The following is a 278,584-nucleotide window of genomic DNA, read 5'->3' as shown; positions in this document are numbered from 1 at the left end:
AACCAACAGTTCAAATAAGACATCAAAGAAAAAAATCAAAAAATATCTAGAGAGAAATTAAAATGTAAACACTACAGGTCAAAATGTTTGGTATGCAGCAAGAGCAGTTCTAAGAGAGAAGTATATACCAATACAGGACTGTGTCTAAAGAAAACAAAAATCTCAAAAAAAGCAAGTCTAAAAAAAAAAAAAGTTTAGTCTTATACTGAAAGGAACTAGAAAAAGAATGAAAGAATAAATCCCTAAATTAGTAGAAGGAAGGAAATAATAAAGATCAGAGCAGAAATAGAAACTAAAAAAATAATAGAAAATATCAATGAAACTATGATCAGATTCTTAGAAATGACAAAAAAAGTCATAAACCTTTAATCATACTACTCAAGATAAATAGAGAAATCAAATAAAATCAGAAGTAAAAGAAAAGTTACAACTGACATGAAAGAATACAAAATATTATAAGAGACTATTATGAAAAATTACCCTCCAACAAATTGGACAACCTAGGATAAGTGGAAAAATTCCTACAAATGTACAAACTTCCAAGACTGAATCAAGAAAAAACAGAAAATCTAAATAGACTACTAGTAACGAAGCTAAATCAGGAAGGAAGGAAGGAAGGAAGGAAGGAAGGGAGGGAGGGAAGGAGGGAGGGAGGGAGAAAAGGAAGGGAGGGAGGGAGGGAGGGAGGGAGGGAAGGAAGGAAGGAAGGAAGGAAGGAAGGAAGGAAGGAAGAGAAATTTCCCCGCAATCAAAGTGCAGGACCAGATGACTTCACTGGTGAGTTCTACCATACATTTACAGAAGATTTAATACCTGTGCTTCTCAAACTATTCCAAAAAGAGTTAATTCCTGTGCTTCTCAAAACTATTCCAAAAAAAAAAAAATGCCAGAGTAAGAAATGCTTCCAATCAATCTGTGAAGCCAGGATTATCCTGATACCAAAACCAGACAAAGACATTACAAAAGAAAATTACAGACCAATATTCCTGATGAACATGGATGCAAAAGTCCTCAGCAAAATATTGCAAATCAAATTCAAAAATACATTAAAAGGATCATTCATCACAACCAAATGAAATTGATTCCAGTGATTCAGTATTTGCAAATTAAACAAGATAAGTCATGTTGAGAAAATGAAGGATAAAAATCATAGGATCATCTCAATAGATGCAGAAAAAGCTTTTGACAAATTTCAACATCTATTCATTATAGAAATTTTCAACAAAGTAGGCACAGGAGAAACATACCCAACATAATAAAGGCCATATATGACAGGCCCATAGCTTATGTTATACTCAATGGTGAAAAGCTAAAAGCTTTTCCTCTAAGATTAGCCGCAAGACAAGGATGTCCACTCTCTCCACTTTTATTCAACATAGTACTGGAAGTTCTAGCCACTGCAATCAGACAAGAAAAAGAAACGAAAGTCATCCAAACTGGTAGGGAAGAAGTAAAACTCATTATTTGCAGATGACATGATACTTTAAGTAGAAAACCCTAAAGACTCTACCAAAAACTATTAGAACTGATAAAAAGAAAATCACAGCCCCAAAATGGTATGACTTAGATTAAGACCCAATAAACTGGAGCTTAATGCCTAATCTAACTGCAGTTTTTACCCCCTCCAGAAACGTTCTCTTAACTGGTAAGTGAGGACTTTTCTGATCATTATCAATGTGTTGATAGGTCACATGGGCCCTCTCCATCCCCAAAGGAAGATGAAATGGTATGCATAATAAGATCTCCTGACTTACCCCATAAGGGAAGTTGATCTTGCCTGAAACAATCCTTCCTTTTATTTTACTAATAACTTTCTTGGCTCACCATCCTTTCTATAAAAACCTTCCAATTTATACAACTCCTCAGTCCCCCTCTGTGTACTAGATGGGATGCTGCCTGATTCATAAGTCATTTAATAAAGACAATTAGATCTTTAAAATTTACTTGGTTGAATTTTTGTTCTTTAACAGATTTGGTGGCAGCAACGGGATCTGAAGTGAACTCCAGCAGCATTCAGGGACTACAAGAAACACAGACATGATACCTGAGAAGCTTTTCAGTTCACTTTCTTGCCATTTTTGAGGGCTGTGGGAAAGCACCTCTCAATTGCGAGCTCCAGTCACTTTTGCACTTTGACCTCCCAAAGGAGTTGGATTTCCTTTACAGGACAGGTCAGCTTGAGAGGGCAGATGGTAATGCCTGGAGCCCACATGAACTGGCAGTTTTGCACAGAGCCCAACTGAACCATCAGAAGGGTCTGCTAGAGCTAAGCCTCTAGCCTTTCGGACCACATTCCCCAGGTGGAAAACCTCAGTAAGTTTCGATGGGAACTGGTGGGTACACAAAGGGCCTTGTGTCCTGGACACAGTAGTATCTCTCGATTACTTTTGACACATTAAGGTGCCCACATTCATTTGCCTTGTTTCATGTAGATAAAAGCTATGGCTAACAGGGATCTTGGAGACCAAAAAGCTGCAAAAATTGGTGGGCACAGGTCAAATACCTAAAGGACAGGAGGAGGGTGCTCACGACCTCAAGAAGCCTCCCATAATGGAAAAATTTGGCAACAGCATGAGTTAGATTGACACTCTGTCTCCCACCAACTTCAAGAAACTTCTGTGTAATGAAGTACACTGTAAATCATGCACAGTCTCCACCCCTAAGGCACATCCCTTCTTCTAGGTATTAGTTTGGTTCTGAGAAACCCAAAGTCTTAGTTAATGGGATCCTTAAATTCTCAAGAGTCAAAAGCACTGCTTTCCAGTACACCTAAGAACTTCAGTCCCGGAAATTGCAGATACCTAGCAAAAATGGCAGTATCTTACTACGCTTATTTCATGTCCTGAGGAACTTGGCTTGGTGACCATCAGGAGGGGGGCCCAAAATTAGGCCAGACAGAAATGTGGGTTAACTCCATTTGAAGCTAGGGTCCTACCAAACTGCAGCTAGCCCTCAGGGGAATTACAACCTAAAAATACAATGGCCAGTATGAGAATCGTTCTAATTAGATAATATCACTTAAGAAGTGCACTTGAAAACAAGGGTTCCCTAGTGGAATGGGATACCTATTCAATTGGCATGCAGAAGCCTCCTGAAGGTTTCAAATTTCCCAAGTAGTTTCACTGAAATTCATTCCAAAAAAGCTGATGAAAAAGAGTTGAAAAGATACCTACACCAAAGGACTACAAGACTGATGTAACTCTTACTGTTTCCCTCTATCATTTAGTTGAGTACTCATCCTAGTAATCCTCTGTCTGAACGGCCTTTCCCCTCTGAAGAGACTAGTAAACAGTTACTTTTTAAAAATAAATTTACAAAATAATCAAATGGGAAAAAAATAAAAAATAAAAAAATAATAAAAAATAAAAATTTAAAAAAATTTACCCAAGGCTATAGGTGATCCTGTATCTTTCAGGTATCTTTTACTCCTTAGTCAAAGGCTAAAGCTAAAAGCCACAGTTAAAGTATTTTTTAAACACAGGGAGAATCCTTAAGAGTTTTTGTAAATAGGTTACCTGCTAAGCCCAGCAAAGGGGGGCGGGGAATAAAATTTCACATCGTCTCTTCCTTTCCAAATCCAGACCTATTGGTTATTGATCCTTTCTCCCTGCCAAAAATCTATTGCCTTCTTGCTTGTCTTGTTTTACATCCTAAGAACATGGCTTGGCTTTCTGCCTGCCTGATACATGAAGGTTGTTGGCTCATTCACCACCATCAAGTGGGATTTATTCCCAAGATCCAAGTGTAGTTCAATATTTGCAAATCAATCAATGTGATATATCACATCAATAAGAGAAAGGACAAAAACCACACGATTATTTCAATAGATGCAGAAAAAGCATTTGACCCAAAGTGCAACATTCATTCATGATAAAAGCCCTCAAAAAAAGGAGATTTAGAGGAATCATACCTCAACATTAAAAAGGCCATATAGGGGCGCCTGGGTGGCCCAGTCGGTTGAGCACCGGCTTCAGCTCAGGTTACAATCTCACGGTCCGTGAGTTCGAGCCCCACGTCGGGCTCTGTGCTGACAGCTCACAGCCTGGAGCCTGTTTCGGATTCTGTGTCTCCCTCTCTCTCTGACCCTCCCCCATTCATGCTCTGTCTCTCTCTGTCTCAAAAATAAATAAACGTTAAAAAAAAATTTAAAAAGGCCATATATACAAAGAACTCATAGTAAACATCATACTCAATGAGGAAAAACTGAGAGCTTTCCCCCTAAGTTCAAGAAAAAGACAAGGATGTCCACTCTCAGCACTTTTATTCAACATAGTACTGAAAGTCCTAGGCACAGCAATTAGACAGTAAAAAGAAATAAAAGGCATCCAAATTGGTAAGGAAGAAGTAAAATTTTCACTATTCGCAGATGACATCATACTAAATAGAAAATCCTAAAGATGCCATGAAAAAACTACTAGAACTGACAAATTCCGTACAGGTGCAGGACATAAAATCAGTGTACAGAAACCTGTTGTATTTCTATACACTAATAATGAAGCTGCAGAAAGAGAAATTAGTTAATCCCATTTGCAACTGCACCAAAAATAGTAAGATATCTAGGAATAAACCTAGTAGCCAAAGAGTTGAAAGACCTGTGCCCTGATAACTATAAAGCATTGAAAGAATGTGACGATGACACAAAGAAATGGAAAGACATGCTCATGGAGTGGCAGAAAAATACTGTTAAAATGTCTATGCTACCCAAAGCAATATACATATTTAATGCAATCCCTATCAAAACACCAACAGCACTTTTCACAGAACTAGAACAAAAAATCCTAAAATTTTTATGGAACCACAAAAGATCCCAAATAGCCAAAGCAATTTTGGAAAAGCAAAGCAAAGCTGGAGGTATCATAATTCCAGACTTCCAAGTTATATTACAAAGCTGTAGTGACTAAAACATTATGGTACTGGCACAAAAATAGACACATAAATCAACAGGACAGAATAGAAGATGCAGAAATAAACCCACAATTATATGGACAATTAACCTTTGATAAAGAAGGAAAGAACATCCAATGGGAAACAGCACAGTCACTTCAACAAATGATGTTGGGAAAACTGGTCAGCTACATGCAAATGAAGGAAATTGGACCACTTTCTTTCACCATGCACAAAAACAAATTCAAAATGGATTAAAGACCTACATGTGAGACTTGAATCCATAAAATTTCTAGAGGAGAGAACAGGGAATAACTTTTCTTTTTTTTAAATTTTTTTTTTTTCAACGTTTATTTATTTTTGGGACAGAGAGAGACAGAGCATGAACGGGGGAGGGGCAGAGAGAGAGGGAGACACAGAATCGGAAACAGGCTCCAGGCTCTGAGCCATCAGCCCAGAGCCCGACGCGGGGCTCGAACTCCCGGACCGCGAGATCGTGACCTGGCTGAAGTCGGACGCTTAACCGACTGCGCCACCCAGGCGCCCCAGGGAATAACTTTTCTGACATCAGACATAGCAACAGTTTCCTAGACATTTGTCCTGAGTCAAAGGAAATAAAAACAAAAATAAACTAATGAGATTACATCAAAATAAAAAGCTTCTGCACAGCAAAGGAAATAATAAAACTAAATTGCAAAAAGCAATCTACTGAATGGGGAAAGATATTTGCAAATAACATTTATGATGTAGGATTAATATCCAAAATATACAGAGAACTTATACAACTCAATACCCAAAACACAAATAATCCAATTTAAAGTGGGCAGAAGATCCGAACAGACATTTCTCCAAATAAAGACATCTAGATGGCCAATAGATACATGAAAAGATGCTCATAATCACTCATAATCAGGGAAATGCAAATCAAAATTACAATGAGATACCACCTCACACCTGTCAAAATGGCTAAAATCAAAAACACAAAAAACAAGTGGTGGTGACTATAAAAGACACTATTGGTGGTAAAGCAAATTGGTGCAGTCACCAGTGGAAAACAGTATGGAGGTTCCTTAAAAGTTAAAAATAGGACTACCCTTTGATCCAGTAACCATACTACTAGGTATTTACCCCCAAAATACAGAAACACTAATTCAAAGGGATACATGCACCTCTAAGTTTATTGCAGTATTATTTACAATAGCCAAATTATGAAAGCAGCCCATGTGTCCATTGATAGATGAATGGATAAAGAAAATGTGGCATATATATGCAATGGAGTATTACTCAACCATAAAAGAATAAAACCTTGCCATTAGCAACAACTTGGATGGAACAAGAGAGTATAATGGTTAGCAAACTATGTCAGAGACAGAAATACATATGATCTCACTCATATGTGGAATTTAAGAAACAAAACAAATGAGCAAAGGAAAAAAAGAGAGAGAGACAACAAGAAAAAGACTCATAATTATACAGAAAACAACTGATGGTTACCAGAGTAGAGGTGGGGGAGGGGAATTGAAGGAAATTGGGGATGGGGTTTAAGGAGCTCATTTGTTGTGATGAGTACGGGTGATGCATAGACTTGTTGAATCGCTTTATTGTACACCTGGAACTACATAACACTATGTCAACTATACTGAAATTAAAATAAAATGAAGTTTCAAAAGATTATAAAAATGAAGAAGCAGCCTACTAAAAGGAAATTATTTGCAAATGATACATCCAATAAGGGGCTAATAGCCAAAATACATAAATACAACCCAACACCAAAAACCATAAATAATCTGATTTAGAAATGAACAAATGATCTCAATAGACATTTTTCCAAAGAAGACGTACAGATGGCCAATAGACACATGAAAAACTGCCCAACATCACCAATTAGGGAAATGCAAATCAAAACCACAATGAGATATCACCTCCCACCAGTCAGGAGAGTATCAAAATGCCAAGAAATAACAAGTGTTGACAACACTTGTTGTTGTGCACTCTAGTGCACTGTTAGTGGAAATGTAAATTGGTGCAGCTGCTGTGGAAAACAGCATGGAGCTTCCTCAAAAAGACTAAACACACAAGTACCATATGATCCAGTTACTCTACTTCTGGGTATTGACCCCAAAACATGGAAAACATTGACTTGGAAAGATATATGCACCCCTATGTTTATTACAACATTATTTACAATAGCCAACATATGGAAGCAACCTAAGAGTCCATCAGTAGAAGAATGGATAAAGAAGGTGTAGTATACACACATGCAATGTGATATTACTCGGTCATGAAAACGAGTAAACTCTTGCCATTTATGACAACATGGACGGACATAGAGTATACTATGCTAATTGAAGGAAGTCAGACGGAGAAAGACAAATACCATGTGATTCACTTATATATGAAATCTAAAAAAAACAGACAGACAAAAGAACAAAAATAGAAATGGACTAATAAATATAAAGAACTGGTAGTTGCCAGAGTGGAGGACAGTAGGGAGGTAAGTGAAATAGGTAAAGGGGATTAAAAGGTACAAAATTCTAGTTATAAATAATTCACAGGGATGAAAAGTACAGCAAAGGGAATACAGTCAATAACACTGTAATAATTTTGTTAGGTGACGGATGGTAGCTACACTTATCATGGTGTAGTTACTTTCATAATGTGTGTAACTGGTACTTTCATAAAGTATGTAATTGTTGAATCACTATGTTGTACACCTGAAACTAATGTATGTCAACTACAATTAAAAGTAAAATTAAATTAATAAAAACTAAAAATCTCAGTCAACTTAGAAATGAAGTTTTAAATATAAGGGATGTTTACAAAAGACATTCTTAATGGTGAAATGTTAACCACTCTCTCCACCAAATTTAGGAGAATCACTACTTTCCATTATGTGTCTTCTGTATAGCATTGCCCTGTCTAGGTCCTAGCCAGGACAGTAAGACAACAAAAAGAAATAACATGTACGACCATTGGAAAGTATTATGATTAATAATACACAAAAGAATCTATGCAAACATTTAGAATTCATAAGTTAATTCAGCCACTTGCTGAGTTTAAAGTCAATATACAAAAACAATTATATTTTTATAGACATGATTCGGCAATTGGAAAATATCATTATCCTTTCCAGTCACATTAAAAGACATCAAATATCTAGGAAGAAATCCAAAGAACAACATGAAAGTCTCTACACCGAAAACTGGGAAGCACTGCTAAGAGACAAAGGCATAAATAAATACAGGAATATATCATAATCATAGATTTGTATACATAATATTGTTAAGAGTTGATTCCTCTAAAACTGAGATTTAAGTTCAATGAAATCATAAGTGTGAATCAATAAATGTAAAATATCATATTAACAGAATGAAAGAAAAACTCAAATGATTATCCAATAGACACAGAAAAATCATTGAACAAAATTCAATATCCATTCACAATGAAAATTCTTGACAAATGAAATAAAGAAGGGACAGAACTCAACACAATAAAGACCTTTATGACAAACTCACCTCATGCCTGTTAGAATGAATAGCAGTAAATGTCAAGATATAAATACTGATGATTATATAGAGAAAAAAAGAACAATTCCGCACTGTTCGTGGGATTGTCAATTGGTGCAGCCACTATGGGAGAATATGGAGAGTTCTCAAGAAATTAAAAACAGGTCTACCATATGACCCAGCAACTCCACTTTTGGGAATATATCTGAAGGAAATGTAAATACTATGTCAAAAACATACATGTACCCTCACATTAACAGCAGTTTGATTCACAATAACCAAGATACAGAAGCAACCTAAGGATCCATCAATGGATGAACGGATAACGAAAAGTGGCATATATACATTGGAATATTATTCAGCCATAAAAATAAGGACGTCCTGCCATTTGCAACAACATGGATGGACCTTGACGACACTATGCTAAGTGAAACGTCAGACATGGGGCACCTGGGTAGTCAGTTGGTTAAGCGTCCAACTCTTGATTTTGGCTTAGGTCTAAGTGGTCATGGGTTCAAGCCCCACATTGGACTCTGCACTGACAGAGCGGAGCCTGCTTGGGATTCTATCTCTCACCTCTCTCTCTGCCCCTCCCCCCACTTGTGTGTGCTCTCTCTCAAAATGAATTATTTTTTTTAAATGTCAGAGAAATATAAATACTATATAATCTCATTTATATGTGGACTCTCAAACACACACACACCCCCACACACTCATAGAAAAAGTGATCAGATCTGTGGTTACCAGAGTTGGGGCGGGGGGGTAGAATTGGAGGAAGGTGGTCAAAAGGTATAAATATCCACGTATAAGTATGGAAGATGTAATGGACATCATAATGACTCTAGCTAACACTACTGATGGTATATGTCAGTAAATGTGAAAACTTAACTGAGAATTCTCTTTACAACAGGAAAAAAAGGTTTTTTTTCTTTTTGTATATTTATATGAGATGGATGTCAACTAAACTCATTGTGTTATTCACTTAAAAATATATGTAAGTCAAGTCATTATTCTGTACAACTGAACTTCTACAGTACAGTATGTCAATAATAGCCCAATAAAACTGGGGGAGTGGGGAATAAGCAAAACTGATCTATGATGACAGAAATCAGAAGAGTGGTTACTTTTTCAGTTGGCATTGACAAGGAAAGGGAATGAGGGAAACTATCAGGGTACAGAAGTATTCTATCTTTATGTGGGCAAAGATTATCGGTGTATATTCATGTGCATAAGACCACAGCACTCCATGTTGAAGGTTGAGGTACTTTTCTGCACAGAAGTTACACCTCATCTAAAACTAAAAATGAAAATATGGCTGGTAAAAATCTTGCAACCTTGAATAGGGAAAGGTGACATATATTAGACACGTTAAGACAGGGCAGGTGCAGTTGACTTTGACTTTTCCCATTATGACTTCATGATCGACAGTAAATTCTCCTGTTAGTGGGTCCCTGCTCCTACCATTTTTGCTTTCTAGTGTACCTATTTAGAGCTTCACAGTTGCTTGTCAATTTTTGTTCTTCGAACACGGATTTTCTTTATGTATTATTTCCTTCAGTAGATCTTTACTGAGCAATTACTATGTACCAGGCACTTCCTTAAGTACCTGGCATGCCTCAGTAAATAAAAATTCCTGTCATTGCAGATCTTATTTTCTATCAGGGAGACAACTAACAACATACATAGTAAGTCAATTATACGGACTGTTATGTGATGAACTGATGGGAAAAAAATTGACCAAGATGAAGTAGACTGGATGTGGGAGTGTGAGGGATGGGATGTAGTAGAAAGAGAATTAAACATCGAGGAGGTGGACTCATGTATACCACTCCAGTCATAAAATGCTCCAAGACTCATTAATTCAGTATTTTAGCAGTGTCACCAAGGAGCCAAGTTCTTCTATACTTCTCTGTCTCCTAATACCTGCTTTGCACTCAGGTTGGCAATCATCACAGTTGCCAGTTGTCTGCCATAGCTCCAAGCCACATGTCCATTTGTGGCAACTTCCATCAAAGAAAGACAAAGAGTTGGGGTGCCTGGGGGGCTCAGTCGGTTAAGCGTCCAGTTCGGCTCAGGTTATGATCTCACAGTTTGTGGGTTCGAGCCCCACATTGGGCTCTGTGCTGACAGCTCAGAGCCCGGAGCCTGCTTCAGATTCTGTGTCTCCCTCTCTCTCTCTCTGCCCCTCCCCCACTCATGCTGTCTCTATTAGAAATAAATAAACATTTAAAAAATTTTTAAAAAAGAGAGAGGAGAGAGAATCTTTCTCCTCCTAGGAAATGGAAGGCTTTCCTAGAAACCTCCCAGTTGATTTCCTTTTATGTTTCATTGGCCAGAACTGGGCAATATGCTCAAACCTAAATCAATCACACAAGGAGAATTGAGACCTGTCAAAGGTCTAGACTAATCAGGATTTACACTAAACTGTCACTTAGGTCATCAATTCTGAGGAATGGGCACCTGAAGCAAATAGAATTCAGTTAGCAAAGAAGAAACAGGGAATTGGGATGGAGAATGGAATTGAAGTAAGCAATCTATATAGTGATACCCTCTGCTAGATTCCCTAAGCGAAATGTGTTCTCCTGCTTGGAGACTGATATTTGAGATACTCTCAGAAATATAATTTTCATCAGGTTATGTTGATGGCTTTAAAAATACATATGAATACTTACTGGGTACAGAGTTTCTGTTTAGAGTGACAAAAACTTTTGGAAATAGTGGTACTGATTGCACAGCATCGTTAAAGTAATTAATGCCACTAAACTGTACACTTGAAATTGATTGAAATACCTAATTTTATGTTATGTATACATTTTGTCACAAGAAAGAATTCACATGCAAATTTAGCCTAGCTTTCAGGGCTGAAATGTGGCTAGTGGGAATCAACACATTAAATTGTATCCTTACACAATAATTGACAGCACTTTTTGATAAGAGAAATGTGAAAGGACTAAAACATAAATATGTGGAGAGAGGATAATCAGGAGAAACAGGAAAACACACACACAAATAGCAAAAAAAGAAAAAGAAAAGAAGGTGATTAAGGGAGTTCAGTTCTAGATGGTGACCCAGGAGACTCCTTCACTCACCCCCTCCTAAGGACACACATCATGTACCACTACATATAGAAATCCGGAAACTAGCTGAGCAACTCCAACCCTTCAAGTGAACAACACCGCTGAAAAAAACAATGAAACAAGTAGGAGATGAGACACAGTCTTGCCATAAGCCCCAACCCCAGTAGAGCAACATGCAATCAACTGGGAATTCACAACTCCTAACTTCAACTGAGGACTGAAGAGACCGAACCCCATCTGGTACCCCAGCTTTCAAGACTTCCATCTGAGAGATGGGCTCCCAAAACATCTAGCTTTGTAGATTAATAGGGCTTTGGTTCATGAGACCCATAAGGCTATAATGAATTAAGAGACAGTTTTCAAAGGGCTCACAAAATCAGAATCACAAAAATGGCAATAATAAGTCTATACCTATCAATAATTACTTAAATGTAAATGAAATTAACAATCTAATCAAGAGACAGAGTGGCTGAATGGATAAAAACAAAGCAAAGCCCAACTATATGCTGTCTACAAGAGACTCATCTCAGCTTTGAGGACACACACAGATTGACGGGGAAAGAATGGAAAGAGATATTCCATGCAAATGAAATCAAAATAAAGAGATATTATACATTTATCAGACACAATAGACTTTCAGTCAAAGACTATAATAAGAGACATAAAAAGGTCAATATATAAAAAGAGGGGTAATCCAACAAGAGGATGTAACATTTATAAATATGTATGCACCAACGTATGAGGAGAACCTAAATATATTAAGAAAAAATACTAACAAATATGAAATGGGAAATGTACAGCAACACAATAATAGTAGGAACTTCAGTACTCTATCTTCAACAGTGGATAGATTACCTAGATAAAAATCAGTAAGAAAACATTGGACTGAATCTACACGTTAGACCAGATGGACTTACACAACATTTCCAGAACATTCCACCCCAAAGCAACAGAATGCACATTCCTCCGAAACACAATGGAACATAGTCCAGCATAGATCATGTGTTAGATCACAAAACAAGTGTTAATAAATTTATGAGGATTAAAATCATATAGGGGCACCTGGGTGGCTCAGCTGGTTAAGTGTCCAACTTTGGCTCAGATCATGATCTCGCGGTTCATAGGTTCAAGTCCCCCATCAGGCTCCGTGCTGACAGCTCAGAGCCTGAAGCCTGCTTCGGATTCTGTTTCTCTCGCTCTCTGCCCCTCCCCCACTCATGCTCTGCCTCTCTCTCTCTCTCAAAAATAAAACATTAGAAAAACATTTTTCACATAAAAAAATAAAACCCTGTAAAGCATCTTTTCTGACCACAATGGCATGAAGCTAGAAAGCAATTACAAGGAGAAAATTGGAAAATTTAAGAAATACATGGAGATTAAACAACATGCTACTTACTGAACAGGCCAAAGAAGAAATCAAAGGAGAATTCAGAAAATATCTGCAGACAAATGAAAACTGAAATACAACATTCAAAAACTTATGGGATGAGGGAATTTTATACCAATCAACACTTAACATTAAGAAACAAGAACAGTCTCAAATAAACGACCTAACTGTATACCTCAAGAAAGTGAAAAAAGAAGAACTAAGCCCAAATTTAGAAAAAGGAAGAAAAGAACAAAGGTCAGGTGGGAAATAAATGAAATAGACACAAACAGAAAACAGAAAAGATTGGTGAAACTAACAGCTGAGTTTTTTTAAATATTTTTTAAGTGACAATTAGACTCACCAAGACAAAAAGAGAGAGGACTCATGAAATCAGAAATGAACATGAAGAAGTTACAGTGGATGCCACAGAAATATAAAGGATCACAAGAGATTATTATGAACAATTATGTCAAAACACGTATAAGAAATGGGTAAATTCCTGGAGACACACAACCTATCAAAATTGAATCATGAATAAAAAATATATTCAGATTCACTACTGTAAGGAGATTGAACTGGTAACTAGAAACCTCCCAAGAAAGAAAAGTCCAGGACCAGATGGCTTCACTGGTGAATTTGGCCACATGTTTAAAAAAGTAACACCAATCCATCCCATACTGTTCCAAAATCAGAAGAGACAGAAAACCTTGCAAACTCATTTTACAAGGCCAGTATTACTTTGATACCAAAGCCAGATAAGGACACTCAAAAAAAAAAAAAAAAAAAAAAAAAAGAAAAGCAAACTATAGACCAAAATCCCAGATGAACAAAGAGGCAAAAATGCTCAACACAATGTTAGCAAACCAAAGTCAAGAATTTACTGTAAGGATCACATACCATGACCATGTGGGATTTATCCCTAGGATGCAAGAATGATTCATCAAATACAAATCAATAAATGTGATACACTATATTAATAGAATGAAAGAAAAAATTAATATTAAATTATCCATGATACCCAAAGCACTATATAGATTCAATACAATACTTATCAGAATTCTAATGACATTTCTCACAGAAATAGTGCAAACAATCTCAAAATGTGTAATGAACCACAAAAGACCCCAAAAAGCCAAAGAAATCATGAGAAATCAGAAAAAAAAGACAGAGGCATCACATTTCCTGATTTCAAACTAGTATCACGGCAGGTGGTTCTGGAATGAAAATAGACACAAAGACCAATGGAACAGAATAGAGACAGAAACCCCCACCTATATAATCAACTAATATTTGATAAGGGACATCTGGAAGGGAAAGGATAGTCTTTTCAACAAATGATCATGGGAAAATTGGATAAATACATGCAGAAAAATTAAATCGGACCCCTGTATTACTCCACCAACAAAAATTAACTCAAAATTGATTAAAAACTTAAACATAACATTCCAAAATCATGAAACTCCTAGAAGAAAACATAGGGAAGAAGTTCCTTGACATTGGTCTTAGTAATGATTTTTCTGGATACTTCTCCAAAAGCACAAACAAAAAATAAAATCTACATATGGGACTCTATTAAACTTAAAACCTCCTGCATTGCAAGAGGAACCATCATCATATGAAAAGACAACCTACAGAATGGGAGAGAATATTGGCAAGCCCAACAGATAATGATTGAATATCCAAAATTTACTTTAAAAGAAAACCTCCTACAAGTCAATAAAAAACCCAAACAATTGGATTTAAAAATGGGCACAGAAACTGAATAGACATTCTTCCAAAGAAGACATCCAAATGGTCAACAGGTCCATGAAAAGGTACTCAACATCAGTAATCATTAGTGAAATGCAAGTTAAAACCACAGTATCACCTCACACCTATATGAATGGTTATCATCCAGACGATGAGGGATAATAAAATTGGCAAAGGTGCAGAAGAGGGAATCCTTGTGCACTGTTGGTGGGATTGTGTCCCAATTCAGCCACTATGGAGAACAGTACGGAGGTTCCTCAAAACCTTAAAAACAGAAATGCCAGAAATCCTACTTCAGGGTGCATCTCCAAAGGAAATGAAAACATGTTATCGAAGAGATGTGTGTACCCCCATGTTCACTGTAGCATTATTCACAACAGCCAAGATATGTAAACAACCTAAAAGTCCATGATTGGATGAATGGATAAAGATGTGGTATACATTTACAATGGAATACTATTCATCCAGGAGAAAAAGGAAAACCTTGCTATTTGTGACAACATGGATGGACCTAGAGGGTATTATGCTGAGTGAAATAAGTCAGACACAAAGGTTGTATTATCTCACTTATATGTGCATCAAAAAGAAACGAACTCATAGACTCGGAGAACATACTGGTGGTTGCCAGAGGCAGGGATGGGGGTGGGGTGAGAGGTGCTTGAAGTGGATGAAGATGGTCAAAAGGTACAAACTCCTAGTTACAAGATAATTAAGTCCTGGGGATCTAATGTTCAGCATGGTGAATATAACCAACAATACTGTACTATATATTTGAATGTTGCCAAGAAGGTAGATCTTCAACGTTCTCATCATAAGAATAAAACTCTGTAACTATGTTCGGTGATGGATGCTCCAGCAAACTTACCGTGATAATCACTTTGCAATACAGTATACGTATATCAAATCATTAAATTTTATGGCTTGGACTAATACAATGTTATAGATCAACTCTATCTCAAATGAAAAAGGATGTTAGTGATAGGGACGTATAATACTCATAGACAAACTAAACAAAAGAGACAGGTAAAGGCTAAGGAAACCAACATATTCCTCTTCTCTCAAAATCAACCACTAGGGCGCCTGGGTGGCTCAGTCTGTTGAGCGTCCGACTTTGGCTCAGGTCATGATCTCATAGCCCATGAGTTCGAGCCCCGTGTCGGGCTCTGTGCTGACAGCTCGGAGCCTGGAGCCTGCTTCGGATTCTGTGTCTCCCTCTCTCTCTGCCCCTAACCCACTCGCATTCTGTCTCTGTCTCCCTCAAAAATAAACAAACATTAAAAAACTTCTTTTTTTAAATCAAACACTAGGGGCGCCTGGGTGGCGCAGTCGGTTAAGCGTCCGACTTCAGCCAGGTCACGATCTCGCGGTCCGTGAGTTCGAGCCCCGCATCAGGCTCTGGGCTGATGGCTCAGAGCCTGGAGCCTGGTTTCCGATTCTGTGTCTCCCTCTCTCTCCGCCCCTCCCCCGTTCATGCTCTGTCTCTCTCTGTTCCAAAAATAAATAAACGTTGAAAAAAAAAATTAAAAAAAAAATAAATCAAACACTAATTGCTAAATAAGTAACACGAGATACCATTGATATTTTAGGCTCATCCCAGTCCATTCCAGGAAGATGGACAATAGAGCAGAAAGAACACTGGACTTGAGATCGTAAAATCTAGCTGCTAGACCAGGCAGCGTGCTGGCTACTTAACGGTTGAATTCTAATTCCTCTGCTGTAAAATGGGAATAATTATGCCCGCCTCACACATTTGTTAACAAAGTTAAAGGAATTAAGCTGTGATTGTTCTCCACTCTAATTTACACTCAATAGTAGCCAGTTGAAAACATCTTCTCTTGTTTTATTCCTTAGCATAAAGATTCTTGGTAACCATCAGAAAAAAGAGGCCAACTGGGGCACCTGGGTGGCGCAGTCGGTTAAGCGTCCGACTTCAGCCAGGTCACAATCTCGCGGTCCGTGAGTTCGAGCCCCGCGTCGGGCTCTGGGCTGATGGCTCAGAGCCTGGAGCCTGGTTTCCGATTCTGTGTCTCCCTCTCTCTCTGACACTCCCCCGTTCATGCTCTGTCTCTCTCTGTCCCAAAAATAAATAAACGTTGAAAAAAAAATTAAAAAAAAAATAAATCAAACACTAATTGCTAAATAAGTAACACGAGATACCATTGATATTTTAGGCTCATCCCAGTCCATTCCAGGAAGATGGACAATAGAGCAGAAAGAACACTGGACTTGAGATCGTAAAATCTAGCTGCTAGACCAGGCAGCGTGCTGGCTACTTAACGGTTGAATTCTAATTCCTCTGCTGTAAAATGGGAATAATTATGCCTGCCTCACACATTTGTTAACAAAGTTAAAGGAATTAAGCTGTGATTGTTCTCCACTCTAATTTACACTCAATAGTAGCCAGTTGAAAACATCTCTTGTTTTATTCCTTAGCATAAAGATTCTTGGTAACCATCAGAAAAAAGAGGCCAACTAGAGAAAAAAGCCACACCGTGGGTCAAGTTCAGCATTAGTTCCTACAGTGTGTCAAGTATGACCTTCTCAAAGTCTTTCAGTTATAATTACAGATACCACTGTTATGGTGTCCCTGCGTCAGCCACTGGACTTGTCCTAAGACTTTTCAACAACACTAGAAGTTTTCCCATCTTAAAGCGTACTACCTAAAGTTAAGACATGAAGTTACTGCCCATAATCACATGATCAGAACATAGCAAGGTTCAGACGCTAGGCTGGTCTTGTGTCTCCCTCGTACCCTTCCCCTGAATGCCAGTAAGCCATGGTGGCCCTAAGTCCAGAGAACAGTCAATGTCACCCATGCTTTCAAAGACAGGACGACTTTGCACAGCTCAGTACAATGAGATACAAAAAAGCCTGGTCTCATCTCTGAATATTTGCCCCTAGAGTGGATTTGGGCAACCGAAATACTTCTATACATATATCATATGTAAAATGAGGTTGAAAAGGATCTTCATCTCATTCACAAGAACTTGGTGAATACTACACTGCACATACTAAGTAAGATATCAAAGATATCTTCACATACTAGATGATCAATGGATGTTTTTTTTCTTTTCTGCTCACCTCTTCCTCATGAAGAAGATGGAATGTGAAAATCTCAGAATTGCCAGAGAGACCTGGGAAACACTTTGTACTGCACACCAAATTTACACCAGTCCCGAATCTGTAAAAATGACTAATTGGAGAAAAAAAAATGCATCCCATGATTAACTGGCATATAAACACAGTATGTATCCTATCAGCGTATGTAATTTCAAACAATTTTCTAAGCATGAAAAGAAATGTTTGGCTAGGAAAGTATTTTGAGTAGAAGACTCACAGCACAAGTATTTTTTTCACCAAGCTCCAAATCAGAATTAATGCTAAACATCCTACTGAAGAACACTAACTCATTCTATCAACACAGTGGTTATATTATGCAATAATATTTTCCTCCCTGTCAATGCACTTCTTTTCGTGTTCGCACTAACTGGTGTTCCATATTAAACCAAGTGACTAATGCCAAACAAATATTCTGAGCGAGAAAGCAATTGCGAGCAATTGCTAGCTGTCTTGCAGAATTAAATTAAAACATTTTGTCACATAAATGCACATATGATTATGTAAAAATTTAATAGGAGAAATATGCCATGTCAAAATCACACTGCCCCAGAAAAACAAACAAACAAACAAAACATGGTGAGTTTTTTTCATGTGCCAAATTTCCTATGAGGGCACACTTCTCATCTCCTCATTTTTAAAATTTCAAGGAGATTGGTACCATTTTTGCCCATGTGGCAGAGCCCCAGAATCCTAACTGAAATACACAATCTTGCCAGATGTTGAAGCCAGAGGTTAAACTAGTGGACGTTTCTGAGGTCGGAGTGGACCCCTGGCACAGGTCCTACCACTCAGTAGCTCTGCATCCTTGAATAAGTTGCTTTGTTTCTTTTCTTGTTTTCCTTACCTGGGAAATGGGTTGTCATGGGAATTCTAAATATTTGGCATGAATTTTCTGGCTCAAGGTAAAGTCTCAGTAAGTGGTGGGTATTGTAATCTTTACTACTGATGTTGAGGTTATTCATTTGCCCACTAATGATTCTGTACCCTGACCAACCAAAAATACTCTTTTTCTAACAACGATGGTGCACACATCTGCTGGGACTACACAGAAAAACTAGAACTACGTTTAAAATATTCAAGGTCCCAAACAATCCAACTTCTTGTGGGACAGGGTCACAGTTGTCATACATTCCCCAATGTGGGTCTGTGACCTCACTCACAATGTTAATAATCACCGCAATAAGTTTTGGGCTTCTAAGACGTAGCAACCAAATCTCACTTACATCTGTAGTTCTAACAACACCTTAATGAACAAACTCAACCGTGGTGTGTTAAATCCTTATTCAATACAATCCCCATTTGTAATCCATTCTAATAATCACCTACCCACTTGAGTAAGGGAAATCTCATGAGCCGAGTTTTCACCCCAAGGTGAAATCCAAGATGGAATTCTTTTCCAAGAGCAGGCAGGAAGACTCTCCAGACAGACAGACAGAAGGTAACCTGGTAGAGTTCATGTTACACCCCTACTACATAGGTGAGAAAGCAAAAACTCAGAGACTGAGGCCCGAGGTCACCGAGCAGGGGCTCAAATGCAAGTCTCTTACTATCAGGACCTACCTGTCCCCAGGCCAGAGGCACAGCGAGACTGACAAGCAGGGAGTCTGGTCTCCAGGGGCAGGAGGCCAAGCCAATGAACACCCTTCCTTCTGTAATAAATTCTCTGCCATCTTGACCCCAAAGAGTCTGATACTGGTTTTCCCACGTCAGCAGTGCTGCACGGCTTCCCTGGCCACTCTCCCACCACCAACCTCCTTCCTTTGTGCGGGAAAACAAGAGGAAGGGGAGGAGCAGAGAGGGTCTCTGGGGCGGTCATCCTTGCGGGAGTTCAATATTCAGAGGGCATTTCCTCCTCAGATCAGGTTTGGGAGTGGGTAGGGAGGCTCCCCTCCCTGAAACCAAATGAAAGGCATCAGGAGAAACATGTTTTGTAACAGGGGGTGCATAGGACGATGAAAGACCTCCTCTGACAGCGGTCCCGGGAGCAGGTTCTTAAGCTGTCCTGAACAGGAGGGAAGGGAAGCTGCGACCCGACACTGGAACCACTTTCATTCCTACTGATTCGGGGCACTAGGGGGAGAAGTTGGGCTGGAATTATTTCCAGGTGGCCTCGCTGGGACGGCAGCCCAGGGAGCAGAGCATCTCACACATCAGAGAACTGCGGAAGGGGGCCCCTCAGAGCGCTGTCAACAGCTCATCCGTGCCCCCCCTCCTTGAGACAACACCACTGGGCACCCCTGAGTGGGAGGATCGATGGCAGGTTAGGGTTACCCAGGAAAGGAATAGCGTCAGCCAAGAGGGGGCTGCAGGACCTTCGGGTTCCGTCCCTTCCCCTCTCTTCCCTGCTTGCCCGAAACATTGGAGGATCACCCCCAGCACCCCCTTCACCCCTCGTCCAAGTAGGCAGAGTCCCAGTAAGGGTGGGGAATGGAGGGAGGGGAGACTGACACTGAGTTTGAAATTCAAGCTTTAGACTAGATTCATTTTAAGTGAGCTGCAAGTTAAAGACTCTTAAAATTATTCTTAACCTCCACCACCACCACCCCCCCACCACACACACAATCAAACCAACAAAGGAGCCTGTCAGTTTTACCTTCAAAATATGTCCATAATCCAACTACTTCTCACCACCACACCGTTTTCATTCTGGGTGCAAGCCAGCATGCTCTGTTGCTGGATTATTCCAAAAAGCCTCCCTCCCCACTTATATCGCGGCTCCCAGTCTTGCCCCCACGACATCTTATTTTTAACACAGCAGGCAGAACAATCCTATTAAAATGCAGTTCAGATCATGTCAGTTTCCTGTTCACAACCCTCCAAGGGTCACCTTTCTTCTTCAGAATCAAAGCTTAAGTCCTTACACCGGCTAATACTGCCAGATATGATCTGTACCCATAACCCCCCATTTCCTCTTTGATCTTACTCCTATGACCACCCTACAGAGACCCTCAGATGTTCCCGCCACAACTGGCCTCTTTGCTGTTTTCAAACTACCATGCACATTCCTGCCTCAGGACCTTTGCACTTGCTTTCCCTTTTCTTGAAATTCTCTTTACCCATATATCCCAAGCCTCACAGAAACAGCAGCCAGCCTGTGAAGGCCATATAATATAAATGTCATCATTGTTTTTGAACGTTGTTACCACCACATAACTAACTCTAAGGCCAACTGATACACTTACCTATATTTCCCCAACAGAATGTAGGCTCAATGAGAACAAGGATGTTTGCTTGTTTTGTTCACGACTGTATCACCAGGGTTTAACACATAGTGGGAAATCAGTAAGCATTTGCCGAATTAATTACTCTAGCGAAGAATTTGTTGAAGGATAGGAAAGGAACATTTGGCAAACTATGGTTTAAGCCAGTGATTCGGGGTGTGGCAGGGTTGGGGGGAGTTAAAACCTTTTGACATTTGGGGTGCTTGGGTGGCTCAGTCAGTTAAGTGACCGACTCCTGATTTCAGCTCAGGTCACGATCTCGCAATTCATGAGTTCGAGCCCCATGCCAGGCTCTGAGCCTGTTTGGGATTCTCTCTCTCTCTCCCTCTCTCTCTGCTCCCTCCCCGATCACTTGCTCGCTCCTGAGCGCCCTCTGTCTCTCTCTCAAGATAAATCAACTTAAAAAAAAAAAAAACTTTTGAGATTTATACTACCCCAGAATTATTATCACACATCATAAACCAGTGATCTTTGTGCTTGGTGCATAGCAAATGCTGCATAAAGGCTGTATTATGCTTATTATTATTTGTATGTCAAGGACATGCAATTGAAACTAGGGTAGAAAGGCCAAAGGTGTTTCAAGAAAGGAAAACTATGTCTCAGGACGGGGACCTTGGGATGGGGGGAAATTCCCAATGGCCTTGCTTGTGTGGCTGAGCTGCTGTAGGCTGGCCACCTGGCAGGTCTCCACTCACGTTTCATTAGCTGCTGTTGCAACAGCCAAGGTTAGACACGTGGCCAAGTGCAGAGACGGTGAGCAAGGGGACTACATCAGGACGTGAGTGTCGGGGATGTGGGCCATTGGGAGCAGCCAAAGAACAGCTTCTCACAACCATCTCAGGGAGTGTGTGGACCAAATACAGACTGAACATCCAGCCTTGCAAACTGATCACTTAAGCCAGGTGTGAACTCCTGTGAGATCACTTCACCCAAGCCAACTTCACAAGAGCTTGATTTATAAATGACAATGTCAATTCCCTAACTTTTCTTGGGAAATCTACCTGCACTGAAACTCAGTACCATTCAGGTACAGCCAACAGGTCCTTGTGAGAGATCTGAATGGGAGACCAAATTTCTGATCCCTTGGGGAGCAAGCAACCAGTAAAAAAAATAAGAAATAAAAAATAAATAAAAACTCTGCCTTGCCAAAAGGACATTATAGCAAGCTAATAACACCTACGGCTATCATTCTCCAAGCCAAAGAATTTTTTCATCTCAATCACTGGAACTGGTCAATTAGAGTCAAAGCAATGAGTCCCACGGACAATGCTAGACAGGGAAACCAGATTTCACTGTTTAAAAATTTCTACTTTAGGAGCGCCTGGGTGGCTCAGTCGGTTAAGTGTCGGACTTCAGCTCAGGTCATGATCTCCCCGTTCGTGGGTTCGAGCCCCACATTGGGCTCTGTGCTGACAGCTCGGAGCCTGGAACCTGCTTCGGATTCTGGGTCTCCCTCTCTCTCTGCCCCTCCCCTGCTCACGCTCTGTCTCTGTCTCAAAAATAAATAAACATTTAAAAAAAATAAAAAATTAAAAAATTTCTACTTTAAAGACTTAATAATATTGGCTTGTGCGATTATTAGTTCAGAATTAAAAACCACCAGATTACCAAGGACACATCTACTAGTTTAAATTTAAATGGGTAGTTTCTGGATACAATTCAAGGATACCAGTTTCAACAGCAAAATACATACATAAGATCTCCCGGTTGATCAGTGACTCTAATAGCTAATCACATACACTTCTTTATGCTTCTACTTAGCAACAACTGTACAGAGTGATATTTTTGTACTTGCCTCCGACTCCTAAAAGGAATGTACCCTATTTGGGCATAACATTTGAAAACAAATTTTTAGAAACATGTCTGGCCTCACTCTCTAGAATGTTGGGAAAATATAGAAAGACCAAAGATGGAAAAACAGATCGATGATATGGGCCATGACTAGGGAAGGGAAAGAGGAATCTGAAAAAAAAAAAAAAAAAAAATCACAGGAAAGAAAGATCGACAGGAATTGCTTTGAGGGTTGTATGGAACACAGGGAACAAATAAAAAGGAAGCAATGGGGAAGACTCCAAAATTTTTACGTAGAGGATTGGGAAAATGCAGAAGGAAGAAAATCACTTGGAATCAGATGGAAAAAAATTGGATGAGGAGTTACTGGAGGGAAGTGGTGAGTTTCAAATATATCTGTTCAGCAGATATGTTTTGATCTCCCACAATGTGCCAGAGGCTGGTCTAAGCTCCAGCCCCAGTGGGGGTTAAGACAAGAATGCTGTCTTTGGGGAGCTTACACTCTGCTGCAGAGAGGCAGACTGCAGACATGTAGGCACATAAGATAATTACCCATAGTAATTTATAAATGTCATATAGGAAATAAAACTAGGAAATGCGGTAGAGTGTGGATGGGACTGATGGGTGGTAACCCCATCACCGTGGAAGATCAGGGAAACCTGAGAGCTGGATGACAAGGATGAGCTAGTGAAGGAAGCATTTGGGAAGGCATTCTAGGCAGAGGGAACAGCAAGCGCAAAGGCCCTGTGGTGGGAACTAGCTTTGCGTGTTGGAACGTTGGCACTGAGAGGGATAAGGATAGGGGATCAGTTTAGGGAAGGTGGGCAGAGGAGAGATAACACAGAGTTTCGGGTCACGGTGAAAAGTTGGAACTTCACTCTGACAGCGATGGGGTACTGGAAAACGTGAGGCAAGGACGTGACAGGATTGAATTTAAAAGATCACTCATTCATGGGGTGCCTGGCTGGCTCAGTCGGTTGAGTGGCTCACTCTTGGTTTTGGCTCAGGTCACGATCCCAGGGTCGTGGAATCAAGCCCTGCCTTGGGCTCTGTGCTGACGGTGTGGAGTCTGCTTAGGATTCTCTCTCTTTCTCCCTCTGCCCCTCTCCCCTGTTCACACTCTACAAATAATAATAATAATAATAATAATAATAATAACAACAACAACAACAACAACAACAACAGACACATAGATAAAATGAAAAAGACCACTCATTCTGTTGTCAAATCAACATGTTGTACACCTTAAACTGATACAATACGTCAATTACATCCGAAGAAAGCTGGGGAAAACAGGTCACTCCGGCTGCTCTATGGGGATGTATCATAAAGGAGCAACAGGGAGGGTGAGGGACCAGGTGGGGAGCAACCGCAGGACTCTGGGTAGCTCCTCATCTGGATTAGGGTGCAAGTAGCCGGGATGAGGACTGTCCTATCAGTGGATACACTCTGATGGGGGAAGACCCATGGATGCACTTAAGGGGGGATGTGAGGAAAAGAGATGAACACACAAGACTATCACTCGCGCACCCCAGAGAGATACAACGTCAGAGACCCCGAGAGGGACATAGAGAGAGAGACACACGTGAGGGGGATATTCTCTAGGTACCTAGAAACACAGAGCTAGAATTTAGGTGAGAAGTTAGGCTAGAATTTAGGGTTGCAGGTGCAAATTTGAGACTTAGTAGCCTCAGTATGACGGCTGAAATGTTGATGCACTCTGACAGACTATGCAGAGAGAAGGGACAGCAAGTCATGGCAAAGGGAATGATCTGATTTAGAAACTCACATAGAAAAAAAAAAGAGAGGGAGGGAGGGAGGGAGGCAAACCACAAGAGACTCTTAAAAACTGAGAATAAACTGAGGGTTGATGGGGGGTGGGAGGGAGGGGAAAGGGGGGTGATGGGCACGAGCACTGGGTGTTGTATGGAAACCAATTTGACGATAAATTTCATATAAAAAAAAAGAAACTAACAGAGTCCCAGGGCCATTCACAGACACCAACGGCCACAAAGAGAGCCAAGTGTATGGAAGCTACGACCGGTAGGCTCTGGGTCTCAGATGATTTTGGCCACTAGCAACGCCCGATACAGAGCCTTGTTTCTTGGTTCGTCTGATCTGAGACCCAAGCAGTTGTTTCTAAAATCTGAGAGGAAGTCCAAAAGGCCTCAGTGATCCAGGAGGATCAGGTCTTTGGGAAAGGCTGGTTTATGTTTTAGAAACAGACTTTTGGCAACCGTTGACAAAAGAAACAGTTAGAGCAACAATGAGATCCTGCTGAACACCTACTAGAATGGGCAAAAGCCAACCCACAGACAACACCAAACGCTGGCGGGGATGTGGAACATCACAAACTCACCCACTGTGAGCAAGAACACAAAATGGTACAGTCACCTTGGAAGACAGTTTGGCCGGTTTCTTACACAACTAAACAACATCTCACTATGTGATCTAGGAATCACACTTTTTGGTATTTGCCCAAAAAAGTCAAAAAGCTGTGTCTACCCCAAAACCTGCACAGGGATGTTTATAGCAGCTTTATTCATAATTGCCAAAACTTGGGAGGAACCCACATAACCTCTAGTAGGTGAATGAATAAATTTATTGTGGGACATTCAGACTATAGAATATTTTTTTTTAATTTTTTTTTCAACGTTTATTTATTTTTGGGACAGAGAGAGACAGAGCATGAACGGGGGAGGGTCAGAGAGAGAGGGAGACACAGAATCGGAAACAGGCTCCAGGCTCTGAGCCATCAGCCCGGAGCCTGACGCGGGGCTCGAACTCACGGACCGCGAGATGGTGACCTGGCTGAAGTCGGACGCCCAACAGACTGCGCCACCCAGGCGCCCCTAGAATATTTTTTTAATATGAAATTTATTGTCAAATTGGTTTCCATACAACACCCAGTGCTCATCCCGACAGGTGCCCTCCTCGATGCCCATCACCCACCTTCCCCTCTTCCCCACCCTCCATCAGCCCTCAGTTTGTTCACAGTATCCAAGAGTCTCTTATGGTTTGCCTCCCTCCCTCTCTGTAATGTTTTTTTCCTTCCCCTCCCCCATGGTCTTCTGTTAAGTTTCTCAAGATCCACATATGAATGAAAACATAGGATATGTGTCTTTCTCTGCCTGACTTATTTCACTTAGCACAATACCCTCCAGTTCCATCCACGTTGCTACAAAAGGCCATATTTCATTCTTTCTCATTGCCAAGTAGTACTCCAGTGTATATATAAACCACAACTTCTTTATCCATTTATCAACTGATGGACAATTAGGTTCTTTCCAGAATTTGGCTATTGTTGAAAGTGCTGCTATAACCATTGGGGTACAAGTGCTCCTATGCATCAGCACTCCTGTATCCCTTGGGGAAATTCCTAGCAGTGCTATTGCTGGGTCGTAGGGTAACAGTCCATAGAATATTCTAATAGCCCAAAAAAGGGAGTGAATTATCAAGCCATGAAAAGACATGGAGGAAATGTAAACGCCTGTTGCTCAGTGTAAGAAACCAATCTGAAAAACGTACCTAGTTTGGGATTCCAACTGTGGGACATTTTGGAAAAGGCAAAACTGGAAACAATAAAAAGATCAATGGTTGCCAGGCATTCACAGGCAGGGAACAATAGGCAGAACACAGAGGGTTTTCAGGGCAGTGAAACGATTCTGCAGGATATTGCAATGGTGGATACGTTTGTCAAGACCCACAGAATATACAACACCAAGAGTGAACCCCTAACGGAAACTATGGACTTCGGGTGATTCTGATGTGTCAGTGTAAGTTCATCAATCCTAACAAACGTCCCACTCTGGGGGGGGGGGGCATGTTGATAGTGGGGGACACAGCGCATGATGGGGAGCAGAGGGCACATGGGAAATCTCTGTGCTTTCTGCTGAATTATTCTGTTAACCTAAAACTGCTCTTTCAGTTTTTTAATTAAAAAGAAAACAAAATGGAATCAGTAGAGTGGTGCGGCCCAAAGTAAAAGAAACCCAGAGACGTAGCCAGAGCCATCAGTGAGATAAGCATGGTTGCTGTTTGTTAGCTAAACTCCCTTCTTTCAGCTGTTCAGCCCAACACCCTTCCCACTGTCTTCATTCCTCTCCTCCAGCTCATGGCTGTGCCTTAAAAACATATCCAGAAGGTAATCGCTTCTTTGTATCTCCATGACCTTCTTCCTAGATTATTGCAAAAACCTCCAAATGGGACCTCTGCATCCCCTACCTTGACTCATCAGGATCTATTTTCTTTTAAAAAAAAAAAATTATTTTGAGAGGGGCAGGGGGAGACAGAGAGAGACTCCCAAGCAGGTTCCGCACTCTCAGCACGGAGCCCGACATGGGGCTCGATCTCACCATCATGAGATCATGACCTAAGATCAAGGGTTGGACACTCAACCAACAGAGCCACCCAGGTGCTCCTAGGATCTATTTTCAATACAGGAGCCGAGGGATCCTGTTAAGGTCAGAGCCAACAGTCATGCCTCCACTCAAAATCCCCCAAAGACTTCCCATCTCACTCACGTGGAAACCAACACCCTTCCACGGCCTGGAAGTCCCCTACGCTGCACAGCCCCTCATCCCCTCCTGTCAGTCCCACCTCACCTCCGGGCCTCTCCTCCCAAACTCCATCCACACTGCTTCCCTGTGCTCCAGATCCACTGGGCATGGCCTGCGGGCCCCCCACTCTCTCTCCTGGGAACGCTCTTCCCCAAGATACCCACACGGCTCACTCTCTCAATTCCTCCAAATCTTCACACGCTACCTTATCCGTGAGGCCCTCCTATCGGCTCTAAATCAATTATCGACACCCCCCTACCAACTTCTGACCAGGCGTTTGCTATCTCCCTTCCCTCATGTTCCTTTTCTCCACACCACTTTTTACCATTTGGTATGTGAGGTCTTTCCTGGTTTTATGATTTTTATGGTCTGTCTTTCCTTTCTAGAAAGTAAGCCTTGTGACTTGAAGGACCTTCTACCTACTTTTGTTCTATGCGTCCACCTCGTGTCCGGCACACCTCGGGCACTTGAGAACCATTTGCTAAGTGAATTGATAAATGACATCACAGAAGAAATTCCCAACTTTTAAAAAGGGCATGTGACAAAGATATTGCCAAGTCGGAGGCTGACGTGTCTGTCTGGGTCCATGTGGGCTGCCATAACTAAGCACCAGAGTTGAGCGGCTTATAAACAATGAGAATTTATTTGTCACAGTTGTGGAGGCCGGCAAACCCAAGATCAAGGTGTTGGCAGACTCAGTGTCTAGAAGAGCTCGCTTCCTGGCTCACAGACAGCCTTCGTTCTGCTGTGTTCTCACCTGGTGGAAAGGGCAGGGCAGTTCTGTGGGGTCTCTTTGATGAGGGCGCTCATCCCACTCATGAGGGCGCTGCCCTCACGACCAAAACACCTCCCAAAGGCCCCACTTCCCAATATCATTTCCTTGGAGAGTTGGATTCAACATACAAATTTCGGAGGGATAGAAACATTCAGTCTGGGGCATTCTCGTAGCAGAGTTTTGCCATATGATCTGAGAACCAATGGTGTATTGCAGATTTCTACTGATTATGGAAGATCTGCCCTTTTGATTATTCTGCACTGATGGACCAACCTGATACAGGTCTTATATCTTTCACTTACGTTTGACTTTGAAAGCTGGTTTGCTCACTGCAATCTTTATGAACTAAATTAAGTTCTCAGGATGCATGGAGTGGATTACAAACCCCAAGAAAGCCTGAATTTAGAAGGTCTTTGTCTGGCAGTTGGCTATTTTTGAGGCCTTTGCTTGAACACTGTAACACTGTAACTAAAGGGGGGGGGGGAATGGTGTACATTCTCAAGGACTAGACCACAGAACAATTGTCCTGTTGATTAAAACCTGATAAGCCTTTCCAACTACGTTTATCATTTGTTTACAGACAAAGCAAATTGCAAACAGGCCAAGCATGTTTTTGTTGACAAATGAATTTGTGGCCACTAAAAAATTATAGCAAAAGGAGGGGTAACTTGTCTTTTTTTCTCAGTGCTTTAAACTATATGTAACGAGCCAACCGATAAAACCAGTTGAGGTATTTAACAGCATCACTAACCGAGGAAAAACATTTTCATTACAGTTAAGTACTGTCCCTGATATTTCCTTTTTTTATCTTTACTGTTAATATCATAAAGACAAAAAGAAAAACGTGAATGACTCCACTGAGCCACATGAAAATGGGACCAAAATGCAACATTTTGTGAGACCCTTACAATTACAGCTGTTTCTTTCCCACAGTTTTCTTGTTGCTGTTCTGTCCTTTCCATCCCTTCAAACTTCCTTATTTAACCAGGAAAGACATGGAACTTAATTAGAAAGAGTGAAGTATGGGGCATCTGGGTGGCTCAGTGGGTTAAGAGTCTGACTCTTGATCTCAGGTCTTTTTTTTTTTTTTTTTTTATGTTTATTTATTTTTGAGAGACAGAGCATGAGCAGGGGAGGGGCAGAGAGAGAGAGACAGACAGAGAATCCAAAACAGGCTCCAGGCTCTGAGCTGTCCGCACAGAGCCCAATGCAGGGCTCAAACCCACGAACTGTGAGATCATGACCTGAGCCCAAGTCAGATGCTGCCTGAGCCACCCAGGTGCCCCTCAGCTCAGGTCTTGGTATCAGCGTTGTGAGTTCAAGCCCCGTGTTGGGCTCTGTGGTGGGCATAAAGACTGCTTACAGAAGGAGGGGGGGCTGGGGAAGAGGAGGAGAGAAGGAAGAAGAAAGAGAAGAAAGAAGAGGGAACTGTCTCAGCATGCTCATTGTGAGAGAACACCAGCAGATCAGACAGTGCTGTGCAGCAATAAAACAGACATGAGACTGAAAGTTGTCTGTTACTTCTTTTAAGAACTTTGCAAGGTAAAACCCCATTGTGGGTCTCCGCAGTCTGTCTCTATGGGAACTTCAAAACATCAACACATCTCTTGAAATACACAGTGTTCCTCCTACTGAAACCAACAAACCAGGCTGCATTGGAAACATTCTTCCATGGCTCACTTGTTATCTATTGATCCATATTTACTCTCATATTTCCTACATTAGGGTTGGGATCAATTAACACTTCTGCCCAGCTGTCCTCATAATAGAAACATGATAATGAGGGGCACCTGGGTGGCTCCATTGGTTAAGCATCCGACTCTTGATTTCAGCTCAGATCATGATTTCACGATTCGGGAGATTGAGCCCCACGTCGGGCTCCCTGCTGAGCATGGAGTCTGCTTGAGATTCTCTCTCTCTCTCCCCACCTTGCCCCTCTCACTCTCACTCTCTCCCTCAAAATGAATATATAAACATCAAAAAAAAACCAACTATGATAATTAACAGTGTGATACAGACCCAGCAGCAGAGAGATGAACGTAGTCAAACAGAGCTTGCAGAAATGAGTTCATGAGGGCACAAACACGCATACGTATGTGTGTGGTGAAGACGCGGTGTTTCAAACATGGGAGAAGGGTGGATGACTTATGTGTCAACATGTATCCATGTGAGGGGGAAAAAAGTAGTTGTGTTCCTACCTCACACCTAGTAATAAAATATATTCAAATGCACGTGACAGGAGAGTCCTCGTAAGGGATCCACTTCAAGATGGAGAGACAGGAGCCTTCTCCTTCCATGAACACAACCTATCTGCCATGATATGAATCAACTCTCTCTCAAGGAAATCCAGAAACCAGCTGAGTAACTCCTATCCCTTGGTACAGTAACATGCAATTGGGAAGGAACTCACAAATCCCAGCTTCTCTCTTAGGAGTGAAAGGTTGGACCGAACAACTAGTGCCCCAATTTTTAAGACTTCCACCAGAGAGAAGGGCCCCCAGAACACCCGACTCTGAGAACCGGTGGTGCTGGGTCCACAAGACCCACAAGGCTATATATAGCCAATGAGCAGGATCACAAGGAGTCACTGTGGCTGTCCTTCCAGGGCATAGGTGGCTCAGCACAGAGGCAGTAGGCCGAAATGCCTATCTCCCAGTCTTGCCACGAAAGAGGCCTACCTGCTCCTCTTAAAAGATTCATCCTGAGGTTCAGACTTCTAAATTAATACAAAGCTAGGCATTGACTGCAAACTTCTGCAGAGACTGGGGAGGTCAGTGGACACCATCTTTGGGCCCTTGATGGCAATCTTCTCCAGAAACGGAGAGGTCGGTGGACACCATCTGTGGGCCCTGCTTCAGCCAGTTTTAGCAGCTGCCACCCACAGGGCATAGCACTTGATTCCCAAGGACTGTAACAAACAAAAAAACTGGCTATCCCCCCACCCCAGCGCTCAACGCAGAGGGGGCAGACAGAAACACCTATCTCCCAGTCCTTCCCTGAAAGAGCTCTACTTGTGAACTTTGAAAGTTGCTGCCTATTGCTATCTGTTCCCCTCTTAGAAATGCTTTTCTTGTGTCCCAGAGATTGGGGACCACTGTGTTTTCATTTTCATCTGTCTCCGTGTGTTTGGTTTTTTATGTCTTCTTTGATTGCTTTGTTACCCATTGGCTGTTCAGCACCATGTTGTGGAGACGCCATATGTTTGTATTTTTTTCAGTTTTTCCTTGTGATCTACTCCTAGTTTCATAACTTTGTGGTCAGAAAAGACGCATGGCATGATTTCCATCAATAGACAAATGGATAAGGAAGATGTGCGTATGTACGCATACAATGGAATATGACGCAGCCATAAGAAAGGATGAGATTGTGCCATTTGTGACAACGTGGATGGACCCGGAGGATATTATGCTAAGTGAAATAAGACTGAGAAAGACAAGTCCCCGTGATTCCACTCCTATGTGTAATCTAAAAAAACAAATGAATAAACAAAAAGCAGAATCACACCTCTGAATACAGAAGACAAACTGATGGTCGCTGGAAGGGAAGACGTGTGGTGGGATGGGCGAAATGAGTGAGGAGGAGTGGGAAATACAGGCTTCCAGTTATGGAATGGACAGTTCATGGGAATAAAAGGCACAGCGTAGAAAGCATAGTCAAGGATATTGTAACAGTGCGACACAGTGACAGACGGTATCTACACTTGTGAGCATAGCATAACATGTAAACTTGTCAAATCACTATGTTGTACACCTAAAACTAATGTAACATTGTGTGTCAACTATACATGAATTAAAAAAAAAAACTTTTTTAAAGGAAATGCCGCCTACAGCCCAGCGTCTCATCAGCTTGCATCTAGGTGTTCAGACCCTTCCCTTTTGGACGCTGAAAAGTCTTGTCACACCCTCGACTACTGTCACACCCTCGACTAAGAACAAAGGCAACTTGGGCAATCACAATGTTCAGAGGAAAACCCAAGAGCTAGGGAGCTAGGGAGCTAGGGCAGGGCTGCATGGTAAGGTTCATCTCCTACAGGAGAACACTCTCTCAAGGCTGGGGGTGGTGACCATTTTATCTAATACACAGAAACCACAATGAAAGTCAAGGAAAAATAAAGAAACAGAGGAGTATGTTGCAAACAAAAGAAAAAGATAAAACTCAAGAAACAGACCTTAATGAAATGGAGACAGGTGACTTGCTTGAGAAAGAGTTCAAAATAATGGTCATAAAGATTCTCAGTAACCTTGGGAGAATAATGCATGAATAGGGTGAGAATGTCCACAAAGAGATATAAGCAAGTACCAAACAAAATAGCTGAACTGAAAACTCAACAAATGGGGTTCACCAACAGAATAGATGAAATGGAACAAAGGGATCTTTTAATTCATACATGGGGCAATGGAATTCACCCAGTGGAAGAGCTAAAAGAAAAAAGAATGAAAAAGATGTAGATTAAGGGACTCACAGAACAACATCAAGCAGACCAGTGTTTGCATTATAGGAGTCACAGAATAAGAAGAGGCAAAATGCTGAAACATCCCTAACCAGGGGAAAGAAACATACATCCATAACCAAGAAGCCTGAGTGTTCCAGTTAAGATGAATACAGAGAGACACATGTAATGAACTTGCAGAAATTAAAGACAAGGAGAGAATCTTTAAGGTAGTAAGACAAAAACAACTTGTTACATCTAAGGGAACCCCCATAAGCTGAAGGGTGTAGCAGAATTCAAAGTGCTGAAAGAAAAAAATTCCAACCAAGAATACTCTACCAAGGAAAGATGTCCTTCATGATTTAAGGAAAGATAAGGTTTTTCAGACAAATGCAACAAGTTAATCACCACTAGGCTGGCCTTACAAGAGAGCGTAAAGGGACTTCTTCAAGTGGAAACAAAAGGATGTTAATTAGTAACAAGAAAACCCATGAAAGTATAAATCACATTGGTAAAGGTCAATATAAATTTGGAATACTCTAACGTCATCTTGGTGGGTAATTAGCATATCAACCTGGCATGAAGGTTAAAAAATAAAACTATTACCTACATCCTTTGCGACAGGGCACACAACATAAAGTGATTTATAATTTATACTGTGATGTCAAAACATATAACATGGAGGAGGGCAAAAATGTAAAGCCTCAATGTGCATTCTAAATAAAGGTGTTATCAGCTTAAAATAAGATGTTTTATAGAAGCTTCATGGTAATCGCCAAGCAAAAACCTGTAACAGATACACAAAAGGTAAAGAGAAAGGAATCTAAGCATACCACTACAGAAAAGTCATCCAGTACCAAAGGAAGAGAGCAAGAGAAGGAGGAACAGACGAATTGTACAACAGCCAGAAAATACAAAATAGTAACAGTAGCTATACTTCCACCAGATAAAATAGACTTTCAAAGACTAACCAGAGACAAACAGGGTCATTATATAATGATAAAGGGGTCAATCCAACGAGGATTAACATCCAATGAGGATATAACATTTGTAAATATTTATATTATATATATTATATATATGTATATAATTGTATATATACATATGTCATATGTAATTATATATTTAGATATGTATTTTTGTATATAATTATATACATTTTTATTTACACTGTATTTGCATATTTATATATTACACACTTGTATTTGTAAATATTTATTCATGCAACATAGGAGCACCTAAATATATAAGGCAGATATAACAAACCTGAAAAGAAAATTAGGCAGTAATACAGTAATAGTTGTGGACTTCAATACCTTACTTTCAACAATCATCAAGATGGAAAATCAATAAGGAAACACTGGACTGAATCCACACATTAGACCAGACGGGCACATACATTTCCAGAACATTTCATCCAAAAGCAACAAAATGCACATTCTTCTCAAGCACAATGGGAAATACTGCAACATAGGTCGTGCGTTAGGCCACAAAACAAGTCTTAATACATTTAGGAAGACTGAAATCCTATCAAGTATCTTTTCTGACCACAATGGTATGAAACTAGAAATCAAATATAAGAAGAAAATACTAGAAAACTAACAAATGTGTGGAGGTTATATAACACGCTTCTGAACAACCAATGGGTCCAAAAAGAAATCAGAAGAGAAATGTCAAAATATGTACAGACAGGTGCACCTGGGCAGCTCATTTAAGTGCCCAACTTGTGATTTTGGGTCAGGTCACATCTCACAGTTGTGGGATTGAGCCCCACATTTGGCTCTGCCCTATGTGTGGACTCTGCTTGGGATCTTCTCTCTCTCCCTGTCCCTCTGCCCCTCCACATCTCATGTGCGCTCACTCTCAAAAAAAAAAAACTGTCTACAAATTAAAGTGGAAATACAACATACCAATGCTTATGGGATACAACAAAAGCAGTTCTCAAAGGGAAGCTGATTGCAGTAAGTGTCTACGTTAAGAAACAAAAAAGATCTCAAAGAAACAACTGAACTTTACACCTCAAGAAACTAGAAAAAGAAGAGCAAACTAAACCTCACAGTTAGGTGATATGAAGGGAAACAATAAAGATCAGAGCAGAAGTAAATGAAATAGAGACTAAAAAATTCAAAAGAAGAGCTGAACCTAAGAGTTGTTTCTTTTGAAAAGGTAAAATTAACAAGCCTTTAGTTAGAGTCATCAAGGTAGAAAAAGAAAACAGGGTTCAAAATCAGAAACCCAAGAGATTATAGGTAAAACCACATAAATACAAAAGATCGTAAGAGACTACTATGAACAATTATGCCAACAAATTAGACAATCTAGAAGAAATGGAAAAATGTATAGAAACGTAGAAACTTCTTATAAAATCTGAACACACTGATTACTATTAATGAGATGGAATCAGTAAACAAAAATCTCCCAACGAACAAAAATTTAAGACCATATGGCTTCACTGGTGAATTCTATCAAACATTTAAAGAATACCAATGCTTCTCAAACTCATCCACAAAATAGAAGAGGAGAGAATATTTCCAAAGTCATTTTACAAGACCAGTATTATTCTGACATCAAAACCAGACAAGGACACTGTAAGAAAAGAAAATTACAGGCCAATGTCCCTGATGAATATGGATGCAAAATCTTCAACAAATGTTCAAGTGGGATTTATCCCTGGAATTCAAGGATGGTTCAACATCTGCAGATCAGTGTGATACACCCTTCTAACAACACAAAGGATAAAAATTAGATGACTGTCTCAGTAGATGCAGAAAAAAGCATTTAACAACCTCAGTGTCCATTCATGATAAAAACTCTGTGGGTGTACAGGGAACATTCCTCAACATGAAAAAAAGAAAAAAGCCATACGTGACAAGCCGACAGCCAACATTCTACTCGATGAAAACCTGAAAGGGTTTCCTCAGAGATCAGGAATAAGACCGGGACGTCTACCCTCACCACTCTTATTCAACAGAACACTGTGACTCCTAGGCAGAGCAACTAGGCAAGAAAAATAAATAAAGGATACTCATATCAGAAAGGGAGAAATAACACCATCTCAAGTTGCGGATGATAGGATATTATCTTAAAAAAAAACCCAAAAAACAAAAAAAGCCTGTTAGAACCAGTAAGTGAATTCAGCAAATTTTTCAGGTTACAAAATCAACTTAAAAAAATCTGTTGGGCTTCATATACTAATAATGATTCATCAGAAAGAGAAATTTTTAAAAATTCCATTTACAGTTGCATCAAAAAGATTAAAATATCTAGGAAAAAAATTCAGCCAAGGAGGTAATGATCTGTCCACTGAAAATGTAAGACATTGATAAAAGACGACACAAATAAATGCTCACAGATTGAAAGAATAAGTATTGCCCAAAGCAACCAACAGATTCAATGCATATCAAAATTCCAAAGGTATTTTTCACAGAAATAAAACAAACTTAAAATTCATATGCAACTACAAAAGACTCTGAAAAGCCAAAGTGGTCTTGGCTAAGAAGAACAAAGCAGGAGACATCACACTTTCTGATTTTAAACTATCCTACGAAGCTATTATCATCAACCATATCATATTGGCATAAAAATAGATACATAGATCAGAACAGAATAGAGAGCCCAGAAATAAATCATATATGTATGGTCAATTTATGACAAAGGAGCCAAAAACAGCGAGGGGGGAGAAGTTAGTTTCTTTACTAAATAGTGATGGTAAGACTGGACAGTCACATGCATAAGAATGAAACTGGACCTCCATTTTACATCATACACAACAATCAACCCCAAATGGATTAGACTTGGACATAAGACCTGAAATCATAAAACTCCTAGAAGGAAACATAAGGAATAAGCTTATTGACATTGGTCTTAGCAATGATTTTTTTTAATTTCACACCAAAAGCAAAGGCAATAATAAATACAAAAATAAACAAGTGGGACTACATCAAACCAGAAACCTTCTGTATAGCAAAAGAAATCAACAAATGAAAAGCCAACCAACTGAATGGGATAAAATATTTGCAAATCATGTAACTAAGGGATTAATATCCCTTATATATCCCTTATATATAAAGGTTTCATACACTTTAATAGTCAAAAGAAACAACAATTTGATTAAACTATGGGCAGAAGATCTGAAGAGACATTTTTCCAAAGAAGACACACAGATGGCCAACAGGTAAATGAGAATGTGCTCAACATCGTTAACCCAGGAAATGCAAATAAAAGCACAATGAGATATTACCTCGCACCTGTTAGAAGGGCCATTATCAAAAAGACAATAACAAGTGTGGTGGGCGTGAGGAGGAAAGTGAACCCACATGCATTACTGGTGACGATGTAAATTGGGGCTGCCGCTATGCAAAAACAGTATGGAGGTTGCTCAAAACGTGAAAAATAGAACAATTTTTCTATTGTTAGATAGATAATTGTTAGGACAATTATCTAACAATTCCATACTGGTTGTTCACCTGAAGGAAATTAAATCACGACCTCAAAAAGGTATCTATGCCTCCAGGTTCACTGCAGCATTATTTGCAATAGCCAAGATATGGAAACAACGTAAGTGTCCATCGACCAATGAATGGATAATGTGGTTTATATACACCATAGAGTATTATTCAGCTATAAAAAAAGAATGAAATCATGCCATTTGTGACAACATGGATCGGATCCTGAGAGCGCTATGCTAAATGAATTGTGTCAGACAGAGAAAAAAAAATACTGTATTATCTCACTCCTATGTGGAGTCTTAAAATAAAAACAAATTGAACTCACAGAACAGATTGAGTTTGTCAGAGGCAGGGGGTGGGGGGGGGCAAAATTTGTGAAAGTGGTCAAAAGGCACAAACTTCCAGTTATAAGATAATTAAGTCCTGGAGATGTTATGTACAGCATAGTGACCACAATTAACAATACTATAATGGATATTTGAAAGTTCCTAAGAAAGTAGATCTTAAAAGTGCTCGCCACAAGAAAAAAATTGTAACCATTGATATGTCGGATGTTAACTAACCTTATAACCATTTTGCAATATATACAATATATCACATCATGCTGTTCACCCAGAAATAATACATTATAGATCAACTATACTTCGATAAAACTGGAGAAAATTCTAAATACAACCAGTAAATATTCTAAGTGACTTTATATGGGCTTAGGATAGAAAAAGACTTTCTAAGCATGACATAAAGAGGGAAAATGATAGCACGGACACATAAAATTTTATAATTTCTGTCTATAGAAAGCCAGAAGTAAAATTAGAACAGGAATGACAAGCTAGAAAAAAGTACACAGGTGGCTGACCAAGAGTTGACATTACTATACCCCGTCCCAAAGGGAAAACGCCTTTAGGATGGAACAGGACACTCATATATGACCCAACCGCTCTCCTAGTTTCAGTTTCTCTCTTGAAAATTAACGATAATGATAACACATGTAAAGAACTTAGTGTTGACCTTGCATTCACAGTTTCTAATAAAAGCGGTGTTATTTATTACTGCGTATGTGTGCGTGTGCACGGAGGCACCTGCACAGACCAACTCTACCAGTTTGCCCAGGATTGATCCGTGGTAAAACTGAAAGCCCAATATCCCAGGAAACTCTTCAGTTGGCAAATTGGGATGACTGGTCACCTGACTTCACACATACATACAAACATAGCAAAAGACCTGAGAGAATGTGCACCAAGGTTTTAACAGGGCTTAACTCTGGGAAGGAATTAAGATTAAATTAAGTAAGATTCCTTTTATTTTCTGTTATGCTTAGTTGTGTATTCTAATTTTTCCTATAAACGTGGGTGTATAATAAAAAAAATTATAATTTTTTCATTGAATTTAGACCCCAGAAGTTTTTAAAAATTTTTTTTTAATGTTTATTTTTTGAGAGACAGAGTGTGAGCAGGCAGAGAGGGGCAGAGAGAGAGAGAAGGGGTCATAGAATCCGAAACAGGCTCCAGGCTCTGAGCTGTCAGCACAGAGCCCGATGCGGGACTTGAACCCACGAACTGTGAGATCATGACCCGAGCCAAAGTGGGACGCTTAACCAACTAAGCCACCCAGGCGCCCCACCCTAGAACTCTTAATAACGGTGGAATGATTTCCAAAATATAGATTGAGTCAGATATGAATACTTCTTGCAATGGGAGAAAAATATTTTGGCCCTGAGACATGATGTGTATCAATTTGCTGGTACTAAAGCAATGTTCCCTGTGCCTGGTTTCTGCCCTTTAATGTCTTGACAATTAGTGTGAGAAACACAATAAAAATGGTTTAGTAAAAGGCAAGGTATGCAGTTAAATTAGCACACAATGTTTTTAGTGCTGTCAGTAAAAACTGAAGAAGCTCCATGGTTCTGTTGCATTTAATACATTGGCCTTTGTGATGTCATCATTTCAATGACTGGGATTTCAATGCTGAAATTTCACCCATTGGTTGCTAGGATTATGTCATTATATAATGAACTTGATGGCACAATGATAGATTTTGTGATCTATACTTGAGGGGTTTTATTTGTATTTAATTTCCTTAAAAATTTGAAGCGTTCCTAACTTAGATACATGCTTTGAAGTGTCTTTCTTGAGGGGAGAGGGGCAAAGGAGGAGGGCAGACGTGGGTCCCAGAACCTTGATGAGAAAAAGAAAAGATACTTTCATTATTCTTTTAGTACGCACGGAGCTGTAAATTCACAGAAGACAGATGTGGCAGGGAAGGACCACCGGGTGGCCGCCTCTTCCTGTGACCAGGAAAAGTTTAGCAATCCACACAAAGGTTCATCAGTACCAGTGGGATCGTCTCGCATTTCCTTATTTAGTGCCAGCAAGCTGTTAATGGCTTGACTAAAGTCTTTCCAGTTATTGTATTTCTGAATACTTCCACATGAGATTTAGAATGTCTGAGTTGTTAAGAGAAAAAAAATTTGGAACACTGGAAGCCCACAAGACAGCCTCTGATTCCCTAGCTCTACTTCTTAGAGCTAAATTCAAAACACACACACACACACACACACACACACACACACACACACACAGCTCTTGGCCAGGACCTCATGAAAACAGAGATGTAACCCCATAACTCGGCCCTATTCAGAAACCCGGGCTCTCTGATGGAAACGGCTCACCTATATTCCCAGAGCCCCCTTAGCCATCATTCCAGATGCCTTCAAAACCCTGTCTTCTGAATCCAGCCTGATTCTCAGCCCTATACACTTACGGCCTCAGTCCCCTCTACAGAGAGCCGTCTGCACCTACCACGGTTGGCCTTAACTACAGACCCTCAATCAAGTATCTGGGATTGCATTACTCCTCTATACATTCCTCCCTGACTTTGCCCAAGACAAAGGGTCTCTTTGCAGCAATTGCAACTAATAAAAAACAAATTGAGCTTTGGGCTTTACCGCTCTTGGAAACAAAACAAAACCAAGAGCCAAACCACACCAGAAAATCCTCCTATAGCACCTCAGCAGTGTTCTAGGGACCTTACTTAGGGTTTGCCCTGGGTAGTGCCACCCCTCGCTTCCTGGTGGGAAAGAGAGCAGGTGGGAGGTGGCATCTAAGTGACTCATCCCACTAAAACTCAAGGGGGCAGTTGCTTTTAATAAAAGCTATTGCAACCACTTTCTTTGGCTTAGGGGGCATTCCCAGACCCTTTGCCCACCCCCTGGTGGCAACTACCTCAACTACCCCAACTACCTCTTTGACCCAGACTCTTCCCAGGGGCTGATGTTAATGCCACCGGATGCCCAGAACGTCTTCTAACACACATTTGGAGATCTAAGGTGGAAAAGGGAATCTTGAGTTTTGGTGATCAAGATGAACATGAGTAGAATGTATGGGGCAGGAAGACCTTGAAGATAGCTTCTCGTTACCTTGGAGATTCAGAAATCGGGGTCTTCCAGCAGCTGGTGCAGGCAGAATGTACATTGTGTTTGGAGGTAAGCCCAGACTCACAAATCTCCCTGACTCCCTCCCCCAGGGGCCCAGCATTAGCTATGGAACTCCTTATATGTGTATAGGGATAGCTTCCTTAATACCGACCAGCTGTTAGGTTAACAGTGGTGCCAGGGATGGCAGGGGACCAGCAGGAATGGAACAATGATTGATACAAAAGGGAGTGTTCTGGCTAGTGAGCTGTGGTGAGTCATTACAACTGAATTCTGTTAGGAATATGTAGCGCATGTGTCTTTTAGTAAGGGGCTCTACTCTAGAGTTAATATTAGAGTATCAATTGATAGAATCCACATGGCTGATCATCTGTATACAGTGGACAGATGGAACCAGACTTGGAAGGTCTAGAACAGTCAGCTGTTCGGTCCGACAACAGAATCACCTAGGATATTATGACTATACATCAATGGGCCTCCTCCTCTGCCTACTGAATCATAATATTCAGAGGTGGAACTTTAGCACAAAGCTTGAAAACAATACTTTTTGAAACCTCACAAGAGGCACAGCCAAGGTGATGAACTACTGTTGAAGATCAATGCTCTCCAAAAGTGGGAGACAAAATGGGGACTAAGTTCTGATATTACGTGGCCAGGTAATCTATGACATATGGGACCAGGTAACCTGTGGAGCGGTTATATGCTTAGCTAATCCGTGAATGTGTTTAAAGTTAGAAATCGATCATTTTCAAAGGTTTTAAAATAGATACTCAACCATATAACCTTGTTCTGGTCAGCTTAATCCAGCCAGATAGAAAACACTTATTCCTAAGCAGTTCACTTAGGAAGTTAAATAAAGTTGAATCAATAGGATTGGAGTCACTGTTTTTCTTTTTTTAATGTTTATTCATCTTTTGAGAGACACAGAGAGACAGAGCATGAGCGGGGAAGGGGCAGAGAGAGAGGGAGACACAGAATCTGAAACACGAACTGCGAGATCCTGACCTGAGCCAAAGTCGGACGCCCAACCGACTGAGCCACCCAGGCGCCCCTAGAGTCACTGTTTTTCTGACCACACTTGAGTAAACAGACCAATGGTTTGTAAACACTCGCTATCAGAACAAGAGCAACCAGTGGCAACAAGGCTCTGTTCTGATAGTAATGACAAGGGAAGGACAGTGGAATGGTGGGCACTCTAAGAAAGCGGAGTCCTTGAAAAAAAAAATGTGACCACTACAGGTAACACGTCAATGAACAGAGTCAACTTTCTCTGGATGATTTCCACAGAGAAAGCAAGGAAAAAGATGGTATCTGAGTGAAATCAATCCAGGGTATAAGATTATGAACATCAGCTCTTTTGCCAGCCACATACATCCCTATCCATGAACATGGGAGCTTGGGTGGACGAACAGATGGTAGATAGTCTACATTACCACCACTTCCTTCTTTGAGCACAATGTCCAATAATTAGGTCACATTTCATTTTAAAGTTCCCAGTATTAAGTGCTCAGTTTGATCGAGAGGAGAATGGGTTCTGACGGTCCAAATTCTTCTGAATAAATCAGTGAGTCAATCAATGGACATGTCCAGTAGTTGGCAACATAGTGTAATGTCATGGTAGACTTAAGGCCACTAAAAGTCTTGTTGGGTAACATTTAAGTATCTTTTTTTCAAGTTTATTTGAGAGAGAGAGAGAACACACATGTGCAGGGTGCGGGCAGAGAGAATCCCAAGCAGGCTCCGCACTGCCTGCACAGAGCCCGATGCAGGGCTCGAACTCGTGAACCATGAGATCATGACCAGATGATCTCATCCAAAAACACCCTCACAGACACGCTGAGAAGCCTTGACCAAATACATGAGCATACAGCCTAGATGACTTGCCACGTAAAATTAACCACCACAGTGCCAAGTGGGCACCCTAATGAACTTAGAAGGCCACAGATCCTCAAGTGTCAGATATAGGGGTGTTCTTCTTCCCCCCAGGTTGTAGATGGGTGGCTGAATGAAGCAGGCATCGATGGGCCCCCAACCAAAAAAACACACCAACCTAACCAGGATGGTATTCATTCCCTCTGGAAATCACAGTGTGGGGAATAATGAGAAAACCTGATGGTGCTAGTTGAAGAAAGTCCTTGTTTCCAGTGCATGTTAGCATAGGGCCCCGAATGAGAATAGAGGGACGCACGTCATGTTCTCAATGCATTAAAGCAAGGTGTCGGCAGTGTTAGGACGAAGGAGGAGGGGAATCTCACACGGTTAAACCCCCTTCTGCTGGATTATTTGCCCTTAAATGCTTTGAAGACTGTATCCCAGCCTTTGGCTTACCATTTGTTTTCCCAAAAATCAAACTAAAATACCTCTGGAAAAACTCTTACTCCTATCATGGATCACGTCCACCTTTATGAGTTTCACAGGAGCACACACAATTGGCAGACCGTCTATCTTGTACAAGAACTTGGCAAAAGAACACTATTGTGACTCCATTCAGAGTCGTTAAGGTTACCACGGTCTCTCTACTGAAAAGTGATCCTCGAAGAGCCAGTAAAATCAACCACGGTAGCAGAGAAGCCACTGTTACTACCACTGAGTGAGCTACGGTCAGGGGCCTTGTCACACACTGGGGGCTTTGAAGTTAAGGAGTTCCAAGTTTGGCTCTTCCAAGCAAACCAAACCGGCTAGGGATAGCACCCATAGGACTTAAAGGAAACTAGAGCAGGCCTAAGAGAAATGAAGCAGGGGACAACGTAATGGATCCTCATCTGCACCCCCTCCAATAGATCACAAACTCCTAAACGTGGGGGCTTTGTCTTGTTCTCAGCCGAATGCCTGGAATCTGGCACGTAACAACCTGTGCTCGCCGAACACGTTAACTGGCTGAGCGATGGACTGATTAAAGTCCAAAGCAGTTTTCCTCAAAGTATGACACATCATCATAGTGGTCAATAAAGAATGGGACTGGTTTTTTGGTTTTTTTTTTGTAGGAAAACTGAAATGTTCTCAGAGTGATTAATTTTGAAAGGAACGTATGCATAAAACGGCCACCATCTGGGCATGTCTGCTTGTCTGTCAAGTGCGACTGGCCTGGCATGTTTGCTTAGTGCCCAGACAATGCTCGGGGACATATCTGATAGGTAAATATGGCAGGCTAGGTGGCCCCCAACTTATTCATTCCAACAGCCCTTTCTCTTCCTAGCAAAGGACAGAAGCTCCTGGAACATCTTAACCAGGTTGCTCAATCTGCCTGGATGTTAACTTCTCGAGGGCAGAGACCATGTATCTCATCCCCAGCACATAGCATATTGCCTGACATCCACGGGAATGTGCTCAGGCGATAGTTATCCGATGCTTATGTTCTTGGTTCTTTCCTGCCAAGTGAGGAGATTGGAGCATAGTGGAATTTCAGGAAGCCCGTGATAACAGAAAGCTGGTGAAGCGAGCAAAGATCATTACAGTGGAATACCAGAAAGAATTAAGAGTAGCAGAGGACATTGGCAGAGACATTAACACTTGAAGAGAGTAACTAGAATATTGAATAGCTGGGGGTAATCAGAAAACAAAAGGGAAGAAAGAGAGACTACCCGTGAGTAGTTATTCTGCCCAAGTATAAAATGTACTATTATGATCTCCATAAAAAGATGGAGAGCAAGAGACTGGATCTTTAGAGAATTTCAAAGAATATGGAAGGTAGAGGTGCCAATCCTGAAGAGCTTACACAGTATATTTTTTCGTTAATAACAACCTGGACCAAGTGTCATAATAAGAAATATTAATTTCATCATCTGGGATTATCATTAGCTTGGGTAACTTACATGCATATTTCCCTTCAATAATGCCTAAAATATAAATATTATAATATTCTGTGTTATGTATAAATGTTATATATTTACAACATTTCTCTTTTGTAAACTAAGATATACATAAAACCCCCACAAGTATATTGAAGTTTCTTGTCATCTGCAAACAAGAATTATCATTTTAAAAAAAGGAATTTAGTCCTTGCAAATGAATAAGTCTCAAGGTCACCATTTGGAATGCTGCTGAAAAATCTCCAGTTCCTCTCCAAACTTACAACTCTGAGCAGACCAAAAGGTGTATGTAATTTATTTTATTTTACTGAAAAAGGGTTTTTGTTCACAGTGACTAAATATATAGAAATGTACTTAGGTTTTTCATAGAAAAGTTAATGTGTACTTCCTAAAATTGAAATTAAAATTCACAAATAATACATAAAATTTTAACTCTGCTCACATTTCAAAGAGAAATTGAATTTTGTTTGCCTTGAAAAGGAAAATAAGATGATGACAAGGCCTTTGTTACAGTGAAGTTCGTGTCAGGTTAATATTTGACATCTATTCGATTTTGACTTCTCTTTAGGTGCTGAAAATTCTAATATACACAACTTAGAGGTGTTGGGCAAAATCAGAAAAGACTAGGCTTGTGTCCAGATTCACTGAAACCTCCCAGTTCTTTGAATTGAATTATGCCCTATGATTTCCTATGTCTATGAAATGACCTTAGGCAAAATCTATATCCTGATATCCTCAAAGAATTTTTTTAAGTGTATTTATTAATCTGAGAGAGAAAGAGACAGCATGAGTGGGGGAGGGGTAGAGAGAGGGAGAAAGAGAGAATCCCAAGCAAGCTCCGAGCTGCCCACGCAGAGCCTGACGCAGGTCTCAAAACCAGGAAACTGTGAGATCATGACCTGAGCCCAAACCAAGAACCGGATGCTTAACCGACTGAGCCACCCAGGTGCCCCGAAGATAAGAATTTTTAAAAAGGAGAGGAGCCACAGGGCACCTGGGTGGCTCAGTTGGTTGAGCACACAACTCCTGATGTTGGCTCAGGTCATGAACTCATGGTTCGTGAGATCGAGCCCTGAGTCGAACTCCATACTGACAGTGTGGAGCCTGTTTGGGACGGACTGACTTACTTACTTTCTTACTTTCTTTGTTTCTTTCTCTCTCTCTCTTTCTTTCTCTCTTTCTTTCTCTCTCTCTTTCTCTTTCTCTTCCTCTCTTTCCTTTCTTTCTTTCCTTTCTCTCTTTCTTTCTCTTTCTTTTCTTTCCTTTCTCTCTCTCTCTCTTTCTCTCTCTCTCTTTCTCTCTCTGTCCCTCCCCTGCTTGTGCTCTCTCTCAAAAATATACTTTTTTTTTTTTTTAAAGGAGAGGCGTCATAAGCAGAGACCTTTGGACTTGCCTATTCCTACCCATCAAGGACTTTCTCCACACTACTCTGCTATGTCCCTATGGAATAGCCAAGAAGGACCTCAGTCCCGCTGCATCCAGGGAGAGGGACAGCAACCTAGTGTGGTCTGAAGCATTTCACCCCAGAAGCACCATTAACATCATGGTTGTGTTTTGTGGCATACTGTTCCATTACAAGGCCATTGTGAACAAACTAGGTGGGCTGGTTTTTTGACAATCACATTCGTTCCCATCAAAAACTATGTTCCAAGTTCCATCCAACTCAAAAAAACTGGCTTTGAGGGCACAGTCTGTCCAGAGCCTAGGCACTGCTTGTATGTCAAGTTATACTTGCACTAGACATGAATTTCACCCTCATTAGTTTTAACAGAACAGGGCAGAGATTCAGATATATTTTCTTCCCATGGGAATAAATATATGATTTATGCCCATCTACGTCCCACTTGTCAGAGACAGTGGTTAATATTTTTTAAAAAATGGAAGGTAAAATCTTCTAACCACTTCTGTTTTTACCACTGGAGCCAGACCTCTATTTTCTTAATATTTTGTTCTAAGAGGAGAGCGGAAGGCTGCCGTTTTCACTATTATTCCACAGGCATCTTGGGCCAACAAAGCTAATAGGGAAACTAAAAACTACGCGGTTATTTCCTAACAGAGCGCTCAATTCTCTCCAGACTGTGTCTTCCCTATTTGGTAAAAGTCTGTGCTACATCTCAGCTGATTGTTGATTAGCTTTGGTCTTGAATCCTCAGAGGGTGATAGCTGCATGGAACATGAAATTGGACATGGAGGGAACGTCCTTGGATGTGTGCTCACCCTTAGATAGAATGCAATTTCCGGTACATTTTCAAGTCCTAATCACATCACTATTACCTTCACTCGTAGCTACTGGTTACTGAGAATGAAGCTGGGCTTTTGCATTTACCGGGTAGGAGGTGATTAATTGAAGGCATACAGACTCATGTCTTGCCTCTCACATTATTATAATCTAGTGGTGTCTCGTGGTCCCACCGAAAGGACAAACTTTCATCACAGCAAGCTCTCTGTTTGTGGTGGCAGGCCTCCAAAAGAGTGTTGTTTGGCAAAAACAGGAGTGTTTTTAGCAACAAAATCCAACACAACTGTAGGCTACAATCTGAAACCAGCATACTGTGGGCCAATTAACTAAGCATCTGTTACATCTGACCCCAAACTCTTACCCCACAGTCTTATCTTCACGTGTGAAACCGAGCAATCCCTGGGCTAGGTGGATTTTATCTTTTTTTTTTTTTTTTTCACCTAAGTCAGAGATTCAAGTTTGTCTGCAAACGTTCTCCGAATGTTCAAAGCTTTCTAGATCAGTCAGTGGCGGGGCGGGGAAAGGGAGGGGGGGTCTCCTAGTTTCTAGCGAAATTTGTTTTGAAAAACCTCCGTATTGAGAATTTATACGCCTAATATAAAAATTATTTTGTATCGGATGGCACGCGTTCCGATGAAACTAAAAGAAACTCCAGCTCAAAGTGACTTAAACAATAAAGAGTATTTACGACTCACATCACAGAAAAGCTGAGGAGCCAGGCAGATGCAAGGCGCGGTTCGGCCAGGACTCTGGCTCCATTTACCTCTGCTTCTCTTGGTGCCTCCTCCATGACGCCGGCCAGCAGCAATCAGGGCAGGTGCGTGCTTCCTCCTTCCTAATCTGGAGGAAAAGACGTGCGATTGGTTGACACCTGAGCACTAACCTCACCCCTACCAATCATGTGGCCAGAAAGATGTTACAGGCTATCTGGCTAGCGCCAATCAGAACCTATCCTGACGTCCATCCCACCTGAAATGCCTGAATGTTCTGTAAGGCGGGGGAGAGGGTCAGAAGGTAGAGGGGGTGCGAGGTCCCCCATGGAAATGGGAAAGACAAGGGATGGATGCCATGCCACATAAGCAACTATTGAATGCCAACTGCATCATTTTCCTTAGAAGAGAACTGCTTTTTCTTTTCAGAATTATAATAGACATTACAGATACATAGTCTAAGGAGCATGTACTTTTTTAGATTACAGAAAGAACCAGGACAGTATTTACCTACCCCCAAAGAACAATTTTTACCAATGTTTATAACGGTTAGGGATCCAAGCGTTGTGGAAACTGAGCCCTTGGGTTTAAATTGCATCCCCATCACTGACTAGCTGCATGACGTTGGGTAAGTCAGTCAGCATCTGTGTGTCAGTAAACGAGGATAACAATAGCGGCCACATCATCAGGACTAAGTGGGATCACACAGGCAAATAACGCTTGTAGCAGTAATAAGTGCTTCGTGGTTGTCGCCCACCCGTTAGACAGCAGCTTCTACCTGGGCAGGGACCCCCCCCCCCCCCCGCCTTATCTCCTGCTGTAATCTCAGCGGCCAGTGTAGCCAAGTGTTGATAAACATTTTGGGGTAGAAGGAGGTAATCCCTCTCCTCTGTCTCTCTCCAAAAGTAAAGAAGAGGAAAGGGTTAAGAGAATGAGAAGCCGGTACAGCTGGAGCAAGTTTTTGGTTGAAAGCCAGCACTAAACTCCAGGAGGAATGGGGTTTGGAGTCGTAGATTTGCTGTGAGTGCTATTGGAACAGCGCAGCTGACGGCGTCTGGAAGGGAAGAGGTCGAAGTGTTTGTTGAATCCCACGGCATGGGCTTCTTCCTTTTTTGTTTTTTTCCTTTGGAGCCCGAGAAGCCAAGGATGAAGTTGGCTCATCTGGTTCAGTAACATAATCTTAAAATGAAAAATCTGGGAGTCTCTCTGTGGGAAAAGGGAGAACAAGAGGATTCAAAGGAAAAAAGACAATAGAGGATTTAATCCAAAACATCTAAAAGCAAATATTGTTTTCAGGAGTTTTCAGGGATTGTCTACAAAGGGAGAAAGAAATTGATGACTAAGGGAGAGAAGGACGAAGCTGTGGAGACCTCAAATACAGGGACGGCACAGGCATCTTTTAAGTATACCTGCAGGAGTGCCTGGGGGGCTCAGTCCCTAAAGCAACGGACTCTTTGATCTCAGCTCAGGCCATGATCTGTCGGTTCTGAGTTCGAGCCCCGCCTCGGGCTCTGAACCTGCTTGGGATTGTGTCTCTGCCTTTCCCCTGCTCGTGCACTCTCTCAATCTCTCGGTAAGAAACAAACTTGAAAAAAGAAAAAAGCAAAAGGTATACCTGCGGGGATTCCTCATTAATACACATAAACCTGCTTCATTTTGAGCCCTCCCCCCGCCCCCAACCTTCCTTACCTCCTGGGCTTCTGCCAAGACGTGGCATAATATGAACTGCGAACATGGGTGCATGAGAAGAAACTAAACTCTCCTCCCAAGATAAATAAAAAAAAAATCCACTTTGCGGGCAGAGGGGGTGCCTAGGTGGCTCAGTCGGGTGGTCTCTCTCTCTCTCCAAAATTAAATGAGTAAAACACATTTTTAAAAAATTCACTTGGGAATATTCAGAGACACAACGTAAGATAGAAGCTATAGGGAAGATATAAAAAAATACGTAATTTTGCATGTTTGTTTTAAATAGACTTAAAAATTTAGGATAGTTTTCGATTTACAGAAAATTCGCCAAACAAAATAGTACAGAGAGTCTCTGTAGAATACTCTGTGCCCAGTGTCCCCCATTGGTAAGAGCTTACATTAGGTACCGTCCATTTGTCAGACTTACCAAACAAATTGATACATTACTAACCGAATCGCGTACCTTATTCCGATGTCTTTCATTTTTACCCAGTCCTTTCTCTGTTCCAGGCCACCCAGGGTACCACATCACACTCAGTTGTCATGTCTGAGGCTCCTCTAAGGGGTGACCTTTTTTAGGCTGCTTCTTTTAGCCGACCTTGACACTTTGGAGGAATACTGGCCAGATATTTTGTAGAGTGTCCCTCAATTTGGGTTTGTCTGATGGTTTTCTCTTGATTACACTAATCCCAGTGGAATTATAGTTTTGGGGAAGAAGACCACAGAGGTAACTATGGTCATGAAATGACTCATCACATCATGTCAAAGGTACATACATTATCAACATGAATTTCCACTGATGATGTTAATCTTCTGACCATTTACCCCCTTTCCATACTGGGTAGAAGGTCACTGCATACAGTCCACACCTTAAGTGGAGAGGAAGTTATGCTTCACCTTCTTAAGGGGACAGTGTCTATATATATATATATATATATATATATATATATATATATATATATATAATTTTTTTTTAATTCTTCTATATGGGAATTTGTCTCTTCTCCCCACTTCTTTACTTATTCAATCATTTATTTATATCACTATGGACTTGTAGGAGTCTGCTGGGGCTGCCATTACAAAATACCACAGACTGGATGACTTAAAAAGAAATTTATTTTCTTACAGTTTTGGAGGCTGGAAGTCTAAGATCAAGGGAACGGTAGGGCTGGTTTCTGATGAGACCTCTCTTCTTGGTTTGCAGATGGCCATCTTTCACTGTATCTTTACTTTCCTGTGTGCACACGCAGAGAGAGAGAAAGAGAGCGAGGGAGAGAGATTGAGATCTCGTGTCTCTTCCTCTTCTTATTGGGTTAAAGTCCTATGGAGTTAAAGTCCCGCCCATATGAGCCATAATTTACCATCTTAGAGGCCCTATTTCCAAATATGTACCCCCTGGGGGACAGGGCTTCAACATATGAATTTGGTGGGGTTTGGGGAGGGCACAATTCAGTCCATAACAGGGATTATGATGATTTCTTTTATACTTTGGGTTGTAATCCAGCACTATATTATTTATTTCATTGTCCAAGTGGCCTTTGGGAGCTCTTTAAGTTGACTCTCGTGTCCCCTTGACACGCCCCCATCTGTTTGTTTGTTGAGTCCTCCCTTATTTTCTACACTACAAGACGTTCCAGTTTGGTCTTACATATTGCCTCCCCCAGCCCTAGAACAGCCACTTCTCCAAGGGGCCCTGACTCCTTTTATTGGAGAATGATGTCAGACACACAGGCTGGTCCCTGGGTCTGCTCATGGCTACTAGGTGTTGTCTCGAGGCCCACACAGTGCTAGCACTTGTTTGAACGTCCCTTATGTTGATTTTTCAAGGAGTCTGATGATAGTTTCCTACCCCACATCTAGAAAATAGAAATGAAGTAGTAGAAAAAACTAAGTTACTGAGAATCAGAGAGACATTCTGTGATTTATCCTCAAGTTTTACCACTTTGCAGACATGTGACCTCCTGCAAGTTACTTAAGCCCATATTCCTCATTTTTAAAATGGAATATTTAAAAATATGTTAGAGAGATTATATATATATATACACATATATATATATAGAGAGAGAGAGAGAAAGGGAGAGAGAGAGGGAGATAGAGACAGAGAGACAGAAAGAGAGACAGAGACAGAGACAGAGACAGAGAGACTACATATACATATACACACACACACACACACACACACACACACACACACGGTAAAGCGAAGCATCAAGTTCATGACCAATAAATATTAGTAACCCCTTAGGATGCAAGTCATCTAATATTTCTGCAATTTGGACCTTTGAGCAAGAGATAAATGCTTTGGTAAATATTCTTCTCCACTGGCAAAATGCAAGAATCAGTTGACTTATTTATCAAGATTCTCTCCTGTATTTCAAAACAACTATTGGCCAACTCTATATGTGTGTATAAATATTGTCTCAAATTCAAAATATCTGAAGCTAAATCATTTTCCCTAAACTAAGTCCCACATTAGAATTTTACATTTCTAAAAGGAGCCACATAATTCACCCAAATTATCTAGACTCAGACTCTGGTAATGCCAGAGTAGATATTTCAACTAACCCTCCTGCTAAGTATAATTTTAAAAACTTGACAAAGTATTTTTTTCCCTTAGTCTTAAAGACATTGGAGCATTTATAAGTCACTAAGGAATTGTCGAGCCAATGTCCAGAGGAGTTGGTAGCCAATATCGATGGCCATGTTTCCCCAAAAGAATCTTCTATTTTTCTTTTTTTAAATGTTTTTATTTATTTTTGAAGGGGAGAGAGAGACAGAGCATGAGCGGGGGAGGAACAGAGAGAGAGGGAGACACAGAATCTGAAGCAGGATCCAGGCTCTGAGCTGTCAGCACAGAGCCCGACGCGGGGCTCGAATCCATGAACTGTGAGATCATGACCTGAGCTGAAGTCGGACGCTTAACTGACTGAGCCACCCAGGCACCCCGAATCTTCTATTTTTCTAAAGGACTATACTATGAGAAGGTCAAACATACCCTAATTGGAGTCTCAAAACGAGACAACAGTGGGGGCACCCGGGTGGCTCAGTCAGTTGAGCTCCTGACTGCAGCTCAGGTCATGATCTCATGGTTCGTGAGTTCAAGCCCTGCATCAGGCTCTGTGCTGTCAGCACAGAACCCAACTTGGATCCTCCGTTCCCCTCTCTCCCTGCTCCCCCCCCCACCTACCCTCCCTCTCTCCAAAACTAAAATAAAAATATTATTTGAAAAAAGGAGGTAAGAATGGAAAAGAAACAACACTTGAAAACATAATAGCCAAGAGGTTTTTTTTAAGACATTAAACCAGAGATTCAAAGTTAAAACTCAAAAGTATAGAAGCATAAATTTTTAAAAATCACAACTACACACATCACACTAAAAACAGAACTTTTGACTAGCGACAGCCATTGCCTTGTACCACCTTACTTCTTTTGTATTTTTTTAATATAATTTTTTAATGTTTATTTATTTTTGAGAGAGACAGAGACAGGGCATGAGTGGGGGAGGGGCAGAGAGAGAGGGAGACACAGAATGCGAAGCAGGCTCCAGGCTCTGAGCTGTCAGCACAGAGCCTGACGCGGGGCTCGAACTCACAAACCGTGAGATCGTGACCTGAGCCAAAATCAAAAGTCAGACGCTGAACGGACTGAGCCAGCCAGGTGCCCCTGTACCACCTTAATTCTAATCTTTATTTTTTCACATGTAGACTAATTATGTACCAACTATCCTCTGTTTTTCCCTCCTTTACATAACTTTTAAATTAATATGCCTAAAACATCATTTGTTACCCAAAAACACCTCAAGATTTTTTTGATAACCTCTCTCCAAACTGCTTTTGCCCAAAGGAGTATTAATTAAGAAAGCTCAACCACGACAGAAGGGCACAGTGCTTAAGAGTATGATCATCTCCAGGGGTCCCTGGGTGGCTCAGTCAGTTGAGCCTCCGACTTCGACTCAGGTCATGATCTCATAGTTCACGAGTTTGAGCCCCGTGCCGGGCTCTGTGCTGACAGCTCGGAACCTGGAGCCTGCTTCGGATTCTGTGTCTCCCTCTCTCTCTGCCCCTGCCCTGCCCCTGCCCTGCTCCTGCTCTGTCTCTCTCTGTCTCAAAAATAAATAAACATTAAAAAAAAAAAGTATGATCATCTCCAGGTTAGGGTCCGGCCCACAGTGAGTGCCTGAGTACTCCTTGGTGAAGGGTAGGCACATGCGGATAATTGAGAGGAAATGATGTCATTCTATAACCAATTAGAAGTGTAAGTAATAATAGTGACTAACACTTACATTGCTTTTCTTTTTTTAATTGCTTATTTGTTTATTTTTGAGAGAGAGGGAGAGAGAGAGAATCCCAAGCAGGTTCTGTGTTGTCAGCACAGAGCCTGACATGGGGCTCAATCTCACGAACCCGTGAGATGGTGACCTGAGCCAAAATCGAGAGTCGGATGCTTCACTAGCTGAGTCACTCAGGGACCCCTTATTTCTTTTCATATGGGCTCTCCTATAGGTTTATACATTTCGAGTCTTTGAATCCCCATAAATCTTTGTGATATACTGTTAGAATCTTCATTTAGCAGTTGGGGAAACTGAGGCATAGAAGTGGTAAGTAACTTGCCCAAAGTCTTGCAGGTAAGTGGCAAATTTAGGGTCTGGACCCAGATATCTGGCTCTGGAATTCATGCTCTTCATGCCTATGTTATGCACGGCCTCAACACGTATGAACTGGTTTTCAAAGAGAATCATACCATGACTGAGCTCACGGCAGAAATTTAGGGTTCAAGACAGAAATGTTCACTATGTTTAGGGTTAATCTGTCACCTTGCAAGAGTGAGATGAAATGTGTGAGATCACACAGGGACTAAGGGCTGGACACCAATCCCAACATTATTATTAAAAGAATCACAATTTAGAACACATCTCTTTCTGCGACTACTGTTATTTCCCTGATTTTGTATGATAATAAGCAGTGACAAAAGTTTTTCAAGGATTTTACAGGAAGTTACTCTACGACCTACCTCGAACAAGTCCTCCTTGCAAAGCAGCTGAAAACTGGGCTAAGCGTAATCCATTTGGTTTACTTTTCTCCTTCCAGTAACGCTATTTGGCATCTTTCTTTTCCCTTTATGAGGGTATTTGAGCTTTCATCTGCTGGTTTTAATTTAACTTGTCATATTTCTATTTTTTTGTGCATGTGCCCAGAGGCCTTTGGGAAAAGGACATATTTTTTAATAATTCAAAACAATAAAAACCAGAAAGGTCAACTTAAGTCAATTAGTCACGTTTTAAGCAATCTAAGTAGAAGACAAGAAATTCACTTCCAACCTTCAAGTTGTTCTCTTGAAGGCTGCTAACACTGGAAATAGACAAGGGCATTCCTGAACAGAGGGAATTGAAATGATCAAGGCCATGGGCATGGGTAACTCACGGTTGTGGTAAGGAGGAGGCTTTTATGTAATGCACAGATGACAAAATACACTGGAATTCTAGGAGCACTGAATGCCCTAACTTGATTCTGTGTACACCAGTGAATTCTACTAAAACTGACCTTTTCTTTTTTTCAAGCTTCTTTATTTTGAGAGAGAGGGAGAGAGAACCTGGGAGGAGCAGAGGGAGAGGGAGGCACAGAATCCGAAACAGGCTCCAGGCTCCGAGCTGTCAGCACAGAGCCCGACGCGGGGCTCGAACCCACAAACTGTGAGATCATGACCTGAGCAGAAGTCGGACGCTTAACCCGACTGAGCCACCCAGGCGCCCTGACCATATGTATTTCTTCAAGTCGTGGCCTGAAGAGTCCGTTTCATTCTCTGGCTTGTCACATGGCTGTATTCTTTGAGGAAACATATCTCATAAGAGCTTAACCACCTTATATTTTAGAATATAAAATATTCACCCCCATTATCCTCTAAGCACACCTTCTTAGTTTTGCTCCTGACGCTTATCAGTTTAAAAATCCATTAATTATATTGTTACCAGGTTGCTACCTTGTCTGCCACCTACCTCGTCACTAGAACACAGGCTCCATGAAGGGAGAAACTCTATCTCAGCTCACGACTCTATCTCCAGCACCGACACAGCACCAGAGACATAGCCCCAGCTCATACTTGGTGAACGGTTGACCTTCCTTCCATCCTTATCTCTCTTCTTTTTTTCTTTCTTGCCTAATGATTTGCAAAGCTGTAATAAGGGGGGGGAAAAGATGGTGATGACTGTAGGAGAGATCAACGCAGTTTGGGGAAACACTTTAATGAAAAAAAAGTCATCTAAATGGTTGTGAGATGAAACCACTTTTCCTGAGAAAATTCCATAGGATCCCAGACACTAGAGGGCAGTCCTAGGCACCCTTGTGGTGTCTTCCAAAGGGAATACACACAGCAATCTAGCCTGGGGTTTTAAATACACTCATACTAATAAACCAGATGCCCCAGCATTCCCCTCCCCCTGAAATTGGAGGACTTCCTCCATGGCTTCCCACCGACTTTAGGAGAGCGTTGATGCCTCCCCTGAGTCCTTCAGCCTTCCCCACGGGCTATATGAAGGAGGTGTCTGGCTGTTTCGGGCCATAGCTGCTGTCTCTGGCCCACACCATTGCTCCTTTGTCTTATCCTGGGTCCACGGGAAAGCCTCTGCCTTCCAGTCCTGGTGCAATGACCTACATGTTTGTGTCCTCCCCCCGCCCCCCAAATTCATATGGTGCTAGCTCCCAGTGTGATGGTGTTAGGAGGTTACCTTTGGGAGGTAATTGGGGCCTCAAGGAGGATCCAAGTCCTCTAGAAGGAACCCCAGGGACCTCCCTCACCCACGTTTGGCCATGTGGCCATGACAGAAAACAAGAAAAAGGCTGTCCACGACCTGCTAAAGGGCTCTCACCAGAACCCAGCCATGCTGGGAAACCAATTTCGGACTTTCAGCCTCCAGAACTGTGAGAAATAAATTTCTGTTTGTGATAAGCCACCCAGTCTGTGGTATTTTGTTTTGGTAGCCCAAAGGGACGAAGTCATCGGGCATGTGCACAGGTAGGGAAATTGCCTCGTTCCCCATTTTAAGTGACCCACTTTCCCCAAGACTAGCGTGGTACGTGCCCTGAACCACGTTACAGTGTTAACCTTATTGAAATTTAATAATAATCACAAGCCCCCTGGATATATCCCGACAGCCTTACTTGGCACTGGGGACGTGGGTGGCAAACATAAGCTCTGGGAGAACTGGATTCCCAGTTGCCATACTCCAAGTTTACAGCTAAGATGTGAAGTTCCCCCCAGAAGTTTGCTTTAGTCACTGCAGCCAGTAGTAACCTAAAAAGGCCCACCTCACCAACCCATCAGACAAGCGTAGGTTGGATTCAGGAGCCAAGGGTGTCCCTGGGGCTTTGCCTCTTAGGAAGATTTCTTTAGGCCCAAACCTCTAGGATTTGAACGAGCACTATTTTCCCTAGTTACCTTTAGAGGAAGACGCGTTTTATTTATTTTTATTTTTGTTTAAAGCAGAGCCATATTTAAAAAGGCTCATTCTAAAAAGAGATCAAGTCAGAGTCTGTTTTTGACTAGTGGGAATTTTCCTTCAGCTAAACTACTGGCTGTGCTTGAAAATATGCCAACACGGGGACCATGTCTGCAGAGCTTTGAACTTAAAAGCGGCTAGTAAAGTGGTGAAGGGAGATCACAAAAAAGAGCTGCCAACAAAATTACCAAAAAGATAATTACTGTAGGGAGAGTCGCCCTCCAGGTACCAGAACAGAAAAGTTTCAGACATAAGCTTATGTTAGCAGAGACACGACAGATTTCAAAGTTTGCCCTCAGTAAGTTTAACTGACCAGTTTCTAGTAACAGTTGTTTCTAATAATGCAGAGAAACTGAGCATCGTGGAGCAAATGAAAAACCCAAGATCGGGGTGCCTGGGTGGCTCAGTCGGTTAAGCAACCGACTTTGGCTCAGGTCATGATCTCTCAGTTTATGAGTTCCAGCCCCCAGTCGGGCTCTATGCTGACAGAGCTTCTGATTCTGTGTCTCCCTCTCTCCGCCCCTCCCCTGCTTGCTCTCTCTCTCTCCCTCTCTCCCTCTCAAAACTAATAAACATTAAAAAAATTAAAAAACAACAACAAAAAACCCAAGATCACCTCCATTACCCAAGATACAAGATGAGATTGAAAAACTACCATTTGTTTTGGGTGCATTCATTTTTAAGGCTGATGGAAACTTCAAGAGCACACTGTTGTTACGTCGCTTTATTTTGTAAATGGTTTAATTAACATATTGAAAACATGGTTGTATGGATGAAATAGTCCTGTGGGGACTCTCCTACCCCCTGATTTGAAGGCAGGATCGCAACTGATCCTTTAAAGAAATAGATTTAAACATGGTAGGAATAACACTTGGTTATTAAGTTACAAACGTATTTGGTCTTCTGTTAAAAAATATGTATGCACTAATGGTCAAATGTTTTGGCATCTCTATTTTTAAGTACTCAGTGCATGGCTACAACCCAGAGATCATTTTTTTCCTGTGGTGCTTTTTCCTTATTTATTTTTGGAGAGTTGGGGCCAAATCCTTTCCATCTTTGACCTGTGGGTTCTTTTCTTTTTGAGGAAAACAACAATGTATACCTTTCCCAGGATTAAACATACACACGTACTCACATGCCTGATAAACAGTTCCCAGACTTGCTCTTCTGACAAATAAATCACTGCTGGTAGATCTTTAAAACGTCAAACTTCTCATTCAGCCTGAGACCTGTCACTGTTCATGTGTTTCTTAGACAGCACCCCAGGCCTTACTGATTGGCATGGTTCCACGTGTCAGAGTCGTGAAATGTACAAGACACCTACGCAGACTTACCCTGTCCCTGCGATTGTTACAGGGTTTTGTTTGTTTTGTTTGTTTTTTGGCTTTTTTCTCCCCCTGTCTTCTTGGGGGATTTACTGCTCTCCCAGGCTTCTGGCCTCCCAGGGAGGTCACAGGGCTTCCAGTCTTTGGACACCGGGGTGCCACCAAACCTTGTTCCAGGACCTCCTGGAGAAGTATTCATCTGCTTTATGCCACCTCTCCACCACTACTCACAGGCAGGCCCAAAAGGTTAGCCCAGAAGAGCTTACTAAATCTAGAAAGGTGACTCCTCATTATTATCCTAACTTAAAAAAAAAATTCTTACAGACCTAATAATAGCATGGGGAACTGGTTTTGATATCTGACCTTGCTCTGCAAATATGTATATTGTTGCAATTCCCCAAACCTTAATGGGCAAATATGTATATTGCTCTGTAAATATGTATATTGTTGCAATTCCCCAAACCTCTCTATAGAGTGCAAACTGACACTATTAAAAATGTAGGCATGTTGTGTAATTTAAGAACAAGTGTGTATTAGAAAAGAACAGTACATATACCCAATTGTATGGCAATGAGTAGAATTTTCCTTCCCTACCTACTCTATCTTGAATAAAAAGATGAAGAATACACTGGAAATACTGCAAAGCAAGGGGATACCTTGGTGATAGGCTGCCATATAGAAATCAAAGCATTTTATAATATATAGCTACTTCTGTCCACGAAGTCAGTATGGGGGCCAAGAGCTCGTCTGATATAACATTAGTTCTTTCTACCAATTTAGGTATTGTTTTCCTACCAAAGACTTGCCTACAATATGAGGAATTTCCAAATTTCATCATGTCAGCGTCAGCAAATAAGGAGTTGAGGTTATTACCCCCTAGTCTCAGTGTTAGCCACAGCTCTGAATGTGCCCCTGTGTATGTTGCATAGGAATTACTCATTGAGATTTACTACAGGGAACATCACTTTTATTAACATTGTAACCTGACCTGAGTTGCAGACTCCCTGTCCAACACAAAAGGACTCCTGGCCCGAGAAAAACGTTGTCTACCATTTACTCTTAAGTCCTTGTCTGGGAAAGGACCATCCAGTTAGGAAATCATCCAGATGTGATGATATTTCCAGGTAATCAGATAGCCTATTAATTTTTACTATTGTTACAGGGATAAGACAAGAAGGATAATGACATAAAATTCAAATCAGTCCACCAAGTGAGGTCTGATGCGACAGAAATGAGTAAGTCCAGCTTTCCAGTGGGCTCAGAGTGTTTCTGTGGATAGCCTCCCAGACCTGCACTGCCAGACTGACTACTGCCTGGGATGTACGCTTCCAGAGCCTCTGGGGGCTCCCACGCCTGTAACTCAGATTCAACAAAGGCAGCCTCTGACTCACCACGTGACCCCCATCCTCTCCTTGCCCATTGCTACAGTTTGTAGTCTTCTCTTCTAAGTGGACACTTTCGGACTCACCTTCGACTCTCCTTCACTTTCATTCTGCCATTAATCTCTGACCTTTTCCCTTCTCATTAGCATGGTGACCTTCCTTCCCTTCTTTCTTTAATCAGGTCCAGGTCCTCGTCCCCTGTTAACATCTGGGCAAGAGCTTCTTGGCTTTCCTTGCCTTCTAACAACGGCCACGCCCCTCCGCCCCCGTCCCGCCCCCTCCCCCACACCTCCCTGCCAGGAAATGTTTTGAATCCCTGTGGGTATGTCATGCCTCTGCTCTAGAACTGGCTCTCTTAGGCTCAGTAAATGTTCTTGTTTCTAAGATCCTCTGTCTCCGGAGATCCATCCTTATTTCCTGACACTCCCCAATCCTCTCTTTTATTCTATCCCTTACACAACAGTTTCCTCCCAGCCTGGTGTTGCTAACACTTTTCCTCAAGGTCTCAGCCCACGCTGCCTAAATCCCAGCCTCCTATTCCAATTGCAGCCCAAGTCTACATCTGCCACCAAATCACCTTCAAATTCTTTGGAAACTGCTCACCTCTCCTTGCTGTCTAGCCCCAGCCCCAGCCCCACCCAGGTTGACGCTTACTCGCTCTGTTGGCGCATTAGCCCTGTGGGTCTATACCACGTTTCTCTCTTCTCCCTCTTCACCTACGCATTCTTCATTCCCTCCCCCAGACCGAGGGCACAGAAAGAGATCAATAATGTCCCTGCTTTGGAACCGAAGTTTGAATTCCTGCAGTTTCCAGTCTATTACCTTTTATCCTCCTCCACCCCAGGGTATATTTTAAATTCGAACATTTCTGACTTTGTTACTCTTGATCGCAATTACACCGGGTCACCGAAGATTTAGCACCAAGTCATTTACATGCCCTAAGACCTAAATAAAGCCTCGAGGTTTTGTTTTATAGCTAACCTCTGCGGGGGGGGGGGGGGGGGTGAGGGATAGGGTGAAGGTGGAGGAGAGTATTGCTGGATTTAAACCCTCGGCCACAGATGAACATGCATGGACCCTGAGGGGTCATCAGGCTGCAGAGGTGGTGCAGAGACTCGCCTGCCTTTATCTCGCTGCCGGGGGGGGGGGGGGGGTGGCGGTGAGGCTTTCACATTATTCCATTTGGGAGAAGCTGGAGCATACTCCCGTCCTATGCGCGTGTGGTTGGGGGGGGGGGGGCGTAGCTTCCAAAAGCAACGGCCCGAATTGGTATGTGCGAGATTCAGGGCTTCCTTGAGATGCGACTGCGGGGGGACGGCCGGGCGGCCGAAGCAGGCGCCTGGCGCCGGCCTCCAGCAGGGGCGCGGGCGGCCGGGAGTCACCCGCTCCGGCCCCCGCAGCCCGCGGAGCCGCCGCTAGGAGGCGCCGCGAGCGCGCCGGGCCCCCCGCCCGCTGCCAGAGGAGGGCCGGCATCCCCTGTCGGCCAGCCCCCGAGCCGGCCGGGGAGCAGACCGCAGAGGACGCGCGGCGGAGCGCCCGGGGCTGTCACCGCGGACGCGCCGCGCGCACCGACCCGGGACGCGAGCATCGGGGGAGCGCCGCCCGCCGCCGCCCGCCAAGGAGCCGCGCCGGCTTCCTGGGCTCCCGCTCCCCGGGTGAGCATCCGCCGGGGCGGAGGGCGATGTCTGCCCGGGCCCGCCGCGGTCCCCGGGACGGCCGGGCGCAGTGGCTCGCGCCCCTCTGGTGCCTCTCGGCCGCGCTGGGCGTGCTGCGGACCCCCGCCTCGCAGGCGTTCAACTTGGACGTGGACAAGCTCACCGTGTACAGCGGCCCCGAGGGCAGCTACTTCGGCTACGCGGTGGACTTCCACATACCTGCCGCTCGCACGTAAGTCGCCCCGCGCGGGGAGTTTTGCGCAAAGGGGGCGAGCCCGGCCACAGGTTGGGTCCCTGCCCCTCTGCCCCGGGGGACCCGCGCCTGTGCCCGCAGCCCGATGGAGGGAGGTTCCTGAGATTCCGTCCCGCTGCGCACTTGGGGTCCCCTCGGGCTCCCCGCCGCTTGTCCCCCCCCCCCCTTCCATGCTAGATGTGCCTTGTGAACTTTGAATTAATGATGTGCCACTTTAAATTAATGATGTGCCACTTGTGTAGAACTCGCAAGTCCGGGGCGGGGGGGAGGGGGGTGGCTCCCAGGACTCGAGCAAAGACCCGAGCCTCGTACAAAGGGGAAAACGGGACCGAACAGATCCAAGTCTGTTTATGCGTAGCCTGTAACAATTAAGCGTCTGGGCGCAAGTGCGGTCTGCTGCAAGCGGCTGGGCTCTGCCCTTTGCTATTTTTTCCCCTTCTCTCATCTCGCTGCAAACACAGCTCCACCTAGAGAAGAATTGGGACTATTTGCACCCTCTTCAAAACCAGGTTTCCGGCGCCCGTAGGTTTCCAACGGGAAATCAAGTTTGACAGTCGGTCTCCATCAGAGATACGTTTCTACCCCCGATTCCCCGCCCCCGCCCCTAGTCTCGGCGAGCACGCGGCTACGGAGACTGCATCAGACGCGCACGCTCTCATGATTCCCAAGGAGTGATTTTCTCCAACCCTTTCGCAGAGCGAGTGTCTTGGTGGGGGCGCCCAAAGCCAACACCAGCCAGCCAGACATCGTGGAAGGGGGAGCGGTCTATTACTGTCCCTGGCCCGCCGAGGGGTCTGCACAGTGCAAGCAGATCCCGTTTGACAACACCAGTAAGTGATCTTTGTCCTTCTCAACGTGGGTCCTCGTTTCAAAGAACCAGAGCCATCGTGGCGTTAACTCCCCCACTTTGTTTCTCCTCATGCGGCCCGTCTGATGAGTTTGTGTTGTGGGCTGTCCAGGTCCCTCCACTCGAGCCTGAGTGAAGGGGAGGAAAATGAACGGTGAACCCCAGACAGAGAACCTTGGTATTTTGGCCTTGAGTATTTGGATATGTCCTAGTAACTTCTGTTTCCTTACTGCCCCAAGATGAGCAGTTTCAGGGTGAGCGGATGCTTTGAAGACATACAAGCGTTCCACCCTAATCTTGATTATGGAGAGAATTTGGTTGCTTCCCAAGGACAGATCTGGGAAAAGACAGATCCTTAGCGTTTCCAGTGCCCAGACTCCGGAGGCAAGACTCAGCTGCTGTAGACCCAGACATCGCTCCATGTTGCTGTTTAATTCTTTACAGAAAGAAAGAATTTTCTTTCAAAATATTGGACATTGGATGCAAACTAGTACAGGCAGAGTGTGGATGGATTACATTCATTTCCAAAATCCCTAGACAGATGTTTCTTATTTAATTAAAGGGCAAATACATTTTAAACAATTCAGGCTGGTTCTGTTTCCTCTGGTGTTTTCTCTTTGGGTCCTGAGAAAATAATTTAAACGTAATGCTTTCAAAAGCATTAACACTGGATGTTTTCATTTGTACCTCCAAAACTCTATGAATTCAAAAGGAATACATTATCACAAACCAAATATCTCTTTTCAGAAAAATATGGACTCAAATAATGGTCTTGGATGATCAACCACTTAAAATACCTTTTGCTATAAAATACCACACAACTATTTTATGACCTCATTTTTCGTTATTGTTACATTAGAGTGCATTTAGAATGTATGTAGAAAATTCATCTTCACAGCATTTAATGAAATTGGATGGATGGTATTTACCTGTTTTTAACCGATTTGCATTTTTTTAAAAGAGAAAATAATTTCAATTCTTTCAATATGGAAATCATTTCAAAGAAAAAATTGTATGCAAGGCTTACCTTGAATTATGACCAAATAAGGAAAATATTTTATAAAAGCATTTTCAAATTATGTCTTTCATATGTATCTATATATAGTCACAATAGCTCAGTTACCATAACTCAGTTATTTCATCCCAATTTTTACAAGCTTTAACTTTTAAATTGATTAGAAATTAGAAAAATTAAGCCACTTGATGTTAATTTGTAATTATAAAACAATTAGTTGTTTGATTGGGATTTTAGATGCTTCTGATTACTGACCTCCAGCTTGAGAATAAATTTCCTCATTTGGAAGAATTAAGCATCAAATTAATGGCATTTTTAATAATCCATATCAAAATCATTTGTATTTTTCAAAGTCTTTAAAACTTAAGCCTTGATAAATAAAGACATAAAACATTCGTATTATTTGAATTTAAGTTAAGGGAAATAAATATTTATACTTTAAGATATGTTAATGCCTTTTTACCGAGAAGCAATCTATAGTCATGGACATGAATTTTGTAACCTTCTAGAACATTCCCATAACATACCAAACCAGGATCTGGTTAGTATATTTTTCCTTTGATAAAAGAAGAACCGATGTCTGCCCGGATAAGTCACATCTGAATACCTTTCTAAGTGCTAATCCCAGTAGATGTCATGGTTCAATAGATGAAAACCAGAGAATACAGACATCAGTATGAATTTTTAAAAACTGAACACTCCCAGCCCAAAATTTCCAGTGTTGAATTACAAAAGGTAGATTTTCCAAAAGTTCCTCCTCAAGCAACTGCTTGGAGATTTGAATTCACTTTCCCATAGAGAACTAATGCTGAAAGACTGTGCTTTGGTTTCCAGAATAGCCCACAGGAATGCACTTAACCCTTATTGGAGCCGAATTGTGTTTGCAATGAAACAGTAGGGGACAAACTAGTACAATTTTAGCAATTAAGTAAATAGAAAAATGGTAAGGATGCCGAGCAAAGATCAGTGTTACTTGGAGAAAGGGCCAGGGGTGAATGGCATCTTCTGTGCAAGTTCTGAGGAAGTCTTCTGGATATCTCAAAGGGCTTTAGAGATTAACGCTTGTGGTTCTCCGCTATGTCGTAGTTTACTTCTAAATGAATGGAGGTTTCTTAGGGTGGTTTTTTTTTTTTTTTTTTGACAGACAGATGTCCTTATCCTACAATTACACTTAGCAACCCTAACCGCAATGATCTGGGGACTCATAAAAGGAGTAAGATAAGGGGTAAAAAGCAAGGAGGGAGATAGACGTTTCTGAAATCATTGAGCAAAAAGTGAAGAACAAAAACAGCTTAGGCAACCACACGTTTGTGAGAAATGAATGGTCTGTGATGGAATGAACAAAGCAGTGATCTGTGAAAGCTTGGGCGAGTTGCCCTGAGAGAAGAGCCTTTGAGTAAAGAAAGTTCCCCGTGTTAGCCATCAGGGGGTACTGTGGGCCCAGGAACCTTGGTTGCTGTTGGGAATGGCCTGGGAACGGTGGGGCAAAAGGAATCTGGGAACCCCAGCCCGGCTTGACCTTGGCTACTGAGTGGGTGCTGGCAAGCACAGGACACCTCATTTCTACCGGTTTCTTATCCAGGTGCCCCAGACGACGGAAGTGCCAGTGGCTGCCATTTGCCGGAAAGCAGGGAAAGAGAGGAGGGGCGCCGGGCGTCAGTGTAGCGATTTCCAGTTCAAGCCTCTGTTCTCTGTGCAGAGTGTGATCTTGGAAGCAAGGATGAAAGGCAGAAACAAAGGGGTTGCTGACTCGGGCGTCTGGCCGTCCGTGTTCCCACATGCTTTACATGTTTTGATCACCTACTGTATACCACTTATTTCTAATCCATAACATGCGTTTTATGAATAAGGAAATTGACATCAAACGTGTTAAAAAAAGATACACACAAGGCCACACCGTGGTAAACGGTCGGTGCACGGTTGGAAAAGAGGTCTGCCTGCTATAGAGCCTGCCTCTTCACCCTGCCTTCCTTCCAGGAAAGGGAGAAGCCTGGTCCTGATAGGGTGCAAATTCAGGGTCCAACCCTGTGGAGCTGAGACATGGCTTGCCCCCCCCCCCGCCCCGTTCCATTCCCTCGCCCCCCAGTTACCTTCACAAATTGCAATTAAAATGATCTTCTAGAGAGGATCTGGAAGGGAAAAGTGGTTTGGGTCAGGGGTTGCGGAAAGCGGAGGTCAGAGGAGTCTTTGTCTCCACGGGAATGACGGGTCGTACATGCCCCTGGTTTGCCAGAGCTCCCCACAGCGGGCTGTGTCGCCTCACTGTCCCCAGTCACCTGCCTCCTGTCTTACTCTCTGCCCATCGACGGCAATGTAGTTTTCCTCTGCTTGACCTAGTAGTGGTTCTGAGTGCTGAAGCTGCCGTTCACGGACTAGTGTGATGTCTCAGGCAGAAATACAGATTATATTGCAAATATTCCTCTGAAAAGACAGTCCTGACTCCCCCTGTGTGTTAGCTCTGGGTCTGCTTTTACTATTACATCTGAATTCAAGGTGTTCTAAGTGAATTTGACCTTTTAATGACATTGCTTCAACGTGTGCAGGCCCCTGGGGTGTCTACAATTTCGTGTTCACAGTGGTAACCAACTAAACTCGGCTTAGTCGTTGAAGGAGACTGGCCTATAATTCAGTCCCTGGATCTGGTTGTGATCTTGAACTTCAGTTTATGTAAGGTCAACTGCCTTTTTTCTTTTTTCAACTTCCATTTAGTTCATGTTATTATTTTTTTTCATTAAATAATCGTTTATTTTATTTTTACCTCATCATATAAAGACTGGATATTACCATATCTTATTGGATTTTAAAAATTCCTCCTCACCATAAATTCAAAAACAGGAAGCCAGGAATAGCCTCACACTTCAAATGCATGAATACTATTAAAATCTGTGGTCCTTTCAAGTACGGAGAAAGGAAACCTTAGGGAAGCATATGGCAGTGGGGGAGGGGCAAAGTGCAAAGAGTAGATAATTTTCCTGCTCTGTATAAAATCAAGGAGCTGCAGAAAAGCACTTCTCTCATCTCCCTTCTGTCTTTCCCTCTTACTTCACTGGAGTAAAATTCCCCCATCACCAAATTGATCTCTTTCACTTCTGCCTCAGAAACTCCCTAACCTGTGCCCCGTGCCTCAAACAATTTAAAACATCGCATCTGCCAAATTCGTGTTTCATCCTTTCTAAATCGACTCCCAGGTTCGTTAGTTCTCTTTCCGGCGGTTTCTAAGCCCATGTGTGCGGTAAATAAATCTGCTACGTTTCAGCCTTCCTGCCCCCAAAAGGGGGGAAAAGTGACATAGAGTCAGTGGAGCCTCATCTTTGGAATGATGGGCAAATTGCAACAATAGTAGCACAGGCACGGTGTGCAAATATCTAATTAAATACACAAGTGAGACATTTTGAGCAGAAAGATAATGGCATGAGCTAATTACCCATCAGAGTCATCGTATCGCTAAGAATAACGGGGAGGCAATGCAGCTGGGAACCACTGGCAATTAGGGACCCACCGAAAGAAGGAACAGGAAGAGGTGGGGGGTGCCACTGAGACTCATGGAACGCTCTGAGAAAAGTACCAGAATTTGCCTGGCCTTTATCTAGTATCTTTGTGTTTAAACAACAACAACAAAACAAAACCTTGAAATGGAAGACGGTTTGGTTAGGATTATCTCAAACTCTGAAATGGTACGACTTTTCGTGGGAGTTGTGTTTTAGCTTGGGGACCGGAAGGAAGCCTTTGTGTTGGGGGTCTGTTTTATTTTGTGTTAAGTGAGCCCGCAATAAGAAGGCAGCTTCAAGCATCTGGCGCTGTGACTGGTACAGGGGTTGCTTTTTGATAATATTGGGTGTGCCCTCTCTCATGGGAGGGGTTGGGAAACATATTGGTCGCATAAGTCTTGCTTTTCCCAGCTCCCTCAGAAAGAAATCAGGTTTTGTTCAGGAACAAAGAGAAGAAAAACGGAGGTCGGAGCTATCAAGTAAATGACAGAGGAAATAACACCAATGTGACAGAACTCACGGGCGGCAGAAATCTGGGCTTTGGGAAGTTCAACTGCAAGTGGAAAAGGGGAGGAGGCAGCCTCAACGTGACCTCCATTAAGAATTAATCATGCCATAATTAGTATAAGTTTTGCTAACCAGAAACATACATGTACATATACATGCAGTGTGGATCCCACGGAATCGTTGAGGGTGGTTTTGCTGGATGGTTTACTTATTCTGGGAGCAGCTCGTGATGGCTACCATGCCTGACACACGGCCCTTGACAGATGCAACCACCTTCCCTAAGCTTGTCCCGATTGGCTCAGACTCTCAGACGACAGAACGCACCCGAGTCCTGATACGAGAAGGCAGGAGGCCGTGGTCCCTACAGCACATAGCAACCGAGGAAGCAATTAGAAAAAGGAAGTCCTTGAAACTCCAACTAGAAATGGGAAACAGATCTGCTCCACGGCTAGTTGAGTCGTATGAACATTAGGCGCCTGTTGTTGCCTGATCTGCAAAATTCTTTTCAAGAAGCTAGAAGTCTGCGTGATGGAACAGGCTTCCAGGCTTTTGGCAGGAATAGCCTGTGTAGCGGCTGCAGCGTTCTGGGAGAAAGGTAGGAAATTGTCTTAAAATTATTCTGAAAGCAGACAAAAGCACCTGGACCCTTAAGGTGACTGGTTGAGATGTGTGCCTTCAGACTTTAGCTGTTGTGTATAGAGAGCCCGGTAGCTATGCAAGTGCGAATAAAGAGCGTCGCCGATATTCTGAGAAAAGCTCAGATCAGATGTGCCCTGACTGACGCCAATAGGGATGACACAAATAAGGGATACACAAATGGGGATTTTCGAGGAAGATAGATAGGAGACTTATCATTGATCCCACTAAAAGCACTCACTTAGAAAATAATATTTAATTTTCAAAATTCGGTTTAAGTATATCCTTAGCAAAAACACATTGAAGGCATCAAGCAAGGTGCACCTATATAATGAAATCCAAAAATAGACTAAACATAATTTGAATTCTGTTATGGGTAGTTAAGGTACGTAAGAAAATCGCAATTCACCAATAGGTGATTTACACTAGAAATATTCTACCTAATACACTGGTGTTATTTTGTTGGACGTGAGCCAGGCACTTCCCACACCAGTTTGGAAGAAACGGAGCTGAATCTCAGTTCTGCAGAGTCCAGTTGCTGAACCGTTGGTATTTAGTATATGGCCCCAAAGGTCTGCCAAATTTTCTAGATCCATAAACATTGGTAAAAGTGATCATCTCGCCTTTTAATTGTTTTCCGTAGAAACAAGGCATAGATTACAAAACAAAGTCTTTGTAAAAATGCCAGGCATTGGGGTTGGAAAGGAGGTGTTGACTCCCCAGAGGCGCAGAACCAGCGAGTTTGGTGGGTAGGGGGGTCAACGCACGGTGGAACTTTCTATGCCTTGATTGTGGCAGTGGGTACGTGGCTAATGTGTTTTTGTCAAAACCCAGAGAATGATCCATTACCAAGAGTGGATCTGACTGTTTGGAAACGAAAAAGAAAATCTTTATGGAGAATGCCAGAGAGTTGTATATTCGATGTGGAGATGCAGTGTGGTTTTGTGACCATTGCTATGAGCATGTGGTCTTTAAGTTCCTGGACCATTGGAACTAATAACTGGCAGTATAAGGACACACGTTATCGTTGAAGAGCTTAGGCCACTGCCTCCAAATAAGGGGGGACCATTGGTCCGATCAACTTGTAGGACCTTCTTTAGTATTCTTTAAGTAAAGGATTATATATTCAGGGGCACTTGGGTGGCTCAGTCAGTTAAACATGTATGTGACGCTGGCTCAGGTCATGATCTCATGGTTTGTGGGTTCAAGCGCCACGTTGGGCTCTGTGCTGACAGCTCAGAGCCTGGGGCCTGCTGTGTCCCCCTCCCTCTCTCTCTCCCCCTGCCCAGCTCGTGCTCTGTCTCTCTCTGTCTCTAAAAAATAAATAAACGTTAAAAGCAATTTAAAGGATTACATGTTCGGAGTATGTTTGGTAAGAGCACTGTCAATGAAAACATGCTGAGTAAGAAGAAATCTTTGCAATGAAGCATCATACTTGTGTAATTTTCTTATCCTTACTGAAAGTCAGGCATGGGACCCCTCAGTGGTTTCATTAGGCTAAGGAGACCCCACCTCAAACATTTCCTGTAGTTTTCACAGTCAGCGTTAAGTACCCTGCCGGGCATATACATAAGAATATTCAGTTTCATTCTTTACCTTAGATATCTGACATAAGGACACAGATTTGTGTATGATGTTGCAGAAGCCTCTGTATCCGTCTGCCCTGGTTTCCAGGATGTGTGGAGATTGGAAAGGCACACACCATTGCTACAGGAATAGGTTTATGCAGGAACCTCGCATAGCCCACCTTCATGCAGAGCACTGGCCCCAGGTGTAGCCGGGTGAACCCGCTCCCACTGGTCAGGTTATGGCTCCATTCACAATACAGCACAGCACAGGGTGTCTCTCAAACGTGTGTTACATACACACCCATGTCCCTACTCATCCTGGACCCACACCCTGGTGTCCCTGACCATCCAGAGCACCTTCTCTCCCCGTAGTGACTTTCTGGTACTTTTGGCTTCTCCCTTCCTACCATTCCCAGTGGGAAATAGACTTTAGACATTAATTGCGAAGTTGCTGCCAATTGTTTTTTAGGAGAACGGAGGTATAAACACTAAAATATAATGTCTTCAAACATCCTCGATCTGGGTGGTCAAGTAAATTGTGGCATAATCGTACAATTAAGTATTATAATCATAAAACATGAAGCCTACCGAGAATCGGTATTAATATGGGAAAATGGTTTTGTTTTAATGTCAGGTGAAAAGCATAAAATTCAAAATTGTATCTAGACATGTTGAAGAGAAGAAAAATGGATATACGTTGAGAGGTTGTCCTCAGAAAGTGGGATTGAAACCAAAGTTTTTTCTTCCTTTGTAATTTTTTTAAGTTTATTTATTTATTTTGAGAGAGAGGGAGAGCACGAGTAGGGGAGGGAGGGAGAGAAAGAGAGAATCCCAAGCAGGCTCCATACTCTTAGCACAGAGCCCAACACAGGGCTCCATCCCACAAACCATAAGATCATGACCTGCACTGAAATCAAGAGCCGGATGCTTAACCAACTGAGCCACCCAGGTGCCCCTTTTTTCCTTCTTGTTTTTTTAATGCATTTTTACCTCATTTTCAAAACTATGAACAGGTATTTATGATCAGGAAAACTAGTAAAATTAAGCACGCAAAAATTTCTAAGTGAAATTGTTGAGTTCACTGAAGTATTTTGAAGATTGAGTGTAGATGGTAGAGTAGATTAAAAATGTACTATTTCTATCGGTGTTCACATTTAAAAAAATTTTTTTTAACGTTTTTTTTATTTTTGAGACAGAAAGAGACAGAGCATGAACGGGGGAGGGTCAGAGAGAGAGAGGGAGACACAGAATCCGAAGCAGGCTCCAGGCTCTGAGCTGTCAGCACAGAGCCCGACACGGGGCTCAAACTCACTGACCGCGAGATCATGACCTGAGCCGAGGTCAGACACCCAACCGACAGAGCCACCCAGGCGCCCCTATGGGTGTTTCCATTTACAAATACTGAAGACTAAGGATGTGTTCAGTAACCCTTATATGTGTAAAAATAAGAAGATGGAGTTGTATCGCCTGTTTTCATTTTCAAGTTGTCCCTGAATCATCAGGATCGTGGACTTGATGGTCTGACACATAGAAGGGGCTGCACCCTTCTATGGTGGGTGCACCATTGTACAGAACCTACCAATTCAAATGCTAATTTCATGTGGAAACACCCTCACAGACATATCCAGAAATAATGTTTAGTGAAATATCTGGACACCCCCTGAGCTGGGCAAGTTGACACGTAAAATCGAAGCCTCTGTGAGACTGTCAGTGCACGTTCTCCTAGGAATGGCACCGAGAATTCATGAACTAAGGAAACCCACGGGATTCATAGGTAGAACATTTATTGGTTGGTCACTATTGATCTTCAAGTGTCTTAGGCCAAAGCATACCCAGGAATTACTGTAGTAACGAATGACTCCCAAATCTCTGGCTTCAGACAACCCAGGTGCATCGCTTGCTCACACTGTGTGTTTATTTTTTAAAGTTTATTTATTTATTTTGAGAGAGACAGAGACAACGTGAGTAGGGGAGGGGCAGAGAGAAAGGGGGAGAGAGAATCCCAAGCAGGTTCCGCACCGGAAACTCACAGCCGGGTGCGGGACTCAAACTCAGGAAACTGTGAAGTCGTGACCTGAGCCGAAACCAAGAGTGGGGCGCTTAAGAGACTGAGCCACCCAGGCGCCCTTGTATGTTTAATGTAAGGTGGTAAGGAGGTTCTTACGAAGGATGCAGGCTAATGGAGGTGCCTCATTGATGAGCGCTTTCAAGATCACTCCAGCTATAAAGGCAGGTAGAGCGTTGCACACTGTTTGTTAAAGCTTCTGCCCGGAATGGACATTCACCACTTCTCCTCACATTTGGTAGGCCAAAGCATGCTCTGGAGGTTGGCCATGCCAACTTACTTCACACTTTTTTTTTTTTATCCGCACCTAACAAAATTGTATCTACAACCTGTAGAAGAATACCAGGTAGGATAGGAAATGTAGTAAAAGAGGTTGGCTTTGAAAACTGTGATTAAAACTGATTTTTCTTCTATCCCTAATGGACATATTTTGTAGGACATATTTTTGGGGGGGGACTGAAATGGCATAGCTCTTCGGGGCTGCAGTCCCAACCCTCACACTTCCGGTAGAGAGCACATAAATGGCAAGGACATGAAGGTGTTTCTGTCAGCAGGGATTTGAGTGAAACTTTCTACCGAAAATCAGTCCTTAACCTGATCTGCCTGGACTCCATTCTCTACCACAAATGTTGTCCGGGAAGACCGAATGCCCTTCATCCTTTCAGTCAGCCTTCTTGGGATACGTGCTGTAAAATCAATGTCTTTTCCCCCCTCAAAGCACATTTCAGTTCACTTTTTAATATCAATTTATTTTTGAGAGAGAGAGAGCACGCGAGAGCGTACCTGCATCCAAGTGGGCGAGGGGCAGGGAGAGAGAGGGAGACACGGAATCTGAAGCAAGCACCAGGCTCTGAGCTAATCAGCTCAGAGCCTGACCTGGGGCTTGAACTCTCCGGCTGTGAGATCGTGACCTGAGCTGAAGTTGGATGCTTAACCAAGTGAGCCACCCAGGTGCCCTGCGGTTCATTTTAACCCACCTTTACTTCTAAAAATATTATCTTAAGACAACAGTGGAAGCGAAAGTGAAGCTTCATGTTAGCAGGCAATAAAATCAAATTTCAGTGACTAGAACAGGGTTAGTAGCTTTCTGTAAGCGGACACCAGTCTAAAGAGTCGAAGTGTGGCCATGAACAGAGCCCAAGGCCTTCCTTACTCTTGTGGGGTTTATGGTGCACAGCCAGTGACAGAAAAAGAAAGGTAAGGCCAAGGTGACAGAGAGCGGTGTGTCCCCACCCGTGTATCTATTTTTGATTGGGCGGGTATTAGTTTCCTGGTGCCGCTGTAACAAATTACCATACACTTGGTGGCTTCAAACAACACAAACTGATTATCTTATGGTTTTGGAGGCCAAAGTGGAAACTAGATCCCACTGGGCTCAAATCAACGCGCTGGCAGGGCTGTGTTCCTGAGGGATGCTCTGTGGGCAGAACCTATTTCCGCTTTCCAGAGACTGCCCACGTTCCTTGGTTCAGAGCCCTCGTTGGTTTTCAAAACCAGCAATGTCAGGCTGAATCATTGCGCTCTCAAGTCTCTGGTTCTCCTTTCCTGCTTCCCTCTTCCACTCTCAAGTACCCTTTATATGACATCGGTCTAGATAATCCACGATAATCTCTCTATCTCAAATTCAGCTCCCTAGCAACCTTAATTCCACCTGCAGCCTTAATTCCCTTTGCCAGGCAACCTAAAATATTCACAGGTTTGGGGGGAGGGGGGAAGGTTTAAGGTATAGACATTTTGGGCGTCTATTATTTTGCTTACCACAGGTGTTTAGACTTTTATTGAGGAGGTGGAATATCAGAACAAGGACCTAAAGTAATTAAGTGAGGGAGGGAACCAAGTATGGAGGGTCGGGTGGTGTTCCAGCCTACAGTAAAGTCATTGCTGAAGTCTGGAGATGAGAGTATCCTTGGGAGACAGATAAAGGGCACTGAGCTGGACCCAAGTCAGGGGAAAGAGTGACAGAAAATGAAGCCAGAGAGCCCAGTAGAGGAAAGATTACATAATAACTGAAAGGCCAGGGTCAAGGCTTTGGATTTTATTCAAGGAGTGATGGGCAGCCCCTGGTGGTTTTGAGTAGACAAGTAAGACAATTTGAATTACGTTTCCCCAAGGATCGGGTTAACAGACAGTAGGCAAGCAAGAGCGGAAGGAGACTGGGGTTTGGTGACAGCAGCTGGGGTTGAAAAATGGTTGGGTCTGGGATTCATTTGAAAGTGCAGGCGGTAGAATTTCATTATGGATCGGAAGCAAGGTGTGGAAGAAAGAATTTTGACCCGAGTCATAGGGGAACAGGACAGAGACAGGGAACAGTGGGGGAAGGAGCAAGTCTTGGGGAAAAATAATCAGGAGTCGAATCCAGACAGGTGACATGTGAGCTGCTTATTGGACATCCGGGTGAGGTCACGTGGGAGGGCAAATGAAGAAAGCTGGAGCTCAAGCACAAGGCTTGGAGACTGAGATTGGGAAGCCACGAGCGTGCGGACGGTATTGGGACCGTGCCTTGGGGCGTGAGTGTGGCCGGAGAAGCGGGAAGCAAAGGACAACCAAGAGAGAAGGGAAGGGAACAGAAGGGGGGAGATCAAGGTTGAGACTGAGTCGTGGGGCACCTTGACATTTGGGGAAATACTGGAGGGATTGACAAGGAGAGCCACGGAGGCAGAAGAAGTCATGAAGCCAGTGAAGCAAGTTCTGTGAGGTGGAGTAAAGGGAGAATGGGAAGTTATTGCTGTGGAACAAAAGGGGTTGCCGTGGAGGTGGGGAGAGATAAGAGGAGAGGACCCACCCGGATAGCGGGGGCCCGGGACCTTCACTATAAACGGGCTCAGGGAAATGGAGTTGTTGAGAAGATACTAGTGCGTGTTTGCAGTCTAATAGGAATCATCCTGTTGAGAGGGAAGCAGCAGCGACTGAAAGACGCTGGAAGGGGACCTGTAGGAACAAAATCCGGAAAGGATGTAAAGGGGTGGGTGGGGACTCTTAGACGGAGGGGACAGGGGCAGCTCTTCCTCGGGGACAGGACAGCAGCACAACAAGGGCACCACTGAGAGGAGCTTGGTGGGTCTGGAGACAGGATGAAGACAATGACCTTTTCTCACGTCTTGCATTTTCTCCGTGAACCGGGAAGCAAGGTTATGGGCTGATGAGAAGGGAGCAGGAGCAGGTTAGCAGAAGGAGGAAGGGTGAAGAGTAGTCCCGGGGCAGAATGAATCGAGCAGCGAAGTCACAGGATTGAATCGCAGGCAGTGCGCAGGGACCGTGCAGATTTATAAATCTGAATTTACTGGTGGCAGGAATAATTTTTTTTTTTTTTTTTTTTTTTTTTCCTCTGCTCACCTTATTTTATGGTTCTACTCTTCTGGGATAGGATTTAAGATCTCCCGGGGCGCCTGGGTGGCGCAGTCGGTTAAGCGTCCGACTTTAGCCAGGTCACGATCTCGCGGTCCGTGAGTTCGAGCCCCGCGTCGGGCTCTGGGCTGATGGCTCAGAGCCTGGAGCCTGCTTCCGATTCTGTGTCTCCCTGTGTCTCCCTCTCTCTGCCCCTCCCCCGTTCATGCTCTGTCTCTCTCTGTCCCAAAAATAAATAAACGTTGAAAAAAAAAAAAATTAAAAAAAAAAAAAAAAAAAAAATCTCCCAGGGAACAAGTCCATCCCGAGTGTTAATCTCCCGAGAGAATACACTGCAGACACAGAAGGTTTGAGTTCTTTCTGAAATGCCTATTTTAGGTAACATTAGGAATGGTGATTCTTTTTTTTTTTTTTTTTTTTTTAACCAGAGAGTGAACCATTTTGTTAGATGAATGGTTGGGATCCTTTTTACTACATCTTCTGGCCACAAGGATGAGATCCCAAGGAAAAGGGAAGCATATGACAGGAGTTAGCATAAATACATTTTCAAACGCTGTTGGGAGGCCAGTTTATGCAGTCTTCATCCTGAAACCCAATCATATCCTGTATTTAAAAGCATTGCTTTGAGGTCATATTGAAGAGATTTATGTCATTTAATCTGCTTCCTGAGATTCCCCTGCCGAGAGGTTTTCATTACTTCTTGAAGCAAATAAATTGTTGGGCGCTAAACAGAAGCATGCTGTGTTCCTGTCAATCCGAAGGTGACATATAAGCCATATTGAGACTTGTCAGCTCCCCAGCTGTTTCTTGGCCAAGACATTTGAGACCAGGGAATTATTCCGAGTGTGAGAAAATCTAGAGCCGAGAGAAAGCCTCAGGCATCCAAGGAGCTCAAAGAAAATCACTGTGGTTGGAAATGAAGGGATGACTCTGGAAGGTAAGGGTGGCATGAGATCTCCGGCTTCAGGATAGAGAATGAATTTAAAAGTGTCAAGCCTTGGGACGCCCGGGTGGCTCAGTCAGTTAAGCGTCTGACATCGGCTCAGGTCACGATCTCACCATTCGTGGGTTCGAGCGAGCCCCGCATTGGGCTCTGTGCTGACAGCTCAGAGCCTGGAGCCTGCTTCGGATTCTGTGTCTCCCTCTTTCCCTGCCCCTCCCCCACTCACACTCTGTCTCTCTCTCAAAAATGAATAAACATAAAGGAAAAAAATCATAAAACTGGCAAGCCTGGAGGAAGAGAAACCAGTAGGAAGCTGTTGCAGAAACGGAGCCAAAAGAAAGGGCGGTCACAATTAGGGAAGTAGCAAGAGGGATAGAAAGAAATGGATGGACTTGACAGAGGGCTTCGGAAGGAAGAGTGGACAGGAACTGACTAGCGAATGGAATTTGGGAGGATTGCTGATTGCCAAGGATGCACTCCAAGCTCCCGGCTTGGTTCATGGGGCTACCATTTTATTAGGTATAAATGGCGAACAAGACAGACATGGTCTCTGACCTTGTGATATTCAAGTCCAGTGGATGAGAGCCTCAACGCCTGGCAGCGGTAGTCTATGGTCATGTGACGTGACAGCAAAAAGTAAAGGTTTTAAGTGTGCAGAAGAGGGCTTCTTTCCCTGCCTGGAGGGGGATTTGTGGGTATCAGGAGAGGGCATCATTAACGGCCAGAGCTGAAGAGAGGTGTGTGCATGCGTGGGTGTGCCTGTGTGACCTGTGTGTCCCAGGGGGCCGGCGAGCTTCGAGAGAAGACTCTTCCAGCTGGGGCACACCAGTGGAGTGTGTGGGAGCAGATGAGGTCAGAGGTGATGGCTCTCTACAATTGCTCTGTCCATCCCTGCCTTTCAGACTTTCATTTCCTACCAGGGAAGTTTTCTTTTCTCTCATTTTTAATCTGGTCTACCAGATTAAAGAGATGGCCTACCATGTCCCTTTGGAGAGATGTTCCCCTAGCTGCATCATGAATTAGCAGAATATCCCTCCCAAAATCACTTGCATCGTACCACCAAAATTCCATATGTATTTCCAGAACAAACCTTACATGTGACCTGGGTTAACTTGCATACGAAAAGCATTTCAAACGATATTATATGATGTAGAAGACTCATTCAGATTATTACGAAACAAAAGTCTAAACGCTGGCTAGGCACTATTGGCTGTGAAAAACATGAACTTGGAAATGCGATCTTTATTCTTGGCAAGACAATAAAGATGTGGAAATAATTGTAGCAGAAGATGTATATTCCCATCTAGATCAGGAAAACTGTATAATATGTATGAAACAAAGCATTTAAATAGTGATATGAAAAAAATAATTTAAAATAAAACTTCCATGGGGCGGCTGGGCAGCTCAGTCGTTCAAGCGTCTGATTTCTGCTCAGGTCATGATCTCATGGTTTGTGGGTTCGAGCCCCATGCCAGGCTCTGTGCTGACAGCTCAGAGCCTGGAGCCTGCTTCGGATTCTGTGTCTCCCTCTCTCTCTGCCCCTCCCCTGCTCGTGCTCTCTTTGTCTCTGTGTCTCTGTCTCTCTCTCTCAAAAATAAACATTAAAAAGATTTTTTAAATAAAACTCTCATGATTGCCAGTAAAGAAATGGCTTAAACTAGAGGAATGAGTCAGAAGCCTCTCAAATTCTAAAAGGTTGGAGGGGTTTACCAAACTTAACAGCTACTATGTCCAAGGGGTAAGATTCCAGTGACCTTCCTCTAAGTACCTTATGTAATTCTTTTTTTTTTTTTTTTTTTTTACTAACTTTGAAGCCCCTTATGTAATTTTTTATACAAGTTTTGTTACTTTATATTGTTTGACTTTTTAAGAACAAAAATCTGAAAAAATTTCAATTTGAGAAGAAAGAGTTTTTGAAGCTGCATTTTAAAGCATTTTTTTATGACAGATACATTTGACTTAATAGTTTGGTTTATATCATTTCACTATTTATTTATTTATTTATTTATTTATTTATTTTAGTTTCATTTTTTATTTTGTTTTTATTTTTTAATATGAAATTTATTGTCAAATTGGTTTCCATACAACACCCAGTGCTCATCCCAACAGGTGCCCTCCTCCATGCCCATCACCCCCTTTCCCCTCGCTCCCACCCCCCATCAACCCTCAGTTTATTCTCAGTTTTTAAGACTCTCTTATGGTTTGGCTCCCTCCCTCTCTAACTTCTCTTTTTTCCTTCCCCTCCCCCATGGTCTTCTGTTAAGTTTCTCAGGATCCACTTAAGAGCATCATTTCACTATTTAGACGTAATGCATGGGGTCCATTTGTATTCACTTCATTATTTTATTTATTTGCTCATTTACCTATTTATATTTGATAAATTTGACATGATAAAATTCATAAACTTAAAACATGTTATTTTATGCGTTTATATGTTGTAATATGGTTGCCACTGAAGCATATATATCGCATTACATCATTATAGAAAAGTCATATTAATCATATTCATTCCACCATGCACTAGATCTCTGTGGCCTGTTTACTACTCAGTACAAGTGTGTGCTGTTAAACACCATCATTCTTTTCCTCCGTCCCGCCGTCACCTGGTAACCACTGCTTTACTCTCGGTAAAGCAGGTTTTTAAGGAAGTGATTTGGATTAGTTGGCAAACAAGGAAGAACACGATTTTGCAAGAGAAACATCATGTGTGAAGTCTAGGAGTGAGACTCGACAGGGAGCAGAGAGGACGTTACCTGGATGGAAGGAAATGCCATACGGGGAGATCGGGTGTGGTTCCAGAACTATGCTGTGGAGGGCAGGGCATTTAGATTCGATCTACTCGATAAAGACAGGAAAACTGTTCAGCGCATGTCTGTGTGCATAGACACCTATTTGTATGTTGTATACATATATGGTATACGTCTATAAATAAATGTATAGAATATTCATTTAATCAGGATAATGCATTTCTGTCTGTCAACGGATGAATGGAGAAAGATGCGGTATATATACGCATTGAAATATTATTCAACCATTAAAAAGGGGAAAGCCTTGCCATTTGTGTCCAACGTGGCTAGAACTGGAGGGCATTATGCCAGGTGAATTAAGACACAGAAAGACGAATGCTGTATAATCTCACTTCCACGTGAACTCTAAAAGAAAACAAGATTAGAAAAAGAGAGCAGGTTTGTGGTTACCAGGGGTGGGGGAAATTGGACGAAGGTCGTCAGAAGGTACAAACTTCTCGTCGTAAGATAAACAAGGCCTGGGAATGGAATGTTCTAAGCGATGACTAAGGCTCACGCTGCTGTATAGCATATATGAAAGGTGTTAAGAGAGTAGATCCTAAGACTTCTCACCATCAGGGGAAAAAATTTTTTTTTTTCTTTTTTGATTCTGTGTAGGAGATGGTGGATGTTCCCTAAATGTGTTATTGTAATCATTTCACAATATCACATAAAATCACGAGGCTGTACACCTTAAACTTCTCCAGTGCTGCATGGCAATTCTATCTCAATAAAACTGGGTGGAGAAAAGAATGACACATGTCTTGAACATGACATGGAAAAATGAATGTGGTATTTCCTCAAACACTTAAAAAACCACAATAAAATGAGCAAGAGTATGAAAGCTACAGAGCTGTTCTTTAATGGTTTAAAAAAAAAAAAAACATGCTTAAAAACACGTCTATTTGTTTTTTTGTGGCGGCAGGGGGTGGGGGAAGCAGAGAGAGTTGTCAGCCCAGAGCCTGGGGCTCAAATTTTCAAACCGTGACATCGTGACCTGAGCCAGAGAGACACCTAACTGACTGAGCCACCCAGGCACCCCTTTAATGTTTTTTTTAATAGTGGTTTTAGGGTATCGGGAATCATACATTGGGAAGTTTACTTTTCCGGGACATAAAAATCAACCCAGGTTTTTTTCTTGGATTTGTTTCTTTTCGACAAGGGGTGCTCTTGCCACAGCTATATTATTTTGAATCCTACAAAGGAGTAGTCCCTGTTCTCAGATACGTAGTTTCAGTTTGAAGGAAACTGTTACAGCACACGCTGATTATGGGAAAGATTACAGACAAACGTTTAAAGATTTCTTTTTCCCTCTTCCTGATTAGAAATGTCTGGACAGCTCCTGCAACAGCTTTAAGAAAATCCCTAAGGCTGTGCACTCCAAGTGGTGACTGAAGGCATAAGGAAGCTTACTGACTTCCAGCACGAGGTCGAGGACTTATCTATAAATAGTTTTCAAAAATCCCCTCATCTACCAGAATGTTCCGCGGCACCTCTGTCGGTTTCAGCTCCTGTCTCCCCCTGGGTGATCTATCTTCACTTTTTATAATTCCTCCCATTTGACTAAGCCAAAAGATTAGAAAAACCTGCTTGGAGCCCACATGTGCACCATATTCTACACTCTCTCACTCCTGCTCTGAAATGAATACTCCCGTGAAAAAGGAACCAAAAGCTAGTAGGCTTGCCACCCACTGGGATTTGTACCCAGATTGCCCAGAGACTGAAGCTACTGATTGACGAAAGTCGGCTTCAAAGCCCAGAAATGGAAGACAGGCCAAATCAACTTGATTACTACCACCCATCTAAGTGTTCCAGGTTGGCCTACAAATCTGGTTTTTGGTGGTGTTGTTTTTTTTTAATGTTTATTCATTTTTTGAGAGAGATGGGGTGGGGCAGAGAGAGAAGGAGACACAGAATCTGAAGCAGGCTCCGGGCTCTGAGCTGTCAGCACAGAGCCTGAGACGGACCTGGAACCCATGAGCTGTGAGATCATGACCTGAGCCAAAGTCGGACGCTTAACCGACTGAGCCACCCAGGCTTTATGTTTCTTGTTTCTGTTTTTTTTTTCCAGATCACATTTTATCTTATTTTTTAAAGATTTTATTTTTCAAAGTAATCTCTACACCCAACATGGGACTCGAACTCACAACCCCAAGAGCAAGAGTTGCATTGCTCTACCCACTGAGCCAACCAGGGGCACCACCCAGATCATATTTTATGTGATCTGAAGAGAAACCAGAGTATCACTCAGATCATATTTTAAATGAAAGGGAGATCATAGTAAACAATATGTTAGACAGACTTCTGAACGAATACATGGGGGCTTTGGTCATTCATTCAGCAAACACTCATGCAGGGAATACTGTGTGTCAGGCACTGTCCTAAAAGTGGGCAATACAGACTTGAAGCAGAGAACGTTCTCCTCATGGGATTTACATATATTCTGAAGGAGACAGACAGGAAGCATGCCAACCAACAAATCAGATCATCTCAGATCGTGCTCAGCCCTGTGGAAAACTGTGGCAGTGAGAACAGTAAACGCAACGAAGACACAGCAAAAGCTGAGCATGTTCAAGGGACAGAAAGTCGATGTGTCTGCGACTCACGGAGCCTGGGCAGTTGGAGGACCTGGGAAAGGATGGGAACCTGGGAAAGGAGGATGCTGGAAAGGCAGGCAGGGGCCAGATCATGTCAGGAGTTCAGCACCGCAATATGGAATTACAACTCTCCAAGAAAAAAAGATGGTTGTTCTATAGCTGGTGTGGTGACGACTGGCCTTACTGAAAATAAGTAAGAGGGGCGGCGCCTGGGTGGCTGTGTTGGTTGAGGGTCCAACATCGGCTCAGGTCATGATCCCGTGGTTCATGGGTTTGAGCCCCACACTGGGCTCTGTGCTAACAGAACCTGGAGCCTGCTTTGGATTCTATGTCTCTCTCCCTCTGTCCCTCCTCTGCTCACGCTGTCTCACTCTCAAAATAAATAAATAAACGTTGCAAAAAAAAAATCATACTTTGCCATGTCATATTAAAAAAACAAATTCCAGACGGACAACAGCCCCATAAGCACAGTTAAAAGACTAGTAAAAATTGGGAGAAGATATTTGCAACATATACGTAAGCAAAAGAATCAATCCTCAGAATATATGTCAACTTCTTACAAATCGATAAAATAAATCAGACAAGAAAGTGAACAAAGGATGTGAACTGGAAAGTCACAGAGGTAAAAAGTATGGGGGCCATAAATAGAAAAAGATGATCAACTTGCTAATGATCAGGGAAACGCCAGTGAAAACAGAATTGGCAAAAACTTTAAAATCCTACAATGACAGGAGCTGATGGCCCTACTCCTGTGTGCCGCTGCTGTGTTTGTGGGTTGTAGCTACTCTGGGAAAGCTGGTAAAGAGGATGTGGTGACTCTCTATGACCCAGCAATGTCATCTCTAGGCTGGTGCCGGAAAGGTACTCTTCCATGATCTCGTGGTTCATGGGATCAAGCTTGGGATTCTCTCTGTCCCTCTTTCTGCCCCTTCTCTGCTCTCTCTCTTAAAATAGAATAGAATAGAATAGAATAGAATAGAATAGAATAGAATAGAATAGAATAAAATACATAAAATAAAAAATAAAAATAAAATAGGCATCTGGGTGGCTCAGTCGGTTAAGCGTCCACCTTCAGCTTAGGTCATGATCTCGTGGTCTGTGAGTCGGAGCCCCGTGTCAGGCTGGAGCCTGCTTCGGATTCTGTGTCTCCCCCTCTGTCTGCCCCTCCCATGCTTATGCTCTCTCTCTCTCTCTCTGTCAATAATAAATAAACCTTAAAAAGTAAAATAAAATTAAGTTAATAAAATTAAAAACCTAACCTAACCTAAACTAAAAAAATAGAGCTGGGTATGGAGCGGGATACAATACCAAGCAAGAATTTAAAAGAATGAGCTAAATGTATCTACCTACCTAGCTATCCACCAACCTACTACCTATTTTCTAGCTATCTATCTACCCACAGATCATGCAGCCAGCACAGAACCATTTTTTTTTCCAGTCTCAAGGAACGCACAAACTACTCAATAACAAACCGTTGTCAGACTACAACTAAATCTGACCCCATTATCTGTTTTTGTGTGGCCAGTAAGTAAGCTAAGAGAAGCTTTTACATTTTGTAGTGGTTTGGGAAGATCTTGTGAAAGAGTAACATTTAATGACACATGAAAGGTCTGTACCTTTCCAAATTTCTGTGTCTGCCCGTCAAGTTTAATGGGGACGTAGCCAAGCCCATTCTTTTACACACTGTCTATGGTTGTTGCTGCTACAGGGGCAGAGAGAGTGAAAAACCTGAAGTATTTTATTTTATCACCTTTAAGAAAAACAAATTGCAGACCGCTGTCCTATAGGATTCATGGGCATTCTTTTTTAAACGGCCAGGAGTACACACATCAATTTCATGATGGTGGACGCCTCTGGAGAAGAAAAAGAGGGCAATGGAACTAGGGATAGATGTTAAAGAATACTGTAATGTTTGTAAATGTGAAAGACCCGAGTTGTCAATTCTGCCTAGTGGGAATGGAAGTGTTTGTTATATTAAGTCCTTGTACCTTTGTCTACTTTCTTAAGGCCTTGGGAGAGCTCACAAAAAAATGTATATATATTTTGTAGACATTATTCTGTATCAGTGCATACAAATCTGTCACATATACTTTAACAGTTGGGTAGTGGTCTGTTTTATAGATGACAGAAATTTCAGTTTGAATCCCTTGTGTATAAATATTTAAGTTCCAGTTTTCTATCACGACCAGGATGGCAACTATCTTCACTTTTGCATCTTAAAGCATCTATGTAATTATTCCCTTCGAACCAAATCCTGGAAGTTGAATTCTTTCGTTAAAAAAATGTGTATTTAAGGGGCGCCTGGGTGGCTCAGTCGGTTGAGCGTCCGACTTCAGCTCAGGTCATGATCTCACAGCTCGTGAGTTCGAGCCCCGCGTCGGGCTCTGTGCTGACAGCTCGGAACCCGGAGCCTGCTTTGGATTCTGTGTCTCCCTCTGTCTCTGCCCCTGACCCACTCGCATTCTGTCTCTGTCTCTCTCAAAAAATAAACATGAAAAAAAACTTTTTTTTTTTTAAATGTACATTTAAAACTTTGGTAGGTGTTGCCAAATGGCCCTTCCAAAATGCTGTGTCGAGTTATTGTCTTGCAAACAGAGTGAATATTAATATTTTTTGCCCAACTGGTAGGTGACAAGTGTTAAGCCATTATTGTTTTAATTTGCGGCTCAGGACCTCTCTAGGAATTTACAGGCTTTTTAATTTCTTCTTTATTCTGTAATGCCCATTCAAGCCCTTAGAGCTTTTTCCTGTAGAATGTTAATCTTTTATGTTATTGATTTGGGAGCTTTTTACAAGTTGCATCTACTGACCTTTTCTTTGAAAAAACTTTCACCTCGATTTTCACTTATTTACTAATTTTAATAGTCTTTTTTAAAATGTTTACCTTTGAGAGAGAGAGAGAAAAAAAAAAGTGTGAGCAGGGGAGGGGTAGAGATGGGGGGAGACACAGAATCTGAAACAGGCTCCAGGCTCTGAGCTGTCAGCACAGAGCCCGACGTGGGGCTCGAACTCACAAACCGCAAGATCATGACCTGAGGTGAACTTGGACGCTTCACTGACCGAGCCACCCAGGCGCCCCATTACTCTTTTACTGCTTAGAAAGACTTAAATCACATGCATTCACTATGAATTTTTTCCCCTAGCTTTTGACTTCGTTTTCTCCATAGTTTGCGATATGCCAAGGAGAGAATTGCTTCTTAGGTGACTGTCAGTCTCCACCATCTCCCATGATCACAGGCCCTTCCAAGAGTTCTCTGGGGTTGACGGTGCATGTAGGGTAACCAGTGCCTTTCTTCTGCTATAGATCTACGTGTCTCTATCCTAACTGTTTACCCCTTGTCATCAGTGTATCAGCGGGAGTTTGGTCAGAAAAACAAAAACCACTTTGAGTAGTACAGCTGGGAAGGGGTCGCAACCAGAGATGAAGGGGCTCGCCTGGCCCCTGGAAACACTGGGGGTGTGGGGAGGTCAGGAAGGTCACTGCCTGCAGATGAAGCAGTATGGAAGTTCAGGACTTGATCTCCGCTGACTGACGCACCAAGAGGGGATTATTATCAAGGGATACTTTAAAGAGCTGCGGGAAGAACATCACAGCTGTCACAGCTGATGCCCACGTGTGTGCCTGCACCTGCCACCAGAAAGTAATGGCTTCTCCATCTTCTCTTTCCTGAGCCTCTCATTCCAGAAGGGTCCTACTTATAAGAGTGTCTAGAAAATGTATGTTCCAGGCTTTCAGCCCTTTGTCCTACAGAGGAGGGCTCAGCAGGGCTGAAATCATGCTGAGTATTTACAGTTATTACCTGGAGGGTGTTTTCAGTAAAGATCAGATTGAACCAAATCGAAAACATTGTCCATGCATGGGAGGTTTCTTGAGCACCAGCGGGCAAGAGATAACACAGTGCCTTGTGTTGGGGTATTTGGCATGAAAGACTCTTATTCAGAAAAGGAGGGTGAGAAATTGACTTTCATAGTCCATCGGAATAGATTTTATTCGTTTGAAATTTTATGACATTCTGACACGAGATTTAAAATCAGACAACTTGTAAAAATAGTGAAGCAGAAGTTTGAAAAGGTGATTTGCCCTCCTCACAGATCAAGGAGTGGCTGGTCCGTCTAGACTAAAGCTCATCTCAGTAAGTAGACCCAGGACAGTGGAATTCTCTGTTGTAATCCTTGGGTATGGAATCCTTGGGATTGGGTATGGAATTAGTGGAATTAGTGAAGCCAATTCATTTGTATTCTTGGTCCAGAAGAAATTTGTTGCTGGACAGTAACCCACAGTTGACAGTTTTAATCTAGTTATTACACGGTTCAACCTCTGAACAGCAGAAAGGACGTCTCAGGAGTCACAAAGGTAAAGTCACATCATTTTCTCTAGCAGAACGAGGCCAATTTAGAACTGGCTTCTCTCTTTCCCCAGGATCCATTTCCTTCCTCCCGGCAGGCTGTTTTTCTTAAGTTCTTTTGGGATCTCCTTTAAAGATTTTTGAAATATTTGAGGTGCTGGTCTTTTCATGGCTTTTTAGCAGGTTGGACATTCCAAAGCCACTGTGTAGCCTTTTCTCTCTGTAATGAATCAGAGCCACATGGACAGTCTTGAGAGGTGTCACTAATTTCGCTGCTGAGTACCAAAAATCACTAATAATAACATCATACGTGTGTGTCAGCAAGGTCCTTTCCAGTTCTTGGACTTGGGTTGAGTTTCCAGGTTTCGAATTAAGAGATATTTGCAAAGGGTTTGGATTTTCAGTTAGATGGCTACGTGATTTCTGAGCGTACAGCTTCTCAGCTTATAAAGAAGGCACTTTCGAGTTTGTGTAGCTCACGTCATCTTTATGACTTTGAACACCTGTGAAAGAGGAAAGGGAGAAGGTGTTCTCAGCCTCATTTTCTAGAAGAAACCCAAATTCCAAAGACTGAGTGAATTGCCCCCATCACCCAGTTCATGGTGATAAGATTCATTGTCTCTGAGGTCTATAATCTTCCACAGTGCCTAGATGTAAATATAAATGTTTATTTTTTCAAGTTTATGCTGTAATCTGTAAAATGCTCCGTTCATTGCATTTTGGGTAAGGATTTATAGAACCTTTTTTAATTTTTTTTAAATTTTTAAAAAAATGTTTATTTATTTTTGAGAGAGAGAGGCAGAGCATGAGCAGGGGAAGGGCAGAGAGAGGGAGACACAGAACAAGAAGCAGGCTCCACGCTCTGAGCTGTCAGCACAGAGCCTGACGTGGGGCTCGAACTCACGGACTGCGAGATCATGACCTGAGCTGAAGCCGGACGCTCAACCGACTGAGCCACCCAGGCGCCCCTAGAACCTCTTTTTTTAAAAACAAAGCAAAACAAAACAAAACTCAGAAACAACAAAAGCATAAGATTTTTAAGAAGGAAATTCATGATTTTCAACTAACATGTAAAAGTCAATTTTAGGTTAAGATTGACTATATATAATTTTTAAAAGTCTGTAATCATATGGAAACTCAACTTCATGTTAATTACATGTGTATTTTGGCCTCACTTAAGAGGCGTTAAAAGTTCGTTTTGTAATGCCTTTATTATAGAGTCAATGAAGAAAAATGAAACGCATACCAAAGGAAACACATATAAATAAGATTCCCTGGTGCAAATGTCTTTTGAAACCCATTAGCTATTACCCACGAAGCTCCAGTGACAGCCATGTGGTTAAAGCCACGTGGGAAATACGCTGAGTGGGAATCAAGAGTGAAAAGAAAGATATCTGCTTTTTATTAAAACCCGAAGAGTGTTATAATTGGGTTGAGTTTCTACCCAGATGGCCCCCCTTCTTATGACATCTGCAAAGTGTGTCTAAAACTACGTTGAGGTGTTATTTTCTGCGGCTGCGTGGACACATGTTAACTTCGTCAAAAACCAAGACCTTGGAGTCCTTCACAATCTTTCTTGCTAACTCATGCCAACTCAAGGGAGGAGCTAACTCATGTGCTTCTCCCTCAGGGAGATTCCTATGGGTTTCCCTATTGGGAAAGATTTGAAATTCCTTGAGGCAGTTGTAAGTATCTGGTCTTCGATCTTTTGCAAATCAATGACAGTTGCATAGATTTGAGGCTATTAGAGTTCATGTCAACTTGACAATACAGTTATCTCTGAAAATATTAAGTGGTAACAATAAAAAATGCTTCCTGTAAGTGAAGTTGTGAAATGTCATGTTCAAATGCGCATTTTCATTTGGTATTTTCCTAAATGAAAAGGCTTGGTGAGAACTCCCCACCCCGTGTCTGAACATTGTTTTTTTTTTTTCAAAGAATTTTAACGGACGTGTTCATTGTTACATATTATATTTGGCTGCCACGGTTTACGGGTTCTTAACAGTTCCATGTCCTCCTTGTCAGACAACAGAAAGATCAGAGTTAATGGAACCAAGGAACCTATAGAATTTAAATCGAATCAGTGGTTTGGGGCAACAGTGAAAGCTCACCGAGGCGAAGTTGTGGTAAGTATGAGTCGTGGCGATGCTGTGCAATATTATGTTCTCAGTTTTTCAAAACTGCTTTCATGTAAGGACTTCTATTGAGAGGGAGAGAGAGAGAGTGTGCGCGGGGTGGGGGGAGGGGCAGAGAGAAGGGAGCCGGAAGCAGGGCTTGATCCCACCAGTGCCCCAGGACATGTCAGATTTTTAAAGACAAACTTACCAGCATTCTAAAAAAATAAATTTAGTAGCCCTTAAAATGAAAGAATTTATTCTAGTGTTTAAAGTTATAGGAGATAAAGCTTGTTTTCCATATCATTTAGAGATTTTTAAATATTGCAACACTTGGACGCATGAGTGGCTGTCGGTTAAACATCCGACTTCAGCTCAGGTCGTGATCTCTCAGTTCGGGAGTTTGAGCCCCACGTCAGGCTCCTCGGTGACAGTGCAGAGGCTGCTTGATATTCCCTCTCTCTGCCCCTCCACCCCCAAATAAATAAACTTTAAATATTTTAAAATATATAACTGCTAATTACATAGTTCTCTGAGTACATTAATAATTTTTTAAAGTAAAAAAAACCCCTCACTTTCAAGTAGATATCGTTCAGCTTTAAAGCGCTATGGCTTCATGATTCTCTTATTTCAATCATCTACGTGTCTAAGCTATTGAGAAATAAGTGACTATATTAAGCTGATCTGGAAATTTTTTTCTTGGGGGAATTTTTTAAACCATTGGCTTTAATTTCCTTACAACAATAAAGCGATAACTTTGGCTTTTAGGATTTGTTTAAAGCTTCTTGAATTATGTTTTAATAAGAATAAGTATTTAAAGGAAATACCTTGCTTTATTTGGTCTGTGGTTAACCCCCCCATGGAGATTTTGACATAAGCAGGTAATGTATAAGATACAGACAGCCCTCTCCAGTTGCAAATCCAGAATTTACAGTACGGTCTCTATAGAACTGTACTTGCATTAATATGGTTTTCATATTCCACAGTTGGTAAAAACTTTTTTAGCCTTTAGTGGCATATGACATGTGAATTGCTTTGGAAAGCTAATTCTATCTAATGACTATGTGGGATTAAAAAAAAATCTTCTGGGTACTGTATTGATATTTTTAAGTCTTGAAAACTTATCTGTAACACATTATGCATCTCTGAAAATCATATGCCACGTTCATAATAAAAATAGTTAATTTGGGGGCATGTTTCCATTTTCAAAATTATGTAAAAGGAAATCCGATAATATTAAATATATTTCAAGTTAATTTTTTCCTTTGAGCACTGAAATTTAGGGTATCACATATGCCCTACGTGATAATTATTAGGACTTGAAAATGCTGAAGTATCTTTTTGACTATCCGGATGTCATGTGTGTATGTATTAAGTTGGGTCCAAGTCCAAATTTATCTTATCAGTGTATTTCACAACAGTGTGAAACTGAGCAGATATAAATAGGATAACTTTCTAGGCAAGAACTGGGAAGAATTTTCTTGGCATCTAAGTGTGGGGGTGGGGTGGAGGGGTGAGATCCGGCAGGTGAGGCCGGTTTTCAGAATACCTCACTGCATAGGTGAGCGCCCACACTGCCCACACTACTGCCTTTCACCGTTGGAACCTTACGTTAAACATATTAGCACATAGTTTGTTACTTTATTAAGAGGTCCCTAAGATGAAAGAATGTGGATGAGATCGATGGTTTTTAGGTTATCAGCCAAGACCTCACAATACCAAAAGAGTCAAGTTGTGGAAACACTCTTCTTACTTGAGAATAGAAATAAAATATTTTCACTAAAAGTAGTTGCGCATTGGGCAGATTACCAAGGACACATTTGGAATCGTGAAAGGACTTTATTTTTTTTCGATGTCTATTTTTTTTTTTTTTTTTTGAGAGAGAGAGACAGAGACAGATCGTGAGCAGGGAAGGGGCAGAGAGAGAGGGAGACAGAATCTGAAGCAGGCTCCAGGCTCTGCACTGACAGCACAGAGCCCGATGTAGGGCTCAAACCCACAAAGAGATCATGACCTGAGCCGAAGTCAGATGCTCAACTGACTGAGCCACCCAGGCACCCCATGAAAGGACTTCAAAATCAGTGTCTGCCTTCATATTCCTGGCATTTTTAAATTTTAAGAGTGATATCATCAAAATCGGAGGTAGGCCCGATTCCATATTCCAGGCATCTGTAATTCTGTGTCCTTCGAAATGAGTGCTTGAATAATCAGGTAAAACACACTTGTGGCGGATTCATGCTAGCAAACAAGTCAAAAAGATGCCTATAATTTTCTACACATTTATTTTATTGCCTCTCTCATTTGTAACAAAATTAATGTTGCTTAATTTACTTAAAGAGGACTTCATATATTCTCTTTTGTATTTGATATCCTTCCAAATATCATGCTTTTGTTAAGAATCCAAGCTTATGAAGAAGCAACCAGAGTATTTCATGCAAGAATCATATTTCCTTTCTGTTGCTTAAATTAATTTTTGTTCTGTCATGAATAAAAACCATTAACTAAAAAATAAAGTCAGGAACACTGTGATAAGGGAGTAGCATGTCCAAATGAAAGTCATTGTTTAAAAAGTCATAAGATATGCCATCAGCAATAAGCCAGGGAAATCCATAAAACAGAGGTTTACAAACTTGTCTGCATCTTTGAATTCGAAAATAATTTCTTAAAGCAACAAGCAGACCAAAAAAGGAGCTCTCAGTTTAATACATCACACTGATTTACTGACTGAAATGATCGTTTGAGTCTAAGCAGGTCCAACTGTTTTAAAAAAGACAAGAAGATGTGAGTTCTTTGCTGTTAGGAAATAATTACTTTTGCCAGGTTATACATATTTAACTTTAAGTCCTGTGGGGGGAGAGCTCATTCCTTTCTATATGTTTAATTTATTCTGATGCTATTGTGGATTAATGTTGGGGGGAAAAGAACGGTTTTGGAAGTTTCATTAATTCTGCCTACTGAGGTACTTACCAGCATGCTGGAGGCCACTTAAATCGCCACTAATTTAACATAGTTTGTGATGAATGTAGACACATTAGTCAACAGGTTCAATCATATCATAGCATGAGGAACTGATGCCACGAAAATATGTTTTGTCTTCGATGCATCACAGGCCTGCGCCCCCTTATACCACTGGAGAACTCTTAAACCAACACCGGAGAAGGACCCGGTCGGCACCTGCTACGTAGCAATTCAGAATTTCAGCGCGTATGCGGAGTATTCGCCTTGTCGGAACAGTAAGTGACTTTATTCTTTGAAAGGGCACTTTAGCTCCAGAGCCCTTCTATGGTAGGCAGGGCAGGCAAGATCAGAACCTCACTGACAAGGAAAAAGAGATGGGGTGAAGATTATGGGCGGCCTTTCAGGACGTCTTGCTGCGACACGAGGGCCAAGACCCAGAATTCTGTGGGTCCTTTTCCGTGTTGTAGACATTTCTTTAGTAGAATTGATTGGTTCCTTAGTTGAGGCCTTAAACTCTCAGCGGCTATTCAGAATTCACACCGCAATCTAAAGAACGGTGACCACCCACTTGACTCGTTCACGGCAGGAGTGGTGTTTGCGAGTGTGCTTGGAACTGGGGACCCTCTCACATCAGCTTTGTGTCCAGCCTGTGTTCCTGCCGGCTGTGGCTCTCTTTGGCAGCTGTGTGCTCGGGTTATCTGCATGGTGGGCTTTTCTCCCTTAAATGTTTAATCCCTATTTCTCAAAAGGGCTCCGCACGCTTAGAGTATAAGTCTTATCTGGCCGTTCTCGGGATCTTCCAGCAAAGCGTCTTTGAAAGCAAGCCTGGCGAGTTCCAACTTTGGGACACTGCTGTTTTAGTCACTTCTTGCTGGAACACCACGGATTTGGGGCAGCAGTTCTGACTGCTTGGATCTACTCAGTCCTTTTGTGAACTCTTCCAGTTTTCCGTGTGTCGTTGGAGATCAGTGGGATTTGTCAGGGAGCAACCACGGGATTTTCATCCTTATTCTCGATAGTTCGCAAAATCACAACGAGGAGAGAAAGGTCATTAGAAGGAACATTCTAGCAACTGATTTCGGGAAATTGATTTTTCAAAAACCCAATCCCAAATTAGATTTCCAAAACCATAAGTAATATTTCCCCATTTTGCATGAATATTTTTTATAATTTTTTTTAACATTTACTCATTTTTGAGAGACAGAGAGCATTGAGCAGGGGATGGGCAGAGAGAGAGGGAGACACAGAATCCGAAGCAGGCTCCAGGCTCTGAGCTGTCAGCACAGAGCCCGACACGAGGCTCGAACTCGTGAATAGAGAGATTATGACCTGAGCCGAAGTCGGACGCTCAACCGACTGAGCCACCCAGGTGCCCCCGGCATGAATATTTTTTAAGTCCAAGATTAATTTAGGCAAGATAATGAGCAAATATCAGAAATAAAACAACACAGATAAAGAATGGATCAGTGATATTAGAGGGTTAATAAAGACGCCGCTGAGATTTCCTCTAAATAACAAAGTGGAACAGCTAACTCAGATGGGGGTAGGATTTTGGCAAGGGGCAGATGATGGCTTCTGTTTTAAAATATTGACATAAATTACCCACTTCCTCACATTACGACAAGTGTTGGCCGAATGAATAATCTGTGAAATTAAGATTTTATTTTAAAGGCTTGAAAACAGAGGTTCCTTGTTGATAATGAGACTCGATTATGTATCCATTCAACACGCTAAGCACTAATTATTCTGTGTTTAGGGAATAAAGCACAGAACAAGAGAAAATAAAACACAGTCTTTAAGAAACTTACATTCTAAGTAGGGGAGACAGACAACAAACATGTAGATGTTCAGATCCAGCAATTCCACATCTGGGTGTAGGTCCAGAGGAAGTGAAACCAGTATCTCAAAAAGATATCTGCACCCCCACGTTCATAGCAACATTATGCACTTTAGGCAAGACATGGAAACAACCGTAGCATCCATTGATGGGAGAATGAATAAAGAAGATGTTGTGTGTGTGTACAATGGAATGTTATTCAGCCATAAAAAGAAGGAAATCCTGCCATTTTCAACCACGTGGATGGACCTTGAGAGCGTTATGCTAAGTGAAATAAGCCGGACGGAGAAAGACAAATACCGAAGAAGAACGCCACTTACACGCAGAACGTAATGAAAAATAAAACAAAGAACAAAAACTCCAAACTCAGGGATACGGAAAATAGATCAGTGGTTGTCAGAGGCACAGGGTGAGGAGATGAGTGAAGTTGGTGAAGAGGGTCAAAGGTGCAAATTCCCGTTTACAAGATAAATAAGTCCAGGGGAAGTAATGTCCAGCAAGGTGACTATGGTTAACAATACTGTATTGTGAGGGTGCCTGGGTGGCTCAGTTTGTTGAGTTTCTGACTCTTGATTTTGGCTCAGATCCTGATCTCATGCTTCGTGGGATCGAGCCCCGCGTTGGGCTCTGTGCTGAGCTTGAAGCCTGCTTGGGATTCTCTCCCTCACCCTCTGCCCCTCTCCCCCACTCACACACTGTCTCTCTGAAATAAACAAAGCAAAACAAACAAAAAAAAACCTCACAATACCATATTGTGTATTTTTTATTTGAGAGACACAGAGAGCACACGTGGGGGAGGGGCAGAGAGAGAGAAGGAGAGAGAGAATCTAAGCAGGCTCCACGGTGTCAGCACAGAGCCTGACATGGGGCTTGATCTCAGGAAGTGTGAGATCATGACCTGAGCCAAAATCAAGAGTCAGACGTTTAGCCAACTGACCCACCCAGGCACCTGCTGTGTTGTATATTTGAAAGTTACTAAGAGAGTAGATCTTAAAAGCTTATCACAAGAAAAGAAACTATAATTGTATGTAGTGCTGGGTCTGGCTGTTAACTAGAATTACTGTAGTGATCATTTTGTAGTATATACATGTATCAAATCATTCTGTTATATTCCTTGGACTAGTAATAACATGTTATATGCCAATTATATACCAACGAAAAGAAAACTTCTAAAAAAGAATACATTCACAATACAAAGGCAGCGAAAAGTGCAACAATGAAAAACATAACAAAGTGAGAGAGTAGGGAGTGACCTGGCCCTGGGTGGGGAGAGGAGCTTTGGGAAAGGACCATGGGAAGGGCTCTCTTAGCAAATGGCTATTGGAGCAGGGCAGGGGGACTGTCCCGTGCACGGGCAACAGCCCAGAGAGGCATATTTGGAGTCGTGTTCTGCTCAGGGTGTTGTGTTTTTTGGTTCCATGAGAGGCCATTACTATTACGCGAAAGATAAAAGTCAGGTAGAGGGATAAAGAAAATCCCAACTTAAATCAGAAAACTAATGGGATGGCTGAGGTTTAACAGAGAATGTATTTCATCAATCCTGTTCATATCCTACTTCTCCCGATGTGCTAAAGATGCTTCCCCATCTCAGTAAACTATGAGAGCTGAAACGATGAGTTCATCCTTCACAGTCCTCTTGCCTGGGTGATCTACCGTACTCTTCCAGCTAATGTGGAGGGTGATCGTTTATAAGACCCGTCACTGCCTTTTGTTCTGCCTTTTAGACTGAGTGCCTCTGTAACGAGAGAACTCAGGTTAAAATACAGTACGTGGCACCGAACCATGAGTCTGAACCTTTATCTGAAAATAACAATCGTGGTCGGCGTGTGTCTTGAGTGACCCGGGCACATTATGATGCCAATTGACTCACTGTTTATTTTCCTAAATAAACGAATAGCTTGACACAGGTAAAAATGGAGTCGAATTGCAGAATTGCTAAGTCAATTCCCAAGAATCCTTTTCCACTCTGGTTCACATCAATAGTTCTCACTTTCCTCGTGGCCGCTCTCTTACTACAAAACTTTTTCCTCCAGAAATTCACCCAAGGAGCTGACTTCCTGTCTTTCCCCCAGGAGTTTACAGTTCATTAACACAAAGCCAGCTTGTTCATGAGCATATGGTCAGTATCACAGAACAGGAACATCAGCAATATTATTTTCAAAAGAGAATTTAAGGAGCCTTCTGCTCATTCCGTACCACAAACATACCCCACTGATAGGCTGAGCAATACGGGAACTAATCTGTTCATTCATATTCATGACATGCCTCCTACTCTTATTATCATTCATAATTCAGGTGGGGATGATTTACACACCGCCTTCCCTTCTACTTTGAAAACCAACAAATAGTAGTGGATGATCAGCATGATTCCCTGGATCCTGGGACATAATTGTAAAGTTTCTAAATGCTCTGAAATTCCAGGAAGATAGATTCCTTCAGCTCTCATCAACTATAACCCTAAGAGAAAAAAAGCTACCTCACATTCGGTTACAATCACTGCTTCAAATAAACATTTGAAGTTGGTTGTTTTCTCAGTGAGTTTCATGAAAAGTATTAGTATTTTCTTTTAATTTTTTGTTTCCTGTTTTGGAGCAAAATAACTTCAAAGGATGGTCATATTTCTTCTTTGAATAATTTACAATATTAAAAATGAAAAGAGGGGCGCCTGGGTGGCGCAGTCGGTTAAGCGTCCGACTTCAGCCAGGTCACGATCTCGCGGTCCGTGAGTTCGAGCCCCGCGTCGGGCTCTGGGCTGATGGCTCAGAGCCTGGAGCCTGTTTCCGATTCTGTGTCACCCTCTCTCTCTGCCCCTCCCCCGTTCATGCTCTGTCTCTCTCTGTCCCAAAAATAAATAAAAAACGTTGAAAAAAAAATTTAAAAAAAAAATGAAAAGAAAGACTTGATTTAAAAAGGATTTCTAAAGAGGTTTGTACATTAGAAAAATACGTTTCTTAAATATACTCAAGATTGCAGATATAGGCTTACATAATCATATATCAGGTATTCGTATATATCTCTGGATGCATGTAAGTATTTACACACATGAACTTCCAGAAAACTGGTAACCAGACATTTGAGGTTATACAGATGAACCTTTAGGAAACTTTATAGCATTCAGAACTACAAACCACAAAACATAGTTTAAAATAAGGAGTAAATTTTATAAAAATACAGTGTAAGATGTTGTGCACTTAAAAATTGCAGGGCCTGGATGGCTCGGTCGGTTAAGCGTCCGACTTAGGCTCAGGTCATGATCTCACAGTTTGTGAAATCAAGCCCCCCCCCGTCGGGCTCTGTGCTGACAGCTCGGAGCCTAGAGCCTGCTTCGGATTCTGGGTCTCCCTCTCTCTGCCCCTATCTCTGCCCCTAACCCACTTGCACTCTGTCTCTCTCTCTCTCTCTCTCTCTCTCTCAAAAATAATAAACATTAAAAAAATCGTTTTTAAAAATTGCAGAGAGTAAACCTCATGTTAAATGTTTTTACCACAAACAAACAAACAGAGGGACACAAGAAATGTTTTGTAGGTGGTAGAAATTCTTATTACTTTGATTTTGGTGATGGTTTTGTGGGTGTATGCATATGTCCACACTCATGAAAATGTATCCATTAAGATGTACAGCTTTTTGTATATTAAGTATATCCCAATAAAGCTGAAAAAAAAAACTAAGCTTAAAAAACACACGAGAGATTAACGGACATTTCAATTAAAAAGAGGTATTGCCATTAAAAAATACAGTGTATGTGATAGAACAGTGTATTAAAATATACAGGGAGCATCTAGAGAAGAACGGATGATGACAATGCTAAAATTAGTTAAGTACTAATCAAAGGAAAGCAAAAAACAAAAGACATTCCAGTCGGTTAAGCGTCTGCCTGCGGCTCAGGTCGCGATCTCACAGTTTGTGAGTTCCAGCCCCGCGTCTGGCTCTATGCTGACAGCTTGGAGCCTGGAGCCTGCTTTGGGTTCTGTGTCTCCCTCTCTCTCCGCCCCTCCCCTGCTCGCACTCAGTCTGTCTCTCTCTCTCTCTAAAATAAATAAATGTTAAAAAAAAAAAAAAGAAATGCAATTTGCAAAGGTACCTAACTAATAATAGAATAATTTAAAATTACTTTCCTCTTGGAGATCATTAAAATTGGAATCCTTGTGGGTGCCCTCAGCAGAAAGCCTCCGCCCAGGTGACCATGGTGACCCCTCTCTTTCTCAAGGCATTTCTTTAGGAATGACCTATGTGGCTTCATGCAGAACACACAGGCAACTCAGAATCCCGTTACTGCCACTTGCAGAACTCAGAACATAGGTGACAGGAGAGTTTACTTCTTTAGACAAACACGACTTGTAAAACCCAATGTAGTAACTCCAAGGGATGTTATTCCTAGTGGTCTTACTACAAAATCATGATGATATTTGGGACAAAAAAAATAAATTATGTTTCATAAATTATGAAAATATATTTCATAAATTGTTCATGATGAATTTAAAAGTAAATATAAAGTGGGGCATCTGGGTGGCTCAGTTGGTTAAGCCTCTGACTTCGGCTCAGGTCATGATCTCGCAGTTTGTGGGTTTGAATCCCGTATCCGGCTCTATGCTGACAGCTCAGAGCCTGGAGCCTGCTTTGCATTCTGTGTCTCCCTCTCTTTCTGCCCCTCCCTCGCTCATGCTCTCCCTCTCTGCCCCTCCTTGCTCATGCTCTCTCTCTCAAAAAATAAACATTAAAACTTTTTGTGATGTTAAAAAAATAAATATAAAGCACATATTGATCATTAAAATTAAAAAAAATTTTTTAATATTTATTTTTGAAGGAGAGAGAGAGACAGAACATGAGGGGGGGCGGGGGGTGGCCAGAGAGAGAGGGAGACACAGAATCAAGCAGGCTCCAGGCTCTGAGCTGTCAGCATAGACCCCGACGCAGGGCTCAAACTCACAAACTGCAAGATCATGACCTGAGTCAAAGCTGGAAGCTTAATAGACTGAGCCACCCAGGCACCCTGATCATTTTAAGTTGGGAAATCAATAGGGAAAACGACAAAATATCCTAGTTGTTATTAAAATATATATCGGGAATGATGATGTGATAACATTTCTATATTTTGGTCACTCTAGGTAATGCTGATCCCGAAGGCCAGGGTTACTGCCAAGCAGGATTTAGTCTGGATTTTTACAAGGTGAATTAGTTTGGGCTTGTAGCTTCTAGCAGTCGTATTATCTGTTTGATTTTTTCTTTTTTCTTTTTGTTTACTCTCTGCCTCTGGCTCTCATCCCCACCCCCAATAACTACCACCAACAAAAGAACCTTTAGGTATGTATCCAGCCTGTTTTGACAACTTCCTTAAACGTTTTTGCTCGTTCTTATTAAAGCAATCGATGCAGATGACAAACTTATTAAAATAGCACAGAAATACATATGATGAAAAACAACAGTCTTTCTCCCCACCTCAGTGATAATCCTTTACATGGAAAATCTGAACAACTCAGTGAGAGAAATGTGTTTCTAAAAAAAAAAAAAAAAAAAAAAAGATAGAAAAAAATTGCTTTATCTCTTAGCTGTAATTGACTGATTAGATTTAACACGAGTGTTAAAATTCACAACATCCTTTCACAAAGTTACAGAGATGATAAGGGACCAAGATTTTGTGGGTTTGAAAACAGTGTAGAAAAAAATTCATCAGCATACAAATTTTGCTCTTTCGTGGCCTTTTTTTTTTATTATTATTGCCTTTTTTTTTTTTTCCCCACTGAAAGTTGGAAGGAGGATGGAAGGAGGTGGTAAGGAGAAGGGAAAATCTATATTTGCTAGTCTGGGGTGTTTGCTCTCTCTTCTGAGAGGGGGGAGGAGGTGGTTGCAGATGTATGGAAAAAATAGGCATTACTGTGGCCTTGAGATAAATAGAAACCATATTTTCTTTTGTTACCAAAGCTCACAAGACCATGTCTGCTAAATTACACAGCATTAAACATGTACGTTATTTTGCTTACCTGAATCAGTGCCAAAAATCTGAATTTCTGTATCCTCAAGGGAGAGAATTCAACTTAGCTAATTGAGGCAAACGAAAATTATTTAATATGCTAACACACTAAACAGTGGAAAGCAAAAAAAAAAAAAAAAAAAAAAAAAAAGGCAAATAAAATGCACTGCATGACCCAGATACAAGGGCCTCATTTAAAAATTGCTTTTCTACGTGTAACAAATTGTTAGCCATGCTTGTTACCAATGATTTGTCACCTTGAAAAAGAAACAAAATACCTGTTTTTTTTTTTCCAATTGTTGCTGTTTCTGTTTTGTAGAATGGAGACCTCATAGTGGGAGGACCCGGGAGTTTTTATTGGCAAGGTACGTTTTGTGAGCAGAGAAGACATGCCTATTTGTGGTTACTAACGAGGAGGGGAAACACCGTTAACACCAAATGTTGACCCTTTGTTACATGAATTGTAGGTCTGGATTCAGAGTTTCTCCAAGGAATAAGGCATCATTTCCAACTGTATATGAATGCTATTTTTAAACACTGTTGCAGCTTAATTCATTTGTTCACCAAGCATTTATGGAGGCTGTGTGAGACTTTGTGCTAGTTGCTGGGGATACAGAGATGAGTAGACTAGACGCTGTTCCCACCCTCACAAGGTTAACACCTGGGGGGAGATGTAGACATTAATCCAATATTCACACAAATACCTGATACACTCCACACGTGATGCTCGCTGTGAAGGAAAGGTACGCCGTGATGGGGCCATGAGAGTATAGGAGTCTTCTCCAGGGGTGGCTGCGTGCACGTGTTTTGTCCTCTGAACAACCTGTGCTGTGCTTAGGGAACCCTGGACCAGGTGTAGGACAGCATCTGCCCAGAGGGGATGATGCCTTCTAATTCTTATAAAGGTGCTGCGCAGGCCAGAAGCTGCCCAAAGGTCACTAACTTGGAAACAAGCACCCCCGAACTGAGATCTGAACTTTGCTAGGAGGTAACTAGCAAAGAGAGAAGGGGCTCTATGGAAAGGTTTTGTGGCCTGAATTGAGCAGTCAGGCGAGATGGAGGGAAGCCGGGGTGAACAAGGGGAAATCCTTGGTGGATTGCAGGAGTATAAATAGATAGCCTTAGCTATAGTAAGTATTCGTTTCTTGTCTCGAGAATCATGGGAAACCAGTGGAGGGTTTTTTGCATGGGATGCTATGATCAGATCTGTGTTTTGAAAAGCTCACTCTGGTTGCCGTATGGAAGATGAATTGGAGGTTGGCCAAAGTGAGGTGTGAGCAAACTACAAGTTTTTAAGGTAAACTAGCTCTAAGGTTCAGATGAAGACGTTTGCTTCTTAGAGTGGGAACAGTGCAGAAATGGAAAGGAGGAGAAATTTGAGAGATGCTTTGGAGGAAAACAGACAGCTTAGTTGTTATGTGTGGGTGAGGAAAGGGAGGAGGCCCAGCATACATTTCTGACTTGCGACTGCATGGTTATAAGTGGGTCCCACTGTCTGAGATGGGGAACCCTGGAAGAGAACAGGTGGGAGTGGGTTGGAGAGGGAAGATCGTGAATTTGCTTTTGGTTATGTTGAATGTGAACATGTGTGAGATATCCAGGGTTTTTCATGTCTGCATATATGGGCTTTCACTCAGAGAAGATATCTAGGCTAACGTACAGACTTCCATCACTTGTATATTGGTGACAATTAAAGCCGTGGATGTGGATGGGATGCCTACATAGAGATGACAGAGAATATTCCCTGAATTTTGGCTGCGAAGTTTAGGATAAAGATAGAGTAGACGATGAGAGAGATGAAGAGTGAAGTGAAATTTTTTTTTTTAAACTGGAAGACACCTGATCATATTAATAAGCCAATGGAAGAATACAATTATTGAGAGTCTGGGAAAGATGGGAGAGTAGGACCCTAAGGTCACCTTTTCCCAAGGATACAACTAAATAACATTCACATCAGTGTAAATAACCCAGAAAACAACCCCAAATCTGGCAGAACAAACTCCAGAACTAAATGTAGAGAAGCGGCCACATTGAAGAGGGTAGGAAGGGCGGAGATGTGGTAGGGAGCTAACCAGACCCACGGGGCTGTCCTTGGGAGGGAGGGACACTGCATACACAGAGACGGGAGAGAAACAGACTATCATGTCAGGGATCCCGCAGGGGGAAGATGAGTCCCCATTATGTTTGGCTTTGAAAACCAGAGGGGCTGCCTTTTACAAGTTCTTATAACTAGTGAGACTTAAAAACTGGAACTTTACAAATTAGCAGGCTCAGCTCTGAGAGAGCCAAAAGGGCTTGAGGAAATGGAGTCCCTGCCCCTAAAGAGACAGTACAATAAACAGCCCTGTGGAGATACAGCATAGAAGCAGCATCTTGAAAAATACCTGAAGGGAGAGTGTGTGCTGAAGGAGCAGAGATCACTGGGGGACTTGTCCAGAAACCAAAGAGCTGGCAGGCACCATTTCCTCCCCTGACCCCCAGCATAAACATGGTCGTCTGCAGGAACCAGCATGGCCTTGCCACTGCTCACTACCTAACTTGCTAATACCGCCACCACCCTATGCACTTCAGCAGATCTGTCCCCTCCAGCCAGACCTACCTCAGTCCCAGTTGCTGCAGGTCCCCTCCCACAAAGGACCAGCAAAGCACTTGCTAACACCTTGCCTCCTGCCCCCTCCATTTTGAGGATCCGCCCCTTTCTCACCCTTGGCCAGAGGACATCCGGAGTGGTGTCACAAGCCTGGCAGTGTGCAAGCAGCCCTAATGGGCCAGCACTACTCCAAAGTGACTCCTGGCCTGGGGAGAGGGAAAGAGAAAAAGAGAACCACACACACCAGTCAGACGGTGGCCCCAGTCAGCTGGTCTGACAGAAGGACCTGCCCACCAAAGAAAGCTTTCAGAAAACAATATAGAGAAAGTACTGTTCAGTTCCGTGATAGTAAATCTCTGGCAAATGCCTCGTCTGACTCAACTCAAGCCCAAGGCAGCATCAGACTGGCCCACTAACAGCACAGGGACCAAACACGGCCCACAACAGGCAAAGAGAGCCACTGCAGAAGACTGGACTGAAGGAAAAAGTGGCTCAGCTACAGCAGCAGGGCACATGCAACACACATAGGAGACAACTCTGAAGTAACAGGTTCTTGTGAACAGGGGACACTACACTGTGGGGCACTACGTGACCTCTTCTTCATAAGGCCACTACTTTCAAGAACAAGAGATGTGGTTGACTTTCCTAACACACAGAAACAGACACAGAGAGTTAGACAAAATGAGGAGACAGAGAATATGTCCCAAATGAAATAACAGGACAAAAATCACTGCAAGACACCTAAGCAAACAGAGATAAGTAATATGCCCAATAGAGAATTTAAAGAAAGAATCATAAAGATGCTCACAGACTTCCGAAAAGAGTGGAGGATATCAATGATCCTTATCAAAGAGATATGAAACACAAAATAGAACCAATCAGAGATGTCCTTAATAAATGAAATTTAAAATACATGAGATGAACTAAGTAGTAGACTAGAGGAAGCCCTGGAGAACACAGTTATGGAAAGCAATCAAGCTGAACATGTGAGGGAAAAAAGTAATGCAAAATCAAAGGGCACAGGGAATTCAGTAACACCATCAAGCATAATGACATTTGCATCATAGGGATCCCAGAAAGAGAAGAGAGAGAAAAGGGGGCAGAACATTTATTTGAAGAAATAAGAGCTGAAAACTTCCCAAATCTGGGGAAGAAAACAGAAATCCAGATCCAGGAGGTGCAGAGAGTCCCCAACAGAATAATCCAAGAATGTCCACATCAAGACAAATAGCAATTAAAATGGCAAAAAGTAGTTATAAAGAGAGGATTTTAAAAGCACCAAAAGAAAAGAAAACGGTTACATACAAGGGAAACCCCATAAAGCTATCCACTGACTTTTTAGCAGAAACTTCGTAGTCCAGAGGGAGTGGCATGATATATTCAAAGTGCTGAAAGAGAAAAATCTGCAGCCAAGAATACTCTATTCAGCAAGGCTCTCATTCAGAATAGAGGGAGAGAAAAAGAATTTCCCAGACAAACAAAAGTTAATAGAATTCATGACCTCTAAACCAGCCCTACAAGAAATGTTAAAGAGTAGAAAGGAACAACCTTAAGTAGGAGTAAGAAAAGTAGGAAGCAAAAAGCAGTAAAATTAAGTATATCTATAAAAATCAGTCAAGGGATTCACAAAATAAAAAGACAGAAAGTATGACAGCATATATATCTAAGGCTTGGGAGGGACAGGAGTTAAGAATGAGTTCAAACTTACAGATATCAACTTAATATAGACAGCTTCATGTATAAGAGGTTATAGATAAACCTAATGATAGCCACAAATCAAAAACTAGTAATAGCTATACAAAAAATAAAGAGAAATGAAATCCAAGTATATCACTAAAGAAAGCTGTCAAACCATGAGAGAACAGAGCAGGAGTAGAAAGGAACAGAGAAGAACTGTAAAAACATCCATAAAACAAATATGAGATGGCAGTAGTATAAATCTATCAATCATCACTTTGAATATAAATGGACTAAATGCTCCAATCAGAAGATGTATGGTGGCAGAATGGATAAAAAGCAAGATTCATCTATATGCTTCCCACAAGAGACTCATTTCAGACCTAAAGACACATGCAGATTGAAAGTGAAGGGATGGAAAAGAATTTATCATACAAATGGATGTGAAAAGAAAGCCAGGATAACAATACTTATAACAGACAAAATAAAAGTTTAAAACAAAGATAGTAACAAAAGACAAAGGAGGACACTATATAATCATAAAGGGAACAATCCCACAAGAAGATGTAACAATTGTAAATATTTATGCATCCAACATAGAAGCACCCAAATACATGAAGCAGCTAATAACAAACATAAAGGAAGTAATTGATAGTACAATAATAGTAGGAGACTTTAACATGCCACTTTGGACAGATCATCCAAACAGAAAATGAACAAAGAAACAGTGGCTTTGAATGATATATTCAGAACAGATAGATTCAAAACATTCCATCCTACAAGAGCATAATACATATTCTTTTCAAGTGTTCATGGAACGTTCTCCAGAATAGATCAGTATTAGGCCACAAAACAAGTCTCAACAAATCAAAATGATCAAAGTCATAGCATGCATCTTTTCTGACCATAGTGCTATCAAACTAGAAACCAACAACAAGAAAAAATCTTGTGAAAGAGCTCAAATACATGGAGGTTAAATACCATGCTACTACACAATGAATGGAGCGGCTCAAGCAAGAAATCAAAGAGGAAATAAAAAAAATACACGAAGAAAAATGAAAATGAAAATGAAAACCATGGTCCAAAATCTTTGGGATGCATCAATAGCTATTCTAAGAAGGAAGTTTATCTATCTCAAGAAGCAAGAAAAAAATCTCAAATAAACAACCTAACTTTGTATCCTTTTAAAGGAGCCAGAAAAAGAACAACAAACAAAACCAAAAACCAATAAAATGAAGGAAATAATAACAATCAGAGCAGAAATAAATGAAAGAGAAACTAAAAAAACAAACAAACAATAGAACATATCAATGGAACTAGGAGCTTGTTCTTTGAAAAGATCAACAAAATTGATAAACCTTTAGCCAGCCTCCTCAAAAAAAAAAAAAAAAAAAAAAAAAAAAAAAAGAGGACTCAAATAAACAAAATCAGAAATGAAGGTGGAGAAATAAACTGAACAACCTAGAAGAAATGGATGAATTCATAGAAACGAATAACCTACCAAACTGAATCAGGAAGAAATAGAAAATTTGAATAGACTGATAACCAGAAACAAAATTGAATCTGTAATAAAAAAAAAAAAAAAACCTCCCAACAAACAAAAGTCCAGAACCAGATGGCTTCACAGATGAATTCTAACAAATATTTAAAGAACAGTGAATACATAGTCTCAAACTATTCCACAAAATAGAAGAGGAAGGAAAGCTTCCAAATTCATTCTGTGAGGACAACAATACCCTGAAACCAAAAGCAGATAAAGACACTACAACAAAAAGAGAAAACAGGCCAATATCTCTGAAGAACATAGATGAAAAAGTCCTCAATAAAAATATTAACAAACTAGATCCAACAATACATTTAAAAAATTATTCACCACAATCAAGCGAGATTATTCCCAGTATGCAAGGGTGATTTAGTATTCACAAATCAATCAACATGATACATCACATTAATAAGAGAAAGGATAAAAACCATATGATAATTTCAATAGATGCAAAAAAAAAAAGCATTTGATAAAGTACAATGTCTATTCATGTGAAAACCCTATACCAAGTAGTTTTAGAGAGACTATACCTCAACATAATAAAGGCCACACATGAAAAATCCACAGGTAACATCATGCTCAATGGTGAAAAACTGAATTTTTCCCCTAAGCTCAGGAACAAGACAAGGATGGCCACTCTCACCACTTTTATTCAACATAGTGCTGGAAATCCTAGCTGCAGCAATCAGACAAGAAAAAGAAATAAAACCATCCAAATTGGTAAGAAAGAAGTAAAACGGTCATTCCTTGCAGATGACAAGATACTATATGTAGAGAATCCTAAAGACTCCACCAAAACACTACTAGTACTGATAAGTGAATTCAGTAAGGTTGCAGGATACAAAATCAATTTACAGAAATTCACTGCATTTCTACACAATAATAATGAGGCAGCAGAAAGAGAAATTAAGAAAACAATCCCATTTACAATTGCACCAGAAATAGTAAAATAACAAGGAATAAACTTAACCAAGGAGATGAAAGGCCTGTTCTCTGAACACTGTAAAACATTGATGAAATAAATTGAAGACAATACAAACAAATGGAAAGATGTTCCATGCTCATGGACTGGAAGAACAAATATTGTTAAAATGCCCATATTACCCAAAGCAATGTAAAGATTTAATGCAATCTCTATCAAAATACCAACAGCATTTTTTTTTCACAGAACTAGAACAAACAATTCTAAAATTGGTATGGAACCACACAAGACCCTGATTAGCCAAAGCAATCTTGAAAAAGCAAAACAAAATCGGAGGTATCACAATTCCAGATTTCAAGTTATACCACAAATCTGCAGTACTCAAAACAGTATGGTACTGGCACAAAAATAGACATATAGATCAATAGAACAGAATAGAGAACCCAGAAATAAACCCATGATTATATGGACAGTTAATCTTTGACAAAGGAGGGAGGAATATCCAAAAGGGAAAAGACAGTTTCTTCAACAAATGGTGCTGAGAAAGCTGGACAGGTTACATGAATGAATGAATGCTGGAAAAATGAATGCATTTTTCTTCATGTATTTTTTAGTTCCTCCAGAATGAAGCTGGACATTATCTTACACCATACACAAAAATAACCTCAAAATGGATCCAGGACCTAAATGTGAGACCTGAAGCCATAAAAATCCTAGAAGAGAGCACTGACATCATTTCTCTGACATCAGCCATATCAACATTTTTCTAGATATGTTTCCTAGGCAAGGGAAATAAAAACAAAAATAAACTATTGGGACTACATCAAAATAAAAGGCTTCTGCACAGCAAAAGAAACAATCAACAAAACTAAAAGATAACATACTGAATGGGAGAAGATATTTGCAAGTTATATGTGTAATAAAGTGTTAGTATCCAAAATGTATATATAAACTTCTACAACTCAATACCAAAAAACAAATAATCTAATTAAAAATGGGCAAAAGACCTGAATAGACATTTCTCCAAAGAAGACATCCAGATAGCCAACAGACACATGAAAAGGTGCTCAGTGTCACTCATCATCAGGGAAATGCAAATTAAACCACAATAAGATATCACCTCACACCTGTCAAAATAGCTAAAATCAGAAACACAAGAACCAACAAGTGTTGATCCTCAATCCTTTCTTTGGAGAAAAAGGAACCTTCGTGCCCTGTTGATGGGAATGCAAACTGGTGTAGCCACTGTGGAGGCTTCCTCTAAAAATTAAAAATAGAATTACCCTAATGATCCCATAATTTCACTACTGGATATTTACCAAAGAATACAAAAACACTAATCAAAAAGATGTATGCACCCCTGTGTTTATTACAGCGTTATTTAAAAGAGCTGAATTCTGTAAGCAGCCCAGCTGTGTAACAATAGATGAAGGGATAAAGAAGTGGTATATACACAACGAACTATTACTCACCATAAAAAAGAATGAAATCTTGTCATTTACAACTACATGGATAGATCTGTAGGGTATAATCATATTTCACTTAGGCTAAGCGAAATAAGTCAGAGAAAGACAAATGCCATATGATGACACTCATATATGGAATTTAAGAAACAAAACAAGTGAACAAGTTAAAAAAAAAGACAAACTAAAACACAGACCCTTAACTATAGAGAGCAAACTGATGGTTACCGGTTGGGAGGTGGGAGGGGGAATGGGTGAAATAGGCGAAGGGGACTAAGAGTACACTTATTTTGACAAGTACTGTGCGACGTATAGAATTGTAGAATCACTGTATCATATACCTGAAACTATATGACACTATATGTTAACTACACAGTAGTGAAAATAAAAAAAATATAATAATATAAAACCACAGACACTTTTTAAAAAGCCAAGAAGAGATCCAGGATATGGGTTTATGATAAAATGGTATGTGAAATTACTGTTAAGCTTAATTCATCCATGTACAACTATGAATATCAAATAATAAACATTTCAGTCTTAAAAATTATTTTGCAGATTGAAAAACAATATAATTTATGGAGTAGGTGGTTATGAAATAAAAAGTATGTGTTTAAAAGATTTGCTTCTAATTCACTCAGAGAATTCTTTTCTTTCCTTAAGTTAAAAAAAAATATCTGATACAGATGATTTGCTGAAAAGTAGCCATACCAAGGAGATATAGAAGCATTGTCTGTAATAGGTAATGTAAAAATCTTTTTAGGCTTAAGGTTATAATGTTTTTAGAAGCAACTAAAGGAAAAAAGCAAAGGCAGTGTGTATGTAGGAGGAAAGGGGGGATTTAGCCTTAACCCAGAGAAAATTGGCAGATTCTACAGACATTGTTCAGAAGTACATGTGTGAATATCGTTGTCTTAATATCAGAACAGTCATTTCAGACAGAGTCATTGGGAAATATTTATGGCCAGATTTGATAGTTTTATTCCTCTTGGACTTCAAACAGAAAGACTATGAATTATCAGTGAAGTCCCAAAGAATCATTTGGCTTTAAAATTACTATTAAATGTAAGTTTCTTAAAAGCATATCTCCAGTTTTCTCCCCAAAAGAATGAGATCACACTTTTCCCTTAGATATCCATCATAAATATGAGAATGCATGGAAATTGTGGAAAATAGCTGGCTATCTTTTGGATATTTGACCACCCCAAATACAATCGTATTTCAAGACTTTTAATAGTGACTTTATTTGGGAGATATTAGCCGAAGTTCTTACCCTATCATTGTTGCCAGCCTTGGATTCCATTTTTTTGTTTTTTTGTTTTGTTTGGTTTTTTTTTTTTGCTAAAATTCTGGATCTCGCGGGACCTCACTGCCTCCTGTTGTCATAATTTTATGCTCTCTGTATACATTTTACCATAAAAAAATAAATGGCTCAAAAACTATGCAATTCCTTCCTTTTTTTTTTTTTTTTACATTTTATTTATTTTTGAGAGAGAGAGAGACAGAGCACAAGTGGAAGAGAGGCAGAGAGAGAGGGAGGCACAGAATCTGAAGCAGGCTCCAGGCTCTGAGTTGTCAGCACAGAGCCCGATGTGGGGCTCAGACTCACAAACCGTGAGATCATGACCTGAGCTGAAGTTGGACGCATAACCAACCGAGCCACCCAGGCACCCCTTTCTTTCCTTTAACATAAGTGATAGATTTCATAATCTATTTATTAAGTATCTAGATTTAATCTGTATTTTGTGAGACTACAAAAAGTCTTAACAGAATGCCAAAGGAGACCTTGTTTGTAATGCCAGATACCGTAATAGCAAAACCACATGACCTTAGAGAATGCATTCATGCTCTTTGCGCCTCAGTTTCCCCACCCATATGAGGTTATATTTGGCTAGATGATCTCCAAGTCATATGATGCTTCTTCTATCTGCAATGTTCCAGATTAAAATTTTAATCCATAAGCTTTGCCTACAGGTATCTTTACTCAGATATTTTTATCATTTGGAGGTAGAGGGAGTATGTATTGTGAAGGCAGCAGGAAGACAGATAATATTATGTAGTGATCTTTGGTTCTTCTGTCAGAATGGAAGGCTCTACCAGCCATAACCAACTTTACCTGCAGTTCTAGTAGCAGGTGGGAAAATTCATCTTCAAACACGCAAGCAATTCCATTATTGTTTTCAAGGGAGTATGTGTTTTTCAGATGTTCTGTGTCTGCTCAGAGAGGGCCTGCCTCTTGCATTCATTCAGCTAATGCATCCATTTGTTTGGACACAGGTCAGGTGATCACTGCCAGTATTGCAGATATCATTGCGAATTACTCGTTCAAGGATATCCTAAGGAAATTGGCTCGAGAGAAACAGACAGACGTGGCTCCAGCTTCCTATGATGACAGTTACCTTGGTGAGATTCATTATTTAGCACATTTGTTGTTTCTCAAAAGGCAAACTTATTAAATGTAGGTGCAAACTTTATTCCTCACTTATCCGCTGTTCTTTGGCAGCTTGTGCAAATTTTCTTTTCTTACTAGCTGAGAATAGACTTTCCTTTTATTCAGCCATGGCATATAAGTCTTCTCTTTTGGTTCAGCCTATTTTATAGGCTCTGTAACAGACTCTCGCTTCAAATTCAGCAACCATTTTTTATTTTAAAAATTTCAATAAATTACTCTAGAAGGATATGACTTTCACACAATAAAACATTGGCCTCAGCCCCAAAGTCAATTTCTTATTTAATGGGGGAATTTCGATGGTTACTTTCAATGTTTTGATTTAGGCTGTAGTATCCAGTTATGCAATCAAACACTAACTGTAAAAGTGTCTTGCACATAAAATATTTTGCCAGTTGTAGAGACTATGAATTAGTGGGGCTGCCCAGTGCTATAGGGGCAACATGTTGGCCGTCCTTTCCAGCTTTTAGAGCAACAACAAAAGACCTTCCAGTTGCTTGAATGTTGTCAAAACGTATTATGCAGAAACCATACAATGTCAATGTGCCGCGGTTGTCTCCCACCTTTAGTATCCTATAGGCATTTTGATTGCTTGATAAATGAAGCAAAATGCAGTTATGTGTTTCACCTCACCTCACTTTAGAGCTAAGTGACATTTGTGGAAAACCATCATTAAAGAAATTAGGAAATATACCTTCTTGGTGATCAGAAATAGCAAATGTTGAGCACAAAAGATACTTTCCGAGTATCATGTCTGATCCTGATGAATCAGCGACCTTCAGGTACAATGGCCACCATTTACTCTTTAAGGGGGATGATGAAGTATTCCTCACAATCTGATTGTGTTGCCATGTTCAGAAGAAGCGGATCGATTATGCTTCCAGGATTTAGTACGGAAGCGTTCGTTTCACTGTTTTTTTCCCATCACAGAACCCTAAGCTTTTATGTGACAATATTTGTTGAAATTTCTGACCAAAGCAGTACTATGGAAGTTCTTTCATTTTTCTAGATAAAGCTCATTTGTAAAGCCTTCAAACATGTGACTAGTTTTCCTTTTCTTTAACCCAGGATATTCAGTTGCTGCTGGGGAATTCACTGGAGACTCTGAGCAAGGTGAGAGACATTATTGGATGTAAGTCATTTATAAAGCACGGGGAAAGGTAAAAGGACCTGAAAAGCCCTGTTATAAATGTGATTTTCTTTGCTACACAAATGTATAATAATGGAATCCCAGAATGTGTATGATAATATTATGTAGAAAAACAAACCAAATACACTTCAGGACAGCATTTTAAGTCTTAAATAACTTCATAATACTGAATGTCAATCGTTATAAAATCGAGTTAAGCAATACAAAACAAGTCCAATAATCCCATATTATGCATGAGAAAAATACAGGTGATTAAATGGCCCACAGACGGGCGCCTGGGTGGTTCGGTCAGTTAAGTGTCCAACTCTTTGATTTTGGCTCAGGTCATGATCTCGCAGTTTGAGAGTCTGAGCCCCACAGTGGGCTCTGGGCTGACAGTGGGGAGTCTGCTTGGTATTGTCTCCCTCTCTCTCTGCCCCTCCCCCATTTGCTCTCTATAGCTCTCTCAAAATAAATTAAAAAAAAAATAAACTTAAAAAAATGGCCTACACAAAAGCCATGCTATTAGTGACAGATCACATTTGAAAAGTCAAGATCCCCCATCTTTAATTTCTGGACATTCACATTGGACGTGTCCCTACTAAACTCCCTCCCGGGCTCCAGCCCAACACCTCTACATTATTTCCTTTTCCCCTTTGGACATGCTCAAGCTCAAAATAACAGAATGAATTAACTCCTGTTCTCATATAAGCCCCTCACCTCTGTCCTCTATACCTTATAATGGCTGCCATCTCTGGTTTCCGTCCCCTGAATCTGTAGCTACTCTAATTTCGACAGGTTAGATGCTACTTTTTTTTTTTTTAGTACAATTTCAAATGTCATCTCCTTCTTTCACTTCCTTCTGTAAACTCCTGTGTGATCTCATTTTTCTCCCTCCTAAGGAATTTGCCATTCATTCATTCTTCCAGTTTTTCTTGAGCACCTGCTATGTGCCAGGCTATGTGTTAAATGTTGAACACACAGAGGCAAAAAGATGGTCCTCAATCTCAGAGTTTATAGTCCCAGTGGGGCTGACGGGCATTAAACGGCGAGCACAAAATACCTGATAAACAATTGTAGTAAGTGGGAGGATAAAGTTCTAAACATAAAACTAATGTAAGCCCCATGACCTCATCACCTCCCAGGGGCCCTGTCTCCTAAGACTATCACATTAAGGGTTAGGTTTCAACATACGAATTTTGGGGGTACACAAACATTCAGTCCCTGGCAATACCTATCCTATACAAGACTGGTAATATTTATTGAATGAATGAATCATCAATCAATCAGTATTTCCATCTTGTTTCATATGAACCTTAACTGCTTTTCACTAGTGTGTTTTAATGAATTCACAAAGAATTAAGAGTAAATGAAATGTGGGCCATCCCTGGAAATCATCAGAGCGTATTGTATTGTATTGTATTGTATTGTATTGTATTGTAGAGAGAGAACGAGCAGGGAGGAAGGGCAGAGGGAGAGGGAGAGAGAGAGAGAGAGAGAGACAAAGAGAATCCTAAGCAGGCTCCAAGCTCAGCATGGAGCCCAATGTAGGGCTTGATCCCATGATCCTGGGATCTTGATCTGAGCTGAAATCAAGAGTCAGACGCTCAACCAACTGAGCCACCCAGGCGCTCCAGAGCTCTTTTAACTGTTTCATCTCAAAAAGATTTACAAAGCATAAATTCACAGAGAATAAAACATTCTTTATGCCGTGAGGTAGGGATTGAACACAGAGATTTTGTGTTTTTTTTTTCTTTAAAAGAATACTTTTCTTTTAAATACAAGATAGTTTTTTTTTTTAATTTTTTTAAACCTTTATTCAGTTTTGAGAGACAGAGCACAAGTGGAGGAGGGGTGGAGAGAGAGGGAGACACAGGATCCGAAGGAGGCTCCAGGCTCTGAGCTGTCAGCACAGAGCCCGACATGGCGTTCAGACTCATGAGCCATGAGACCATGACCTGAGCCAAAGTTGGATGCTGAACCAACTGAGTCACCCAGGCACCCCTGAATACAAGCTAATTCTTAAAGGCTCTCTCTTTCCACACATTTTTTTCTTCAAGATTTTAAAAGACAATCTGTTGTGGTAGTTAAAGCATAGACTTTGGAGCTAAACCACTTGGGTTTCAACCCTGACTTTGCCATCTACCAGGTCTGTGACCTAGTTACCTAACATCTCAGTGCCTCCATTTCTTTATTTCTAAAAGAGAGATAGTGGTGATGGTAATGATGATGATGTTGGTGATGATGATGATGGTAATAATGCGAGGAGGAGGAGGATGGTGTTGATGATGACAACAATGAAGATGATAGTACCATCTATATCATAGGATTCTTAGGATTAAGTGAGCTAATCCTACATTCATAGAACAGTATAATACTGATACGTAACAAATACTATTTAAATATTAGCTATAATGAGAAAGAATTCTTGGGTTAGAGTCCATCAGAGATAAAATTAAATTCCTAGTACCTTAGAAAAGTCAAATCTTCTAATCACTCAGTGATTTAGCAAAGGAAATTGTAAAATATGCCAAATGATTTTAAACATGGCATTAAACTCCTGTTGGAAAGTTCCCCAGGAGAAAATTCAGTCCTGACCCAAGGAAATTATTAGAGGTGCATGACAGCACATCACAGGGAAGCATGGTAGGAAATCATAGTGGTTTTCCATTAGATCAGAGAAATATCTAGAAGACGGATCCAAGTTTTAAATGATATGTAAAGTAAAGGCACTATCAGGGAGTGATCCATTCGTCAGAATGGATCCATTCATCAGACCACACCAAGTCCAAGACTGCCCATGTTCACTACTTACTTAAGCAGACTGGAAAGAGTTGAAGTTCTTTGAAACCTAGTGAGTGACCTGATGTACTGTAGATTAGAAGCCCTTAACGTGGGATCCTTGTATTCCGGGTGGTACAGGGATGGATGGACTTCACAGGGTTTGAACCCCTAGAAATTATATGCAAGGTTTTATATATATATGAATTTTTCCAATGAGAAGATCCATAACTTTCATCTATTTCCCAAGTGTGTTCATGACTCAAAAAAGGTTAAGATCTTTGGTTCTTGTTTTAGAGTCCAACGTGGTGAGCTAAAACCAAAAAAGTGATATGGCCCTCACCAATCCTAGGAAAGTCATTTGGTGTGGTAGAAAAAACGTTGACGTGGCCCTCAGTTCTTGAGTCTTACTGCTCACCAACTATGTACAGTGACCGAACCTTTCTAAGCCTTATTTTCTCCACACGTCCATAGGGGTATGAATGCCTACTTTTTAGAGGTTAAATTATGGAAATATTATAAAGCTTGTGGCACATTGTCTTAGTGGGTGGAAAACATTCGCTAAACACTAGCTTCCTTTTTGCTTCTTGCTGGTGGGGTTGATGCCCAGGTCATGTATTTCAAGGCCAGGGATATTAAGAGATCTTTGAAGGTTTTCCTATGAGTTATTGAAATGGATCTGAGAAAAGTCACTTATTTTCTCTCCCAACTGATTTTTTGTAGTTGAGTGATAGTTCTGACTTGTCTTAAAACTCCAAACCATTCTATTTATTTATTTATTTATTTATTTATTTATTTATTTATTTATTTTTAGCGTTTATTTATTATTGAGAGACAGAGAGAGAGAGAGAGAGCATGAGCAGGGGAGGGGCAGAGAGAGAGGGAGACACAGAATCCGAAGCAGGCTCCAGGCTCTGAGCTGTCAGCACAGAGCCTGATGCGGGGCTCGAACTCACAACCCGTGAGATCATGACCTGAGCCGAAGTCGGACGCTTAACCAACCAAGCCACCCAGACGCCCCCAACATGACCTTTAATAACTTCTAAGTGCTGTGACTACGTGGGGTGACAGACTCCAACGTTACTGAGTGTGATGGTTGATTTCTTTTAAATGAAATTCTGAAGGTTTGCGGAAGGCTTAGTAGTGGTTGTCATGCATCTCAAATGGGATAGTCCCTTCAGACTCCTCTGGTTGACAGGCCTGATCCTGGAATCAGTCAACTCCATTATATTTGATGGTGGTTTGTTGTTAGATGCCAATTTAATTCACGCCAAATAAATACTGTTGAAAACTGAGCAGCGTGCGACCGGTTCTGATAGCTTTCCTGGAAATCTGTCCAGATAGCTTAGTTTTTCTGAAACCAGTTTTATTCTTCAAGGACATGCTTCACCTTCCCTCCCATTGCTGTGGTTGAGCAGTCCATGCCCCTGGGTAAAGTTAACCTCTCCACTTTGCACCACACCCCATTGCCTCTCGTGACTCAGAGAAGGGACTCCAACCATTCCCACATCATGATTTTCTTTGGATCATTCCCACCACTGTACAAACATACTTCTCTGACCTTAAGAAGTAAATTTGTTACTCCACTCCCTCCTCCAGCAAGCACCTATTGACTCTGCTTCAAAAGAGCTGTCACTCTTCTCTGCTGTATCTCTGTCCGCTGTATCTACTGCCTTCTCGTCTTCAACTCACCACTCAGCTGAAATGGCTCCTGTCAAGCAAACCAGTGGCCTCTATGCACCTCCTCTTCCTTGATTATCATGAGCATTGAAAGAATTCATTATTCCCTCCTCATTTCTTCCCTTGGCTGCCCAGACACTTGTAGCTCCCTCTTCCCTCTCCCTCCCCCCTTCCCTCTCTGTTGTTGATTCCCCTTTAATTTCTCTCATATCATTGAGGTGTCCCAGGGTTAAACACTTGGATTCTTTCTTTCCTCTTTGAGTTCTTGGTAACCTCATCCAGTCTCATTGTTTTTCCAGCTTCTACTGAGTTGCAGGTTCCAGGTATTTCTCCAGATGATGCTGAATTCCAGGTTCAGGGATATGTGTTCTAATATCTGGAACCTCAATTCAGTACTCAACATCTCTGTTTGAGTAGTTCTCTCAAACTTAATGTGCTCATGAGCGAACTTCTGACCTTCTCCCCAGAACACGGTCCACCATCCTCTCAATTGCTTGAGCCACATACCTTGGAAGTCAGCCTTGTACTGTGCTCTTTCTCTCACACCCCATCCATACCCAATTTATGAGTAGACCTGCTAACGAAACTCTCAAAATATGACCAGAATCTGACCATTTCTCACCTCCTGCACAGCTTGTACTCAGATTCAAGTCCCCCAACTTTATTGCAGTAGCCTCCTACCTGGTCTCTCTCTCTCTCTCCCCCCTTGCCCTCCTGTAGTCTGCTCTAAATTCAGCAACCAAAGTGGTCCTTTAGACACAGAAGTCAGATCACGTAACTTCTTTGATCTAGTGATTTTTCAACTCCTTCAGTCTGAAATCCAAGACTTTATAATGACCTAAAAGTCTCCATTCATAAGATTTTGATCTCATTTCCTACCCCTTTCCTCCTCACTCCCTCCCCTCCAGCCACCCTGGTCTCTTTACTATTCTTTGAATACTCCAGACACACTTCTACCTCAGGACCTTTGCAGTTGCCATACCTTCTGACTAGAACATACTTTTCCAATACCTCCATAATATTTACATCTCCACTTTCTTCATTTTTGGCTCCAATGTCTTTTTCTTGCCAAGTCCTCTCCTGCCAGTTGTGCCCTAATAAGGCCTAAGTCCTTTCTCATCCCACCTCCATTTCCCCCTGTACCATTTTACTGTTCGGTTTTTCTCCACTCACCATACTCACCCCCTTCAAATATGCCATTTCATCAACTCTGTTTTTTAAATGGACTGTCTCTTCCAACCAGAGCATGAGCTCCATGAGAGCAGGGTATTTTTGTCCAATGTGCTCACTATTTTTTACTCCATTTGCCTATAAATGTTTGTTGACTGAATGAGTGGATTGACGGCTGAAAAGTCCAACATCTATCCCCAAACGAACCTTCTTTGATTGTTCACGCTAACAGCATGAGCACCCAACTCTGCCAGAGCACAGCACATCCGATGTAGTTGAGGCCAGAACTCGCGCCAGACCTTCCACGGCAGGTGAGGGGAAGGGGAATTTAAATAGAAGGGGATTCTCTTCCAGGCCCTTCCTATTTAAATTAAACTAAAAGGTTAACCCCGATGAATCAAAGGATAGTTTAGATTTGTAGAAACAAGAGCCGAAAGATCTTTGATAACCAGCCAGTCCCAACTCCCACACTATTGCAGGTGACCGGAAAAAGTGGGGGTAAATGATTCATCCCAGGCATATGGCAGACCCAAGAATAGAACCACTGTCTTCTGAATCTAGAGACGGATCACTATGCCCTGAATTATATGGACTTTTCTCCCCACAGTTGCCTCTTCTGTTTGTGTTACCGACGCTTCCTTTCTGGGGGACCCTAAGCTGCCAGGTCACCCGCTAATTCTGCTGCCAACAAACACTTGCAAGGGGGCCAGACTCGTATCATTTATGATGGCTTTTCTTTAGGTAACCGAACTTGTTTTGCCATGTGAGGGTGACAGAAGCTGTACTTTTCACACTAGTACAAAAGATGTCACCACAGTGAAGGCCGGAGAAATCGGACTCAGAGGTTTAACTTACGAATCACATGCAGAGCTGAGAAGTCAGGCTTCTGCTACGCAGGCAGAAACACATTGGAGACAGGTGGTGAAGGCTAGGAAATCTCACAGGACGACTTCTGTTCTGTTTTCCGTGGTCTGTAGCAGAAGCAAAATGCAAACCCGTGACCTCACACTTCTAGCTCCTCAAGTGATGGTTACTCACGTAAAAAGCACTCTCTTTAACTCATTTCTTGGGTGGCTTAAAAATACATGTGATTCCCCTTCTAAATGAATATTTTTATCCCCAGAGCTGGTTGCCGGAGTTCCAAGAGGAGCACAGAATTTTGGATATGTGAGTACTAAGAATGCATCATACAATATTTTCTTCTACATGCAAAGAAATGTTCCCTTTTATTTGACTTTTTTAATGTTTATTTACTTTTGAGACAGAGACAGACAGACAGAGCATGAGCAGAGGAAGGTAGAGAGAGAGAGGGAGACACAGAATCCGAAGCAGGCTCCAGGCTCCGAGCTATCAGCACAGAGCCTGACGCGGGGCTCGAACTCACGAGCTGTGAGATCATGACCTGAGCTGAAGTCGGACACCCAACCGACTGAGCCACCCAGGCGCGCCACTTCCATGCAACTTTTAAGTGGCTTACCATGTCTTTTAATCGTGAGCCCCTACAGATCCATGCTTGCTTGCTTGCTTACTAAAAAGGAAGAAAAACAAACGAGGCTAGATTTTTTTTTTCCTGATCTATGTACAGGATGTACTACATAGTTTGTGGGACCCAGTGCAAAATGATAATGCAGGGCCCTTTGTTCAAATTATTAAGAATTTCAGGAGAGCACCAGCTGGGCATTAAACCAAGGGTGGGGCCCATTGGAACATGGGGACCGGAGCACAGGTCCCCACCCACGAAGCCAGCATGATCCTTGTGCATAATCTAGGACAAACTGCAGAAGACACTGTCGCTGACAGGCTGAGCATTTTCATACGGCTCCAATGACAGAAATAAGAAAATCGATCGCTATGGCACTAGTGTGTTAGTTTCCCAAGACTGACACAACAAAAGACCACAAACTGGGTGGCTTGCAACAACACGGATTTATTTTCTCACAGGTCAAGAGACCAGAGTCTGGAATCAAAGCGTCAGGCAGGGTCACGCTTCCTGCAGTGCATCTAGAAGCTCTTTCTTACCTATTCTGGCTTGAGGTGGCCACTACCTGGTTTTGGTGTATGTCAGCACGATTTCAGTCTCCGCCCCTGGCCTCGTACGGCCATCCTCCAGCCGTGTCTGTGTGTCCTCCCCTTTTCTCAAGAGGACATCAGTCACTGCACATAGGGCCCACCCGAAATCTGGGATGACTTCATCTCCATTTCCTGAACCTGTTTCACCTACAAAGACCCTATTTCCAAATAAGGTCACCTTATGAAACTCTGGGTGTTGTGAATTTTGGAGGGACACTATTCAAACCCATTAGAGCTAGTTACCCCAAAGTAGGAAAAGAAAATCAAGACACCTTGTGACCAGAAAAGGTTATATTTTAAATAATGTTTATTATTTTAAAACTCTAGTAAATGTAATATCTGAAGAGAATTAAAAGTAATATTTTTGCTATCTGGGTAGCATTTTTAATTTTAACCTTTTTTTTTTTTTTTTTTGCAAAGAGCCATAATCATCAATTTTTCATAACATAAACACAGAAGTGAATTTGGATAAAAATCATAATTAGGTGAATTAACTGGCCAGCAGGTTAATTGCTGTGAGCATTCAGTTGAATTCAATTTCTGTTTTCCCTTTTCAGATTAGTAAGCATGCATTTTATCTGAGAATGTCAGAGACTTAACCATAAATAAAAGTTCAGTTGGATTTTTTAAAGCTCATTCTTATGGGATTGCATTTTTGTTTTACATAGCATTAACTGTTTACCACTCTTCCCCCAAATTTAAAACTGATTTAAGTTATAATTTAAAATGTGGGTTTTTTTCTCCAATTCTGTCAAATGATATAACCTATCTCATTTCTATGATTTCAGGTTTCAATCATTAACTCTACAGATATGACTTTTATTCAGAATTTCACTGGTGAACAGGTGAAGACCTTTTAATATCAAATAATGTCACTCGGTACTCATAGTAAATTGCAATGTTCATACCATTTATTCATTCATAAAAGAAATGTTTACTGAGCACCTACTATGTGCTAGGAACTGTTGCGGGCCCTGGGAATATAACCATGCCTCTGACAGACAGGATCCCAGCTCTCCTGTTGTAATGTCGCTAACTGCTAGGATCTGAGAGCAATCCTGTTATGTTCTGGTCCTGTATGGAGCGTGCTTGGTGGTGAGTTCCAGGTATATGCCTTCCCTCTGAGAAGACAAAGGTTTCTCCTAGGTCTCACTGTATCAGTCGGAATCAATGGGCTTGTACTCTGTCTCTCTTCCTCACTGTGACTGGAGCCTCCACCCAAAGCAACATTATGTGGGGGTTCACAAGCTTCCTGATTCTGATCCCTTCCTTCCAGGGGCCAGATATCACTCCTCACCCACTGTTACTGGCCGAGGTCTTATTAAGAAAAGCTTAATTGCCTGTCATTCTCTGAGGTCATACTTCATTCACCACCCTGAGTTTTCCTGGGTACTGTGATCTGTGGAAATTTGGCACATTTCTTTAAACAACGAATGTGATATGGTTTAGGGAGCCATCATGAGTGAATCAGTTTCTCTGGGCAACCCATAACCAGAAACCCACACTGCTGAATTTCTAGGAAGCCTCACATTAGAGTCTGGCCAAGTTACATCTTGGCCTCCTGGATCATGGTTGAAGATCCTTAGATGCTCCCCTCTTAGCTAGAGATACAGATTTGCAGTAATGTCATTGTCAAGCAATTTTGATTGATAAGAGTTTTTTAATGAGCATGGCACATTTTTTGTATTCTCCCCCCAAATTGGGGCTTTAGTCTATCCATTACTCAGCAGTTTTCAACAAAGTGTTTGGCAATGTCTCTCATGAACTGTTACGGTAAATATGGAGACGGAAGGCTGGGACAATAGTGAACCTGAATGAACTTACAACTTTTTAACTATTCTCAAGTGACGGTATTTAATGGTTTATTGAAAATGTGGCAAGACTTCTCTTTTGCCCAGCTCTGTTTCACATTTTTATCATTAGAAGGTCTTTAAATATTATTAAATTTGGCCTGTCTATAACTTCGTGCCCTCCATACCATCTAGCTGTTCAGTCTTGAACTTCAGAATTCAGTGCGTGAGGGATGAAATTCCTCTGAGTGAAGGTCACACAGTGCCACACTAGGAGTAAGAATTTCACTGTAGATGGTTGGAATAGAGAAGTGAGGTGGGAGAACTGAGTTACTGCACAGTTATCTCGTGCATTTGTTCCCTCTGCCAAGAGCCTTTTGCACCTGGTACCTGTATCTTAGTCTTTAGAATACTATTATAAAAATGCCACAGATTGGGTGGCTAAAAAAAACCAAATGTTTGTGTCTCACAGTTCTGGAAGACTGGGAAGCCTGGGATCAAGGGGTAGGCAGATTCAGTATCTGGTGAGAGCTGGCTTCCTGATTCATATACATGGCCATAGTCTTATGTCCTCAGATGGTGTAAGGAGGGCTTCAGAGCTCTCTGGGGTCTCTTTTATAAGGGCACTAACCCCATCATGAGGGCCCCACCCTCATAATCTCATCACTTCTCAAAGGCCTCACCTCCTAATACCATCATATTGGGGGTTAGGGTCAATATTTGATTTTGGGGGGGGAAGGGAGAGACACAAGCATTCAGTCTCTAGCAGCCATGTATGTTTGGAGGGGAGAAAAGAGGTAGGAGACGTTAACTATTGAGTGACTCTTGTTAACCCATGTATTTAGTCCCTCTGCAAAGAGTATCTGGCACCTACTCTGAGCTGGGCCGTGGTCAGGCAGCGCAGACAGAAGAGTGAACAACACAGACCAAAGTCTGCCCTCTGTGGAGCACCCTTTCTCGTGGAATGTAGACTAATTAAATTAGTAGATTACGCGAGACTAAGTCAGCTAAAGCACTTGATGCCGAAATATGGAAACAAAAAAAAATCCTGACAAGCTCAAACGATGGGCCAAATCTGAAAAGACAGTAAATGTTGAAAACATAGCTTGAAAAACAACATCTTAAGAGCTAAAATGTGGAGAGATTGTGGAACACTACTTATACTCAGAAGAGACTTAGAAACCTTAGTGGACAATAAACTCAATGTGAATTGATACTGAGACATGATTTCCCTTGAAATTAAAGCCACTTTTATATTTCAATGATTTAACCCAAAGCTAAGAGTGTAAATCCTACTTAAGGCTTCTCCTGGCTGTGCGTTCATGGGGTATCATCTGTTCTTTGGTATCACATGTGGTAACTCTAAGAAAGAAGCTGGTGCTCCAGCTGCAAATATTTCCATATGAAATTTCATATGGAAGTGGAATTAAACTTACTCTATGAGGTTCAAGATTGCAGAAGTAGATAGGAGTAAGGACTAGAAGTCACAGAGCGGCCAGTTTTGCAAAGAAAATTCTGATAATTGTGTCCACAGATTGAATGAGTGGATTGTTGAACATCTGCAGAGGATGTCCAAGCAGATGTCAGAGGTACTGAGAGGGAAATTATGCGTTGGATCAGACTAAATGACTTTAAGACTCTGTCCATGTCCAGGACTCTATGAATGCACTGCAAAAGTCTGCCGCAATGAGATTCATCCTTCAGGGAAAATTGAGAGAGGACTATAAAAATTATTTTTGAACATAAACTATGTCATCTTCTGGTTTCCCTTCACAGATGGCATCTTATTTTGGATATACAGTCACAGTGTCAGATGTTAACAATGATGGGTAAGTTTATAAGAACTTCCTCACTCACCATATGTTATATTCATCCACAGAGACGTTGTATTTTTTTTTTCCTTCATGAAGTAGATCCTTCCATACTTCCTCAACAGAACAGAGACTCTCTTGTTTTAGTTGTTTTTTGGTTCAGGAGAAGAGGACATAACCCTCCTATTTTATGTCTTTCTGGAGACTTTCAACGTCTATTTTCTTTTCTTTTTTTTTTTTCCCAACATCTATTTTCTAAAAGGACTATTTTACTTAGCTCTATCTTTAATTTAATAAATTGAATAGTCTTTGGCCATTCAAAATCCAAAGCCATTGAAGCATTTGCTCATCTGTCTGTCGTTACCCCTTAGCATGTGATACATTCATAAAACATGTGCACATAAATAAACATTTTTTTCTCCTGACATTGTTTTAACCAACAGACTAGTAACACCCATGGAAAAGATGAAATAATATTAGTTTTTCAGATGATAGCAGTAAATCATGCTTGAGTTTGGACCAAACACCGTAACAAATTATGGTTGTGTTTAAGTCATTACTTCAAAAATAAACTATTATTAAACATCTCTTTGGTTCACTAAAACCACCTACTCGATAGATAAAACAAATGATTAAATAAGAAAGCCAATACGTTGAGATAGAATGATTATCCATCCAATAAATATCGTTGGAACACCTACTGTGTGCCAGGCATTATTCTCGGTGCCCAGAATATAGTGGCAAATGAGGCAAGATAGATCTCTGCTCTCAGAGAGCTCACATTTTTATAGAAATCAAGTACCTGCAGAAGTCTGACTACATCCCAGGGTCTGGATTAAGCAAGCATTTTAGATAACATCTTTGAAAGACATTAGCTATGACCTTCGTGTAGACAGAAACGTACTTTATATATTATGTGGTGTCATATGAATGGAGATACATTTAGTCACTTTTGTACCTTTTGGAAAATATCTTTTTTCTTCCATTCAACATATATTTCTTGAGCATCGAGCATCTAGCATCTAGCACACTAGCACTGTTCTAGGCACTGGGATATGGCAGAGAACAAAATAGAACCCCCCCCCCCCATTAGGGCTATACTAGACATGGGGAAGTGGAAATTCCAGACGGAAAACAAATGAGTCAAATAAAATGCATTGAGATGATGATGAGCACTAGATAGGAAGAAAAAAACAAAAACCAGAAGCACTGTTCAGTGCTAAAAAGAAATGAGCTATCAAGCATGAAAAGACAGGGAGGAATCTTAAAGGCATATTCCTGAGTGAAAGAAACTGACCTGAAAGGCTATATAACTGTATCTCTCCAACTAGATGACATCCTGGAAAAGGCAAAACTATGGAGACAGGGAAAAGATTAGTGGTTGCCAGCGGTCAGTGGGGAGAAGAGGGGTGTTCAAAGGCCAGAGACGAGAGGATTTTTAGGGCAGTGAGACAACTCTGTAAGACACTACAGTGTGGGATCCAGGTCATTACACATTTGTCCAAATCTACAGAATGTTCAGGGCACTTGGGTGGCTCAGTCGGTTAAACGTCCAGCTTGGGCTCAGGTCAGGATCTCAGTGCTCGTGAGTTTGAGCCCCACGTCAGGCTCTGTGCTGAGAGCTCAGAGCCTGGAACCTGCTTTGGATTCTGTCTCTCCCTCTCTCTGTCTGCCCCTCCCCCACTTGCCTCTCTCTCTCTCAAAAATAAACATTAAAAAGTTTAAAAATCCACAGAGTGTTCAGTCCAAGAGTGAGGCCAGTAAACGATAGGGTCTGGGTGATGATGATGGGTCCCTTAGGTTCATGGACAGTAACACACACACCACACGAGTAGGGGACACTGATGGGGGGAAGGCTGTGCGTATGGCAACAGGAATGTACAGGAAATCTCTGTATTTTCTGCTTAAGTTTGCTCTGAACTGAAAACTTCTCTAAAAGACAGTCTATTAGGGGAGGTAGGGAATATTGGGAAGGTGGTGATATCAAATGGGGTAGATAGGGAAGACCGTGGTGTTAAGGTTGAGGAAAGTTGAGGAAAGATCTACAGGTGCTGGGGTCAAGGGGAAAGAGTGCTCAGGTTTCTGGAGGTGGGGGCTGCTAGAAGCCAAGGAATGTGAAAGAGGCTTGGAGAGGTGATGAGGGCACAGGATCAGAAAACTTTGTGAGCCACTGCATCTATAAACTGCCTTACCCAGTGCCTCGCAGACTATGCTATGGACAGGATGAGTCTGTTTCCAAGAAGGACACATCTCGTGAGCCACTGGGGGATTCTAAGTAAGGGAATGGCCTCTGACTTGGGTTTCATCAGACACGCTCTGTCTGGTGGGTCTCGGCAGCCGTGAGGCCTTCTGGGGGTCCACTGCCCTAAGCCAGGTGGGGCAGGACAGTGCCTTGGGCCAGAGCAATAGCTGTGGCAGGAAGTAAAAGGGTTGCACTCTGGATGTATTCTGAAAGTATATTTGAATGCCAATCTTACTTTACCCATCAGCCGAGCTGTGAAGAGAAAGTAACGATCAGGACCGCCATTCATAATTTCCAACCTCAATGGACTGGACTTATCAGAGTGATTTAGGGGAAAAAAAAAAAAAAAAAGGAGAGGTGGGACTGAAAAAGAACGTGAGTCCACGACATGGTGTGATGTCCCAAATAAGGAAGCCCACGCTTTAGTCAAAACAAAACAAAACAAAATCCCACGGCGGTCATTGGGATATGCGCAGACACGTTTCTTTCAACAGATGGTAACACAACACACACAAGGGCTTTTCCGGCCCGGGAGCCACGTGGTGTTTTATGGGGCCCCGAGTAACTCCGTGTGTGCCCTTCCTTTACTTCACCCTGCCCTGAACCCTTTCGGCTCTCCCTTGGGTCAACACTGTGCCCTGCAGGATACTGCCTCCTTCCTGGAAACACGTTCGTTCCAGTCCATAGCAAAGCTCTGTGACAACACTTAGAGTCCTTTTTTCTTTTTTCTTTTTTTTTGGCCACGTTAATAAAAAAACCAAGAATACTTGTGAGGAAAGGACCTTTTTGGTCCCCTGCTGATCAAATTTAACATGGTAGTTACAAACACAGGAATAGTCCAGGGATAATTTGTTATTTCTCGATGTTCTTAAAAATTACTATGCACGTTATTTCTTTTTTTATTAGGCAGTATAGTCTTCAGTCTTTAGACTGCATCAAAAAAGTGAGTCCATTATCTTAATATTGCCGTTCTTTTTTAAAAATTTTAGGGGCGCCTGGGTGGCGCAGTGGGTTAAGCGTCCGACTTCAGCCAGGTCACGATCTCGCGGTCCGTGGGTTCGAGCCCCGCGTCGGGCTCTGGGCTGATGGCTCAGAGCCTGGAGCCTGTTTCCGATTCTGCGTCTCCCTCTCTCTCTGCCCCTCCCCCGTTCATGCTCTGTCTCTCTCTGTCCCAAAAATAAATAAACGTTGAAAAAAAAAATTAAAAAAAAAAAAAAAGATACAAGATGGGGCGCCTGGGTGGCGCAGTCGGTTAAGCGTCCGACTTCAGCCAGGTCACGATCTCGCGGTCCGTGAGTTCGAGCCCCACGTCGGGCTCTGGGCTGATGGCTTGGAGCCTGGAGCCTGTTTCCGATTCTGTGTCTCCCTCTCTCTCTGCCCCTCCCCCGTTCATGCTCTGTCTCTCTCTGTCCCAAAAATAAAATAAAAACATTGAAAAAAAAATTAAAAAAAAAAAATTTTATTTATTTATTTATTTATTTATTTATTTATTTATTTAGAGAAAGCACACACGCAAGCCAGGGAAGGGTAGAGAAGGGAGGGAGAGAGAGAATCCCAAGCAGCCTCCGCACTATCAATGCAGAGCCCGATGTGGGACTCAATCCCACTAAACGTGAGATCGTGACCTGCACCGAAATTAGGAGTCAGGTGCTCAACTGACTGAGCCACTCAGGTGCCCCAACATTGCCATTCTTTTAAAAAAATTTTTTTTTAGTGTTTATTTATTTTTGAGAGAGAGACTCGAGCCAGGAGAGGAAGAGAGGCAGACAGAATCTGAAGCAGGATCCAGGCTCCAAGCTGTCAGCACAGACCACAACGTGGGGCTCGAACCCACGAACTGTGACATCATGACCCGAGCTGAAGTCAGACAGTTAACCAACTGAGCCACCCAGGCGCCCCAACCGATGTTGCCATTCTTAAAGATAAAGTGCCCACAGATTCTCAGTCTGGATGTCATGTGCCATTCTTGGTTACTGTCATGCTATGTAAATTCAAGGCCCTATTATAAATGAGTAAGCTATAGATGCCACTGAGAATCTTTCACCCCAATAAAAGACAGACAATTCACATGAAGTCTGAAATTACAATAACAAAACTACAATTTGCCATCACCTTTGTAGCACCTGTGTTTCTGGAAAAAACCACTTGATACTGTTGACTTTCAAATAGACATCTTATGTGTCTAGCTTTATACTTGATCTGAAGATAGGGGCCTGAAAACCACTACTAAATAGCAACAGCAGCGTCCTCACTGGGTGGGTATTTGTCCCCAGGGAAGGCACAAAACAACCCATCAGGGCAGAGACATAAACTGCTGTCCCTCAGAAATCTTAGCAGAACCAGAAAAGAAAGGCAGTAAATCATGCATGTGTCAGTGACTTTTCTTAAGCTCCATGTGATGGCTCCATGTCAAGAGACATGTGCCCCGATTTTGAGAAAGCATGCTTTTGTCGTTCTGACTTCTGACAGTATTTCTAGCAGAGATCAGAAGGCTGCGTGGGATTTACAGGAAACCCGAATCCCTACCTCAGATAAAGTTTTCCTGGATACGATATATTTGGTGCCCCCAATTTCTTAGCCATTTCAAATGCAAAAATGTCTATTATCCACTGAAACTATTGAAAAACCCAATATTGCTACAAGCAACAAAATTTTATCATGCATGATTGGCAGACAATGTTTTTTCCCTTCTCAAAGTGTCTTCCTGTGTAATATATGTCTAATAACATAGGACAACCCAAACTACAGTCCAGTGAAGCTATCTAAAATTCACACATGAAGGGAGGGTGTCTGGGTGGCTCGGTCAGTTAAGTGTCTGACTTTGGCTCAGGTCATGACCTCACGGTTCATGAGTTCAAGCCCCATGTCAGGCTCTGTGTTGACAGCTCAGAGCCTGGAGCCTGCTTCAGATTCTGTGTCTCCCTCTCTCTCTCTCAGTTCCTCCCTCTCACTCTCTGTCTCTCTCTCTCAAAAATAAGTAAACATTAAAAAAAAATTTAAAGCTTGGAAATTAGCATATTTGTCCTTGAAACACTCTATAACCATTTTTATTTTTTAAAATAAAAATTGTATGTTTCAGGTATACGGCATGTTTAAGGTATACATAGGCACAGTGAAATTAATCACTGTGATCAAGCTAATTAAGACATCCATCTATAGGCTCCATCTATATTCACCCAACTATGCAATCCATCCATTACAAAGTTACTTCTGTGTGTGTGTGTGTGTGTGTGTGTGTGTGTGCGCGCGCGCGTGTGTGCACCGGCGCGTGGTGATAACACCAGAGATCCACTCTCTTAGCAAACTCCTAGTAACAGTGTTATTAACTGTACTCACCATGCTATATGCTAGATCTCTAGCATACATCCTACATGACTGCAACTTTGTATCCTTTGACCAACATCTCCCTTTGCCTCTATCCTGGCCTCTGGAAACCACTGGTCTACTTTCTGCTTCCATGAATTTGACTATTTCAGATTATACATATAGACACACACATATATAGATCTATTTAACTATCTCTATATACATATATATGTGAAAACATATAGATGCACTCTCTGCACATATATTGATCCAGATTTACATATATGTATAGAATACATATAGATTCCAGTAACCTTAAATAAGGGTTATGGTCGAAGAGTAACATACATATGTGTTTAAATGTTTTACCCTATTTTTTGTAAGAATCTACATTCCTGTTTATTAAGTGTACATTTTATTAATTTCCATTATTTTTATAAGGTCTTACTTCCACTTTATAAAAGTATAAAATCCCAATTTCAAAGTTATTTTCCCCTATGAACCTTAAGATTGCCTTTAGTGATTCTAAAAACAACTGATTCACGAGAAAAAATTCAGTTATAGTTTTTTGTGGCATGGCATATAAGAAAATTCAGTCCGTATGGTTATATTAAAATGCCATACTAGTCTGCTGCATTTTACTGAGTCATTAGTAATGATTCATAAATAATTTTACAGTCTATAAGTATATATGTGTGTGTGTGTGTGTGTATGTGTGTGTGTATATATATATATATACATATATATATATATGTTGAAATTCACAAAACTCTTTCTAGCTTACCCAGCATTTATCAGTCAGTGATCAAGGAATTATCAGTGAGCATCAATCACCCATCAAAGTTCAATACTAAAACTGAGATGCAATTCCCATTTTTTACCCAAATTTCTAGTTTCCCAGAAGACTTTTTTTTTTTTTAAGGCCTGCCTCTTTTAAACCTTGGATCTGAGTAGATGTTATGCAGTGACTCAGAATAGGATATTAAGAAGAACACTTGTCTAGTTGAGTGTTCATGGTTCAGAAGTTAGGACTCCCCATGTTCTGTGATATTAAACCAGACTTTCCCTTCTCCGGCCAAGAGATAATTAAGTACTATTGTGTATCAGACTCCCTCGTGAACATTCTCTGACAGGGTGTATCATCTTCTGTACCCACCATGCAACAAATGCAAGGTCCCTCCAAAACTCGATAGTAGGGGTAAAAAAAGACAGTGTCATTAAGTAATGATGACCAAATCAGTAATTTGGTGGAAATCTTCCCCATTGTTTTTTTTTAATTAAAAAAAAAAATCTCCAGGTATTGTGAGGGCACTCCAAAAGTTTAGACCAAACAGTGGTGTGCATGCTGGTTGGTAGTTGATATTATCAAGCCTGTGACTGTTTTGAAAATATAAACAAGCTGGTGAAATTAACTTTAGTTTAGTTATCTTAAGATAGCCAGAGCTATAAACTCTGCCAATGTAAACTGTTAGGAATTTCTGGACAAACTTAACAAAGGGAGACAGAATATTTCATCTTGAGCCTAAGCAAGCAAATTAGTTTTTTTCTTAGGGCTTTTGAAACTTACAATATTTAAACTATTTCAGAAACTTACAGAATTACAATTTAATCAATTGGGTTGTGTTTTCATCTCTGTGGGGCCTAAAGGAGTTCAATTTAAAGAGGTTTTAGCAGTTCGTTAACTTGAGAACATTTTAGAGAAAATGTATTTGAAAGGAATCAGCTTTGGGTAACTATGTTTTTGCCGTAGATTTAGTCCAAGTATGTTCTGTCACATGGGTTTTATCATTATGATTGAAATAAGTAGAAAACCTGGAAAACTAAAGCAGAAAGAAGAAAACTGAAATTGATTTCTGTAATGTAAATGATAAGCAATGTTAGTTTTTGCCCACCATAAAACAATTCAGTTGATATCAGCTCTAGAATAGTGCCTGCTAATCTGCATTCTGCTAAATGACCACATTCAAAACATTAATCCTGGTAATTAATGTGCAATATCTACTATTGGGAAAAAAGAAACATAAAAAAGTTCATATAGTAAATCAACACAACACCATCTGACTCTGAAAACTTGAATCTAGATAGACTCTTTGTATTGAATATTCTCATTCGTGGGTCCTCTCTCTCTCTCATTCTCTCTCTCTCTCTCTCTCTTTCTCTCCCTCTCTCTCTCTCTATGTATTTTTGCTTTGCTTTTCAGGAAAATAGTTATAGTGTCTCTGTCCCAAACAACATGTGAAGGATGAGAAATTGAGCCTTGCATTGTATTGTATTATCAGAGCGGATTTAAACATAAAGAGACACAAATAAAACCTGTGTATGCTACCCAGAGATTTGAAAGAAAATTGTGCTGAAACATTAGACATTTCGGATAAAATAAAATTTAGTGTATATATCCTTTTATAAAGCGCCTTTACATAATAATTTAGGTCTCATACAAACCACCAACATGACCCAAACAGAAAGAGTGGATTTTAGTGAAAACTTCATCATTGATATTATTTCCTCATCATTAATTGTTTTAAGATAAAAAAAATACAGTCTGGGTGATATATATATATCATATATATACGATATATATCTCTATCTCTATAGCTTAGATATATATACGTGTATATATACGTGTATATGTATATATATGTGTACATGTATATATACGTATATAGATCTCTAAGAGAATATATATATCTTAGAATGGCACCCAGCCTATTATATAACTATGTATTAGAAGGTCACTGAAAAATATCTTTACTAATAGATATTTTAAAACTCTAAACTTGAATTGGGGGGCATTTTCAAAACCAGGATTTGACAAAAACCAATTGTGAAATAGTCTAATAGCACACATAGCTTACTGAGATGGTTTTTTTCAGGGTTTTTTTGCCTTACGGTCCATAATAAGAAATACATTTGACATTGCAGCCCAGCACACTACACAAGTGAAACAAAAATTACATGGAACAATATTTATTCTCATGTGTAATGTGTTCACTCTATTTGCTGTTGTTTTCTGTTTTGTTTTTAAAAATTGATTTTGCAGTCCACTAATGTGTTGCCAACCAAGCTTTAAAAACGCCAGCCTAAACGATAATATATATTGTGGCTCTTAAGCAGTATTGCTGTAATAAAATAATACTGACACTAAGTGCAAAGTATTCTATAAAGCACATTGTACCAATTAAATCCAACACAGTTATTGTCTTTCAACCTTATGAGAAACACAATTATAAATGAAAAACAATGTCTTTCTCTGTTTTATGGCATTTAGAACATTTTAGAAGACTTACACTTAACTATCTAGGGAATATATTTCTAACAAAATAAATCAAGGTTGTCATAATACTTCCAAGAATCCAAAGGTCCATGGGTGTGCTAGTCTGTCACAATGATGCGGTGAATAATTTCCCATTTCTAGAACTTGTGTCGGCAGGGAGAAAGGCACTGCACCAACCGTGCCAGTCCTGCATCACGTTGGCACCCTTGGGGACCAATTTTATGGCTTGTTCCTTCTTTACAGAATGAGAAAATGGCCCCCACTCCATCTCTACAGTAGAGACCAGTGACTTCAGACATTTTTGAACCACAAGGCGGCAACACAATTAGGTGTTTAGCGAATGGCCCTGCCTACTGGCAATAATGATAACAGAAAGAGAAGCAACCACAGACCTGCGGGGGAAGATCAAGGCAATAACCCCAATCCCTGCTCTCCTCTGGTCTTGGAGCACAGCAGGATGGCAAGCAATGGGAATTGTTTTTTTTAAATCAATGTGCTTGTCCTATTTTTAAGAAGATGTTTTGGGGCACCTACGTGGCTTAGTCGGTTAAGCATCTGACTTCAGCTCAGGTCATGACCTCACGGTTCATGGGTTCGAGCCCCGTGTCGGGCTCTGTGCTGACAGCTCAGAGCCTGGAGCCTTCTTCCGATTCTGTATCTCCCTGGCCCTCTGCCCCTCCCCCACGCATGCTCTATCTCTCAAAATAAATAAAAACCAGTTAAAAAAAATTTTTTTAACGTTTACCTAAGTATAGTAATCCAACTTGGGTTTTGGAACGTGAGACCCAAATGAGAGCCATTCCTATTTACCCATTCCCCCCACTCACCTCCAGAAGGGCACTTGTGATGAGCACAAGGTGATGTGCATACAGAATGTTGAGTCACTATGTTGTACACCTGAAACTAATATAACAATGTATGTTAACTCTACTGGAATTAAAATACATTTTTTAAAAAACAAAAGAAAAAATAATAGCCATTCCTCAGGTCTATCTATAACCGTTCTCGCCCCCATCCACCCCCCCACCCCCACCCCTCCACCCCCCCCACCCCCACCCCTTCCTTCTTACAAGTCGGCCAAGTAACACTCAAGGTGTTTCTTGCTTTTCCCTGCGATAGGTCTCCTGCTTGGAGACAAGTAAGAGCCTATTCTTGAAGTAGCTGGGAGCCCCAGACTATCCCAGAGTTACATTTCACCTGTTTTCTGGCTCCTACAAGGTAGGAGGGGAGAGGGGGGATGCATTGTGCTTTTTTTACCAAGAGCTCTTTCTGTTTACATTGCTATAATGTAAAATATTGTGTATTCCCTCACACCTAACCCAGTGCCTTCACAATACCTATCATTATTAAACTACTATAGTATGACCTGTCTGTATACGTGTGTGCGCACTTTGGAAGGAAACGTACAGAGAGAGACAGAGACAGAGAACCGAGGGAGATCTTCAGTGATGTATCCAATGATGTAGCCTATTTCTACATTCACATTTTTGAGGAAATGTAACTGTTCAATACGGCACAGCTTGTTACTAAAAAGCCGGCTTTTAAATCTAGATCAGGAGAACGTTAAAACTCATGCTTTTCCATATCATCTGATTCAACTTACTTTTTCAATTATCTTTTTTTTTTGGTAGGTCTTATTTTTTTTAGAGCAGTTTGGGTTATGGAAAAATTGAGTAGGAATTAAAAGAGAGTTCAATGTATTCTCTCTCCTCTCCACCCTCAGTTTCCACATGTTATTACCCTCTTGCATTGGTGTGGTACATGTGTTACAATATTGTTACATTATTAACTGAAGTGTACGGTTTACATTAGGGTTCACTCTTTTGGTTCTATGTTCTGTGAATTTGCCGAATGCATATGTCACGTATCCACCTACAGTATCGTACAAAATACTTTCACTGCCCTAAAAACACCCCGTGCTCTATCTAGTCCTTCCTCTCCCTCCCCTCACTCCTGCAGCTGCTACTCGTGTTTTACTGTCTCTATAGTTTTGTCTTTTTCCAGAATGTTATACCATGGAATCATACAGTATGAAGGCTTTTGAGACTAGCTTCTTTCACTTAGCAAAATGCATTTAAAGTTCCTCCCTGTCATTTTGTGGCTTAATAGTTTATTTCTTTTTATTGATGAGTAATATTCTGTTATATGATGTGCCACAGGTTATTAGTGCAACCAAGGATATCTTGGTTGCTTCCCATTTTGTCAATTGCAAGTTTGTTTTTTTTCTGGACCTAAGGTTTTTTTTCAATTCACGTGCGTGACCACCTAGGAGTGTGATTATTGTATCATACGGTAAACCTGTGCTTCGTTTGTAAGAAAGTGCCATACCGCCTTCCAAAGCGGCTGTCCCATTTTTCGTCCTCACCGGCAATGAGTGAGAGTTCCTGTTGCTCCGCACTCTTTTCCAGCATTTGGTGCTGTCCAGTATTTTGGATGTTAGTCATTCTAATAGATTCGTAGCAGTATCTCATTTTTGTTTTTATTTCCAATTCTCTAATGATATTTGACATTGGGAATCTTTTTATGTGCTCTTTGCCATCTGTAAATCTTCTTTGATGATGTGTCTGTTCAAATCTTTTGCCCCATTTTTAATTGCGTTGTTTTCTTATTGCTCTATTATATATCATAACATATAATATTGGTTATATATAACAACGATAACATGTTATGTAATCTATTGTATATCCCATACATATAATATTGGTTATATATAACAATAACATATGCTATGTAATATATAATGGTATCGTACTGTATATGTTATTGTTATTATTATTACTGTGATTTCATATTATTAAGTTTTAAGAATTCTTTGTATATTTTACTTTTCCCATTAAAATTTTGGCACCCCTCTAGCACGGAGCCCACCTGGATCGCTCTCTGTACCCTGACTCCACTCAGAGACACTGCTTTGGGCTCAGGGTACTGTCACCTGTAAAGCCTGCCTCTAGAGCCACCTGTCAGAATCCCACTCAGGTCTAACGCTGTCCCCCTCCAGAGCATTGCTTAACTCTCTCAAAGTACCAGTCTCTCTCCAACCCAGGATCTCTAGGATTTAGTTTGGATTACTTGTGTGCTTTTTTCCACCCTGCCTTGTCTGTAGTTAAATGAGTGGCAATTTGATTTCACTTGTAAGTTAATTAGGACCGGGGTTGACCTAATGTCACTATATTCCTTGAGTCACTTATCACAATGTCTTAAATACAGTTGTTATCACAGAATGTCTCTTGAACCTGGGTACTAGTTGACCACTGCAGGGAAGGCAAGAAGTTGGAGAAAGAGGGGTCAGGGTGAAGTTGCAATGTCTTACAGATGCTCCTATCTTAAAGTAGGATTTCTTTTTGGTTTTCAGTAACTGATCACCCTCATTCCTGCCTTTTAGATGAATGGTGATATTTTTAGTTTAGTTGGCAAGTTTCTGCATGTTGCCTAATCTATGTCAGCATAAAAACCAAAGGCAGATTTTTCTTGGGATTATTGCCTCTCCCAAGATTGGGGCATCTTCAGAGGTCATTAGTAAAGATCACATTTTGAATTTTGGTTGACGTGACTTTTCCTAAGATTTCTAAAATAAAATTAATGTATGCATGTGTTCTTAAAAACTGAAATAGTTTAGGTAGCTCTGTTGTACTCTCTTCATGCCCATCGGCTCTGTGAAGGGAACACTTTTAACCACTTTTGTATTTTGTTCTCTTGGGGGCTATATCTTTATCTCTAGATAATGCGCATAGGTATTTGTTTCTTGAATTTTTTTCAACCTTAAAAATTATGTATTAATTTCCTGCTAGTGTACCTCCATTTACAAAGAATACTATCAGTCCTATTTGGGATGAAAATTTGTTTTCTATCTTTTAGGTAGTACTATAACCCTCTCTGGTCTCTGCTTTATTTATTTTTGAGACAGAGAGAGACAGAGCATGAACGGGGGAGGGTCCATAGAGAGGGAGACACAGAATCTGAAATAGGCTCCAGGCTCTGAGCTGTCCAGCACAGAGTCCCACATGGGGCTTGAACTCATGAACCGTGAGATCATGACCTGAGCTGAAGTCAGACGCTTAACCAAGCCACCCAGGCATCCCCCCGCCTTTTTTAAAAAAAATTTTTAATGTTTATTTATTTTTGAGATACAGATAAAGACAGAGCATGAGTGGAAGTGGGGCACAGAGTGAGGGAAACACAAAATCCAAAGCAGGCTCCGGGCTCTGAGCTGTCAGCACAGAGCCCGACACGGGGCTCAAAACTCATGGACCACGAGATCATGACCGGAGCTGAAGTCGGATGCTTAACCGACTGAGCCACCCAGGCACCCCCTCTGCTTATTTAAATGGAAGTAACAAGAGGAAAGAAGAAGGCAACATTTATGTTAAAACCTTATTACTGCAAGAAAACTTCATAATTTATGTGAATCATTCGTTGTTGTAGACAAACACTAATCCACTTTGAGAGAAACCCTTTTTAGGTCCTTTTGATATGTTTTGCTTGTCTAGCTACATTTCTGGAAATGCACTAAAAATCTTTGAAAAGGGTGAAGTATCTGGTTTTCTTAAAGTGGTCATTTGTAACACAGTCTAAAAGCTCAGTGTAACAAGTCTTCTTTTCCTATACATTCTATCCCATAGACATAACAAAGCAATGAAAGAAACACCGGTGATTGTAAAATGTACCTGGGGAAAGGAAAATACCAATGGAAAATGTACTAAGCTAGTTGGTTTAAAAATGTATCCACTGGCAGGGGGGCGGAGGGGGCAGCACCCTGGGTGGCTCAGTCGGTTGGGAGACCTCCCGACTTCAGCTCAGGTCATGATCTCATGGACTGCAGGTTCAAGCCCTGCATCGGGCTCTGTGCTGACAGCTCAGAGCCTGGAGCCCGCTTTGGATTCTGTGTCTCCCTCTCTGTCTTCTCTCCCCCCACTCCACCCCATGTTCTATCAAAAATAAACATTAAAAAAATATGTCCCCCTGGAATCTCACGTCTGTCGGTGCTCTGACCTCTCTCTTTGTTCCCTGCAGAATGGATGATGTACTGATTGGGGCCCTCTCTTCATGGAACGTGAATTGAGACCAGCCCTAGGGAAGTAGGGGCAAGGTTTATCTGTATTTGCAAGTGAGTGCTCTTGTCTTCAGAGACCCACAGATCCTCGCAGTCACCGAGGTTTTCGGGAGATTCGGTAGTGCTGTGGCAACACTTAGAGACCTGAACCAAGATGGATACAATGGGTAAATTTTTACCAATACGTGGAATTGTTATAGTGTTGTAATTCATGTTACTGTTACATGAAGGAAGCAATTACGTCTTAAAAGTATTTACAGCAGTGTAAATACAGGTACAGTTCTTATTGTTGATTTTTTAATTTTAAATATTTATTTTTGAGAGAGAGAGAGAGAGCATGAGCGGGCAAGGGGGAGAGGAGGGGGAGACACGAATCTGAAGCAGGCTCCAGCTCCGGCTATCAGCACAGAGCCTGACGCGGATCTCGAGCCCGTAAACCGTGAGATCATGACGTGAGCCAAAGTCAGCCGCTTAACAGACTGAGCCACTCAGTGCCCCTGATTATTGATTTTTCATGAACTATTAAAGAAATCTCAAGACAATTTAAAGTTAAGTTGTCATAGATCAGCTCTAAATAAAGGCAGCTGTTATTTTTTAATTAATATTTGGAGTTAATGACTCAAAGAAAACTAAAGAATTTTCTGTATGTACAGTCAAGACAAAGAAATGCATGCTTGATATATGACAAGAATGATGCCTTGTGATTAACCCATTTGAGTTACATATAGGTTTGCTGAATTTTAATTGGTCGGTAAATTTCAGCTTAAAGCAAACTTCAGTGTTTGCAGTAGTGTTAAATTCTTGGTTAGATTATGATTCTTTAAAGTAGGAATTTATGATCCCTTGCAAGTACCCTTTCCTCAGAAAAACATGCAAGCTCACACAAAGCTTGCTCGATTGCTCGAACAAAATAGCCTAGGGAGTGTTTGCATCACATCAGTATTCATTAGTACCTTTGCCAAGGGGTATTGTAGGTTAAGTTTCTTTGAGAAAAAAGACATCCCAGAACTGTATGGTTAGTAATTTTTAAAGTGCCATAAAACAAAAATGCATATTACAAGTTCATGTTTCCAGGAAAATAATAAAAAGAGAGACAAGTTATCTTTAACTGATGAGCTGCTTTCAAAACCTGCCCTATCCCTGGGCACCACGCAAATATATTTATTTTGCTACATTATCTGTTGAGTCATCCTTATCACCATATTTTCCTCTACGTATCTTTTTTTTTTTTTCTCAAACCCTTCATGATATTTTTAAAATGTAAGAGAAGCATTTTTAATGGCAGAAAGTGTGTTCTGCCTCTGATGTCACTGATGTATAAACTGGTAAAATAGGGGCACCTGGGTGGCTTGGTCGGTTAAGTGACTGACTCTGCACAGGTCATGATCTCACGGTTCGTGAGTTCGAGCCCCGTCTTGGGCTCTGTGGCAACAGCGAGACTTGGGATTCTTTCTCTCCCTCTCTGCTCCTTCCCCGCTCATGCTGTGTGTGTGTGTGTGTGTGTGTGTGTGTGTGTGTGTGTGTGTCTCAAAATAAATAAACTTTTTTAAGTGGGCAAAATAATGCCAGACTGGGATGAAACATGACACCGATGTGGACCGACCTAGAGGAAGTGAAAGAAGGGTCCCTTTGCACCTGCCACGTGATGCGATCTTCATTTTCCACAACAATCTGAGATTTGGGATAGTTTATTCTTACCTGTTAAGTGAAGCTGGAATGATAATCCTTGTTACGTAGTCAAAATCCATTCACGATTTACTTAGTCTTGTCAAACTTAGGAGCAAAGAGAAATAAATGACCAAATGGGGATACATAATTGTCACCCGCTGTGGCGAGCTATTATGTTATTGTGTTATTGGTGCTCTTTTTTTATGTAAAACTAAATATACGAGTGTTTTATGTTTTTTAAATTTATGTATTTATTTTGTGAGAAAGAGAGAGAGAATCCCAAGCAGGCTCCCGCTGTCAGCACAAAGCCTGAGGCGGGGCTCGATCCCATGAACCATGAAATCATGACCTGAGCAGAAATCAAGAGTTGGACGCTTAACCTTCTGAGCCACCCAGGCACCCCTTGTGTGTATTGTTTAGAACAATTCTGATGGACACAATGTGTGGAAGTTAACTTTCATTCAGTGCCATATTTAAGTGGGAGTCGAGTGGTAGGGTCCTTTCCGGGTTTCTCTGTATCCTCTACTGTAAAATGGGTCCTGCCTACCTCATGGGTTGATGTAATCATTACATTAGATAATCTCTGTGAAACAGATTGTTTTTTTTCCTTTTAACAAGAAACTCGTAAGTACCCTGCAAAGGTGTCTCGCCTATTCTACTCAGCCTAGTGATGGGACCCAGCCCTCCCTGTGGCTTGTTGCTAAGTTCCCGTGTAGATCATCCTCTGCCTTGCTCCTCCAATGGGCCAAGTGCTTTCCAACCTTGGACCTTTGCACACCAGTTCTTTCTGCCTGGAGCGCTCTCCCTCTGATTTCACATGGTTGGTTTCATCTTGTCCTTAGATTTCCATTCATCAGCGTGAGCCTTAATGACACCTTGCTGATCCCTAATCTAAAAATAATAACCTGACAGAGCGCCTGGATGGCTCAGTTGGTTAAGCAACCTACTCTTGATTCAGCTCAGGCCAGATCTCATAGTTCGTAGATCAAGCCCTGCGTTGGGCTCTGAGCTGACAGCATGGAGTCTGCTTGGGATTCTCTCCTCTCCCTCTTTCTCTCCCCCTCTCACGCTCCCTCATGCTCTCTCTCTCTCAAAATAAATATTTTTAAAAAGATATGTAAAAATAACAGCCATTCTCCATCACATTATATTTTTGGTTCTTCTGCATAGAGTTTGTCACTTTCCATATCTCCTTGATCGCTTCTTTATTCAAATTGTCCACTACCTGCACTAGAGTATGAATGTTCGGAAAGCAAGCATCTGATTTGGCTGTCACAACTGCTGCGTCCAACACATAGCAGGTCGCTTGCGATAAATATTTGCAGGATGATAAAAGGCAAACAAATAACTTATGGTTGCTGCAGTATTATGAAAATTTTCATGGAAAGCTTAATAAGCCCGTTGGATTTATGATACGGCTCTTCTACGTCTCAAACTTCTTCTGACTTAAAAAATATGTTTATGTGTGTCCGTTTGTAGACATTGCCATCGGGGCAACCCTTTGCAGGAAAGGATCAAAAGAGGCAAAGTGCTCATTTACAACGGGAACAAGGATGGCTTACACACCAAGGCGTCCCAGATTCTGCAAGGATTGTGGGCCTCCCAGACCATCCCTTCTGGATTCGGCTTTACTCTCAGAGGAGATTCAGACATAGACAAGAATGATTACCCAGGAAGGGTTTCTTTCTTTTCCCAGAGAGCCCACTTCCCAGAAGGAAGCCCGTTCTCGGGACAGCGCCTCATGTGAAAGTGGTTCCACTCCTGAAGGGAAGGCCAAGCTTACCCACAGATGGCCCCGGGCTTTTGTCCATGATTCCCAAGTGACAAAACAGGGAAGGCAGACAAAACAAACACTCCCCTTCCCGCAAGAAACCATTTGAGAAAGGCAAGGTGGCTTTTGGAAAAACCCGCACTGGACGGCAAAACTTGTCAACTTTGCGACAAAAGTTTTTGTTTGAAACCCCTCGGTAAGCTGTTGTCCATTGATGAAGACTTGCCTCAGGGGCAGCTAGAGCAATTTATTTTAACCCTGTAATTCCCTTTTGAGCTCATAGTTCCTTGTTAATTAACTCATGAGCCTCAACATTTCTGTCATCAAGCTCATGCTACTTTTGGGATCATAAGTATTTTCTAGCCGTCTTTTGGGGTTTTTCAAAATAGATTGCGTATTTCAAAGTGAAGCAAAAGGAGCTTGTTGATAAGAAAGATGGTAAACTGTTCTTGGTGACTTCACTCCGACTGAGGGCTCGTGGAAATTATATACCGCCCAGCGAGATAATCACGGTTGTGCGTGCCGGAGGAAGGCACAGTTTGTCTTAAAGGATTGTTTTGGGGAATCCCAGGGTTTTCAGCAGAGAGCATCAAGACTTCTTGGTTTTATGATGCAATTGTCACTTTTATGTTAGTTATTTAAAAATGGTTTTCAACAAATACTTAGAAAGTACTACTAGTTAACCAACAGCTTCAACTATTATTAAAACCTGTCTCATTCCACCACGTTCACCAGCTAATTGGGTGCTTTCCATATGTCGAGGGTTTTTTTTTTTTTCTGGTGTTGGGCAACATTCCAATACACTGACTGGCCTAAACATACATAACTAATTCCTCCTTCCTTGTTTCTCTTCCCTCTGGCATCAGGCAAAAAAGGATACTGTATCATCTTCTCATAAATTTGCCAGAAATCTTTCCTGGGCACCACCAAAAGACGTGCTAATGGCTCAAAGCAGATTCAGTTTTATATCGTAACGAATACATCCTACCTCAGCAATTTCAAGAGCGTCTAGTTAAGGTTTATTTTCTTAGTATACTATACTAGTCTAATCAATGAGGTTAGTGGGGTTTTTTGGGGGGGGAGGAGGGTGTCATTCATAATCTATTCTATTTTAAATAATCCAAAAATTAGTCCCTTATTGTGATTTCTTCCCAAAATATGTCAGGATGATTCATGAAAATTCAACTCATAGGCTGTAATCTTAGATGAAGAGTTATTTTTGGAAAGCTGTTGCTATTCATTATGCTTATCATATACTTACTTACCTTAGTACCAGGGAACTTGACAGACAGGTGGCTGTACCTTCCGCCAGGTAAAGGAAATAAGGGATGTATTGCGCGCCTAGGAAGTTCATCAACTTTCTTTCAAGTCTCCTAAATAAAAGCCAGGAAGGAGAGGATCATGAGACAATTTTTATCTCAAGGAATATTCTTCTGGGGGTGGGTGGAGGGTTGAGGGCGCGGGGAAAGAGGAGGCAGACAGGGAAGAGAGAAGCTAAAGTAGGTAGATGTTGGCAACTAGTTACCTCTTAATTATGTCTTCTTTTATATCCCTTCTTAACAATCGGAAAAAGGTCATTTGAAGCCATTCGTTAACCGTACCTACTGAGGCTGATTCAATTAATACTAATTAATGAGGTTAATGCAGTCTGTGTATCTGTCTGTAAAGTAAATGTCTTTCACTAAGGCAGGACCATTCGTGCCACTAATTGGATTCTTATCCCTTGAGATCATCTCAAGGCGTTCGGTGTGTGACTACATCTTCTCAGTAGACTTGGGTTCTGGTCCCAGTTCTGCCTCTCGAATGCAAATGTGGATGTCTTGTGATTCGTGATCCTAGAACATTTCCCTTGATCCCCATCTCTTTACAAAGAATGACATTCAAAGAATCTTCCTTAGAGTGACGCCAAGTCCCCAGAGATCTGTGCAGAGGCAAAACCCTAATGGGGGGGGGGGGGGGTAATAACTACATTCTCTTCCCCACTACGATGGATTTGAAATCCACAGGCATAATTCAGGAATCAGTTGAGCAGATGTTCATTAGATTCAAGACTTTCTCCTTTCCTGTCTCTGAGGCCACTCTTTCAAGGAAGGGAGTGGCAAAGGGCGTGCCTGTTGTCCAGGGGACTAGGAAAGGGACATCCGGCCCAAATGCATCATCTGTTTTTACTAGCTTCTGCGTGAAGGATAATTCAGTCTCTCCTGGCCTTTCACGCAGTGCTCAAGTTTTCTGTGGTTAATCCCATGGCCTCTGTAGTGGCCACTGCTCGAAAGTTCCATGGGTCATGAGTCCTCATTCTATTCTGGCCTCTTCTGGTCCGTTCTTAGCGTGTGCTTCCATGCTATGGTTAGGACCCAGACATTTACAGGTTAGATTTTCAGGTTTCTGAGATTGTTTATCCACCTGGATTATTCCTTTAGCCATTGCTAAGTTATCACCAAGACACCTTATTACTCCAGCCTAATGGAGTTTCAATCTTCTTAGGTTTTGCCTGGGAAATAGCAGTGTTCCCCCACCTTGAGGCTATTGGGTGGCATGCGTTCCAAATCCTATAGCTCATTTTATAAACTGTATGTCCTGGTCCCCCATGGTCTATCTTGTGATTTTTTCCAAACCAGTTCTACCTGGAACTTACAAAGAAGTAAGTTTTCTTTCTCTTTGGGGTCCTGCTCTCCCAAATCAAAATTAATCTTCTTTCAGATTATGGTGCCTTCCAGGAGTCTCAAAATCCATTTAACAAGTTGACTTTCTTCTAAGATATATCTGGTGGTCTTCAATAAGCAGTGATTCTCAATCTTAGCCGCACATCAGAATCACTTGGGGGAACTTTATTTTTTTTTTAATGTTTTTATTTATTTTTGAGACACAGAGAGACAGAACATGAGCAGGGGAGCGGCAGAGAGAGAGGGAGACACAGAATCCGAAGCAGGCTCCAGGCTCGGAGCTGTCAGCACAGAGCCCGACGTGGGGCTTCAACTCACGGAGTGTGAGATCATGACCTGAGCCGGAGTCGGACGCTTAACCGACTGAGCCACCCAGGCACCCCATCACTTGGGTGCCTCCAAAGTCAACCTCTGGGAGGGGGGGTAGAGCTCAGACCAGAGTAACATGGGTAAGTCACTTGGGTGATTCCCATGTTCAACCCACCTGAGAACTAATGACATAGAACAAAGTTCCCCTTTAATGAGTATTGAATCAACGGGCATCTTGTTAGAATACAGATTCTGATTCAGGTCAAAGAAGTGGGAAAGGACTCCTCCTTTCTACCGGCTTCCCAAGTTATATCACTGCCTCACGGCTTCATACTACATCCTGAGTAGCAAGCTATTTTGACCTACGGAGTCTGAGATGAGGTTCTTACCCAGGACCTTACTGTGAGAAACAACGCTCTCAAGGCTTTGTGCTCAGTTCCCAAGCCTACGGTAGTTGGATATGCAGTGTTCTCTTTTGGCAAGGACCCGTTCACTAAACTCTGCCATTCCATTTATTCTTTTCAAGTTGCCAAACTAACCCGAGGGTCTTTTCTCCAGGTCGCCTCTGTGGTGGTTACGGCCATTGGGATGCATGGCCCTGATACATGCTCTGGCCTCATCTGGAAAAACTAAGGAAGGTCCATTGAAAACACTCAGGGGTTTTTTTTTGTTGTTTTTTGGGTTTTTTTTTTTTTGCATGCACTGCTCTGCATCTCCTGGGAGTTATCTGTGCATTTAAAATGATGCCTCATTGGCTTCCATTTAAAATATAGGATCCATTTGTTAGGGATTGGCCCACCTTACCTGGTTTAAGCCGTAGAGGGAGCCATTTATATTAAGGCTATAGGAATATCTCAAGGAAACCTAAAGACAGCAACTCTCCTAGGCCTCTGGATGGGACTGACTGAGATCCTGGATGGCCAAGACTTCCTTTATGCCTCTCTCTTACTCTTGCCTCTGCTTTTCTTTGCACATCTGCTTCTCTCTCTTCCCCCCTCTCTCTCTCTCCCTCCCCTTCTCTCCCTCTCCCTGTCTGGACCACAGTTCTCTGAGCACAAAGTGAAGTGTAGGCTCCAGGCTTTGCATGTTGCAATTTACTCACTCAAGGAGACTGTCTACAATTCATCTCAGTCCCACATTGTAGGGAAGGGCATCGTATAGACTCCACGGCAAAGGGTGACATCTTCCAAAGAAAGCAGGCGTTGACTTGTGGACTGGGCAAGTATGCCAGGGAATACACGCCTTGATGCCCCTGTGAAACAAAACAAAACAAAATGGCCCTAGGAATACGAAGGGAAGAAGATAATTGAAAACAAAAATCTTTCGTTATAAAAATTAAGTAATAAAGTGGTTGTTAATTGCTCATCGCTCTTTGAATGTTTGTTCCTTTTGTTTCAAGGTCCAGAAGAAAAATACATAAAGAAATTCCTTCATGCAGTCAAAACATATGTATTAGTGTTTGCTGTGTATTAGACATCGTGCTGGGGGTACAGTGGCAAGGCGTCCACTGTCACTACCTTCCCAGAGCTGACATTCTAGGTGAGAAAGACAGTTACATAATTACAAAAAAGTGTGAGCATCGAAACACTGAAGGCTTTAAACGTTAAACCGGTTTTGGAACACAATAACATCTGAAAAAATTCAAGCGTGGCTGCTGAACATTATGCTTATGAATTTTAAGTCTATTATGATAAAAGTATTGTTGGCCTTTGGAACTTCTGTAATGATTTGGTCTTCATTAAACGAATCAGCTGAGGAAGAACTATGAGCTCTGCGGTTCCTCAGATAGGCACCTCCACTCCCCCTGACAAACTTCCAGGAGCCAGGCTAACTCCATGATCAGGGCTACAAATTATGTCCAGGTTGTGTCCAGCCAAGGGGGCAGGTGAGGGCAGATTCATATACCAGGGAGTTTCCTCCCCGCGGGATGGGGCAGGGCCACCTTTTAAATGCACACACAGGCATGGTGGGATCTCAGTGGCCCTCCATTCTAAATAGAATCAGAAACAAAAATCCCAAAACTCTTCCCTCTTTCTACTTGGTCACCTGCAGAGTTCAGGTAAAGACAAGTGCCCAAGCAAACGGTAGATTTGGACATTCTGCATTGAAATCAGCCAAACCCCTTGGAGTTGCTGTTAAACGGAACACACTTGAAAACCTGGCTACCCAAACTGATGGCTTCTGAAGGGGTAATTTATCCCCTTTTTTACCTCATTTTAGGCACCAAGTGTTAGCAGCCGTGTCTGCGAGCAGAGCCGTGTTGGCTTTCCCCTCGTCTTCACTGCCTGCCATCTACCCACTTCCAGGCACACTGCTATGAAACCTACCTGTGATAATGGCAGGCACACATGTTGCCCGTTCCTTAGATAGCGTGCTCTCTCTCTCTAAAGATAGATACACTTTACATGTTTGTGATACAAGCCAGCTGCCTTTTGCAGGAAGAAAGAGTAAGGTTGATGGTGCTGTTTGATGTGCGTTTCTTTGCAAATTACAGCTGTTTCACCTTCCGGACTGACAAAAAATCAGGTCACATAGGACCCGAAATAATCAAAAGCACAGACGTGCAAAAGGTGGCTTGATTTACTACTATGCCATCCACTGCATAGCAGAGAAATACAGTTCATATCCTCTGGAATATTATTTTTGAATATTTCTTATGCACACACGTACATACACTCACACTTATATGTGCATATGTGTATATATGCATGCGTATTTTGTGTGTGTGTGTATGTGTACCCCAAGAGAGTTTATAGGGTAAGGTTAGATGATACTCCATATTTTTCTTTTTGAGAAACATCAAACCCGTATAAAAATAACCTATTAAAGTTAGCAACGTGTCTGGGAACAGGAGAAGGGAAATCAAACTGGCCAGGTTAAGATTCCCCATCCATCATTGATGGGCTGTGTGGCAATGAACAAATTACTTGAGTTCTCTGAGTTTCTATTTCCTTATCTGAAATTACAAGCTAATAATATTTCCTTCACTTGGTTGTGTGTGTTTGCACTTCTAAGTCTGGAAAAGGTGTTTACAAAATGTGTGAAATGGCTCTTAGAACAAAAAAGGAAATCCATCTGATTGACATGAATACAAACAAAGCTAATTTACTTCACAGACATATTGGGCCACATAAATGCTAAAAAGCTGCATTCTAGGATTCTGGAGATGGGCGAAATGGGTTTCAAACTTGACCCCCTGTTTCCTAGCTGTATAAAAGCATAAGACAATTTCCTAACCTCTCTGAACTTCGATTTTCTTCTCTGTGAAATTGGATATAATAAGTTGGTTTAAGATAAAATGGCATTATTTATATACTGTTAAATGAGATGATGTGTTAAGTTAAAATGAGATTACATAGAACATAGTTTAATAAATGGCAGCTCTCCAATCAAGTTTTCTTTCTTTCCTTTTTTTTTTTTTTTTGAGAGAGAGAGAGAGAATGAGCAGAGGGGGGCAGAGGGAGGGAGAGAGAGAGAGAGAGAGAGAGAGGAGAGAGAGAGAGGAGAGAGAGAGAGAGAATCTTAACAGGTTCCATGCCCAGTGTGGAGCCTCATGTGGGGTCGATCTCACAATCCTGGGATCATGACCTGAGCCAAAATCAAGAGGCGGTCGCTTAATCTCTGCTTTGTTCTTTTTTTCTCTCTTTGTTCAGGGTCTCACTGATGTCCTCCACTCTTTTTTTTTTAATGTTTATTTATTTTGAGAGAGAGAGAGAGATTGTGAGAGAGAGTAGAGGAGGGGCAGAGAGAGAGAGAGAGGAGAGAGAGAGAGAATCCCAAGCAGGCTCCTTAGGGTCAGCACAGAGCCCACCCCTGGGCTCTATCCCATACACCATGAGATCATGACCTGAGCTGAAAACCAGGGGTAGACACTTAACTGATTGGTTGCCCCCCACTTAAGTTTTGAAACAAGACTATATTTTGGAGGCATTATTTTCTTATGCACACTATTGCTATTATTTTCTTTTGCTTATTTAATTCCATAGTCCCCATATATTTTCTTCCCCCACCCAGACAAATAGGAATATGAAAGGAGGAACACTGACATTGAGACTCTGTTGGGTTGGCAATCTCTTGTAAAAGTCCTGTTGCTAGGCCCTCATTAGCATCTTCTGCTAATGTCATGTGGTTACTGCCCTGCTATGATGTAGCCCCACCACTCACCCCATCCTACCTCCCACCCCTACATGAAGATGGTGCACAAGGACTTCTCCCATTTCTCACTACTGTGATTTATTGGATGCCAAGAATGGAAAATGTTCTTCCTTCTTAACCTCTTAACCCGTTAAAGGCATTTAATTTCATATAAATTGGGCCTGAACTAGGTGACAATGGAAACTGAAAGGAAGGAATTAAAGAAATCATGTAAATGAAAAATAGTCAAGGCTTGATAATGACTGGTGTGATAGAAGGTAGAGGAGGTGGGGTTAGTAAGGAAGAGATGTTAAAGATGACTCTGGAATTTTTATCCAGTGTACCCAAGAAAAGAATGGCATAATGGACAGACATGGGGAGATTTAGTTACAGAAATAAAGAGATTCTACTATAGAAATAGTATTTGGAATAATTTTCCTAATATCTAGATTAACCATCAGTATTTTTTTAGGTTTCTTACAGTAAATAGTATCATCAGTACACATATATAAATAGGAGTCATTAGTATATTGATTCCTGGCACCAAAATTCTTTTTCCTATTCCAAATAGGATGTATTCAGGTTTCTGTTCTGGTGCTGATTAGGAAAACGAGGGTTGGGCAGAGGAGTATCTTGTATACATTAATTGAGTGAAAACATTTCAGAGAAGAAACAGCTGTGATAGTCAGAATCCCTAAAATTCAATGATCTAGCCTAATCCTGTTAAACATGATTGTATAACAAGTCCATCTGCTAAATGCATAGCCCAGACTTTGGAGAGCGGAGGAGGGGAAGTACAGATTCTGTTGAGGTGCAGAAATCTTACAGGCAATGAAAACTAGGGGAAAACATGGGCTGAATGCCAAGACTATCATTGTCTTGTTCAAGCCCATAATGCATGATGATTATACCATGAAGCCATCTCAGACAATTATACCAAATGGGAAAAAAAAATGACCCATTATTTGTTTTAATGAGTGCTGTGTGCATGAGTGTGTGTGTGTGTGCAAGCAAACAACAAGCAAAAGAGAACCTACCATAAGAATAAAAGGGTGGTTTTAACCCAAGGAATAATGCATAGTCATACCTTGAACTCCTTGAAATGATTTGAAGTTTAGTTGAAGTAAGTTCAAATCTATAGTCAAGTTTATTCTACTTCTCAAACCCCACTATTCAGGTTTTCCTGAAAAGGAAAACATTATGTTCCTTACTGAGCAAGATTTTCATAATTCAGTATAAATACATTGTAATTAGAATATTAACATTTCTTATAAAAAAATCTTATGAGTAGATTAAATGGAATTAATTAAGTCAAACCGACAGAGTTCCTGGGCTTGAATTCAGCCGTCCGTAAAAGTGGAAGTAAAAGTTGAATGCAGAGTATAAAACATTTGAGTTCCAGAACCAGTTCTCCAAGATAATGTTATTTTAGTAACTCAGCTTCTCTGGGCCTGACTTTCCTCCCCTGAACGTGATATGGATGAATAGAAAGCTTCTCCAAGCTTTCTGATTCTATAATCAGATTTTATAATCCAAGATCTAGACTTACTGGCTTCCAGATACAGACACTACAAAAAAAAAGAGAGAGAGAAGAAAGCGGAGAACTGTAGGCCAATATCTCTGATGAACATAGATGCAAAACTCCTCAACAACTGAACCCAACAATACATTTAAGGGCGCCTGGGTGGCGCACGTCGGTTAAGCGTCCGACTTCAGCCAGGTCACGATCTCGCGGTCCGTGAGTTCGAGCCCCGCGTCAGGCTCTGGGCTGATGGCTCGGAGCCTGGAGCCTGTTTCCGATTCTGTGTCTCCCTCTCTCTCTGCCCCTCCCCCGTTCATGCTCTGTCTCTCTCTGTCCCAAAAATAAAAAAATAAATAAAAAAAAAATCATACACCAAAATCAAATGGGATTTATTTATGCAAGGGTGGTTCAATAATCCCAAATCAATCAAAGCGATACATCACATCAATAAGAAAAGGGATAAAAACCACGTGATCCATTCCAATAAATGCAGAAAAGGTACATTTGATGAAGTACAACATCAATTCATGAAGGAAAACCCCAAACCAAGTAATTTTAGACAGAACATACCTCATTATAATAAAGACTGTATGTGGAAAACCTGCAGCTAACATCATACTCAATGGTGAAAAACACAGCTTTCCCCCTAAGCTCAGGAATAAGACAAGGACGGCCAATCTCAGTCCTTTTATTCAACATAGTACTGGAAATCCTAGCCACAGAAATCAGACAAGAAAAAGAAATAAAAGGCATCCAAATTGGTAAGAGAGAAGTGAACTGTTACTATTTGCAGATGATATGAAATTATATATAGAAAACCCTAAATTTAGACTCCACCAAAAAACTACTAGAACTGATGAATGAATTCAGTAGTGTCTCAGGATACAAAATCAATGTGCAGAAATATGTTGCATTTCTAAATGCTAATAATGAGGCAGCAGAAGGAGAAGTTAAGAAAAATTATTTTTACAATTGCACAAATAATAAAATATCTAGGAATAAAGTTGACCAAGGAGGTGAACCAAGGAGGTGAAAGGCCTGTACTCTGAAAACTAAAACATTGATGAAAGAATTGAAGACAACACAACAAATGCTTTTTCTGCATCTATTGAGAGAATCATATGGTTTTTAGCCTTTCTTTTATTAATGTGGCACATCACATTGACTGATCTGCAAATATTAAACCAGTCCCACAGCCCGGGGATAAACCCCACTTGATCATGGTGAATAATTCTTCCAATGTACTGTTGAATTCAATTTGTTAGTGTCTTGTTGAGTATTTTTCATCCAGTTTCATCAGGGATATCAGTCAAGGTAATGCTGACTTCATAGAATCAGTTTTGAAGCTTGCCTTCTGTTTCTGTTTTTGGAACAGTTTGAGAATAGGTATTAACTCTCCTCTAAATGTCTGGTAGAATTGCTCTGGGAAGCCATCTGGCCCAGAACTCTTGTTTGTTGGGAGATTTTTCATTACTGATTCAGTTTCTTTGCTGGTTATGGGTCTATTCAAATTTTCTATTTCTTTCTATTTCAGTTTTGGTAGTTTGTATATTTCTAGGAATTTGTCCATTTCTTCCAGGTTGCCCAATTTGTTGGAATATAATTTTTTCATAGTATTCTCTTATAATTGTTTGTATTTCTGTGGTGTTGGTTGTGATCTCTCCTCTTTCATTCATGATTTTAATCTATTTGGGTCCTTTCCCATTCTTTTTGATAAGTCTGGTTAAGGGTTTATCAATTTTGTTAATTTTTTTCAAAGAATCAGCTCTAGTTTCATTAATCTGTTCTACTGTGTTTTGTCTGTTTTTCTATATTGTTTATTTCTGCTCTTATCTTTACTATTTCCCTTATTCTGTTGACTTTAAGCTTTATTTGCTGTTCCTTTTATAGTTCCTATAGGTGTAAGGTTAGATTGTGTATTTGGTACCTTTTTTGCTTCTTGAGATAGGCCTGAATTGCAATATACTTTCCTCTTAGGACTGCCTTTGTTGCATCCCAAAGGGTTTGGACTGTCATGTTTTCATTTTCATTGGCTTCCATGTATTTTTTTTTATTTCTTCATTAATTTCCTGTTTAACCCATTCATTCTTTTGTAGGATGCTCTTTAACCTCCATGTATTTGAGGGCTTTCCAAATTTTTTCTTGTGGTTGATTTTGAGTTTCATAGAGTTGTGATCTGAAAATATGCATAGTATGATCTTGATCTTTCTGTACCGGTTGAGGGCTGATTTGTGACAAAGTATGTAATCTATACTGGAGAATGTTCTGTGTGCACTTGAGAAGAATATGTATTCTGCTGTTTTAGGGTGAAGGTTCTGAATATATCTGTTAAGTCCATCCAGTCCAATGTGTCATTCAAAGCCATTGTTTCCATATTGATTCTCTGCTTAGACAATCTGTCCATTGCTGTCAGTAGGGTATTAAAGTCCCCTACTATTATTACATTATTACCAATGAGTGTCTTCATATTTGTGATTAATTGATTATATATTTGGGTGTTTCAGGTTGGGGGCATAAATATTTACACTTGTTAGATATTCTTGATGGATAGAACCAAAGGTGTAATCATCAAGACAGCAAGGTACTAGCACAAAAACAGACACATAAATCAATGGGACAGAATAGAGAACCCGGAAATGGACCACAAATGTATGGCCAACTAATATTCAACAAAGCAGAAAAGAATATCCAATGGAAAAAAACAATCTCTTTAGCAAATGGTGCTGGGAAAACTGGAAAACAACATGCATCAAGGTGAAACTGGACTACTTTCTTACACCATACACAAGAATAAATTCAAAATGGATGAAAGACCTAAATGTAGACAGGAAACCATCAAAATCCTAGAGGAGAAAATAGGCAGCAACCTCTTTGACCTTGGTTGCAGCAACTTTGTACTAGACATGTGTCTGGAAGCAAGGGAAACAAAAGCAAAAATGAACTATTGGGACTTCATCGAGATAAAACGTTTCTGCACAGCAAAGGAAACAATCAACAAAACTAAAAGTCAACTGACAGAATGGGAGAAGATATTTGCAAATGACGTATCAGATAAAGGGTTAGTGTCCAAAATCTATAAAGAACTTACCAAACTCAACACCCAAAAAACAATCCAGTAAAGAAATAGGCAGAAGACATGAATAGACACTTTCCAAAAAAGACATCCAATCATCACTCATTACCAGGGAATACAAATCAAAACCACACTGAGATACCACCTCACACCTGTCAGAATGGCTATAATTAACAACTGAGGAAACAAAAGATGTTGGCAAGAATGTGGAGAAAGGGAAACACTTTTGTACTGTTTGTGGGAATGCAAACTGGTGTAGCCACTCTGGAAAACAGTATGGAGGTTCCTCAAAAAATTAAAAATGGACTACTCTATCACCCAGCAATTGTACTACTAGTATTTATCCAAAGGATACAAAAAGGTCTGATTCAAAGGGGCACATGCACCCCAATGTTTATAGCAGCACTATCAACAACACCCAAAAGATGGAAGAGCCCAAACGTCCATCAACTGATGAATGGATAAAGAAATGGTGTATATACACAATGGAATATTACTCAGTGATCAAAAAGAATGAATTCTTGACATTTGCAACAACACGGATGGAACTAGAATGTATTATGCTAAGTGCATTATATTAGAGAAAGACACATATATGATTTTCACGCATATGTGGAATTTAAGAAATAAAACAGATGGATATAGGGAAAGGGAAGGAAAAATAAAATAAGATAAAAACAGAGAGTGAGACAAACATAAGAGACTTTTAACAAACTGAAGGTTGCTGGAGAGGTGTGAGTGGGGGGATGGGCTAAATGGGTGATGGGCATTAAGGAGGTCACTTGTTTTGGTGAGCACTGGTGTTACATTGTAAGTGATGAACCACTAAATTCTACTCCTGAAACCAATACTGCATATGTTAACTAACTTAAATTTAAATTAAGAAATAATAATAATAATTTTTTAAAAAAAGAAAAAGAAATTGAAGACAACACAAATAAATGGAAAGATATTCCATGCTCATGGTTTGGGAAAACAAATATTGTTAAATGTCCATACTACCCACAGCAATCTGCAGATTTGATGCAATCCCTATCAAAGTACCAACAGCATTTTCACAGAACTAAAACAAATAATCTTAAAATTTGTGTGGAACCACAAAAAGACCCCCAAATAGTGAAAACAATCTTGGAAAAGAAGAACAAGACAGGAAGTGCCACAATCCCAGATATCAAGTTATACAAAGCTGTAGCAATCAAAACAGTATGGGACTGGCACAGAAATAGACACAAAGATCAATGGAACAGAGTAGAGAGCCCAGAAATAAACCTGTTATTTACATGGTCAGTTAATCTTCGACAAAGGAGGCAAGAATATCCAAAGGGGAAAAGACAGTCTCTTCAACAAATGTGTGTTGAGAAAACTGGACAGCTACATGCAAAAGAATGAAATGGATGACTTTCCTACACCATACACAAAAATAAACTTGAAAGAGATTTAAGGACCAGGGGTGCGTGGGTGGCTCAGTCAGTGAAGCGTCTGACTCGATCTTGGCTCAGGTCATGATCTCATGGTTTGTGAATTCGAGCCCTGAGTCAGGCTTTTACGCTGGCAGTGCAGAGCCTGCTTGGTATTCTGTCTCTTCCCTCTCTCGGACCCCCTCAAATGAATAATAAACTTAAAAACAACTTCACAAAAGGGAATTAAGGACCTAATGTGAGAACTCAAGCCACAAAAATCCTAGGAGAGCACAGGCAGTCATTTCTCTGACATTGGTCATAGCAACATTTTTCTAGATATGTCTCCCAAGGCAAGGGAAACAAAAGCAAAGTACACTATTGGGACTACATCAAAAGAGAAGTTTTCTGCACAGCAAAGGAAACAATCAACAAAACTAAGAGACAACATACTGAATGGGAGAAGATATTTGCAAATGATATATCCAATAAAGGGCTAGTGTCTAAATACATATAAAGAACTATACATAACTCAACATCCAAAAAACACAAATAATCCAATTAAAAATGGGCAGAAGACATGAACAAAGATCTCTCCAAAGAAGACATAGATATGGGCAACAGACACATGACAATATGCTCAGCATCACTGATCATCAGGGAAATGCAAATCAAAACCATAATAAGATATTACCTCACCACCCGTCAGAATGGCTAAAATCAAAACACAAGAAACAACAAATGTGGGTGGGGATGTGGAGAAAGAGGAATCCTCATGCATTATTAGTGGGAATGCAAACTGGTACAGCCACTGTGGAGGCTTCCTCTATAGATTAAAATGGAATTACCGTATGATCCCATATTTCACTGCTGTTACCCAGATAATATAAAAACACTAATTCAGGGTGCCTGGGTGGCGCAGTCGGTTAGCGTCCGACTTCAGCCAGGTCACGATCTCGCGGTCTGTGAGTTCGAGCCCCGCATCAGTCTCTGGGCTGATGGCTCAGAGCCTGGAGCCTGTTTTCGATTCTGTGTCTCCCTCTCTCTCTGCCCCTTCCCCATTCATGCTCTGTCTCTCTCTGTCCCAAAAATAAATAAACGTTGAAAAAAAAATTAAAAAAAATAATAAAAACACTAATTCAAAAAAGATAAATGCACCCTTATATTTCTGCAGCATTAATAGCTAAATTGTAGAAGCAGCCCAGTGTCCATCGATAGATGAATGGATAAAGAAGTGATAAAGAAAGAATATTACTCAGCCATAAAAAAGAATGAAATCTTGTCATTTGCAACAACATGTTTGGATCTAGCGAGTATAATGCTAAGTGAAATAAGTCAGAGAAAGACAAATACCGTATGATTTCACTCATACGTGGAATTTAAGAAACAAACAACCAAGCAAAAAGAAAAAGAGATGGACCAAAAAAAAAAAAAAAAAAAAAAGAGTCTTAACTATAGAGAACAAACTGATGGTTACCAGACAAGAGGTGGGCAGGGGGGTGATTGAAATATGTGAAGAGGCTTAAGGGTACGCTCATCCATGATGAGCACTGAGTAATGTATAGATAATGTATATTGTACACCTGAAACTAATGTGACATTCTGTGTTAAATATACTGGAATTAAAATAAAAAATAGTTTTTTTAAGAAAAACGATGTTTCATCTACCCATTTAATTTTTTTAAATCTGTATGATTTCATGGATGTTTATTTTGGGGCTATAAACTATTACTACATTTGTTTATATTTGTTGCCTATTGTGCTCAATATTTGGCCATTGGGAATGCTTTCCAGTTCATTTCTGTATTCATTTTATTTTTTTAATTTTCATTTATTTTTGAGAGAGAGACAGAGGGCAAGCGGGGGAGGGGCACAGAGAGAGGGAGACACAGAAACTGAAGCAGGCTCCAGGCTCTGAGCTGTCAGCACAGAGCCTGACATGGGGCTTGAACCCACGAACTGCGAGATCATGACCTGAACCGAAGTGCAGCGCTTAACTGACCAGCCACCCAGGTGCCCCAAATCATGTGTTCTTTTAATATTTCCCATCCTCTTATAAGCATTTCCTCACTGTATAACATCACAGTATGCTCCGAGCTCATCTTGTATTTTCGGTGCTTCAGCCCTGGAATCAACCTTTCTTCAAAATCTACAGTTTCTTTATTGAAGAACAATATTAGAAATCAAGATCTGGACACTAGGTTTTATCATGGTAACGAGCATGTCAAGACTTGTAATGCATGGAATTCTGTAGATTACCCTGTTGTCATATATTATAGCTCCATTGCAAACCATCAATATTGCTTGAAATCAACAAATCATGTTTTCATTATTCAACCTATGCTTTGTAAGTCAACATTTTTCATTTTAATTGCCAACAACAGGTATTTGGGCAACATTAATATTATTCGGCTAATGTTGAGAACAGCCACCATTTTTCTTCATTTTTAAGGATAAAGGTATTGTAATATTTACTAATTATATGATATTCAAGAAATTGTACTTTTGAAATACAATTCATTAATTTATTCAACAAATACTTACTAAGTGCCATTCATGCGTGCACTCTTCTAGGTTTTGAGGATATAGCACTGAATTAAGCAATGACCCTGTCCTCATGGGCCAGAGTTCAAATTCTAGCTGTTACCATGGCTGACTGTGTAAGCATGACAAGTTACTTTAAAGGGATGTTGTGAAGTTAAGCTAGATACGTATGTATAATATGTATAAAGCGGTTGACACTGTGAACAAAACCTAGTAGGAATTGCTAAATATTAGTTATAGTGACCTATGATACTATTTTGACTTAATCCAAGCCTTTAAGAAACAATCCAATCTTGGAGATAAAGCATCCAACAATTAACTATAGTACAAACAGCATATAAGAAGAGTTTTAACAGGTAAAAAAAAAAAATTAATATTGAATGAGTTAAAATAGAAGCTTCTTGTAGCTAAGTAAAGTGTTCAAAGTAAGCTTCCTGGGGGAAGTAATGGTTAAGCAAGGTCTTAAGATATAGGTATGATTTTAAGTATTATAAGGAGACAGCTTTCCAAAAGAGGAACATGGCCTGAGCAAGGCTCAGAGGTAAGAAAAGGTGATTTTGGAAGTTATTTGGGTCAAACTCATGGGAGCATAAATGGAGGGATGAAAGGTAGATTTGGGGCAGGTAATGAAGGGCCTTGAATAGTATAAATAATTGGTACTTTATTAGGAAAATAATGGGGAAAAGAGATTGTATTTTATATTTCAAAATGACACTTCAAATACTTCAGTCTTCAGCAATGATTGGAACGAGCAGTAATGAAAAAGAAACTTAGGGCAAAAGCCATGAAAATATCTCAGGTAAAGCCGTGAACTGAACCAGGAGAGTCCAGCACTAATACCACTGCAGCCTGGAGGTGTGTTGGGGTCAACAGGCTCAGGGTCACCGTTCAACCTTTTGCATTCCCACAAGCAGTGAGTGAGAACTCCTATATTTCACATCCTCACCAGTGATCTGGATTTGGGTCTTTCCTTTTTTTTTTTTTTTTTTTTTCCAACGTTATTTATTTTTGGGACGAGAGAGACAGAGCATGAACGGGGGAGGGGCAGAGAGAGAGGGAGACACAGAATCGGAAACAGGCTCCAGGCTCTGAGCCATCAGCCCAGAGCCCGACGCGGGGGCTCGAACTCACGGACCGCGAGATCGTGACCTGGCTGAAGTTGGACGCTTAACCGACTGCGCCACCCAGGCGCCCCTGGATTTGGGTCTTCCTAATAGCTGTGTAGTGATATCTTGTTGCTTTAATTTGCATTTCCCTGGTAACTTATAAGGTGGAGCATGTTTTTCATAGGCTCACTGTTACCTGAGGTGTCTGTGAAGGACTTCGGCCCATTTTATTGGGGTCATTGTCTTACTCTTAAGTCTTAAGAGTTCTTTGTGTATGTTGGATAGCATCCTTTATCAGATGTATCTTTTACAAATATTTTCTCCAGTTTGGTGGCTTATCTTCTCATTGTCTTGACGTTGTTTTTCACAGAGCAGAAGTTTTTAATTTTAATGAATTGTATCTTATCAATTCTTCCTTTCATGGATCGTGTCTTTGGTATCGTATCTAAAAAGTCATCACCATACCCGAGGCCATCCATAGGGTTTCTTCTATGTTAGCTTATACAAGTTTTACAGTTCTGTGTTTTACATGTATGTCAGTTTTCTGTTCTGAGTTCATTTTTGTTCAGAGTATCAGGTCTGTATCTAGTTTTTGTTTTGTTTTGTTTTGTTTTGTTTTGTTTTGTTTTACATGTGGAGGTTTAGTTTTTCCAGCACCATCTGTTGAAGAGACTATCTTTGCTCCATTGTATTTTCTTTGCACCTAGGTCAAAGATCCATTGACCACATTTATATGGGTGTATTTCTGGGTTCTCAGTTCTGTTCCATTGATTTGTTTATTCTTTCACCAATACCATACTGTCTTGATTACACTAGCTTTATAGTAAGTCTTCAAGTAAGGTAGTGTCAGTTCTCCAACTTTGCTCTCCTTCCATATTATATTGGCTATTTTGCATCTTTTGCCTCCCTGTATGCACTTTAGTTTGTTGGGAGCCACAAAATAACTTGCTAACATCTGGATTGGGAGTGCACTGAATCTATAGAGCAATAACATCTTAACAATACCGTAAAACCTTAGATTGTGAGTGATTTGTTGTGCAAGTGTTCTGCAAGATGAGCAAACATTCCTAATAAATTTTAATTGATAAACGAGCGATGTCTTGTAATACGAGTAGTACATGACACTGAATGTCACATGATCATAACTGAGCCAATGGTCCTTGAAATTCGCTTTGATATTTGAGTGCTTTGGATTATGAGCATGTTTCCAGACAAATTATGCTCACAAAGCAAGGTTTTACCGTATTGAGTTTTCCTATCCGTGAGCATGGGACATTGCTCCATTTATTTAGTTCTTTGATGTCTTTAATCAGAGTTATTTAGTTTCTCCTCATACAGATCTGTACATATTTTGTTAGATTTGTTCCTAAGTATTTCACTGGGGGGCGGGGGGGATGGTAATGTAAATGGTATTGTGTTTTTAATTTCAAATTTACTTATTCATATGTAACTGCTATATAGAAAAATGATTGACTTCTGTATATTTGCCTTATATCCTGCAACCTTGCTATAATCACTTATTAGTTTCAGGAGTTATTTGCTGATTCTTCTGGATTTTGTACTTAGATGATCATGCCATCTGTGACAAAGATAGTGTTATTCTTCTTTTCCTAATCTATATACCTTTTATTTCCTTGTTCTGTCTCATCACATTAGCTAGGCCTTCTGTTGTGATCTTGAAAAGCAGTGGTGAGAGGGGATATCTTGTCTTATTTCTAATCTTAATGGGGAAAACTTCACGTTTTCTTACCACAAAGTATAATGTTAGTTGTTCGGTTTTTGTAGACATTCTCATAAAGTTGAGGAAGTTCTGTATTCCTAGTTTAGTGAGAGTTTGGGTCTGAATAACTGTAGGATATTGTCAATTATTTTTCTGCATCTACTGGTATGATCATGTGATTTTTTCTTCTTTAGCTTTTAGATGTGATGGATTACATTAATTGATTTTCAGATGTTGAACTAACCTTGCTTACCTAAATCACCTTTGGTTGTGATGTATAATTCTTTGTATACTTCTTGGATTCAATTTGTAAATATTTAGAAGACTTTTGTATCTATGCTTATGAGAGGTACTGGCCTGTAGTTTTTCTTTCTTTGTATTGCCTTTGTCTGTTTTTTTTTTAATTTTTTTAATGTTTATTTATTTTTGAGACAGAGAGAGACAGAGCATGAACAAGGGAGGGTCAGAAAGAGAGGGAGACACAGAATCCAAAGCAGGCTCCAGTATCTGAGCTGTCAGCACAGAGCCCGACACGGGGCTCGAACTCATGGACTGTGAGATCATGACCTGAGCCAAAGTCGGCCGCCAACCGACTGAGCCACCCAGGTGGCCCCGCCTTTGTCTGGTTTTGATATTAGGGTAATGCTGGCCTAGTAGAATGAGTTAGGACATATTCCCTCCACGTGCATCTTCTGGAAAAGAATGTAGATAATTTTATAATTTCTTCCTTAAAATCTTTGGTAGAATTCACAGATGAACTCATATTAATTGTTAGTTCAGTTTATTTAATTGATACAGGCCTATTCCAATGCTCTCTTTCTTCTTGTGTTCGTTTGGCATATTGTTTCTTTCAAGAAATCGTTCCACTTCACCTACCATTATCAAATAGGTGTTGAATACTTAACTATAATAGTGGATTAATCTATTTCTCCTTTAATTTCTATTAGTTTTTGCCTAGTGTATTTTGACACTGTGTTGTTAGGCACATACATGTTAAAGATATTATATCTTCTTGGAGAATTGACTCCCTTATCATTATGTAATGCCTCTCTTATTTCTGATAACTTTCCTTACTCTGCAGCTTGCTCTGTCTGAAATTAATATAGCTACCCTGCTTTCCTTTGATTAATGTTACCATGATATATTTCTCCATCCATTTACTTTTATTCTATATGCATCTTTATATTTAAAATGTGTGTCTTGGGGCGCCTGGGTGGCGCAGGTCGGTTAAGCGTCCGACTTCAGCCAGGTCACGATCTCGCGGTCCGTGAGTTCGAGCCCCGCATCAGGCTCTGGGCTGATGGCTCAGAGCCTGGAGCCTGTTTCCGTTCTGTGTCTCCCTCTCTCTCTGCCCCTCCCCCGTTCATGCTCTGTCTCTCTCTGTCCCAAAAATAAATAAACGTTGAAAAAAAAAAAAAGAAAAAAAAAATAAATAAAATGTGTGTCTTATCGACAACATATAGTTGGGTCTTATTTTAAATCCACTATGACAGTCTCTATATTTCAATTGGTATATTAGACCACTGAAGTTTGAAGTGATTATTAATATAATTATATTAAGTTCTACTGTATTCATTCCTACTTTCCATCGTTGCCCTTATTCTTTATTCTTATTTTGTCTTTCACTCTTTTTATGCCTTTTGTGAGTTTAATTGAGCATTTATGATTCCTTTTTTTTCTTCTTACTAAGGATATATACTTCCTTTTGACTTTTAAGTGGTTGCCCCAGAGTTTGCAGTATACTTTTACAAACTAATCCAAATGCACTTTGAGATAACACTGTAGCACTTTACAGGTAGTATAGGTACTTTATAGTAACAAAATAATCCTAATTCTTCCTTCCCATTCCTTGTATCATGGCTGCCATATATTTATATGACATACACGCATAACGTGTAAATAAAATGTATATACGTGCTAAGTTATATATATGCGCGCACACACACACACACACAAACACAGTCAAATACAGTGTTGCTATTACCATTTTGCTATTACATGTTAGATCCATTTAGGATAATGAAAGTAAGAGTTTTTATTTTACTTTCACTTATTCCTTCTCCAGCTCTTCATTTCTTTATGTGGATCCAAGTTTCTGACTTATATCATTTCCTTCTTTCTAAAGAACTTCTTTTTAGTATTTATTGAAGACAGGATTATTATCAATAAATTCCCTCAATTCCTGTTTCCCTGAAAAGGACTTTTTTTCTCCTTCACTTTGAACTGAATTTTGAGGGATAATTTTTCAGGGTAAAGAATTCTAGGTTGGTGGGGGGTTTTCTCTTAAGATTTCAAGTATTTCACTTCATTCTCTTCTGGTTTGCATGGTTTCTGGAGAAAAGTTGGATGCAATGCTATCTTTGCTCCTCTATAAGTAAGGTATTTCCCCCTCTGGCTTCTTTCAGAATTTTTTTCTTTATTTTCTTATTTTTATTTATTTATTTTTTGTTGTTATTTTCTGTAGTTTGAAAGTGATATGCACAGGTGACCTATTTTGCCATTTATCCTTCTCAGTGTTCTCTGAGCTTCCTGGAACTTTGATTTCAAGAAAATTTTCATCATTATCATTTGAACATTTCTTCTATTCCTTTCTTTCTTCTCTTTCTGGGATTTCCATTATGCATATGTTACACCTTTTATAGTTGTCTCACAGTCCTTGGATATTCTGTTCTGTTCTTTTCCACTCTTTTTTCTCTTTGCTTTTCAGTCTGAGAACCGTCTAGCTCAGATATCTCCCCTGCTGTGTACATGTTACTAATAAGTCCATCAGAGATATTCTTCATTTCTGTTACAGTGTTACTGATCTTTGTCATTTCGTTTAGTTCTTAGAGTTTCCATCCTTCAGCTTACCTTGAGCAGCTGTTCTGTATGCTGTCCTATTTCATCCATCAGAGCCCTTAGCATATTAAACCTAGTTATTTTAAAATTCCAAGTCTAATCATTCCAACATCCCTGCCATATCTGAATCTGGTTCTAAGGCTTGCTCTTTCTGGTCTCCTCACTGCATTTTTTGCTTTTTGGCTGTGTCTTGTAACATTTTGATTACTGGGGCATGATATGCTGAATAAAAGGAACTGCTATAAACAGGCCTTAGCAACGAGATGGTAGGTGTTGGGGGAGGGGAAGTGTCTTATAATCTTGTGATTAGGTCTCAGTCTTTTAGTGAGCCTCTGGACCGTGAACTTTATACATTCTTCTTAGCACCCTCGCCTTTATGTTGAGCAGAATGTCAAGAGTGGGTTGGAGTTAGTATTTCTCTTCCCCCAGCTCAGTTAGGCTCTGATAATACCCCAGCAGGTTCGGCTCTGGTTTGGTTTTTCCTGAGGGCAGACCTTGCTAAGAATGAAGCATATATCCGGGTGCTTGGGTGGCTCAGTCATGATCCAACTTAGGCTCTGGTCATGATCTCCTGGTTCATGAGTTTCAAACCCCGTGTCGGGCTCTGTGCTGACAGCTCAGAGCCTGGAGCCTGCTTTGGATTCTGTGTCTCCCTCTCTCTCTCTGCCCCTCCCTGCTCATGTTCTCTCTCTCTCCTCCTCTCTCAAAAACAAATAAATATTAAAAAATTTTTTTAAAGAATGGAGCATGTATCTCCCCTCCCCCTGCCAGAAGCGTAAAGGGATTTTTCCTCTAATATTTATTGTGAGAACCTGGTAGAGACGCAGGAGATAAAACCTCACTAAGGTGTACCTCCCCCCACCCCCCCAGTGACTGGGTCCCCCCCCCCCCCAGAGTTTTTAGTCTTCCGAGTCCTCCACACTGGGCCTCCAGCAATTCATCTCAGCTGCTGGTCAGGTTCTCTGCAATCCCGGCCCTGGCTCCCAAGGCAGCTGCTGTTCCAGTAGGCGGTTCGCTGTATCCGCCTGTCAGTTTCTCCACTTCTGCACAGCTCTTTGCCCTGTGACGTCACGTCTCTTGTGGATATCAGAAGAGCTGTTGGTTGTTTCCAATTTGTTCAGCTTTTTTAAAATTTTTTAATGTGTATTTATTTTGAGAGACAGACAGAGCGTGAGCCGGGGAGGGGCAGAGAGAGGGGGAGACACAGAATCCAAAGCAGGCCTCCAGGCTCCGAGCTGTCAGCACAGAGCCTGACGCGGGGCTCGAACTCAGAACCGTGAAATCATGACCTGGGCCGAAGTCCGACGCCTAAACCGACTGAGCCACCCAGCGCCCCCAGTTTGTTCAGGCTTTTGACTTGTTGTTAGGATGGATTAGTGACTTCCAAGCTTCTTCTGTGCCAGACCAGAAAGGGGAGATGCTGGCTTCTTTATGAACCCAGGGCACCAGTAAATATGACAGGATATCATCTATACTTGATCTTACTTGTAGAGAGATATAGCTAATAAAAACTTGATGCCATTGCCACGGTTCCTGTTATGGGCGGGGGGAGGGGGGGGCAGGATGTGGAGGAGCAGGAGGAAGCTCTCCCAGACTTAGAACCTCTGCATTATTTCTAACCTCCCACTGCATTTCTTTCTGCAAGTCATTTTTTATTTATTAATATGTGATTTAAAAGCCATATTTCAGAGTCATTCACTTGAAGCATCCCTTCTGTCTTTAGTGCACCCTGGACATTTTCCCGGGAGTTCACTTCCCACTTATGAACTCGGTTCAAAAGTCACTTCCTTAGAAGTCTTCCCTGACTGTTGACTTTCTCTAAGAACACTTCTCTCCGATTGGAAGTACACATGTGTGAGATTATTTGATAAATATCTATTTCACCCACTACATTGGACCCTGTATTAGGTGAGGGCGAGCACTGGTTTGGATTTGCTCACTGTGGAGTCTCTTGTGCCCAAGGCAGTGGCTGACACGAAAAGGCACCTAGTAAATATGTGTTCAATGAATGAATGAGTGAATCACTCAATCAATCAGTTTTCCTCATAGCCACACATCCTTGGCACACACACTATTGCCCTGACCATTACCTTCCAGCTCCACTTAGATCCAGTAAACGATTTTATTCCTGTGCGGAATGAGAATGGAAATGTACACAGAGATGATGAGCCCCTTTAAAATAAACCTTGACATCCTCTCCTGGGATCACGGCCAGCCTGATTCAAGTGGTGCCCTCATTCTTGGCAAGCAGAACCCTTGACCCTAGTTCTGTATTTGCTGGACGTTTGACCACCACTTGCTATTCAAACTGCTAAGCCAGGAGAACCAGTAGCCAGCATGATAGAAACCTCAGCAAACTGGAGTCAGGGTCATTATCACCTCTGTAGCCTGGGACATACCACCTACACGTCTCCTAACCTTGGCTTCTTCTCCGCCCCTCAAGACTGTCGTGAAGACAGTTTGCAAACTGTGAAGGCCTCTACGTAGTCGATTGTTGTTATTTTCTTAACACACTCACCAAACAGAGGTGGGAGGGATGGGCATCTAGCTCTCAGGCAGAGATCCAGGCTCTTTGAGCCAGACCTACGCCTTTGCCTTAAGGTGATGACTTAGGTAACTTATGCCTAAAAGCCTCCTACAAGAGAGGGATGAGAAAATTTCAAAATAACTACACGAGCAAAATCCTTCTCAGTACCTTCGTCTTTGCCAACATTGCTCATGTGATGCTCCTCTTTCTATGTGGCCATCATTTATATTTCCTTACTGACATTTTCCCATGGTGACATTACTAATAGCTGGTTTCCTAAAAACTATCAACCCTGACGGAAATTCACAAGAGCATGAAGGTACAACAGAAAAGCTCAGGGTCTGTGCCAGCCCTCCAAGCTAAATGGTGAAGTAGGTGAAGCTCACTGGGGGGATGTTCAGCCCTTCTCATCCCCCTCTTCCTTTTCTTTCTGCCCCCAATCACTCCTCCACACCAGCTACAGAAACATACACTCTTTCCTTTCTTTCAAATGGTGTGGTGGGGGAAGGAGCTAACACTCTCATTCTTATCAGGATATAAGTGACCTGGGGAAGTGGGTCACACCCAGGAACTCTGACTTAGAGGGCACTGGCCTGCCTTTTTAACAAGTCCCCTCAGAGAGATGGCTGACAGACTACAGGGTGCCTCACGGGCAAGCAATGTGTCTTCTTGCCCTCTGCTGAATCTTTGGTAGCGAGGACAGGACTGGGCTCATGGCAGGTGTTCAATAGCAAGTCTGAATGAGGGAGCCACTGCATAAATGTTCTCTTCTTCCCCTCCTACTTCCCTTGCAACTCTATAAATGTGTATCTTAGTGTATCAGTTTGCTATGGCAGCCATTACAATGTACTACCCGCTAGGGGACTCAAACTATAGCAATTTATTTCCTCGCGGTTCTGGAGACTACAAGTCCAAGATCAAGGTGTAGGTAGGGTTCATTTCTTCTGAGGCCTCTCTCCTTGGCTTTTAGATGGCCGTCTTCTCTCTGTGTCCTCACATGGTCTGCCCTCTCGGTGTGCCTGTGCCCAAATTTTCTTATAGACCCCAGACAGATTAGAATAGGGCCCACCCTCGTGACCTCGTATCAATTTAATTACTTCTTTAAAGACCCCAAAAAAGTCACACTCTGAGGTACTGGGGGTTAGGACTACACATGTAAACTCTAACAATTAGCGAACTTAGAAAGCCTCACAAGGTTTGGAACCTAGACTTTTATCTATCAGGCTGCATGTGGGGCAAGTGCCTTGTGAGATACCACGCTCTTCTGGAGACTATGAAATCACTCCCAATAGGCAGCCACTTGTAAAGGGGACTGGGTCCTAAAGAAACAGACTTTTCTCCAAGACTTTGAGCAACTGACTGGACGGCACCATATTGTTAACGTGGCCCACCAGGGATAAAGTGAAACGCCTTTGATTCGGTGACAGAATGCAACAAGTAAAACATCAAGGAACAGCGGAGGGAAAAAGGTGATCCTTGCCGCCCCAAGAAGCCGTAATGTTTGGAAAACTGTTTTCATAAGACAGACTCCATCATTGATATTTCACTCGTATTTTTTTGTGGGACTCTTTTTTTGAAAGAAGGAAAATAAACTCTCCGTAAATTAGAATGTTGCAACCTAATACTGCATTCCAGCTCATAATGTTTTTGATCCAGAGTTCATTTGGAAGCATTTCAGACAGATTGTTAGGATTATTACTTTCTGGGATAAAACCAAGCAATTTTTTTTCAGGCATTTCTTCCTCAACTCATAACCTCCCCTACTCAGTAAGTATTTTGCATGTTGCAATAAAAAAGCAAGGAAGAAAGCAGCCTCTGTCTATTTTTAGATTAACACGTTTGCCAAACTCGAGGAGACTTATCTTAATGCCTGCTTCCCGCAGACATGAGCTGTTTTCTCTAGTGCTAAACGCTGAAGCCAATTTCATAACCTATTTACAAGTCAACATTGCCATATTTTACTCGCCACCTTTGACCCCGTCATTTTATACATCATCTGTAATCCCACCGTTTCTCTGAATGGCGTCCTTGTAGGAAACATGAGGAGAGCCTGGGCGGGGCCGGGTATACCAACTCTATTGGACAACCTCCATTCGTCTTGGGGACACTTGCACGCTGTGGGGAGGGCTTAGCAGAGATGGAGCCTGGACAGTGAGGACAGTGAGGAGAAGGGCCTGGAAGGGGATGTCGGGAGCTGTGAGCATCACTTAATGCTACGACAGCAGCCAGAAGTCTTTGAACCAAGAGCTCAGGCAGCTGAGTGACGGAGGTAAGCAAGTCGCAGGCCTGAGTCTGGGTAAGTCAGGAAGAAAGGCAGAAACTGGCCCTCCCAGAGTGAGGGCAAGGGGAGATAGAAACTCTGTAGAAGCAAGGCTGAATGACAGGCAAGGGAGAGGCCTGGACAGTAAACAGAGCACGGGGAGGCACAGTCATGGGACCCCAACCAACTCTACAGAGCTTGTGCTTTTCTCGAACCACGAGAACGTTGAAGATTTTGCCAGACATCCGTCAGAGAACAGTGACTTGCCCAGAGCCATTAGGAAACCAGTGGCAAGATGAAATGGAGTCTAGAATTCCCAATTTTTACCTTTCACTCAGTGATTTTCCACTTGAATTAAAACACTGCTTATAAGGGAGATTCAAGGATGTGAGAGAGATTCAACAAGACGATTTACAAATCAAAACCAAAATCCTGTATACGCATGTTTAGAGTGATCTTCCCCACACGGGAAACAACTCAAGTGTCCCCTAGACGGGGATGGCCAAACTCCGGGCCACCCACATGGTGGAATACTGCTCAGCAATAAAAAGGAATGGACTCATGACACAGCATGGTGGGTGTCTCTCGTAGGCACCAAGCTGAGTGAAAGAAGCCACACCCAGAAGGCTACACACTGTACGTTTCCATTTCTCTGACATTCTGGAAAACAGATTAGTGGATGCTGGGGCTGCAGGTGGGGTGGGTGTGATGACAGGCAGCATGGGCGGCATTGTAGGATAATGGAACGGTTCTAATGCCTTGATTATGGTGGTGGTTATATGGCTGGATGCATTTATCAAAGCTCTTGGAAACACGACTGCTTAGAAAGGAGGAAGGGGCGCCTGATGGCGCAGTCGGTTAAGCGTCCGACTTCAGCCAGGTCACGATCTCGCGGTCCGTGATTTCGAGCCCCGCGTCAGGCTCTGGTCTGATGGCTCAGAGCCTGGAGCCCGTTTCCGATTCTGTGTCTCCCTCTCTCTCTGCCCCTCCCCGTTCATGCTCTGTCTCTCAGCTGTCCCAAAAATAAATAAACGTTGAAAAAAAAAAAAATACTGGAAAAAAAGAAAGGAGGCAATTACTCTAGGAAAAATAGACCTTAATTTGAAAAAAAATTAAAGAGAGAAAAAAACGGCCTGTAGACGTGCTGCTGGGACGCAATATGGTAGAACGGGAAATGGATCGGCTCTGCAGCCGGACTGCCTGCGTTTAAAACTTGACCTTGTCACGTACTGTATTCAGCTTCTCTGTATCTCATTTTCCCTCATTGGAAATGACAATAATTAAAGGATGCATCTCTTGGAGTTATTGCAGCAAAGGAATTTGTATCTTTAAAGTGTTTATAGGGACGCCTGGATGCTCAGTCAGTTAAGCACCCGACCTCGGCTCAGGTCATGATTTCACGGTTCATGTGTTCAAGCCCCACATCGGGCTCTGTGCTGACGGCTCGGAGCCTGAAGCCTGCTTCGGATTCTGTGTCTCCCTCTCTCTCTCTGCCCCTCCCCTGCTCACAGTCTGTCTCTCTCTCTCTCAGAAATGAACATTAAAAAAATTTTTTTTAAATAATAAATAGTTTATAAAGTTAGCTTATGTCTGACACATCTCTGCACAATTGTCCAATATATCCTGAGGATATATATATATACATTCCTGGAAGTGCAAATTCTGGGTCAAAAGTTTGCATTGTCACAGCCCTCTGCAAACTACCTCCCAAGAAAATCGTGCCCATTTACCCTCCCTCCCACAGACAGCACGACTTCAGTCCTTTGCTCTCCACCCATCACTGCCTGCTACTAACCTTTCATATCTTCCAATCAAAAGGTCAGAGTGATACCTCATTGTCCCTTTCCTTTGGATGCCTTTGCTGACGAATGAGGCTGAACATCTTTTTATAGATTTGTTGGTTATAGCTGTTTATCTTTATGTGCATTGCCTCTTTACCGTCTTTTTACTAGAATATTTATAGCTTTATTATTAATTTCTATGGGTGTAGTATGAATTGGGGTTAATAATAACTACTATGTATTTTTCACTCCATGCCAGACATTCTTGTAAGCACTGAAAAATACTCATTCACATTTGATCAAGCATATACATTGTAAACATCTTCTCCTGTTTCTTTTGACCCCGCTTCGATTTTTTTTTGCAAAAGAATTTACACTTTCAAATTCCTTTGTGATTCCCACATTGTTTTGGTCACGTTTGAGGAAGCCTTCTCTCTTGAGTAATTGTAATCTTTTATACAACTATTGGTTGTATGTTCCCATATTTCTCAATTGTCTGGAAGTTATCATTTTTTAAGTTTGTTTATTTATTTGGGGGGGGCGGGGACGAGAGAGAAAGAGTAGGGGAGGGGCAGAGAGAGGGAGAGAGAGAATCCCAAGAAGGCTCTGCACTGTGGGCACAGAGCTGGACGCGGGGCTTGAACCCACAAAGTGTGAGATCATGACCTGAGCTGATACCAAGAGTCCGACACTTAACTGACTGAGCCACCCAGGCTCCCCCCCCTCCTTTTTTTTTTAAGTTAATTTATTTATTTTGAGACAGATGGAGAGAAAGTTTGTTTGGAAGCTCTTTATGGCAATTCTCATTGTGCAGAATTATTCTAAAATAGTAAATGCTTCTTAATTCCAAAACATGAGTGGTCTGATGGCATTTTTGTAAGCATTGGTACATTCTTCAACAAGATGAGTGTGGGAAGGAAAAGTGAGAAGGTGGCTGGTAAGAGGCTCACATCTTGTGAAATGGCGGCACTTGGATGGCCAAGAGGACTTCTACTAAAGGATTCTGGGTGATCCTTTAACACAGCAGGGTCACTCCTCTTCCTGCTGTCTGCCCTCCCACAGACTCCCCTCTGTCCCCCCTAGGAAGTTTCCACTCCCTCCTGCCCACCTACATCCATACTCAAAACCAAGCTGATGTTTTCACGTAGAACGTCTTCCACCTCTAAAATTTCCTTCCAAGTACCACTTTAGAAGTTTGGCTCTTTTCTTCTTCCTCATTTAATACTCATAATTGCGGAGAAATAAAATACAAACCGGAGGTGTAATACATCTCCTACGACCTCACATTTTTAGGGTTATTTTTTCTTGCCAACTGATCCTGCATTCATGCTAATGTCCCCCTTCTTGTATCCTTAAAAGTACTCAGCTGTTTCATCAAAAGCCAAAAGGAAAATAAACTATGTTTCTCAGGCAATGTGAGGTGATAACAAAGGACTCCAGCATTTTGGGAACAGTTTTGGATTAAGGGGAAAGAACCAATTTTAGTTGCTAGCTGTTTCTTCAAGAAAAAAAAAAATGGCTGTGTCTCTATAAAGAAAGGCAAAATTTTTAATTTGTTTTCAGAATCTGCCTCTAAGAAGTTTCTAGAAGAAAGGAGAATATCCATCAAATAATAGTATAAGACCTGTTATCTCAAAGGGAGGAAGTTATGAATCCAAGTGTCAGTACTCAAATTACTTTTTCTTCCAATTATCCTTTAAATTCCTAAGCACGATGGGATTACACAAGGTTAAAAAAATTATGTGTTCATATATATGCATATATTAATATATTAATATACACCCACATGTATATCTGTATGGACATATATGTATGTATACATACATATGTGTGTACATATATACACAAACATCAATATATGTATGTATATAAGGAATATGGGCATGTGTGAGTGTGTATGTGTATATATATATATATATATATATATATATACACACATATGTGGAAACTGCATAGTACTTTTTAAAACAAATCCCATATTTTGAAAGGACAAATTGGTTAGGAAAAAAATTGGAAGATCAGTTCTTCCCCCTACAGAGATCCCAGAATTTTAAGGTCCTGAGCCTAAATGTTTCCAGCCTTTTCCAGCAGGCACAATACCAAGACGGTGTCTCCAAAGGCAAACATACTTTCCTGGTAGATAACTGCTTTCTTGGTCTCTGAATAACTGTGGCCACATTCTCCTGAAGAAAATTGTGGCCTATTTTGCCAGTTACTTTGTTTTTCCAGAGTAGTAAAATTCCCACCCTGAGGCACAGGAATGAATCAAAGTTCCTAAAGGAAAAGGCCTCTTGTTCATTATTGTCAGGACGGTGTTTCTCACCTTCTTGTCTACAACGATGATCTAGTCATGATGCAGCTTCTGTACCGCTTTCTGGAATTTTCTAGAATCTGGCTGGGGCCTCTGTGGTGTGTGTGTGTGTGCATGCGCACCTATACAAAACTCTAGCAGAACTTAACCGTTGTTTTCCATTAGCTAGTCTGTTGCACTTCTTCATCTCTCTTATCTTTAGTATATTATCTCATTATTACTTATTCTCCTAGTTCAAGCATTTATAAAGCCCCCGTTCCAAATCTGGCCCTGTACCTGGTGCTGTGCATCCCAAAATTATTTCTGTCTTCATTTATTTCAACCTGTACCATCCCATGAAGTACTTGTCATGTGCAAGCCTGAAGAAAGATTCTTGCCTTGGAAGAGCTTCTAGTCTTATTTTCTTTGCCATTTCTGGACAGTCTGTTCTTAAAACCCATCTTTTATAAAATGTCTAATCTTGGCATATTAATATTTAACCTTATTTGGAGCCAAAAACAAAGCACACAATTCCTCTTGAGTCATTTTTCATAGAACTCTCATCTGGTGTCATTTCAACAAATAGGAATCACCCTGAGGACTGTGTGGCCCACACTTGTCTGAATACTGGAGTCTGTATTTTCAAATCAGTAACTCTTTTTCCTCTGACATAGCAGAAATGCACGGATACGCTAGAAAAGAAGAAGGGAACAGAAAAAATATATGTGAAAATACTTGAAAAAGTTGAAATTCTGATAAAATTTTTAAAATTGGTAGACTCAGAAACTTTGGTTTCTGGCTTTCAAAGACTTGGATCCTTGGAAAAGGCTATTTTATTCCATGAGCCACAGTTGTCAAATGGTCTTTTTTCCTTTAAAAATTTTTTTTCTAATGTCTATTTATTTTGAGAGAGCGAGGGAGGAGCAGAGAGAGGGGGACACCGAATCTGAAGCAGGCTCCAGGCTCTGAGCTGTCAGCACAGAGCCCGACGCGGGGCTCGAACTCACGGACCGCGAGATCATGACCTGAGCTGAAGTCCGACACTACCGACTGAGCCACCCAGGCGCCCCCAAATTGTCTTTTTTCTTTTAATCTGTGTCTTTTAATCTCACAAATACAGAATCCTTTAAAACGACCTTCATTCACCTTTCTGAACATTAGCATGCACACTTTTTTAGATGCGGAGCTTTTGGAGTCTTGAGCCTATTATCTGAATCGGATTCTGTGGCTATAAAACACGAGGCATTTTGACTGTGGTTTTAACCTTGAAGATGTCGGAGTCCATTTCTTTCTTTTTTTTTTTCTTTGAAAAACCAACATTTTTCACAAGAATTATTGTTGTCTTAGGTTGGGTTCTTCCAGCACTGACCTTTAAGACAAGGATTGGAAAGCAAGCAGTTTATGTGAGAAGTGGTTCCAAGAAACGTTGCTAAGGCAGGAGGGAAGAGGGCTGTGGGAAGGGAGAACACCATAAAGATGCTTATGGAGCAGGTTGATTCGGTGGACAGCGGGAGCTGGGGACATGTGGGAGACGGGGCAGAAGATGCCTCAGAGTTATCCCACTGGAGGGGTGAGGAAGTGGGCGTCCCCAGTTATCATCGGCATCCATCCATCATTAGCTGAGGGCTCAGGCCAGGGCACTTCCGTCCTCCAAGGGGAATCATCCCTGTTCACAGCCCCATGTTGCTCCTACATCCAGGAAAGGTGAGTGTCTACAAATCATTTTCCTGCAAAGTCCATTAAACCCATTTAATTCCATGATCGGTTTTCCATATGGACCGGCCAGATACGTTCCCCTCCTTTTGTGTGTGTGTGTGTGTGTGTGTGTGTGTGTGTGTGTGTGTTTTCATTTCTGTTCTGCTAGGATTAACCACTTATGGTCTCAACTATTGCAAGTTTCCTTCTGTGGCCATTATTTCCACCAGGTCCAGTTTGCTCACATCTGCATCGAAATTTTGCTCCTCAGATTCAGCCACTGTCATTTTTATTTTTGTTTGGTTGCCGTCTACCAAGGATAACCATGATACATTAGACTTAGAAGCGCAGACTGCTTTACCTGTGTATTAGCCGATCACTGGGATCAGTGTGAACATTACCCCTCAGACCACCTAAGCTTGTTCTATTACTCAGCACGGCCGTAGACCAGCCCCAGTGAATTCATAGTTTCACCTTTTTTTAAAAATTTTTTTTTAACGTTTATTATTTTTGAGAGAGAGAGACAGAGCATGAACGGGGAGGGGCAGAGAGAGAGGGAGACACAGAACTGGAAGCAGGCTCCAGGCTCTGAGACATCAGCCTAGAGCCCGACGCGGGGCTCGAACTCCCGAACCGCGAGATCATGACCTGAGCCGAAGTCGGACGCTTAACTGACTGAGCCACCCAGGCGCCCCCATAGTTTCGCCTTCTTAAGCCTCAATGTACTCACCTGCAAAACTGTGCTGATAATTATAGAGACTTCCTAACTTGTCGCAAGGAATCATTAAGGTCAACCCTTCAGAAGAATTCCTGGCCTAGAGGAAGTGTTCAGCACGTGCTATTTATTATTACCAACGTTATTGTCATTTAAGATCGTGATAATGACACATCGGTTACTTCACAAACTACTAATCGCTTTGCCAAGAGGATACTCACCATCCACTCTATTCCTAAAGAACGAATGGTTGTGTCAACCTGACAGTCAACATGTATCGCTTCATGGGTTATAGTACCTGCCTCACAGGTGCTGGAAGGAATGGGAAAACAATGTGTGTCACAAGCCTGGTACATACAGGCACTAAGCACCAGTTTTTTCCCCTTTTGCTTTCCTTCACACGTAGGTCTTAAGTCCAGAGGATGGGAGAAAGGGTGTTATGATGGATTTCTAAAGCACTTTGAGAAAGTTGGCCTTCCTAAGTCCAGAAGGGTACTGGTCTGTGTGTCCTCCTGGGTTACAGTGATGTTCCAGCATCCTTTCCAGAATGTCTTCAGGACGGTGCAGTTTGCCGCTCTCATTTGATGAGCTTCACTCTCTACCATCAGCATTTTGGGGTGCTAAATATGCTCTTTATGGTTATGACCTGAGATTGTTTCTGTAAAGTGTGTGCATGTGTTTTGAGTTTTTGTCTTTTTTTAGATTTGATTGTAGGTGCCTTCGGAACAGGAAAAGTAGCTGTTTACAGGTACGTGCTTTGCAGTATGCAAGTGTTCTTTCCATTGTTTCTTTTTGCCTTAGAGAGTACATCCCAACTATTTATTTTGGAGAACATGTAGATGCTCTTTTTAAAGTTTGGAGGAATTTTTGCTCTCAATTGCTTTCCTTCATCTGTCTTTTTTTGTTTGTTTATTTTTGAGAGAAAGAGAGATAGAGCATGGGAGGAGCAGAGAGAAGGAGATACAGAATCTGAAGCAGGTTCCAGGCTCTGAACTGTCAGCACAGAGCCTGACGCAGGGCTCGAACTCACGAACCCTGAAATCATGACCTGAGCCCAAGTCGGACACTCACCTGACTGAGCCACCGGGCGCCCCTCATCTCTCTTTTTATTCTCATACCTTATGACCAGACTTCCAGCCCGTACTCACATAATGTTAAATTAAGATATGAATCTTAGGAGAACTTCTAAAACGATACGCTATGTTTGAATTTTTCTCTTTGCTTTGAAAACGCATTGAAAGGTGCTTATAGAGGAGGGCTACCCGTGGGGAAAAATTACTATTTACCTGCCTTGCAGGCTGACGCCTGGCCGCCAGGCTTCTCCCTCCCTCCCTGTCTTTCCTCATAGGTATTTGCCCCAGTGGTTGTCTAACTCCGGGCATGTCTTACTCGGTCTTACTATCTTGCTTTTTCAAGGCCTGGAGCTAACACAATATTAAAAACAAAATTATGTAACAAAGTAGAGGTAAGGAGTGTAGGGTAAACTCCCGGTGGGGCCCATTGTGATAATCATGAACACACACTGTCCCAAGGCACAGCCCTCCCTCCTGTCAAAGGAAAACTTACCCAGCGCGACATCATTTCTTGTTGTCATCTGGGGACTTGGCTCTTAGCTCTTGAATCTCGGAGCCCAGGTTCGAAACTTGCCCTGTCCCTCCCCTAATGAGTTACTTGCGTCTCTGGTTAGCCTCACCTGGGTGGGTGGAACTCCATTTGCTCTACATTCCTCCCTCTCCTCAAATTTGGCCGAGCATTAAAACCACCTGGAGAGTTTGTTTAACATTCCCGTGACTGGGCCTGACCCCTGAGGAGTTGATGCACTTCATCTGTGGTGGGGCCTGGACCTATTACCTATTTGGAAACTCCTGGAATGCTTATATTGTGCAGTCAGGATCGACAGCCACTGCTCTGCGTGAAGTCCAGAATGATCTTGTCAACCCACCCTTATGAGTTTAGCTAAATCTGCAAAGCTTGCATAGAACATTATCAATCAGAATAAAACACCATCAGCCCGTAAGATGAGAGAATTTGCAAAACTCAAGTACTTACAGGCACGAGTGAATGCAGAATGACGCATTTGCTCCGATAGGAATAGAGCAGATTCCAGAGAGGCAGTGCATGGCGATAGCACCAAATACCCTGAGCCCCCTCCATAAACAAAGCGAGTCTGTGAACACAGTTTTGCTTGATGGGGCCCATAGCATCCTTCATTTGGAGTCATGAGCGACGACATGTTTTAAGGTAATTAGTTAAGTCTGGAGCCCACCTGTTCATGCAGTGAGGCAAATTCTTGGCCTGAAGGCTGGGAACGTTGGCAGTGGTCCCTAGAAGTGCAGTGTTGCTCATGTGGCTCATGGAAACCTCTTGTTTCTCCCTGCAGAGCAAGGCCAGTCGTGACTGTGGATGCCCAGCTTTTGCTGCACCCGATGATTATCAATCTGGAAAATAAAACATGCCAGATTCCGGAGTCTGTGTCACCTGTGGCCTGGTGAGTTAGTCCGCCGCTTCTCAAACTCCGCTGTGGATTCAAATCACCCGGGCATCTCGGGAAATGCAACTCCTGGGGTGCGGCCTGAGACTTTGCATTTCTGAAAAGCTCCAGTCAGATGTTGATGCCGTGGGTCTGTGCACCCAATCTGAGTGGCAAAGAGTTAGTCTTTCTGAATGGACGAAGAAAATGTGATGTGTATACATACATACACATTCCTACTGTATACACATATGTGATATATTGCTACATGTACAAAATTACAATATATTACAATATACGGATATATATATATATATATATACACAATAGAATATTACACAACTGTAAAAAAGGATGAGATCTTGCCATTGGAGACAATATGAATGGGCCTAGAGGGTAATTAAGTCAGGCTGAGAAAGACAAATAGCACATGATTCCACTCGTAAATGGAATCTTTACAAGAGATGAACAAGGAAACAAAAAGCAGAATCAGAACTATAAATCCAGAGAACGACCCGATGGTCGCCAGAGGGGAAGGGGGTGGGGGTGTTGGACAAAAGGGGTGAAAGGGAGATGGCAATACAAGCCCCCGGTTACGGAACGAGTAAGTCACAGGAATGCAAGCATAGCATAAGGAACGCAGTCAACGATATTGACCATGAGAGCCGTGTAATGGGACACATGGTAGCTCTACCCTGGTGAGCGCAACGTATAAACTTGTCAAATCACGAAATCCTGTACCTGAAACTAATGTAACATTGTGTGGCAGTGATGCTCAAGAAATGTTTTTTTAAGATAACGATTCAGAGAGATTGGAGATGTAAGTAAGTATGATGAGGAGAATGGTGGCAATATTTCTCAGCATGGGAGAAGAAAGGTACAAACACAGAAAGGAGGGAATTTAGAATATTTCTTGTGGTGCTAAGCTGGAATGGGAGGCCTGAATGCGAACTCATGTTTTTCAACATATAGGGATAGAAATAAATACCGATAGAGAAAAAAAGAGAAGGATCTATGACATAATGCTGATCTTTTGTTGTTAACCTATCACCTGAAGGCTACTTCCCCAGTCTACAGGCTCCAGGTGAAAGGAGAAACATAAAAACATTTGGGAAAATTCCCAGTGTAACAAATCTTGGTGATCTCTTTTGGATTCTTTGCATGCTGAAATAAATATTAACTGCACTGCAAATAGGAGAAAAGATCTTGACTCTCATATTTGTGTATGCTTATGGAGACCCCTTTCCAGACATATATGTCTCTCTTAGTCAGGCTTTAGTGAAACTACTCAGTTTCCTGTGCTGAAAACACATGTCAGTTTCGTGATTTAGCACGCACAATTTGACAGGAGGTAAACATTATAAAAATAGTGATTTTCCTGCTCTAAACTCTGTGGTTGTGGCTGTGATTGCATTATCAGGAATAGCAGTAAAATTACGGTTCCTTTGGTGGGCCATAGGAGAACACAACTTACGTGGCTTCTGGAAGTGTTCCTTCTCAATCTTGCCGGGCATCTGAAGGAAGTACAAATGGAATTCAGTTGTAACACGGCTTGGGAACATGTCACTTTGTTTCTCAGTATGTAGGTCCTCAAGGGTCAGAGGTCTGTCTTCATTGGGTAATGCCAACAGGGCATAGCCTCTGAAAAATCAACAAATACTTGGGAGTGTTTGAGATTTGTCCTCATTTTCCAGAAGGTGTGGTCGAACTCAGACAGTATGTTCAGTTCCTGAGAATTGTTAGAGGCACAACAAACCAGTGTTGACTCAGAGAACTTCTTTCCAGCCAGTTTCAGCATGTTGTTGATGGCCTTTTGACAGGAGTTCATACCAGAGTCAAAGCCATCGTGGGTGGAGGGTGGGGAGTGAGGGGGACCCTGAACAAGTCTTTGAAGAATGTCCTTTGCTGGGCAAAGGACTCTGCGAGGCATGCCCTCTCCTTTGCCAGTTTTTGGACAGAGCAGGGAAGTGCCCTGAGCACATTTTCAAAGGGTTTAAAACCATAAAATATTATAATGAAAACCTGATCTGAGAAAATATGTGAAAGAGTCAGCATCTATCCTTACCCTGGCGTGATTAACTGAAATGTTCTGTGGGAGCTACTTGGGCAAGAGTGTTAAGTCTTCAGTTCCCCAAAGAGTCTGGTGTTCCCCGGTTCATGGCTGAATGGACCCTAGGCTGGATTCTTTGAAGTATCTGTGTGTGGCACACTTTGATATAAAGTGTTGTTTTGAACTACATCATTTTTTTAAAGGATTTTTAGGTGTTTTGTTTTGTTTTGTTTGTGTTTTGTTTTGTTTTGTTTTAAATAAGAGACGTGTGGGTGGCTCAGTCAGTCCAACTCTTGGTTTCCTGGCTCAGGTCATGATCTCAGCGTTTGTAGGTTCGAGCCCCTGCATCAGGTTCCACGTGGTACCTGCTTGGGATTCTTTCTTTTCCCCTCTTCCTTTACCCTGTTCATGCTGGCGTGTGCCCTCTCTCTCTCTCTCTCTGTCTCAAAATCAAGAAATAAACTTAAAAATAAATAAACAAATAAATAAAATATAAGTATTTTTAACAGAGATGGGGTCTGTTTGGTTTTATGGAAAGGGTATTATTTTATTATATTTATTATATATTATTATACATATATGCTTATATATATTTTTATTATGTAAAAGAACATATTTCTTTTCATGAGCCATTTTCCTTATTGCACTACATCATATTAAGGTAAAATGCAATTTGTTATGTGGGAAAATGCATAGTATATGTCTTTATAATTATTTCATCCTATTGCATGCATTCTCTGCAAAACATTTCATTTTCACATGCAAAAATTTGGAATTAATGGTGCCTCAGAGTACTAGAAGATGCAAGTTAACAGCTGGCTCAGTCTAGAATGTGTTTCTCTGACACTTTGTAAGTTTATTTTAGGAATTTCGGTCAGTATTTCCAAAATAATTGACAGGCATTTGTTGATGTGCTTTCTTGTAGTTTTGTCTGTATGTAATCGAACTTTGTATTCTACATCTGAAAACTATTTGAGTGAACCCGGACTGGGAAATAGTTCTTTATGTCTGCCAATGTAAATTTCTTTGTCTTTCAAACAGCTGTGTCCTTTTATAAACGATCTGCTACTGGTATTTCTAAATTAGAAAAAAAATGGCACAACAAATATTAACAGTGTTACTAATCAATTAGAAAAATAAAAAGCATTTAGTAAGATACTTCATTTGATAAATGTAAAAGATCATCCCTATCCACTTTTCAAATCTGAGGAAACCTTTTCCAGTATGCCTACCTTTATGCAAAATCTGATATTTGCTGTCACTGAAATCGAATTGCATAGGCTGAAAACTGAACTGCTTTGTACTTTTAAATCCTGTTTCACATCCGCCTCATTCTTTTTCCATCAAGCATGGCTACGCTCACCATTATACCACAGCATCATTATTCTAACTGTACATCGCGTTGGGGCTGGTGTCAGAGGATTTATAACGTATTGTCCTGCTTTCTGATATATTAGAAGCACTACAGACGTCAGTTTCCTTTAGAACTTATGTGATGAGGGATCTGGGTTGATTTGTTGTCTTTGCTCCAATCAGACCTATTCAGACTAATGTACCATATTGAATGTGACCATAAATTCAAGTTTGCAGTTTTAACTCTAATTAATTATAGGTCACAGCTTTCCCTGAAAATGCAAGAGTACTTTATAATTAGGTGTAGACCGTGAGTGGACCAAATGTTTTGGCAGATAAAACACATAGCGAATATATGTGTATGTTTACGTACAATATATAGTTTGCTAAATTCAGAGTGAATGCTTCAACAGAAACACTAATTCGAAATGATATATGGATTTCTATGTTTATTGCAGCACTATTTACAATAGCCAAGCTACCCAAGTGTCCATAGATGAATGGATAAGGAAGATGGGGTATAGATACACGGTGGAAATTGCTCAGCCCTAAAAGAATGAGATTCTGCCATTTGCAACAACATGGATGGACCTAGAGTGAAATAAGTCAGACAGAGAAACACAAATAACATATGATTTCAGTCATACGGGGAACCTAAAAAACAAAGCAAATGCATAAACAAAAAAAAAACAAACCCAGAAACAGATTCATACAGAGGACAAACAAGTGGTCGGCAGAGAGGAGGGAGGGACGGAGAGATAGGCAAAATAGATGAAGAGGAAGAGTAAGAGGTACAGACTTCTAGTTAACAAAATAAGTAAGTCACAGCGATGAAAAGGACAGCAGAGGGAACAGAGTCAATCATTTTGTTGTAAGTTTGGTGGCAGATGGTAACTACACTTATCACAGTGACCACTGAGTAATGTATAGAGCTGTTGAATCACTGGGTCCTTCACCTGAAACAAATAGAACACTGTATGTGATATTACTATATTACTGTATTACTGAAATATTACTATATTTCAGTAATAAAAATTTTCTAAATGTTCTATTTATCGTAACTGGATGACATTTTCTGACTCCTGATAAAACTAGGTCTTTTTAAAATTTTTTTAAGTAAGTTCCACACCCAGTGTGGGGCTTGAACTCAGGACCTGAGATCAAGCGTCTCATGCTCTAGGGACTAAGCCAGCCGGGTGCCTGATAATAAAAATTTTCTTTAAAACAATGAATATTTTTGTCCACGACTATAAAATTTTGAGGTTTTCCTTTTAGATCAGAACCAGGGGGCTTGGAACGTTTTGATTTGGTAACTTTTCTGTGAAAGACATCTACAAACTAGCACATTTAGGTTGAGGTGCTACTAATAATAACTCGATCAGTTGTACCAGTCATTTTAAACCTGTATAAAGATAGTTACAGGGGCGCCTGGGTGGCTCAGTCGGTTGAGCATCCGACTTCGGCTCAGGTCATGATCTCACGGTCTGTGAGTTCGAGCCCGGCGTCCGGCTCTGGGCTGATGGCTCAGAGCCTGGAGCCTGCTTCCGATTCTGTGTCTCCCTCTCTCTCTGACTCCCCCGTTCATGCTCTGTCTCTCTCTCTCTCAAAAATGAATAAAACGTTAAAAAAAATTAAAAAAAGAAAGTTACAGTCATCCAGTTAATGATTTGAAGGTAACAGAAAGGGGGAGTTAAGAATAACACTGACAGGTAACTGATACAATTCATAACTCAGCTGCTAACATCATTTGTCGATCAAATACCTCCTCGCAAAGAGACAATCATGTTCACATTCATAGTTTCATTTATTACTTTTTCAAAAACTCCATTGCTTTTGAAATCTTCATGTCAAACAAAATCCTATCTATAAAATTACTTTAACGTAGCTAAGTTGACAATCTCATTATAAATAGGAATTTATCTTGTAAAAGTTAATGAACTTTGTCTATGATTTTAACACACAGCCAAGTACTTCCCAAAAAAAAGTTGGACACAGAAAATATTTCAGTTTTGAAAGCCATACCTGCTGCAGAATTTAAAGATATGGTTAACTACTCATCTTTCTTAAATAATTCTAATTAAAGTCGAAGTGGGCTGGAATTTGTGATTTCTCTGGGGAAGGGGTACAAACACTTGTAATAGCAGAGACATCTCAGGAAACTATTGGCTTAATGGCATGTGGCAAATTATTTACCCTGAAGGGAGACATTGACTGAGGTCACGGTAGATAGATGAGTCCCAGATGTGACACATTTTCATATTTGACACAGGAAGCTGATACATAATTAAAGTATGATTGGGGATTATTTACAGCTTTTGGATGCTGTAGAAATATTCAAATTATACTATAGTATTTTATTAATGAAAACATCAAGAGTGTCCTTAAATCATTGTTAAGTAGTCTCTTCTATTTTTACTTTCTTAGAAATGTGAAAAAGCCCCATTCCAAATGCTGGCTGTTAGGGCTTACCATTGTTCAGGAGGGACGTGAGCACATTGTGCAAAGCCAGGCAGAGACAACTGGCCATTTCTCATTCCCTCTTTGGCCACAGAACAGGTCCGAGTGCCGGTCATCCTACAAACCATGGCAGACATCTCTTTGGAGTTTAGGTCAATTTCCCAGCAAAACTATAAGGTGTTTCTTACGCACATCTACCCTCTTTTTATAGTCTCTCTACACCATATCATTGTGCCTACCCAGCTTGAGACTGCCACGCTCAGCTCCTTGTTCCTTCTCTCTCCTGCCCTCTTGGAATGTCTCTGCCTCAAATTATACCCACACCCAGCAAGTTACCACCAGGTCCCCATCTCCTCCTAAGCTGGGTGGGGATGTGGGTTAATCATCCCATAGGGCTCCGTGCCTCTTAGGATTAACATGACCTTCAAAGCCCTGTTCCCCACAGATCAACCCAACCAGCCTCCCCTCCTCTAGCTTCCGGCCTTGCTCGAATGCACCAACCATACTGAATTTCCTCAGGTTCCTCAAATGGAGTCATGTTCTTGCTTATCTCCAGGCTCTATGACTGGCTGTTCCCCAGCTGCATTGCCTAATTCTTCCCTCCCTGGCACATGGACGATATTCATTTGTATTTGTTGAATCAAAGCAGCCAGTAATTAACTAATCCAATGATTAAATCAGTTAGCTGCTAGTAATGCCCTAAAGTATTACCTTCCTATGTATTAATGTTAGTTGTCTTAATTGTATTATGGTCAACTGGTGAGATATGTATATATATATGTGTGTGTGTGTGTGCGTGGTGTGTGTGTATGTGTATATGTATATGTATGCATATATATGTATATGTATGTATGTATATGTATGTATGTATTTTTTTACAAATATGTATATTTAGTTAGTTGTGTGTGTGTATACTGAGAAGTATAAAGGAAAAATGATGTATTCATTTGACCTGGGGTGAGGTGAAGTAAGATTTCTATTTCAGATTCAAAATGTTATTAACCAATACATTGTTGACTATTATTTTCCGTAGCTTTTCTTTAAAAGTATGTGCTTCAGTAGCGGGCCAGAGCATTTCAAATACAATAGGTGAGCATGTTTTCATCTTTACACTCCTATGCTCCACTGAGAAAAGTTAACAATAAATGTTCCTCTGCACACCCTATAAAACTTTCAATGAGCCCGTTTCTAATATTAAGATTTCTACTGTATATATGGAAACCTCTCTGTAAATATTCCTTGAATAATTGGTGTTAATATTATCTATAAAAACAGATATCATCATGGGGGAGGGGGAAGTGACTGTGTCAAACCATTACAAAACAAGTTTCATAGCTTGGGGAGTATTTTATAAAACTTTTGCAGCTCGTGTATTTGTTTTTGATCCCAACTATGAAAACAATGTTTTCTGAATAAGCAAATGGAAATAGAAATTCATTCGAGCACTGCATTCACTGAATACTTTGCCTTTCCTGATTATATTTGCTCTATTTCTGTCCCTTAGGCCTGACCGCCGAGGTATACTTGGATACTCTGAAACAAAAAGGAGCCGTCAAACGCACGCTTTTCCTTGACAACAATCAGTCACATTTCATTTTCCCTCTCACCATCAAGCGGCAGAAATCCCTCCAGTGCCAGGACTTTGTCGTTTACCTCCGAGTGAGTGTTCCAGAATCACCCTTCTGGCCTCCTAACGTTCAGACTCCAATTCCAACCTTTTTTCTCTACCGGACCATCCTTCGGGTCCACAGAGATCCACATCTATTTTCATTTTACAGGAGGAAACTTTCTTCTGAGGGCCACAGGCTCCATTTTTGAGCTTTTCTTCAGCTGACCGAACAGCATGTGGCTATAATTCCCAAAGCTTCTTTCTGTCCTGCACACTAGCCTGATAATAGTACTCGCTCAGGTGGTTTTTATATCTCACTGCCTCCCTCCCAAAAAACCATAAACATTAAACGCAATTTATTCGAATTTTTCTCCTGCGTGAGGATGCTTGGCCAGATGTTATCAATGTGCATTTCAGAGCCAAGTTGGGAAATCGTTCAGGCATTCAGTGCCTTTATTGAAAGTAATTTATAATTCTGTTTTTAAAGAAATGTATATTTACAGTAACTCCAAGACCTACCGTGGAATAAAAGAGCCGAAATATATAACACTATTATCCCAGCTTTTTTACCAGTCGTGGGGTTATCCTCTTTCTTATTTTGTCTCCGCCCTTCGGGCCTTTGGGGGTACGACCCTCTCCCCCTGGAGGGCTTCTGTTTGTTTTTTCCGAGGGTGCTGAAGGTGTTTTGCAGTTCATGCAAGCTGAAAGAGAAAATAAGAGAGGAAAAGAATCAAGATGTTTTTTCTCCTGAGCCCAAGAGGACTCCTAAATGCGGCCAACCTCATGAAAATAAAAATTCACGAAACTTTCCATGACATTTATTGCGTATATGAGTATGTTTTTTTCCTTTGCAATTTAACCAATTTGTGTGAGTCACTGAGATCTGCAGAACCTGAAAATTGCCTCCAGAAGCATCTATTTCAACGAAGCCACAACTCTAAACGGTTTCGTTCCCGAGCGTGTGTTAATTAATCCTATATACCACCTCAGTCAGCGTGTACCTAAGCCCGCTGCCGTGATAATTACCTCCTTGTTCACGTCCACTGACTGAGGTCACATGTTGCCTGCTTCTCGCAGACTAACATCATGTAGCTATTTCACAGAGCCTTCCTTGCGTTTGTGATTATTTTCCCTAGGATGAAACCGAATTCCGAGATAAATTATCTCCAATCAACATTAGTTTGAATTACAGTTTGGATGAATCCACCTTTAAAGAAGGCCTGGACGTGAAACCAATATTGAATTACTACAAGGAAAACACTGTCACCGAGCAGGTAGGTCCCCGACGGTCTTTGATGGTTGATTCTCGGTCAGGCCCTGGGCAGTGCTCCTGTGACCTTAACACCAAATCCAGACTCTTTTGTTTTCGTTCCTGCACACAAACTTGAAACGTTTGGGAGATTTTCCTAACGTGTTTCCTGAAACGCTGCATCACTGTGTTTTCGGAAGCCCTTCCCCTTGTGCAACCAAGACTTAATTTGTTCAAAATGTGGCTGTAATGGAATCAATACAGCCTCTGATCCTCAAAGTGCTGCCCGAGTACCTTCTTTATGGACATTTCCGAATGAATGGGGATCAGGCTATTATGTAAACGAAGTTATACCGGAAGATCACTGCCTTGCTTCGGGTTTTTAGCTGGGCAGAATTCACGCAGAGAGAAACGAAAGCCTTGGTTTAATTTGTGGAATCGTTCATAGTTGTCAAGAAAAAAGGATGTGATTCAGGTTTTCCGAGATTATTCCTGATGCCTGTTTGCACAACACAGGCTCACATCCTGGTGGACTGTGGAGAAGACAACATGTGCATTCCTGACCTGAAGCTGTCAGCTAGACCGTAAGTTTAAATAAATAAACTTGTGCGTTTTATCTAATGGAATACAGGTGTTTATTTAAAGCTTCTCTGGAGAAAGTATACACTTCCAACGACAAAAAAAAAAAAAAAATACCCTGTGTGAAATTCTTGAGCTTGGCAACACTTCGGGTCAGCCTGTGGTTTGGGTCAGTCCTTTGTCACCGGTGTGAAATGAACACACCCTAAGATTTCGCTTGGGCTGTTTTCATCTTTCAGCAAAAGCGGGAAAAAAAATGTTTTTGTTCAAAGTAAACTCATCTGGGGGGTGATTCAAGTTGTACGTACTTGCCTGAGTCCCGCGTGCAAGAGACTCGGGCTGGTTCTGTTTCCGCCTTAGCCCGAACCAGCTTGTGCGGGGCTCAAAAGCATCCTTAAACTTGTCAAACCGTAATCGCTTTTACTTTGCTGAAACAACTATTTTAATGGCACTCTGTGGAGTCAGGCAGAAGGTGTCCCCAAGTCAAATTAAGAATCAAAAGTCTTTCCGGTTGCCTGTAATGGAGAGTCACCAGTCTAGCACTGGTAACTACACTGCATCTTGTGAGGGCAAGAAACAAGAGTCAGATGTACAACATCCTACGTCGGGAAAAGCAGATTAAGGCTTCTCATCCCCAACACACCCACCCAAGGCCCATCTCGCCGCCAGTGTTTGGAATCCGCTTGGCAGTCTTTTTAGGGGATGTTCTTCCCAAACTTCACGATTGAGCCAGTGTCCGAAACAACAGCTGTGATTGATTAAGGGTTAAAAGTGGCAAAATCGGCTCAGTTTGAGGTTTGGAGAGAAGGAAAATTCCTCAAAATACCTCAGAATCCTCCACCGGCTGAGATTTTATTGTATCTGCCTCTTTCCTTCCCTCTTACGGTTCTCTTGGCATCCACACCTCCCCCTGTCCGTTTCTAAAACGACTCTGCCTTTTCACCCACTGCTCATCGTCTTCCTGTCGGGTGTGTTGAGTGATACGCCAGGGCTGCCTTATTCTGGCTTGGGAACCAATCATCCGATTTCCTGGATTTCTTTCTGGCAGATTAAGTATGTCAGTAGCCTGAAATTGACCACAGTGGGAGGATTTATGCCGCTGGAATCAGCAAATGCTACACATTGGTACTCTTTTTTTTTTTTTGGTAATGTTCAGCGTTACCAGCACACCACTGGATGTCCTCCTGCTCTGCCCATACAGATGCGGTTCTCTTACTTCTTCTCACCACCCCCTCATGATGATCCATCCATCTTCTTGTCCAAGTCTCATATTTCCCCATCTTCCTTCTTTCCTTCCAAGTCCTTAGATAAAATATCTGTGAATCCAGAGAAGTATGGTAACTAATATTCCTTTTAAACTACGTTTTTAGAGATAAGTATCAGGTCATCATTGGAGATGAAAATCATCTTATGCTCGTAATCAATGCAAGAAATGAAGGAGAAGGTGCCTACGAAGCTGAACTCTTCGTGATGATACCAGAAGAGGCAGATTATGTTGGGATTGAACGCAGCAACAAGGTAATGCCTTGCCCAGTATTTGAAGTCGGAAAGAACTCAGGTATATATGTGAAGTCAAAGCGACATCAAGTAGAGCCATCTTAGCTGAGACTTTCTTCCCAAATGAAGGAGAACAAAATGGCACCCGGCTTTGCTAATCATAATAGCAGTGAGCCAGGAAGGGGAGGTGGTCTTAAGCAATATTAATATCTTTCTTGGCCATAGTGCAAAGATCAGTTGGCCAAAGATGGAGAGCTGAAGCAAGGAAGAGAATACAGCCGGCTGAGAGAAGAATCTCACTAATGCGATCTATCAGCTAGACTCCCCTGTTAACTCCCACCCTCGCTGGCTGTTTTCAGGCCTTTGTTTTTAGTTCCCTTCGTTTCAAGCAGGTCCCTGGAGCTCTGGTTTTCATTACTGCTTATAGAGGAAGGTCTGACCAATCCCAGCTGAGCACTGATAACAGCAGAGACAGGCACTGGAAAGGAAACACGTTCATTTTTCTTTCTTCGTGGCCCACCTTTTGGGGACCAGGACCGAGAAAAGCCAGGTCTTTGTCATTATTTGCTGGTCGGGCAATGCCACCATTTATTAAACTGACAATGCTTTTTACAGTCTTTCCTCTCCTTTATCAGAACATGAATCTTCCCACTCAGGGTATCCTCAGGTTCTGCTGTGTTTTAATCACTTGGTCTAAAAACACATTAAAAATACATTGCAGGACAGTGGGGAAAGTCCCTCATTTTCAGAAATGTACGGACTCACAATCAAGGACAGAGACCCACTTTAACATTCCCTCATGGCCACCTCTGTGCTTCACATAGAACGAGGCACAACGGGAACTCCTTTGAGACATGCCTATGGATTTGTTCATTGAACTACTATTGTTAAATGTCTTTTAATTTCCAAATACCACATACTTTGAGGCGTATGAACATTCTAATGACTAAATAATTTTTTTAAATTTTATTTATTTATTTTGAGGGTGTGGGGGAGAGACAGCAAACGGGGGAGGGGCAGAGAGCAAGACAGAGAGAATCCCAAACAGGCTCAGCGCGGTCAGCATAGAGCCCAACATGGGGCTCAAACTCATGAACCACAAGATCATGACCTGAGCTGAAATCAGAAGTCAGTTGCATACCCAACTAAGCCGCCCAGGTGCCCCGTAAAGACTAAATAATATAATGAAAAACAATTTCTCTTAAGAGATGTTAGCAGGGGTACCTGGCTAGCTCAGTCAGAAGAGCATGTGACTCTTGATCTCAGGGTCATGAGTTCGAGCCCCATGTTGGGTGTAGAGATTACTTTAAAAATTTTTTTTAATGTTTTTTATTTATTCTTAAGAGACAGAGAGACAGAGCATGAGCGGGTGAGGGGCAGAGCAAGAGAGGGACACAGAATCCGAAGCAGGCTCCAGGCTCTGAGCTGTCAGCACAGAGCCCCACGAGGGGCTCAAACCCACAAGCTGTTGAGATCATGACCTGAGCCAGAGTCGGACGCCCAACCAACTGAGCCACCCAGGCACCCCTAGAAATTATTAAAAAAAAAAAAAAAGTAGACAATAACTTAAAAAAAATTAATGTCAGCAAACTGTTGCAATGTTGATACTTCATAGGCATTTATAGATGCAGAGATTATTAAATTCTCTACTCACCCCTCTAGGCTTGCGGTTTCTGTATTGGTTAAATTATCTTCTTAGTGAAAAATAGATAAATAAATCCAGGTGAGTGATCATCACATATCTTTGACAGTCATAGAATCATTACGAGTTTCTGTTGGAGAAATTTATGGAAAAATATCACCTGTACACACTTACATGCAAACGCTATGTAAACAAACAAAGAAATGAGGCTCGAGTATGTTATTTTTAAAACTGTTCCGTGGCTTCACTCATGTTTTCATTTCAGTTCCTTCGTGTCATTCCACCCCCGACTTCGTTAAACAAAGCGTCTTTTCTAAAATGTTCTTTTAGCAAAACATCCAGTTTACCGTGGACTTGGTTGCATGGAAAATACGGGAGAACGCTTATCGTTTCCATCTCTGGCTGTAAACATTACAACGGACATCGTCCACAGTCTCAAATGAGCCCCTTAACTTTTTTTCTTCCATCAGCTTCCCTTGGGCAGAGACTTAGCTCAGTCTTTGAATCTCGCATGACTGAAGCCACATTCTAATTTGTTCTTTCTCTCTAAGCAGTTTGAGGTTTGCGTACCTTTGTTTTTGAACTCAGCTCAAGGGTTTTTTTTAGACAATCTTCTCTCAGGGGAAAACGTATTAGGATTATCTGATTGTAAGTTTTGTTATTCTTTTGTTGAACACATTCATCATTTCAAAAATATAAATGCTGACCATCTCCTTCTCTGGAAACCTTCACCGAGCCAGACTTCATACTTCCCTTTGCTGACTTTTTCTAAAATGTTCTAGGAATAAGGGCTTGTGTGCTTTATGTGATGATTATGATTGGCATTATTATTATGGCAAAAAATATGTATATATTTTAGCATTTTAACCATTTCTAAGTGTGTCATTCAATGGGATTAAGTGCATTCACATGATTGCGCAACCTTTACGTAAAACCATCCAGCAAAGAACTTTTTCATCTTCCCAGATGGAAACCCTGTACTCACTCAACGCTAACACCTGTTCCCCCAGCCCCTGGTAACCACAGGTCGGCTTTCTGTCTCTGTGCATTTGGTATCCAGGGGACCTCACGGACCACCTCCCCTGCCTCCTGGCCACCTCACATCCAGCGTGTCCAGAACTAGATTTGTCAACCTCCCAGACTCATGCTTCTCCTGCCTCCATGGCCTGGGTCAGAGAAAGGCACCAGGAGCCACCTTGTTTCTCCAGCCCACCTCTGTCCCCAGTTCATCTCTTCTCTCCACCTGCTGCCCCTGATACCGCCCTGACACCTGCCTTCGTCAGAGCTGGCCTGATCTTCTGCCAAGATCACAAATGTCTCCTAACTAATCTCCCCATCCCTGCCTCCCCTCCCTCTCTACAAGGGGTCGTCCTCTCCCTAAAATGTAAATCTGACCACAGCACCCTCTTGCTGCAACCCCTCATTAAGTCCCCATTGCTTTTAGGATAAAGCCCAAAGCCCCTCAGTAACTACCGAGGCCCTTGCTTCTGTCACCCCTGTTCACCTCTTTAGCCTCTCGTCCCTGGGCTTGGATCCTTTCCCTCCCCCCGCACCCTACATGCCAGCAGGACTGAATTTCTTTCCAGTTCCTGGAGTACACGTGTGCTCTGTTGCCACAAGAGTTTGTGGCTGCCGCTCATTCTCTCGGACGCACCAACTCCACTCCCCCTCCCCTTTATCCAGCTCACTTCTTTCTCTTTATCCTTCAAGTCTCAGCTCGGTCATGATTGAGGCTGCAAATGTGTATTGAAGAATCGGGCTGGGCACTGCTCTGAGATCTTATATGGGTTTAATTTACTTAATCTTCGTAGTGGACTTGTAGCAAAACAGCAAGGCTATCGGTATCCCCCACTTACAGAGGAGGAGAGATTTACTAACATGCCTAACACAGCTGTTGCCTAGCATACACTTCACTGGTGGGTCCAATCCCGTGCTCTTAACCATCGGTCTGCACTGCCCCCCAGCAGCCTGATGTCACCTCCTTCAATCTGCTACTTACATCTAAGTGCATAACCTTCTCTATCACTATGAATCTCTCCTATCGTAAAACTGAAACTGCAGTGATTATGTTTCCATTGCTTTTCACAATGCTTGTGATTACTCATTACGGTTGTTACAGTAATTGGAAATGCGGTGAGGACGAGGAGTTTTATCAGTTCCTGGTAAATACCAGGTACACAGTACATATTTTAGTGAATGAATAATGTGTTAAGAGCTATAAATGGATTACAGCAAGAGTGTCCCTGGAACAGCTAAGGAAAATAATCTAGAAATATCTAGAAAAACAATCATTGTTCCTCTCACTCAGAGAAAGGAAGTAAAGGTTAAAAAAAGAAAAAGGGTGGGAGGGACTGGGGAAAGAAAAGATCTTTGATTGATGTGAAAAAGCTATTTCTAGAAAGCTGGGAAAAATGTACATATAACTTTTAACCTTTAGATAAGATAAAAATATTTACTATAGAAACTAACTTTGAATTATATATTCAAAGGGCTCGTGGACATTTTAAAAAACGTTTTTGCTGGGTTCTTTTTTTCTGTTTTCAGGATTGACTTAATAATTTGAACACAAACATCTCTGTACAATTAGGGTTAGTTATAGATCCTTAAGAATTTAAAGGGGCGCCTGGGTGGCTTGGTCGGTTAAGCGTCCGACTTTGGCTCAGGTCATGATCTCACGGTCCATGAGTTCGAGCCCGCGTCAGGCTCTGTGCTGACAGCTCAGAGGCTGGAGCCCTGTTTCAGATTCTGTGTCTCCCTCTCATCTCTGCTCCTCCCTTGTTCATGCTCTGTCTCTCTCTGTCTCAAAAATAAATAACCGTTAAAAAAAAAGTTAAAAAAAGAATTTAAATACATGCTAATACTATCTTTCAAAGGAGAGAGCATTACCAGCTTTTTCAAAATATGTTTCTTAGCTGTCTAGATACTAATGTGTCATGCAAGTTATTTAGAGAGAGCATATATTAAGGTGCCTCCAGATATCAGTCAGTTGCTCCTTTCTGATCATTCTGAACAGACTTTTCAGTGGGTGTTCCTACCTGGTTGACTGCAGGAGGGAGGATGTGTGTGTGTGTGGTTTTTAATTTATTTTTGAGAGAGAGTGTGAGCAGGGGACAGAAAGAGAGGGAGACACAGAATCTGTAGCAGGCTCCAGGCTCTGAGCTGTCAGCACAGAGCTGGACGTGGGGCTCCAACTCATAGACTACAAGATCATGACCTGAGCTTGAAGTCATACGCTTAACTAACTGAGCCCCCCAGGCACCCCCAGGAGGGAGGATTTTATAGTTAGTTGTGTTTCCATTCATTTCAGCCCCGTCTTAGCAAAGCGTGTGATCCGCTTCTGCAGTCTTCTGACACCATTTACTGCTCTGTGCCCAACACGGCTCCAGGCACTGGGAATAAAAGAGATACAAAAACCCCTGTCCCCCTGAGGTTAATTTTCTCGAAGCAAAATTAACAAAATTTTTCACCTTGATGTCTGGTTGTTTGTCTAGCTTCTCATTGTTTTGGTGTTGGATCTTGGTTTTTCTCAATGAAGTGGGAAGAATGGGATAGAGGGTGATTTCTGAAACTTTTACATGAGAATTCACATTACTTCCTTAAATGAAATTTCAGCAGAGCTGACAGATGGACAGACGGTTCTCATACTTAGAACGCTCTTCCTTCCACGGACCTCTCCTGGGGCGGAAATTCCCAAAAGGTTGCTCCTTGTGAAGGTCCTCCTGTTGTCAGCTTATCTCTTGGTATGAGGATGACGGGTCATGTTAGTGGCACTTCGTAAGTTAGAGGGAAATAAGGGGTGAACGTTTGTAGCTATCACCGGAGGTGGAGCAGGGCCACAGGGACATCAAGTTTTGAAAAATGGAAAGGGACTAAGGGTGGACAGCAAGGTGTGGATTTCGAGGCAGCTGGGAGTAGCATCAAGACACGAGAGAGACCTGACACAGAGGGAAGAAGTTCAAAGATAAAGCTCCCTCACTTCTCCCTTTCGTTTGCTGTAACCTTGAGAACTTGTCCCGCACAGAGCTCTAAACGCCTCTTCAAACTTGAGTTTTTATACTTTCTGATGAGAACAGGCTATAAGGGGAAGAAGGGAGACGGGAAGCACTGGGGAAACACGAAAGCGTTCTCTTCCCCTCTTGAGTATTTAGAGGAACGAACAAAGATCGTGTGTCACCTCAAAATTAGGACCATGGTGTGTAGGAATCTGTGTTCAGAGCAGTTCTCTTGCACATGCTCACCGAGGCATACGATACCCTCTGCTAATAGCCGCCATTTCATCTTGGCAAGAATAAATTTGTTCCGTGGTGGTTACTCATCTGTGATCCTCCTGGCCCAAATTTAACATTAGCAATAGTGCAAATAATTTCTAAAACGTTCCTTGTTGCACGTGGTAAGCATTTTGCTCCTCCGTGAAACACATCGCGCTTACCGCTCCAACCTCCTTCTAAAATTAAACTCTGATCTTTTTGTCTCCCAAGCTTCTCTTCCGAGTTAATGGTCACCCGTGAACTCCTGGGCACGGTGGCCCACACAGGTGTTTGAAATCAAGGGAAGCTTGCCGCCCACACCGAGTTGCCTTTGTGACAGGATGTAACTTATTTGCCACCCCCCACCCCCACCCGAGCTCCATGCTGGTGTTCTTTCCCACTGCAGGGGCTACGTCCACTGAGCTGTGAGTACAAGATGGAAAATACAAGCCGGATGGTGGTGTGTGACCTTGGCAACCCTATGGTGGCTGGAACAAATGTAAGAGAAACCCAGAAGCCCTTCCTAAGTTCTAATTGCATTTTAAAGACAGCTCGTGGAAAGCGCCCCCACTGGCACTCAGCTGTTTAGCACCTGGTGATGAAAACAAATTAGGCAGGAAAGGACCAGGGGTGGGGGGGGGGGGGGGGGGGGGATTATATCCTATACAGGGTGGGAACCCTGAGGTTAAACACACGAAAAGATGGATATTTATATGCTTTCTCTTTTGATTTTACTCTTAACATGTCTTTTAGATGGATACATCTATGAAGACTTTTTTTTTCTTTTTTACTACAGATCTTTTCTTGGGATATTTGTTTCTTTGAGTCTCACGGCAGTTCAATTATTTCTTGGTATTCCGTAAATGACTTAAGAAATAACATAAGATTTTAGCAAAGGTGATTAAACTTGGATTTTTGACATACGTCCCGTATGGGTATCATTCACAGGATTTTCGTATTAAAAATGTTACCATGATCTAGGTTTTGAGTCATCTTTGCCAGGTCTATATTTTCCATGCATTTGAACTAGAGAATAATACCGACATGTGTTTGTAGCAAGAAAAAGAGTTAATAATGATCTGTAATGTGAATTTGGAAGAATAAAGACATGTTTTGTTCTTCTTTCCTTGTTTCCAGATTTAGGAACTTCTCATTCGGGTTTTCTTGTGGACAAAAAATAAGTTAATTTTATGCAATTGCCATTTAAGTACATATAGTAACTCGTTGTAATTAATATCCCAGTGGACATACTTATTATGAAGTCATAAATCAGAAAAAAATTCTGAAATCTGCAAATACTGAATATTTAAATGTTTCATAAACTAAACATATGTATTCCTCTGTTTTAAATTAGATATTTATGATTATCAATGAAGTGGCCTATTTGAAAAAAATTCATAAAAATTCATAATTGCATAGGTTTGTATTAGAATAGCTTCCCAAAGTATATTCCAAAGAGTGTTGATCCCTTGAGATACGGCTTTAAAAGGGAGTTCTGTGGTCACTGCTGGGTATCATATTCTCCTCTGGAACATTTAGGTGCACATTCGCATTTTAAAGGTGCTTAGAAGTCCTGCAGTAAATAAACCTTTTAGCCCAAGATCTCTCACATTTATTTGAGCATTTGAAAGTATCAAGTAATTCCTATTCCCAATTTTTACTTTAGGGTATTCTGCTACAATATTTTGTTTTTTAACACTCTAAAAGTAAATAATATTTTTGCTTTTTTACACACTTTTTACACTCTTTATTTAAACTCCCAGTTATTTATAAAGTGTGCCAAGCTATAGTCTGGTAAATTCACTTGTTAGGCCAAAAGAAGTAACTATTTAAATGAAAGATAAAATTTTATAACAGTTTTTTATTAGCTAACATATAGTGATTGCTCTCTGTGTTATAAATGCATCACTAAGTACTTTTTTTATGTTACCTCGTTAAATTTTCACAACCAACAATCCCATTAGTTGAGTATTTCTCCTATGTTATAGATGAGGAGATTGAGACTGAGAGATATCAAATAAATTTCCCCATATCACACAGATAATGAACAACGAAACCAAGATTCGAACCAGGACCTCACACAAGGTCCATGTTCTGTCTGGTCTGCAAAATTGGGAAAAGTATTTGGATAAAAACTAATGAATAACAGACAAGATGAGATTTTTAAACGAAGCCATGAAAGACAGAATGGGATTTCTCAGCTGCGAAATTGGGACATTTTCCATTAGAATCCTTTTGTCCAGAAACTAATAAATCCTTTTGCTGGTTATCAAGAAAAATCCAATCACCTAAGTTAGCATGAAGAAGAGGTATACCTAACACTAAAGAGGAACAGATTGACATGGGAACCGTGGCATTTGCATAAAAATTTATAAAAATGACCAGGCACTCATTCCTTTTTCAGTATTACAAGTGTTCAATCTCAACCAGAGATCATCCAAGATCATTAATAACAAAATAAAATCTTGGAGCAAAACTGGCCACTGGTGTCATTCAAAGTGGAGGGTAAAAATGCAGTGTGGTCTTGACCATGGATGTGTTTATGTGAAATGATGTCTGCCCATTTTACCAGCAAATAATTTTGGAAGTCAAGGAGGTAAATTGTTTGTATTCATTTATCTGTGAGGTCTCTAGTGGAAGAAACCTAATAGCTTTCTTATCTCACCCTTTAATGCCCTTAAACACATCAAATTTTATTGCATTCTGTTTTCTTTTAAAACACTTTGATTATTTACTTCTTCATTTCATACTTAAAAAAAAATACTCTCAGTGGATCGTAGTAAAATTCCAAATATAAAAGCAGCCCTAAATATTAAAAAGCATCATAAATCACCAGAAACATTTAGTTAAGTCCCACCCAATATTTAAAAAAAAAAAAGTTTTCGAGTGACATTTTATTTTAATTTAACAAAACATTCAAGGTAGTATTCAGAAGTATACTCCTGATTTGTAAGTAGTAATGTCATTTCATATAATAGCTATAGTCATATAAAATAGGTGCCAATAGGATTTATAAAAACTTGGAAAATCTCTCAAGCAGGAAGACGAGTAAGTGGTGGTTCAGCAAAGTTCCTTTAGAATCAACGCCCAGATATTTGGTGTTTGGTTCTAGCTGAGAACACATGTGTCTCTTACAATATGAAATTGTCATATCTTTATTGTATCTTTGTCCCAGGCTGAATTGTTCTGTAATGAGGACCGACATTAGCCAGGCTTCATCCCAATAGAGTAAGATCCCCACCACTGGAACTGTTGTAGTGCATCCCTCTGTATGCCTGGTTCCAAGCTAGAGTCTGACAATATCAAGATGAAAATATACAACGCCCATTCATTAAGAAACTCAACATTAACACTATCGGAGGTTGCAAAGAAGGAGATGGGGGAATAAAGAGAAAATTTCTGCCTGACTGGGCCTGTGGGATCGGATAGTATGTTGCAGGAGGATCTCTCCTCCTGAGCTTTGAAGCATGAGTAGAACGTCTTCAAGTAGAAGAAAGCAGAAAAGTTTTAAGGTTTTCAAAGAAGGGGGGAATGTATGTGCAAAGTCCCAGGGGTCTGACCAAAAATTGCACATTTGATATCATAAAAGAATTCATCATGGCTGGGGCATAAGGATGCATAGGCTTAATAGATACACATGGGTTTAAATCCCAGCTTTGCTGCTCATCAGTTGTGATACCTTGGACGAGTCACATTGAAATGGGAGAATCACCACATTTAGGAAAGTTTGGAGCAGTGCACTGACATGATAATATAAAGCCAATGGGGCAGTGCCTGGCTTGTAACACATTCAGTAAGGGCTAGGGAAATGATGACGATTTATGATTAGAATGATGATTTATTATTAGTTCATATTACTATGGTTCATATTAACACGAGTTTTTAATCAATGATCTGAGTCTCAGGGTGTAGTGGCCTTGAGTGCAGGTTCCAGAGTCAGCTTGCGAGAATTTCAATTCCAACTCTACAGCTCATTTGCTGTGCACCTGGAGGAAGGCACTTGATCTCCCTAATCCTCAGATTACTGCTCAGAGTGTAAAATGTCACCAATCAGAGTACCCACCTCATGGGGTGGTTGTCATGATTATGTGAGACAAGGCATGTAAGGCTTTAGCACAGTACATAGGAGAGTAAGTGATAGAATTATTGGCTCTTATTTTTACTTCCTTATTAATATTATCATTGGACTAATTTTCCCCAAAGTTTTAAAAACCTGTCCTCAGATTAAAAAATAAGAGCAGGTTTAAAACTTTGGGAAATCAAGAAAGGTAGAAAAACAATCCCTATGCTCATAACCTTAATATTATTACCATAGCATAGTATTCTGGTATATTTTTTTTTTTTACAATACACCGTCACTCCTGTACAGTCATTTTTCCACCAACAAACTTTTAAAACAATACCTGAAACACACTGCATGTACAACTTTGTAACCTTTGTCTTTATCGGTCATCGTTCCATAAGAAGCATTTTCCACGTATGTGCGTAGGCGTCCCACCGAATGACCCAATTCGCAGTCAGTTTCAATGACGCCGTAAATGTGCATCAAACACAAGCATTACAGTTTTCCAAATCAATTGCCTCTTGTATATTTAGGTTGTTTTTAATTTAGCACATGGGAAGGTGGCAGGAGAATTCGTACAGGACTAAATGAAGAGAATGAACCACAATGTAGAGGGACTTGAATGTCTGGCCTCTGCAGTCTTAGTTCCGTGACTTCCTCTAGGCAACCCCCGGGGTGGAAGCAGGGAAAAGGGCAGCAATATGAGATAGGGATTTGCAGGGATGATTTTTATTTTTTTATTTTTTTGAGAGAGAGAGGGCACAAGTGAGCGAGGGGCAGAGAGAGAATCCCACCAGGGGCAGAGAGAGAGGGAGAAGTGCAGGGATGATTTAAAAAGATTTTTATGCTGTGTATATGGTCCCTCCCTGTAATAACCTTAGTGTCTTGTGATTTTTTTTCTTTTAGTACTCTCTGGGCCTCCGATTTGCAGTTCCACGTCTTGAGAAAACAAACATGAGCATTAACGATCTCCAAATCAGAAGGTTAGATCTTTAAATGCCTAAAATCATGGTCAGCATCCACTATTAGAGAGATCCATAGTGAGATGAATGGCCACGAATCAAACTCCTTAACCTGAAATTAGAATCCAGACTTTTCACAGATCATTTTTTGTGTCGGTTTTTTTCAGTGTTGTAAGTTTTTGTTTGTTTGTTTTTGGTTTTTGTTTGTTTGCTTTTGAAAAGAGATCCATTCTGTAAGCCAAGTTATTTTAGTAAAATTTTGTCCTGGGTACCCTCGCACCCTGGTTTACCTCCATTTTTCCTGATTCTGATTTACATCCTTTCTCCCACCCTCACCAACACCCCAACAATATCTCTGCCAGGCTCTGAGCTGGGGGTCATTAAATCCCTGAGAATAAATCTCTGCAAGAAAGCATAGATTATGCGTTTGCAAACTTGAAATCTAACTTGTCAGGAATGAATGGGTCTCTGACGGTTTCACTGTGAGCCCCATGGCAGGAAGCAGGTGAGATTCAGAGGACAGAGCCTTTTTTGGTAACTGTAAGACAAAGCATATAGGTAGCTGCCCCTTTTTTCTAAGACTGACACTTTTCAGAGACTCAAGTGTGACTTATCTTTTCACTGTCTATTCTGTTTGTTCCTTCATGGCCAAAAACAGTATTTAATGAGTGGAAAGACTTGGAGGTAGCAGTGTGCATAAAAGCCCAAGTGTGAACTTAAACCCATTAGCCAGTGATGGGATAAATGTAATGACTCCAGGCCACTATTAAAAGAAAAGGAAAGTGAATGGAATACAATATATCACAGTCTCTTCATGAAATGATCCAATTAGAGAAATGTAAATGTGCACAGTAAGACACCCTGTGAAATACAATAATTTTCTGTGGTCTGCGATTTTAAAAGTTTGAACAACATTAAAAAAAAAAAAGTTTAAACAGCATTGATGTCGACAGCACATACTCAGCTGGGTGAACCCTTGTTCTATAACACAACTCTGAAGTCAGTATCTACAATTTGGTCCTCAAATACTAGTGTGCAATATGGATAAATCTCTACACTTATCTTCTATCCTGTAAGAAGTGATTAGAGAGTGATGTTGTGCAATGGATTACTTTTTAATAGCTACTTGGATTAAAGGTTTCTATTTTTTTTTGTTAATATATAAACTTGGGGGCACCTGGGTGGCTCAGTCAGTTAAGCGTCCGACTTTGGCTTAGGTCATGGTCTCATCGTTTGTGGGTTCCAACCCCATGTTGGGCTTAGAGCCTGGAGCCTGTTTTGGATTCTGTGTCCCCCTCTCTCTCTCTGCCCCATCCCCGCTCATGCTTTGTCTCTCAACAATAAGTAAAACGTTAAAAAAAATTAAAAATAGTAATAAAATAAAATATATAAACTGTATAAGAACATAGCAGATTTTTAAAATCTGCAACCTGCGGGACGCCTGGGTGGCTCAGTCGGTTAAGTGTCCAACTTCGGCTCAGGTCATGATCTCATGGTTCGTGAGTTGGAGCCGCGTGTCGGGCTCTGTGCTAACAGCATAGAGCCTGGAGTCTGCTTCAGATTCTGTGTCTCCCTCTCTCTCTGCTCCTTGTCTCTGTCTCTCAAAAATAAATAAACATTAAAAAGAAATCTGCAACCTGTATCACAAACCACATCCCCTAAATTTTGTGATAGATTTCTAAGAAGGAAGGTTTTTCTCACCTACCTTACGTCCTTTCCTGACCTTAATTAAGTCTTTTTAAAAATTTAACTTAATATTTTCTGCTGATTCTTAAGAGATTTAAAAAATTTTTACCCATATTAGTGATGAGACGCTGACACAATGATTTCTGTAATACCATTTTACCAAAAGCATATTAAATCACTTCTTTATGTCTACATAAATGTATATTTTCCAAAAGGTTTAGGTAGTCCTAAATATTTTTATTTGGGGAATCTTTTGCTTATATTTTTAACTTTTTCAGAAAAAAAAAGTAAAGGCACCCTATACTGAGAACCATCACTCCAGACAGCAGCTTAAAGTTTCTGTTTCTTACCATTACTGTCTGTGATGTCAGTCCCACAAATGGTATGAAGATACATCCTCACAAAATAGAAATCATTTATTTAGAAATAAAATCTGTTACAAAGATGCAAAGCAAATTCCTTGACACATCCTTCTTACTTTTGATTGCAGCTACAGATAACAGAATAAATGAAACTAGTAGTTCACTCTGGGGACAAAGGACAACAACTGATATTCCAAATGCCTTCCCCAGACCCATCCTGGAGATCATCCTCCAACCAGTGAATTTAGCAACAAAGTGCTAAATTTGATGGAAGATAGAAACGGTCACACTTCTAACATCTCGCTTCATCTAAAAGAGTGGACCATGATGATATTCCATCCTTACGTGCTATAGAAACTCATGACTATTTTTAACATTATTCTGAAAAAAACATAAAAATGTGGAAATGAAGGAAGAACCAGAGAGGCTACAGGAACATACATAAAGCATCAAATTCCAAAAACAGACATTTCCAAGATAAAAATGTTTGAGAATACTTAACACTCAAATAGTAAAGTATTCACGAGTGAGCATTTATCTCCATGCCTCGTTGGCAGACTCCAAAGGCATAAATAAATATTTATGGATGGTGTGCGTTCAATTTAGATGTTTAAAACCAAAAGCAAATTAAACCAAATATTCTGAAGTCTAAGTTCTTAAGCTTTTGACCATATTGATCGCCATTACCCACTTTTAATGCCCCTTTCCACAAACAGAACCCAAAGAGAAACGGGCTTTATGTATTAATCAACTTAAAATATTTCATGTTACCAAATGTTTTCATTAAATGGTCTCTTCATGCCGCAGCTCTATGTGACATGTAAACATTCTCCTCCCTGTGTAGAGCGGGTCTCAGATAGCAGTTCCCACATACAAACAGGTCTTTTGTGATATCAGTGAAACTGCTTCCTCGGCAGCGGTGAAATGAACATCGTATTGTATTTGCTAACATTCCAAAGACCACAGAGAGTACAGAGGGAATGTTAGAAAAGAGGGAACAGTAAAGAAAAGGAAAATAGCATCAGAGTGATAAATGAAAAATGTGTTTATCCTTGGTGCATGACATGGGGCGTAGTTGTGGAGAGGAAATCCATTATTCCCATGCAGAATTAGCACCGACAGTATAAATAGCTCAGCATCCCGGACGGTGATGGATTGCTTGTTTGGATGTAGCAGTGGTGTTAGTGAAGGAGGTTTCCTTCCAGGAAAAGAGGTCAAGGAAGCATCTAAGTTGTATATCAAGCCTGGTGCCTTTCTTACCGGGAGATTTTGTTGACACCACTGGCTGATGGCAGTACCTAGTGTCGTGACAAGGCTGTGTGACAGAAGATGATTTTGATTAGCCAACCAGGTTTCGTCTCCACATCTGCCATTGCTTTCATTACATGGTAAAATAGCCTCCGTAAGCTTCATGTTAGACTCCTGTCCAAAGATGATTTCAGGGCTTGACATCTGCTGGCTTTTTTTGTGAGTAAAGACAATTGTGTCATTTAAACCACGTGGAAACAAAACACAATGAAGTTACAGGATCGCTTAAATGAAACGACTTTTTTTTCATCATTTTTACATTCACTGCTGCAAAGCAGTGTGAACTAGAAAATAGAACCAAGTCTGGGTAACGTGTGCAACAATGAGACCTAAATTTCCAAACTGAAGAGTTTCCCATAATGCATTCAGAGCCATGCAATGTACAACAAGTACACTTAATGACTTCTTGCTGGTAATTAAGAATTCTGCCTTTAAAAAAAACCCCAAAAACCTTTTTAGTTAACTGATTTTCCCCAGATGTGATAATAATAAAGTGGCCTGGAAACTGGGGTTCAAACTTTGGTGAACAAGTCCCCCTAGGCTCATCACTAGCTTAGTAGTGATGCCCTATTGCAGGAAATGAGCCTGACATTGGCCTGTTTATATCTTTTATGTGTGTTTGTGGTTTAAGTGGCCTTATCAGTATATACAATCAGACAAGACTTTTCAAAAGCATTGTGGGGATGATTCTGTCTCCTCCTCCTCCTCCTTTGAAAGCTGACTTTTACATCTCCTTTCCAGCTCCCACATTTGGGAAGCTTCAAAAGCTAGTCAGAACATACCCTATTACCACTCCTGCAGTGTTAAAGCAGTATCCATTGAATCTGTGTGAAAGTCAATGATGAAAAGCGGACGCTTTCTCTTCTTAATGAGACCTGGATATAAACATGACCTGTCAGTGGTGGTGTGGCACATCTGTTTGCTGAAAGCTGCATAATCTTGGGGATATGAGGGTGACTTCAGTGAAAGCACAAGAGAGTAATAAAGGCAAATGACATCTGCATTCAAAGCTCAGCTACTGGTCAAGCCTCTCATGAGACCGTGTTTCATTTTCTTTACTGCCCGCTTAACACGGGCATCTTTTTTTAATTTTTAAAATATTTTTATTATTTATTTTGAGAGAGAGAGAGAGAGAGACAGAATGCGAATGGGGAAGGAGCAGAGACAGAAGGAGACGCAGAATCTGAAGCAGGCTCCAGGCTCTGAGCTGTCAGCAAGGGCCTGACGCGGGGCTCGAACTTGAGAACTGCGAGATCATGACCTGAGCTGGGGGCGTAACCAACTGAGCCACCCAGGTGCCCCAACACATGTATTTTTCAAAAGCTAAATTTCATACGTGATTATTTGCTTGAGAGGAAAAAAAAAGCAGACTTAAAAATAATTTTGCCACTGTTCTAAGAAACATCATTAAACATTCACCTTCTATCTTGAGATTCTTGATGCCCTGGAAAGCATCGATGGCCTCTCCTAATTGCGTCAGTCTGAGCTGCCAGACTTCCTGGGGTCTTGCTTCTTCCTGCCATCGTCATTGGCTATGCTTCCAATTCAGTCCCTGCCCCCCACCCTAGTCAGCCAGTGAGCATGCAGTGAATGTGCACTTATTTTAATATTACTTCAGAAATAAACCATAAGGAAGATAAATTTGCTGCCAAAACAATGTATGGTATGACGCATTCCAGAGCCAAATGCAAACGCTTTTTCCATTATGTGCTGCTCTTGGATTATTCTTGCCAGTTTCTTCTTTTTAGCATGGAGAATCAGGAGTTCACTGTGCCGTCCTTTCCCATTTGATGGGCAATAAACATGATGCACAGAGAAGTTAAGGAATGTGTCCAAGGCAGAAGGTGGAAAACGAATTCAGCTCACTGCCTTTTTGGTTTAGCCATTGAAACAAAAAAGCATTAGCTTTCCTAGATGTCTGTTGTGTTTTCAGATAAGATGCCGCCTCATGGAAAGTTACATTATTTTTACCCATAGAAAATCTTAGCATTTCCACTTTCAGATGGTTGTGATTTCGTAGAATGGATACGCCATTGTTTCTGAATGACTGTATTAGTAATGTTTGTTATTCTTTTTATATAGGAATGTTTTTATGATCATATGTTGTAACATGGCTGAGAAAATATATTGAAATCATATTGTCGCTGTGTTTTAGTTCCAACAAGGACAACCCAGACAGCAATTTTGTGAGCCTGCAAATCAACATCACTGCTGTAGCTCAAGTAGAAATAAGAGGGTAAGTAATAATCAAGATATTGTAGTAGTTATACTATAATAATGGCTTCCTGTATGTGAGAGTTATGAAAAACACTAGGAAAAACTATATGGAATTTTCCTAATGCATTAGCAATCACAATTCACTCTGGTTATAAATTTCATGCTTTTCTACCCTTCATTAGCCTTCCATTAAAAACTAGAGTAAACCCTGTATGGTAATTGACTCGAAGGATATCAAAACAAGAGATCACTTTACTCCCCAAACTGACAGTTCAGTAATCAGACTATAAAAACTAGTGGTAAGATGCCAGATAAAATAGACAGACAGGTGATACCCTGAGAGTCTCACTTCTCCAAAAATTATTCTGGAAATATAATGAAAACCTAGCCTCACCATACCACATCTTGAGTTTAACAAATGGCCAGCTCGTAGATGTGAGGGTTGATGGGATCTCCGTCTTATATCTTTTTCCTTTTGTCCTATTCCTTGAAAAATGTACCAATAAGCAATCAGTTGAGAGATGAGAGGAAAGTGGTCAAGTAAAAGGCTTAGAAGAACTACTATCTTGGGAAATCCATGCCTGGGGGATGAAAAGACATTAGAAATGGAGGGCATAGAGTTCTTACCTTACACAAATGTGGACCTCAGTACACATGTGGAAGAAGGTGGGAAGGGTACCTGCTTAGAGGTAGAATTTCAGGATCAGACAATGTACACTAACTTTACTAAATAGTACCAAACTTGGGGCGCCTGGGTGGCTCAGTCGGTCGAGCGTCCAAATTCGGCTCAGGTCATGATCTCGCGGTCTGTGAGTTCGAGCCCGGCGTCAGGCTCTGTGCTGACAGCTCAGAGCCTGGAGCCTGCTTCGGATTCTGTGTCTCCCTCTCTCTCTGCCCCTCCCCCCCCATGATCTGTCTCTCTCTCTGTCAAAAATAAATAAACATTTAAAAAAATTTTTAAAAATAGTACCAAACTTTTTCAAAATAATTATATCAAGTTATCATTCAAAGAACTCTCCACTTTGTTAACTAAACTCACAGAATGGTCGAGTTTTTCATTTTGATGGATAAGAAATACTATCTAACCGAAGGTTCAATTTGCTGTTCCCCGGTTCCTAAATGAGACCAAGTAGCTTTTTCATGCATTTGCTGACTCCATTCTTCCCAAATTGGGTAATTTCTGTTCATTTTTAAAGACACATTTCTACTAAGAGACTTTTTTTCATATTCATAGGAACTCTTTTCTATTTTTTTAATTTTTAATATTCATTTTTTTGAGAGACAGAGAACGTGAGCGGTGGAGTTGCAGAGAGCGAGAAGGGGACAGAAGATCCGAAGCGGGCTCTGTGCCGACAGGCTCCGAGCCCGAAGCAAGCTCTGAGCTGATGCAGGGCTCAGACTCACAAGCTGTGATATTACGACCTGACCTGAAATCAGATGCTTAACCAACTGAGCCACCAGGCGCCCTCTTTCCTATTCTAGAGTTGAGACACTAATCCTTTATCTGCTACGGAGGTTGCAAATATCTTTTCAGTTTATGGGGTTCATCTTTTTTTAAGTCAGGTTTATTGAGGTATAAATTATATAAAGTAAAACTCACCCTTTTTTTTTTAGATGTTCAGTTTGAAGCGTTAAGACACCACAAGGACGTTCAATGTAAAACAGTTCTGTCACCCCACATAGCTTCTCATGCACCTTTGTAGTTGACCCAGTCCTCACTCCCAGGCTCTGGAAACCTTGATCTATCTTCTGTCACTGTCTTTCCAGAAAAATAATATAAATCTACTCCTACAGAATGTAGCCTTTTGAATCTGGCTTCTTTCACTTAGCATAATGCATTTGAAAAAAACACCCATGTTCGTACATGTATCAGTGGTCTGTTTCTTTTTATTGCTGAGAAGATTCCACTATACAGAAGTCCCGTGAAATGTTCATCCATCCACAGGTTGGTGAATATTTGGGTTGTTTCCAAGTTTGGGGCTATAAATAAGCCTGCTAGAGGCATTCACATACAGGTCTTTGTTGGGGTATTTGTTTTCACAAATGGAGTGCAGTTGTATGGCAAAGGTATGGTTAACTTTACAAGAAACTGCCAACCTGTGTTTCAAAGTGGCTGTGCCATTTTCATTTGACGTTCCCACCCCCCCCCCGCCCTCCCCACCCCCGGCAGATGAGAGTTCCAGCTGTGCCGTGGGATTGTAGGCATGTGCTTGAGGTTTGTTTTTTTTTTTTTTTGTTCATTTTTATCCATTGTAATAAGTATGTGAGAAGAATCTCATGGAGTTTTAATTAGCATTTTCTAATGACTGGTGATATTGAGCATCTGTTCACAACTCATTTGCCATTAGGGTTCTCTTTGAAGTGCCTTTTACAATTCTGCCCGGGGTGCCTGGGTGATTCAGTCAGTTGAGCATCTGGCTCTTGATTTTGGCTCAGGTCATGATCTCACAGGCTCTCTGGCAACACAGAGCCTGCTTGGGATTCTCTCTCTCTCCCCGCTCTCTGTCCCTTCCCCCAGTCACGTTCTCGCTCCTCAAAATAAATATAAATTTATAAATAAATAAACATTAAGAAAACCAACCTTATAATTTAAAAAATAATAATTTTTAAAAATAAAAAATTTTGCCCATTTATTATTGTCTATCTTATTATCAAGCTGTAAAAGTTCCTTATATTCTGGATGCAAAATCATCTATCAGATATGTGTCCTGCAAATATTTTCTTACTGAAATATTCTTTCAGTTTATGGTTTGGCTTGTTATTTTCTTAACAGTGATGTTCAAAAAGCAAAAATTTTTAGTTGTATGAAATTCGACTTTAAATATTTTATAGTTTGCACTCTTTTTGTCCTTTGTAAAAAAAAAAAAAAATCTTTGCTTTCTGCAGAGTCGCAGGATTTTCTATTGTTTTCTTCTACAAGTTTTGCAATTTTACATTTTGGTCTATGATTAAATTATTTTTTAATCTGATCTGAGGTAAGGTCCAAGGCTCACTTTGGTATAAGAATATCCAATTGTTGCTATGCTATTGGTTGTCAGACCATCCTTCCCCCATTGAATTGCTTGACACCTTTGTCTATCTGTGAAGCTGTTTCCAGACCTCCCATTCTGTTCCATTGATCTACATGTATAATAAGTCTTGAAATGCAAGCAATGTATCCTGAGATCTCATAAAGTCACTTACAAATTCTAGTAGCTTATTGTTTGTTGATTTCCTAGAATTTTCTATAACATTCCTTTCTCATCTGTGAATACAAAGTTTTATTTTTTATCCTGACTAATCTCATCTGTATGTGCAAAAGTTTAGCCAACTCCAAAGTTCAAGGGAATAGTACCCACAAGAGATTACCCTTACTTCTTTTAAAAAAATTTTTTTTAATGTTTATTTTTGAGAGAGAGAGAGAGAGAGAGACTAAGTGCAAGTGGGGGAGGGGCAGAGAGGGACACACAGAATCTGAAGCAGGCTCCAGGCTCTGAGCTGTCAGCACAGAGCCCGACGCAGGGCTCGAACCCACGAACTGTGAGATCACGACCCGAGCCGAAGTCGGCGCTCAACCGACTGAGCCACACAGGTGCCCCAAGAGATTACCCTTACGTCTGACACCAATTGCAGATTTGAGTGGTTCCCCAAACCCCCCTCAGGTTTGGTAATCCACATAGAAGAACTCACAGAACTCACTGAAAGCTATTATACTCATGGGCTCAGTTCATTACAGGGAAAAGATAAAAATTAAAATTAGCCAAGGGAAGACGTGTATAAGTTGGAGCCTGGGGACAGTACCACCAGACACAAGGCTTCTGTTGTTATCCTCCATGGAGTCAGCACATGTTAATTTCCTCGTATATAATAGTATATATGGAGTATCCCCAACCCAGGATCCAACTGTGATTCCCCAATCACAGTTTTTATTGCCTACGTAGGCATGACCGATTCATTGACCACTTAATTGATCTCAGTCTCCAGGTTGTCTGATATGATGTGATCAAGCTCCCACCCTGAATCACACTGTTGGTCTTTCTGATGTGGGCAACTCTCACTCTAAATCATAGTTAGAATATCCAGTGGGACCCAAGACCCCCAAGAAAACAAAGATACTTCTTCCTCTCAGGCATAAAATTTCTAGAGCTTAGATTTTACCTCTCAGAAGCTGAGGCCAAAGGCCAGACCAGTTTGGGAGAAAGGTTAAGTTGTTTACTATGTAGTTATGCCTTTTATTTCTTTTTCTTCTCATACTGCACAGTCTAGGAGTATCAAGGCAGGATCAAATAGACATGGTGCAAAAAGACATCTCTGCCTTGTTTTTAGATCCTACCTTGATCTTAAGGGGAAACATTCGGTTTGTCTTTCAAGGAAGTTGTCTGTTTCAGCTAAGTTGTTACATGCATGGCTCATGATATCTCTCATTTGCCCTTTAATGTACGTAGGACCTCATCATTCCCCATATTGGCAATTTGTATCTTTTACTCCCCCGCTGCCCCCCCTGCCGCCAGTCACTCTAACGAGAGTTTAAAGACCTTTCCAAAGAGCCAGATTTTTGGTTTCATTTTGGTTTCATATTTTTTCTTTCTTTTTTTTTTACCCTCTCTTTTTAATTTGTTTGTTTGTTTGTTTTCTATTCCATTGGCCCTTGCTTTTGTTATTATTTCCTTCCTTCTGCTCACTTTGGGTTCAATTTCTCTTTTTTTCTGGTTCCTCTATGTAGGAATTAAATCATTGACTGGAGACCTCTCTTCTTTTTACATAAGCATTTAGTGCTGTAAATTTTCCTCTAAGAATTGCTGGAGCACATACCAAAATGTGAATATGTTGGGTTTTCAGTCACAGCGTTTGTAATTTCCTTTGTGATTTCTTCCTCAATTCATGAGTTGACTCACAGGAAGTGAGTTTGATTTATAGATAATTGGAGCTAATCCAGATGTTTCATTTTTGTGCATTTCTTATTTAACTCCCCTGTCTGAGAAAAACACTAAAGAAAATCAGAGAAGAAATAAGCATTTTTGTACTATCTTATTTGACATATTTTTAACATTTATACCTTAGAATACATGAAATGTTGTCTACTTCATTAAGCTTAGTTTTTCTTTGTTTTGCTAACCAAAATAAATTGAAACTTTTTAAATTCCAAAACAAATTTTAAATTGGGATCAATTTTTATTCCATAAGACATAACTCAGTCCAAGGTGGCACAGTGTGTAAAATAACTGTATTTATTCTTATATATCCAATTTGTAAGACAAATATTTACAAGTGCATTTCTGCCATCATTTATGATGACACCAATGTTTCTAAGTTTAAAAAGAAAGACATTTTCTATTCATTTTACCAATATTCAAAGCAGGTCATTAAAATTGGATTTCTCATCTGGGTGCAGGTTTTTTTTTTATTTATTTTTTTCAACGTTTATTTATTATTTTTGGGACAGAGAGAGACAGAGCATGTTCGGGGGAGGGGCAGAGAGAGAGGGAGACACAGAATCGGAAACAGGCTCCAGGCTCTGAGCCATCAGCCCAGAGCCCGACGCGGGGCTCGAACTCACGGACCGCGAGATCGTGACCTGGCTGAAGTCGGACGCCTAACCGACTGCGCCACCCAGGCGCCCCTGGGTGCAGGTTTTTTAATCACTAGATAAATGTCCAACATTTGACCACAGTTTATTCTCTAACATAGTGTTAAAGTTCTTTTTAACCATTTTGCAAAATAAAACTCTTTATTCCAAATACTCAGCAAAAATATTAGTTCCAATGTTTAATCTTCAAGGAAGAAACAGCTGCTGTGTTGAAAATCTTCCACACTCAGTCTCCAGAAAAATCTTTTTTTTGTTGCCAGTTGGTTATTCCAATATATTTTATCATCCACTATCTCTAGGAGTTCTTATTTCATTTTTATAATTTTAAAAATAAACTCAAACGGGTTGATTTCTTTTAATGGGGAAAAATACTGAGAATTGTTCTAGTGATTTTTTATTTTTTTTATAATTTGTTTTAATGTTTATTTTGAGAGAGAGAGAGAGAGAGACAGAGCAGAGCAGGGGAGGAGCAGAGAGAGAGGGAGACACAGAATTCCAAACAGGCTCCAGTCTCTGAGCTGTCAGCACAGAGCCTGACGCAGGGCTCGAACCCACAAACCGTGAGATCATGACCTGAGCCGAAGCCGGACGCTCAACCAACTGAGCCACCCAGGCGCCCCATGTTCTACTGATTTTAAAGCCAGATGGTGTCAACACTGTCTTTCAGCAGATTTACATGTCATTTGTTGGGACAAAGGATTAATATAGCATTGAGGTCTGTAAGAAGTAAATCTGGCCACAAGAGGCAGCACCACATGTACTGAGCTCACAACGAGTAATAAAATCATGTCCTTTGTAATATAATCAGGATTGAGTGGGTTTGATTAAGGGACACTGCCATCATGAAAACCATGGTCTGTATGGACACTGGCCATTGCGGTCAGAGCCACTGTTGCTCCACACAATAAATAGTAGTCTGCTATTTAGGACTAATAGTGTTTGAAAATAGGATTATGAAAATAGGGTCCCTACCATACTACCGCAGCATCAGATTTGAACATCCAATAGCATATAGACTTTAACTGATCAAAAACCTAATTCCTTGCTTCCCCAATCCCTTCCTAATGTCTAGTATTACCATTGGTGCCCCACTCTTCATATTACTGGTGCATCTCCATGGAACAATGGTCTGTCCTCCATCTTAGAATGTGAGCACTATTCAGTAAGGGCTGTTTGGGCTGTTTATCCTAGGCGAATAGTTGATTACACTCTTTCTTCCTTCTTAAAAAAAAATAATAATTTTGGAAACCAGGAATAACCTTTCACTTATTTATTTGGAATCTTTAGAGAGTCATTGTTTTTGCCACGGCTTCCCCAGATTTGAAAAAGTCTTAGGGGCACCTGGGTGGCTCAGTCAGTTAAATGTCTGACTTCAGCTCAGCTCATGATATAATGGCTAGTAGGTTCAAGCCCCACATCGGGCTCTGTGCTGACTGCTCAGAGCGTGGAGCCTGCTTTGGATTCCATGTCTTTGTCTGTCTCTGCTCCTCCCCTGCTCATGCTGTGTCTGTGTCTCTCTCTGTCTCTCAAAAATAAATAAACATTAAAAAAAATTTTTTTTAAAGAAAGAAAAAGTCTTAGAGGGTAGATAACTGAATTTTGTGAGCCATACCTTTTGAATGATTCTGCCATGCCCTATAATAGACTATTCGTTTCCTTACAGATTTCTATTTGATTTTGTTACAGAAATGGGGCAGGAAGTTTAAGTTGTCCTTGCTAAAATCACTGCTGCTTAGTGGCCCCTGTTGGTGCATTAACACAGTTGACCTCTTAACAACACAAGAGTTAGAACCACCAACCCCCTGCCCATGTAACTTTTGATTCCCCCAAAACTGAACTACTGTTGACAGTAAGCCTTACCGATAACTTAAGCAGTTGATTAACACATATTTTGTATATGCGTTATATACTGTATGTTAATAATAAAGTAGACTAGAGGGAAAAAAAGTCACCAAGAAAATCATAAGGAAGAGAAAAAAAAAAACATTTACAGTACTGTATCTTATATATGGAAAAAATCTGCATATGAATGGACCCTCACAGTCCAAATCTGTGTTTTTCAAGGGTCAACCATATATTGGAAGTAAAACGGAGGGTACTGAGTAAACCTGAGCTCTGGTCTTCACCTGCAACTAACCTCTACTTTTCTGAACACCAGTTTTCCCTTCATGTATAAAATGAGGGGTTTTGAACACATCACCTCCATAGCACCTGTCAAGTTCTAAGTATTTATGGTTCTGTGATACTGGAGCATTTATGACCAGTCTTACAGGATTGATGACCATAAGAACACACTTTTTCAGAAAAAAATTTTCATACTTGTTCTATACATGTCCTATACTTGTTCTCTATGCCAAAAACAAAAACAAAACAAAACAAACAAAAGTTTTCCCTAGAGCCTCACAATGGATGTGGAGCATGGAGTCAGCTCTCTGTGGCCTTTGCTAAGAGCAAAGAAAAGTTTTGGGTGGTTAGGTTGTGAAAACTCCATGGGAAAGCAAGCCCAAACTCTCTGGGCTTCACTCAAATGAAAGTAACCTTCTGTGTTCTGTATTCTCCTCGCCAAGTTCCCAGAGTTTGGTCTGAACATGGATTAATCAAATCAAGTCAGAAGGGGGAGTATCACATACCAACAAAGCAATACAAGGGTAGGCAACATTGAGGTACCAGCCCCGCAAGGCTGTGCCCTGCACTTTTTGTTGAACAGTTGCCCATTAAGGATGAAAGCAAAGCATTTTATAATTTAGTAGAATTTCTGTGGGTTGTCAGTTGAAAAAATATACTTACTTCTACCACTCACCCCCAGAAGACAATGCAGCCAAATTAACTTTGACCAAGAGCATTTGAGTTGTTTTCCAATCATTTGTGGTATACAACCCGAAGAGTTTATCATAATTTTCCAGATGAGGAAATAGGGACACACAGAAATTAAGTTACTTGCCCTTGGGTCAGTATTTAGCCCAGTAAATTTTGCTTTCTGCTTTAGAAAGAGATTAGTCAGAGGGGAAAATAAAGATAGCTGTTTGAAGTTGCTAGAGGCTGTGTTAAGTACTAATGCCTTTGAAAGGGCATTTAAGACATCTGATTGCCAAAAGAGGGATTTTCTGTTCGAGTTGCTTTTAACAGTTCTGTTCTGTTCAAGGTCTAGGAATTCTTTTAAACATACCTTACCTAAAAATTGCTAAAAAAAAATGTTCTTTTGGGAATTCACCTTTTTAAGCTTATATAAAAATAACAATTTGGTTTGTAACCAGCTTTTACTGTAGAATAATGCCAGATACTGTACTGTATTCACTCAGTGCTTTCTAAGTGTATATGGCAGGCAAGAAATATCCATGTATCAAGTTAATATCCTACTTACATGATTAAATCATGTGATTCTCTGTCTCTTACCCTTAACTTATCTAGAAGACAACTCTAGAACTCCATCAGGCTTTATTTTGGCTCTGGGCCTAGCTTTGGGGAAAGCCCAAGAAATCTCAGAAGGAGGAGTATACAAGTGGCTGCTTTTCTCCTCTGAAGTATTTAATTAAAAACTACATTTCTTCACAACTCATTATTTAACACACCACACGGTATTCTAGACTTTTATCCACAAACAAAAGTCCCAGTTCTTGGTATGGCTTGAAGCAGGGATTTATATCCTGTACACACACATACACACACTCATACACTTGCACAGGACCTATAGGTAGCTTTATACATTTATATGTGTATATGTTTAATTATCCATCTCAACTCAGGAATGCTCTCCACTCTGCCCCCTAGTGCCCAAGAGATGAGATACTATAAAATAGTCCACCTCTGAGCTAGAGACTAGGAATTAAGAGCCTTCGGAAGATGTTTTAGATCCTTTACTGTTCCTTTAGCTGTTTTGCTAGACGTCACTTTCCATACTTTTTTTCCTTATAGACAAATAAGTCTATAGTTCAAACAGTCTATAAGTCTATATAGACTATAAGTCTATAGTTCAATAGTTCAAATAAATTGAGGGCCACTTTGTCCAGTTGCTGTTCGTATACCGTCCACTAGTGAAGCCTTCTTCACCTGTGTCATCAGCAGCAATTAACAAAACACTCCATGTTTCAGAGTGTCGCACCCTCCGCAGATCGTTCTGCCCGTTCCTAACTGGGAACCAGAAGAGGAGCTCCACAAAGAGGAGGGAGTTGGACCAGTGGTGGAACATATTTATGAGGTAGCTTTCGTCTGTCTTAAAGCTGTGTTGGGAGTGTTCTCTTACACTCTTTACCAATAAACTCTTAGTAACATTTTGAAAGACACCGATCCAAGATCTGAGCTTTATATGCTGCTATCATATTGGAGCGGGGGACTGTATGAGTTGCTTGCTTTTTAGTGGTAAGGGCCGTTATGTAGTGAGACTTTTATCTTGTTTCTGTTCTCTTTTATTATAGATTTTTTTAATTTTTATTTTTGAGAGAGAGAGAGAGAGATGAGCAGGGGAGGGCACAGAGAAAGGGAGACACAATCTGAGGTAGACTCCAGGCGCTGAGCCTGATGTGGGGCTTGAACCCAAGCACCACCAGATCATGACCTGAGCCAAAGCCAGATGCTTAACCGACAGAGCCACCCAGGCGCCCCTACTGTTCTCTTTTAAATGTTCCTTAATTCCTCTTCTTTTAACGTTTGGACAGCCTAAGCATCAAAATGATTAGCTTCCTAAACTGTGTTTTGCCTCTTCCCCACGGGCAACCTACAGTCAAAGGGAGAAAACAGGGAATAAACCGACCCAAAACGGAAAGCACGAACCAGAAGGGACCAGACAGAGAAAAGGGGGGGGGGAGCACGAGGGGAAAAAAAAAAGAGAGGAGAGAGGAGAGGAGGGAGAGACACACAGGAGAGAGTAGAGACACAGAGAGACAGAGAGGGAGAGAGAGAGGAAACCCAGAGGAGAAGAGAGAGAGGAAATCTAATATAATAATATATTTTATATTAAAATAATATAAAAACTTATTCTGAGATTTGAAGTAGTCCTCAATTAGAAAAATATTTTCCAGAAGGAAACCAGCAGCTCATGAAAAAGCCCTGATGATCTTTTTCTACTTCAAGTGTTAAATTGTGAATAGGGAGTAACTTTGTTGACACATCATCTGAAACATATAAATTTCTTAGGGAAGTCTGGGTGGCTCAGTCAGTTAAGCAACCTGACTTCAGCTCAGGTCATGATCTTTCAGTCTGTGAGTTCGAGCCCCACGTCGGGCTCTGTGCTGACACCTCAGAACCTGGAGCCTGCTTCAGATTCTGTGTCTCCCTCTCTCTCTGCCCCTTGCCTGCTCACGATCTGTGTCTCTGTCTCTCAAAAATAAATAAACATTACAAAAATTACTGAAACATTTAAATTTCTTAGAGTTAGAAACTAATATGTAGTAAAGGGCTAGTTCAGTAGTTGTTCTTTTTTTTTTTTTTTAATAAATAAATACCATTAGTGGAGAGTAGTTATTCCTGTTCATTGTCAAAGGATCAGGAATAGAATTTTGGTAAAAATGATGCTCCAAGCCGTCTTCTGTTTGAGGTCCCTTTTTATTTAATGCTGTCTGTTTCCTGTATAACTCATTCCACTGACCTAATAATCCTGACTGTGACTTTCATCTCAAGCTACAAGGGACATGAATAGCATTCTCTAAGGTTAACACTGAGGCCATTTCAAAACTGATGAGCTGTTTACATATGTGGGAAAGAAGCATCAACTCCTGCACAGCGTCAACACGAAAACCTCTGTCATCTGCCCAACCTGAGGTTCAGAATCAGCCCTGTCCAAAGCTGGATCAAAGCTTTGCCCTAAACTGTCTTGATAGCAAAAGGATAACATAGTCCCCAAGGCCACTCAGATTAAGAACCTCGCTGGAAAAGAAAAAAAAAAATGTCAAATAATTGATTAAACTTGTGTGCACCAGTTTCTGCTTAAGAAGGGTGAAACTTTAAAGTCTGCCACAATATTCAAGCTCAGTGATTCTCAGGGAAGCCCTGCTTCTAATCTTAGAAGAAACGGATCATAAGATTTTAGGGTAAAATCCGTGGTGACAAAGCAATTGTCACATGTTCTTCCATGCTATTCTCATGTCTCAAAATATACTGTTATCAGTGGATGTCATGTTGCTCTGATAATGTGAACTAAGTGAGCCGCCTAATAAGCAAAACCAATTATAAATTGTTTCATTGATCAGTATAATGATCAGAACTGTGAAAAAAAAAAAGGGGGCAAAAGTTTCCTGCTAACTTTGAAGTGAATTTTCAAAACCACAAGAAATTTAAATACATTTAGTGAACTTCTCAAGCTGTTTTTTGTGTCCTGTGAGTATAGGATTCATGTGTTTAAAATGCTCATCTCTTTATGAGATGTGGCCTTTCTTTGAGATTCACTGATTAAAACAGAAGAAGCCCAGCTTTGAAATGCACACTTGCAGTGAACTGTGGTGAGGCTGGACGGTCTTCAGCATTTGATGGATAACGATTTTTCCAGAGGGTGAAAGACAGTGCACCACAGATGGTTACAATTGACAAGTCGGTAGTCAGGAAACGGCAGATTTCAATGTAAGAAAGAGTAACTAGGTTTTGAAAGCACATAATTAAAATTGCATTTCTAGCACTGTGATTAAATTAATATAAATTTAAGGTAAACATCATCATCGGACATGGTCTTTGCTAAGGAAATCTGCCCTGAGAGCTTCATAAAATGGAAGATTCTTGTCTGAGCACCAGCACCTGTTTTCGGAGCATCTCTGGCTGATAAAGATTCTTTTTTGTATAGCCACTATCGTAGCCCAGATGCATTAAAGCCAAAAATATGTGCTTCTTTAGACTGGGCATGAAGTATGTGGCGTTTGGTTTCATCTTTCTGTTTTGTGCTGTACCATCATTTGATGTGTTCCTTGTTTGTAGCTGCACAATATTGGACCGAGTACCATCAGTGACACTCTCCTGGAGGTGGGCTGGCCATTCTCTGCCCGGGATGAATTTCTCCTCTACATTTTTCATATTCAAACTCTCGGACCTCTGCAGTGTCAAACAAATCCTGACATCAACCCACTAGATATAAAGGTAGGAGCCTGGTCCAACTAAGCTGTTCTGCTTGTTTATTAGGGTAAGGAAAAAAAAAATGAAAACTGTAGCTTTTATTTTTAAGGCAAAATAATTACAAGAGTAAGTTCTTTCAGTGATAATCTGTCCAGCCTTTTCTTTTCGTTTTATGGCTAAAATGCCAGACCTAACTTAAACTGTCACTCCTAGAAAACTTACATTTCTCTTGGTTCTGTTGCTCATGGCGACCTGTCATTTATTTAGTCTATTTGAATGTGTACCTTTTGCATATGGTTGACTTGCAGCAACCAAACCAAAATCATAAGTAGACATGTCGTGTTCTGGGAATTCATACCAAATGAAATTTTTGGAGTCCTTTTGGTACATTGCCAAAAGATATAAGGATCTTTGCCAACATGGGCTTCTCCAGATGTTGCCAATAGCAAGTAGTAAAATGCGATAATTTGCCAAAGGCCATCTCAGTGCCCTGAGAACCCCCAGACTGGAAATTTCTGGACCCCATTCTTCAGTGCAGTTTATAGAGAAGCCTAGAGCAGTGTTTTTCCAATTCTTAAGCATAGCCAATCACCTGGAGGTCTGTTTAGAGGCAGGGCCTGAGGGGGGCCTGAAACTCTGCCCCTCTGCAACCCCCACCTGACATCCATGCTGGAGCTCAAATGTCCAAGGAGCTCATCTCATTCAGATTAAGATCCAAATCTGGCTTTAAGTTTCTTCTGGGAAGAAAAGAACATAATTAGCATCAACGCTGGAGAATATCACATTTGAATGGAGGGGGAAAAAAAAGGTTTGTAACCCGATGTTATCCTCAAAAGAGAACTTCGTGTTAAGAATGAACATTGTAGCAGCTCAGGAGACAGTGTCTCTGTTAGAAATGGCGCTTCATGAAATACTAACTCAACGATTTGGAACGGGGGTCTGCCTCTCCTCGAACAGGTGGCGCTGAGACGTGGCCAGTTATGAAAGGCTTTCTTCTTCAACCCAACGTGCCTTCTATTCCAAGAGAGGAAGAGTAAAAGGGGTTCAGTATTAAAGGATTTATAGGGCAAAAAGTCTCCTCTTCAAGGGGAAATAATAAATAAGGCCACTTGTATTCCACAAAATTATTTAAAATACTGCCTCCCTGATTTTTTTTTTTTCCATTTCCTCTCTCTTGGCTCTTCATTGAGATGATTTTAATGTCTTCAAGGACAGTGGCTTACTATACAGTAACATCTTCAAATGTTAATAATGTGTAACATCTAAGCAATTAAAGCTTTCACATTTCATGTGCTGTAGTTACTGGGTTCTCTACTTCAGTCGTGGATTCCTGGAGCACGTGATCATGGGGAAGGTTTCTAAACTCCCGAGTGTAATGTTTGGTTTATATATACACTATTTATCTATGTTTGTATATTTTATGTAACCTGTGTGATATGACCCATGTTGGTTATGAATTCTTTTTTCTTGCGATTTAACAATTATTCGCAGTGACTGGAACAATACCAATAGATAGTTTGCCTTCAGTGTTGACAGATTCATGCACCTGCATTCCCTGCCACACAGATTTTCTTTAAAGTATAGCCTCTGATTAAAACTTTAAGGCTAGGGGGTGCCTGCGTGGCTCAGTCAGTTAAGCGTCTGACTCTTGATGTTGGCTCAGGTCATGATGTCACGCTTCGTGAGATCGAGCCCCGATTGGGGCTTGGGATCTTGGGGTTCTCTCTCTCTCTCCGTCTCTCTCTCTGCTCCTTGCCCACTCAAGCATGCTCTCTCTCAAAATAAATAAATAAACATCTTTAAAAACCTAAGGCTAGAATTTTTAAATGCAACTTAATTATGCTTTTATAAAGCTCTCATTTGTGGAAATCGAATATAAGAAGATTGATTACAGGGTGAAGGAATAGCTCCCAAATAACAAATGATAACAATTCATGAATTCTTGAATTCAGAATGAAAAACTGAAGTGTTTTGAAGTTTTGTTTAATTTCAAGTACTCCAAGTACCTTTATTTATATGTAGCATGTATAACCCGGACAGTCTAAAAGGGATTTTATCAGTGAATAGATTTTAAAAATTAACTATCAGTAAATTTTATATCAGCAGCTATCAAAAACTGAGAGTACCTGAAATTTTCTGCTTAAGATATTAAATAATTTCTTGGTGAAGTTGCTATAAACTTACTTGGCAATTATTTCTTCCTAGATAATACAGAGCTAAACATTCTTTTCTCTGTCTTAAATATGAATTGAAATTAGCAAAGAAAAATTATTTATTAGATCTAGAATAGGTGTGGGAAACTTTTTTAACTTAGGTATCAATTTCAGATCCTTATCAAGTTAATTGCTATATTTTTTAATATGATATTTTAAAATAAATATACTTTTTTTAACTTAGTTCTTAGGAAGCAGAGAAAGAGTGGGTGTAGCAAAAGGTAAGGCAGTCAAATCATTCTAGGCAAAAATTAATCCTAGTAATCAATATCAATCTCTTGCCCACCAAGGTAAAATTCCTTATGATTCGGTTCTATAATTTTTTTTTTTTTAAGTTTATTTATTTATTTTGAAAGAGACAGAGAGAGAGGAGAAGAGAGAGAGAGAGAGAGCTTGAGCAGGGGAAGGGCAAAGACAGAGGGAGAGAGAGAATGCCAGGCAGGCTCCATGCTCAGTGCTGTGCCCAACTTGGGGCTCAATCTCAGGAACCGTGAGATCATGGCCTGAGCTAGAATCAAGAATAGGATGCTTGGGGCACCTGGGTAGCTCAGTCGGTTGAGCATCTGACTTTGGCTCAGGTCATGATCTCACGGCTCGAGAGTTCAAGCCCCACATGGGGCTCTGGGCTGTCAGCTCAGAGCCTGGAGCCTGCTTCGGATTCTGTGTCTCCCTCCCTCTCTGCCCCTCCCCCACTCGTGTTCTGTCTCTATCTCTCAAAAATAAACAAACATTAAAAAAAATAAAGGACTAGGATGCTTAACTGACTGAGCCACCCAGGTGCTCCTACAATGTCTTTATAAATAGAGCAATAATTAGTGAGTGCCTCCTAAAACATCTGCATCTACAAGCAGTTCATTTTCTCTAAGTTCTTCCTGAGGATACTGCAGTCCCCACTGGATAAACCACCACAATATCCCAGGCCAGCCACGGGTCTGTCAGAGGGAAAGCTCCCACAGCAACTTTCTCAAGTATCCTCTGGACGATTTTCAAGTTCCCCACCATGTTTGCCTCTCCAACCATCCAACTGATTTCCCCGCAGCAAAATCCCTTTCTCTCGGGGTCACAAACACCTTTTTGTCCACTTCCCCCTTCTGTATGTATTCTCATTTTTCCAACTTAACTACTGAAGGTAGCTCCCTTCTTCATTGCTTCTTTGCAGCTCCCACAAATGTCTCAGGAAATGTGCTGATAATAAAGAAACTGTCCAGATTTCCTTAGAAGCATTTTCTAGGCCATCCGCTCCAAGTACCTACCACCACCAACTCTAAAACCTTTGCAATTCCCCAGATATCCCCTGCAGACGCTCTACAACATTTCAAAATAATTTCTCCTTTCTGCCTAATTAAATCTAATAGCATTTAATATAACTAATGTATTTAACACAATATGGCTTCTTTCTGCCTTTTTTAAAAAAATTACTCCTATAGCAACCTCCTGGCTTTGTTTTTTATTGAAAACACATAGTTTTACTCATCAAAGCCATACTGTAGATAAAGTAAGGGTTTTTTTGTGGGCTGGCCTGAAAACTGAACCACCATTTAAAAGATTGCTTCTAAAGAGAAATGCATTCGGAGTGCCAAACACCTAGTCTAAAATCATCTGAAATATAACCCATCTGTAAATTGAACATGCATTCCAAATGTGAGTCTCCTCACATAAACCTCAAGGTCTGATAAGGTCTGAACAGAATTCAGTCTTCCAAATAGTGACCGGTACAGTTTCATTATCCCACCAAGTGGCCCAAATGTCCCCAAAGTTTGAAGAGCAGTCTGCCTTTGAAAGTCACCACCACGATCACGGGAGACAAGGGGCAGAAGTTCTCACCCGCACTCATTGCCCAAATACAGAGCATCAGTGACTAAATTTGGGGGGTGTGGGGTGCAGGCAAGGACACACTCAAATGCCTCTAGAAGTTTGTGAGTTGTTTTTAAATACTTGCCTCATATCAGGCTTTGTGGGGATTTGCTTAGCCTGCTTTGCTGATGCTGTTGAAACACCCAAGTGTGAAGGTAAATGGGAGCGTGTGCAGGTGATGGGTTCAGGAAAAGTGAGTGAGCCACACAACCTAGCACAGGGGGACCAGAGGGTGGGGCAGCACCTGGGGTACATTCACTCCTGTTTTCACTTCTGCCACCCAGTGAAATGGTTGCTGTGTTTTGTTTTCTGTTCTTCCCATGATGGTTTCACTTCATCAAGTTCATCTCTCTGTCTTCTAAGAACTTAGGGGCATGAGCAGATGGCCATGAAGGTTCTGCCTCCAGGCTTCAGAGACAGGATTTTTTTTTTTTAATTTTGTCTTAATGTTTATTTATTTATTTTTGAGAGAGAGAGCACGAGCAGGGGAGGAGCAGAGAGAGAGGGAGACAGAATCTGAAACAGGCTCCAGGCTCCAAGCAGTCAGCACAGAGCCCGATGCGGGGCTCGAGCTCATGGACCGTGAGATCATGACCCAAGCTGAAGTCGCACGCTTAACCGACTGAGCCACCCAGGCGCCCCCAGAGACAGGATTTTAACGCGGCAATCTCTTCATGTTGCACCATCTAAAACATTATGAAACATTCAACTGTCTGCAGCATTCCCAACCAATGCATTACATCTAATTCATTCCAGATCCTTCTTGAAATAAATTTTTACAGTTGGATACAGCATTTCTCAACCATTCTAAAGGCAGTCAAAGAATGATTTCAAACTATCCGTTATCTTATTTTGGTGAACTTTATCCTGGGGTTTGAGGAGTCCTCCAGACAAGCTATGATCTCTCGATAAGATGTAGCTGAAAAAGCAAACGTTATTTAGGAACCAAAGTTGCATAAAGAGTAAAGGATGTTTTTTGAAGTTGGCAAGGTTTCGTCACCAACAGCCAAGTATGAGAACTGGACAAAAGGGCTGCGCAATATCAGACTGTACCCCGGGGAGGCGGGGGACAAGCGAGGTGCCGGAATTCAACCTGCATGGAGATCAGGGCACCACGTTCTGGGCCCCAGCTCAAGAAAGAAGCCGGAGGCACAAACGATCGGACAGAGGCTGGGCTAGGGTGATGGCAAGAAGAGAGAAAGCCACTGTTGCCCAAAGAACAGAACTTGGAGCCTGGAAGGCAGAAGGTTAAAAATGTCTGGAACCAGACCATTCTCACAGAAAGCCCGAATTACAACCAGATAGTACAAACGTGGACACAGAAACACAGAGGCCGTTTGCCAAGGATTAGAGCTCTACAACTAGTTGTTGGTTTTTCTATTTCTTTTTTTTTTTTAATCGGTGAGCACACAGACTGTGGCTTGGCAAATTTGCAGTTGTGTCTTACACTTAAGAGAATTTTTTCCTTCATTACTGCCTCCATTTACTTACTGCTTCTTATTAATTCGAATGCGAGGAACACGGTTACAGCTCCCACCCACTTGTGTTCTCTCCTCTCTCTCTCATTTTCCCCTTGATAGAATTTATTCATTCACTTTTAAAAATTTTTTTAATGTTTATTTTTTTGAGAGAGAGAGAGATTGAGCAGGGCAGGAGCAGAGGAGAAAGGGAGACAGAGGATCAGAAGTGGCTCTGAGCTGTCAGCACAGAGCCCGATGTGAGGTTCAATCACAAATATAGATCATGACCTGAGCCAAAGTCGGACACTTAACCAACTGAGCCACCCAGGTGACCCCACCTTTTATTTTTAACAGTGCCTATAGGTCCGATTTCAGCCACCAAGGGAATACACTCTCCAGGGTCAATTGTCTCTTTGCTTATCTTCTCTATCTCTTTTTCAAATGCTACTTTACTTTTGAGAGACACAAGTGGGGAGGGACAGAGAGAGGGGGACAGAGGATCCAAAACGGGCTCTGTGCTAACAGGCTGACAGCAGTGAGCCTGACGTGGGGCTGGAACTCAGGAACGGCAAGATCAAGACGTGAGCTGAGGTCAGATGCTCAACCGACCAAGCCACCCAGGTGCCCCTACCTTATCTTCTCTTTAAGATGGTCTTCAGGTCCTCCTGTAAATTTTAAAATGCAAAAACATGTCCCACAACTAAGAAAAGCTTCAAAATCGCCAATGGAGTGAATGGATTCTTTTAGGTCATCTTCGCCTGAACTTTTCAGAATGTTTTAAAAAAAAAGTGGATTTTTTTTCCTCTCCTGACAAATCCTTAACATTTTATGTCTTAAGGAAAATTACATGGTAGACTGACCTCCATGGTCTGGTCCCTACTTTGACTTAATTGTAGACGAAGAGTTATATGAAAGAAAGTCCACCATCTTTGTGAACTAGGACTACCTGAGGTGCAAAGACAAATCACAAACACGAAGACGAGAGCACGCGTTGTGTTTGGGTTCAAAGAGCCCTTAATCTTATCTCACCCAACTGTGTTTCAAAAGCTGCATTTCCAGCTGTCTTGTGCAATCCAACCATCCAGTATCCCTTTTAATTCATAATTTAAACGTAGCCCAGAGTGAAGAGCTTGGTGAAGAGTCATGAAATAGAAAACCTCCTGTTGGAGTCAAAATTCTGAGTAGCAGCTGGGGGGAAAGAACCGTATTTACTAACAATCGTTTCCTTATACAGAAAGGAGCAATTTTCACATTTGTTCTGAAGAAGATACTTGAGTGTTTGCCACCAGCTGCTCGGATCACTTAGCAAATTGTATTCTGCACCGAACGTCTGCCTAACAGGGGTGCTAAGAGGCCCTCACCGCTAAGGATTTCAGATTAAGGAAACACATGACCTGTGGCTTCACAATCGATTGTGAAACAGGCTCCAAAAGTTCATCTAGAAAATAGGCTGTACCTGTTGTTTACATTTCTTGGATACTTCTCCCTTGTTTTTTTTGGTTTTTTTTTTGTTTTTTTTTGGTTTGGTTCGTTTTGTGTTTTGGGTTTTTGTTTTGTATCTTGAAACAATTTTCTGGAATGCCACTTCAGAGCACTGGTTTGGAAGTCACTGGAAGATATTCTCAGTGTGGTGTTTAGGAGGGACATTCCTCTATCTGTAAAACAATATCGCTAAAAGAAGGAAGCATGTTTTACCAGCCCTGGCTGTGGGTCTCGTTCATTCTCTGGCTCAGAGTAAGTCCTGTGTTTTGCTGAGAGACCACTCCTAAGTATTTGTAAGTGATGACGCACCAGGGGCCACCACAACGTGTATTTATCTGTGCACAAGCTGCATCTGATGCAACCACACAGGAAGCTGAAGAGTTTTCTTCTCTATGGGCTATTATTTTACTGCTACTGCGACCGCTACAGGAATAATACACAGCGCGATATTAATTGTAGTCACTATGCTCTACATTCCACCCCTAGGACTTGTTTATTTTATAACTGCGAGTTTGTACTTTGACCACTTTCACCCATTTCACCCCCTCCCCAGTCCCCCAACTGTGCAATCACCAACCTGTTCTCTGTATCTATGAGTTAGAGGTTTAGTTTGGGTTTGGGGGGATTTGGGGTGGTCTTTTTTTTTTTTTTTTTTTTTTAGATTCCACATGATATTTATCTTTCTTTGTCTTAGTTCACTTAACATAATGCCCGTGAGGTCATCCATGTTTTCGCAAATGGCAAGATTTTCTTCTTTTTTTAATGTTTGGATAATATTTGTGTGTGTGTGTGCGTGTGTGTACCCCACATCTTTATTCATTCATCTGCCAATGGACACTTAGGTTGCTTCCGTATCTTGACTACTATAAGTAGTGCTTCGGTGCATAGATCTTTTCAAGCTCGTGTTTTCCCTTTCTTCGATGAATACCCAGAGGGGAACTGCTAGATGATGTGTCCATAATTTCTTATGTGACAAACTTAATGACTCCTTTTAGTCCTAATTCTTTACTTGGCTGCAGGATTGGACATCCTCAGTCACTCTTTATTTTTGCAGCTTCCTTTTCCTTGGGCTTCCCTAGATCCATACTTTCTTCGATGTCTCTTACATCCAATTTCCCCCATCTTACTTTTCCTCCCTGGATCTTCTTCCTCTCCCTGTTTCCTGATATTTCCTTCGATGTTATATGTAACCCTATCCTTATTATTTTACATCTTCTCATTGGGCAACTTATCAGCAGTTACTATACAGCTTGATGGGTACTGATGGGGGAGTGGAGCCATCATGTGGGATATCAAACAGGGGCTCGGGAATCAGCCTGGTGCACATCAGGAGTGGACGGAGGTTCTGTGCATCCTGTGCAAAGCAGGACGTGAAGGGCTCTTGGTGAAGAAATGAGGCTGGAGAAGTAGGCTATGCATGGCATACTAAGGAGTCTGGACTCTACCTGTTTATCCACTAGATTTTTCTAGGTTCTTACGACACACTGAGCACTCTCATTTCATCTTTTGTGGTGCATCCTACATCTGCAATAGAAGAATATCTTTTTTCATCCATAGAAATAAGCATACTATTATTTTTCCTGGGACTAGAAAGGAAAACATGTGCTTGGGGAGCCTAGGGAGACAGAAATTAAGGTTCTATATTCAGTTGGTTTAAAATGAAGAGTTTTAATAGGATATTGTGTGAGATTTATTGGAACTTTAAAAATATTTATTCAGCTATCAGATGTACCCAGCATGGAGCCTCAGATAAAAATCATAAGTTCTAGAACATTCACAAAACAAACACAGGGCTAAAAACAAGCTCCCTCACAGCACAGTGTTCATGTGGCATGCTTGGAAAAGTCGTTTTTATTAGAACACGATTCACTCCTGAGGGAGAATGTTTTACAACTGTAGGAGTGTGGGGCTCAGACATGCCAAAGTTGGGTCCCTGACCGCATCACACTGTTTCCCTATGGCCATCGCCTCACTTTCCTGCCACCTCAGGATCCGTCTCACCACACAGAAGGTTCCTGAGTTTCACCAGCCCCAATATACAACGAGAGTAAAGTAACAAGTAAATGACTCCTGCTTGAAAAGTCACTCCCTTATGGGGAAATCATTTCTGCTAAAATTGGACCCTTATGAGATAAATTTTCCAGGAATGCATTCCCCATCCTTCAGGAGTTCCTATCGTTGGAGAATGGGAAGCCTTGGTCCTTGTCAGAGCAGTTCATTTTGCTGTTGAACATGCTGCTGGTAAATCAGGACAGGTCTGACTTCTCATGTGACTCATGGCCAGTTGAGGGAGAAAAATGCCTCAAGTTCAAGGCTGATGGAAAGGAGGCAAGCATTTATGAGACTGACATGCCATCTCTGCTTTCTCTTTGCAGCCCGCCACCCCCCCAGAGGACACCCCTGAGCTGAGCGCCTTTCTGCGGAACTCGACCATCCCTCATCTTGTCAGGAAGAGAGACGTGCGTGTGCCAGAGCCCCATAGACAGAGCCCCGCAAAAATCCTCGTGAGTTGTCTCAGTGCGCGCACATGGGAGAGGAAAGGGTGGATAGGACAGAACTCCCAAACACAGATGGTTTTAACTTCAACTATAGTTTCTCCTTGTCAGTCAGTGCTCAGATAGGCCCACCATGTCTTGGCCCTACACGAAGTGAGCCATGAAAGCGACGTTTCCATGGGGACAAAGGAGTATTTGCATTATAGTGTTTTCACTCTTCTCCACCTGCCATGCAGACCATGTTAGAGAAATAATGATGAGAACGTAAACCATGGCGGGGAATGCATTTGCAGAACACAAAGCTCTCTCTGTGAGCCTGTCCCCAGACACTGAGCACAAGAGTGCGAAAGAAGCTGTGGCCAGCGGGTCCTGGGAGGTCAGACGTGCCCCTACATCTCACACTCCTCTGCTCGTCCAGAAGAGATGAGAAGGGGGCCTTCTGATTTCCTGGGCCAAAATCCTACAGAGTCTTAACACTGGGGGACGTCAGAGATCCGTCCTGAGTTAGTCAGCCCTTTGCAAAACTGAAAGAGTGCTCAAGAGTCAGTTTCTGTTCAGTTCTCTCACTCCTTCCAAGGTCAATGTTAATACCACCAACCTCTACACTTAAAAGAGGCTAAAATGTGGGATACCTGGGTGGCTCAGTCAGTTCAGCGTCTGACTCTTGATTTTGGCTCAGGTCATGATCTTGCAGTTTTAAGTTCGAGCCCTGTGTCAGGCTCTGTGCTGTCAGCACAGAGCCTACTTGGGGTTCTCTCTCTCCCCTCTCTCTTTGCCCCTCCCCTGCCCTTGTGCTCTCTCTCTCACTCTCTTTCTCTCTCAAAATAAATAAAAACATTTTTTAAAAGGCTAAAAAATTTTTAATTGTTTGTCTTGAACATGCTCTAACATTCATAAAAAGTTTCAAACGTGGAAGTGGACAGAAAAATACAGCAAGCAAGTCTGACTTATTCAGTTAAACTGAAATCAAGGGAAGAATGTTTATTATAATAGAAGTACCTGAGGTAACCTGGCCAAAAGTCATTGGCAGATTTTTTTTTCAAGTCTTTAAAATTTTTAAGTCATGTATACACACACACACACACACACACACACACACACACACATATATATACAGTGTGTGTATATATATATATTGAGCAACAGAGAGAGAAAACACAAGTGGGGGGAGGTGCAGGGAGAGAGGGGAACAGAGGATCCAAAGCGTGCTCCCCTCTGACAGGCTGACAGCAGAGAGCCCGACGTGGGGCTCAAACTCAGGAACCACGAGGTCATGACCTGAGCTGAGGTCAGATGCTCAACTGACTGAGCCACCCAGGTGCCCCCGAGTCCCTATAAATTTTTATGGCATGGTCATGTTTTTCAAAACCCAAGAGTAGGGAAATTGATACGCTCTTCAGCTTAGGATAAAATAATACAATTTTGCATATTATTATTTTAGGGAAGTTTCCAGGAGGGACAAAAGAACAGAAACCAATGATTTAAGTCCTGGGGATGTGACATACAGAATGGTGGCTACAGCTAATAATATTGCACTGCATACTGGACACTTGCTAAGAGAGGCGATCTTACAAGTTATCATTAAAAAAACTGTTAACTATCTGTGAGGATGGATATTAACTAGACTTATTGTGGCAATCATTTCACAATATATACAAATACCAAATCATTTTGTTGTATGCCTGAAACTAATACGTTATGTGTATTATACCTCAATAAAATTAATCAATTATACCTCAATAAAAAAATTTATAATTTAATTTTTTTTTTATTAAAAAAAATTTTTTTAAACATTTATTTATTTTTGAGACAGAGAGAGACAGAGCATGAACGGGGGACGGACAGAGAGAGAGGGAGACACAGAATTGGAAGCAGGCTCCAGGCTCTGAGCCATCAGCCCAGAGCCCGACGCGGGGCTCGAACTCACGGACTGTGAGATCGTGACCTGAGCTGAAGTCGGACGCTTAACCGACTGAGCCACCCAGGCGCCCCTATAATTTAATTTTTAAAAAAGAAAAACAACGATTGGCATCTACAGAGTTCTAGTTTGCAGTACCAATGCGAACGCCCTCTGGAGAACCAGTGCCCAGACCTATATGGGAACCAACAATTTAGAAAAATCAACTTCCATTATAGTGTATGTCTCGTGAGTTCACAGAGGCAGTAGGGATCAGTAACTAAAATTCTCTTGAAAATTATATGCACTTCTGTTGTAGGGTTAGGTTTTCTCCCCCCCCTCCTGTTCTTTCTCATTAAGGATTTTTAAGGCAAGATGATTTTTAATTTCTGAATATCATAGAAACTTATTACTTGCAGATGACAGCAAGGCAGTTTTTGATTTCCATGTCTGACCTTATGAACTCATGCTTTATTCTCTTTCTCTCTTATTGGTTTGGAAATTGCAAATCCTCTGCCTCCCCATGTCCTCAAGTCAAAAACAGTCCTGGATAGAAAGTGATTATACAAGTTTATTCTAAAATCAAAAGTTAAATAAGACCTCCTATGGTTTTTGTTTAGTTAAAAACAACTTACTGAATCCCATTTCTGATTAGGAATTTGAAAGTGCAAAATGCCAACATCCTGTGTTGGGATCATAATTTCCACTTTGCATAGGAAAAATCTGTATCCGTTAGCACTGAAATATAATTTCTCCTCCGCCTAAGAATGTCCTTGCCTTTCTCATCCTGGGCCCCTGCTGCTCTTGTAGTGACCACCCCATCTCCTCATCTCCAGGCTTTCTTCTTGTCCTTTCCCTACTCAGCTTACAGAAACCTTATCTTTCAAACCTTCTTCTGCGTAGGATACTATTAACCGCTTCCTGCAACAGTTGCATCCCTTGGCCTCCCCCAAAAACCTTCTCCCCTGGTTCTCTTCTAGCCTGTTGGCCTGCGTCGTCTTAGAATTGTTCTTGGGCTTCTTATCCGCCCCTGTACCTCTGCATTCCATCCTTGGGCCCCACCCCTCCTCCACCAACTTCACTCTTTAAGAGAAATGTTTTACAAGATCATAACTCCAGCCATACCCACGTGCCTCCTGCCAATCTTAGCCATCCCTGCTGCGCTCTGGACCCGAGGGGTGCAGCGTGTATGTTCATCTGGATGTCTAATAGCCACGCCAGTCCCAACATGTCCAAAAACCTGTCTCCATGATCCCCAGAATGTGCTTCTCTAGAATTCCCAATCTCAGTAATGCCGGTGCCCATCCACTCAGTTCCCCAAGCCAAAAGGGCTCCCCCGCAATCCTCCCTCTTCTTCATCAAGATCTCCAATTTGTCACAACCATCCCATTCTGCTTCCTGAGCTGCCCTTAACTTTGTCTTCCTCTCTCCATCCCCATAGCATTGGTTCAGAGCCTCCTTGCCTCCCACTTGGACTCTTGCAACAAGCCCTTATCACCCTCCTTGCTTCCTGCTCTCCTCCCGCCATTCTTGCCTCACGTACCACCTGCCCCTAAAACACACACCCAATCATAACTCTTGCTTAAATGGGATCTTCTGAATACAATTCCTTGGCTCAAATAGGAAAATTCTTTACCACCTAGACTTTCTCTCATTCCTATCTCATTTCCACCTGTCCACCCTGCCCCAAATACCCTTCTCTCCTCTTTTCTGAATGCGCACTGGTCTTGTCCTCATCTGCCTAGCTCACTCTTTCTCACCCTTCAAGGTTCATTCTGAGCACCACCGTCTCCAGAATCCTCCAACAGAGCTAGCTCACCAGGATCAACAGCTCCAGGGATTTATAAGAATCACCTCCTTCCCACTCCCCTCCTCTGCCTCCAGAGGGTGGGATTGGAGATACACAGCTTGTCAGTAATGGAGCGCAGGTAAACATGCAGGTCCTCACAGGTGACAGGGACTGCGGGGACTGCAGGACTCCTGCTCCTGCTGGAGGCACAAAACCCCAAACACCTCAGCACCCAGCCCAAGTAGAACAAAAATCCCAGCCACCTCAATTTGGAAATAGCATGTAGAAATCTGGCCTTCCCAGAATTTACCAGATACACATTACTGACTGCTTTGCTTTTAGAGAATTCTGAGATTCTTGAAAAAGATTTTCATGGCAACATGTACCTCTGTGGCTTATCCATTACTTAAAGTGAAATGCCTCCGTTAAATCCTGCACATAATATCCAATAAACTGATGTTTATTGAGCATCTATAGGCCAGTGCCCAGTGCCTGAGACATGAGAAATAGAGTATAGCCTATGCATTAAATTAAATCAGCAAGGGAGTACAATTCAAGAAGTATCATCCTACACATGGGTACACAGAAAATGGAGGTGAGTTGTCCATTTATTTCCATACTGGATCAATCAGAAAATATGATTGACAGGTAGAATGTCATCAGTTTAATGAATACTTCCCAGAAAGATGCATCTCATATAGGAAAAGTTACCCATTATAAGTTGGCAAACCTAGGAACTAGTTTAAAAACAGCTTAATGGATGGAATCGGCAAGATTCTGCTTTATAAGTAGAAAGTAATTTAGGGAGAAGAATGTTATAGAGATATGCTTGTCCATGCGTTGCTAACACTGGGTCTTTGAGATAATCTAGACACAGGGAGCTTTGTCTGAAGCCATTTCAGGGCTTGCTCAGTTTAGGGTCAGGTGTTGTAAATGTCTATAAGAAATGTCTTCCCAAGTTCTGAGAAAATGAAACAAAACAGTCCAATCACTGCTGCAGGAAGACTGTTTTAAGTTCTTAGGGGGAAAAAAAAGCTTAAATTTGATTACCAGTAAAATTGATGCATCATTACCACCAAGCTGTTTCACTGTAGTTGTTTGTTATTGAAATGAATAATTTATGGATTAGGCGGTGACTTCTGAGAAAATGCAATGTAGATAAACTGACTTCAATGCTGATTCTCTACCACAATTTAAAGACATCGCTGTTGTGTTTTTTGCAGAATTGTACAAATATCGAGTGCTTACAAATCTCCTGCTTGGTGGGGCGACTAGAAGGAGGAGAAAGCGCCGTCCTAAAAGTCAGATCACGGTTATGGGCCAAGACCTTCCTCCAGGTAACAACACTGACTCATATGCACACACCCTGCAGGGAACCTCTTCTCAAAAGCTCAGCAGGAAGCTCTTCTAGAAAGGATTTTTTAAATGTTGTCATTTTAAAATTTAAAACAGACTGAATTTTTTTCATTTGAAAATTTGATTTGTTTAATTTTAACTTAAAATTTTTATGAATATTTTTAAGGGTTTCAATTTAGAACATTTTTAAGAGAAGTGTCTATGAAGGAGTTGAGCCGGTATCAGCCGGTCGTCTTTCCCATCAGCTGAAGACATTATTTTTTCCAGCTTTATTGAGATATTGTTGACATACAATGAATGTAAATTTAGGTGTACAGGTGATGATTTGATACACGTATACATTTTGGAATGACTACGACACTGAAGTTAGTTAATACCTCCAACCCCTCACGTAATTACCTTGGCATGTTTGTGGAGGGCAGGTGGTTAACTTTTAAGATCTACTCTCTTAACAGCTCTCAAGAACACAAGACGGTATTGTTAATTATACATCAGATCCTCAGAACTTATTCATCTTATAGCTGGTAGTTTGTACCGTTTGACCAACTGTCCCCAATTACCCCACCCAGCCCCTGGCGACCACCAATCTGATCTACTCTATTTCTGAGTTCTGCTTTTTTAGGTTTCACATGGAAGTGATTTCACACAGGATTTGCCTTTCTCTGTCTACCTTATTTCACTTAGCATAATGGCCTCCAAGTCCAGCCACATTGTCACAAAAGACAGGACTTCCCTTTTTATGGCTCAGTAATATTCCTTCACCAGCTTTGAGGTGAAGACCATTTAATACCCTGTGTCCCTAAGACCTTTAGACAGTAACTTAGATTCAAATAAATCTCTTTAGCTCACCTCTTTATACCCAGTGCCCAGCACACAGTAGTTCTTCAATAAATATTAGCCAGTGGGATGATGGTGAGTGTAAGAGCACAGTGCAAGCCACAGGCCCAGGAGGGTCGAAATAGAACCCAATTAAGAAGGGAGAAGGGAGACTGCCCTAGAAAGTTGCAGTTGTTTAGTGTTCCTACAGTCTGGGTTCCAGCCAGGAGGCATCTCGGTGAAGAGACACCTATGTGTGATTCATAGATTCTTCTTCACTGCTTCGGCCTCTCTGTACTGTGGCATCCCACACTGCTGCAGATAATTCTGCTGGTTGTGTGCATTGTCAAGGTTTTAAATCTCTTTTATACTAAGCAGATTAATTTCTCCATTTGGAAAGAGCTGTTTATTTAAATGAGACTACTTTGTTTGTGACCTTGTTGTTTGGAAAGGATTTAGAAAGGGGGAAATGAGCTAAAATAAAAACCCCACCAAGTCTATACGTTCTTGCTCATATTTTAACTACTAAAAAATTCATTTGGTTCATTGTGCATAGAAAATCAAATGGTAGAATCCTGTTGAGTGTAGCTATTAAAATATAGAATTTCATACCTCGGGATTTTCACGTTTTCTGTGATTGAAAATACCTCCATAGTCTCATAAATCTTATTTAATTTAAATAAAAGAAGATAAATAGAAAGTTAAAGATATTTTTAAAAGGTCGTGAAGTTTTTGTTTTTTAACTTAAGGCAGGATTTCTTTTTTTTTTAATGTTTATTATTTTTGAGAGAGAGAGAGAGACAGACCACTGGTTGGGGAGGGATAGAGAGAGAGGGAGACAGAATCCGAAGCAGGCTCCAGGCTCTGAGCTGTCAGCACAGAGCCCGACACGGGGCTCGAACTCCCAAACGGTGAGATCATGACCTGAGCTGAAGTTGGACGCTCAACCGACTGAGCCACCGAGGCGCCCCCCTAAGGCAGGATTTCTTAATCTCAGCATTAATATCTTGGATATTCATTGTTGTGGGGGGCCCTGGCCTGTGCATTATAGGATGCTTAGAAGCATCCCTGGCCCCTGCCCACTAGATGCCAATAGCAACTCACACCCCAGTTATGACCACCAACAATGTCTCCAGACATTGCCAATAGCCCCTGGGGGCAAAATGCCTAAGGTTTGAATGCCTAAACCAAGGAGAAGTGCAGTACCCAATTCATTTGATTTTTTTTTAAGCTAAACCATTATTTATCCATTCACTCAACAAATATCCATGGAGTACCAACTATGCACCAGGCACTGCTTTCTAGTAGCATGTATTTTCCATCAATTTGCTCATGGTCCCTGTACTTTGGGGCTGTTACTTCTGATCTCAGCGTTGAGGAGTTGAGAGGAGGAGTCTTGCTGAATTCCCAAGCCCATATGCTCTCAATAATGACCATCCATCCCTTCTATTACTTTGGGTATCATCACATCCTACTGAAATAAGGGAGAATAACTTCGGTGGAGCAGGACTAAAATCATTACAACACCACAGTCAAGGGAAACATGATTGTTTTTGATGTCATGTGTCAGTTCTGTGATGTTAATCTATTCCAGCAGGAAGACTTCAGAGGGAAAGTTGCATCTTGGGGCTGGGCTCCCAGGTAGGTCAGTAGGTTAAGTGTCCAACTTTGGCTCAGGTCACAATCTCACAGTTCATGGGTTTGAGCCCCACATCAGGCTCTGTGCTGACAGCTCAGAACCTGGAACCTGCTTAGGATTCTGTGTCTCCCTCTCTCTCTCTGACCCTCCCCTGCTCACACACACACACACACACACACTCTCTCTCTCTCTCTTTCAAAAATAAACATTAAAAAAAAAAAAGAAAATTCCATCTTCATTTTCCTGTTAAGGATGACCCAGTAAGTCTGGAAGAAGTCAATACCAATTGAGGAAGTTTGCAAACTATAAATATTTAGCACAAGCAGAGTCAAAAACCAGAACAATCTGCAGGGACGTTCTTAAGTCCTATCGGAACAAAGTACCACTTTGATACCAGATACCAGAGAGAGTGGCCCAAGTCACCAGCATTTACCCTTAGCCATAGCCCAAATTTCGGTACCCCCCCCCCCCCAGTTTCTGCTTATTCCTGTCTTGGAATGTGACTGCCAAAGAGGAGTGTTTTATTGCAATCTCTCTCTCCCTCCCTTCCTCCCTCCCTCCCCCCCCCCCCCAAAAATATACTATATACTGGAGGTCATGCAATCCAGAAGGAGATAAACATTTTCTGCCTTCCTAATCCAAACTAGAAAGTTTACAATTCTTGCATGACATGATTTGCTGCATTGTGTTTGTTTCTGTCCACTTGGTGAACGTGCAAACTGGTCAGAAAAAGATTTTATTTAGGTTAATCCTAAATGACACCCTGTCCTGTGACTGTGGCTTAAAACAATCCTTCACAGTGTAAGATTTTACCAGTAAAATCTTTGTCGTCTCACAAGGCTTTGTTTCTGGTAAACGTTGAGAGCTTACACATGGGCTGTGTGGTCAAAAACAATTCTTGAGAAGGAATTAAGCAGTGGGAAGGTGGGAAGGAAAGAACTCATGATGTTACTAGCCACACTCTGTATTTAACCAGTTCAAAAGCCTCACTCTCCGTTTGTTACCAACTAGAGGACTTTTATTAGTACCAAGACCATAAGCAAATCATTGTGCACAAGTGAATAACAGAGGCAGCTAGTGAGCTGAAAACCAGGGTATATATGACGCAGCCATAACAGGAATAGGGCATTTTCTGAGGATTAACTGCTAGCTGGGGCAGGTTGAAGGTCTGAGATATTGTCGAGGGATATTAACTCCAGCTGCTTTTTCAATCCTATTGCAGTTACATGAATAGATTGCTATATGGAAGAAGAGCTTTTTTGTTTTGTTTTGTTTTTTGAGAGCGATAGCAGGGGAGAGGGGGAAGGAGAGGCAGGGGGAAGAGAGAGAGAGAGAGAGAGCGAGCGAGAGATTGATTGTGCAGAGCCCGATGTGGGGCTCCATCCCATGACTGTGAGATAGTGACCTGAGCTGAAATCAAGAGTCAGACGCTTAAGCAAGAGCCACCCAGACGCCCCATGATTTATTTTAATAATAAGAATAATGGGGGCGCCTGGGTGGCTCAGTTGGTTGAGCCACCGACTTCGGCTCAGGTCATGATCTCACCGTTTGGGAGCTCGAGCCCCGTGTCAGGCTCTGTGCTGACAGCTCAGAGCCTGGAGCCTGCTTCTTATTCTGTGTCGCCTCCCTCTCTCGCTGCCCATCCCGCACTCGTGCTCTCTGTCTCAGAAATAAACATTAAAAAAATTTAATAACAAGAATAATGTAGTTATGTAAAGACCATGGCTGAAAGCATTCACCTTTAAACATGGAATGAATCTGCTCCCAACTATTGTTCACGAATTAAATACTTAACCTGCACCATGCCTTTGACCTGCATCCACAAGAGGAGCGAATCTTTGATGTGCCTAGCTGATCGTAGCCTAATAGCTGACGTCTCTCATTCCTTAGTGCTCCAGAGCATCTTAGAAAAATGGGCAAAAATACATTTTCCTACTGAAAGAGTTGGAAGAAACATTGTTTTGGAGAATAAAGAGTAGATCAGGGGCGCCTGGGTGGCTCAGTCAGTTGAGTGTCCAACTCTTGATTTCAGCTCAGGTCATGATCCCAGAGTTGTGGAATCCAGCCCCACACTGGGCTCCACACTGAGTGTGGAGCCTGCCTAAGGTTCTCTCTCTGTCTCTCCCTGTGCCCCTCTTCCCTGCTCACAATCTCTCTCACAAAAAGAAAGATAAAAAATTAAAAAATCACCAAGTGCACACAAAATTTTATTAGCCAGGTTTTCCACATTAAAAAATTTTTTTAACTTTTTATTTATTTTAAGACAGAGACAGAGCACAAGCAGGGAGGGACAGAGAGAGAGGGAGTCACAGAATCTGAAGAAGCCTCCAGGCTCTGAGCTGTCAGCACAGAGCAGGAAGCAGGGCTCCAACTCACAGGCTGCGAGATCATGACCTGAGCCGAAGTCAGACACTCAACCAACTGAGCCACCCAGGTGCCCCAAGGTTTTCCACGTTTTAAAGACACTTCTCACATAAACAAACAAAAAATTCAGCTTTCGGGTAAAATGGAAAAGCAGGAGACAGCAGCCACCAAAAAAAGAATTTTTTCCAAATGAATAAAGTTACTTATCCTGGAATGTTAGGGTTAGAAACAAAGAAAAGTCAAAGATAGAGTGACTTCAAGTATTTAAAAGTTTTGCATGGTCTAGCCTATGCTTATCATCTAGAGGAAATGGCGTTTATTGAAGGGAGGGAAAAAATTCAGCCACAGGGGGAAAAAAAAGGAACTTTGTAAAAAAAAATGTAAACAAAATTATTACAATCCAACCTGATGGACTGGCCGCAAGCAACCCAACATTGGATTATAGGTGGGGAAGTGCTCGTGAATGTTTAATAAACTGCTCTGGGGGAGCAGGAGAAAAGCTCCAATATGTAGCATTTGCTGATTCCCATGGTGTAAATATCCCCCCACCATGGCCGATTTCAAGCTGCCAACACAATGTCACCAAATACGGAATTGGGAGGTGAGGTTCCTGTACACCATAACGTAGTATTTCCACTCCCAGTCCAATAGACCTAAATAATATCCAGAGCACAGATACCAGTAAAATATAATAAAATAATTAAGAAATAGTGAGCTTTGAGTGTGTATTACCTTTTAAAAATATAATTTTCTGAAGGTTATGTATATTTAAACTTAATAATGGTTCTGTTTAACGACTGATACTCAAAACTGCTGAAATTTTAACACTCTGCTCTCAAGAGCCTTGCGAGCCAATTACAGGCCAAGACTGGATAGCTGTAATCACTGTCTCAAGTTAAATGGAGGAGAACCACAGAGGCTTACATTCTCAAAACGGCTCTCCTTGACTTGCTCTTAATATTTTCCTTTGGCTTTAATCAACAGTTAATGTGAGAACCAATTAAACAAACAGACAAAAACTTATGCTGAAAAGTTCTCTCAAAAACGCTACGGCTCTAAGTCTGTGGTTCTTAACTAAAGGGATTTTGCTTCCCAGGGGACATTGGCAATAATTACAGATATTTTTGGTTATCACACCTGGGTTGAGGTGCTACTGGCATCTAGTGGGTAAAGACCACAGCTGCTGCTATACATCCTGCAGTGTTCAGGACAGTCCCGCATTCAACCCAAATCCTAACAGTACGGAGACTGAGAGAGCCTTCCCGGGTCTTCTGGTAAGATGAAATGTAATATAATTTAGTACCAGTCTCTCTCCTAAAACGGTTCCCTCTATCATATAATAAGAGTTTTGTAACTCACTATACCTGCCTTTTGTTCTTCACTCGCAGCAACTGTAGTAATCCTTGTGCTGACTCCTTTTAGGGACTCTGATGTTCTGCTTTTATTCTAACATCATTGTACCAAGTCTTTTGTTAATAAGACAAATTCTTTTCAGAACGAAGAAGAGGATGGATTGTTGGGGGGACGGTTAGATGGACAGTTGCATGGATATCTACAAAGATATCGGGATGGACGGATGGATCATTGGATGGGGAAAAATTTATTTAAAGAGAGAAAAGAAGAAGAAAGAAGGTGGAATTTTGCTTTGGAAATGAGAGACACTGAAAACAGTTGGCTGCCATTGTAACTTCTAAAAGATTTACCTGGAATATATTTAAATATATATTTTTAATTTCAGAGAAAAAATGATCCCTATTCTCTTGCATCCCTGGTGTCCTTCAAAGTTAAGAAGATGCCTTATCAAGATCAGCCAGCAAACTCCCAGAGGGGAGCATAGAGTAAGTATCTGAAAAATATAGACGCACAATAATTTCACTGAACTAGTCATTTTTAAATCACTATTCAACTTGTGCTACATTTAAGTGCTCATTACATTAACTTGAGAAACTTGAGAGTGCAGGACTAATACCACTTTTCTTTAAGTTTATTTATTTATTTTGAGAGAGAGAGAGAAAGCAGGGGAGGGGCAGAGAGAGAGGGAGACAGAATCTCAAGCGTGCTCAACGCCGTCAGGGAAGAGCCTGAGGCGGGGCTTGAACTTCACGAACCATGAGATCATGACCTGAGCCGAGATCAAGAGTTGGATCCTTTATCACCTAAGCCAAGAGTTGGATCCTTTATCACCTAAGCCACCCAGGTGCCCCAGACTAATATCACTTTTTAATCAAGCCATTTTGTTTGAAAGGAGTTCAGATAGCAATGATCATTATAATGAAATTGCCCCGATTATTTAATTCTGTTTATTTATTTACTTATTTTCTGATTGTTTAACTTTAAGGACAGCATGGTGAGTGAGGTGGGGAGGAAGGAGTCTCTTCCTTAGGGACAGCTGGATGACCTTAGACAGTCATCTTTCCTTTCTAGGCAAAGAACTATAATTTTCACCTGAAAAGAAAAGTACACTATGAGCTTCATTTGAATGAAATGTTATTTTCAAATTGAGGCTATTAAACATTACTGACACCCAACTCAGACCTGCTGAGTTAGAATCTTCATTTTCTCAAAATCTTCAGGGCATTGTGTACCCAGAACAATCTGAGAAGCACTGTTGTGGATGGTATATAAGTTGATACTATCATAATGTGTCTTATCAGCCTAGCTCTTAAATGTAATTACAAAATTTAATCTTTCTATAGCCTGATCTACTTTTAGTCATTTAAACTAGATGAATCCAGGGGCGCCTGGGTGGCGCAGTCGGTTAAGCGTCCGACTTCAGCCAGGTCACGATCTCGCGGTCCGGGAGTTCGAGCCCCGCGTCAGGCTCTGGGCTGATGGCTCAGAGCCTGGAGCCTGTTTCCGATTCTGTGTGTCCCTCTCTCTCTGCCCCTCCCCCGTTCATGCTCTGTCTCTCTCTGTCCCAAAAAAAAATAAATAAACGTTGAAAAAAAAAAAAATTTTAAACTAGATGAATCCATTGATTAGTGATTTGCAACTCTTGAGTATGCAGAGAAGCATCACTCATGTGACTTTAAAGATAAAAACATGCTAAGACCTCACCCCAAACATCAGGATTCAGTAGGTCTGGCACTGTGCTTTAAAAGCGCCTGGGTGGCTCAGACAGTTAAGCATCCAACTTGTAATTTTGGCTCAGGTTGTAATCTCTCAGTGGGTAAGACTGAGCCCCACGGTGGGCTCTGTGTTGATGGTGTAGAGCCTGCTGGGATTCTCTCTCTCTCTCTCTCTCTCTCTCTCTCTCTCTCTCTCTCTCTGCCCCTGCCCTGTGCTCACTCTTTCTCTCAAAAAAAAACAAAACAAAAAACCCCCAAAACATTGAACGCACTGAGAATCTCTAGCATCTAGTCTGGCAGCACGGAGCAAGACCCACATTTCCAATGTGTTTCAAAACACATTCTCCGGGGGGCGCCTGGGTGGCTCAGTCGGTTGAGCGGCCAGCTTCGGCTCCGGTCATGATCTCGCGGTCTGTGAGTTCGAGCCCCGTGTTGGGCTCTGTGCTGACAACTCAGAGCCTGGAGCCTGTTTCCGATTCTGTGTCTCCCTCTCTCTCTGACCCTCCCCTGTTCATGCTCTGTCTCTCCCTGTCTCAAAAATAAATAAAACGTTTATAAAAAAAAATTGAAAAACAGTTTAAAAAAAAAACAACACACATTCTCTGGGCTTCACCCTGGCTCCGCCCACTCTAATTAAGAAACTTTCAGGAAATCACTCTGCTTCGCTGGGGCTGTTAACCATATTCACCTGAAAGCATTGTCGAGAAGGTTAATAAAATGATGTCTGAGGAGCCCAAGCATTACACCTAGAACAAGGTATTCAAATCAGTAATAGCAACCCTCCCAAAATGCCTTACCCTCTCCCCCTAGGTTGAGGAAGCCCAAACTGGAAATGTCAAAGTATTTGAGTAAACTTTGGTGGCATTTGAAAGTAAGCACTGCCACATCTTTCTTTTTTTTTTAAATTTTTTTTTTCAACGTTTATTCATTTTTGGGACAGAGAGAGACAGAGCATGAACGGGGGAGGGGCAGAGAGAGAGGGAGACACAGAATCGGAAACAGGCTCCAGGCTCCGAGCCATCAGCCCAGAGCCCGACGCGGGGCTCGAACTCCCGGACCGCGAGATCGTGACCTGGCTGAAGTCGGACGCTTAACCGACTGCACCACCCAGGCGCCCCCTGCCACATCTTTCTTTATGTGGCTCATCTCTCTTTCTTTATGTGGCTCATCTCTCTTTCCTTAGCAAGATGTCTACCATAGTTTGGATTTATGTTCAACCTAGAAGGCAGAGGCTTTGGGTTTTTAATGTAGGATGTTCTTCCGAAGAGGTTCAAAGGCTTGTTGCTCTAAGGGAGATAAATCTGGGTCCCTTTGTTTTCTCCGAGCATGTGTTTCATAAAAGAAACATATGTTACAGTCAGTCCCATCAACAGTATTGTGTCTTTCTGCACTGGCCACAGGTGACAGCCTGCTGTTCTCAACCCATCTCAAAAGATCCACAAAATCATCAGATACATGTGCTTCCCCCATCCCCACCACTCCTGTCATTGCATTTTTCAAAAGCCTTGTTATCTGGGGTGAATGATTTACCACATCATGGATATGAAGGTTATTGGGAAAACATTTCGGAATGAAGGTTCTCTGAGGTCTCGCAGATCTGCCCCACCCCACGCTCAAGGGAAATGATTTTCCTGTGGCTTGCTTTGAGAGGACTGGGCTTTGGGCTGGCTGATGTTTTCTTCTAGCAAGTTCTTCTCAAAGGTCCTTCTTATATGGAAAAGAAAGCAGCAGAAGAGAATTGCTTTAAGGCGCTAAATCAGTTGGAATGGGCAGTTGGGAATCATAATTATGAACCCAATCCCTACTCTGCCATTGGGTAAACCTTCTTGGATACTTTTTTTGTGACGAGACTAGAGACTGGTGGCTTGTTTTCCTAGGCCCTTGTGCGGGTTGATTAGTTTGTTTGTACTTCCTTGGCAACAAGGTCATGATTCAGCCATTTTTTAGAGCCCTGTGTGAGCTTCTTTGAAGAAGAGAGCAGTCCCCATTTGCTACCTGCAGCATGTCTGTTTGTGACAAATGAACTCATGAAGCATGACTCTTGCCGTGTTCAGAGGTGAGGGAAAGGTTGCATGAGGCAAGGAATAGACTGAACACAGAGTCATTACAGTGCAGCAGAGAAAAAAACAGGATTCAGTTATTTGAACACTTTGCTTAATAATCATCTTTGGCATTTGTATGTGGTGCCACTAAAGCCAAATTCTATAATTTACATCCAGAAAGGGAATATTATTGTCTAGTAACTCCAACTGTAGTTATTAGAAACTAGTTAATGAAAATCTTTCCTTAAACCTCATACAGGGGTGCCTGGGTGGCTCAGGCCACTATCTTGCGGTTTGAGTTCGAGCCCCGCATCGGCCTCTGTGCTGACAGCTCAGAGCCTGGAGCTGGCTTTGGATTCTCTGTCTCCCTCTCGCCCTCTCCCCCGTCCATGCTCTGTCTCTCTCTCTCTCAAAAATAAACATTAAAAAATATTTTTAAAGAAAAAACCTCATACAGAAACTGTAAATCCATTTCATTGCTAGCACAGCTTTAGAACCTTAAAATAGAGTTATTATATTCAACAATTATTTGTGGAGTTCAAACTGCTTATCTCATAGGGGCCATTGAAATGTTAAAATGTGTGTTCAGCTGGTCCACTTTATGTTATTATTTAATTCTAAATGGCACCGTAGGTAGGGTATCTTGGTACATTTAAACCATTCTTGCGACCCCTATGAAGTATGTTTACACAAGATTTTGTGAGACATAAATACAGATGTCAACATTAATTACAGTTGCAAATGCAAGGGAGCTTTTTCCTTCTACCTTGGTATTTTGTCAAATATACAAAAACATATCATAAACGTCAATGATAAAATGTAGGCATATTAAAAAGTTATATATGGTCCTTCAACCGTAATAAAGAACAACGAGATTTATGACATGATGAACGTAAGATTAAATGTTCCCTACTTAGCATCACTTTAAGAAAGTTTAAATTCCATTTATAATTTATGGATCTCACTTCCTAAGATTGCAGATAATTATACTAAGTGAATTGTTAAAATTTTATACTATTTCTTTAAATAGCTACAGGTTCTTGATAAAGATGAATTGAAACAGTTTGTTGATTGGTTGGCACACACTTAAGTTTTTCACCCTAAATTTTAAGTACTTCAGTTAGTCAACATTACCCTTCTTTCTTTTATTTTTTAATGTTTTTTTTTAATTGATATTTGAGAGAGAGAGAGAGAGAGAGAGAGAGACAGAGCATGAGTGGGGGAGGGGCAGAGAGATGGAGAATCTGAAATAGGCTCCAGGCTCCAGGCTACGAGCTGTCAGCACAGATCCCGACACAGGGCTCAAGCTCACGAGCAGTGAGATCATGACCTGAGCCAAAGTCAGACGCTTAACCGCTTACCCGACTGAGCCACCCAGGTGCCCCTACCCTTCTTTTGAAAGCAGCTGAAATATATAATCACTTGCATTTTTAAAGGAAACCTTTAGTCCTCAATACACCCTTTCTGCCATCGGACCACCTTCTAGATGAATGATTCTTACAAGGAGGGGCTTAGGTAATCGGGCAAATCACACCTTTGTGTGAGACTATACAGAATGTTCTAGAGCTGTGTAGTCCAGTATGGTAGCCATCAGCCACAGGTGGATAGTGAGTACCTGAGATGTAGCCACTGTGACTGAAGAAGTAAACTAGAAGTTTGACTTCATTTTAACTCATTTAAATGTAAACCTAAAAACTGTAGCAGTCTAAGATTTTTTGTCCATTAAATGCAGCTATATTTTTTTGGTGAGACTACATTTTGCTTTTACCACTGAAAATCTGGTTTGTTGTTATATGCTGCAAATATCAAATACACACTGGATTTTGGAGACTTCGTTAAAAAAAAAGAAGAATTTAAAATGTCTTGTGGAGGGGCGCCTGGGTGGCTCAGTAGGTTAAGCATCTGACTTGAGCTGAGGTCATGATCTCACAGTTTGTGGGTTCGAGCCCCACGTCAAGCTCTGTGCTGACAGCTCAGAGCCAGGAGCCTGCTTCACATTCTGTGTCTCCCTCTCTCTTTGCTTGGGCTCTGTCTCTCAAAAATGAATAACGTTAAAAAAAATAAAAAATAAAAATAAATAAAATGTCTTGTGGATATTTTTATATCAACTACATGTTGACATAATAGTTTGGATATTTAGGGTTAAATAAATTATTAAAATTAATGTCTCATCTTTCTTTTTCCTTTTTCAAAAAATTCCTAAGTTACACATGTGGCTTGCATTATATTTCTGTTGGACAGCACTGATCTATTGCAGGGTTATACAAGGTTCCAGTTTGGAGCTGGTGATAATAGCTACAGAGCTCCAGAGAACACTGGGGTGTTAAATAAGTCTTATTTGAAATGAGTGAAAAATTATTACAGTAAATTAGTGTTTAGTCATGACAAACTCTGACAATTAAGACCTATTTTTCTTACTATTTATTTTCCAATGGATAATGTAAGCTTCTTGTGGGCTTATCAAAATGAGCTGCAAGATGAACATAAACAATGAGTAACAAAGCTTCAGTTATTTTCCAACATTTTATTTTGTGCCAAGCTTTCCCAAACCATTCTGAAATTTCCATAGCACTGATACAGATTTAAATAAGCTTTGGTCATATAAAAGTAGTCAATTAAGTCTTTCCCTAGTAAGTTTGCCTGTGCAGTTCAAGTTTCTAATTTATACAAAGCATTGAGTTTCACGAAAGGCTGGGCTTTACCTATTTCCACCCACGGATGAAATGCCCCCATTGCCATTTATAGACATGAATATGTCACATGACTTCCTGATCAATGTGTTTTCAGAAAGACTTCTCTTTCCAAGACATGTGTGACTCTTCCAATGACGTGTTACACTTGACTCTTCATCCACCTCTTTCCAGCAACAACCGATGAGCTCTCCTGCCCTGGAAGTCTGGAGAGATGCTCTGGGGCAGTGTTGTTGATTTTCCATATTTCCACTGGCCTTGGTGTAGTGACTTCTTGACTAGGCAGCGAAAAGCCTAGATAAGTTTAGGAAAACACCAGGGGCCAAGGAAGGTCTTTGCAGCTGCTCCCATTTTAGATTGAGAAGATTGGGCAGCCTCAGTGCCACATGGATGTCCTAAAGGCAGCTGGCAAGCAAAGCAGAATGCAGGCACAGGAGGAAAGTTTTTGAGTTTGTGTTCTTTTAGAACTCTTTGTCCTTTCCTCCTGGTTAATTACATATGATGATTTACAGGAAATGTACATGACATGTGTAATCTTAACGTTTAAAATACCCAGAGAAGGGGAATGGAGTGGTATTATTTTTTTAATTTTTTTTTTAACGTTTATTTATTTTTGAGACAGAGAGAGACAGAGCATGAACGGGGGAGGGTCAGAGAGACAGGGAGACACAGAATCTGAAACAGGCTCCAGGCTCTGAGCTGTCAGCACAGAGCCCGACGCGGGGCTGGAACTCACGGACCGTGAGATCATGACCTGAGCCAAAGTCAGACGCTTAACCAACTGGGCCACCCAGGCGCCCCATGGAGTGGTATTTTTTAAGTGAGCATAATGTTACTGGGAGAAGACTGATGACAGTTTGGGTGATGAGAATTTCAGAATTTTGGAACTGAAAAGGACAGTAGCAATCATCTGGTCTCAGACATTTTTAAGACACTACTGTCAGCATCTTTGGAAGTGAATGCAAACAAAAAGCCAATAGATTTTGTAATTGTACCTATATGCTGTTCTCTGCTTCAAGAGACTCTAATAAGCATATCCTGTTCAATTTAATATTTTATTCATATTTTTCCATCATTGCTGCAAAAAAAGGTCTTCATATGTAGCATTATTCTTTGTAAGTGACCTCCCTACCTGTTTCTACAAAATGAGAAGTTTATTTTTTTTTAATTTTTTTTAATGTTTATTTATTTTTGGCAGAGAGAGAGACACAGAGCATGAGCAGGGAGCAGCAGAGAGAGAGAGGGAAACACAGAATCCAAAGCAGGCTCCAGGCTCTGAGCTGTTAGCACAGAGCCCGATTCGGGGCTTGAACTCACAGACCGCGAGATCATGACCTGAGCTGAAGTCAGTCGCTCAACTGACTGACCCATCCAGGTGCCCCAAGAATGAGAAGTTTTTTAAATAATAACATCAAAGCCTACAGTAGCCAAGAAACCCAGCAAAGTTGTTAGTAGCTCTTCTCCCAATCCATTGCTTTTTATTAAGCTAACAATACGAACAGAATAGTCTATGGACTTTCTTTCAACCCTTTTAGCTGTATTACTGTAAAGTACCTACTAGTAAATTTTGGCAATCTCTAACACATGCACCAAAGATAGCCTGAAACTATGTTGTTTTCTCAGTGAAATTAGAGCTCGGGGGGAAGAAACATTTATAAGAAACCCCAGAATTGGCCGTGGCTCCAGATTTTCTCTTTCCTGGGCCACCCTAACTGGCCAGTGAATACATACATGATCCATACCATCCCTGGTAGTTTCAAAATTCTGAAATTCTCATTACCAAAACTGTTTGAGTCTGCTTCCAGTAATGTTATTTCATTTTGGAAGATCACCTCATGTCCTTCCTCCAAACACTTTAAGAGGAGGATTGAGCACTGACTTCATAGGTATTAGATATAATTTACTAAGGGAAAAGAATATAAAGGGAAGTGATTCAGAAGTCATCAGTCCCTATCTTGCTCATGTAGTCATATACATGCAAAGGATTGTTTTAGAGTAAGTCACTTAGGCTGCAGAATCCAGGTGGCATTGTGACTGCTTTCAGTCCTTCAGTGCATCATTTCTTCACATGCCGTGTGTCCTGTCCTTAGACTGCAACAAGCAGGGCGAGGGTAATCCCATCATGGTCACGGAATTGTTGCACTTCCTGCTGATGTGTTGGATGAAATAGGGACTGTGCTGGCAATGGGCATTAACGGGCGAAGGAGGAAGGTATAAATGGTGAGGAGGTTATGGCCAGCCTTTTCCTCACTGAGAGCAGGGAGCAAGTCCCTGGCACTAGTGTGCATGTGGAATGACTAGCAGTCTCACGACTGTTGATGCCTTTGTTTGGTCTGGACATCAATGATACTTGGGGCCGGAGAATTGAGAGAATTAAGTCATCAGTATGTCCGCTGCATAGGGGAAATGGACCAAGATGAAGGAGCAGTGAAAAGCCTAATAAGCTGAGAAAACCAGAGGCAGGATGCTCCAATCTAGTTAAGAAGGCAGAGGAAAGAGGTGATCATGGTCAGGGCCCAATACTTGGGTACAGGCTATGAAAACGCCCATACATTTCCAGCCAAGACACATTCCAGAGCCACCAACCTTTGCTATGAGTCCATCATCTCTTGACTGGTGGGTTACAGAATTGTGACCCAGAGGTCCCAAACATGTATCAGAACTGGACCTATGATCCTTCCAAGCAACACAGTTAAAACGAGGAGCACTCTGCCTGGTTTAACTGAGGCAGTACTTACGTCTCTCTAAAACCAGATAGACCTGCCTGGATGAATAACATTTCAGATCCAAGAACATTTTCATTTCTATTTTCTTTGGCAGAGGTGTTAGCAGCGTGACTGGCTCTCTTGGTTTTGTCTGGGGGTCTACAGCTTCTTTGCCGTCGGGGTCTCCAAAGACACATTTCCCCAGCACATGGGCAATAGGGGAGCTGCTTCTGTTCATGGGGGGAGGGGAGGGGTGGTTCACGGACACTGAGCATGCAGTCCTGCTGGGAAGGTCTCCTTTTCCTCCAAATTCCCTTGCAACAGTGGGGAATGAAATGAGTTCTAACAGCAACCGAAAACTGGATCTAGGATTGAAGGCAACCCCAATGCATCCAGACAATTGGCACTCACTTTGCTTACTTCCATAAACTCCAAGATGGCTAGTGAGGCTGTGGGCCATCATAAACACAGAAGCTAGAGATAAAGAGGTGGTGGCATTAATTAGTTGTGTGACTCACTTAGCTCCTCTGGGATTCAATCTTCTCATCAATAAAATGGCGGGGGGGGGGGGGGGGGGGGGTGGTTATATTAGGTGATTTCTAATCTTCTTGCACATTCAACAGTCCAGTGGATCCAATTCAACTCACTTCTCAGTGAGGTTAGCCCAGTTCTGTAGAGGAATGTGTGTGGACAGACTTGGCCTTTCATAGGGTCAATGGCAGTCATTACTGCCACAAAAGGTCCAGCCCAATTTAAGGTCATTCCTTTTCACCTTGTTGGTTCTCATTCTTGATCCACTTCAATTCCATTCCAGGGTTTCTGGGCTGTTCTAAGCCAAACACCCACCAAGTGTCTGTAATTAGATCTTCCATTCAACCTAGGAGACCTCAGAATGTGCTGTTTTTTAAGAGTTTATGTTTGAGTTCTGTATACATTCAGATCTCCCCTAGGATGATTTCAACTATTATATGGATCTTTTCAGAACTACTCCCAGTATTGTATGGTAATTACTACTTTATGTCACCCAACAGTTTTCAAATTTGAGGTCATTTGCTTTATTTTCCATTTCAGATTAAGACATCAGTTATCTGGGCAACCCCAAATGTTTCCTTCTCAATCCCATTATGGGTAATAATACTAGCAATACTTCTTGGATTATTGGTTCTGGCCATCTTAACCTTAGCTTTATGGAAGGTAAGTTTATTTATTTTGTTTTTCTTTTTGAGTAGAGAGGCCACTGAGGGGATTTACAAGGATACACCTAGTGATTTGAAAAGACAATGCCAGAGGCACGATTTGGGGATTTTTAACAGACATAAAGGGAAAATTGTGTCTTGTTTGTCTTGGCAAACTTACTATGCCTGTGTAGCTGACATTTAAGAAGACCAAGAGTGTTTAATGCTGCTTTTATCTGGAGATTTCTTGTAAATAAATACAGAGAAAGTTAGACTTTCTTAGCTAAGACCTGTGATCTTCTTTCCAATATACTTGTGGTGAAAATGTTACTGTGAAGCCTTCTTTTTCTTGTTTAATTAATCAAGATCTCAAGCTTTTTGCTGACATGGTCCCATCAGCAATTGTTTGAGATGTTTCTTTTTAAGCACCACAAATGCAATTAATATAGTAGTTAACTGATACTTGGACTCTTGGGCCAAATAGATCATGCATGTTATATGCTTGGAATTTTTTTTTTTTTTTTTTGATCTTGCCAATAAGTCCATCTCCATTAGGAAGGCTTAATGAATTCTTTCATGTGTTTCTGGCCTGAAAACCAACACGACTGCCAAGTTTCACAGACCTTTCCATTCCAAAAAAGAAACAGTGGCACAATTACATGACTGTAAGAGTAATTAATCTAGTCACATCTTAGTTAACCACTATTGTTGGGGTTCCCCAAAATCATAGTATATTTTTATTTTAAAACAATATGTGGCATGCTTAAAAACTGGAGAAAACCTTGCCATGTGAGTTAAGTAATGGCTTTCCTGATCATTATCAATTGTTTGGTGCCATCCTGAGCCTACATGGTCTACTGAATTTTTTACCTTTTGAAATAGACCTTTGTGTTATTCTTTTATTTATACCATCTTTGTTTCCATAAATGACAGTGTGGCAATTGACAGAATATGGTCCTAGTCTTGCAGAAAAAAAAAAAAAAAAAAAAAGACAACTCAATAGTTATCAACAAAACCCAATGCATTTGGCTTCTGGTGTAAGAAGCAATAAATAAGGATTGAGGTCAAGATTTCTAGGGAAAGTTAGATTCTCCTAGACCAAATACTAATTTGAAATTTAGGAGGATTAAGATTCTAGAATCACTTCTTCCCCACGTTGTTGGTTGATCTTTAGAAAGTTGCTTAGATGTTCTGGGATTTAAAGGAATGACCTTTCTAGACAAAGAATGACAATCTACTTTTCCTGTATATGCTCTGTGTTCCACAAGTACAGAGGGATATGCAAGTTTCTCCTCTCTTTTTCCTAAATTCCACCCTGAGATAGCCTATGACACACTTCAGGAGAGAGTCCCCCTTCCCTGGCCAGCAGCAGTTAGGACTTCTGCTGACTCCAAAAAACATGCAGAAAAGCAGAGAGGAAATCTTTGGGCCTTGTTGCTATAATCCCAGGAAAAATATACGAGGTCCCTAAGTGGATTATATAACACAGGGAAATTCTCCCACTAGCACGAACACTCTGCCTTATGCAATAAATTCATCACCACAGGTAAAGGATCCTCGGCTTTCCCCTCCGAATTCAGAGAATTGGCCAGATAATATCCACAGAGCTTCAGTTTCTTATAGAAAATACAATAAAGTGAAAATTCTTAGAACAAGGAGTTTCACCCATTCCCAGAACACCTTGATTGTATAGCCCGTTTCTCTTTTTCACAGTGCGGATTCTTTGACAGAGCAAGACCACCCCAGGATGACATGAATGACAGGGAACAACTCACAGATGAGAAAACCATTGAGACATGAAAAGCAAAAGCAAAGTTCAAGACACTCGAACACTGGTCCTGTTCAAAGCAAAGAAGGAACATAAAGGTTAAACAAAGGTTTTCCTGTACCCGCCAGCGACCTAGGAAATGGAAGGGCCCCAGAAAGATCACCTCATCTGTGCTGCACTTTGGAGAAGACGCCACGGAGCCCAGAGACCCTTCTGGGAGAGGTAACGTCCTCAACACTGTGGAAACCATTAGCCATCACGGAAGACATCTTTTGCTTTAGTCATTCTGCCTTTGGCAGACACTCTGAAATGGGCATGGGAACTCAAGTTGCTTTCCAGGTAAATCCAACTCAAGTCGCAGAGATGAACTATCGGAATTACGGTCAACTTCAGAAGGTGAACTAGGACAGAACCTTCCAACACTACTGTATCCAGCGGAATATTTGACACCTCCCTATGGAAAAGAAGCATTTCTAATGAAGTTATGGCTCAGGGAGACAAGCATATGTTGTTGGTACTGTGAAAGTACTTTTGAAACGACAAAGATAATCTTGTAACTGAGGATAACAATTTATTTATTTATTTTCCTTGTCTCTGGGCAGATATCCTGGTCATCTAGAAGATTTGGACATTAAGATTTGGTTAGCTGGTTCTCGAAATCACTCACTAAATTTCCTTCTAAGGTAACTATCTGGTGCAGATAAATTCACAGAACATCTTTAGACAGCGCTAAGAAAAAGCAGACAGTTTCCCTTAATACTTAGCTGCCTGCCACCTGAAATCACTTGGATTCACACTTTCCGAGGACTCACATCTGCTTGATTTAGCTTGGCAAAAAGTTGTATTTATATTTCCTTTCATACAAAAAAAAAAAAAAATGCTTTCTATTGACTTAATTAGCAATACACAGATTTCAAGGTCCTCTCACACCTGTGTGGTGTTTAAAAGTAAGGGTAAAATTTCTGAGTCCATTGATACAAAAACAGTTTTACAATATGGGTAAACATTATTTTTAATATCTATAAGGAACAACAGCAATACTTAGCTTGGGATTAAATAACCTATTTCTCTACTATTCCTCAAATCTATATACACAGAGAAGACACATCAAGCATACATGGGAAAGAAATACAAAGTTATGCAGATGTGAGATGAACCCAGAAAAGGGATTCCTAAGAATTTTATTTAGAATTTCCTATTCTAACCTTACTACTCATTTTTACCGCTAATCTTTATAATACTCAACTTCGGAAAATAACCTTTATTTAAGCTATTCTCCCATCACCTAAAATTTAACCACCACAGAAAGTTGATGTTTAAAACTCTTGTAAATAATCCATAGTCGTGTGTAATGTCATCGTTTCTGAAGTAAACTTGACCAGCCAAAGTTATATAATCTGCACAGTTTTGTAGCCTTTTTATGATCATGAAAAATTACCATGAAGAAATGCTGAACAAATTTTATATTTATGTGCAATATTTTATAGACCTACGTATCTAAAGCATGTATGTTTACACTGGCATTAGTTATTTTTTTAATTAATATCCTATTACATATAATCGAGCAAGTGGACCAAAATCCTTAGGTTTACAAAGCAGTTGGAAAAGTTGTATTCCCAGCGTCAGCAATCACACTTTATTTGAAAGATGAGCCAAACTCACAGACACTAAATTTTCTGTTGTGCCTTAGCCTGGAGGCCAGCCATTTGGCTACAGTTGCAGATCTTCCTTGGAAACCAAATGCAAGGCTCATGGAAGGATACTCTGACGCAGTTCATATTTTTCCCAGTTGTGAATTAAATCCTGTCACGGTAGCAGTTTCAAGTCTGTAAAGACAGAAGTCTGGCTCCCAGGGCATATGGCCGACTGTGGGTGAGAACCGCAGGTGCCTCAGAGAGTTTGAGGGTCCCACACCAGCCTCTGCAGGTCTTCTGTGTTAGTCCTCCAGGTAGAATTGGTTTGGCAAGGAGGTGGCTGTCTATATGTGATTGGAGGAGTGCCAAACAGGTTTCTCCGCCCCCACATAACACCCTAACTCTTGTCATCATGCCTGACTTTGGGCCAACAGAGGTTAGCTCCTAAGGATTTGGGGTTCTAGAAGGACCCTGAGAAAACCCACCCATTGCCTTTTAAGTTAACATTCGTGAAGAAACTCAGAACCCCTAGGGCTACATAAATGTAGGACCCCATGAGCTGGGTCACACAGACACCCAGAGGAAAGGACAGATGCCAGGAACAAGACTAGGACCCGGAATGGAGCGAGATCTGAGGTTTCCTCACAGTCTCAGCCAAGAGTGGTCCTCTCTGCAGAGACGGACATTTGACAGAGGACCATCACACACACAGTGGCCCCCTCTGCCACCTCAGATGTGGAAGCAAATGGAGGAAAGGGGGCACCTGAGGTCAGGTGAACCCACCGGTCATCAGTTCCCGAGCAGCACCACCGCTTAAGGAACACTCTGTCGATGCACTGAGAGTATCTGCTTCTCGCCATAACACTGCCGATCACTTTCATAATTCATGTTGTACCATGCTTCTGTTAGAGTCTATGTATATCTTAGGTATCCCTTTTGAAATTCTTACAGCTGGCTTAGAAGACGTGGAAAAAAGGGGCAAATCAAGTTTTATACACTTGGAGATTTTTATACAGTAAATAAACATGGACTCGTCACCACTGAAACCCCCACTTTTTCAACTCCTTTTTTTTCTTCTTTTATTTAAATACATGTGTAGATATCTGTGAAGATTTTCACATGCCTATTAACCTTGTCACTAATAAAATGAAAAATTAAAGACACGATGACGTACTTGTGGTCTGTTTTGCACACAACGTACAGCTTTCCCACAATAGCACAGATCAAACGTTTCTGTCTTTATGCTTTGATTTTTCATTATTATAAAGACATTTAATGTTGGAAGAAATCTGGAAGAGTGAGAATACAACATTTCTTTGGGATGATGAGAATGTTCTAAACTTAGATTGTGGTGATGTTTGCATAACTCCATGAATACACCAAAAAATACTGAATTGTACACTTTAAATGGGTAAGTTTTATACTATGTGAATTAAATCCCAATAAAGGTATTTAAAAAACATTTTTAAGTTACTTCTAATAACTCTACCCTTATACAACTGATTACTTTTCTCTACATTGCCTTTCAAATTTTGCCCATATAAAAATCTTAGCACCTTTTTTAAGTTTATTTATTTATTTTTGAGAGGGAGAGAAAGTGCACACAAGCTGGGGAGGGGCAGAGAGAGATGGAGAAGGAGAATCCCGAGCAGGCTCCAGACTATCAGCATGGAGCCCAATGTGGGGCTTGAACTCGTGAACCGTGAGATCATGACCTGAACCAAAATCACGAGGCAGACACTTAGCCGACTGAGCCACACAGGCTCCCCAAAATCTTAGCTGCTTTATGAAGCTCTCTTCTGTGTCTTCAGCTGCCTAATGGCATTTTACGAATCACTACCCTTTTCCTTTTGTTGGCATGACTATCTTCCAACTGCACTGACCCTTAATGAGAGCAGGAAACATAATCTTTTCACCTTTGTGTCTCCAGGACCTAGGACCAACCTCTGCTATATAGTCAGTGCTCACAAACATTTCTAGAATAAATAAATAAATATACCTATGCGTATAATAATAATCACAGGGAACATGTACTTTTGTAATCTACTTCCATTACAAAGCCCCAGGGTGCACACATTATTCATAGTGTTCATACAATGTTATTTTAATAGTTACCCCAAGTTCTTTTCAATTAGTAGGCCATCTTTTGTTTAAACATCCCCCCTCTCATCAGAAATAGTTCTTCACAGATTCATTTATTAAGAATAACATTAAATTGAGGGGCACCTGGGTGGCTCAGTCGGTTAAGCGTCCAACTTCAGATCAGGTCATGATCTCACGGTTTGTGGGTTCGAACCCCACATCTGGCTCTGTGCTGACAGCTCAGCCTGCTTTGGATTCTTGGTCTCCCTCCCTCCATCCCTCCCTCCATCCCTCCCCCACTCATGATCTGTCTCTGTCTCTCTCAAAAATAAATAAACATAAGGGCGCCTGGGTGGCTCAGTTGGTTGAGCGTCCAACTTTGGCTCAGGTCATGATCTTGCGGTTTGTGGGTTCAAGCCCCACGTCGGGCTCTGTACTGACAGCTCGGAGCCTGGAGCCTATTTTGGATTCTGTGTCTCCCTCTCTCTGCCCCTCCCCTGCTCATGCTCTGTCTCTCCCTCTCTCTCAAAAATAAATAAACATAAAAAAAGTTTAAAAAATAAAAACAAAAATAAATAAACATTAAAAAATTTTAAGAATACCATTAAGAATAATTTTAAGAATAATTTTAATAATTAACTTTAATAATTTTAAGAATAATAAGAATAATTTTAAGAATAACTTTCATCCATGAGGCTTCTCTTGGTTACTTCAATGAATGAACTTCACATGTCTTTACTTGGTCAAAGTATAGAAGCTTTTTGTGGTTCTTGAACAGATTGCTTCTTAAGAGCACTAGATCAATTTGCATTAACCTAAATACACTGTTTCCTTCATAATTCTGTCAGTATTCTAAAATATTTTGGTAATTGTTTCCAAGAAATACTTTAATTGTATTTCACTAGAATTCAGTTATTTGATATACACATTTAATTTTGAGTTCTAATATTTATCAACCATTCAATATAGACCAATGTGCTGGCCATACCCTGTAAGACATTTAAAGACCTGCCATTTGTCTGGCCAGTATCCATGAATCCCAACAAGAAGAACCCTGCGTTCCCATGCCTTCCTTATAGCCTAAAGCAAGCTATCAGATGAATCTCTCACTTCATATTATATATCACTCACACTTCAAAGCCTACATATATATATCTAAAGGCTTATGGTGGTTTTCAAGGATGCCTGTGTATCCCAGATGAAAAAAATGCAAAACCAAATCTGAGATTTGGTAATATCGGAGCTGACCATCAAAGCACCATCCCAGTACCAACTTGCCTGAGTGGGGCAAGACTTCCCGTGACACACACAGAAGGGTCTATTCTAGGCCAACCGCACTGGTTAAAGCCTACACATGTTCACAGTGAGGGAAAAAACCATCTTACCATGTCTTTTACAGAAGTAAAAGGCTTTGTAGTTGGATGTGTGCAGTGAGAACTCACTCTTCTCAACAAATCCTGTTGATATCTTTGTCCCTTCCAGCCATTTTATATGTAGACACTTAAATGCATCAATACCTTCTCTTTTCTTAAGTTTATTTATTTATTTTGAGAGAGAAAGAGAGAGTGAACAGGGGAGAGGCAGAGAGAGAGAGAAAGAGAATCCCAAGTAAGCTCTGCACCTTGGTGCAGAGCCTGACGTGGGGCTCGAATTCACAAACCAGGAGATCATGACCTGAGCGGAAATCAAGAGTCAGATGCTTACCCAACTGAGCCACCAGGAACCCCTGCATCAGTATTTTCGAATCAGAATGAAGGTTCTGTGACAAAGTGAAATTCCCTTCCAAGTTGCACACTTGCTCTGTGAAGTTTGCGCAGATCCTTACAGGTTATGCCTATAGAACACAGCACCCTGGCACCCCCAAGGAGATCAAAACTGTGAAAACCTAGGGGTGCGTGGGTGGCTCAGTGGGTTAAGCGTCCGACTTCAGCCTAGGTCATGATCTCGCTGTTCTGAGTCTGAGCCCCACATCAGGCTCTGTGCTGATAGCTCAAAGCCCAGAGCCTGCTTCAGATTGTGTCTTCCTCCCTCCCTCTCTCTCTCTCTCTCTCTCTCTCGGTCCCTCCCCCATTCGTGCTCTGCCTCTGTCTCTCAAAAATTAATAAACATTAAAAAAAAATTTTTAAAACGTGAAAACCTTTGCTTGATATCCATGAATGCTAAGATACTACCTCCCTAGGGTGTGATGTTCTTCTCCCCAAATGTAGCAGATTTTCTCCTTCAGAACTCTGATGACATTAAAAGGTTGATTTCTTTAGCATGAAAAGTTTAAAGCATTGCAACTTTAGACTCAGTTGGGAGCTGAGCAAAACCATAACCCCCCAGTGCTGCTGAAGTCAATGGCACGTTCAGAATGGCCAGCACACACATAAAGCACAACTCTGCTTGCCATGTTAAACTCTCCCCGACCCCACCCCCAAAATGCCATCTGCCTGACACACTGCCTTTTGGGATTGTTCATGAGCAAGTTCTCTGTTATTTATGATTGTTAGCCAAAACCCATATGGAAATGTAGCTTGATACGAGTGCCTCTTGACAATAAAAAGTCTTGAATTTAACTTCTTTCAGCACCATGATAGGACGCAGTGTGAATGTTCTTAGTATCTGTCTGCTGTTGCATATCTTGATTGGGCACTGTGTTGTAGAAAGAACCGAGTTATCAGCAAATTGCCCTGCTACCCAACCTGTCTTTGGATGATCTTTTGAGCAGTAACAGGGGGCCCCCTGGTTTAAAAATTTCAGATTTAACTTTCATTCACTTAATTGATTGTAGGGTCAGAGCATATGCAAGCATTTTTATTTTTCTGAGAATGTTTAATTTTTTAAAAACTCCCTATTTCTTTTCTGTGTTAGCTTCCTGAAAGGGCTGCCATAACAAAGTACCACAAACTGGGTGGCTTAAAACATCAGGAAGTTATTGTCACATATTTTTTGAAGCCAGAAATCTGAAATGAAGGTGTTTAGGGTCCATCCCAATGATCTCATTTGAGAGACCCTATCTCCAAATCCAGGCACATTCTGAGATATTGGGGGGGGGGGGGCTTCAACACGATGTTTTGGGAAAACACAATTCAAGTCATAATACCCTCTTGCAAAAACATCAAGACAGATAGATGACAAGGTGATAAAGCACATAGGAATTAATGATAGGCTGACGAGTTTAAAGAGGGTATCTTTGTACCTGTCTTTTGATTTCTACTCACACAGGTAATATACTAGTGTTGCCAAGTACCTAATAGATGCATAAATATTCGTTGCCCCTCCCCCCTGCCACCTACTGCTTCACACACATATTAGAAGATTAAGATGGTTGCATTTGTCATATGATTGACTCTTCTGCTCAGCAGTTTTCTGCTGCCACCCCCGACTTTCTCATTCCCCACTCTCCTTCTCTTTAGAAAAAAACCATCTTATTCTCAAGACTCAATGGATAGATGTGAGCTTTGTGATACGAGAGACTAGATTCCCTCCTGGTTAGAAACCAACGGTGCTGGTACTGTGTAAGGGAATCCCAAGAAAAGCTTCTATTTGGGGACGTAGGGCTTGAACGCTAGCCCCACTGGTCAACACAGTTCTTAAACGTGCAATAACCAGAGCGGAGAGAAATAGCTACCGTGATGGACGGCTGAAAACAGACAAGAGACAAGAAAACAAAGCAAAGATAACCAGCATTCCCTGGGCACGCGTTGTGTGTGGCAGGGGAGTTTACCCAAAAAGAAAAAGAGAAAGAAAGAAGATGAGGCCCTCGGTGCCTAACAACAGACATAAGTCTGGTCTCACCGTTTGCCCAACAGGTCAGAGTCAGAGCCCACTGAGCGGCCCTGTCTCTGGCTTCTGCTGCACCTGTCTGCTCTTCCCACCACTTTCTTCCAGATCCTCAACAGAAGTCTCCATCAGTGTACACGTGGGGTGGGCGGGGTGGCTCCCGCTCCAGGGGGAGAGCCCTGCACACTTCCCTTTGGCCACTGGCCTCTTACCCCACACTCAGCCTCAGGCTTCTGTGCAAGCCGGCAAGCTCCAGGCATCAGCTGCCCTGGTGGGATATCATTGCTGAGAAAAGCTGCAAAGATAGGACAAGCCTCAAGCACACAATGTGAAGAGGATGGCTAATACAGAGAAAAGAACATCTAGGGGATATTATCTGACAGGAAGTCCCTGAAGGACTATAGAAGGAGTAGGAGGCAGAAGTAGGAAGGAGTTGGGATGGAATAGTAAAGGTAATAACAGCAACAAAATGGAAATTCATTAAGCTTGCACTCTGGGTCAAGCCCTCTGCTAAGTGCCTACTGTGCATTTTTCATCCCAGCCACCATAGGAGGCAGATACTAGGATTATCCCTGTTTTCCAGAAGACTGAGGTCTAGAAAGAGTAAATAGCTTGATGGTCTACAACATAGCTGGTGGAAGAACTGAGATTCAAATCTGGGTCTGCCTACCTCCAGAGGCCAAGACCAAAAAAAAGAGCACCTACTATATTCTATGTGGAGACTAGAGAAGGAACCATTTAAGGGGCGCCTGGGTGGCTCAGGTGGTTAAGTGTCCAACTCTAGGTTTTGGCTCAGGTCACAATCTCAAGGTTCATGAGTTTGAGCCCCACATTGGGCTCCATGCTGAAGTGTGGAGCCTGCTTGGTATTCTCTCTCTCTCTCTCTCTCTCTGTCCCTCCCAATCTCTCTCTCTCTCTAACTAAACAAAAGAGACAGAATCACTTAAGAAAATGGAGTTAAATGGTTTTTCATGACCTCGATGATCTCTTTTAAATTCTCCCAGAACTTATTTTAAATTCTAAATTTTAGTTTAATTTCAAATTCTCCCTCAATGTGTTATTACTAAAAATAATAACAGCTTCTCAGTATGAAAGCACAGAGCTGGGTCCTTCAAGTTACAGAGTCTGGATTAGAACAAGAGAATTCCTGTCCTCTCTTACTTTCCAAACTCTCTTTAGATTCATGCATATGGTGAAATATTCTCAATACCTGTGAACAAGTTAGGTATACATTACTTTATTTGAAGAATATATGGATTGAGAAACTCATTCTTTAGGTCATTCATGAAGATTGACACTGACTCCCAAAGCCACAGGGATATCAGAGTTGGAAAATGGTGTACTTTAAATAGTTTTCCTCATACTAAAAAGCTACTGGTTAGAAGCCCTCAAGCTGGAATAAACTTAGTGTGTCAGATCAAAATATCTAGACTTTTCCAGTTTCATTTTAGCAAACCGTGATCTCATATAATGTCCTGCCAAGGCCTAAAACAATTGCTGTCTAGTGACCTAGTTATTTAGAGGACTAATCTGATGTTTTGTTCCTATCTTTTGGAAACCAGAGGTAATAAAGGATTAACCCCCGACAAATAGAATTCCAGTTTAATCCTACACCTAGGAGGTCTGCTAACTGCATCAGCATCGATGTCCGTTCATATGTAATTCAGGATCTGTGATGCTGAAATATTAAACTTTATTTTTAAATCAAGATGCTATGTGTACACTTAGAAGAATGAATCTCTCCTAACTTGCTCTCCTGTTGGACAGACAGTGAGGAAGACCATGGGTCAAGGAAAAGCAGTGATGTGTGGCTTTGCCTGATGCCTCATGGGGCAGGCATTTCATTTGGCATTTCATTTGGGCTGGGTAGGAAGACAGGGAAATACAGAAGACATTGTACTTTCTCTTCAGGGGTTTGGACCACACTGTGTTCAAGAACTAGTTTTTATCCATAGGTGTGGAAGGGATGTAAATGAGATGTGTGTGTTGGGGGGGGAGGGAGAGAGAGGAAGAATATGTGTGTAAAGAGAATGTGCAATGCACACTGGTGGGAAAACCTTGAAGGGAGCTTCACTGGAAAAGCAGACTGTACTGTAAAGCCTCCGAGGAAAGAAAGGAAGCTGGTGGCTTAGGAGGACACTGAGCTTACCTCATCCTGCTGATCGCTTAGATTCCACCCACATCTGCCTAAATAACCCAGAAAACCGCTGGAAGACTAGCTGAATAGACTCTCCGGAGCCAAGCGTAGACAAGAGGCCCACGGAAGAGGGTAGGAAGGGCAGAGAGGCAGTGCACGCTACACGGACTGGTGGGAGGGAGCTGGGGCGGTGGAGGGGCAGCCCGCCCGGCAAGGCAGAGCCCCCAAGTCTGGCTTGCAAAAGCGGAGGGGCCAGACGGAGTGTGTTCTGACAGCCAGCGGGACTTAACATCCAGAATGTTATAAGTCAACAGCTCTGCTCGGAAAGCGGGAGGGCGAGAGGACACTGGGAGGGAGAGGTGTTGAGCCCCGGAAGACAGAGCTCAGCTCGGCGGGGAACAAATACGTCGGCCAGCACCATTGCCCTCTCCCACCCCCCCCCCCCAGCCAAAATTCCAAAGGGAACCAGTTCACGGCACCAAACTTGCTTGCACTGCGCAAATGCCCAACGTTGTACTTCTGTGGATCCATCCTTCCGATGGGCCTACCTCCCTCCTGGTGCTGCAGGGCCTCTGCCGCAGGGGACCACCGACACCAAAGCTGGCTAAGCTTGCCCCTCCCGCCCCTTTGCACCTTGTGGATCCACCCCATCTGATACACCCTTGGCCAGATGCCATCAAAGCAGCTCCACAAGCCTGGCAGTGTGCAAGCAGCCCAGACAGGGGCCACACCACTCCACAGTGAGTCCTGCCCCTAGGAGAGGGGAAGATAAGGTACACACCAGTCTGACTGTGGCCCCAGCGGTGGGCTGAGAGCAGACATTGGGTCTGACTGCGGCTCACCCAGCTACCGCAGGGACTACCCAAAATGACGAAACAGAAGAATTCTCCTCAAAAGAAACTCCAGGAAGTAGCGACAGCTAACGAACTGATCAAAACTGATTTAAGCAAAATAATGGAACAAGAATTTAGAATAATAGTCATAAAATTACTCGCTGGGCTTGAAAAAAGCATAGAGGACAGCAGAGAATCTACTGCTACAGAGATCAAGGGACTAAAAAATAGTCATGAGGAACTAAAAAATGCTATAAATGAGGTGCAAAATAAAATGGAGGCTGCTTCAGCCTCTCACAGACTGAAGGGGCAGAGGGGAGAATAGGTGAATTAGAAGATAAAATTATGGAAAAAGAGGAAGCTGAGAAAAAGGAAGATAAAAAAATCCAGGATCACAAGGGGGATAATTAGAGAACTAAGTGATTCAATCAAACAGAACAATATCCATATCACAGGAATTTCAAAAGAAGAAGAGAGAGAAAGGGGCTGAAGATATACTTGAACAAATCATAGCTGAGAACTTCCCTGATCTGGTGAAGGAAACAGGGATTGAAATCCAAGAGGCACAGAGAACTCCCTTCAGACATAACTTGAATCAATCTTCTGCATGACATATCATAGTGAAACTGGCAAAATATAAGGATAAAGAGAGAATTCTGAAAGCAGCTAGGGATAAACAGGCCCTAACTTCCAAAGGTAGACACATAAGGGTAGTAGCAGACCTATCTACTGAAACTTGGCAGACCAGAAAGGAATGGCAGAAAATCTTCAATGTGATCAACAGAAAAAATATGCATCCAAGAATCCTTTATCCAGCAAGCCTGTCATTCAGAATAGAAGGAGAGATAAAGGTCTTCCCAAACAAACAAAAACTGAAGGAATTCATCACCACTAAATCAGCGCTACAAGAGATCCTAAGGGGGACTCTGTGAGTGAAATGTTGCAAGGACCACAAAGTACCAGAGACATCACTATAAGCATGAAACCTACAGACATCACAATGACTCTAAACCCATATCTTTCAATAACACTGAATGTAAATGGACTAAATGCTCCAATCAAAAGACACAGGGTATCAGAATGGATAAAAAAAACAAGACCCATCTATTTGCTGTCTACAAGAGATGCATTTTAGACCTGAGGACACCTTCAGATTGAAAGTGAGGGGATGGAGAACTATCTATCATGCTACTGGAAGTCAAAAGAAAGCTGGAGTAGCCATACTTATATCAGACAAACTAGACTTTAAATTAAAGGCTGTAACAAGAGATGAAGAAGGGCATCATATAATAATTACAGGGTCTATCCATAAGGAAGAGCTAACAATTATAAATGTCTATGCACCGAATACGGGAGCCCCCAAATATATAAACAATTAATCACAAACATAAGCAACCTTATTGATAAGAATGTGGTAATTGCAGGGGTCTTTAATATCCCACTTACAACAATGGATAGATCATGTAGACACAGGATCAATAAAGAAACAAGGGCCCTGAATGATACATTGGATCAGAAGGACTTGACAGATATATTTAGAACTCTGCATCCCAAAGCAACAGAATGTTCTTTCTTCTCGAGTGCACATGGAACATTCTCCAAGATATATCACATACTAGGTCACACAACAGCCCTTCATAAGTATAAAAGAATTGAAATTATACCATGCACACTTTCAGACCACAATGCTATGACACTTGAAATGAACCACAGGAAAAAGCCTGGAAAACCTCCAAAAGCATGGAGGTTAAAGAACACCCTACTAAAGAATGAATGGGTCAACCAGGCAATTAGGGAAGAGATTAAGAAATATATGGAAACAAACGAAAATGAAAATACAACAATCCAAATGCTTTGGGATGCAGCGAAGGCAGTCCTGAGATGAAAATACATTGCAATCCAGGCCTATCTCAAGAAACAAGAAACATCCCAAATACAAAATCTAACAGCACACCTAAAGGAAATAGAATCAGAACAGCAAAGACACCCAAAACCCAGCAGAAGAAGAGAAAAAATAAAGATCAGAGCAGAAATAAACAATATAGAGTCCCCCCCCAAAAAACAGTAGAACAGATCAATGAAACAAAGAGTTGCTTTTTTGAAAAAATAAACAAAATCGAGAAACCTCTGGCCAAGTTTCTCAAAAAGAAAAGAGAGAGGACCCAAATAGATAGAATCATGAATGAAAATGGACTTATTATAACCAATCCCTCAGAAACACAAGCAATTATCAGGGAATACTATGAAAAATTATATGCCAACAAACTGGACAACCTGGAAGAAATGGACAAATTACTAAGCACCCACACACTTCCAAAACTCAAACAGGAAGGAATAGAAAATTTGAACAGGCCCATAACCAGCAAAGAAATTGAATCAGTTATCAAAAATCTCCCAAGAAATAAGAGTCCAGGACCAGATGGCTTTCCTGGGGAATTCTACCAGAGGTTTAAAGCAGATATAATACCTATCCTTCTCAAGCTGTTCCAAAAAATAGAAAGGGAAGGAAAACTTCCAAACTCGTTCTATGAAGCCAGCATTACTTTGATTCCCAAACCAGACAGAGACCCAGCAAAAAAAGAGAACTACAGGCCAATATCCCTGATGAATACGGATGCAAAGATTCTCAACGAGATACGAGCAAACTGAATTCAACAGCATATAAAAAGAATTATTCACCACGCTCAAGTGGGATTCATTCCTGGGCTGCAGGGCTGATTCAATATTCGCAAATCAATCAATGTGATACATCACATTAATAAAAGAAAAGATAAGAACCATATGATCCTGTCAATTGATGCAGAAAAAGCATTTGACAAAATTCAGCATTCTTTCATAATAAAAACCCTCGAGAAAGTTGGGATAGAAGGAACATGCTTAAACATCATAAAAGCCATTTATGAAAAGCCCACAGCTAATATCATCCTCAATGGAGAAAAACTGAGAGCTTTCCCCCTGAGATCAGGAAGACGACAGGGATGTCCTCTCTCACCACTGTTAACATAGTGTTGGGAGTTCTAGCATCAGCAATCAGGCAACAAAAGGAAATCAAAGACATCCAAATTGGCAAAGATGAAGTCAAGCTTTCAATTTTTGCAGATGATATGATATTATACATGGAAAACCTGAAAGACTCCACCAAAAGTCTGCTAGAACTGATACATGAATTCAGCAAAGTTGCAGGATACAAAATTAATGTACAGAAATCAGTTGCATTCTTATAGACTAATAATGAAGCAACAGAAAGACAAATAAAGAAACTGATCCCATTCACAATGGCACCAAGAATCACAAAATACCTACAAATAAACCTAACCAAAGATATAAAAGATCTGTATGCTGAAAACTATAGAAAGCTTGTGAAGAAAATTGAAGACAATACAAAGAAATAGAAAAACATTCCACGCTCATAGACTGGAAGAATAAATATTGTTAAAATGTCAATACTACCCAAAGCAATCTATACACTCAGTGCAATCCCAATCAAAATTGCACCAGCATTTTTCTCGAAGCTGGAACAAGCAATCCTAAAATCTGTATGGAAACACAAAAGACCCCGATTAGCCAAAGTAATATTGAAGAAGAAGACCAAAGCAGGAGGCATCACAATCCCAGACTTTAGCTTTTACTACAAAGCTGTAATCATCAAGACAGCATGGCATTGGCACAAAAACAGACACATAGACCAATGGAATAGAATAGAGACTCCAGAATTGGACCCACAAAAGTATGGCCAACTAATCTTTGACAAAGCAGGAAAGAATAGCTAATGGAAAAAAAGACAGTCTCTTTAACAAATGGTGCTGGGAGAACTGGACAGCAACATGCAGAAGGTTGAAACTAGACCACTTTCTCACACCATTCACAAAAATAAACTCAAAATGGATAAAGGACCTGAATGTGAGACAGGAAACCATCAAAACCCTAGAGGAAAAAGCAGGAGAAAACCTCTCTGACCTCAGCCGCAGCAATTTCTTACTTGACACATCTCCAAAGGCAAGGGAATTAAAAGCAAAAATGAACTATTGGGACCTCATGAAGATAAAAAGCTTCTGCACTGCAAAGGAAACAACAAAACTAAAAGGCAACCAACAGAATAGGAAAAGATATTTGCAAATGGCATATCAGACAAAGGGCTATAGTATTCAAAATCTATAAAGAACTCACCAAACGCCACACCCGAAAAACAAATAATCCAGTGAAGAAATGGGCAGAAAACATGAATAGACACTTCTCTAAAGAAGACATCCAGATAGCCAACAGGCACATGAAAAGATGCTCAACATCGCTCCTTATCAGGGAAATACAAATCAAAACCACACTCAGATACCACCCCACGCCAGTCAGCGTGGCTAAAATGAACAAATCAGGAGACTATAGATGCTGGCGAGGATGCAGAGAAAACAGGAACCCTCTTGCACTGTTGGTGGGAATGCAAACTGGTGCAGCCGCTCTGGAAAACAGTGTGGAGGTTCCTCAAAAAATTAAAAATAGATCTACCTTATGACCCAGGAATAGCACTGCTAGGAATTTACCCAAGGGATACAGGAGTGCTGATGCATAGGAGCACTTGTACCCCAATGTTGATAGCGGCACTTTCAACAATAGCCAAATTATGGAAAGAGCCTAAATGTCCATCAACTGATGAATGGATAAAGAAGTTGTGGTTTATACATACAATGGAATACTATGTGGCAATGAGAAAGAATGAAATATGGCCTTTTGTAGCAATGTGGATGGAACTGGAGAATGTTATGCTAAGTGAAATAAGTCCTACAGAGAAAGACAGATACCATATGTTTTCACTCTTATGTGGATCCTGAGAAACTTAACAGAAGACCACGGGGGAGGGGAAGGGGATAAAAAGCTAGAGAGGGAGGGAGGCACACCATAAGAGACTCTTAAAAACTGAGAATAAACTGAGGGTTTGATGGGGGGTGGGAGGGAGGGGAAAGTGGGTGATGGGCATTGAGGAGGGCACCTGTTGGGATGAGCACTGGGTGTTGTATGGAAACCAATTTGACAATAAATTTCATGTTTAAAAAAAGAATTTCAGAAAGAAAAAAATAAAAATAAAGCCTCCTAAGGAACATTCCACTAGCCTCAATGTTCAGACATGCAGAAGCGCCATGCTGTGGACAGGGATGGGCACCATGTGGCGGTCTGGTGAGTGAGAAGCGGCCTTTCCTTCAGGGCAGACTGAGATCTGCAGCATGGAGATTAGAAAAGGGAAGCTTGGTTGAATGAGCAAACTGAGGACAGGAGTAAAGAAGGAAACACTCCATGGGTGCTCTTCCCGGGGATAATGGGAAAGTCTTTCCTGCCTACACAGCAGTGCCTTTCAGGGATTTCATTTCAGTGGAATTCGATCCGCGGTTCAACAGCAGACTGCAGGAATGGCCTGGATTCTTCACTCTTCCCCATGTCTATGCCCTCTGCCATGTTGGCTTTGTTATTCCCCCATCAAAAGGCCCCCCATCCTTCTCTACCATGAGTCTGAGTTTGGCCACGTGACACACTTTGGCCAGTGGAATGTTAGCAGATGGGAAGCTTGCAGAGGCATGAAAAGATGCATACATAATAAAGCTTGCTGTCCATTAATTCTGCCATCAACAGAAGGACATGCCAGGGGCAAGCTCTTTGCACCAGGAGGAAGGTGAGAGACACATGGAACAGAACCACCCCCACCCAAGCCCAGTGTAGATCACCTGACCCCTGCCAATAAGCGGTTTGCCTGAGAGAAAGACAAGCTTGCAGAAGCCCTCATGCAGAGGCCAGTCTTCACCACCACGCTGTGTGGTTCCTGTGAAGGATAAAGGTGCTAGGCAAATAAAGGGAGGTATGACACGCCCTGGAATCTTCCTCCACTCTAGCTTGTGTGAGGCGAGGGCGTCCCATTGAGGCGCCCATGTCCAGGAGTTCCCAGCAGTAAGCAGGGCCCATGGTGGCCTGGGAGCGGGGAGGATCTTCCTCTTCAACCTCCGTTCCACCACCCTGTCCCCTGCCCGGTCACACGACAGATCCTGAGATAGGATAATTCTCCCCAACTAGAGGAGGGTTCCCATGCCGAAAAGGGAGAAATCACTCTTGGGCTACATGTCATGATTTAAGTATAATGATGTATTACACATGTGAAAACATATTCATATTATATGTATGTGTATATGTATATATATGTGCATGGAACATTTTGAAAATGTGTATGGGCAAGTGTAACAGGTATGTATGGATGGAACTGTAACAGGATAAACAGTATGTTAGCAACTCTTCAATTCTTTGAAGTGCTGTCATCTTCAGACTTCATTGTAGTCTGCTTTTACAATGATAGTATTACTATAAAGCTGAAACTTCTCATGAACTATTAAAAATTCCTGCTTTGAACTCCAGACCTTCCTCCAGTCAAGTAAACACATATACCTGTAAGTTACATAGCACAAGCAGATATATTGCATTCTGCATGTTATTTTTACCTGTACAAGCTAAGAACATGTCAATTGATTAAAATAATATTCTCTTGATCACACACAGATACGCTATTAGATGCCTCACTGTAAGCTTAGAATATGGGCATCCAGCTTTTTGGATGGTGGCACAAAGAGCTTTCCATATAAAATTAGGTCCGTTTTGTGCCTGGTAATTTGTAAGCCCTAAGTTCTAAGAAGAGAAGTCTAATTCAACATCTTCATCAGTGGTGGCCGCCGTACCTGTCTGGAGTCATGCCCTGGACACTGCCCGTCACAGTCTTGTTCCCTTACCATACTCCAAGCCCCGACACTCAGCAAGGCATTGAGTACCAGAGAAAGGATCTCTTCGTGTCCTCCCTTATTCTGTATTTAATCAGACCCTGAGTCTTTTGTGCCATCGTGGCTCCCTCTCCTTCCTCATACCCAATGAGTCATGTCCCACCAAGGCTTCTTTCCTTTTTTTTTCTTAATGTTTATTTTTGAGAGACACAGAGACAGAATGTGAGTGGGGGAAGGGCAGAGAGAGAGAGGGAAACACAGAACCCGAAGCAGGCTCCAGGCTCTGAGCTGTCAGCACACAGCCCGACGCGGGGCTCTAACTCAGGAACTGTGAGATCATGACCTGAGCTGAAGTCGGATGCTTAACTGACTGAGCCACCCACGCGCCCCAAGACTTCTGTGTCTTGAAGTCATCCTGCTACCACCACCTTCACAGTCAGGGAAGATGGCAGAGTACAAAGATCTTGAGCTCACCTCATCCCACGGACACAACATAACAACTATATTCATAGAACTAACTCTGAAAACAACCTGAAGACTATTAATACCACCAGAATAAGCCATTATATAGAGTATTGCTCTAGCTGCTTAACCGAGGTCTCTCTTTCTCTCTCTTCAACACACACACACACCTCTTCATCCTTAATACTATTGTCTGTGAAAGAGTCATTACTGGTAAATTGTCCCTTTCAATCTAGAACCAAGATTTTCCTTGGATATAAGCTACCATATTTTTTTAATCTAGTCCTTTCGACCCCACTCTAAGTATCCTTTTTCCTTTTTCCCTCATGATACCATCACCCTTATATGTATATACAAGGGGCAGGAGAAAAAACACACTCCACCAAGTATTTATCACTGAAGTTGCAATTTCGCGTCTCCTGCTTTTGAGTTCACATGAGCCAAAAGAAAAAAAAAAAAACAAAACTCACTGAGTTGTGTTTTGCTCAAGACAAAAATTATGAGGAGGGAGAAGGAGTGAAGGGTTACATCTGGAGAGAGTTAAGTTCTGTAGCTGGAAGAGCAGCTGGGACGATGTAATGCGGCAGCTTCCTCCCGCAGCCATGATGCTTTAGCTTGAAAATGCGTGGGTTGTTGAGTGGTATGGGTTTTATTTGGAAAGAAGGAATAGAGTGTGCTTTCAGAGAGGAAATTTAACAGTTTATTCATGTTCTTCAACCACTTTTTGCCCTAAATTTATTGACCAGGAAGACACTGTTAACAAAAATTGGGAGGTCTTGAGGAAACTCTAAATCTCCCACAACTGTTAATTCTTGGGCACGATTAGAGCTTTTGACGAGATTTTGTGGAGTGCCTTTTTTAAATGTTCAAAAACATAACGTCTTTTTTTGGTCCCTCTTTGATGCTTGTACTGCTCTTGCTTTACTTACTTCAGCACTAAGCAGCCTGATAATTCAAGCCAGGCATGGAGGGATGGCGACCAATGGCCTTGAGGGTTGTTTGCAATGGTGTTCCTCAAATATCCCGGCCTTTGTTGGAATCACCTGAGAACCTATGATCCCTTCTCTTCCTCTCTTATCTGTCTACCTGCACTGTTTGATTAATGATCAAGAGTAATTTGGCCACATAGAAGCGCTATGAAATGGAAAAGTTTCCACCTGAGCATAAAACAATGTTTTATCTATGCTAACACATGACCTACTATGCAAATTGCTGGCCCAATTTCCTTAGGGGAAAAAGTTTGCCAAAATATTCTAACCTCCTTCAGATTTAATGGAGAGACATGCTTAGAAACACTCTTTTATCTACAAATACTTTAGGTTTCAAGAGATGGTTCTCAAGTGGATTTGTTAATAAGTTCGAAGGTGGCAATTCCTGAGGTGTCTCCTCCAAAGCAGAGAGTGGATCTAGGAGTCTTGAAAGAGGGGCATGAACTTCTCCCACTTACTGAGAAATTCTCTCTCAGGAAGAATCTCGCATTCCATGACTTTCCTTCACAGCATTTCTCTCAGAGAAAGGTCAGTGCAGGCTGACCTCTTCATCTCTCCCCTGCCCCTAGGATCACCTGGTCCCAGGGGCTCTCTGTGAGGCCAAAGCCAAAGGTTGTGCCCTGTTCATCTCTAGTTCTCAGCCATTTGTGCTCAGCTGACCAACCCGCCATTTTGCAACCAGTCTCTTCTCCTGGATTTTGAATCACTGCACACACCTATCTCCCTTCTCACTGACCACTCCTCCTTTGTCTTTTTTGAGTTTCTCCAAGTCATTTGTCCTTCTCCATTCATCGCTCAACTTCTAAATCTTGGGAGTTTTGTAGCGCTCCATTTGGATATACTTACACCCTCTCTAGATGACCTCCGACAGTCCATGGATTTAGATGCCATCTCTATGAAAAGGACACTGTGGCTTTAGCCTCAGGTATGCCATCCAGGCTCACCCACCATCCAACTCCAATTCAACTTGTCTGCTTGGACATCTAATGGGAATCTCAAATTTAATATATTCAAAGTCTACTATGAAATTACCTCGTTTGTTTTATGTTTATTCCTTTTTGTCTGTCTCCTGCCACCCACTTAAATAGCAAGGACCAGGTCTATTGTTTCCACTACCATATCCCCACACATAGATCAAAGTTTAGCACATGCTAAGGGTTCAACAAATATTTAACTGAATGAAAAAATCTTTTTGAGAAAAAAAGAGTAGCTTCAAAAGGACAAATATTATTCCACTTACATGAGGTATCTAGAATAGTCAAATTCATACAGACACAAAGTAGAATAGTGGTGGCCAGGGGCTGTATGGGTTGGGAAATGGGGAGTTAGTGTTTAATGGGTGCAGAGTTTCAGTTGGATATGAAAATTTTCTGGAGATGAATGGTGGTAATTGTTGCCCAACAATGTGAATGCACTGAACTGAACACTTACAAATGGTTAAAATGGTAAGTAATATGTTACACAGATCATATCTCAATAAACAAAAAGAAACAGCTCCATCAATATTGAAAATCAGCTGAGGGAAATAAATCTCTTCACTGAGGACATCCACAAATGTCACAGGAAAACTCCTTAATGCCTAAAATGCTCATACTTTTGGCCACCTACTTACCCAAACAGGACTTGATCCATGGACACACCCATGGCTTGTCCCAAAACTTTCTGCAGGACTTCCACCATGTTTACTCTTTAAGTTCAACACACTGCCAGCCTTCTCTTAGGAAATGTTAGGTTAATAACCATCTATTTTACTGCTGAGTCCTACAGCCAGCACTCGCCATGTTTTCCTTTTTTTTAATGAATTTATTTATTTATTTATTTATTTATTTATTTGAGAGTGAGTTTGAGCAGGGGAGAGGGGTAGGGAGTGGGGGGAGAGAGAGGAGGGCGGGGGAGAGAATCTTAAGCAGGCTCCATGCTCAGTGTTGGGTTCGATCCCTTAACCCTGGGATCACGCCCTGAGCCAAAATCAAGAGTTGGTCCCTCAGCTGACTAAGCCACCCAGGCACCCCACCATGCTTTCCATTTTGTCAATCAAAGTTTAGCACAACTGGGGTGCCTGGATGGCTCAGTCAGTTAAGTGTCCGACTTTGGCTCAGGTCATGATCTCGCGGTTTGTGAGTTCGAGCCCCACGTCGGGCTCTGTGCTGACAGCTCAGAGCCTGGAGCCTGCTTCGGATTCTGTGTCTCCTTCTCTCTCTGCCCCTCCAATGCTCACCCTCTGTCTCTCTCAGTCTCTCAAAAATAAATAAACATTAAAAAAAATTTTTTAAATACTTTAAAAAAAAAGTTTAGCACAACTTTCCTTTTCTTGCTACTTTTGAAGATTACATGGGCATGCACTTTTCACATATTATAAGATTTTCTTTCTCTTTCAGAATCATACCTACCCCCAAAGAATTCATCCATGATGTGTGTCTAACTTCTGTCCTTTTCTGACAGAAGTTGTGTTTTGTCACATTTTCCTGTGTTGTGTTTTCTCTAATACCCTCCCATCATAACTGTGGCCCTTCCTTGCCAGTGTTCTCAACAGTGTCACAGCTTTTGCACTTATTGGCCGTGTCAAGGTTAATAATGTCCCAAAACACATGATGATGAAACACAGCATAGAGAACACAACTAGACTAATGATTGAAATGAGGCCCGTGCCATCTGCTGACGCAGGGGAGGAATCGGTGTATTCTAGAAGGACAAACTTGTGGCCTGGGAGCCACAACGCAGCCTGGGGACATGACTTTTATCGTTTGTTTGGATTTATTTGGCCCATAAAGTACTTTTTTAAAAAATCTGTTTCCTATATGTAAAGCTCTGGAGCTGCCCAGATAAATATCCAGATTTATGACCTTGTTTGAAAAATTAGAAGATCAACAATTGGGTCTCCATTCTGCAGCAGGAAGCAGCTGGCCCTTAGCAACAGGGCCTTTCCGACCAACATGAGCTCTCTTGTTAACCAAAGTCCCCACCCAGCCCACTGGCCCATGGCATCCATGACCCACCTGGTCCCAACAAGCACTTGAATTAGAAGTCCCCCCACCCCGCCGTGTGAACGGAAGGAAGCCTCAATCCAGGATGAAGCCTCCTAAGCAAGGCCTCCACATAGAGAAAATTTTGTGCTTTGATGTGGAATAACCCAGTGACAAATATGCCTCAACTAATAAAACCGCCAATGTGTATAAAATCAAGTTGGTGAGTTTTTAAGAAATAAATTAAATATGGATAAGCCACAAGAAAACCAAACAAATTTTTTTAGTGAGGTCAAATCATTAAAAAAAATTTACTGCGCTTTAAAAAACAACCTCCTGGTAATATTTAAACTCCTAATAGCTGATGTTTTCAAATGAGGAAGAGAAGAATTTCATAATGCTAAGAAATATAATGTAGAGCACACAAAGACAGAAGTGACATCTGCTACCTCAAAATTCCACCATAGGGTACTGTCTTCCTGATCGAATCCTGACACTAACAGTCAGACAGATTCAAAGTGACCGCATGTCTATTAGGAGCTATAAGCGGTGGTGTTGGGAATGGGCTTGCTTTCCCACAGATCTTCTTAAAGATGAAAAAGTGACTGGTTGTGCATAGACTGGTTGTGCATAGACACAGACTCTATGATGAAAATAGGTGGAAGGAGTTTATTGGCTCATGTCACAGAGAAATTCAAGGGCTCTGAGCTCCTCACGTTGCCTTTAGTTTGGGGCTCTCTATGGTAGTAAGACGGCTCCCCACATCTCCAGAGTTTAGGCCCATAAGCCTCTCTTCCAAAGGCCCCAGAAAAAGGCTTTTACTCTTAATTCACTCGGGTATAGCCACCTCTTAAGGAATAACTATGGCCAGGCAAACGCAATGTTCCAGGTGGCCAGGTCTGAAATCACACACTCACCTCTGATACAAAGGAGGAAAACTTCTGCAGGTCAGAAGTCTGAAGTGAGCCTCACTGGGCTGATGTCAGTGTTAGGAGGATGATGTTCCCTCGGGAAACTCCGCAGGAGAATCTGTTCCCTTGCCTTTTCCAGCTTCCAGAGAACGCTGGTCTTCCTTGGCTTGTGGCCCCTTCCTTCATCTTCAAAGCCAACAGCCCAGCATCTGCCAGTCTCTCTCTTTGATTCTGACCTCTGTGTCCACCTCTCTGGTCACTTGAAAGGACTCTTGTGACAACACTGGTCCCAACAGATAATCCAGAATAATCTTACTTCAAGATTATTGCACCTGATCTGCATCCTTACTTTCCCCTTGACATGAAACATGGCATATTCTTAGGTTCCATAGATTCAAACATGGGTGTACTTGGGGTGGGGTGGGGTGGGGGCTATTAATTAACTACCACAAAGTCCAAACAGAATCATCTTCTGTAATCTCAAAGTGCTCTAACTCTACACTGTCTGCTCAGGATTTCTTTATTCTTCACTCCTCTTCTGCTAAGTCCTTGCTTGTGAATTCATTCCCTTCTTCATTTACTAGATAACCAGGGAGGCCATTAGACCGAGGTGGCTCTAATGCTGTGGTGGCCAATAGAAGCACACCAAAATGTAAGCGTGTAAATGATTCAAGTCTACAGAATTCAAATCTGAGAACAACCAGTGACAAACAGACAACAAAGAATTCAGCTATAAGGGCACCTGGGTGGCTCGGTCAGTTAAACATCTGACTCTTCATTTCACCTCAGGTCACCATCTCATGGTTCGTGGGATGAACCCCATACCCAGCTCTGTGCTGACAGCGTGAAGCCTGCTTGGGATTCTCTCTCTCCTTCTTTCTCTGTCCCTCCCGTGATCTCTCTCTCTCTCTCTCTCTCTCTCTCAAAATAAGTAACCATATTTCCCTGATAAGCAGCGACGCTGAACATCTTTTCATGTGCCTGTTGGCCATCCGGATGTCTTCTTTAGAGAAGTGTCTATTCATGTTTTCTGCCCATTTCTTCACTGGGTTATTTGTTTTTCGGGTGTGGAGTTTGGTGAGCTCTTTATAGATTTTTAGATACTAGCCCTTTGTCCGATATGTCATTTGCAAATATCTTTTCCCATTCCGTTGGTTGCCTTTTAGTTTTGTTGGTTGTTTCCTTTGCTGTGCAGAAGCTTTTTATCTTCATAAGGTCCCAGTACTTCACTTTTGCTTTTAATTCCCTTGCCTTTGGGGATGTGTCGAGTAAGAGATTGCTACGGCTGAGGTCAGAGAGGTCTTTTCCTGCTTTCTCCTCTAAGGTTTTGATGGTTTCCTGTCTCACATTTAGGTCCTTTATCCATTTTGAGTTTATTTTTGTAAATGGTGTGAGAAAGTGGTCTAGTTTCAACCTTCTGCATGTTGCTGTCCAGTTCTCCCAGCACCATTTGTTAAAGAGGCTGTCTTTTTTCCATTGGATGTTCTTTCCTGCTTTGTCAAAGATGAGTTGGCCATACGTTTGTGGGTCTAGTTCTGGGGTTTCTATTCTAGTCCATTGGTCTGTGTGTCTGTTCTTGTGCCAATACCATGCTGTCTTGATGATTACAGCTTTGTAGTAGAGGCTCAAGTCTGGGATTGTGATGCCTCCTGCTTTGGTCTTCTTCTTCAAAATTCCTTTGGCTATTCGGGGCCTTTTGTGGTTCCATATGAATTTTAGGATTGCTTGTTCTAATTTCGAGAAGAATGCTGGTGCAATTTTGATTGGGATTGCATTGAATGTGTAGATAGCTTTTGGTAGTATTGACATTTTGACAATATTTATTTTTCCAATCCATGAGCAGGGAATGTCTTTCCATTTCTTTAAATCTTCTTCAATTACCTTCATAAGCTTTCTATAGTTTTCAGCATACAGATCCTTTACATCTTTGGTTAGATTTATTCCTAGGTATTTTATGCTTCTTGGTGCAATTGTGAATGGGATCATTTTCTTTATTTGTCTTTCTGTTGCTTCATTGTTAGTGTATAAGAATGCAACTGATTTCAAAACCACACTCAGGTATCACCTCATGCCAGTCAGAGTGGCCAAAATGAACAAATCAGGAGACTATAGATGCTGGAGAGGATGTGGAGAAACGGGAACCCTCTTGCACTGTTGGTGGGAATGCAAATTGGTGCAGCCGCTCTGGAAAGCAGTGTGGAGGTTCCTCAGAAAATTAAAAATAGACCTACCCTATGACCCAGCAATAGCACTGCTAGGAATTTATCCAAGGGATACAGGAGTACTGATGCATAGGGGCACTTGTACCCCAATGTTCATAGCAGCACTCTCAACAATAGCCAAATTATGGAAAGAGCCTAAATGTCCATCAACTGATGAATGGATAAAGAAATTGTGGTATATATACACAATGGAATACTATGTGGCAATGAGAAAAAATGAAATATGGCCTTTTGTAGCAATGTGGATGGAACTGGAGAGTGTGATGCTAAGTGAAATAAGCCATACAGAGAAAGACAGATACCATATGGTTTCACTCTTATGTGGATCCTGAGAAACTTAGCAGGAACCCATGGGGGAGGGGAAGGAAAAAAAAAAAAAGAGGTTAGAGTGGGAGAGAGCCAAAGCATAAGAGACTGTTAAAAACTGAGAACAAACTGAGGGTTGATGGGGGGTGGGAGGGAGGGGAGGGTGGGTGATGGGTATTGAGGAGGGCACCTTTTGGGATAAGCACTGGGTGTTGTATGGAAACCAATTTGACAATAAATTTCATATATATAAAAAAAATAAATTAATTAATTAATTAATTAAAAAAAATAAGTAACCATAAAAAAAAAAAAAAAGAATTAAGCTATAGCCATCCAAGTAATTTCCTTTCTTTATATGTAAGTCTTCCCTGGCTCCTGTCAGCCAAGTACTCCTAAACACTTCTGGTTTACCACTACCCAATTAGAATCAATTTTTGCTCAAATAAACTCTTAGAATTTTTAATACACCTTGGTTGGTTTATCTTCTAGCACTACCACAGGCAAAACACCGCACGTGCATGGAATATACAACAGTAAAAAAAATGTTCCCTTCCCCGATGACATTCACAGTCTCGTGGATGAACAAACCATAAATAACCTGACCAATAAGCAATATTTAAATACCTATTTATTATCAATCTATTTCTTTTTTTTTTAAACGTTTATTTATTTTTGAGACAGAGAGAGACAGAGCATGAACGGGGGAGGGTCAGAGAGAGAGGAAGACACAGAATCCGAAGCAGGCTCCAGGCTCTGAGCTGTCAGCACAGAGCCCGACGCGGGGCTGGAACTCACGGACCGCGAGATCATGACCTGAGCCGAAGTCGGACGCTTAACTGACTGAGCCACCCAGGCGCCCCATATTATCAACCTATTTCTATAGAGGCTTTAGTTTTTTCCAAACTGGTTTGAAAATACTGGCGGTCTTCGAGATTGTCCTGCTCTCTGTTTTTTTCTAACTGGAATCTGTGTCCACATTCCCCCTTGGTGGTCATCAGGACACGGAAGATAGGATGTGGCCTTGGCTGAAACTCAGTGGACAGGAAGTGGTACTTCCTGCCTAGAGTCTCAGTCGAGACAGATGCCCCTGGCACAGAAACAGGGTGGCCTTGACTCTCTGCATAGCATCTTTACCTGACAATACCTCCGGACTCGTGCTCCCCACACCTGCCAGAGTGGCAGCTCAAGGGTTTTTACATTTTTATCCCTTCACATCAGACATCACGTTGGTTATATTAAGTAGTAAAGGCAAAATGACTCAGGACAAATTGGGAGAAAGGGGGCAGTTCCCATGGGTCAAATGAAAGAGAGACAAGGAGGAGACAATCACAGTTACATAGGATGGCTTCCCACTCTTTAAATATTATCTGCCTATCACTAACATTCCATCACATGGGAGCTTTAAGCTTTTAATTCAATCTTTCTGCTGTTTCATCTTGATCAAGTCTATGCCATAGTGTTCTTGTCTATAGGAAGTGGGTAAAAATGTGGCAATCCTTCACGCAGCTGCAATGAGGTTATTTTTAAAGGAGTTTTAAGGCCTGGGGCAAGTCTTAGTACACAGGTCAAAGGGTTTTGTATACAATCACTAAAAATTCTTTCAATGCTTCTGTAGCTCAACCCGCATTTTAGCCTGTTATCACACCAGAATCATAGGTCCCTTGAAAACATGACCTTGAAACAATCCTTTTAATTATGTGTTGACAGCAACACTCTCTACTCCCTCCTTTTCCAGTTCACTTTCCTCCCCCAACAGAAATGACACAAATACTCACCCTGGAAGATCGCTTTGTGCTACAACACATGACCACGAACCTTAAATCTCAACTGAGCTCCCCGTGTTGCTGAAACAAGTACTTAGCTTGTGCCCCCAGTGAGCAACATAATATGAGTGGTCATCAACTGTAACTTTGTTCGCTGTATTTCCTTGGAAGCCGCAGTCTGGGGGCCAGATTGCTAACAAGCCATCCCACGTGTCAGCCTTGGCTGCCTTCCTCTTGTCTAAAACTCTGCCTGACCATGTCATATTTTGATTCATTTCCTTTCCACTGCTATTTTTTTTTAATTTTTTAATGTTTATTTATTTTTGAGAGAGAGAGAGACAGAGTACGAGCAGGGGAGGGGCAAAGAGAGAGCAAGACACAGGATCCAAAACAGGCTCCAGGCTCTGAGCTGTCAGCACAGAGCCCGATGCAGGGCTCGAACCCACAAACTGTGAGATCATGACCTAAGCCGAAGTCGGACGCTTAACTGACTGAGCCACTCAGGTGCCCCATCATTCTTTTTAATACTACCTGAAATAGACACTGCATTTACATCCAGAATGTAAGAAGGAATCCCTAAACCAGTATGAAAAAAAATAAAGAATCCAACAGAAAAAAATGGGCCGAGGCTCTCAAAAGGCAATGGACATAAGAGAAAATTAAAATGACCAGTAAGCATACAAAATGTAAAAAGGAAAGGTAATAAAGGAAATCCAACCTTTAAAAAAATAAGAGGTCATTTTTTTCACCCAGGAGATTTGCAAACGTTAAAAGATTATATCGTGTATTGTCACGGAGACAGTTATTCTCATAAGCTGGGTTAGAATACAAATTTGTAAAACTTTTGTGGCAGTATGCAATAAAACGTTAAATACCCATCACCTGACGACTCAGCAATGCCCATCGCTGAATACCTACTCTAGTAGACTCTGGAGTAGAGAAGGTAGGCATGTGCATACCATGACATCACTGTTATTGGCAGGAGTAAAATTTGGAGAAGTACCTAAATGTCGATTCACATTGCTAGTTGTTTTTTTTTTTTTTATTTTTTTTTATGTTTATTTATTTTTGAGAAAGAGACAGAGTGTGAGTGGGGGAGGGACAGAGAGAGAGGGAGACACAGAATCCGAAGCAGGCTCCGGGCTCTGAGCTGTCAGCACAGAGCCTGACGCGGGGCCCAAACTCACAAACCACGAGATCATGACCTGAGCCAAAGTCAGACGCTTAACCCACTGAGCCACCCAGGCACCCCTCACCCTGCTAGTTTTACAAAATGGTGGTAGTGTCTATGAATCACTACCCAAGAGGTCAGAAGCAGGAGAGGCGGTCCAGCATGGTGGTGAACCTTGTGGTCTCAAGTCAGCCCTGCGGGTCTCCGGATCCGGCTGCACCACTTATCACTGTGTGAACAGCAAGCCCTGACCCTCTCTGTGCCCCAAGGGTTTTATCTCAAAGTGAGGCTTACAACAGTACCTACTGCATTGTGAGCATTAAGTCAGGCATTACTTGTAAAGGTCTTAGAACAGCATCTGACACAGGCAAAGTGCTCAATAACTGTTAGCTGTTGTCATAAGGAACACAGAAAGATCTCCTAGACACGTGGTTTAAAAAAAAAGTACAGTCACACGCACTCACGCACCACACAAGATGATTGCAATTATATATGTATAAATAATACATACATAAATAAAATATGCGTACATAGAGACGAACATAGCAATCACTTAAATGTGATTTTTATAATTGTCTTTCATTCTTTTTGGAAGGATAAATGCTATATCCTTTTAAGGAGACTTTTAAAAAATTAATTATTTTCGAAGTTTACATAGAAAACAGCCTGGAAGAAAAGACCTCTGAATGTTCACACTGATTGCTTTTGGATGAAGACATGATGAATTCATTTTGCTCTCTTGGTCTCTTCCAAATTTCCTTTGGGCTTATGTATTACCTTAATTCCAACATTTAAACAACTACGGTTTTAAATAAACACATTGCTAACATATATTAATAGAAATGATGATGCTTGAGAATAAAGACCTTTTCTTAGCACTGATGGTTTTCGTGCAGCAAGATGAACTTAAGGTTCCTTCTCTTCCTTTTTTTTTTTCCAAAAAACACAGGAGGGTCTGAAAATGAGTAGCAGAAATGACTCCTGGCAAAGAGGTCATGTGAAAAAAGATGAAAGGATGTGGAATGGTCTGATTTGGAAGGAAAAAGGACCCAAATTCACAGCCTCTCTTGAGTTCAGCCTCCAGACACATATTCTGTTTGTTTGAGTGAGGTGAGCAGGGAATGGGGGCAGAGGGAGGGAGGGAGGGAGAGAGAGAGAGAGAGAGAGAGAGAGAGAGAGAGAGAATCTCAAATAGGCTCCATGCTGTCAGCACAGAGCCAAATGTGGGGCTCGATCCCATGACCCTGGGATCATGACCTGAGCTGAAATCGAGAGTCGGACGCTCAACCGCCAGAGCCACCCAGGCGCCCCGCCATGCATGTTTCGTGTGACTACATTAGTTAACACAGTCGTGAATACGGAAGCCTTGACGTGACATGCATGCTCCATTTGCTCAGGGTCCCCTTGTTTCTAATTGTCTTAAACCCTTTTGTAGCTTGTCTTCATGATACACGCCTGGTTCCTAAAAGCACGTGAGCATGCAGTGCCCAAGGAGATCCTCAGTACATAGCTGCGAGGAGATTGAGAGCACCTCAAGAGATTGCGACGAAACACGAAGAAACAGTATTCAGTTTTCAATCAAAGAGAGCTTTCACAGACCCATTTCGAACACACTTTAATGGTAGTATATTTAACTGTGTGTCTCAGATGATTCTGTATAAACTTTCACCGAGATCAGGTGTTAATACACCAGTGAGTATTACCTTAATTCCAACATTTATGTCCTGTTAATAGAGCAGTTCTCTGACTTAGGCACGCAAACGCATCCCCTGTAGTATTTGTCCAAAACACAGATTTCTGAAGCCATCCCACCCCACTCCACCACTGAGATGCAGATTCATTAGGTGCTACTAAGTCAAGGAAGCTTTAGATCTCATTTCAAGGAACAATATTGAGACAGATACCTTTAGAGATGCCTGTGAGCCTGCACCACCAGGTGGGCCCGCTCACGGCTCATCGTTGGGGTGTAGAGGCCCTGCCCTGGCCGAGGCAGACTGGCCAGGGGAAGACATCTGGGCCAAGCTGGGCCTGTCAGATTCTCTATCCTGACCACTTGAACTTGGAATTCAGCGAGGCTAATCATCTCTACTAGTTATGAAACTGGAAGGATGTGGGACATGTCAAGTTAAGGGTAGCTGTCTTCTGCCTCGTGTATGAAAGGCAAAGAAAATTAATCGTGTAAGCAAAGGAAGCAACAGTGCTGAGAAAAAGAGAGCTGAAAGACTATGCAGTCCTATATTAAGGTACAGTAAGTGCTATAACAAAAATCCCCAAGTCCCAGTGTCTTAACCTAATAACATTTCATTTCTCACTCATGTAACAGTCCACCAGGGCACCTTATGGTCGGTACCAGTGCATCTGTCTTGTGGCTCTGCCCTCCCCAAGGTCCCTGCAGGCTTCCATTCAGCCAGTGGATGGGCTGAGCATATAGGAAGTTTTTATGGGCCATGCCTGGGAGCAGCACATCTACTCTTTTGGCCGGAAGTCAGTATGTGGTCTTGCTCAATGACAAGGGATGAATGGAAATGTGGTTCAGGCACATTTGGTGAACACAAGCTCGAAAGACAGAAAAGTTAAAGGAACAGTTGTGGAACTATTATCAAAAAACAAATAGGGGCGTCTGGGTGGCTCAGTCGGTTAAGCGTCCGACTCTTACCTTAGCTCAGGTCATGATCTCACAGTTTGTGGGTTTGAGCCCTGCACTGGGCTCTGTGCTGACAGCATGAGGCCTGCTTGGGATTCTCTCTCTCCCTCTCTCTGCCCCTCCCCCACTCTCTCAAAATAAATATTTTTTTTAATGAACAAGAAACAGAAAATAAGTAATGGCGAGGATACGGAGAAATTGGAACCTTTGTGCACTGTTGCTGGGAATGTAAAGTGGTACAGCCACTGTGGAAAAGAGTATGGAGGTTCCTTGAAAAGCAAACACAGAGTTCCCCATGATCTGGGATTTCATGTACCCAGAGGAACTGAAAACAGGAATCAAGAACAGGTACTTGCACGCCCCTGTTCACAGCAGCATTATTCACAACAGAAACGATCTGAATGGCATTAACAGATGAATGGATAAACAAAATAGGGTTTTTACAACTCCAGCATTGTCCATTTCCTCCCCTGCAGCCCCTCCCCCACGGTACCCAGCTTTCTCCCCATACCGGGCTACTTCTCAGGCTTCCATGACTTTGCAATGCTATTCCCCCTGCCCAGAGTACCTTTCTCAACCCCTCCTTCACTTGGCCGCCTTCCACTTCTGTAGGGTCGGGTCAGACATCGCCCGCCACTTCTTGAAAGCCTTTTGTGACCCCCCCCCCCATCCCCATCCCTAATCTGGGTTAGTTGCCCCTCTGATGTTTCCTCCCAGCCTCACAGATGGTCACTGTCGGTTCATTTCTCTACCCACCCAGCTGCCAGCTCTTAGGTCAGGGACTCTGCCTTTGCCTCTGGGCCACCAGGGCCCATCTCTGTGTCTGGCATGCGTAGACACTCGACAAATGTCTGTGGTCACCATGAAGGGGTACTCATTAGTTCCAGGGAAACGTTATAAAGACAAGCTGCCAACAAAACAAAACAAAACAAAACAAACACCGGACATACACTGATGTGCTCATTACATATTCAATCGAATCCTGATTTGGGAAGATTGGTTTTTTTGGACTGCTCACCATCAAGCAAGGTATCATCATAAGCTAGGGGAGCCAAACTGGAAGTAGCACATTTCCCATCCCTGAGGTGGTCCCTGAACCGACTGCATTCAGGAATGCAGACACCGAAAGTCATAAAACACAACTGGAAGCTAATGAAACGCTCATTTTTCCTCGTCCTGGCCATGAATTCTACACGGGAGTCATTCCGTTTACATCTCTAGAAAAGAAAATCTGGGTTTCATTTTGTAAACTCAGAGCAGAAATAAGGTGCCTGAAGACATCTCAACACTCCAGCAGCGTTTTAGAGCATTCCACATATTGCACGGATGACACAGCCACTCAGAAATGTGTCGTTTTCTAACAAAGGAGAAACCACGCTCTGTCCATAATATGACAAGTCACTTCTGAAAGCTGAGTGCAGGTCTGATTGGCTCCAAAGTCCCGTAAGAACATATTCATGCAATTTCTATTTAAAGGTTGAATCTAATCACTACAAAAACACACAAGAACAAAAGATCGCTCCATCCCTCAGGGATAGCCTACTTCAAGGAAAACCACTGGTCTCCAGGAAAGTGCAGACCACAGAGGCTTCACCCCAGTCTGGCTTTGGGGGAATGTGACCTATGTTACCATGTCCTTTCCTCGCATCAAGGTTCCCCAGCCAGGCTTCTCCTCAGGTTTAATCCAAACCTTGCTTGCTGCCTTTCCTGATCCGTTTACGGCACTTGGTATTTTGTGGGACTGGCTTGAGTTAAGAGGGCTAGACAGCTTCAGTGGCTGGGAGCATGAACGTATGAACGAAGGCATGGCAAATTTAAGAGCTCTCCCTTCAAGAAAGGATAGGCAAGGGGGCCGTGTAAGGTACGAGGGTAAAATCTGTCTCCTCTTGGCCCTAAAACTAATGAAAA

At 41.3% G+C, this 278,584-nt stretch overlaps 1 protein-coding gene across 1 annotated transcript; it reads left to right on the top strand.

Moving 5' to 3' along the window:
- The first annotated feature begins 60,682 nt into the window (after positions 1-60,682).
- Positions 60,683-248,848, top strand: ITGA8 (integrin subunit alpha 8). Its single transcript, XM_032593834.1, is given in 35 exon segments — positions 60,683-60,888; positions 61,606-61,739; positions 87,078-87,178; positions 90,276-90,399; positions 97,067-97,128; positions 98,249-98,294; positions 108,402-108,527; positions 109,642-109,686; positions 116,457-116,500; positions 118,192-118,248; positions 120,970-121,022; positions 134,837-134,856; positions 134,859-134,879; positions 134,882-134,904; positions 134,907-135,041; positions 138,024-138,062; positions 138,064-138,215; positions 171,590-171,637; positions 173,270-173,377; positions 180,253-180,308; positions 180,724-180,878; positions 181,965-182,102; positions 182,594-182,661; positions 184,027-184,174; positions 190,449-190,541; positions 195,012-195,088; positions 200,579-200,659; positions 210,296-210,401; positions 213,104-213,262; positions 222,623-222,751; positions 227,652-227,765; positions 234,342-234,434; positions 240,025-240,033; positions 244,180-244,302; positions 245,997-248,848. Coding segments are annotated over 35 exon segments (3,180 nt in total). The 3' UTR covers positions 246,084-248,848.
- The last annotated feature ends 29,736 nt before the right edge of the window (positions 248,849-278,584 follow it).

Source organism: Lynx canadensis, chromosome B4 (genome assembly GCF_007474595.2).
Source record: "Lynx canadensis isolate LIC74 chromosome B4, mLynCan4.pri.v2, whole genome shotgun sequence".
Taxonomy (NCBI): domain Eukaryota; kingdom Metazoa; phylum Chordata; class Mammalia; order Carnivora; family Felidae; genus Lynx; species Lynx canadensis.
The sequence above is the reverse complement of the archived record's forward strand: the minus strand, read 5'-3'. Positions and strand labels throughout refer to the sequence as shown.